Genomic DNA, 288,358 nt, shown 5'->3' on the forward strand with positions numbered 1-288,358 from the left:
TCTTTCAGAAGATTTCCTCTGATAAATAATGATAAAATGACTAAAACAAAGATTTCCCATTTGATCACATAATATTTTACTAAGCATGTGAACAGAAGGTGTGTGTGTGTGTGTGTGTGTGTGTGTGTGTGTGTGTGTGTGTGTGTGTGTGTGTGTGTGTGTGTGTGTGTGTGTGTGTGTGTGTGTGTGTGTGTGTGTTGGAGAAGTGGAGGAGGAGGAGGAGGGGCGTGATTCTTCTTCTTCTTGGTTTATGTCATTGGTTTAAACGACCCAAGACCCCGCCTTGATAAAGAAGAGGGGGGGAAAGAGAGTGAGACTCAGTGTGACTACAGCCAAAGACAGGGGGAGAAAAAGAGAGAGAGGGAGGGAGAGAGAGAGAGAGGGAGGAAAAAAATAAAGCAGCGAAACAGTTGGACAGACACCTACTCGGCGTTTACGCTCGCCTCGGTCGTAATTTGCGTAAACAAGGACGCGCATGAACACATTGTAGCCTCTGTGCCCTGGTGGGTTACCACTCGGTCGTTTCTTTGCAGAATAAAAAGAAAGAAAAGCAGGAAAAGAAGGAGGAGGAGGAGGAGGAGGAGGAGACGTGTTCGCGGCGCACGGAGGATTAACAAGGTGGAATCAGAGTCTACTCCCCAAATCTTCCACAGGCTCTGCCCCGGAGCGGATGATGCTGCCGCCGACGTGCGCGTAAAAGAAGTCGGGGCTTTTTTTCCCAACTTGACGACCAGACCCTCCAATCATCCAGGTAGGAGCCGCATTACTGAGCACGTTTTTAGTTCAGCTTTTGACCGTGACGAGCTGCTGTTCCCTTCGGTTCCCCGGGTCCGCATACGCGAGCTCGCCTTGACCATGTGTGTGTCCACCTTACTGCGCCATGAAGATGGGAGAGGGGGAACGGGCGGGGGGGGGGCGTTATCTCGGTCCACGTAAGATAAAAACCTGGTATTAAGTGTCAAATGTTTGGCACGGATAGTAAATAGCCCGTGTCCCCCCCCCCTCCAGCGCTGCCCTCACCTTTACCTCACAAGGGTATTCTGCTAGGACTTGGCATTGTTCTTTCACGCATCGAGAGATCCCCGTTCGCTGAGAGTGTGTTGGTTCAAAGAAAAATAGGAAGTGCATTGTTATTATTATTTTTTGTTTGTGCATACTGTATGTGTGTATGAGAGGCCATTTGTGCATAAATCCTCCAATATTCACACTTGACCCGAGTCGGAACAATGTTGTGAAAGATGTCATCATGTGTAATCTCCAGACATGCATCTTTAAAAAAAAAAAGAAATGATCACAGGACAAGTCATCACATTGTAGCACATCTGCTGTCCAAGCTGCATCACAGTCTCACTGACCTTTTTGCATCCAGCACCATTTTTTCATTGTAGAACACCAGAGGCTACGAAAAACTTTTTTCCCGATCCCATTCGTCCCCACCTGGAAGGAGTGTGGAGTTAAAAGGATCTCTGCAGGTGCTCGAATCCGGCACAGTGCTACAGAGTTAGGAGCTTGTCAACATAAACGCTCATCCCCCTGAGGCCTCTTGTTCTCAAGTGAGTGACATGCAAGTGAAACTGACCCTACTGCTCTTTCCTTGTGTTTTCTTGGGATGCCCCCACCGTGAACCCCCCCCCCACGAAAGCTCCAGGGTGTCACTTTAAAAAACCCCAGAAGGGAAATAACAGACAGTTTTTTGGAGTCATGCTTCAATCATTCAAACAAACTTTATTTGTGTAGCACCTTTTATACAGGTTATTGACTGATGAGCCAAGAATAAAAATACTGACAATTAAATATTATAAAATAGATTTAAAAAGGCTACACATCATTTTATTTATTTTTTAAAGTGCAAGAAATCGAATCAATACACTCAATGAAATGGTATAAAAACACATTAACATTAATAATATTAATGAAAGGATACAATTTAAAACGTTTTCACACGTGAAAGTCCAGACCAAGGTCCGAACCAAGGCTCATGTTTGTTATATTGTTTACATTTCATGCATTGCTTTGGTTTCCCATTGCAGTTAAGGGGGCGGAGTAAAGACTTCTGCATGACACATGTACATCCTGTCGTCAGCCCCTACGTAGGATGTGTCTCCTACTTGGCATTGATTAGTTTGTAGACGGGCGTGCGTCTGACGTTGGCACGTTGTCAATCCAGTTACTAACTTTTTTTGAATAAAGTGCATAGAAAAAAGTAGTCTCTCCGTTTCAATGGAGAACATGAATGAACCAGTTCACTTTGTAAATTTTTTTTCCCACTGTGATACCGTTATGCTTTTACAAACGTTCTGTCTTTCAAACATATCGTTGGAGGCAAAGACTACAAGCAACCCTTCAAAAAACACTTCGGCTTCTTTTTCTTCTTCTATTGTTTAAACTTCCTGCAGTTGGTCCAAACTATTGTTTTCACTCTGCAAACAAACCCAACCATGGTTCAGTTTGATGTGGAAAGAGACCACCTTCTTTTGGTTTGTAAAAATTTTGGTCAGTTGGTCCTGACATCTGTTTTAGGCCACTTTCACACCTGTTTTCTTGATTTGGATTAAACTGAAAAGTCTGAATGTTAGGACCAAACAAGGAAGGTGTGAAATCCCCCATAGATGGAATAAAATAATGTCTATAAAACGTACAAAGCCAGGCCAAAGAAATGGGTTCATTTCTATTTTACACTTTTCAGAATTTGACTCTTGGTTATAGTCACAGAGCTGATTAAACTTTTTTTTAACGATGAGGCTTTAGCGCCACCGCAGATTGTGTAAACTTAAGAAATGAGTCAGGAAAGTGCATCATCGTATGTTTACAGTCGCCGTCGTGTGCTGACACTGTATGAATGAGCTGCTAATTGCCTCGTGTTAACTTGTTAATTACACACACTAAAGTATTCTTACACATTATTGGGCTAATTAATTTACTGATTACTGAGAAAACATGACAACAGGACACATGTTGGATTAATGAAGAACTAGAGTTTTCTTAATTTATTTTTTTCTCGTTAACTAAGATAATTTCTGTACTCATGGTAAAACCGATTAAGAAAGTGATGTTGTTTGAATTGATGAGAGAATTTTTAACCTTGATTTTTTTTCTTATACATTTTTTTTATACAAGTCAGTCACAATCTAGCAAAGTTAACAACAAGATGATTTATTTGATGCCTGAGAGCTGAACAGGTGATGACCTCGGTAAAGCAGCTCTTTGTCTGTCTTATGGGCGATCATGTGTCTGTATTAATGAGGCTGGTGTGTGTGTGTGTGTGTGTGTGTGTGTGGGTGTGTCTGTGCCTGCAGGAATATAAGGCCACTGCTACAGATGTGTTGTTGGCCATTGTTAAGGAAGCGTTTAAGATGCTGGGCAGCTTGGCACAACAGAGCTCCCTTGTCGGAAAGCTCCATTAAAACTGCTCCGGTCACAAGCGCGGCAGGAAAGTGGCCATAACACTGAGCGCTGTTCTTTTTCCTCACATGCCAGGTACGTTCACAATCACTACTGGTCCACGGTGTATTTTTTTCTCTTCCTCCAGACAGTCAAGACTTCATTCATAATCAACAAACTTGCCATACATAAGTTAAGATGGCACCATTTTTCTCCCCCTTCCATTTTTCCCCGCTTACCTTCCCCCAATTGCGAGGCGGTGTTATAATTTAGAATGGGCACTGTTGTGTTTCCAGGGAGGAAATTGAACAGACTCAGTTAGCCGACCCCGTGAAGAGCCTGCCCTCTGCCATCCTCTCCCGTGTTGCCGAGCAGCACCCTATCACTCAAGGCAATTGAATGTCTCTGAGGGGACCTCTGTTAGCCCCGTGCAATATTTATTACCATCCATCATCCCGAGACGCTCACTCTAAGGGTGAATAACAGTGGCCGCTAAGTTCTGTGTTAAAAAGTTCACCCTTTCGCCAGTGACCATTAGGAGGGATTTATGGGAGCAGCTTCCCTGGAAGTGCTGGGGAAGAGAGACGGGGAATGTTTCAGTCGCTGCTTATACCTGCTGGGCTGTGGTACCAAATATGTCATGGAAGAAATTCTTACTGGTGCTGTGTTGGAGAGCTACCTGGACTTTTTCATCTCTTTTTCTTTTTCTTGTCCCCTCAACAAGTGTAACTGCTCAAATTAGTTGAACGGATGAAAATGAATCAATTGTAGAAGTCTTCAAATTTTGGTGTGGATCTGCTTCAGAGGGCAGATCCAGGATATTTTTTTTCACTTTCTTAAACAGTGAAATTTTGTGTAGGTGTTATACATTTTCGAGTCGATCTGGAGGAGCGGGAGGATCCAGGAATATTACTTTGACTTTCATTAACTTGTTGGTAGAGGTTGTTAGCCTTGGCGGAGCTATGCGCTCTCTGAGTGTTGGATTATTTGTTAGCAGGATTATGGAAAAACTACTAATGGTTTCCACCAAACACATCAAATTTTGGCGCGGATGCAGATTAAGACATCGTTATCAGACCACGTCCTTTTTTCTTTTATATTTGTACGATAACTAATAAGAACAAACTTGTTCAGTCTTGGCGGAGGTATTCGCCATTCTCCTTGATCAAATACATATTTATCAACCACAACTGCCAAATGTTTGCTCGTTCCGACCTCTTAAATTAGCTGTTTTTAAAACATTTAAAATTGTATAATTGTAAAACATTTGGCCATTTAATAGATAATAAAACTAAGAAGAAGTTGCAGCCCTAATTAATTCTATCTGAAGAAGCAGAAGGTGTCGCACAGCATTTTAATAATGTTACAATAATGTAACGCATGTTTATTTTACACGTCATGGTTATACCATTTAATTCCAATATTTACAGCATTATGAAGTCAATAGAGAAAGCAAATATCTCCATCTTCCATGCGGTTCCTTTCTTTGTAGCAAGTCTTTTCTTGTGGCAGAGATAAGGATCTAATATTCAACACGGTCTTTAATAAGCATCAACTAATGTATGCATACAGGGCTACGGAGCTGGTAAATCCTGCCTCAGCATCCTTTGAATGAAAGCAAGCGCATGTTGTGTGAAAATTAGTATATCTCTGTGTGCTCACTACCTCTCTATAAAGTCTTTGATCCTGTAGAGATGAGACTGACTCTTTTTTTTTTTCTTCCCCGCACTCTGTTGAGATTGTTTGTTTGTCAGAGTTGAAAACAATTGGGATGAACCTGACAGCGAGCGGAGCTGCGGGGACGGGGCAGCACTGTAAATGAATTCCTCACTGCGCTTCTTTTAGGTCAATTTGAATATGTGTTTTTAATTGGTCTCTGAAGGCTGAGACTTCTCTTTTTCTGCCTTCCTCAAAAGTATCTGCGTGATGTGACTGTGTTGAGCTAAGGAGCCCCGGAGCAACGGTGTTCATTTGAAGCCTGGCGAACACGCTCATTATCTCCAACCAAAGGCAAGATTGATTTAGCTGAAAGCCACAGTGATATTTTTTGAAAAAGAAAAAACACGGGAGAGGTAGCGCTGTAAACTGATCAAGACGGTAATTCTGGCTGTGAAATCGCTCTTGGTCAAAGCGAAATAAGTTGAAAACAGAGCTTCGCGGTGGAAACGGCTCAGTATCTTCCGCTACTCACAGCAACCACAGGCGTCATCAGTCAGCCGGAGCTCCTCTCTCACGGCTTCAAAACTCCTCTAACCTTTAGAGATGGTATATTGGAGAGATATCTCAAAAGAAACATTTTGCTTGTCATTCCCATTTCTTTGCTTCTCTGTTTTTCTCCGGAGGCATTCTGCGTCTTTGTTTTTCAGCTCATGGAGTGAGTGTGCATCTGTGTGAGCGTCTGTGTCTGTGTGTGTGTGTGTGTGTGTGTGTGGTGGTGGGGGCGCGCAGTTAGAGTTTCCCCCCTGTCATCGCTTACTCCACCATCGCTATAATTTCATCGACAGTGGCAGCGATTGTGTTTTGTGGAGCTGCACGGGGGTAAAGGATAATTGGAGCTGCGGATGTCTTTTTCATGGTAACAGGGGGGAAAAAGTGGAACCCCGCGCCAGTTGCTATTCTCTGCACCGTACAAAGGGACAAGATCCAGAGATAGGACCGGCATAAGAGATCTACAGTATTCCCCAACACAAACAGATGTATTTTACTCTGACTGAAACTAGTGGAGCGGAACCTCTCTGTGGTTTCAGTGTTGGCTCGCAGATGGGAAGTTTTCTGCTGTTACAGGATTGGATGTAATAGTCACTCTGTGTGTTTGGGTCGTACCACTCTCGAGAGCGCGGTGACCATGTAATGTAGTGCGACGTCTTTCAGCCGCGTGAAAGGTCACGTAAGGCTTGTACTTCGGCCCCTGCGGGCGATGTCAGACGGCCCCGTTAGCATGAAGGAGTGATGTCGTCGGGCAGAGCAGCGGCACAGCAATTTGAGTTATTAATTATTTTTCTTACAACTTAATACTCTTTCATTTAATGCATATTAATTGATGTGCTCCTGAATACACACTCTCATAATCCACCAAGGATTTCTCAAAGGCGAGCACAAAAGGCCTTTATTATCTTAAAGAGGAAGTGGTCTTTTGGGACGTAAAGTGCCCCTGCTCAATTGTGTATTACATTATGAAACAGACATAAGTGAAATGAAATTACAACGTATCATCGGCACGGTGAAGGATCCTTTTGAATAATTGCCTCGGCAGAGCCATTGTTGTAATGTCAGACTCGTTCTTTTGGATGTGGTGGAGGGGGTTTTATGAAGTCCTCATGCGAGGCAGTAAAAGGCAGTTTCAAGGTTAAACTGTGTGAAGGCCAAATGTTTGGGGAGGGTGGATTAATTTCATGTCCCATAATGTGATTTGCAATATCTCCTCCTCTCCTGCCCTTGGTTTCTTTGGAGATGTGTGAGCCTGATGAGAGCTGAGGGCAGGGGGTGGGGGGGGTTTGCTACCGTAACTACCACCTGCATGTATAAGTGTTTACAGGCCTGCTAAATGGAATTATGGGAGATGATGCATGCTTACATATTCCCCATCATTCCCGGACCCTGCCTCATTACTGAATACAAATTCAGTGGTTATCCTTGTGGTGCGCGGTTGAGAAAATTAGCTTTCTCTCATACATCCCGGCATACACGAGAAACAGGGACATACATGAATACATGCAAACGCACATCGGGGAGGGGGGGTTCCAGGAAAATCACCGTGCACCATTAATTGCAGGCTACCGAGGAGGGAGAAGGACCACCGCTGTAGCAGCAGAGAGATCCCTCGCTGCCTAAGAAGCCGGCCGCACTCCACACTTTATCACACAGTATCTGCAGCTTATCCCCGCGAATCTGTATATCAGCCTGGTTAATGAAGCTGTTGCCTTGTCTCGATTTCTGGCAAATTCCATGCAATGTGTGCACATCTCATACGGCACCATTAACATAGACACATTTGAACGAGCACACGGGGGAACCCGACGGTGTGTGTAATACGAGGAAGTGATAAAATCTGTGATTGAGGTCAGCACAGGGAGTAAGTAGGTGGGTTGTAGGCTTTTTCGTGGAGGGGGTGGTATCACCGGTGGCAGTGTTTATTCACCACTGTGCCTGCTATGATTTTTAGATCATCATTTTCAGCAAATCTCATTCCTCATATGCCACAACATTGGTACCAATGGAACACGCAGCTCAGATATATACTGAAATTATCAACAATGTACAAATCCTTTTAAGATTTGATTTTATAGGTTACCCACAAAATCCAGAAAGTTGCATGGATTTCTATGGGTTTGTAATATCCGAGGATGGAATTTGAGAACATCATGTGGCGCATGAACCTTTGATAAAGTTCAGTCACGCTGCTCACAGTAAATTCCAGCAGCCAAAAAGTCTTCTCAGTCCGACCTTCTCAGTTAAAAGATCTATGTAAATTCAGCTGATTTGCTATATAGGGGTTTCCTCTCAGGCGAGGTGACACAACACAATGACATGTGGGTGAAAATGTTTTTATTTCTCAACATTACTATATGGTCTTGTGACTTTAACCGTAGCTAATCACATCCAAGTAATTTCCCCTTTCCCCCCTTTTGTCTCCGATTTGGTACGGCCACTTCCCTCATACTGCCACTGTTGTTTCTGCTATGTGCGAGCCATGTGACGGCCGTGTCTTTTCACCTGACAGGGAGGGAGGAGGCTTATAAGGCTCATGCAACCCCCTCCCCTACCCCTCACCCTCAGGATAACAGCACCCGCTGTGCAGGAGGAGCAAAGACACGACTCCCCCTTGTTTTAGTTTTTTTTTACTTTTTGAAATTTGCAAATATATATTGAGGAATGCACAACCAAGTGCAGACAGGAATTACACCCGGGTCTCAGAAGCATCCATCACTGAACCAGGGTTGACGACATTGTGTCGTTTCCAGTGTTCAGTGACAGCAGGCTTATATCTGTAAATAATTGATTGACATGTAATATATTTATAAAAATCTAACTTTGCACACAGCTCACACGTAGAGGTAACATTTTTTTAGTTTGCTAAAATTATCAAATACAAAATGGGCTGTCTGAGGTGGAGAAAATACAGTCGCCAGGTATAGAGGAGATGTTGTGTTACACTTTTTCAGAAAATCTAAAAAGCGCCCCTAAAGTTGGTACTGTTCCTCTGCAGTGTATGAGTTTGGCCACTGTGGGCTGTGTCATGTGTGAGGATTCCCACACTGCGTCGGCTTCACGGGTCCGTTCACGGTTGGGTTGTTGGTCGAGTAAATGTAAGCAAACGTTTGCGTGCTTGTAAATTAGCATTCCACTTTAACAGTATATATTACCGTTGTCAAAGCAGTGAGTAAAATGTAGGGGATGAATTTACCTCCTCTCGTTTTTTTCTTTATTTACATGCCCTGTCTGTTTCACGGTGGCTGCTTTAACACTCCAGTGAAATCTCATCTAGTTTCCCTGCGAGAGGAGCAAGGAGAGAAATGCATACAAATGTGGTTCCAGGTGTCCACTGCAACATGTCTCAGTATTTTAAAACCTCTCCCAGGACATTTGTTGTGCACATGTTTTTTCCTTTGGCTGTGCTGTACTTACTGCTATGTGCCTCCCTGTTAGGTCTGATACTCCTCTCACTGAATTCCCACTTTGGCCAACTTTTCAAGCTTATTCAGTCCAGCAACTGTGAAACACCACAAGGCTCAATCTTTAATTTAAGTGATATCACTGTGTTGCATTTCCAAAGGTTAAAGAAGTTTCAATGTTGTCGCAAGTAGGAATGTTTGGCAAAAAAATGTGGTCCTATGCTTTTACGACAATGCATTGCAACAATATCCTTTATTAAAGCAAGCTCACTTACCAGGTACCTTACAGTTTGTGGTTTACCTCCAGGAATTTAGGCTGAATTTACACTAATCGCACTAATCTACAGGAAGCCGATGTTCTCCTTTACACCGCTACTTCGGTGGTTTAGTTGCAAAAATACTACTAACGAGGAGCAGCAACGGCAACATGTAAGACCAAGGATTTCTTTTCTTGGAATGACGACGAGATAGAGCAGCGTTTTCAAACTAAATGGCGGCGAGCAGCCTTTCCAAAGGTCTCCAATGGTTGTAGCAGTAAAAGTGATGGTGTAATTATAGTTTAAGTGATGTATTTTAAAAACTAAAAGGTATTGGTGTGGATCTAGCCTTATATGTAGAGCAAAATTACCAAGAATACATAGTTATACAACCCTGCAGGTGTGAAAATTCTCCACATGCCGTCTTTGGATTTAAAGGCTGTCTGACTTGACGTCTTGGTATTGTATCCTCTACCTGTATGCTACAGCAACACCAATAGGCCTTTAGTGCTATTGTCTGAGAATGAAAATGACCAGGCCTGCTCTCTCACTCTCTGATCTTTTTTTTTTTTAGTTGCTTTCTCTCCTCTTCTACACGTACAAAACCTCCATCGCCCCTCCACCCGAGTGAAGGTCTCGTTGCTTATGTAATGTCCCTAAACATTTGTGCAGCATTAGGGGAAGTCAGGCATGCCAAAGCTGTGCAAAACGTCCCTCTGTGCACCCCGTCGAGGTGGGACAGATGGCAAACCTCGTTCCCAGTCTTGTAAACTGCCTATGACAGGAGAGATGGCACATACACAGTTGAACTAGGGCAGTGCTAACTAAGGCTTTGCAGACAGTGGTGGACGCAGTCGCATGCACACCCATCAGTGAGATGCGTAATATCAAAAACATACAGCATCTCAGTTTCCTACTATATAGTTATTTACACAACAGTGTTTATTGATTGCAGAGTTTTGGGGGAAATGCACTGTTGCGTTCCAGGTTCTAGCTCACCGAAAACAAAAGCTATCAGATTCCAGCATTAGATCATCCATCACAATGTTAAAGAAGGTGACCTGGAGTTGTTTTCTAATTTGCTCGTTAATCACCGCCACAACAGAGTGTCGGGCACTTTCACTTTGTTCCCCCTTAACAACTCTCCGGGCAGAGTCCATTACTGAGTAAACACTCAGTGAAACACAGAAGAAATGAATGAAGATGCCCGGCGCAGAAACCCCAGAGGTGAGATCAAATGGCGGGCCCGGTGATGATGAGGGATGTTTATGGCTGGCACTCTATTAAGAGGAGCCTCTTCCCTGCTGGCGCATAATGAACATCTACCTTGTGAAATGGTTGTTCTGAAGCTTTTTCCTTACACTGAATTACCGGTCATTTTCATCAAAATGTGCCCTAATTGCTCTCGGCGGCGAGTCGGGGCGGGGGGAAGGGCCATTGACGGAGAGAATGAGTTTTCGGGTAACTTGGCAAGGTGACTGGCTTATGGAAACATTAGCCATGTTGATTTGAATAAATCTCCACCGCCATATCCCCCCTTTGTATGTTAATGAAAGCCAGTTATGTCCTTGGAGGGCGATATTATCAGGCCTGAACTCTTCTTCATTTCTGTGTGTACACGGTTACTCCTCCTCCAGATGTCCCCCACTGCAGGAGGCTGTGAGGCACATGCGAGAGGCTTACCGCCAACCACACTCGCACACAAACACACAAACACCCCGGACCACCTCTGGGAGGGGCACTTCAGCTGACCTGTTACGAAAGAAGACCGCATGGGCTGTCGAGCAATTGTGTGTTGTTTCTACCAAGAGGAGAGTGAAGTATTGCTGAGTAGAAGGGCAGAGTGTGTGCTGGGGGAGAAAGGAGAGGGAGAGAGAGAGAGAGAGGAGAATGTTTTTTGGAAACCACAATGTACCATCTGCACACTGCGGGGTGTACGAGCGACACTGGACTACCGCTGTGAGGAACTATTGCATTGTTATTAAATGGCTGTTGCCTCACTGGCAGCCATATTAAAGCCTCAGATCCTGTGCCTGATGCAAGGCAACGAAGAAGAGAAAAGAAGGGGGACTAAAAAAAGCCCAAAACCAGTCTGGCCTTCTGGACACGCTGACACACAATGTGCAGCTGCGATGGCACAGATTAGAGGATGGCAGCTCGAACTTCTTCAAAAAACGAAAAAAAGACAGAAGAGAAGCTTTTTTCTCCTCCCCTCTAAACTCTCTTCCTCCCTGCACCCACCCACCACATCTATTTGCAAAGCATCTTATGCAAGGTGCAGCGAGCGGACGGCACTCATGAGCTGTGTCTTAACGAATACAGATTTCCGCAGCTCAGTTCACACCAGGTCTTGTCGTAGAGGTCAGATTTTTCTTGTCTCTACTCTCGCTGCGTTAATCTCAGACTCATTTTATCCCTCAAACACTTCATCTCCAAAAAATAATTTAATTTTGCACTCGCGAGACAGAACGTGTCCCTGTTGTCATGGCTGAGGAGTGTGGATCCACTCGCGCCACAGCGGCGTGTTGACTTATTGACGCTCGGCGCACACTGAACTAGTAGCAGACAGTGCATGAAATGCCACTGAAGAGTAAGAGCTGATTAGCTCCTCTTGCTCTCCCTCATCTCATTCCCGCACTGGCTGGGCAGTAAAATGACTCTTGAGATTGCACACTCCGCTAACAGTTTCTCGTTAACTTTCTTCGTGCCAGAGGTTATTAAAATTATGTTAAATCTTAAAATGCATCGTCACTGAATTGTTGCCGCTGACCTAAGCCAGGCTTTGTGCACAGCTTCCCTCATGTAATAAGAATATGGTACAACAAGGTACCAAATTTAACCTTTTGTAAGTGTGCTTGTGTACAATTATAATTATTGTATCAATTGTTAGGGTAACGTGTAGAAATCTATGGTATAGTGTTGTGGTGGATCTATTTGCCGGGGGAAGCTGTCATGGTGAGTCGTACACCATTAATAATAATAATGAATGCATTGATCAACATCAGACCAATTCCTGCAGGTTTAGGAGTCAAATGATGGCAGAACAGGTTTTACTGAAGGCACAGCATGTTCAGGCAGTTTTTTTTGGGTAGAGGAGATAAGGGATCAGCCAGTTATGGATATCACTGTCTTTACCAGACCTGTAAAAACTAGAATGGCACTCATACCACTGCCTATTCCCATCAGTCCATCTACACTCAGACAAAAGTGTCAGTTCCCTGAATATACTGTATAAGATCCATTAATTATTCCCTGGGAAAAAGATGTTAAAGAAAGAGATGAAAACTTGCAGATCTATGCCAACAATGAATTGGTTATTTATTGGCCCATGTCCCATCCTTCCACCAAGTTTCATGGGATTCTATTCAGTAGTTTTTGCGTAATTCTGCTGACAAGCAAACGGACGGGGTGAAAACACAACCTCCTTGGCGGAGGTAAAAAACAAACCCATGTGTGAATGCTGAGCAGTTCGAGTGAGTCTGTTACATCAGTAGCTCAGTGAGTCCTCCCCCCTACTCCATCAAACTGTGCGAGGAGCGGATGGCGAACGCCCATAAATCCTGCATCTGATCTCGGAACAACTCTGTGTTTGCCTGACAGAAGTTTCCAAGGGCCTGATTTTTGGAGGCTGCCATCCTCAGCCTGACGAAACCTGACATTTGGAAAGGTGTGTGAGGAAGGATTTGTTTGTGACAGCTTCAAATTACAGTGGCACAGAGGCAACGGGAGAAATGGGAGGGATGGAGGGATTGTGGGAGAAAATGGCTCCTGCTTATTTAAATGTCACTTCAACGAGGTGAATACGTAAGCTCTTCTCTTTTTTTTTTTTCTTTTTTCGAGCATTACATGTGCATTCCTCACAATGGAAAAACATTTCTTGCCATCTTTTATTCTGTGCGTGTCTCTCCCCGTCTTTCTGTTTGGCTCAGCCTGCGCTATTGGCAGCAGGCTTTAAGCCTTGTGAAGCTCTGCCAGCATCTTGACAGTAACCACAAACCATTTAGTTGTTTGTTTTGTGTAGGTAGTGACTGAAGGGGCCAATCACTCTGGGTCCTATTTGGATTTGTGGTTTCTGCTGAACCAGAGTCCAATATTCGCTTTTTGGTCCATCTGCAAATGGCTGCAAAACTGAGAGAGAAAAAAAAACGAGACCAATGCACTTTTCAATCGGCCTTAGAACAGCAGGACTCAGTTTTTCCTATGGATCAAGAGGTTTGCCGTGGGGGTCAGTCCTTATTGATGGAAAGATTCATTAATAAGATTTCAATTGATTAAATTTGTATTTGCAAGTTAGCATTTGTGGTATGGTACAACCAAATGTTGAATCTTGGAATATCTGGTTCCCATCGAGACCTCATATATATCCCTGCAGTTTCTTGTCCCTCTGAGGAAAGAGACAAAAAACTGCATAAAGCGACCGTGACACCTGATCACGCCTCTTGTGTCGAGATATAGCGACGGTGGACCGCGAGGGTCAACCACAGATTTGCATATCAGTAGTTTACTGTTATGTGTGATGATGAAAGTTTGTTTTGAAGTTGGCCTGTTTCAGCAACCCACCAATAGCGACTGACCTAATCTCTTTTATTTGCCAACGTATACATTCTTACTGGCATTTAGTGAGTGGGGAGCAGGAAAGCAGAAAAATGACTGACGCGTGCTGCAATATATTCAGACTGATTTCTCTCACGGAACAACAGTTTTTTGTTTTTAATTAACGAAGGCTGGTATTTCCTGTCAGCACTCAATATACTTAGGACTGAAACGAGGGGCTCAGGCTGTCACTGACCTTTTTGACAAAGATGAGAAGACCAAAATACACAGTGTCCCTCGGTGATGATAGTCAAATGTCACTCAAACTGCAGAAAGACTGCAGACAGACTCTCAGTCTGAGGTTCCAACAATAGTCAAGGAGGAGGAGGAGGTGTGGAGCCCTCCATCTCTTTTTCCCTGACAAATAGCTGATGACAGTGTTGGATTAAGTTCTCACAAGTCATGCCAGTTGTTAGAATCAGATGACAAGTACCTCCGTATCTCTGTGTCTTAAATCCTCTTCAGACACATCCAGTCTAATATATAACTGGAATATTCATCACGCAGACGCTGGCAGCAAATGTCAATACATTACGCGACTTAAGTGAACACTGAGCTTGACAACCGCTTTCCTGAAAGGTATTTGCCCTTTTGCCTACTTTTTTCGTTTCTTCCTTCCACTGCCATGACACATTTTATTGAAGAGCCACGAGGACCCGGGGCTACACAATGCCAGGCTGCCTCTAAACTTCACAGTCCCCACTGGGCCAAATGGAGACGTTTAAACTCTGCTACTGCAAACAGCGCATCTATTTTAACAGAGGCATTTCCCATAATTAAACAAATGCATAGGAGAGTATGCCGGGGTGGCTCCCCTGATTAATGGAGCAATTACATAATCCATTACACTGAATTATGAATGTGTTAATGATGAGCTCATGTTGGGTAATGATTCCTGTAGTTTGCTTGTGTAAAATATGAAAAGCGATGCTGTGTGTGTGTGTGTGTGTGTGTGTGTGTGTGTGTGTGTGTGTGTGTGTGTGTGTGTGTGTGTGTGTGTGTGTGTGTGTGTGTGTGTGTGTGTGTGTGTGTGTGTGTGTGTGTGTGTGTGTGTGTGTGTGTGTGTGTGTAGATGTTCTCTAATCACTCGGAGGTGAGGCTGAGGGAGAAAGAAATGTGTGTCTTCCTACGGAGAGTGGCGGTTCCACCATTATGGCTCATTGCATCCTGTTACAGAGAGAACGTCTCCCACTGTTCCCACTGAGGCTGGATGTTGTACATTTAAGTCCATACAAATCCGAGTGAGCTTTTTATGTATTAATCTTCAAGGCCAAAATCCTGACTGGCTGTTCAGCAGTTGTTTCTTGTTCATTAGTTAAAATGTTGTGGAGCAGATATCTCCCTCCTACCGTCTGAACAATCTTGGATAACTCAGGAGACCAATCATTTGTTTTGGAATAAACATCAGCTTGTTTCTAAAGCTGTATTCAGTCAAGGAACTCTGGAAAATGATCAGAACACTGGGTCCAGACATTTCCCAGAGTTTGTCTTTCATATGTGAAGAACGCAGCAGGAGATTATCTGGGCCAGACGCGTTCTCAACAACAGGAATATGTCCGGAACATTCAGGAGGCAGGACATGCCCGGTTTTTGTTTATAAGCCATTGACCCTGATCGCAGAAAACCCCAGAATCTTGTTGTCTTTCCACTCTCTTGTTGTGAATTTTCCTGCTGTATTCTCACATGGGCTTAGTCGGGCATTTCCCCAAACATCTAAGTAGGGGGGCTGGCAGAAAAAAGTTCTGGAAAATGTTTCGGAGCAACAATTTCTGGAAAATGTCTGGACTTCGCCGCATGTCTGAAAGCAGCTTAAGCAAATGATGATTAGAAATGATTGAAGTGTAAAATATGTCATTCAAAAGTTCTTCCTGTTAACGTTGGTTTGTGAGCTTTCAAAACATATTCAGCCGTAATTTGTGGAAAATATGAGTTTTTTGGAATATACTGAGCATATGGATGGATAGAGGAGAAGTGGGTTATGGGGCAGAAGTGCTTCAAGATGTATCTGGAAAAAGAAGATGCCTAGAATACCTAAAGCACGCTGTAGTTCTGTGTTCAGTGCCGTTCATGTCATGTCTATACGCTCATTGCTTGTGCCTTGTGCCGCTTAACCCAGAATTTTGTGTGTGTTTGAGTATTGCTGTGGAGTTTGTGGTCCTTCTGCCATTTACACGTATGCACAACACGATGACGTGGAAGATTTAAGACCGAGCACTTGTGTTATCTTATATCCTCACTTCTTGTTTTCCGCTGCAGCCTGAATCATGTACCGTCCTTTTTTTGGTATTCTTTATGGAGTGAGACAGATGGCGGCTGCTGAGGTCACCCAACACCTCAGACTTTATTACCACCTGTCTACAAGTACACAGACGCATTCCCAGTTTATCGTGTTGGATTTGAAGAAACAATGCTAATAAAAATCTACTGTATATTGTGTGAATTCCTGAATGTTTATATGGCTTCTCTGGGGAATAAGAATTAATTGGAAAAACAAGTTTTAATTGGGCTTATGTTTACAAAATGTTGTCTTCATGCCCTAGTTACACGTACAAGAATAAATGGTTTTCTCGGGAGATTTTTAAAAAAACTTTAAGTACATTGTATCATGGTGTTAAGTATATGAATTTCTATAATTTCTGTTAGTCCATTATATACTGTACACCAAACTGCACTAGCAGGGATGATTGGCATCCATTATTTTTGAGCCCGCAGTGTCTTTTAGTTTTTTTCCCCCCCTAAGCTCGCTGCAGATGTGTCTGCATTAGATCTGGTTCATTTGAAGTTCAGCGCGTGAGACTATTTTCCGAGGTAAACAAACCAGCCAGAATCCTAACATCCAGCTGAGGACACTTATCTGTTTGTCTCTGATAGAAAATTGTCTTCTTCCCATAGTGTGAAATCTCTCTCTGTGCTTTCTCAAGGTAACCGAGTTTGTCAGCCTCCGGGAGACGGGTGTGCTGTTTGCTGGTGGAAGGACAAAACAAAAAAAATCACTTCAGCTCTTAAAAGCTGGGTGAATTCATTTTGTCAGCGCTTATGGGAAAGTGAAACATGAAAAAATAGTTTAATAAAGCAGTGAAAGTTTGTAACTAGTGTGACTCCTCAGCAGGAAGAGCCCCCTGTTTATTATAGTCTGGTCAGATTTGGAGAGAGGGAAAACTATTTTATGATGAGTTGTGTTGGTGTGTGTGTGTGTGTGTGTGTGTGTGAGTCCATCCAATCATCTGTTTGCTTTTTTCTTTGTGAGAGTTATTGTCTGCAACCCAAATATGCATTTAATCACGAAATATACATTTTATGTTCATTTTAATACAAGACTCACTGCGGCTTTTGCAATGGTATTTTGATTAAGTCTAAACTAAATGCCATCTCATTAAATGAAAGATACAGTGAGCTCAAGGTTAAATATTAAGTCAGAGAGATATTAACAGGAATCTCATTCCACCTTCTTATGAGCACATTTATAAAAATGTGTTTCACTCTGACAGTGCAGGGCAAAAAGGATAAAAACTTTAAAAAAACCCACATGAATAATCAGACCTTCTCTGTTTGTCCCTTAATGTGTAATTTTCCTTCATGCAAACTTCTTACATTATGAATTTTACAACAGTTCTTCCACTGAGGTGAAAAGGACAAGAGGCTTTTCCCCCTCTTTTTGCACCCCCGACGCAAAATGTCTCACGCCAGTCATATCGTGTTTTGATCAAGAGTCATTACAGAGTCGTACGTTCGAGACCCTGACAGCCGTCACTTTAACAGATACTTAAAGCTACCTCCTGTGCCTGGAAGAGGTTTTATGTGCAGTGACGTCCCTCCTTGTTCTTTCAGCCGCCCACAGCGCTGTGCTTTGGTCTCTACACTGGGCCTCCGGGCCCCGGGCCACCAGCTCGGCCTTGTTCTGCTCTGCTGGCTGCGTTGGCCCCGTTGTGAAATATGATCAGTCAGCTCAATCAGGGCCTGGAACCGGGCGCCGGCGAAGACCGAATGGCCCAAGCCCTGTAGCTGTACCACCCAGGAGTTGATAAAGGGGTGGTGGCCTCCTGTAACGATAAGGACAAATACAAAAGGATCTGTTAGTGAGGCCCGGGCCAAATTGGCGTTCTGTTTATCGGAGTGAGACGAGACGACCTGTAGAGATAGCAGCCGTCAGCGCATCGCAGTCGACCGGAGGACCGAAACGCACAGATGAAATCTGCAGTCAAAGGTTTTGAGCCTGGGCTTAGATACAGTGGATGGTATGAGCAGTGTGTTGAGACAGCTGCTTCATGGTAACACAATAAACAACTGTCTGCTCTGTAATTAACCTGAGGAGGCCCCAGATCCGGCAGCCTCATTAACCTGTGCCTAAGAGGCGGCCGTTGTCCTTTGGCTCCCGTGACCACGATACCTCTCATCCTCTCCATTCTCACAGAGAGGTACAGTGGCAGCAAGAGAAACAATCACACCTGCATTTTATATTCGATTTACCTGAATTATACTAGGACGTAAATGACTTCTGAGTAATTCCTTTCCAATTGCTATTAGTGCTGAATTAGTAAAATGATTAGTGCATTGACACAAATTAATTATCAGTAAGTTGGTTAATTGTTTGTGTTAATTCTCATTTATTAAGCAGAAATCCCAAACATGGTGGGTCCAGCTCCTAAAATATTCCAATACCTCCACCAAGGAGGTTATATTTTCAACTGTGTTTGTTAGTTAGTTAGCAGGATTACGCAAAAACAACAGGACGTATTTTGGTGTGGTTCTGGTTAAGAGGGCGGAGCCAGGATTTAAATTTTTTTTTTTTTAACTTTATTTAGCATTGCTATTGTCAACGTTTTCATTGTTTTCTCCAAGAAGACGAGTATCTGTCTGAGTGTGTGCAAGTTGATGCAGATCCAATAAAAAAAAATGTGTATCTTGTGTATTTAAATTTAAAGGGCGACTGTTGGGCCCTGGCGGAGGTATGAACTCTACCAAGTGGCAATACCTTTTGAGTCTTAGACTCTTGATAAGAAGTAAAAAAGGTATTTGAATATCTCATTCTGGGCTCTGTGAAGTCACAAGAAAGAGTTTTCAAAATGTTATAACAGTTTATAGACTAAACGAGTAATCAAGAACAGATAATGGAAATTCACAAGTTAATTCCAGCACAGGGCGGCAGCTGCACACACGCTGTTCGCTTCATCGCTTCGAACTTGAGGTGGAACAAAAGTCACGTTGGTCTTGTCAGGTGAGGACGTGTACATTCACCCTCACGCCCCACCTCCTCTCATCCTGCTGAAATTTAGCTGACTTCTTCTTGTTTAGTCAGCTTCACATTCACTGTATATTTCACCACATCAGCATGCAGCACTGAAGAAAAAAAAAAAAAAAAACAGCACCCAGGGGACTCTGTATGTGTGTGTGTGTGTGTGTGTGTGAGAGTGGAGGAGAGAGAGAGATAAAGGAAGAGACTGCAAGGCTCATCTCCAGTCAGTTGGACTCGCCTGTATGTGTGTCATCTCCTGAGTGCAACAGAAGCTTGGCCCACTTCTGCCTGACCGACTAGACTCCACGGCTCATCTTGGCTCTTTCCTATTGTCCCTTTGTGTTGAGTTTGCTCTCTCTCCCTCTCTCTCTCCCTCTCTCTCTCTCTCTCTCTCTCTCTCCCCCCCTCTCTCTTCCCTGTGTGGTTTCCAGTCCCCGCCTCGATTTCGGGAACAGAACGACCAAAAGCTTTGCAAAGGTGTAGTAGCATCCCAGGTGAATCAGGCGGAAGGTGTTGGCATCGCATCCACCACCTCCGATGATGAATCAGGCAGGACCACCCAGCGCTCATCCGCACACATGCAGCTCGTATCCACAGCAGAGCATGCACACATACACATCTAGGTCAGGGAGTGAAAAAGGGAAAGAAAGAGGAACCTTTAGCCCACATCATGGCAGCTCTGTTTTGACAGGCTGCGGGGGCCCTGAGACCTGTGCTGTAGACGATAGGATCTCCCCTCTCATTTATAACTCAAACACAAGTCGCAGATGATGCATTAAGCCTGACGTGTAGCGAAGTTGTCAAACCTTTCAGCTTTTGTTTTTGGCTGCGTTCACACTCACTGCAACAGCCTCGTAAAGTTGAGAGGATACGTGCTGCCGATCTAAATCTCATGGACGTGGATATGAAGAAGGGCAGAAACCAGCCTCTGTGATTGTACGTCAACATTAAATCTGTAATACGTAACTTTTCATATGTTAAATGTGGATTCTTTTGATGGCGTGTCTCAGACTCATTGAACTGGCAGCAGTGCAGTAAATATTCCCTTCTAAAGTTTTCACCTGTTTTCAGTCTCTATCAACTCCTGAGGGAAAGGTGTGGCTCTTTTACTGCTAAATGCTCGGCAGTTCTCACCAGCGAGCCGCTAACTGTGTCTGTCTGCTGTTTGGTGCTGAGGAGGTAGTGCACAGTGTTTTTTTGTTTTTTTTGCTGAAAACAGCAGCTTGCTTGCCGCAGCAGAAAACGGTGCTTTGAGAGCAGCGAGAGCGAAGTAAAACAGTAAAGTTGCAGAGCTGAACAAGGAAAGCTGTAAAGCCGAGGGGAGCTGCAAATTTCTCTCTGCAGGTTCATCACTATATTGGCACAGTGTTTCCACAACGTCACATAGACTCACTGATTATAGCTGCTTCAAAACTTTGGTAACATAATTGAGAATCTAGCATTGAGTCGTCTACAGACTTAATTGCTTCTCTTTTATCCTGTGACAACTCAGTTAGGATTAGTTCATCCAGTCAGGAGTAGGAAGGGTTCCTAATTCTAAGAGAATGCACGTGGAGCCCTGGCAGAATGTACCTCAAGTACAGCGAGAGTGAGAATCTGCATTAATACAACCATTAATGCTGTTTCAGTCCCTGTCAGTCACAAACAACATCACCAACTAAAAGACGCTAACCATACTTACCTCTGTCAGTTGCCAGTTTTGGTGCATAACAGGCTCCTCATCTGCGTTTGGGTCTGACTGAGGCTCGAACAGGTAGAAATCTCGTTAATCTCAAGCAGCGCTGGTTGGCGAGGCATATTCTTAGATTAGAAAATTTCTCATTGAGGATGTAATCATAGATGTGCTTCCAGTAGATGTGCATAAAAAACTTAATTTGGGGGGGGGGACCAGGGCCGTCGTATAGAGACAAACCATTCACAGTCACACTCACACCTATGTGCAGTTCAGAGTCTCTTATTAATCTTACCTGCTTGTCTTTGGTCTGAGGGAGGAAGCCAGAATACCAGAAGAAAACAGATTCATATACACAGGGAGAACATGCTAACTCCAGTCAGCAGGTTTGAACCCAGAACCCTAACTGCTGCACCACCGTGCCGCTATGGGGGGGAAAAAAACATTTAAAAAGATAATTTTTTTACATACTTCAAAAACATATCTGGAGGAGAATGTTAATGCCCAGATATGTCATCAGCACGCAGCTCAGACTGAGCTCACACACATCACTGAGTAACAAGAGACAGTGTCAGAAAGATGGACATCGTGGATACATTGTCATCATCCTTTTTGTGTGTGTGTGTGTGTGTGTGTGTGTGTGTGTGTGTGTGTGTGTGTGTGTGTGTGTGTGTGTGTGTGTGTGTGTGTGTGTGTGTGTGTGTGTGTGTGTGTGTGTGTGTGTGTGTGTGTGTGTGTGTGTGTGTACAAGTATTTCCTCCATCTAAGGCCTTCTCTGCACTCATGGCCAAAAATGTCACTCCAGGCTGCTGTGGGCTCATTATGCCATTAGCTGTCTCAGGCCTCAGTCCATTTGCTGGGTAGGGAGTGTGACGAAGCCCTTTCACAGGGTCACCCCTCCTGCTGCAGGCCAGTCAGCTGTGTGTGTGTGTGTGTGTGTGTGTGCGTGTGTGTGTGAGGCAGAGACAGAGTATTCACCTCACACTTGGAAAATGTATTTGGCACTAATCATGATTTAGCACAGGATGTGAGCTGTGTTATGTATTATAATCACTCCATATATCTGATTTGCACGGCCCCATTGTCTGTAGTTGTAATATCTCTCATAGGGGATGTACAGATCAGGAAGACGGAGTCATTGTTTGCTCTTGTGTTGAGCAGTAAAAACAGCGAGTGGACCTTTTTAAGCATCTCGCCAAAGAACCTAAATCAAGCCGATGAGGGATCTGTCTGTGATTTTAAGATACAGTGTTAGAGAGGGGATGTTCAGGCACCACTTCATGTCTGATACGGGAGGGGTTGATCCATCAGTGGCAAGTGTTCCTGCCCAGAGGATCTCCATATTCCCCAGGCCTCCACCATCCATCCTTCGCCTGAAGTGGACGACCAGCTTATTTTCTCTGCATATTCAAAACTGCCTTGAGAGGTGGACGGGGATAGCTGGGGGAAAAGAAGCGGTGAGACAGAAAGTGGAGTGGAGAGGAGGGGTGGGGTCTTTCCTTTTTCTTTTTTCTATTTTCAAATAAATGATTAACTAAATACATCCCCCATTCCTGTCCATTTTGAAAGAAGGGTCAGCTTTGATCTCTAGGGCCCTTTGAAATGATCTGAGGAATGAGAGAGAGAGAGAGAGAGGGATATGAGGGAGGGAGGCGCAGGGGGAAGTAAGAAAGACAGGAAAAGCCACACCTCCCCCTCCCAATGAGGGGAGACTTCATAGGTGTACATGCAGAGAGGGGTGGCGAGGGAGGTTGTTTACTGAGTGGAGCGTTTGTATGGTAACTGAGGTGGTAGGACCGCGACAGTGCCGATGACCCCGCTCAGACTGGGTGTTAACATCCGTCCTGAGAGATTCGATCACAAGCGGTCAGCGCTAAATTCGTCTGTTCACACCTGGTCTGAGTTTACAGGGTGTGTGTGATAAGAATGTTTTGTGTTTGTGTCCTTGTGTCGTGAGAGAGTGATTTAGGAGGGTCTGAATGAATGCCTGCAGCTATGTAGAAACATTTTACCAATTTGAGAAAAGTATTTGTCATTATCTTGTGGTCAGTGTTGATATTGAGGCGGTGACTACAAACAAAGCAACGTGTAGAAACTGTAGTGGCTCAGAGGACGTCATGTGAGGAGGCGGTCCTTCATATGTGGTCCAGGTCGCAATTGTGTTCACACAGCGTAATAGATATATGGCCATATGTGTCCTAGACCACTTCTGAATGTGGTTTGAGTGATCGGATGTGTATTTCGTTTCCATTACTCTGGTGCGTTCAGACCTGAACTTGTGATCGGATCTCTCAGGAGAGTTGTTGTCACAGGTCTGAACACGGCCACTGACTCTGTGGTAAAGTGAGCTGTTTGAAGGCCTCGCTGTAGATATGCCTGTGGATAGATTAGCCTTCCCTTAACCTTTTAGAGATCAATGGTTTAGCACTTGTTTCTCCCTCACTCCCAATAAGAAATTGGGTTTCCCTTTCTCATTGCGGGAGGGTTAAGTTCTGCTGGTTGTAAATCCTGTGTCTTACTGGCTCTGTCGTGCTTGGTGGCCCATGAAAAGAGCTCTTTGCCGGCTGAGGCGAGAAGACTCTGACTGACTTTCTCCTCCTTGCAGCCATTGGGTCGTGTTCAGCGGCTGGTTGCTGTGGCATATTTAGTAGGCTTACATGGTCTGCTCTGTTAACCTCTGTTTAATTCCACTCAGAGACTCACCTCACTGAACTGGCTTGTAACTTCCACGCCCTCTGCACAAGACATTCCTCTGAGACGGTAGCAACAATGCATGATTGTGTGTACATGAACCTTGTGTTGTGCCGTGGAAAACAACATACTTTATTTATGCAGAAATGTACTGTTGCTCTAAAGCCAACTTGGATTCCTATCCAGTCAAATTCCATTTGGGCGATCTAGCTTGATTGTCCATCTATCACGCCACTTAATATCAGCTCATGGGTTGTAGCAGGTCACAAAGTGATGTTACAGCAGGACATGTGCGTAGGGCTTATCCCAGAAGGTCAAAAATTCAAATCATCAGTCGGGAGATTCTTCAAGTCAAGCAGCTTCAGTTTCATTTCAGTTCCCAGAAGAAGCTGCAGAGTGAGTGCTCCTCACTTTTACGCCGCGATCCCAGGTAGAAATTATTCCACTGTGTCAAGTTGTCTTGTTCGCTTTGTCAAGATGTTTGACGGATACAGGCAGCTGGGCCCTGGTTGAGACATAGACACTGGCCTTTGTTAGCTATCTAGTGTCGACTCACATTTCTGATTTGTCCTGAGCCTAGTTGTCAGGTCGATTGTAGTATGTGAATGTTGCTGTCGCCCCTAAACCCTGTTAATAAATCTGGCAGTTCAATAAAGCACTGTTAGATAGTCAATATGAAAAGGAACAAATCAGTGAATCTTCGTATTGAACAACCAAATCTGATTCGACTGAAATAATTCTTAGTCGGGTGCAGCTAATTTTTGTGTTCCATCCATCCAGCTTGTAGACTGTATATTTTGAATTCATTAGTTTTAATATGAACCCACATTCGGCTGAATGTTTGAATATTTGTCACTTTAAAAAGGGACAGCCCTGTTATCAGTCCCATTATTCTATTTCTATTTATTAAAGACGCTCTAATCTTAAGGAAAGGTGTGATTGTGTCTGTGTTAGACAAACAGAGAGAACGAATTACTGATAATATCATAAAAATATCATGTTATTATGCAGAAATGTTTAAACAAATTTCTCAATGGTCTAATTATAGTTGTTCAAAATAGCCAGCAGCCACATCCAGCAGGAAACTGAAATAGGTGCCATGTTTAAACAGGGACAGGCTCTTATCGTCTCATTCGCTCCTTCAGGCATTGCAACATTTCACCAAAACTGCTCATCAGATGCACAAAGAGCTGCTTTGCATCAGTGATGCCGTGTGTCCTTGTCTTGTTGTTTTAGTCGGCCAGGAAACTTGGGTATTTTACTAAAGTCACCTGATACTTTTTAATTTTGCAGCATGTCGGTGATTCCGTTAGAGCGTCAGCTTAGCACATTTGCTCCCATGAGGCTGCCGGATCCTCACTTTCATTAAAGTTGTTTGGAGAGTGTCTCGGCTTCGGTGCCTCATAAAACAAACTGCTATGATGAAAATAACTTAAAACCACACAACCCGACACTACTCCTCTGTTTTATTTGTACACGCACACAGCGGAACACACACACACACACACACACACACACACACACACACACACACACACACACACACACACACACACACACACACACACACACACACAACAAACCGTTGTGTTTGTTGAGGTTCTAATGAGTCCCAGTAGCAGCGGTTTGATATTTTTTTTTTCTCTCCTAATTTGACATGCTTCACTTGGGCTGGGTCCCTCTCGCTCCGCAGACCTCAAATCCTCCATGCAGAGGCCTAATGAATCTTCTCCGTGTACACAAACAAAGGACAAACTAAACAAGCAGGAAACACTTGCTTCCTTGAGCTTCTAATTGTCCCAAACATGTCAATCAATCACGGCTGCTCGCATGAATCCACTTTTTCTGCAGACAAAAGAGTTAGAATTAGTTGCCCCCGAGAACATATCAATCTCCAGATTGCAGGGTAGTACACACATGTATTGTGTTACATCCACAACAGGCAGAGCTGGCTTTTCATTTTGCTCCAGCAGCGTGAGAACATTCGCCGTTGTACTTTCTGCTTGGGAAGGTGACACAAAGAACAATTGAGTCGAACCCCGCCGCTCTCCCAGGGCCCTGCACGTTGGGTTTCTGCAGTAATTGAATCGGGGCTTGTGCTGCCCTCAGAAGACGGTGTGAGTGAATTGTCTCTGATAGTTTATAGGGTAATAAAGTCCCCTCACACCAACACCTGCCAGCTGCGTTCAGCTTTGACCAAAACAGTCTATTTAATACCTCCCGCCGTGCACCTGCAGCCCACCCGTAACAGCCAGAGCACGACTCAATCACATAGACAATAGACAGTATCTCTCTGTCTCCTGCAGACTTCTGCGAGTTATGATTGGAATTAAAATCCTGACTTAATTAGCCCCGCGTTGTTGACCTTGTTTGCAGGTTAGGATGCTGTATCTTAGGCCACAACGCAATTACCGCAGCCATTTTCCCCTTATCTGATCTCCTCATCTGCTTGCTTCAGCTGCCGGTGAGCACTCGCTGCTGAAAAATACAGAGGAAGTATTGCTCCCCTCACCGCAGCGGCACACATCCTTACCCAAACAACTTCTGTCGCTGTGGAAAGGAACGGCTGAGTGGGTGAGGAGTAGGTGGACAAATGGATGTGGAGGGGATCGCAAGTGTGGATTGTTTGGACAGAGATCGAGTCTTTCATAGATTGTTTACTCAAGCCATGTTTGAGTCCGTCTGCAAAGTGCAAATGTGAAAAAAAAAACCTTGCGACGAATAATGTTAATTACATCCCCGACAAAACCCTCTGCACCTTTTTTTTAAAAATGCTATTATCGAGCGAGCATGCATCCCTCCCTCTGCTTTCGGCTGGCTTTTCGGTATTCAGAATTTTTGCATTAACGAGAGTCAGCGGTTTTCGGTGCTGCAATCTCATTACATTTACAGGGAAGGGATGGAGAGCAACAAAAAAAAAATTAATTGGAGGCATGCGATAGTTAGGACAGGAGCCTGGGCAAGGGCAGAATAAATCAGAGGTCTGTTTGACAGCTTTACGGCTCTGGAGAGAGAGAAGTGGTTAACTTTAATGGGAGGAGATAGTAATGTTGAGTTACTTTATTTTTCCCCCCTCTCTTCTTCCCCACCCACTCGCACTCATCCCGTCCCCCTTCTCCCTCATCAGCTGAGGCACACAGCCCCTCACCCCTGAACTATTTGGATTTGGCTTGATATATAGAGTTAATTCAGCCCGCTCTGTGCTATAATTCATTCGTTTCATGCATTTAATGTCGCGCAGACACAGTGCGGGGTGGAATTGTTAATTTTCTACGCAGGGATTGCAGCCTTTCACTCCCCCACACACACACACACACACACCTCTGTCCTGCTTGTCACCTACTCTACACGGCATCCCCACCCCCTGCTCCTCCATCCTCCTCCCTGCCCTCCTTCACCCTCTTGTATTTTGTTTCCATTACTCTGGAAGTTAATTTGGCTAAAAGAGTGGTCCACTCCCCGCAGCATTTACCGCAGTATCAAGTTTCACCGGCTCCTCGTAAAGAACGAAAACAAACCAAAACACTCAGCTCATCAGGTCGATGACATGACACCAAGCCTAAGCCTTATACCTACAGTACCTCGGATATTCTTTCAAGCAGATATTTTCCCCTCCACACAACGTTTGTTTAACAAAATATATCCTACAAAGTGAGTACACACAAAAATAAAAAACAGACAAAAAACGCTCAAAGAAGAATGCAGGTGGCGATAAAGCCTACATCATCATGATCCGTGAAATATCAGAAAAGAACATTGTTAGCATGTGTGTGAGCTTATTCTTACTCTGGCGGTAGTAGCTTCAAAACCAAAACAACAGCAGGATCTTCATTTTTTTTACGTATATCTTATAGTTATTTGACGTGTGTTTCGTCACCTCATCCAAACCCTCTCTGGCACACAGCCCAAAGTGCTGATATACACAAAGCAACAATGGACATGCGTGACGTCGTCAATGCTCCATTTTACATGTACACACGAATACACAAACCAGAGTTTTTTTTTCAAAACCTGCACTTTGAAAGGTGTTTGTTGGTTTGAAATAGCGTCGGCTAACGCAAAATATCTGTATTAGTGTGGACAAGGCGGTAATCTGCACAGGTTCTCAATTTCTCCCCTGAACTGGACTTTAACCTCCTGGCCTGGCATTTACGTCCTGCCCTCACCCCCATCCCCAATCTCAGTATAGGTCTCCCCCTCCCGTCCAGCCTCCCGCTGACTTAAGCCTTGTGGTTTTATAATTGGAAGGGGGGAATGCTGGGTTGTAGTAAAAGCAACCAGTGTAGTGGCTTCTGCAGGGTAATGGGGGGCCCTGCTCTCCATGCACTTGATTTAATCCGGCAGACCTCTGTGTGTGGTGAGTGGGGGGGTGTGTGTGTGTGTGTGTGTGTGTTTGTTTGTGTTGTTTGCTTGTGCAGATGGATGGGCTCACACCTCAGAAGACATTATGGGTTCTTATTATAGCGCACAAAAATGACTAACATCAGCGGCGGTGACTAACAATTCTTTACATTATTGATTAATCTGTCTGTTGCTTTTTTTTTCTGATTTATTGTTCGCTCTATAGAAATATATCAAACACACGTTTGCAGAGATCAAGGTAATTCCCTCTGCGAGTCCAAAACCAAAAGACTTTGAATCTGTTCAGGATAGAAAAACAAATAAAAGCATCAAATTTGCACATTATAGACACTAAAACCAAGGAAACACAGTTACAAACATTTGCCTCTGGCACTTCAATGCTGAAAAGGTCTAATTAACCTCAATCTGTTACAGAAACATTCTTATTTTGCACATTAGTAAGTTACTGTTCAAAGACGTGGAAACAACTTTGCAAGCTCTCCTTTTTTCTTTTGTCCTCCTTTATGTTTTTGTGCAGTGGCAGTGTTGGTTTTCCACAGTGTTTCAGAGACCTTGGCTCAGACCAGCCAGCCAAAGATAAACAGTGAAAAGCATTTACCCCCCGGGGCCTTGAACACAACAACTCAGTATAAAGTTGAAGCCATCACCTTAACTCTTAACATGGAAACTATCTCCAGCAGAAGTTAGTGGAGAGACTCGCACACACAAAAAGAGAAATATAACTTCTCTCCGTGGTATGGCAGAGTTGCAGAGAACATTGTTTTTCATTTATTTATTTTATTTCACTTGGCAAGGTAGAGGTCAGTTAGGTTTTTTTTTCTTTTTTTGTTTCAGCAGTGGGAGGAAAACAGGAGGTCACATTTGTTGGCGGTGCAGTGGGAGTGTGCGCTGATACGAGTGCGAGGGCTTTGTGTCAGGAGACATTTTGTGGCAGGCAGGAGAGAAAACCTTGCACTGTGACAAGGGCTTTTCTATTTTTTAAAAGGCGTGTCAACCCCCGTGACCCGGTGAGTTGAAATGGAGGCCACCGCTGACTCTCATGCCCTGATTGAGGAAAGAAAAAAAAAAAAAACAAGCATCGCTGACTGCAACTATTTCATGATTGAAAACAAAAATAGAATAACGGAGGAGAACGTCGGATTTGTAGAAAATGCAGAAATAGAGTTTTTGTATGAGTGAGATGTTTGTGTCAGAAGTGTCAGTCGCCGCCGCTCATACGAACACGACTGACCTAAACCCTGAGGCGGTCGGTGTGGATACAATCCCATGATTCATCCCTTTTCATGGTATTTCCTCCTCCATTGTGCAGGGCTATGTACTGTCAGAGCCTAGACGGAGATCTCATTGAGCGGTCTCTGCACACGCACACACACACACACACACACACACACACACACACACATCCCCTTTTCACACATGATCGTGGACTCGATGCATTTCAAATGGCCCATCCAGTGGAGCCCTGATATTATGCGGCACTTACAGCAGTTTGTAGATAAAGCTGATGACATTATATTCATATTAATGGTTTTTATTAGCCTGCTTTGATGTTCAGATTGTTGATAAAATGTGCCTTTGATTGGTCTTTGAGAGAAGACACTAAACTGTAGCAGATGGCAGTTTGTAGAGCCGCGCTTCCATTCAGCGCACGCTAGCGCTGCGATGATGGGGCTGATTGACGACCAATTAATTATTTGTCACTCAATCGCGCAAAAAAATTCTCCGGTTCCAGCTTCTCAAATGGGAGATTCTGCTGATTTTATGTGTTTTTACGTCACAGTAAATTGAATATATTTGGGTTTTGAGTCGTTGGTTGAATAAGGCAAATAATTTGAAGCCTCGGGCTGCGGGAACTTGTGATTGGCATTTCTGACTATTTTTTGGCACTGATTAATTGATTATGGTGGAAATAAATGATAAATTAAGGACTAATGAAAAGCACCATTAGCTGCAGCTTGAGTTCATGTCAATCACGCAGAAGGAATCAGACGGAGACGCGTTTGACCTCCAAGAAAGGTGACAAATCAAAGTTAAATAATGAAACCTGAATAAATGAGCAGGGAAACCAATGCATATGCTTCCATACAGGAGTTCTGTGTAATACAATTAACACTTCACATGTTATCATGATCTGTGACGTGTTTGAAAATCCTGAGTGTGACTATTAACCGGAAATTCAGGTTTTAACACTTACTTGGGGTGCAATGAAAATGTTTTAAATAACTACTTTTTCCTTCGTAGAAGTCTTTTAAGGAGACATTTAAAAGCAAAATTATAGAATTTATTTGAATACAAAAAGCTCTCTAGTTTTTTTTTTTTATGATGTCTGCCTCAAACTGTATTTGTTGGATATATATTTAATCATGTGTAATCAAAACTTATTATTAAACTGTATAAACACTCATATTGGAATTGGATTGGAAACACCAACAGGTTGTGAATGCATGTGTGGTATTACATGGCGTGGTGTGTGGGACAGATGTGTATGTGCATTTTTTTGTGATCAACAGGTTATTTTAACTACAATAAAAGACAACAACACATAAAAAAACAAATAACAATTAGCTGAAAAACAAAACTCAAAACTCATGCAGTTTAGAGGGGGAGAGTCTAACCTGGGTCATTTTCTGCAGCTACAATTTACAGATGTCCCCTGAATGCCTCACATGCAAACTAGTGCTCATACAATTTATGATGAAGCTTATTAGATTTTGCTAAACTGATTATTTCACCCTCCGTGGCTGACCACCCAGGTAGAGCCTATCTATGGGAAATGCTGACCTCCTGTAACAAAGTAAGTCTTTTTTAGTTCTGCAGACAAGAAAAAAAAAAAAAGAAACCTTTTTTTTTAACACAAAGGTCGAGCAGCTTTTGTAATGAGGTCGTCTGGTCCGCTTTGAACTCAGCCTGAGGTTCACAGCAGGATTGACAAGTCGACCACATGATGTTCTTTAAATGGAAAACATGGCGTCATCATCATTATTGTGATTATCATTGTTCTTGTGTTATCTACGTTTTACTCGCACGTGCCGTATGCTTCTAAATACATTTTACAGCTTGAACACGTCTATCCTTGGCCTTCTGAACCATGTAGTTACCCATCGCCCATCTGGAAAATGTGTGTGGCAGAACATTAAGTTCAAAAGCACCGTGTTTTTAGCTAATAGTGTAAAGATTGAATGAAAGTTTCACACTGATTCACACCCATTTATTCTCTCCTAGATTCAGAGACATGCGGGAAACAGCATAAACAAAGTGATGGTGCTGAGATCGTAGTTATTTGAGAAAATGGCCGCACTCCTCCTGCATGCTTGATGAGCTCCCAAAAAAACCCACTTGTTAAACACATACGAACGTATTTCCTCCACTTCAGCGTTGCGGGGTCGCTCTCCATCTTCGGAGATGGAGGCTACATCCCCGCTCGAATCAATTCAGGTAGGGCAGCATTATCTGCGGAGCTGCCAGCGGAGCCGCACTGCACAATAACTCAAGGAGGGCATTTGAGAAGTGTGTGAGTTTGATCCTGTGCCAGGGTGATGAATAGCTGTTTTTCCTCTTTTGTTGCCCATCAGCACTTTTATTCCGCAGTTAATCCGCCAGGCCACTCGTGCTTCCTTCCCGCTGTAATTTTTCACCTTGCTGTGTGATTGTGTATTTAAGTGTGTGTGTGTGTGTGTTTGTCTCTCGCTGTCAATGCAAAGGCTCTCGCTCTCATACAAACACTAACACCTGCATTTGCTCCACCCTGCTGGTACTGGAGGCTGATTTAATGGTGTGTGTGTTTTGTGTGTGTGTGCGTGCGCGCGTGTGTGCGCGCGTGCGTGCGTGCGTGTGTGTGTCCTGTCAGAATCGACATCTTGTGAAAAGTTAGTGAAGAGAGGGAGCTATATATATAACATGTCAGCAGACCACGGTGGGGGGGAGATGCTTGTTACCGGGGTGTGTCAGGTGTTAAAAGGATTGTCATGTTGGTGCAGATAATGCAGCGTAGTCACTTGATTTACTACCAGGATGGAGCTGAAGGCTTTCTGCTTAGACCCCCCCCCGCCTGCGGAAAACACACCGAGGTGGTTAAATCTGAAAACACATCTTTTTCTTCCTGTCTATACTTGAGGGGCATTTTTCCCATCCAGGAACATCCAGCAGAGGGAATAGTTGTTAAAATGACTGGCCTTGTGTGTCACTGAGGAACAGTTATATAACACAAATCAAATCAAACATATTAGATTGTTAAGTTTTCTGACTACATGAGGATAGAAATATATGTCAATAAAAACAGTGAAATAGAGTTACTATATATTAGTAGTGTCAAGAACAGGCGTTTGACCTCCTCAACAGATGTTGGCTATGATTCTGTTGCCTGCACATTGAAAGAGTACAAAGAGAAAGAAATGAGGCCATTTGAGGTGTTTTAGTGTGAATAGAGAACTTTGGCATCGACAAACCTTGATTTCATACATAGTAACGGGCATTTTCAAATTCAGTCAGGTTAAGCTGGGCTCCGACTACAGGAATTTCAGGCCAATTCCACCCTGATTCGACCCTTGAAAATGGGAGAAGGAATCTGGTGTGGAGCCTTGGTCGGCGCTGATATTCGGCCCAGGTTATCAGGTAGTGTGAGGGGTTTACAGAAGCGTTATAAAACTGCCCAAACTGCCCGAAGAAGAGTCGATTTAAAATCGGGATGATCATCTTTTTCTTTTCCAATTTTTTCTTTTTGTCAGTACCTATTTTCCTCTGGGATTGCATTCAAGACTTGTGCCAATAGTTCTTCTGTGTATGTCACTACTTTGTTTCAATGAAGACAGCGGCTGTAAATGTGAAATGCACAAATGTTCATAAGAATTTGGTTGAATAAAATCGGGAAGATTATGTCGGTACTGTCCGAGCGGAACCACAACAGCCAAAGAGAGAGACGTAGACCTGAGCAGCTGACGGTGCTGCCAAGCAACGGTATTTATTCTGAGGCTAACGTCAGCTAGCGTTCTACTTTTGAAAAAACATAGAGCAAGTTGACGCTTCATGCCACTCTCCATTTGGTTTACTCTTAATATCCTGTAGTGTGTGTGTGTGTGTGTGTGTGTGTGTGTGTGTGTGTGTGTGTGTGTGTGTGTGTGTGTGTGTGTGTGTGTGTGTGTGTGTGTGTGTGTGTGTGTGTGTGTGTGTGTGTGTGTGTGTGTGTGTGTGTGTGTGTGAGATGTGCCATTATTTTCTAATCTTGTAGTTTTGGAAGAGAAGAATATGTGTGAAGATTCTCCTCTAGTTCTTGATGTAACCTGATTTCAAAATCCTTTTGCCTTTTAAAACTCCTGTAGTCTGAGCCCAGCTTTAGTGTAGACATGTTGTGAGCACAATTTTCTTTTGTTTTTGCCCAGGAAACATTGGGCGGCATGTGTTGGATCTCTTGCAGGAGACAGATTACAGCTCGACTGCACAAACAGATGGTTAATGAGGTGTAAATGGAATGACCTGGAATTTTTTTTTTATGCAGCTTTACACCCCGACAGAACCTCCCTATACCTCTGCCTCTTCCCTCTCCTGCTGCCGCTTCTCAGGCCGGCTCTGATTATTGAGCTGGGGGTCCTCGTGGTCATATTTCAATACATGCCTGAGCACTCTGAGCCCCCTCCTCGGCACCACGCTCACCACGTCTCTTCGCGGCGGAGGGGCTTGACATCCTCCAGAGAGCTGTTCTACATACGGCGGACAAGGAGCACAGCTTCGCGCGAAAGCCTGCTGAGACTCCATACCATTTATCTCTCAGCTGCAAGGTTGGGCCAGGACTAATTGACTGAGCTGTGTGTGTGTTGTGTGTGTTGTGTGTGTGTGTGTGTGTGTCAGTCCTGGTCCCTTGAAGCATGGTGCATTAGTAGAGCCTGAGATGATAGGATGTGGTAAAGAGAGAGAGGGGCCAGCCTTGTGTTGAGTTAAGCTGGGGAGCGGACAAACCACACAGCTGATGCTGAGTTTAAAGGAAAATTTTATGTTTTATACCAACGGGGAACTTTTTCTGTAGTTTGGGCCATAGTTTGTATGGAGTGCAAAAGTGTCAGGCCCACTTTTAGAACGGCTCAGATTTCAGGAGTAAATTTAATTTTCTCTATTGTGGAGATGAATCATGGCCATAAAACATTTAATTCAGAGCAAAGAATAATCTTGGAAAATGGAAAAAGGGGTAAAGGTACAAGTCTAATTACTTTAAGAGTGAAGAAACTACGTATCCCATAAACCATTGGGCGTAACCCCTTTCGAATAGCTTCCAGTACGCTTCTTGATTTTAACCTTTTTGTAGTTCTGACTTTCTTCTCCTAATCAAGTAAAGTCGATCATAGCCAATCTTGGCAGTTGTGGTAAACATTTCCATGACTCAGAGATGCCGCAGTTACACCAGAGGATTGTGGGTAGTGTAGTACTTCTCTACACACACAGCTTTCTTAAAATACAGTTGAAATCATTCTGACTTATGGCTGTTACAGGAACATGTGGCATAGTTTCACAATCTCGTAGCTTTTGGCAGTCTACCTTGGATGGTTAAAATATTATGGCTGATAATCTAAATCTCTATTCAGACAATGAATGGGATTTTTACTTCCGGAACAATGCTGTTCAGCTCTATTATTTTATTAAAAACTGACAAGAGATCTGACTGGAGAAAAGACACAAGTTGTTACATGATCAGACAGTGAAGCCAGATTATCAAAACCAAAGTGAACAAGCACAGAACCGTGTTTGTACGAAGGTCAAAGTTGAATGAGGATGATGATGTATATACTGTGATTGATCACCACAGACAGTTTGGTGATAATTTTCCCATTCACCTTCAGCTTTTTCTCTCAAATTAGTCCATGTGGTCCCAGACCTTAGCAATTAACTGGCTGAGTAGAGTGTTATTATACCAACAGGACCAAAACTATGAAAATGAGACAAAGTGGAATTATCTTTTAAATGTTCCTGGCTGTGTGAATCCGTCCGTGTTTGTTTCGGCACAGTTCTCTCTCTCTCTCTCTCTCTCTCTCTCTCTCTCTCTCTCTCTCTCTCTCTCTCTCTCTCTCTCTCTCCCCCTCTCTCTCTGTGTTCCCCTCACCGCTCTGCTCTGGACTTTATCAACACATTGTTTGACTTGGCCTCCTCCCAATATAAGCCCGAGTACAGCACCGAGTTGGCCGTCTCAGCGTCCACAGGGAGAGGGCTTGAGCGATGAGTGTGTGTGTGTGCGTTTGTGGGCACATTCTGGGGGGAGTGGAAGCACCTCATTCTCCTGGACCAGGAAGCTGTGAATCACGTTGGCTCTTCCTGGAAGGACCCGGAGGGAGCCGGGCCGAGCCTGCTGGACTCGGGCAGGCTGTCTGAGTCGGAGCCTGGCCTCTCGCTGACACCAAGCTGGCGGTGAGGTCGGGTTCTTACCTCACCCTGGCGAGGCAGGCCACGCCTCCCCTCTGCTCACCAGGTTGGCACGCCGCAGGCACTTTCCTGCACTGGGAAGTGTTTTCCAGCTTTGGCTGCGGCTGTGGCTCGCACTGATAACCTCAGCCTGTGGAACTTTGAGAAACAGGATTTTATTGATCGGATGTAAATAGCACAAGGTGGGCTACTGTAGCTTGGATTTCGACTGCTGCCCTGTTTGCGCGTTTCGAGACAAAATTCTCATTAGAGATGCCACTAGTTCAACAATTCTGCAGTTTGAAGGCATTCAGTTCGTCGTGCTTACCGAGCTAAATATAAGTGTGTCAAGCTGTCACCTGCCTACGCTGTCACAGGCCTCGTTCAGTGCATGGAAAGCACAGCCTGCTCTGCCTGAGGTGCTGAGAATATGGGCATGTAAGTTGATATTAATAGTCGAGCCGGGTCGGTGCTGCAGGGTGTCCACACCTTCCTGTTTTCACTTTCTTTGTTTTGGCCCTGTGCTGACAGATTTACCTCTGGAGGAACTCCAGCATCTGAAAGGGAAAAATGGCTTCCATTGTTCCAATGGGTCTGTAGTGGAAAGAAAACATACCTGATTTTTTTTTTTTTTTTTGAAGGGCATAATAATGGATTGCAATATCAATAATATATACAGCCTTGTCATTGAGACGTGTGTTTGTTATTTCTAAGGGAAATTGAGAGGATAGGGTTGTTTTTTAACCAGCAACTTGAGCTTCTTTTGGCGAAAGGTTCTCATTTCTGAGTCTCTGAAGACGCTCGCTGAGCTGCGGCCTTTTGATAGGAATCAGCTGTAAGAGGGATGGATTTTACTGTGTGCTCTTTCTCCTGCTGCACACCAGCCAGATAACTTTTAACAGTTGTCTTTTCTCACAATGTCCCTGTCAAAACTCCGCCGGGAAATGAAGTCAGGAGAAGCAAGTGCTGAATGTGGATTAATAGCGGAGCCGGGCTGGTGCTGCAGGGTGTCCACAGCTAGATAGAAAGAGTTATCCAACTTCTCTATCTTCAAGCGAGCGCTCCGTGTTTTTACAATCTTGGCGAGGATTACCACAGAACCCAAATTGAGATATTACCTTGAAATTCAAAGAGGTTGAAGCATCAGCTGGGGAAGATAAATACAGAGTCGAGAGCTGCGGCGCGGTTGACAACTCATTGAAAGATTTCATCTAAAGCTTCCCTGAATGAAATATCATTTGGCAGCTTACTAAAAATAACCAGTTAGATAATCATACTCTTTCTATAACTGTCTGTCCAATACAAATAAAATGATCCCACACTCGAGCTCAAAAACTCCACATTTTATCACTTGCAGCACCGTTCTTTCCAAAACAATTCAACGCTGTCCAAATATTTTTGCCGTTAGGATTGATGAAATCCCTGTGGTGTCACTACTTTCACTAGAATGTGGTTAGATTGCCTGTAAAATATTGTCGCACAGCGTAAGTGTGGTTACATAATACAATTCAAACATGTCTAGATCAAACGGCTGTTCCTGTCTAATCCTGCTTCACTTTCTTCTCTGCAGCTTTAAACTATGACTCATATTATTGTAGTGTCATGTTAAAAAAGCACAGCAGCTGTTCATCATGATTATTAGATAAATCCTGATATTATCTACCAAAGTGCTCAGACTGCATATCTTTGCCAAGCCTGAATAATCCTTGCTTCATGTGTTTATATATTAAAAATGTTCTCCACCTCCTGACGGGACCCAAAACAGAACAGCAATGTTTTTTAGTAATTATTTTAATTTTACATAAAAGTATTTGAATGGTATTGTAATTTTAATCCTAATCATGTTTACCATACGTAGATACGGTACACTAACTGCATGTCCACCCTCTGAAAGCAGGTGCGGCCGTTAACTCGCAATGAGAGAGAGAACTATAATAGCCGGAACATTCATTCTCTTTTGACCAGAGAGTTAAGGCCTCTGTCTTTCGCCTCATCGCATTGTGTTCTCATTATGATGTAAATTAATTGTGTCGGTTGTGTGTGGGAATTTCCCCTAAATGGCCGTGGGAGATTGTTGTTTGCAAGATCCTGTTCGAAGCAATCTAGAATATACAGTGCCTTGCATAAGTATTCACCCCCTTGGACTTTTCCCATTATGTACTGTTACTAACTGGAATTCAAATAGACTCAAATAAACTTTTTCCCGTTTGATCAACAAAACATGCATAGTACTTTGGAGGTGCAAAATAAATTTTATTGTGACACAAACAATAATGAGAACAAAAAGTTGACATCTGTTGGGTGCATAAGTATTCACCCCTGTGTCAATACTTGGTAGAACCCCTTTCGCTGCAATTACAGCTGCAAGTCTTTTGGGGTATGTCTCTACCAGCTTTGCACATCTAGAGATGGAAAGGTTTGTCCATTCTTCTTGGCAAAAAAGATGAAGCTCAGTCAGATTGGATGGAGACCGTCTGTGAACCGCAATCTTCAAGTCTTGCCATAGATTCTCTATTGGATTGAGGTCTGGGCTTTGACTGGGCCATTTTAAGACATTAACATTCTTTAATCCAAACCATTCCTTTGTAGCTCTGGCTGTATGTTTAGGGTCATTGTCCTGCTGGAAGATGAACCTCCGCCCCAGTCTCAAGTCTTTTGCAGACTGCATCAGATTTTCTTCAAGGATTTCCCTGTATTTGGCTCCATCCATCTTTCCCTCTATTCTGACCAGTTTCCTGTACCTGCTGAAGAAAGCATCCCCACAGCATGATGCTACCACCACCATATTTCACTGTTGGGATGGTGTGCTCAGGGTGATGGGCAGTGTTGGGTTTCGCCACACATAGCATTTTGCATTGAGGCCAAAAAGTTCAATTTTGGTCTCATCTGACCAAAGCACCTTCTTCCACATGTTTGCTGTGTCTCCCACATGGCTTCTGGCAAACTCAAACGGGATTTTTATGGATCCCTTTCAACAATGGCTTTCTTCTTGCCACTCTTCCATAAAGGCCAGATTTGTGGAGTAGACGACTAATAGTTGTCCTGTGGACAGATTCTCCCACCTCAGCTGTGGATCTCTGCAACTCCTCCAGAGTAACCATGGGCCTCCTGGTTGCTTCTCTGATTAATTTTCTCCTTGTCCGACTCTTCAGTTTGGGTGGACGGCCTCCTCTTGGTAGGTTTGCGGTTGTGCCATATTCTTTCCATTTTCTTATGATGGATTTTATGGTGCTCAGAGAGATGTTCAAAGCTCTGGATATTTTTATAACCTAACCCTGCTTCATATTTCTCCACAACTTTATCCCTGACCTGTTTGGTGAGCTCCTTGGTCTTCATGATGCTGTTTGTTCAGTAATGATCTCCAACAAACTCTGAGTCCGTCACAGAACAGGTGTATTTATACTGAGATTAAATTGCAGACAGGTGGACCCTATTTACTAATTATGTGACTTGCAAATGTGACTTGTGAATGCAATTGGTCGCACCAGATCTTTGTTTGGGGTTTCACAGTAAAGGGGTGAATACATATGCACTCAACACTTTTCAGATTTTTATTTGTAAATAATTGTGAAATCCATGTAATATTTCCCCACTTCCAAATGATGCACTATTTTGTGTTGGTCCATTACATAAACTCACGATGAAATAAATTTTTATCTGTGGTTATACCATGACAAAATGTAGAAAAGTCCAAAGGGGTGAATACTTATGCAAGGCACTGTAAATGACCATAAGAGTTAGAACATTCATTCTTCATGCAGCAAAACCTCGGTCTTCCACCTCATCGTGTCGTACGCTCGTGATAACTTCTTTAAGTTTAAAACAAATACTGTTGATTTGGTGAAAAAGCATTTTGGGAATTTTGGAATTTATGACACAATTCAGTACTTTTATCATTGATTATGGTCAATTTTGTTGTCCATATTTAAGAGATATGACACAGTGTGTGTGTGTGTGTGTGTGTGTGTGTGTCCAGATACTTTAGGCTCTCTCTGCTTTAATAAGTCTAGAGAAGTCTCTTAATACCTCTCAACATTGATGTTTTTTCTTCCCTGAGGATAGAGCAGTCAGGTAAGAAAAACAGCTCGGTCTTGTTACGTCAATTAAAAACATGTTGACTATGGATTTTCTAGATTTATCCATCACTCAAATGTTTCGTTGAGGAAATCGAGGCCTACATTAAACCAATCCCTCCAGTACCGCGAGTTAACTGACACATGGTGCAAATGCACGTCTGTTAGATATCGCCCCCTCGAAATGTCAGAACCTGGGTTGTGAAGCGTTGGAACGAGATTGTGCCCTTCAGCGGTGAGCCCGAGGCTTCACGAGGACTTCTTCACATCCTTGGAAAGCAGTCAAGTCTTAGTGGAGCAAACCCTAAGGCTTAATGTCAGCAAATTAATTATGGATTCACCCAATTAGTTCACAAACTACGCTGTGTTCCAGGGAAAATGATCACTCCCCCAAATGACTCCTCTATGCAGTCCTTGCCCCAGTGTGCATTGTGCATATCTCTCAGAACTGTGTGCGTGTGCATGCATGTGTGTGCAGTGACACACAGCAGGCAGGTAGCCTGACCTTTTTAATTATTCAATCTCTCTCTCTCTCTCTCTCTCTCTCTCTCTCTCTCTCTCTCTCTCTCTCTCTCTCTCTCTCTCTGTCTGTTTCAGGTTTGGCTTCTTTACAGCCCCACTCATGTCCACACAGATATTTCAGTCGGTCTTAAACAAAAAGAAAAATATACTAGCTCCTCTGTTTCTCAACCTCTAACGTTAACCCTGAACCTTAATCCCACTGATCTGTGTCAACACATGAACTTTTACTGTAATGGCTCTTTACTCTTGCTGTCGTTAATTATTCATCCATAAATCCCTTTTTTCTGTTTCATGGATGAATTGTTTGATCAATGAAAGGTCAAACTATAATTTTAAGTAACACAATATACCCAGTTTTTTCTATAGCTCCCCTGTGACCCTGACTGGATAAGCGGATGGATGAATGGATGGATGGATGTATTATGGGCGTATTATATATATATATATATTATGCCCAACAACACAGTTATTCATTAATTTCTTGTTGATTGACGAGTCAATTAGGTGAAGTTTTTACCTCCACCAGCTAGATTAAGTTTTTTTTTTAAGATTTTCCTTGATTTATCAGAGAATTATGGATCTGGATGAAATAATCTGGCATGTTTAAGGGCATGTTTCGATGCAGATCCCCCCAAAAAATCTTGATCTAGTGAATTTAACTGTGGTTTCTTAAGGGAATAGATAGATATGCACTATCTGAGAGCCAATCGGATCTAGTGATGCTGCTTCAGGCAAGACAACAAGCTGTGTCTCAATTCAGGGGCCGCATCCTTTTCGAAGGCTGCATTTCAAGACAGATTGGGTCACAGCGGCACAACTAGGCTGCCCCTCTCTCGAATGTGTCCTTCCATTCCTGAGTAACAAAAGATCCGATGTGTGGGATAATTTCCGGGCCGATCTAGCCCAGGACTCATTGTGTGCTGGTGATGAGGCTAACAAGCTAGCTGTCTGGGTGTCTGAGCTGCAGTGAGTGCAGCTGCTCAAAGTAGCTAACGATGCAATGGTAAGAGTGGTGACACAAATGTGAAATCCTCCATATACCAGAATGTCTCATTTGGCTTCAACCTTTGACAAGGCCCACGAAGGACACAGCCCCTGAATTGGGATACAGATACAAAACTGTTGAAAACTCAAAAAACTCAAGTATTCGATGTATAAAGTAGAAAAAGCGACAGTTATGTCATTTGACGTTGTATTAGCACCCACTGAAGACCCTCCTTTGTGTTTGTGTCTGAATCCCCCTCTGACAGCCCGCCCTTCCCCCACCTCTGTGGACAGTAACTCAGACAGTGATCTCTGTGTGATGCTGACATTGAGGAGAGTTTGTGGAGTGTGATCGCGCTGCTGGCAGCGGAGCCGTCCTTGGGAGACGGAGCCGCCCGTCACGTATTTAGATTCCTGCGTTTTTTTAACGTCTCGGCCTCTCTCGTGCACACACACAAATGTTTCTCTTTCAATGAGCTGTGCCCCCCGCATGCAGGGAGTTTTATCAATCATCTGACTTTTAATGCCTCTTAAATATTAAGATTCATGTGTGTGACCTTTGTGTTTGGGCTCGGAGTGCAAAATCCCTGCCTAAATACCCTTTCAGGCCCCGCTGGCTTTGTTTTAGATTTTCTTCCGCCTGGTTTCATCAGTTTTTATGCATGATTGGCTGTATTTTAGTCATGTAAGTAAATTTTGCGCGCACACTCTGCTCGTAGGCAGCTGAGGAAGTGAGTGCAGCATAAAAAAGCAAGGGCAGAGAAAAAGGGATAAGAACTGGGGAAGGTTTTGGACAATGTGTGGGTCTTGTTAGCCTCTGTGAACACTCTTTATTCTCTCTGTCACTCTCACTCTTTATGTCACACACACAGCCGCACTCTCATGCATGAATTAGGAAAGTCCGTGGGCCGATCAGCGTGTCGATAGAAGCGCTGTATGAATATTTGTGCGGATATGTGAGTGTGACTTGTTGTGTGAAGCGCTCTGAGTGGTCGTTAAGACGAGAAAAACGCTGTATAAGTGAAGTCCATTTACCCGTGCAGTCCTTTTTACAAGCCTGGAAGACGGCCCGGGGATTGATGACTCTGTGTGAGAAACCTCAGAGGCAGCAGCACTTCAGAGAGATGGACAGATGAAAAGGGAGGAGGAGGGACGAGGGGGGGGGGGGAACTGAAGTGAATCAAGTAACAGGGTGAGGTTTTCCAGCAGCACGTTAACATACTGGAGACAGACTGCTGCCTCGTCGGGAGGACACCCAGGAAGTGACCCGTTCTCCGTGACTTCCCCCGTGCCAAAATGTCTCTTTAACTCGAACGCAGATATTTCCCATGAAAAAGGTCTTTTGCGTTAAAAATGCTTCGTTTACTTTCACTGTATCTCACAAAAACACGTGTATCCTTCTTTTAGGGAAGTTGTTTTTCAAAGAATTGCTAAAAGGATTAATCTAATATCAAACCAGTTGCAGATTATTTTGCTGTCAACTGACTAATAGATTACTCAGGTAATATTTTGCAGTTCTAACATTGTGCAGTTTCTCTGTGCATTTGTACCATTTCAAAACAACTCTGCAGGCTACTGAAATATTTCAACTAATCACAAATTGATTGTCTTGATCACATATCCCTGCAGCTACTGTTGGATTGTGGGTAAAGCCACATGTCGTGAATTCAGCGGCGGATCCAGGATTTTTCTAAATCAGGGGTCAGAGATTATCACTATTTTAAAGTACTTTTCTCTCCCGATCAAGATTAATGAGCTTCGACGACGGCTCGGCACGAACGTTCATCTCAGACCTTAAGTGCTTGTCTGGACTTCTGAATTGGAGTTTGAGCCGTGCCCACTCTGCTTTTGTCCAGAGGTTCAGTATAAAGACTGTTTACACCCACCTGTCACTGAAAGCTATAATGCCGAGGCCCAACTCTGAGGTTGTTGAAAGCATTCTGGGAAATATAGCACGCTGGTTGAGAGAAAAATGTCCAAATGACTGATGCTACCTAATGGCAGCTAACACCCTTCAGACATATTTCTAAGTGTGTGGCGACATATTTATAAGGTGCTCTGAGTACGATGGGTCTGTGTGGTCCCATATGTGCGGACATGTACTGATGATGTCACACTTCACAACCACCCACACCGGGCCCCGAGCTCCAGCCCCGACGACTGACGACTACTGACACCCCCCCCCTGATTTCTCAGATAATAACGGAGGGTGTTGTTTTTCACTGAACTCTTTACCTTCTTTTTTCTCCCCCTAAATTTTGATTAGAAAAGGACTGACGAAGACTTCAAGTAATGACCGCCCTGATGCTTTCTGGCACGCGCAGCCGTTTTCATGGTCTCAGCACTTTCTGAGCGAGGAGAGGTGCGTCTGGCTCTGGTCCTAGAGAAGCACGACGTGGCATTTGCAACATTTAATCCCCTTTTGTGTTGCAATAATTTTACTCTAATTCACTAAGATGCTGATCCACGCTGTGCTCTTTATGTGCTGCCAGTGAAGAAATGCACACTCGTCTGTTTTCCCTCTAACAAAGGTGCATTTGTGCAAATAATTGCCTGCGTGTCTGTCAGAGTTAATGAATTGGACATTGTGAGGAGTAACATTTTTCAGCCGGCTCGGATTTCCAAGCCTTTCTAAAACTGAAAATGTTGGTATGATTACTTTGATTACAAAGGCTGGATTTTTGTCAAAATAAGAGTTGTTGGCGTTCAGAGGTGGAGGAGGTGAGCAGGGATTTAAACTTGCATTTTCTCCTTTGTTTTGGTTTATAAACCAGATTTTTGACGTTAGAAACTTCTGAGCTCAGAGGAGAAATACAGATGCGCTTAACTGACACCCCGAGACAGAGGGATGGTTGTCGCAGGTCTGAACAGGGCCTCCTAGTGTCAGACACTGTGCTTCTCTCTGGGTAGATGTTAACCACCCTCTGTTGGCCTGAATGTGTCATTACATGACAGTCTGTCAACCTTCAGGTGCAAGCACATCAACTCAAGAGCCTGTTTTTGTCAGATGTTAAATCTCATCCTCGCAGGTTCTAACAGCGTCGTTCACGTTTCCTCAGATCAGCTTTTGTCAGGTGAATAAACGTTTGTGTGCTCGCTTTGTTTTGAGTGGCTTTGAGGGCAAAAAAACAAAAAAAAGAGAGAAAAGGTAGATTGCTATTTGTCGAGAGTCGAGATCCGTCAAATGTCAGTGCGATCAATAAGGAATTTGAAGAGCGACAAGTTACTGTAGATGGAGCTTCAGGTGAGTGTTTGTCAGTAAAATAAATTCAAACGGGAGTAAAGTGGAGCTTTTAGAGCGCTGAAGCTTTGTCATTTTTAGAGCAAATAAGGCAATTTGTCGCCAATAGTATCTGAGTAAGTCTGTGTGTGTGTGTGAGTGTGTCTGTGTGTGATTCACAGATTTTTTTGTATATCTATCGCCTGCAGCTTCCTGGGCTCTTTGTGAGCAAGAGGCTGAGTGACTTTGTAGTCAAGGACTCTTTAATGCCTTCCCATGTCAGATATTTTTTTTTTTTTGCACTTGTACATCAATAATGTGTGTGTGTGTGTGTGTGTGTGTGTGTGTGTGTGTGTGTGTGTGTGTGTGTGTGTGTGTGTGTGTGTGTGTGTGTGTGTGTGTGTGTGTGTGTGTGTGTGTGTGTGTGTGTGTGTGTGTGTGTGTGTCAAGTCAGAGTCAGTGTTGTGTTTAACCAGGCCTTTTCTGTGTTTGTGCCGTTCCTGCAGGTGTATGTGCCGAGGCGTTATGCCCCGGGGAATAGTGCTGACAGTGCACTAGGAGTCTGAAGCTTGTCAGTATTTGTGGCTGAGGAGGAGAGGTGCCCTGCCGTGCTGATCCGTGCTGCGCCACCCTGTGCACGTGCTGTGTTTGACGCCATGTCCCTGACTGACAAACACAAAGTGAAGAGGCAGCGGCTGGACAAGATCTGTGAAGGTGAAGTTGTGTGTGTGTGTGTGTGTGTGTGTGTGTGTGCGTCATGAACCGCAAAGTTACACTTGTTGTGTTTTCTCTTCACTTTTCCCAACAAACACTGCGGCTGCTGAGTTGATCTCATCATTTGTAGAATCACGATTATGGCTTTCATGGTTAATTAAACTTAATCTGGGTGTGATATTGACACTTTGAGCTTCAGTGCCTCAAGTCAAGTGCCCCGAATATTGGAAAATTATCTGATGGAGCGCAGGATTATTATGTTGGTGGTGTGAAGTTACAGATGTCCAGATGCAGGAAATCTATTCTGTTTCCAAAGACATAATTCTAATAAAGAAAATAGATAATTTAATAGCTACTTATTGGAAAAATTGCACAAGACTTAAAAAAACCTATACGTCTTGCCCTGCTACAATACTGTCTTTCTTCTATTTCCCTCACCGACATTGCTTCGGAGCTATACATCCCGGAGCCGACCACCCTTATTAGCACAACCCTAAGACCTATAGGTGATCGATACCCATTGATTGCCATAATTTTCTCCTGGCACACGGCATGTCAGAGACCACGGGAACCAGTGTATAAACATTGACCCCGGCAGCAAACAGTCATCTGGCAGATGTAAATGAGGTCTGTGAGCTGTTTGTGTAGGAATGTCTGCTGTGTGACTTCTACTTGTGGAGAATCTGGAAACATCTGAGCTAAAGTTAGATTTACCGCAGGGGATTGGATGGTTTCTATCCTGTCACGGCTGTTTGGAAGTAGCCAATTTTACCCCACGATCTGCGGTGATTATTAGGCTTTAGGTTGTGGATTAGAGAGCGGTGGTGTTCTATTGAAGGGCCTGAACATAGAAGAGGAGCCCCCTGCTGTGCACACAGCTACAAAGTCGGCCCCGGCAACAAGGAATATGAGTCTTTGTGTGGGTGTATAAACTGTGTCTGAAGATTTGTGGATGTGCATTTTTAAACCCACTTGTTTGACTTTGCTCGGCGTGCGTGTGTGTGCTTGTGTGTTTATGTGTGTGTGTCTGTCAGACTGTGTCCTGAGGTAAAATCATCTCCTCTCTGCTCTCTGGGTCCCCAAGAGGCTTGTTAAGCCGCTGGGCCCTCCTGGAGCCAGCGCAGGGAGAGGCAGACATGACTGCAGTGCTGGAAAATGAAGCTCGATGCACCATTACCCCCACTGCCAGCATATTTGTTTTGCAGCATGATGTAAGCACCTCGGCGCTGTGTGCATGAAATGAAGGACGTAAACTGCACATCCTGTGCAAGCCCGTAGTTAGCCCCAATCCTAATAAAATGTCGGTTTAACATGAAGGAAAGAAAATATTACTTCATCCACCTAAAGGCAACCTTGGCCATTTTCTTTTAAATTGTCACTTTAATATGGAAATCTCCGGTTTTGCCTGGAATAATTCAAATTTCAAGCAATTTAGAAGAATCGGTGTCAACGTCCAACATGCAGACAAATTGTTTAAATGGAGAAAGTAGAATCCTCTTCAGGTTATTCAGAGTAATTGTGTGATATCAGGAACATGCACATGTTAGCCGTGGAAATATGCTTATTCGCCTTCTTGCCGAATGTTAGATGAGATAATCGATACGACTCCTGTTTCGATTCTGAGAGCCAATCCGATACCAGTGCATTGAAAAAATTAACAACTAGTACAATATAATTCAACAGCTGTATAATACTAACCCAACCCAGGTTAAGCCCTTTGAAAAACAAATACATACAGAGAATGATGCCATAGAACTTTTTTCTATATTTGACATTCATAACTGAAAAAGAACACAAATGAATAAATCAATAAATACACAACAAACAACACTAGTGCCACCTCCCGAAGCTGAAGTCTTGTACACGTTGCCGTTTTACTTGTGGTACAACTCGCTCCGGCTAGCGCCACATTGCCGGAAATCCCTTCCTCTCCGCTGCTCAAAAAACATTATTTGCCAGTGGCAGTTTTTGGAGCAGTGAAGAATTTGTGATTTCTGGGAATATAAAATCGCTGCTTAATCTGCGTGAGCCTTAATATGTGTTATCGGATTGGGACAACGATTTGCGTACACGCCGACCCGGCATTTTTTGCAGTATTGAAGGATTTCTAATTCTGTTATCAGTCTGGTATCTCTTAAATTAAAACTACCCATAGTGCACCGGTATGTGAGTGGTCTCAATCTTCTTATGTAACGCTGAACAAGGAAATAAATGAGCATACGACCCAAAATGTCAAGCTTCAACAATACAAATAAAAAAGACGTGTTTCTGTGTGGGCGATAGAATTTCAGTGAAAGTCACCAAACAACACTATTGAATAATCACCCAGCCCTAAAGGAGAATCACATAAATATCATATTTCATAGCACAGGTGGATTGTTCATTGGTGGAAATCCTTCGTGATTAGAACGTCGGTCCACATCCAGCTGTTGCATCCGTGTGAGTCAGACATCTGAGGTAGTTAGTCATTCCCGAGGGACCAACAGTTAGTCTGCGCTGCTGGGCATGAGCTCAAAGCCCACAGGAGACGCACACAGAGACGGTAACAGGTGTTGCCGTGATGCGTGCAGAGCTGCCTCGTGGTGAGCATACCTGTCGGTGTTCCTGTGCGCACATAAAAACACACCAAAAAAAAGAACACATGCACACTGAAGCAGACTCGCACACAAACACACACACGTTCTCCAGATGGCCATCATACAGGATCAGTGAATCAGTCCTCTGCGGCCATTGTGAGGGCGTTAAAAAAAAACACAAAAAAAAACAGCTTGTGATTTGTGATTTGGTCGCGAGCCAATGACCAGGCAAAGTTGTCCCACTCATTGCATGTAGCAGAGTGATAAGGCTGTCATGGTGATTGTCTCAGCGTGCAGAGACAACACACATGAAGCGAGGCTCCGCTTTTTTGTTCCCGCGCGCAGGTAAAATCCTCACAGGGCCTATTTTGGCTACTGTCGGCTGTAACTCATCTCGGTCCAGGTCCACTCTTCCAGCCAGGCCCGCAGTTGGCAAACGGACACAGACCAGCTGAAGCCGAGGTTTCGTGCCGTCTCTCCCCGATCCCTTTCAAGTGGAAATCTGGAGCGTTCTCTTTCAAGAACGTCTGCTGAGACAACACACTCTGCACCGTCCAACAAACCCCGTCGCCTTTGTCTCTATTGTTTTCCCTACATTAAAAATCAACTCCTGTCATCCAAGACAGTTTCCATATTATAAATGTTTTTTTTATATCATACCATTGCCCAAATTGTTCATTCTTGCGGCTGTACATTGGTATTTATGGCAGAGGGATCAGAAATGCAGTATCTAAGGAAACCCTGTGGTTAGATGACAAGGCTGATTCAGCCATTTAAGTCCTTGATATGTATTTAGCATAATCTGGCCTGTCTGCAAATAAGGAGGCAGGGAGCCGGTTGCAACTGTTTTTATCAAAAGCTGCTAGTTAGCTCAATCAAAGCAGCTGCTGGGAAGCATCAGCTTTAATTCGGCGACGTGAGGAAGAGGAGGGGAGAGAGGAGCGTTCTCTTCCTCGCGCTCTTTCTCTCATTCCCTCTTTTCTCAGGGGTGACGAGATTCATTTCTGTGGTCTGAGGAGATGAGGTGTGATCTGCCACGGCCCGTGTTCCTCAGCTTCTTTCATGTTCTCGGCTTAATTTGAGCTGAACCATTTTTTCTTATGATTATTTTGCAGTGTCGGGCTGTGTGGCTCAGAGGGAGGACAGTTCAGCTCCTGGTCTGTTTTTTCTTTTCTTCTTCCTATGCTAAGATTGTTGTTGTGATTGTGGAGTGCAATAGAGTTTTCCCCACAGGGTTGGATTAGAGCCGCTCTAATCTACTCAGATAATGTTTTAATCAACATGTGCATTTTATTCATGTGGTGTTACATGACGGCCCTTTATGGCTGCGTAATTAGGAATATAATTTATCCATATTACATGCTGAACAAAACCCAATAATTCATCAGACTATTGTTCTTCCCCTTGTTGATTTCTTTATAACCAATAGGATTATTTTATTCTCTGCTGTAAACATGCAACTAGCATTTAGGCTATTCTTACTTAGTTTACTAACCACAGACATTGAATAAAGATGGACAACGTGTCTCTCCTTAATCTCACTGTACGAAAATGAAGCCAAAATATCCTGGATATGGGAGCTGCCATCTTGGTGACTTGTCACTTGAAGCCAGAGTCTGCACAGTGGTAATCTTGAGTAATTAAAACCAAAAATCAGTGGAAAAATGAACACTTAAACATGCTTCAGTGGGATAACAACTACAAAAATATATAGCTGTGTATGTGATGTTTTAATTCGGCCTATGCTGCACCCAGCCACCATGAGGCGATCAAGATGTTTTTGGCTTGGGTTTGTAGCAGCTGTCATTTCGTCTATCTTCAAAACAGTCTATGGTCAGAATTGAAAGAAAGTGGTGATGTAGAGTAACTTCACAGGTTTGCTGTCTTTCATTTAAAGACGCTGGTTTATATTTGATAAAGGTCGTTTCATATCCACACTGTTGTGTTGTCTGTCTCTGATTTGAAAAGAGTTTGTTTATATGCTGAGGACAAGTGAGTGGTGCGTCAATGTGCTCAAGTGAAAACGAAGGCTGGTTGTCAAATCCTCAGATGCAATACCTATCACAACTATCATGTGTGAACAGCTTTTCATTTTCTCTCTTCATCTTTTTGATCAGATACTCTCTTTGTTATGTAAATCAAGATCTCGGATATGTTAGTAATAATATACAGAGTTTTTAGTTTTTTCATACTTTTCGTACATACTTACTTCATATTTTTGTACTGCTGCTCTGGGTTGGGTTATTTGTATGTGAGAGGACATAGCGTATTTTTGGACCATGCAGTGACACCCAAGTAGAAAGATGAATATCAGATTTTCCTGTATGTTCTGTATGTTTACTTTATTTTTTGCTTGTAACCACAGCATTGTAAAATTGTTCTTGCATTAAGCTAGACCTCATATCTGCTTTCATCAGTTCATCTGTTCTGTCCTTTTCTTCTCCCTCTCTCGCTCTCCGTCCCTCCCTCTTCTCTCACTCAGCTGCACACTCCTCATCTCTCCAAAAAGCAAGCGGGCTGTCGTCTCTCCCTTCTGTCTGCCCCATCTGTGATGCAGTATGGACCACTGGCTTTATAATGATAGGCGGGCGGAGTGCAGGGCTGCGCACGAGGCAAAGAGGGAACAAACCATCCTGCTAAAATGCAAGACAGAACTCGTATCAGTTGCCTCACCTAGTCCAGCAGAGGTCTTGCCCTGCAAATGAAAGCTCTGCAGTAGCGTCTCTCGCTGTGCCCCCATGTTCCTCCCACCCATGTAACTGTTGGACATGGATGGTGGCAAAGAGGCCAGCGTCTCGATTCCACAGCAGATGTGAACCCTCCGAAAGCCATCAGACCAGAATTGGTACCATGTGTTTTTCCTCTCCCCGTTGCCCCTCCTTTCTCCCCGAGCTTGTGTTGGAGCAAGAAAGGGCCCAGAGGCTTGTTAAAACTTTAATATACTGTACAATCACAGTAATTGAGTAGAATTTTCAAGATCTTCCAGTCATACTTTTAATTTATGAAGCCCCTATGAAAGTTTAATGGATCAGCAGTTGTAGAGTCGCAGCTATGTAAATCGTTCTGCAGCTATCCCTGCCTGCTCTGCCTGCTCTGCCTGCCAAGTCCTGCCGTTAGCGTCCTGTGCCCTAGAAAGATGGCCAGATTGCTCCAAAGGCATGACTGTTGCTGGACGTCTGTTCAACACATTGTACCCAGAGGTCTTTGACAGAGCTGTGTGATTGGCTGTGAGCTAGTGAGCGAGCGAGACTTGGCATCGGTTCTGATGCAGCTCACCAAATATCCATCGTGTAACTTTGGGTTTTCTTTTCTTCTGCTATATTATTCATGCTAGCAAGTACGGGGTCCCTGTTGCTTGATGAGTGTAATATAGCATGCTCACTTAATTATGGAGCTCTCACGAGAGGCATATCAGAGGATGTAGACAAGATGAATATTGTTCCCCAGCTTCTCCTGCTTATGAATTGTGGGAAATGCAGCGATTTGCATGGCAGGAGATATGATATGTCATATTCTTGTTTCAGATTTAACAACACCAGCCCGACCCCACTTGAGATGTTTATTATTGTTATTAATATTTTGTCGGGAAGCGGGGATCTGAGTGACACGCGGCACTGGAAGGGGCTTATTAAAAGAAGTTATTGCGATCGCCGTCGAGAGATACAACACAGTGATTAATGGTGTGTTTTACAGCTGACAAAAAAGCACAGGGAGACTCAGACCTGGGAGGATAGTGCTGAGAAATCGCCTCAAGTAAATTGCTAGGTATGCTTTACCTCCAATGAAAGAAGCCATCCTTTTAGAAGTGCATCATCCTGTGCAGAGCCATAAGGAAAGTGAAATGATTCCTTTTTGTTTTGACCTACTTAATGTTCTTCAATTTGGATGTTCCATGATGAAATGATCTGTTTTGCTTTTGGTCTTATATCATGATTGCATCACTTAAGCTCTAAAATGAAAGAAGTTTGTTATAGCATTCCCCCTCTGTGACTTGACAGGTACAGGGACAACGTAAAGAGGCACGGCGCTGTAGCAGTCGCCTGTCACTCCTAAACTGTAATAAATTTAGCGCGTCTCAGTCACGCTGTCTCTGTGTCTCAGCTTCAGGAGCATCCACAAAATGTCCCTGGAGACTTGCCGCGAAAAACTCTTCCTTTAAACCCCTGTTGCCTATTTCACACAGAAATAAAGTACAGAATAGAAACAGGCTTGGAGCCATCTAGTTGTCACGGTCCAGCGCAGTCCAATCATATCCCCTTCTCCTCATGCCTTGTCCTTTCCCACATTGTCTGTCTTGCAGGTGAAGTGAGAGCCAGCAGCTTCCTGCCTTATCAGCTCCCCCCCATCACACTCTTATCAAAGCCCTCTTTTCTTCTCCTGCTGCCACAGTTTTTTTGTTTACATTGCCCTTGTCATGGCAAGTAAACACCAACAGTTATCTCTGATGGCAACATCTCAGATAAGCCGTATCTGCTCTCTTGTACATTAGGTGTATGCAGGAGAACTGTGAGGGGAAATAAGACCCAATTTGGTTTAAGTGCAGTTCACAAAATGAACCACGATAGCTCATTTCAAGGTATAGATATATATATTTTATATATATTATTTCTACTGTAAAATTAATATACTTCAGTTTTGGACTGTTTTTTTTTTATGCTTTATAAATCATCCATCGATCTGAAATCATTAACTTTGGCCCGAGTGTACATTTAACTTCTAGGGAGGCTGCATGTTCTTCCTTGTCCCTGCCTGTAGGGTTATTTGTATGTGCGTATTTGCATATGTGAATCTGTCGTTGCCCAGTAGAGGAGGCTGTGCATTCTTCATGGCTCAAGTGGAGCAACTCCTCTAGTGGCCACCGGATTGAGACTGACCCTCAGCATTACTTGTGTCTGGCCTTTGCAACCACTCCCCTCCCCCTCTCCCCAGAGACACACTTCAGCAAGCATGTCAGTCCCCAAACTCCCCGATTCCTCTGGATCTATTCATGCTCAGAGGGATTCCGGCTGTAGGCCAACGAAGTGGTTAGTAGTGACCACTAAGCACCATAAACACTGTAGCTTTACACTCCGTGAACACATCCAGGGGCCTCAGCAGCGTGCTGGCTATGTACACTATCTGGTTCAAGTGATGTCACAGGGGGCAGTGGATTTAAGCAGGTTTTAGTTTGACGCTAATCCCCTTGTGGAAAATGCTGTGGACGAGAGGGCTGTCCTACCAGTGGCGTGCAGCAACCCCATTGGATTAGAGCATCCCGTCCCCTCCTCCATTCTGTTGTCATTGTCCAGCATGTGCTTTTAGCCCAATTTCTCTACTCTAGGTCTTAGTTTGGAATGTAAGCGTGATGCCAACCACAAGCATGATCCCTGCTGTAGAATGGAGTAGATCCTCGCCCTAAAGGTGTGTTTTTTTTCAGTTTGAATGTGTGTGCATGTTTATACTCTGTGTTTGTCATGTTGTGCCTCATGCCCTTGTGGATTTCTAATGTTTCCAGGGCTGAATTATTTAGATATGCTGCCAGCAGGGAGCTACATGATAGCACACTCTTTAGAGTGAGGGGAGGGGGGTTGCCTACAGCGGCAGATCAGGTAAAAGGGTACCTCATGCTTCACCTTTCTCCTCTTCTCATCACTACTCCTTTTTGATTGGGGGTGAGTGTAACTGGAGAGTTGAAACACAATACCCGGTTTTATTTTCTGCTTTTATAGCTGTCCTCGTTATTGTCTTCACTGATGCCTAACTCAAGTGAGCAGTCGCATTTTGGTGGCTCTCTGAGCTATCACGGCCCTGAATGGATTGAAGGCCAGAACCACAAGACTGCAAGTCGCTGTCACTTCTGTGGCACCATGGCAGGTCGTAGGAATTCTCTGGCACTCTGTGGGGGAGATGGTGGAGTATGGTCTCACCATCACGTAAATCTTGATGAGAAACAGAATCCAGTCCTCCAGTCTTCCCAGATCCAACAGGACCGGCATGGACAGCAGCTACTGAGGAAGAACTCTGTGCCCGATCTTGGCAGCAGCCTCTACCTCAGACAAATGATGGCAAGCCTGGCCTCTGCACCACCTGTGGATTACTACATGACTGGTTCTACCTTATCTGGTCAGCCACCTGAAGAGTCTGGGTTTTATAGGGATAACCAGCACATGCTCACCAGATCAGCATCGCATTATGGGTCCAACGCTAGGGGGATGAAGCCTACCTGGGATCAAGGACAGGCAAGGGCCACACCTACCGTGTTGGCGTCTGCTTCTACACCTAACCCCATGCCTCCTCCCCCTCCCCCTCCTCCCCCGCCTCCTCCACCACCTCCTCCCCCTCCTGTTCATGAGCTGAGCCGTTTGTTCAGGGAAACTCTGGGATCTAAAATGATCCCAGACGTCCAGCGTATTGGTGGCAGCTCTCCTGGTCCTGCGGTCTACGGGGTCCAGCCCCCTCTTCCTATTTACGCTGCTGGGCCACCGTCTCTTTCTGCTCACCAAGCTTACAACAATATAAACGGCTTTTCCCTGGACTCCTATCAGCCAGCTGCCACCAATACTGTGGTGGACCCAGCATACCAGGGAATGGACGGAGCTTTCCCCCGGGCTTATGGAGCTATAGGCTCTCAGAGGCAACATTATGACCCAAATTATGACATGAATTCAGCCATGGTGGCTGCCACAGCTGGATTTAACTCTGGTCTGTCTCTTCACCATCCCAGTGCTGCAGACCCCAAGAAGATGGTGGACCCTTCCTTCCTGGCTTTCCTGCGAGCTGAAGGATTGGCTGAGAGCACTATCACTCTCCTGCTGCAACATGGCTTTGATTCCTATGCCACCCTGGGGATGATGGAGGACCATGATGTCCGCTCTGTGGCCCCTAACTTGGCCCAGGCCCGTGCTCTCTCACGTGTGATGCTTGGTTGCAAGACAAGTGGAACAGCACCACGTACACGATCCAACAGCTTTACCCATCGCAATGAGCTCTACATGCAGCCCCAGGGTTTGACCATGGACCCCAACCTGATACAGCAACATCCCACCAATATCCAGAACATGTCCCCCAGGATGGGAGAATTTCTTGGCAGAAGACCCAGTAGTGCACCCTCCCAACACCTCCTGGAGACCACCACCTACCCAGGATCTCGGCCCATGGGAAGTGGAGCTTTTCCAATTAGCCCTGGAGGATATAGCAATGCTGTGACTCAGGGAAGACCCTTCTCCATGTATAATGCCCACACCGGTCTTGCCATGTCTGCTCTTGGACAACAGCCTCCATCAGCCCCGGGCACCCATGGAGCAGCCCCAAAAACCTATTCTGGCTCCTATTCCCCCATGGAGCTGATGAAGAGAGCACCCAACCTTCCTCCAACATCACCAGCAGCAGCGCCAAGCCCCCTTCACAGCCCCCAACTGCTCCGGAAAGGGATCGGTGCTGCCCCTGAAAGTACCATCATTCCTGTGACCTCTTCCTCCGCTCTCCAAGCGCAAAATCTTAACAACAGCAGGATGGTTGGACGTCGTACTGGTCCCCCTGTCATTGTCTCAACCATGGCCACCGCGCCTGACACAAGTAATGTCAAACCTCACCTATTTCACGAATCTCTTCAAACTATCTCTCTTGTTTTCTTTGATTTGTATTTTTTTCAGTGGGTTTTGGTGATATTTTCTTTTTCTGATTTGTCTTGTAGATAAATGTAGAGTGAGATTTAACTCTGAATGTAATAAACAGTCTGACACTTGAATGGAGGAGTAGCATGTAAGATGCATCCGACAAGCTAAGCAGCTTTGCTATGAGAGGTCTTTTTTTAAAACCACACAACTATTTATACATGTATTGCAACAGAGTTGTGTCATTTGCCGGAGGGGATCCTGTCTCATCACCACGTTGAATTCTTATGAGAGGCGCTCCAGTTATTGAGGTCAACATTTTTGGGTGTTTTTCTTTCACTTGGTTTATTGGTCAGAATAATTTTGAATCGGCAGTGTGCTTTTGGTGTTGTTCAGTTGTCTCTTGTACTTGTGGTTAAAATGTGATAACGGGTGAGCGCTTACAAAACACTTTACAACCTGATAGCACTAAATATCAGAGAGTTTGAACCGTTTGTTCTCTTATTATTCTCCTACATTTCTTTGTCTTTACAACACAGAGTTAGAACATGTCAAAAACATGCACACATTCAGCTTCTTTTTATATTGTAAAGGTTTATCGATGCAGAGTTGCTGCCATTCTATTTTTCACTGGACTCTCTCCTAATCAATGGCTTAACTGCCTCAAATCCAATTACACTAATTGGATGTATAGTTGCATAGACTATAATAGGCAACTGTTTTTAATAGACACTCTGTTGTCTGTTTGAGATTCTGGTCGCATTGCAGAGCAGCTAAATGTTCTTTAACGCATTTGTTTGTTCGTGCTCAGACACAAATTCAATCATTGTCATTTCAGACACTGGGTATGTACATTGAATGGAAATTTCATGAGCTCTGTGCTGTTCTCATTCACATTCTAACATTCTCCTGATCATCTCACAGCGGAGGCAGTGTAAGATATATTGGATTAAGATATTATCACCGAACAACAGCAGCTACAACGCTCACTTACAAAGTCTTAAGACCCAATTTATATTTTAAAAGAGTGATCGCTATGAAAAACGCGAATGTACTGTTGCAAACAATAAGAGTAAACTTCTCATTTTGTTTGTTTTCCAACAGCGGCGTTTCCTTTTTAACTACATTCTTCTTTGAAATGTGTTGTTACCGGCTTCATGAAACACATAATTGTGTTTATTCTTCTGCAGAACCTCTATGTCTCTTGCAAGGTTAATGCAAGTAGTGTGGCAGCTTTTTATGTTCAGCCTACAGTGAGATTCAGTTCTCCAGCTAGGCATCCACATAAAGGGCTTGATTTCTCAGCTCATAACAAGCTGATATATTTCCCTCCTGATGAGAGCTGATGAGCTTAGGGAAGAATTGAATCTTTTTAACCTTCCTTTCAGCCATCTAACCCCGTATCCTGCCTGCCTCTCTAATGGGTCTGTGGGCTGCTGCACTTTTTATATAGAGTAATGACTTTTATGAAGTGGCTTCCCTTCATGTGTTGTCAAGGAAATAAGAAGCGAGGTGCAAGATCCAGAGGAGGGGGAGAGGAGCTCTGGGGGAAGCAGGGTGGGAGGTCCCTTTTTCGAGCTTCATGAAAATATACGCCGCTCTCCAAGGTCACAGTGCCCCCTCAAATACACTCTAAGCACAACAAGCTCATTTGTATGTAGCTGACATTTGTTGCTTCAGTAACTTCATCTGATAAAGGGGCAGCCCCTTGCAGACGATCGGAAAGCATACGTCTTAATTGTGTGTTGCTAGGCAACCTAGGTTTCAATGGTAATCAGACATGGATAATCTTCACATTTAAGGAAAAGGGGAAAAGTGGAGCCCTGCATGCAGCGTTGCACATTTATTTTGAAACACTTGTTACTCTCTTTACCAGCAGCCATTTTCAGCTTAGTTTGAAAAATGTTTTAAGACACTTAATGAAAGAATTTCTCTTACACCCCTCCCTTCTCTCTGTGAACAGTGCACCTCTCAAGAGACTGCTTCACACTTTTGTGCAAAGGCTCCAGTTCACCAGTGAAGAGCTTCTCTTATTACATGCATGGTGTTTTATGTTCAAACATGCATATTGATGAAAAGCTGACACATTATTCCTTCTGCACATACTGAATAAATTGGTAGTTCTTCCAATAAAACTAGTCGTCCTTTTATCGTCTCACATCAAAGTGTACATTTACACATGGCAGTTGAGGCATCTTCATTTCCATACAGTCGACTTCTTTATTTATTCTGAGAGCAGAAAAGATGTGAGCACAAGTGAAATAGCTGGTGCCTAAAAATATTTCTGTGCAAGTTGCAGGTGGGAGGGCTCCTCTCCACTGGGCGCCGTCTTGGTTGGCTAAAGCCGTAAGTAGCGTCAGTAATGGCATTAAAAGTTTGAGTCGAGCTGAGTTACAACAGTTCCCTTCCACCTATAGCAGGGAGAGCGCCGTGCTGCACTCGCATTGGCCATGGAGATGTCTGTCAGTGGCTCAGGTGGGTGAAGCGACTCTTTCGTGTCACGTGAGGCGGAATAGCCACCTGGCTAGCTAGAGACGTGATTGGCTAGTGGTATGCATGGTGTGCGTGCTCAGTGGATTAACTGAGGTGGACGCTTGCATGTTGTCCACAAATGCCGGCACGTGGTTTCCTTGTGGAGATAATCCGCAGAACATCTTCAGCTGTACTTTTCTGGGCTGCAGCATTAGGAGGCGGGGCGGCGGTGGTGTGTTTGGGGGCAGGGCTCCTAGCTTACAGGAAGGAGAGAGAGTAGAACTTGGCAACAGGGCCTCGCAGCCTTATGGGAGTTGTCAGTTGGCGTTTTCACCTGTATAACTCTGTTTTTCTCGATGACATTGTGCACAGGTTGCATCCACTGCTTGCCGAGAGGCTGATCAAAAACATGGCAGGTCCCTTTTTTCTCTTTTTGACAGGAGGCCATCACCGTTGCGACTAACAGTTATGCAACCTCCCAGTGCACAGCTCCCGTGAGGAGACCGAATGGGATTTTAATTTCCCTGCCTGTGTTTGGAAGGACATCCACGATGATGCATGCCTAATGTGCTCTCAGCCGTCCTTGGCTAAACTGCTTTGTTCAGGTGTCTGACATTGATTTCAGTGTGCACTCTCCTGCCTGTCTTCCACTCGTGTGTATATGGGTGAGATAGAAAACATTCCCTGTGTGTCAGTGTGGCCTCAGACTGACTCTGGACACATCTGTATTTCTGTGAGAGTTTTAGACACGAGGGAGTTTCTATGTTCACTCTGCTTTTTGATTGTACGAAGGCTTTGATCTAGTGCTTATGTTCCCCAACGTCTGTAACTCGCGACTTGGGATATATACGTGTGTGTTTGTGCTCAGTGCTGCTGCTGCCCCCCCACTATCCTGCCACACACACACACACACACACACACACACACACACACACACACACACACACACACACATGCATAAATGTCCCTCTCTCAGCAGCAGGAAGTGTTTGTCTCCATCTGAATGTGACAGAACTGACAGCAGGACATGGGGACAAGACCTTAAGTTTCCTCTATCTGTCTCTGTCTTCCTTTGACCAGAACTATATATATATATATATATATATTTAATATATTCAGAAATTATTTGGGCAGTGGCTCTATTTAAGCAAATTAGCAACCACAATTATTATTATTAAATTTAAAAAATATATTTTTTTATTTTTTTACTTTGAAGTAAAATAAGATAAAACCCAACATTTGTACTTATATACATTTTGAAGGTCGAAACTTAAATGTCATGTTCTGGTGTGCAGAGGCAACACAGCCATGAATCACTGCCCTGATGCTTCCTGACTGTGACCCCTGCCTTACTTGTTGTTCTTGACATGCTAACGGGTTATTGCGGAGAGCTAGCGGCTTACGTTACCTGTCTAGGAAAAAGGCTGAGAATTAGGAGTGGGGGAAATCCTAGCGGCCATCTGTGTGTGTGTTTGTATGCGTATGAGTGCTTACATGGATGTGTGTGTGTGTGTGTGTGTGTGTGTGGATGCTACTATACAGGCAGTGGGAGTCTGTGTCATCCTCACTAATCCCACTGATATGAATGAGTGGAGACAGACGAGAGGTTTCAGCTCATATGGCATCGGTCAGGGGGTTATTATGGGGATTGGAGCTTCATGACAGTGTAACGTTGCTCATGCATAACAACATGATGCACTTATGACTTGTGTGCATTAAGGTCTGGGTGCTTACAGTGACTATTTTTACATGGAGTCGTGGAGTATGTGTGTCTTTCTCCTGCACATTTAATTTAATACGAAACGGTGACTTTAAGAGTTTTTTCCATCCACCAGATGAACTGTTCAGGAATTGTGACCCTTTGTATACATTCCCTTGCTTTAGGGTGCAGAATATAATCAGACAAGTAAACACTACAAATTTGCAAATGGCTCAGCAGCTTATTTCCCCTTCACTCATTAGCAGCAAACAAAAAAAAGAGTTGAAATGATAATCCTTCATTGTGACAGCCCACTTAAAATAAAACTTGGTTGCCTTTTTAATCCATGTTAAGGATCTTTGTCTTTCTTGTTCTTACATTTTTGTTTCTTTAAAAAAGTCTTAAATTGAATTATCTGAATTCTAGACCCTAAAAAGTCTTAAATATGTTAAAATAGGTCTCATGTACTTTTAGGTAGGGCTTAATTATGTAAACATTTGTTTACTACTATGTTGCAAAATTTGTGTTTATAAGAGAAAGAGATTTATTTAAGAGAAATGTTTTGGCAGCCTGCGTAATTTATGCATGTGTTGTAGTTCTTTCTCAATGATACAGATATTAGCGCCGTAATAAACCTGCATAGAGGGAAAGACTATGGACTGTCTCTGCTTGTAGTTTAAGAGATAACACAGTGTTTAAGGGTTATTCTCCACTCAGCTACTTGACCTTATATTCAATTATGGGTAAGTGTAAGTAATTCTGGGACTCTGATATTCCTTCATATCTGTCTTACATTACATAGGTCTTAAATTTCATTCATTATGGTCTTAAAAAGTCTTATATTTAACGTAAACGTGTAGAAACTCTTTTTTAAATATTCTGTTCACCCCTTCACCCTGAAACTAGAAAGTCAGCACTTGGACCTAATCTTCATCATCATCATTTGAAATCTGATGTGCTTTAATGCCAATGCGAAATCAATAAAAAAAAAAAACCATCTCGGTACTTAAACTTTCTTACTCTTTACTCCATACTGCAAAGATTGTGTTGTTAAATGTTCACTCTTCACCTCCCGACTCTTAAACGCTTATCTGAACGCAGGCCCTCTGTCATGTGTCTCCAGTTTCTCGAGAACCTGGTAAATGTTACATGAACTATCTGCTGCTCAATCTCCACTTAGCCCTTCGTATTGTTTGTGTCCTCTGGGAAATATGGCCAGGAAAATCTATTTTTCCACTGCACTAGGTTTTTTTTTTTTTATTCCTTTCTCAGAAAACCAAACAAGTGAAAGAAAGAAAATAAATAAGTGTTTTTGAGCCCCATCTTTCTTTTGCCCCTCCCTCGCTGTTTTCTCATGGTTGATCTTTCCAAACCATCGGTTGCGTTCACAGAGGGATTAATGGTTTCTGCGAAGCCGGCCAACGCACGGAGGGAACGGAGCCTTCGAGCGAATGAGGAACAGCTGGTCTCCCCCTGCTTGTGACAGCTCGAGTGTTCGAGTGTGCGTCTTGTGTGCGTGTGCGACAGTAGCATCTGACCTCTGCTCACGGAGGGTCGGAGGCGCTGTCCTTGTCCGTTAGTGAGCATTAAATCTTTAGGTTTTCCTCCCTGTGCTTCTGTTTCTCAGTCAGGGAGGAGTTTATGGTTGAAAAAAAAGTGTTTCTGAATTTTTGAAACTAAACGTCTGGCCGGAGCGGCCAGATACGTAAAAAACATGTTGAATTAATGATTGTAGTTTGACATTTTAATCCAGTTTTGTATTCTTCACACTTATTTGAAGATGAAATAAATTGGATTTGAAACAACCAATTTAAAGTCAAAGGAAGAAGCTACTTCTTTCAGATGTTTTTTTTCTATAGCGAGCTTATTGGAATTTAGCTGCCGTCACAGTGGCTCCTCCACAGGCCTATAGGTCACCACCAAGCGCTAATGATGAGGTTACAAGTGTGTGTTTGTGTTTTTATAGGACCCCGAGTGTGTGTGTGCTCATCATGTGACATGTTATGATTGTTTCCTCTCTCTGTATTTCAGCAGATCGCATGTTTATTCTACTAGTCGCCTCCGTCCCGTGGCTGTATTGTCTACAGGAACACGGCGATGCAAGCACATTGCTCGCATTGTAAGAATGGCAGCACTTTGGTATAATCTCCCTAATTATCTGTCGTCGACGCTGCCGTATATTATTCCATTCTCCACGGCAGCTGGGGAGGAGATTGGTTTTATGCACGTCGACCAGCAACAGCTGCATCCACTAAAACAGACAACTACCTCTGCACACCTCCCCGGTCCTCCCTTCTTTTTTGTCTCCCTCCCTCCCCCTTTGTCTCCCCCTCCCTCAGTGGTGGGCAGGTCACCCTGAATTATTCATCAGTGTGAAATGAAAAAGCTCATGGATATTGAATATCCCCTCTGAAGTGGTGGCCAACATTGTGTGTGTGTGTGTGTGTGTGTGTGTGTGTGTGTGTGTGTGTGTGTGTGTGTGTGTGTGTGTGTGTGTGTGTGTGTGTGTGTGTGTGTGTGTGTGTGTGTGTGTGTGTGTGTGTGTGTGTGTGTTCCTCTTTCTCTCTCTTCTTCATTTTTCTTCTCCTCCAGCTGAAAAGAGTAAAGAGCGGCAGATCTCATTGCAAGGGTATTTCAAAGGTTAACCGATTGCTTTAGCTTGCTCACATATTTACTTTCTTCTATGGCCAGTGAGGAGGGGGTGGAGGGGCCAGGGATGAAGGATGAAAAAGAAAAGGAATAAACAAGGTAGAACAGTATTATGTGTTCCTTTTTCTCCTGAAAGAACTACGATGGTCTGACCACCGTAGTGGGTTGTCTTGTTGTGTTGCCGCCGCTCACTCGCCACCCTTTTCTTGTTGCATCTTTCAAGGCCCTGTTCATTCTTGGAACAAGTGCGCCTGTGGTCGCCTGTGGTCGTCCCGATCGACCGGTTGTCACTCGTTCTCCCACGCGGCCCACTGTGTTTTCTCCATTGTCCCTCTGCCTCGTCTTTTGTCCTGCGGTTTGATCTGCGGTCGGCGCTGCAAATCAATGCTGCTGGGTGCCATTCGTTTAGCTCGGCGGCCAACAAACACAGCAGGGACCCTCGGAACATCTCCCGTGTGAGGACATATACAATGGGCTGCGAGGATAAGGAGGAAAAAACACCTTCAAGCATCAGAGCTCTGTTGTGCGTTTTTAAATATTTTTTATACATTTTTAGGACATTTTTAGACACATTCGAATATTTCTGTGTCCACCATTTGCTGGCTTTAGTGTTTTTATGTGTCTAGTGAGCAAACTGAATGCCGTTTCCCTGAAGGACGAAGACTGAAAAAGGCCTCCTTAATGCCAGAGAGCTGAAGCTAAGATGTTGAATAAATAAAGGGAATAAAAGCTGCCTCCCTCAGTATGTTGTACATGCTAATTGGTTAGTTTTTGTTCATTCTATGATATTAGAATGGTGTCCACATTACCTCAAATTGCGGCTTTTGGAAACACTGCTAGGCCTGTTTCAGGGCTGGGTATGCATTTTAGTCTGGACAAGCAGAAACCTCTGGAAACAATGACACAGACACCCACGTTGGCTTCCTGACTCGATCTTATCAGGCACCACTCGACACCGAGTGCTGAATGAAGCATGGATAATGAATTACAAGCATTGTTAACCCTCACTTTTAGTAACGGCTCCACCTCGTCGTTGGTTCAAGCAAAGAAATCCCCCGGTCTTAGGCTGCATCCGTACGACTTCGTTTTCATTTGAAAACCTTTCAACTCTGCTACGGAGCCGCTAAAATGGAGAAGTTTTAAAACGATGACGTAGACACGAACCATCGCTTGCTGATTGGATCTTTTTCGGGCCACGACAAAGCTTTTGCTGATTCGTCAGGCTACTATCACATGACCCCCTCCTGGAAGGAAACAACTGGTATTAGCCTCGACTACCAGTGTAGAACAGCCACTTAACTAACAGCTTAACTAAATTCTGAATTGTACAATCATACAACTGCTTTCAAACGAGACATTTTTCTGCTCTGTTTTCAGCCCTACAAGGCACGCACATGTCCAAACACTTTGGAGGTCGTTTTGGTTTGAAAACGCTGTTGTTAAACGAAAACCTTGTAGTATAGATGTAGCAAGAGTATTTTCTGCAACTTAGCAACTAACTGCAAAGTAGACGGACTGCTTCCTGTTTACACCTGCACACACATGAACAGTGTACACGAGCGCAGCCTGAACATAGCCTGAGAGAACACAGAGCACTGACCCTGCCACTCTCCCTCTCTTTCTCATTGTCCATTAGGCCCTCTACCCATTACAGTCCTTATTTCTCCATTCCCAGTTTCTACTGCAGCATAGAAGCCATACAAAAAAAACAAATGTGCCTCCAGGAAGCAGCCGGGGGTTTAACTCTTGGCTGCTAACCTTTTCCAAATCTCTTCTTCACTGACAATTGGAAAGGGGGGGGGGGAGCTGTTTTATTTTCCTATGAATAAGTCAAATTATTTGTCTTCCAGGAAACTGTTTTTTAAGCTCTCTATTCCTTTTATTTTGAAAACATCTCATTACCCTGAGGCAATTGCACTTAAGGTTAAATGAGTGCATCAGCTGATAGCGTACAGGGAGCAGGAAGGTGTCAGGTGTTCCAGGTGTCGAATGGAGTTACAAAACTCCAGTTACAGTGGGTTTTGGGGTGTTGTGGGTAAAGGGAGGGGGGGCTTCTCAGAGGAAGTGTGAAATATCATCTGCAATGGTGCAGGGAGGAGGACGAGTAAGTCGCTGGGAGTTTCTTTTCAGAGGGTGTAGGAGATGAAACGGACGGGGGGTGGATGATGATGATGATGGAAATGGCTGTAACTCTTCAGCAAAGTGAGCTTTAAAAGGCTGTAAGTGGACACCTCATAGTATCTGATGGCTGACTCCTGGCTGACAAGACCCTGCGACCCTGGTGTATTTATCGTAATGGAGCACAGCTGGGCCGCAGCTTCGATGGGTTAATAGCCATGTGACAGCTTCGGGAGGCAGGAGGCGTTGTGTGTGTCCGTGTGTGTGTGTGCATTTTATTTACTTGTACTCTCCGCTGAGTGGCATGCAGGGGCCACACTTGGGAGGGTGGGACTCTCTGCTGCGTCTCCACTCTCCCTGCCAGGCCAGATGGCTCCTGTCACTGAAAGAGAGGGAGGAGCGATGGAAGGAAAAGGGGGAAGGAGGGAGTTCCGAGTCGCCCTTAACAGCGCCAGAGTGGCCCGTCCCCAGAGCCACCACATCTGGAGACCACCTGCAGCTGGCTCGCCCCGCTTCCCCCATCCCCGTCGCTTTCCCTCGCGCACAAATTCACTTTCTCGCCCTTGTTTTTCCAGATGGGGGAGGTGAAGGCGGTGGCAGCGGAGTGTTTGGTCAGGCTGTGATTTGTGCCCATGTTTCAGCAACTTTAGTGCGTCTCTGCCAAGGGTGGAGGAGGAGGAGGAGGAGGAATGAGGGGGTGGCGCCGCCGCCGCTGCCGCTGCCGCGTGAAGGGGCGATGGGAAGAGGAGGTGGTGGCAGCAGCAGCAGCGGCGGCAGTGGTGGTGTGAAAGCATAGCAAAATATCATTTTATTTTATGACCGCACCAGCCTCAGAGAGTTGTGGGTTTTGTGTTCGGTGTATTTCTCTTTTTCTTTTATTCCTCCCCAAGTAAAAAGGCAGAGTGAGAATGTCCGCTTTCTTTTCTTTTCCTCGCTGTAGCTGAAACTGATCCAGAGACCACAGAGGGGCTGTTTCTGCCTGGAAAATAAAGCCTGCCTGCCCTCCTTGGCTCCCCCCAAATAAAATACTCTCATTTGCATTCCCATGCTGTAATTTAGACCTCTCTCTCTCTCTCTCTCTCTCTCTCTCTCTCTCTCTCTCTCTTTCCCTATCTGTCTGTCCCTCATCCTCGCATCTTTTCAGGCCCCAGTCCTTGTGGTTCCGCAGGGGTTGGAACGTGGGAGGGGAACAGAGGAGGGGAGGCAGAGAAAACAAAAGCAGAGAGGCAGTGTTGACTCAGGGTTGTTATCTGGACCGCTGTTGAGGGGGTGGGGGCTCTTGTATGTGTGTGTGTGTGTGTGTGTGCGACTATATGTGTGTGTCTGCTTACATGCCTTGAGGTGGGGGGCGGTTATTTGCCCTGGCTGCTGCCACGGCAGGTGCCTCTCAGTGGATAAACCTGGGCCTCCTAAATAAATATTCACCGTAGGGAAATTAGACTTGCTTTAGAAAAAGCTACACTACTTCTGCTCCCTTTGCCTCCCTGTCTCCGCCTCTTGTCACACTAAGCATGTCCAGTCCATTGAGAATCAGCCGTCTTACTCACAAACCCCGAAAAAGAAGCATCGCCGAGCATGAAGAACAAGAAAAATGTCTGTTGAATGTTTAATGGAACAAAATGATGAATGTTTATTTAAAGCAGAGGAGGAGCGATCGCTGCTGATATTTTTGGTGAGATGCAGTCACAGCTTGTTTCCCCCGTGGTTTCAACTCTTAAACTAAGTTGTTGAACGAACAAACATGACCTTTGGATAAGACTATATTGCATTATTCATTCCCTGCGCATAAAGTGTGGAGTGCATATAGAAAACCTTGCCTGTATGGAAGAGTTGCCCACTTAGCATTTAACATAGCGTCCTCCACTAATAGTTTCCTTTCCCGTCTAGATGAGTTGCCTAGCTCCAAATCAGAAATAGCATCTGTCCATTCTAAGATACCTGTAAACTCATATCACTTGACCACACACTGGGCATGTACACAGAGCAGATTGTCCACTCTGCAGTTGGTTGCTTAGGTGCAGAAAATTGGACAAGGGATTTCTTTTTCCTGGACCGAAAACAAAGTGAACCTGCTCGGGTCAGCGACGCTTGTAATATCTTATCCATGTTGGATAAGATAAAGGCATTTTCAAACCTATCGTTTGCAAATCGGTGGATAATAATTATTTGTTTCTAGTCCTGGTCTGACCTTTGGTTTTATGCAAAGTGTACAAGGCTGTGGCAGCCATTCAGCTCAAACTGCACCCTGTGGTTGAGTCAGACCAAGGTCGGATCATGTTCTCACCACAAACTAACAACTCCAGAATTTGTTTGTGATCGGACTGAGACCACTTCCAAGGGTCTTGGTGTGGTCCTGTGGAGCACAACTGCTGCTTTCAGATCTGGGCCAACAAATTGTACCGAAGGGAAACATGAACAAGAGTCTGATTCTGCTAAACTGGACAGCGCAGGTTTGAAAATGCTGTAACACCATTTCCTGCTAAGTTGAAAACAGCAGTAATGCAACACAAGACAGAGTCAAGAAAAAAATCCAAAACAAAGGAAAAGTCTAGGCTACAACTGCTCGTGTGCTGACCCGAGTCCAGCATCTGAAGCGGACCCCTGGATCTCTGGTCTTAATGTGGTCAGCCGAAGCCTCGTCTCCAGGCGGCGGCAGGTTGGCTCGCTCTACCACTTGCTTTTCTAAAGAATCCCTTTAAGTGCTTTAGGGGGATTTAACAGGCTTCTACATCCAGGAGCCCAGTTCCAGCGCTTACAGGAAAAGGGCGCTTGCAGTATAAATATGATGGTTAAAGAAGAGGGCTCCCTCTCAAAGCTAAATCCACATGGACTGTACGGAGGCTCGTGGCCATTTGTTGGGTCTTCTAGAGCATGACCGCTGCTCTTGATGGCTCACTGTGCTAAAGGTCAGGGCTTAAAGAAGTTGTGCGGCAGAAGGGAGATGGGAGGTGTGGACTGTGAATAACTCATTGAAGCGAAAAATGCACTGTTGTGTTTAGAAATGGAAAATCCTTCTTAGGAAAACCATCACTTTGCCTAATCTGTTGTAGTACTATAAAACGTAAAATATAAAAAAAAATGATATGATTAATTACAAATTTTAATTACAGAGTATATCTAACGTGTCTTTAAAATTGGGTTTTCTTCGAATTTTGATTTTTAAATTAATGCTTTTGGTAGACAAATTTTAAAATGGTGAGTTTTTTCTTCACTGGTTTGTACATCAGACTGTTGTGTTAACTGTGTGTGTGTGTGTACTTACGCTCAAAGGCGTGGTTGCAGCTTTGGCAACAGTGGCTGAGGGGCGAACAGATGTAGCCTTCAGCACTGGTTTAGACCCAAGCCTGGCTGCTCTACATCTGAAAGAGGAAGTGTGTGTTTGTGTGTGTTCGCGTGTGTGCGTGTTGGTGTGTATGTGTGGGGGGGGACCTGCTGTGCCAATCTGTTCTCATTAGTGTTTACTCGCCCCCTCCAAACGTGTAACGACATGCACGTCAACTGCTGGAGTCAGGAGCACATATATATCTATCTGTTAGTTTGCACCAGGCCTGTGGCTGCATGTGACCCGTCCCCTCTGTACGGCCATGTTTTTTTTTCTTTTCCATTGAGATCCACTTCTTTCTGGATTCAGCAGCATCTGATTGTCAGCCACGGCACCAGCAGCAGTGCAATAAAGTACAATAAAGTAGCAAATGTACCGATGTGATATGAATTTCCCCCCCCCAGATTTGGTCTTTTCAGGCAGCACTTGCCTTCAGGCTATTTATTTAACATTCTGACTGCCTGTTTCAAAAGTTACCAATATTGAATCATCTGATTTCTAGTACACAAATATGTCCATGTAGTTAAATATTTACTCATCACTAATTTTGTTTAATTTATCAGAATTATTTTAACATTATTTCAACAAGAAAGTCACAACATAAAAAGAAATGTGATAATTCAGCCTTTCTGGGCCTGGTAATGAAACGATCCTGGAGGGAGTGAGCACAAGCTTCTACCTGTGAACCGAGCAGCTCAAGTTGGATATAATCTTTAACTACTTTCAACACAGCTCACTATTATTTGACCTTTTGACCTGTGGAGTGAGCTGAAGTCAACAGTGGCCATTCATGAAATCTGTGGTGTTCTCTTGATATGCCCCTTCTTCTTCTTCTTCTTCTTCTTCTTCTTCTTCTTCTTTTTCTTCTTCTTCTATAAAATATCCTCCACCTCACAGAACGGCTCTTTCTTTTTCAGAAGCTCTGATCTGCCACGTTTCATAATAACATATTGCTGTCAGTCAGCAACCCCCCCCCGCAACTCCCTCCGCCTGCACATCCTCTAATGTTATTGAAGAGAGAAAGATCAGAGGGGCAGCCGTATCCCCACACTCCATCAAGAGTGTGTGTGTGTGTGTGTGTGTGTGTGTGTGTGTGTGTGCGTACGTCTGCGGGAGTGTGTGTCTGGCCGACTGGCAGGAAGTGGGGGCTGCTGCTTTGATGGTCATACTCCCTCAGATGTGTCATTGCTACAGACAGTGGCTCGGCTGACACACCGTGTCTCCTCTTGTTGGGCTCTCGCCGCTGAGAAACAGCAGCACACACACACACACATTTGAAGTACATACACACAATTATTATACACGAAGAAAAGAGAAGTGTACACAGGGGATGGATACATCCACCCAACCACCCAATGAGCCAAAACTGCTTGGGCAGGTCCACCTTTCCACTTTACTGTCAGTGATAATCGGCTCTGGCGTGTGACCGTGCCATGGCTCTTTGTCTATTGGTTGCGCCTGTCATGCAGCCGATGAGGTGTGTGCATGCGTGTGTATTCATGTGTGTGCCGTTGCGGTGCTCCGTCCACGCTGCGGAGTTGCGAGGAGGCTCCGATTACATTGTTATGCTAAACAGGGTGTTTTCAGCTACTCATCGTCCTCGCAGCCATTCAGCGGAGCGATCTGTCAGTTTGCCCCCCCTCTCTCACTCTCCTGCCTCCCCCCCATCCAGGGAACAAACTGTGAACTTAACACACTCTCGCCCCTGATGACTTCCCTGATGGTGCGAAAAACAGCCAAGTCCACAGCTGTAATGTTATTGCTGGAGTGTCCTGAATGTTGCATTGTTCCTCTGGTTGTGTGTGTGTGTGTGTGTGTGTGTGTGTTGCATGTTCAGAGGGAGGGAGTGGGTGTGAGTGAGTATGTCACTATTCCAATCTCTTCCTGGTAACCCGCAAAAATGCCAGGGTGGGGTGTTGTGTGTATGTGTGTGTGTGTGTCATTGGGGTGTTTAGGTCTTGGTCTAGAAAAAAGTGGAAAAAGCAGAGGAAGAAAGCTAATAATCATGAGGGAGAGAGAGGTGAGGAGGGGAAGCAAACGAAAGCAAAAGAGAGAGAGAGAGTGTGTGTGTTTGAGAAAGAGGGAGGAGGGGGGGGGTTCTTAAAACACTGTGGAGTCCAGATCAGAAATAAAACATAAAAAGGGGAGAAGGAAGGAGGAGGGAAAAAAGGAGGAGGGATTGTGCTCGAGTGTGTTGTGTGTGTGTGTGTGTGTGTGTGTGCAGATCCTATGAAGTGAACGGCAGCCGGGGAGTAAATTGTGCAAGCCCACAGAGCTCAGCTCCGCATGTTCGAGCTGGCACTTTTGATTTAGACCATTTTTTTTTCTTCTTCTTCTGCCGCACGATCTTTTTCGCTGTCCCTCCTGGTTTATTATCAGCTCGAGACAAAGGCGGGAGAAAAGAGCTAAAGGGAGAGAGACATAGAGACAGAGAGCGAGCGAGAGAGAGAGAGAGAGAGAGAGACGCAGAGTGAATAGATGTTGCGCAGCTACCAGCGGAGGAAGCAGCGGAGAGAGTTTCCAGCCATCGTCCTCCGCGACCGCAGCGTTTTCTTCCTGGGAGATTAAAAAATATATATAAAGGACAAAAGCATCTCCCCCGCCTCCTCCGACCCGCCGCCATCCGAGCACCGGCCTGCACGTTGCTCCGTGCGTGCGTGCGCGCGTGGTGCGTGTCTGCGTGTGTGTGTGCGCGCACACAAGGAACGCCGCCGGTGTGTGTTGCTTTTCTTCCAGCCCTCACAGGCATGGTCTGACGATGATGCAGCCGGGGGCTTAGTGAGAGCTTGCGCCGCAAAAACCCCTTCCCTCACCAACAAGGCCAGATCAAGAGGAGCAACTCCGGGGGAGGGGGGGGGGCTGAAGGAGTATTGGAGGAGGAGAAAAAGAGCGGGAGGGGGGATACCCTCCTTGGATTATTGCGGAGGGTCTTCCAACCTTTCTTTTTTTTTTTTAATATTTTTTCTCCACTCGCATCAATCCTCGCTGAAATGCATAGTTTCTAAGCCGAAGAATGTGGAGACAACATTTTCCAGGCAAGCAGCATGTTTCCTGTTTTCTTTTCCTGATGTCTAATAAAGTCTGGCATGTGGGAGGTGGGAGGGAGGGAGGTGGACACAGGAGGGGTGGGGGGGGGTGGGGGGGGAGTATGGATAAGAGGAGGGAAGAAGGAGTGTGTGTGTGTGTGTGTGTGTGTGTGTGGTAAGGTAGGTGAGTAGTCCAACTGTACTGTCATTTCCAGGTCCGCCCGTCCGGTGCTGCTGTACTTGGCTCCGTCTTTTCTCGCTCCCTCTGCGGTTCTTCGGGCTCTTGAGCGAGCTCTGTAGCTCGTGGCAACGCCGGGAGAATAAAAGAGCGGGAAAACGGAGAGGGAGGGGATGGAATGGGAGGGCCCGGCGTGGTTGTGCCATGGATGCTGCTGACACCCGCTTTTGTCCCGTGCTGCTGGAAGTGCGGGCCCGGCCCATCCGTGCACACACAGAGGGCACCATTTAAAACAGGCATGCGCTCATTTTCTTGGCAGGGGATGGATTGGTGTGGCGGGTAGCCGGGTGGTGACAGGGGTGGGGCACTGGCAGCGCAGGACAAGTGGCCTTTGTGTGCTACTTTTTGGGGGAAGTAAAGGGAGGGAATGGCAGGGAGGAGGCTTGCCAACAAAGGGTGCTTATACCCACCCCCCCCCTCGCCCGCTCCGTGCAACCTCTACAACTCATGCAGTGACCTCGGGTTGTCACAGGCAGATGAAGGGTGTGTGTGTGTGAGCGAGGAAAGTAGTAAATGAGTAATTCAGCCTCAGTAAAGCAGAAGTACAGACTCTGGCAGAGTGCCACATGCAGAGGGAGCAAACTACAGCGTGGAAAACAAAGTATTGTTTGACCCGATGGCACATCTGTGTATTGTGCCAAGCCTCTCTGTTACTCCACAGTCAAACTCCAGGCACTCGGCCAAGGGTTGTGAGTGGGTTCTTATTCGTTTGTTGCCACAGATTACACACAGTTATTGACAGTATGAATCTAGTACAGAATCTGCTCATTTAATCAATTTTTCAAGTAGAGCGTTTTTCAGATGTGAACTCCGTAAAATGCCCCGACTAGAATTTGAAAGTTTGTCTTTCACATATGAAGAACGTAGTAGGAGATTGTCCAGGTCAGACGAGTTCACAACAACGGGGAAATGTCCAGAACGCTCAGGCGAGTGGTAATGTCTGGATCGAGCCTGCACGAGGCCGGACCTGACGTATTAATTCCACTGCTGGAATCAAATTTTTTTGGTCTAGAGTACATCCAACACTGGAGTAGACCCTCATCGCCGAAAGCTCCAGAATCTCGTTGTCTTTCCAAATCGGCATCTTCATCTGCAGCTTCTTTGTGTAGGGCTGCTCTTTTTTTTCATCCTGCGAGATGTTTGTAGTCTTTTTGCGTCTGTCGCGTGTTTTCACGGCATCAACACACCCGCTCACTCACAGTGAGTTTTCCGGACACTTTCCTGCCATATTCTCACATGGGCTCACTCGGACATATTACAAAGGGGCTGGCAGTAAAAGTTCTGGAAAGTATTGTGATTTTTGTGTTCTAACAGGAAAAAATATCATGAAAATGTCTGGACCACGCTCTATTTCTGAAAGCCGCTTAACAAGAGCTGTCTAACCTACTTCGTCATATCTTAATTTTAGCGGAGGTCCAATTCAGATTTCACATTAGCTTACAATAATGTAGTTAACAGGGTAAACATGTTTCCACTGACACTAGCAATTAGCCATCAGCGAGGTTGTTCGTCCTCTGTTGCTCCCTCTGACCTCCAAACTCCGCCAGTTGACTCGTGAATGCAGAGTGATGTCAGAGGATTTTTTTCCATGTATTTCGCAAATTATCTTTGGCTGAGCACAGATGCCAAATTGCAGCACATTAAGCAGACTCCAGCCAAGTTTTAACTTGGCCTTTGGGCAACCAACTTGGAGACTTTTTTCGTTAATTAGCTACAGCTGATATCATCTACTGCCAGCAATGTTTGCCATTTCAGATGTCGGCGTTTAGAGATGATTTATTGTGAGAGGCCCGTGACCTGAGCGTTTTGTAGATTCATCTTTGGTGATAATTTGATTTGTCAGCTAATTCAGCTGCTCGGCCAAACCGAAATCTGATCCAAAGTGGAACTGGCTGTCAGAGCTAAACCCTATAGACAAAACATCTGAGCGTCAGATCTACGGTAAAACTCCACTCACTCCTCCATGGGCAGGTTCCTCCACCCGCACACTGCCGCCTCCTGTTTGACTGCACGGCTGCCTGTGTTAACTGGGGTAAGGAGGTGGGTCAGGTTTCAGCGCAGTGCTGTTGGCGGTCAGCAGCAGCAGCAGCAGCAGCAGCCGATCCTTGTTGTCAGGAAGGAGCCACCTGCAAACCGCAGCTTGGGGTTGCTAGGTAACCGGTGGCAGCAGATGATGATAGTATGGTGGAGGCCTTGTCTAGTCTCCCATTACCACTTAAGTGGCGACTCCTCTTCTCTCCTCACATTTTATTCTTTTCCTCCACTCCTGACCACAACAACACTGCGCTTCCCTGTTCTCCTCTGGTCCCTCCTCGCCTCACTGGAGGCAACATAACACCAGCAGCAGAGGCCAGTGGTAGGAAGAGAATCCCAGCTCCCTTCACCACATAATGGAAACTCTGGCCTCATCTCCCGGTGCGGCGCTCTGCTGCGTCCTGCTGCCAGACTCTGACTAAGTGTTGCTGGCTCAGGAACTGCAGCCTCCATCCCGCACTGAGTTTGGGTTCCACGAGCTTTTGTCTGAAGCACTGGTTCTGGAACTAGAGTCACTGCAGGGGGGAGTGGATATGGAGGAGAAAAAAATGGACTGGGACTATAAAGCCCCTTTTCCAATGGTCGTAAAACCCACTCACACCTACTGACTTGTGTGTGCAATGGGAATGGATATAACCGGCATTCACTCCTCGGTCAAATGACTGAAGTATAAACACAGGTTTTTATCGGCTCCGGCTGTGAAGAGCTAATTTCTTCTTCTTCTTCTTCTTCTTCTTCTTCTCTTCGTATCATGCAAGATGCAACACAGGCAAGACTTTCAGTTGCAAAGATATAAAAGTGTAACCACCATAACATTGTCACTGGTCTCTGTGGTGCTTTCCTCTGTAGTGTTGTTGTGTTTCCTGTTCCAGACTTGTTGGTTTTGTCGTTGGTCCCCGACACGTTGGTTTGTGTCAGGTTGGCTGTTTGGGGGAAAAAACAGAAAGGAAATCTCCTTTTCTGGTGATGGGAAAGGAATCAAGTTTAAAGAGTTAGAAGTTGAATTTCTCGATTCTTTTTTTTTTATTAGTTGCTCCTCCTTTCATAATTAATGGATAACTTAAAAAAATTGTAAGGTGAACTTTTCCTCTTCTGAAGGGGAGTACACTTTGCTAACCACTGCTGTACAGGAATGATGAGAATAGAAATACTGATGACTGAGTGAGATTAGGTTTTTTAAAAAGCGGAGCAGACCTAGATTTCCAAAATAATTTTTGTCGTGACCCACTTCTCATTTTTGATGACTTGAGCGTTCTGATGGAGAAAAAAATATTTGAAAGTGCTCACTGAGCTCACTGCCTCCTTATTACAGGGACGTGAAAGGATCGTAACATAATATCTACCAATTTTCAAATAACAAAATTCAAGGCCCATTTTCATCATCTTGGAACCCACATGAAAAATCCGTCTGAGGTTAAGTAGAGAGGCTCCTTTAGAAATCATTATATGGGCCTTTTATTCCATTACAAGTACATAGCTGCTGTGAAAGCATGATTCAGGGTCATGTATGTTTCTACAGTGGAGGCAGATGCTTCCTGTCATGTCATGATAAATAATTAATAACATGCGTCAGTACAAAATTCTTTTATCTCTCCACTGTAAATTGAATAGTGCTTTGGATTATTGTCAGATTAAATAAGAAAATGCCACTTTAAGCTCTTGTCGCGTGTGGTGGAGTTTTGTCGAAGGGTTCATTTGTCGCCATCCTTGACATCTTATAAACCGTGCGATTAATTGATCAGGAGCGAAAATCATTTCTGGATTAATCGCTGAGTGAGGAGAAAGTCATTCGTTGCAGCCCTACATCTGACGGAGGATATCATTACACAGACCCAGCAGGGGGCTTGTGTGTGTGTGTGATTTTGTGTGTGTGTGTGTGAGAATGTGTGTTACGTGCATTTATTCCTTTGGCTGGGAAAACCCATGACAGCAGCTGCCTCCCCCAATGAAAATGTACTCATCCCAAATCATCTCATACAGGCGCACACATGTACACATGTGCACACTTACACGTTCGAACACACACACACACACACACACACACACTCGGAGCATGGCAAGAGTTTAGAGCAGAGGACAAGCAGAGGAAGCGAGAACACAGAGGAAAGGAAATGAGGGGGATTAATTAATGGAGGAGTGAAATTAAGAGCACTCTGCCTCCTGCGGTTTTGACATGACCCCGCAACACTCCACAACACCCCCACCCCTTCCCTCAAAGTGCACATTGATAATATGTGTGTGTGTGTGTGTGTGTGTGTGTGTGTGTGTGTGTGTGTGTGTGTGTCCTCTTCTTGTCTCCGCTCGATTCGTGACTCTGCTTGAATCTGCGGCTTGTTCGCAGTGAGGCGGCAAACAGCTGCTTTAAACCAAGAGCCTGCATGCGGAGAACACGACGGACCTGCTGAACAGCCTATGCTTCATTTCTGCACACTGCCTCTATGAGCTTGTGCTGCGCTGTTGAAACAAGGGAGCTGTGAGGGTCTGTCACAGTGGATGTGGACGTTTGCAGGTCAAAAGCTTTTACATTCAATCTGAGCTGGATTTGGTGGAAACATAAAAGTATTTTAGATGTGTAGAATATATATATATAACATTTTTAAAATGTGTTTTCTTTCCGCCAAGGAGGTTTTAATTTCAACCCTGTCCGTTTGTTGGTTGGTTAGTTTGTTTGTTAGCAAGATTTTAAAGAAACCACTGGACAGAGTTCCACACATTTTGGTGGAAAGATGCGATATTGATCAGGGAAGATCAAGGGGCAGATCCAGGATTTTTGAAATTATTATTGCTTTCTTTAATATTGCGAGATAGGGAGTTTTATAAAAAATTCCATGGAATAATTCATGGATCTTGAGGAAAATATTATTTAGGGGACTGATATCTATGAGTGTGTGCATTTTGGTGCAGTTTGATTGAATTTAAGGGGAACTGTTCAGCCTTAGTGAAGATTTTTGTGTTTTTTGTCCCTGCTTGTATTTATTGATGGATAGATAGATCAAATTAAACTTTTAACATGTAATTAAAATATCCTTGACACTGAAATGTCATTTAAAGGCTGTTGAAACAATTCTTGCTTGTAATGTAGATCTCAGGGTGAAGCTAGATCCATAGACTTTATTGATCTGTAAGTTATTGATGAAATCAGTGCAACGTTTAAAGAAAATCGCTCCTGGACTGTTACCATCTTGAGTAAAGACAAAGAGAAAAGTACGATGTTAACACGAAGGTATATCAGTTTATTTTTACTCTACATTTATTGTCCAAAATTAGTTTTTAACAGTTTAACACATTAAATGAAATTCTAGATAATTACACACATTATTGCAGACTGTTCTTAATGCACAAAGAGGGGAGTTGCTTAAAAGCGGGTTACATACACCTCAACAGAACCGTGTAAGGCGGCGTTGTGAATATGGCGGCGCTGTGCGTTGACAGACGACCTGGTGGTTCTGGAAGAGACTGGTTTGATGTACATGCTGTCAGTTTACCACAGAGGGGGTGTTGCCTGTCACCTCCATGCCTCCCCTCCATCAAAATCAGCGAGAGTGAGAATCAATCTGTCACACAGGAGACTCACAAACACACAGTGCAGCTCCTGGAACGACAGAACCATAGGGAAGGAAAGAGAATGAATGACAGACGAGGTGAACGGATGGCAGAGGGAGGAGGGTCGGTGATTATGGAAAGACAGCGGAGGAATGATAGAGGAGGTGTGAAAGAGATTCACGTGAGTTAAAGGAGAAGCAGATATCGTGGCGAGCGAACAGAGAAATACAACACTGCAGATGATGGGGTGAGATGTAGCGGAGGGAAGAGTCGGCGAGAGGGAGATTGAAGGAGTGAGGGACTGAAAGGTCAGAGAGACGGAGAGAAACCCAGCGGATGATTCATGGAGTTCAGCCTGTCGAAGTTCTGCCTGAGGGTTGGATGCAGCCTGCCAGCCGCTCCGCTCCCCTGCTGCCTCATCCGAAGCTCCTCTCACCTGCACACCCACTGCTGCTGCGTTTCATTTGTTACACACAAGTAACTACTGGTTAGATGAGACACTAACAGGTGTCCTGGGTCGTTTCTCTGAGTCGGAAACAGCCATGCAGATTTGAAGCCTGAATCAATATTCTTGATTTTACTTCAAGTTACGTTAAATGACTGTTTGATGTGAAAGAGGTGCGATCCGGAGCGTTTTATCCTCTTTAAGCTTCATGTGGGATCTGAAGATGAGTGTCCTTCGCCAAGAAGGTTGTGTTCATAGCCCTGCCCATTCATTTGTGGGTTTGTGAACAAGATTGCACGAGAACAACTGAAAAGATTACCACAAAACCTGGTGGAAGGATGTGGTATGGGTCAGGGAAGAACCCATTACATTTTGGTGGCGATCCGAATAAGGGAGATTATCCAAGAATTTGTTTTTCACTTTCTTTAAAATTGCGAAATTTTGTTGATTTCTCAAAGAATAATTCATTGATCAGGTATATTTAGGGTGTTGATATATCTGAGTATCTACAATTTGGTGAATAAAGGAATATGCTCCACTGAGTGCCATTGTAGTTAGTGGATTAATTGCTAAGTCTATAACATGTCAGAAAACAGTGGGAAACGCCCATAGCCGTGAATCAGGGCTCAGTGGGATGTAATAGTGAATTTACAATCATGTAAAAACAGAGAAAAACAGATCATCCTCATATTGGAGAAGCTGGTTCCAATGAAAGTTGGTTAATTCTCTTCCTATTCGATCACTCAGCTCATCCTCTCTGCACCTGTTTGCATGCGTGCACCGTCTCTGATGCGTCCAGGCATTAAGTGCACGAGCGCGCACTTCGACAACCTCACCGGTTTGATGCTCTGGTTCTCGGGCCATCGCCGCCCAGTCTTTACCAGCTGCCCCCATTAATATTCAACGAGCTGTCAGCTGCAGATGTGGCACAGACAGCCAAGTTGCCACGCATCAACCTTGCCGTCGACATGTCATCCATCTTGAACGGGGAGTGTGATGAGTAGGCATGGAAACAGTGGTGGTGGGTTTTGGGTGAGGAGGAGCAGGGGGGGGGGGCTCTCCGTCTTGTCTGTCAGGAGAGAAAAACATCTCCCCCGCCCCTTACGACCGTGAGTGTGAGGAGGATACGGGTGTTTGCGCCTCTGACCTCAACTCCCGGGCTCAGATGCCAGCGGTGCCAAAAATAAAGTGCATTAAAACTGGCAGCCAAAGCCTGTTAAGTGATCGCCATGACAACAAGCGGGAGGCACGGGGAGACGACACCTCCGCTCCGCTCCCCCACCCCCTTGCCCAGAGAGGCTGTGTTCTGCTGGACTGCTCGCTTTCCGTCAGCCCGGGCTTCTCACTGTGTGTCTCCTGTCGTTTATCTGCTTCCCCTCCTTTTCATCCTCCTCCTCTTCTTCCCTGATGTGTCTCCTGGGAGCGTTTCAGGCTAACAGGCAGTGTTTAGTCTGTTTTTATGTACGCTCGTTTTACATTTTCATTTCGCTCCTCTCTGTCTCTCTCCCTCCCTCCCTCCCTCCCTCCCTCATGCTCCCCCCTGTTTGTCTCCCCCGCCGTAGGTTTCAGGCTGTTTGTGCAACGGCCACACACACACACAACTTTCTCATCTCATAATCTCACCTTTATCTGCCTTAATCAGCCTCCTCTGCTGCTGTAATCCCATGGAGCGTGTCTCTAATGAGCCCTCCTCTCACCTCCCCCTACTTATCTCGAACCCTGACGTCATCCTAATCCCTGGGATAACTTTTTAAGAGCACACCAACGCACACACACCTGCGCGCCAGTCGCACATGCACGCACAGAGTGAGGTCACGCTTTAGGAGTCCAGACATGGATCTTAGAAGCAAACCAGAGGAGAGAGAGAGAGCGTAAACACCAGATAAGAAAAGTGATGTCATGAAATCACAGGGAAACATCCGTCGGGAAATCTCTGGCGACTCTTAGGCCTGTTTTGTCAGCTTGGACAGATCCAGAGCTGGAGAGTGCATGTGAAGATCACGACCTGAGCGGTGAGAAGGGCCACAGCACTCAGTGGGGAAATGTTGCTTTCCCTTATCAGCTCCATCTATCCACACGCTGGTGTCGGAGCCGCACTCCGCTCCTCAGCATGAATATTGATGCTCCTCACTTGTTAACATTGTATGAAGCAGGACTGGTAATTGTCTGTCTGCTCAAGGTGACACGTCGGTTTCAGTCGGATGTGTGAGAAGGTCAGGCCGCCAGGGAGCTCGGCTCTCCTCGCACTCTCTTCACTCTAAGTGAGAAAAGTGCCGAGTGGGAAGGAGAAAGAGTTTGAGCGGAGACAAAAAAACAGAATTACAACGTGCACTTTTGTGAAGTGCACTGAAGTGCAGATGTGATTTGGCTGTGGGTTTGTTTCAGGCTTGTAGCGTTTCCTCCAACGCTCTCCATTTCAATGATACATGGCTCTTTTGAGGCAGGGCAGCAGTGAAACTCATTTCTGAAGGTGCAGCTTTCTCTCTTTTTTTTTTCTCTGTTCCACAGCTGCTGGTTGCACTCAGTGGAGCAAATGTAGGATCCTCTCCTTTGAACTGAGAAAGGAGAACAAGCAAAGTGTGTGTGCATGTCGCTGTGCAGTTGTCGTATGTGCACACAAGGGAATATTCTCCTCTTGCTATGATTGAGTGCATGTATGTGCAACACCTGCAAACTGCATATGGTCTACTCTTATGTTCACATGTCAGTGTGTGTGAGAGCTTGTGTGTGTTTGGGAGCCAGGAGAGGATTCCTGTACGTGAGACTGTGGACTAATCCAGTCTTGAGTAGGTGCATTGATTTATTGAGCAACACTTGTTAGTTGGGAGAAGCCCTGCTTCCTACTATATCGTAATCAGAACATGTGCACACACAAGTGCATGTTATATGGACACACACACACACACACACACACAAAGAGCAGATAATTACCTTATTTTTTCCTTGTAAGAAAGTAGCGATGAATTGACTCCAGCCAGTTGGACGACGTCATTTCATGATTGTTTCAATTGAACAAGAAAAAACTAAACTTTAAGAATTAATATGTAACAATTCGCCATTAAAATGTCTAAAGATTATTAGACCTATGTTATATTTTTTGTTGACTTGTGCACTTACATTATCTAAAACGTTTCCACCTATATTCAAAATCAGAGAAGTCTCCACTTTTATTCAAAGTAAGAGGACGTTTCATTTTGTTCGCCCCAATAATTGCATCATATCTGCTTTACCCACCCTCTCTGCTGTAACTTCTGGGGCAAATGACGTATGACGAAGAAAACTCACACTGCTAGTCAGTTTGCCATTTAAGCCAAATTCATAGTTTCCACGTCTGCCGGTCCTCTGGGGTCCATTATGGTCCTTGTGACGTAAACGTTGTCCTCCTCCCACGTCAGATAGAGTACACATGGACCCCTGTGGACGTCCACGTGCAGCCAGAAATGTGTGACTTCACTGTACCGGAAGGACTATGCAACTCTCAGCAAACACAGAATGTGGAATGTATGGCCAGCTGTGTTTTCTTTCCGCTGATAACCATGAAAAAATATTCCCTTGTATATGAAAATAATTTTTTATTTCTTTCCTCCATCTGTCTCCAGGTATTCGGCCCCAAATCATGAACGGGCCAATGCATCCGCGCCCCCTGGTGGCGCTGCTGGATGGGCGTGACTGCACCGTGGAGATGCCCATCCTGAAAGACTTGGCGACTGTTGCCTTTTGCGACGCGCAGTCCACACAGGAGATACACGAGAAGGTAGAACACACACACGTTCGCATGCACACACACGCATTTCACACTTTACAACTGCAGAAAGTTGATGGAGCGATGGAACTTGTCTGCCTCGTTCTATTCCTATCACAGCGCCGGTATGTGCAGTGTGTTATATTGGCCCCATATGCAATTGCCAGTTAAAATACAGTGGCTTCATTATGATTTAATGTCACTTTGTGCCACGGAGCGCGGCGCTCGTATCAGGGCCATTGTTCTAATAGAGATTCTTGTATGGCGGGGATGCCGTGTAATTACATTGGCTTGTAGAGGCTCTTTATTGCTTTTTATGCTGCACCATGGCTGCAAAACAATACATGGCCACAGAGATGGGTATCGCCCAAGTGCTATCTCTCCATCTGCAGACGGGAGCGAGAAGCCGCCACATCTTTCTTCTCGCTGTTTTTTATGAAAATGGGACATATTAAAAATGAGGCATTTGCATAGAGATCAATTCAATCAAAGACCTCGGGCGGCGCGGAGAGAGGGGGAGCGGGGAGCTTTTTGTTTGTTTTAACACTGCCTTATCAGGAAAAACATGATTGTAATGTTCACCTCGCCAGCATATTCAGCAGTTCACTGTAATAACTCGCTGCCTAGATACCCACAGGGCCGATGCAGATTGAAAATGTCCAATCTCTGCTTTCCTGGATGCGTAGACGCGCCCGATGATGATTCTCGCTTGTGATGTTGTGAGCGCAGACACCAGCTGCCACACTCTCCTTTGTCCACAGACACAGAAACTCACGGGAAAGTCTGGTCGAGGGTGGAGTATGAAAGTTGAGCGAGGTTGTTTCAAAGCTTCCACCTGCTTATCTCTTATTTTTCGGGTCAGAGGGGGACGATTCGACACGCAGGCCAGTACTGATCAAGATGGAGTTACAATATCATTTTGAATCCCGCATGCAAGCACCTGGGCCCCAACATCCTCATCATCATCATCCAAGGTCGATGATCCCTCGTCTTTCTCACAGTCGCAGAGCCTCAGAGTCACATGTGGCTTGTAGAAGTTGGATGGTTGCCCATATGGCTCAGTGTCAACATTGGCCTCACACTCTGTTCACTGCTGCTGGATGCCGTTCATCCAATTGTGGCGTTAAGCTGAGGGCTGAAATAATCACGGAAGCAAATGATCCACCGGGATTTTCTACAATTCATTGAACCAAATTACATGGTTTGTTTTGTCCGAGCGACAAATCAAAACACAAAGATATTCACTTTACTGTCGTACAACTGAGATAATAGAAGCAAATCCGCACTTTTGAAAAGCTGGAACTAGTGAATGTTTGGCTTTTAAGCCTCATGTTCGACTATTAATTTCTCTTGATCAACTCATCAGTTATTCCGCTATTTGTCTCAGCACTCGTTAAAAGGGATTTTTCATAATTTGGGAAATATACTACGTATGAATGTCAGGTCTGTGCTGTAAATTAGAGATACTGTGAGATATGAAAGGTTGCTGGTTCAAATCTCTTGACTGCCATGAAGAAAGATTGGAAATTCCTGTTTGTCAAAACATAATTCACAATTAATTATGCTTCTTTTTCTTGTTTCACGCCTTCTTCCTCTTCTTGTTCCTCTTCTTCTTCCTCTTCTTTTTCCTCTTATTCTTCTTCTTTCTCTACTTTTTCTACTTCTTTCACATCTTCCACTCCATCTGCTTCTCCTCCTTCTTTCACATTTATTTCTTCTTCATCTACCTCTAACTCTTTTTCCTCTTATTCCTCTTCCAGTTCTTCTTCTTCTTCCAATTATTCTATTACTTTCTCATCCGCCTCTTCTAGCTCTTCTCCATCCACTTTTATTTCTTTCAGTAACTTACTGGACTGACTCTGGTTTTATCTTTTCATGGAAATCTCATCAGGTTTTGTACCCAAAATATCAAACTCGTCCTTTTTTTCACTTATGTGTAGAGATGTTTTATTATTATTTAAGCTTCACTTTATCATATGAGCCTCATTCATTCATTCATTCATTCATTTTAACAGTCTTCTCCATTTTACTCACATTTCTGCTTCACTGCCAAAGTGGATTTAAAAGTTATGATCAATAAAGGATCTGAGCTTTCTCTTTGTAACATACTACGACCACATCACCCGTTAAAAAGTGCTGAATGCAACAAAAAAAAAAAAGGCCTTGTAAAAACCGCAGATCGTCTCTGCCAGGTGGAGAAAGTCTGTTCTCAGTGTTACAACCAGCTCTCACGTCCAGTACATCCACTCCGCTCACTGGTGGGATGATTTCATAGCCATAAAATCTCTCTGCAGCAAACCACACACACACACACACACAAACTGTGGGACGAGTACCGCTAAGTTGTGTCTCTCTCTGTCTCTCACGCTCACCCGGGCCAAAAAGGGAAGGGCTCGCTGCCAAACCCGGGCGTCATCAGAAATGATAGAAATGATGAAAGCAGCAAGGCTTTAGTTACAGTGGAGAGTAAGGGGGGGGGGGATATAGATTAGGTCAGAGTTTCCATTGAAGTAAACTACATTCAGACGATTTCACTGCTCGCACTTAAAGACCTCCGGCTCAAAAACAACACCAGACCTCCAGGCTCAGCCCAGAGGGAGATGCATGTGTGTGTCAGTGCTTGTGTGTGTGTGTGTGTGTGAGGAGTGTTTTAACCTTGAACTAGTATCTGAAAGGGCCTGGTCGGGGACACGGCTCCAATAAAAGCTGTATGGAAATTCAGAGCTAATCTGCTAATCACAGGAAGGCTAATGCAGTTTGGCTGGAGGTGAATGCAGAGCAGTGATGTAGGTGCTGACAGGGGCTGATACTGACGGGGGAATAGTTCAGATCCACATCAGACCGGGTCACCTTGTCCATGTCAAGTGGCAGAGGAGCAGGTCTTTAACGGTGACGGCCCCATCGAGGTAATTGAAGTCAGACTGGTGAATGTGAATGTTTTACTCAAGTACACGTTGAGATTTTCGACATCACATTTGGTTGGTTGCTGGTTGTTGGTTTCTCAAACATTTGTGTCTCGTTTACATTTTTAGAGGCAAGTCTTGTGATTGTGATTTTACTTTGATCAGTGCAGCTACCGATACAACAGCGCCACCACATGGTTCCTGTAAATTGTGACGTGTACTTGATTTAAGACGAATGGAGCAGCGTAGACCACGTCCACCTCTGCCTTCACAGATGAGCTCAGTGCAAAACAGAATTTACATGCATGTTTCAGGTACATGTTCACGTTGGTGATATCAGTACTGGGATTAAACTTTTGGCCCAGAGTAGCAATGCGTGTGTTGCTTAGTGATTTTTAGTTTAGTGAGTTTGTCATGTGTCCTGAGTTCTGCTCTGTCACTCTGATGTCGGATGTAAATGGGTCAAAAGGTCATCAGAGTTCAACAAAATGTGTCTCTGCGGGTCTGCGGGGTTATCCAGCAATCAGCTGCCCCCGACCTCTCTGTGCAGTCACTTGTCCACATCCTTTGTCCGTAACCACCCTCGGGGTCTGAGAGCAATTGTGATGACCGTGCAGAGCCGTGGCCCCCTCCAGACAATGTAATGACTTGTTTCCACTTCCAGCTCTGGTCTGTAACAGGACAGTGTGTCAGTGCTGCTGGGGACCATGTGATGACTTCAACCCCCCGCCCTCTTCGCTGTGAAATCTTAAACATTTGGCTCAAGTGTCCAAAGTCATGGCAGACATGTGATTTTCATGGCTGCTCTTGAAGGAACGGGATCTTGTGATTGTCATGGGTTATTATGAACACAGATGGTCTGGTGGCCGTGTTCTGTATGAATAGCTGGATCAAACTTTTTCTCAATGTGCGTGTGTGCAGGTGCTCAATGAGGCGGTGGGAGCCATGATGTACCACACCATCACCCTGACCAGAGAGGATCTGGAAAAGTTCAAAGCTCTGCGCATCATCATTCGCATCGGCAGTGGCTACGACAACATCGACATCAAGGCTGCCGGAGAGCTGGGTACGAACTGAATTGTGATTCCACTAATGTACACACACACGCACACACACACACTTCAGATAAGTGATAAAAGATTTAATGATTATTATAAACTACCGTGCTGAAAATGTTACCGATTTTAAAATATGTAATTCTTCCAATTCACCTTTAACTGTTAAAATCCTGCATCATGCTTTTAATTTATATAGGGGATAGCACACTGTTTAGATAAATTAGGAGCTTGAAAAGAGCTTTAAAACGACATGTGAACCTATATTAAAAGAGATATGACCAGTCAAAGACACAGAGACCCCGTAGTTCCTTTGATTTAGGCATTCTTAGTTTCATGGCTAAATTTCTCCTATCCCATGTTGTATTGAGGATTTCGTACGATGCCTGTTATCAGATTTAGGTGACTCTTAACTGGACGGTTCATCGCGCCACTAACCTGTATTATTAAAATGGCAGTGACTGGCTGAAGGTGGGCGCTGCCTTTCGAGGTGGAAGTGAGATCACACAGCAGACAGAGATTTGACTCACAGTCAGGCTGCTCTGAACGTGTTTACCGCTTCCTCTCCCTTTTCCATACAATATGGATTTTGAGAGCGGTATCAAAGGCTGAATTAAAGAGTGAATGGCGGACCCCCCCTGCTGTGAGCCCGAATGTTCAAAGAGACAGAAAACCAGGAAAAAACACAGAGAGAGAGAGGAGAGTTTGGTCTTTCCCTCTGAACATCTATCTGCTGGCTGGTGGCTCAAACAACCCGCACACTTGACAAAGCTGCCATTTCCCTGCCAATACGAGATACTGCGTCTAACCGCCACCCACTCACCAAAGGCGCTTTGCCTCGCAACGCAGGAGTCAAAAGCTATCGCGGCTGGAGAAGGCGGCGCTGATACGGCTGCCGTTCTTGGGGGGGGGGAGGGAGAAGAAAAGAGGCCACTGATTGAGCGGACTCTGTTTTTTTAATTATTATTTTGCCGTCCAGACGCGCGGCTGTGCTGTTACTGTGAGATACAGGGTGAGGATGAGGACATTAGAGGAGAGCGAGGGCAGGCAGACGTGCTTAAGTGTGGCAGTGAAATAAATAAATATACAAAAAAACCTTTGTGTTGTGGAAGATAAGCAAGGTAATGCCACAGGGTCAGGAGGTTTGAGTTCCCTGAATGCAACACAATTATGAGCCAATGCACTGGAGGAGAAGTTGTGGCTGAAAGTGGCTGAAAATGTCTAAAAGTTGCGACGTTATGCACATTCACAAGTTTACATAGAATAAGACTCTGCAATAATTAAATATACATTATCTTGATTTGAAATAGGATCATATTATAGCGCTTTCACCATGTCTCGTTATTGTTTTACAAAATTATGTGAAAACTGTAATGACAAATATCCAGATGCGTTCTGAAAGCTTCTGTTTTGTGTGAATCAATGAGATGATAATACAGAAAATGTATTTTTACATTAATTTGCCACACGGTGATAAATATTGAGAGAAATGTTTTACAATTAATCAAATTCATCCAGTTTCAAACACACAATCAATCTCTTACTAACCCTAATTTACTCTTATCTCAGTTTTGCGATGTTAATTTACTTGTATTGAGATCAGATGCATATTCCATATACACAGGAACTTTCCGCAAAGTGTTAACATTGAACATAGGCAGAATATCCATTCTATTATATAGATGAAAAGAATATTTGTTACTGTACAGTTACCGACCTAAAAATATAATTATTCAGATCTGCACAACATTAAATTTCTGCATATATATTAGCATTCTACACGTAAAGATCTCTATTATTTCTTGAGAAATAAAAGTTTTTTTTAAATCCAGGATCTGCTGATCATCCTGATTATTTTATAATGATAAATTACATGTTTCAAAACATTATGATATTGATATATTCATCTCTTCCCTAATGTTTGTCTTCGTCCCTCTCTCTTTCTCCCTCTCTCTTTAGGAATCGCTGTGTGTAACATTCCCTCGGCAGCCGTGGAGGAGACGGCGGACTCCACCCTGTGCCACATCCTTAACCTTTACAGGCGAAACACCTGGCTCTACCAGGCTCTCCGGGAGGGCACGCGGGTCCAGAGCGTGGAGCAGATCCGCGAGGTGGCCTCCGGCGCCGCCCGCATCCGTGGCGAAACCCTCGGCCTCATCGGCTTCGGTAAATAAAAAATATGCATTTACGCCTCCACTTCCCTCAGCGGATTTGAAACTCTTCCCTTCTTCCCTTTACTCTTATTTTATTTTTCCCTCTCTCGCTCTGTTTCCATGCCTCCCCCTCTGTTTTCATATCCTCTCCCTGCTCAGTTTGCCGTCTGCTTTCCTGCCCTGATAAGGTTATTTTTTCTCCCTCTGCCCGTCCCACAGATTATCTCAAGGTTGTCTGTTTCACCTCCCTCCGGGCTGACTTCCTTTTCTCTGCCACTGTTCTCTTCTCTCATCCCACTGCTCTGACGCTCACCATTATACCTCCGCTATTCTCCCGTCTTCTGTCTTCAACTTCTCTACCGTGTCGCTGTGATCCCTCGACATCTCGCCCCTGCCATTTCAGACCCCTCATGGCTGCGTGGATTCTGTGTGTGTGTGTCTGTGTGTGTGTGTGTGTGTGTGTGTCCCCTCCTGCACGTGTTTTACTGCTGATTGTGTGTTTGTGTGTCATTCTGCCCTGTCTCGACAACATCACTGGGCTGACAGATACTCTGTCCGCTCGAAAACCTTTCCAGAGTGCCACCTTATCTCTGTGTCCACATACACCCCCCCCACTCACACACACACACACACACACACACACACTTACACACACACATTAACACACAACCTTCTCCTCCCCCCTTCAAGTCCCAGACATCTGCCTAGATTTACTGTGCAGTGGGTCCTGGCAAAGAAAAGCGCCCCCACCAATTTATTTTTTCTCACCCAATCCTCCCACCTCCGTCCACCCCCTCCCCTCCTCCCGGTCTCCCTGGCTCATGTCGTCTCCAGCACAGTGTCCACTGCCAGCGGGAGGTTGAGGAGAGAGCGGAGGCCTCCTGGTGTTTGTTTGTGGGACTCTGCACACACACACACAGACACACACAGCCAGACGCACAACTCTGCAGGCTGCAATGACACAGACAGACAAAACCTCTGGCTCTGGTGGGGACAATAGCCACAGGAGCACTTAAAGTTAACTTCCATCCTTTAAGGCCTGTGCACTCTTAAAAACACTCTGACAAATTCATTTGACGTGACTTGTTTTAGATGTAATACTATTGTTTTAGTTATTACTCCCTGGATTAGTTTTACTCCTCAGAAACAGCAGCTCCTACCTTCAGATATAAGAAGGAGCCGAGGGTTTGAAAACAGTCACAGGTGACTATTGACGTCCTGCATGTTCTTGTCAATGATGAATAATTTCTCATAAGAGGAGCCACCTCTGTCTTTGTTATTTAGCTGCTGAAAGGACGAGTCCTACTTGTGATTAAAACCCAGTCAAAGCTGCTGTAGTCAATATTATATAATGGTTGTATAATTACAATCGTTTAAATGTAGCTGGAATGTGTATCCACATGTGTTGTCATTCAGGTGTCAGACCCACAGATAATCATCACCTGACTGTGTTTCGGGAAAATGTAACTGCTAAAGAAGCAGATATTTCTGTCTGCAGTTGGTGTGGACCAAAAAGTTAGCAGAGCGAGTGAATAATAAATTTATAAGAAAATTCAAATGAGTGCTCAGTTTGCTGCTCCATATCTGCTGAATGTGTAATAATACGTTTGCCAATATTAACTCAACAGCTGATAATATGTCAGTTTAGTGTTTATGACTTGTTTCTGTTGCCTCCTAATGGCCCCAAAAAATAAGTAAATGCTCGTGAATAAAAGGCAATAAAATTGGACAGACGCTTTTGTTATTATGATTATTATGGTAATTGGAAGGTATGATAACCAATATATTTACTTACTATCATTACTTTATCATTTTTATGAATATAATTTTGCAAAAATTATATAACAATGTGTGACAATTAAGCATTTTTACTACTGAAGTTAATTCAAAGCAAGACGGGAAAAAAGAATCACACTCAAGAACACAAAGACACAATAACATCTGAAAATGTACATGGACGCAATGATTTTAAAATCGTCCAAATGAATTACTTCCTGCTAGAAAATAATTAGAGATAACATTTAAATAAAAAGACATTTAAATTACAGCTTTAGTTATTTAAGTGACAATGTTAATGCATATTAGGTTTTTGATTTGATAGTATATATTCTGAATAGTTGTACTGATCTCGAGTTCAATTGCTCTGCAGCTTTTTCTACCTTTGCCATATTATGATGTAAATTATTAAAGGAATGATCGTTAGTTTGGCTCGACGCAGACACAGAATTTGATCTGATGTGCTAGATGTCCCTTTGACTGTGGATAAATGAGCAGCACAAAGCCAAGGTCGACCACGGAGATGTGAGCTGTTGAAGATCAGTCAAATTCAGATTAACCTGAGCCCTCTGGTGACAGTGAACACTCACTGCTGGTGACATTGATTAGTGCAGCGCGAGAAGGAGGGAGGCTGAGAAATTCAGTTTTTGGTTCTCAGGGATATTAAAGACAAAAAAGACACAGTTGGAATCTTTTAGAATATTTAGACTATTTCCAGTGCAGCTAGAGAGATATTTTTAAGTACAGAAAATATCAACTTCAACTGAATTTATTGTACTAAGCTAAAATATGCAGTTTCTATCTTAACCCACCACTTTGCACCAATTTTCCAGCAATCACACACACACACACACACACACACATGTAAAAAGTCCTTGTAGAAGATGCTGAGATGCCAATTTTCAACATCAACCCCACACACACACACACACGCACACTGTAAATCAGGTTGTACTGCAGCCGCAACGACCTGGAGTGTTTTAGTGGAAAAACTCATTCCTCCTCCCGCTGCTACCACCACTGTCGTCGTCAGAATGGCTCTTTCAACCCACACTTTAAACCAACAGTTTGAAAACAACAAGTCCATGCTCGTGCCCTGTGTGGTGGCAGAAGGTATTCTGGGAAATATAGAGTGAAAAAGTGACAGAAGTGGAAATACACAGGGCTGGCAAAACATATTTAGTTTTACTGTATAAAAACCTAATGAAAATAGTCTTAAATAGCAGTTTATTATCCATCACCTGCATGAAGAAGACTAGATTTCAGGATTAGTGTCCTGAGTGTTTATGCTGCAGCTGTAGAGCCTCAGATTAAGATGTGACTCCATCACAAAGACAGGAACTTGTGAGTGTAAAGAACGTTATCGATCCTTTTCACCAGCATCCGACTCTCTCTCATAACTCTCCCTCTCTCATAACTCTCCCTCTCTCTCTCTCTCCCCCTCTCTCTCTCTCTCCCTCTCTGCTGCTGCTGCTGAGCAGAGTGGACACTCGCTACACGCCTACACAACAAATGGCTGCGAGAGACGCGGCGTCTCTCAGCCTCATGTTACCTCACAGTTTCGTAGGATGTTAAATGGTGTCTGAAAGTTTTTTGTTTTGTTCTTTCACGTACTCAACGCTGCCGATGTTAGGGGCTTTTATAAGGATTCATTATGATGTGTTCACAGCCTTGTACTCATCCATCCATCCATCCATCCATCCATCCATCCATCCATCCATCCATCCATCCATCTCTTCCTTTCCTTGCTTCCATTAAGACAGTTATGTTTTCATCTGTGTTTGTTTATTTATTAGCAGGATTATGCAAAATGTATTTAACCGATGTCCATGAAATTTTGTGGAGGAGCTTATGTGCGGATCCCGATCAGGGGGCGGATCATCACACTGCGAAATTACACACACAGATATCAGTCCCCTAATTTTTTTACATCATGATCGATGAATTAATCCCTGGGAAAACCGGAAAAATGCAAAAATGGGTTCTTCCCTGACTTGAACCACATCCTTCCACCAAGTTCAGTGGAAATACGTCCAGTAATTTTTTCGTAAACCTGCTTACAAACAAACGCAGATGAAAACATAACCTCCTAGGGGGAGGTAAATATAAATGTAACAGAAATACATCTCTGCTCCTCTGTGACCACGAATAATCACCATCTGCTTGTGTGTGCGTGTCCCCTCAGGTCGATCGGGCCAGGCGGTGGCGGTGCGAGCCAAGGTCTTCGGCTTCAACGTCATCTTCTACGACCCCTACCTGCAGGACGGCCTGGAGCGCTCGCTGGGCGTCCAGCGCGTCTACACCCTGCAGGACCTGCTCTACCAGAGCGACTGCGTCTCCCTACACTGCAACCTGAACGAACACAACCACCACCTCATCAACGACTTCACCATCAAACAGGTACAAAACACACACACACACGCACACGCACACACACGCAGGCAGACGTGTCATCCAGACAGAGCTGAACATCCCACTGAGCAGCTGTGACCTGACCTGGGCTTAAAGCGGCGCTATCTTACAGGTAGACAAGCAGAGCTGCTGGTGTATTATTACCCTGACAGCCTGGAGGCCGTCCCACCGAGCATTATAGTCGGTGTGCATATATACAGAGAGAGAGAGAGAGAGAGAGGGAGAGAGGAAGCGGCAGCCGCAGCCTGCCTGCACATTCCCTGCTCTTTATCTTAAGCTCCACCAAAGCTGGACACAAATTCATTCCTTTGCTCTGTCAAATGCAATTAGCGCCAGCCCGTGGCTACAGCAAATATATCGACTCGGCTGCACAGCGGGGGGCTGAGAGCGCTGAGGGGAAAAGTGCCGCTCTCCCCGAGTCAATAACCGCGCTCCGAGGCGCCGCCTGGGGTGACACCTGCAGGGAAGCGGAGGAACTGCAACGGCCCCCAAAGAGGCATCTCCCTCTCCCCTCGTCCGTCGCCCCCCACGCGCCCGGTTTCGGCCTGGTCTCTAGTGCGCCCTTCTCCCTGAGTTTCTGGCGTGCGAGGAGAAGTGGGTGAAGGGTAAAAGCCTAACCTAGTTAACTCACTGTCTTTTTTTTCCTCCTCAGCTGCCTCTTAAGGGCTGCAATGAAAGAACACTTTCCTCACCCAAAATCTTGGCAGTCGTTCTCTGCTCCTAAAGTGGAAACGTGTGTGTGTGTGTGTGTGTGGGTGTGTGTGTGGGTGTGTGTGCTTGCCTGTGTGTGCTTGTGTGTTTCTGTGTGTGTCAAAACCACCAAGGCCTAGTAAAAGACTGCCTGCCAGCGTAAAGGCTTTTCATGCCCCTGGATTTCAGCTTTTGTCAAGATTAAGGGATTACTTTCTTCTGAGCATATTCATTTGATTTTTTTTTTATCCTTCCTCCCTCTTACACTTTTTTTGTTGTGCCTGCCCCCCCCCCCCACAAGCAGCACGGGGTGGTGGCATTGCCTCATCTTTCAGCTCATCCCTCATTTCATCTCTGGCTTTTTGGATAGAGTCTTCTCTGTATCCACATCTGACGCTATTTCTCCCAGGGGCCGCCTGTCACCTGGATCTTTTAAGGTGTCAGACGCAACAAAGATATCACAGTCTCCCCCCTTCCCTCTATCTGTCGGGTGTCGCGTGTTTTAAGACTCTAAATTACAGACATTCAATGCGGATTGATGTTTCGCTTTAGATTAATTTGACTGTCAGGCTGACGGATGCTCAAAAACACACACACACACACACACGCTCACATCTGATCTTTCATCTGTAAATAAATGGCTCAATCTCTTCTCCCCTGTGCTGATGTGTTTGTATCAATGTGTCACCACAGATGCGTCAGGGTGCGTTCATGGTCAATACTGCGCGGGGTGGTCTGGTGGATGAGAAGGCCTTGGCCCAGGCGCTGAAGGAGGGCAGGATACGTGGAGCCGCCCTGGACGTCCACGAGACGGAGCCCTTCAGGTGAATACATGTACACACACGAAGAAATCTCTCAAACCAGGACAGATCAGAGCTTTATTTAAAAACGGGGGGGAAAGAAAACAACACTCGGACAAAGGCGGAGGGCCTTAGTCGGACGGGCGAGCAGAAACAATTTCAGACATGATGAGTTAAAGATGGCTCTCACTCCTCTAAGAGGCTCCTCCAGGGCCCAGCAGTTAATGGAATTCAGGAGATGGAGAGTTCACTTTATTCCCGGCTGCTGGCGGAAGGTTGAATGTGCTGAGATGCATTTTCTTCTTCTTCTTCTTCTTCTTCCTCTTCATGTGTTCGATCAGAGCAGTCTTCAGGATGGGAAAATGTTTGTAGGGAACAGATCTTTTGAAATGTACAAACCAGCATCACACACTTGATCTCTGTGATCTCAACCGTTACAACCCAGTTTAAACTATTTTCATTCTCTTGTTTTCATTTCTTCAGTAGAACAAAAACTTTGCAAATCTCTACAGTTTTGTTCAAAAGATTTTTAAACATTGATAAATTATTTTATATTTTCACACCAGTCCTTTGTTTGTTAGTTTCGTATTTGTGTATTTGATTTTGTCCCAAAGCAGCAACTAAAGAGTTGGAATAGAAATTCTACTGTAAAACAATAATATTTATTCATTTATTATTGGATATACATTTCATTAATGTAGTGGGTATGTTATAGATTGTTTGTGATACATTTGATCAATTTATCAATTTAAACATATGTACTATTTATTTAATATTTTGTAGTGTTTCAATCAAAGTATCCTGAAATCCTCAAAAAACAAATATTATGTTTTTAATATTATGTTTCTAAAGTGATAATTATCATCATTTATTTAATATGGCAAACCTCAAACATTAGTCTGCATAGTCTCCAATACGACTGACACCAGTTCCTCATTTCCACTCCTCTCCTGCCGTCACTCGAGGGCAAACATCTCGACATGCGTCTCAGTTTTCCACCTTTCTAAGAACCATGTTCCCCGTCTCCGAGGGTAACGTGTGCTGATGTGTCGCTCACGCTTCAGGGGCCGGTCGGGGAGTTACTTCGGGGGCTGCTGGTTTCTGGCCGGCTGCTCAGCTGACGGGCTGCTCCAGGAAACTCAGACTCATGCTCCACTGACCCAGTATTTCACCAGGGGGGGGAGTGTTTTGTAACTTCGGCCCCTCCGGCGCGACACAACACTGATTGAGGGCGATACACATCACACACAGACACACACATATACACAACCAGGGGAGGTGTTACGGGGATAGAGGAAGAGGAGGAAGGAGGTGGATAATCTATTTCTGAAAAGCCCCGTGAGAGGGAAAGATGAGAGTTTGGGAGAAAATGGTGGCATTTGTGATTAACAGGGTCTGACATTTTCTCCTGGGCTTCCTGATCGCACCAAAAAATATATATATCTGTCTGATATTGAACAAAGAAAAAGCCTCAGAATCCTTTGGACTGACAAAAAATGTAATTTGTGACAGCAGGTGTGATCTCATGTGAGTGTTTTTGAGAATCTTAATTTATTTCCCTGTGTGTGTGTGTGTTCCAGTTTTGCTCAGGGCCCGCTGAAAGACGCTCCCAACCTGATCTGCACGCCACACACAGCCTGGTACAGTGAGCAGGCCTCCCTGGAGATGAGGGAGGCGGCCGCCACCGAGATCCGAAGAGCCATCACCGGTACATGAGCGCATTCAAATTCAATTTTTTGTTCTCCACGATCTGACTAAACAAAATGTGAAATCCTTTTGTATTCCTCCTCCACTGCTTCGTTCACATCCCTCAGCCTCAGCCCCACTATGTGACCTGTTGCACGTCGTTCTCTCCCAGATGTCACATTTCCACTTCAATGGGCCCTGGGCAGCCTTTATTAAATCTGGACGTCTTAATAGATGTCATCATTAGCTTCCCCGACGCAGAGCAGAGCCCGCAGCGCTGGCCTCTCACAAAACATCCAGATTGTTAAATGAGCTTAATTTGCATGTGTGTGTCCAGGCTTGATGTGTGTGTCTGTCTGACCTCATCAACACATCTGGTCCCCTCGTCGCTCCTGTAACGGGTCGGGGTCTTTCACTGCTCCTAACTGTGTGCGTTTGGCTCGTATCGCAGGTCGCATCCCCGACAGCCTACGAAACTGCGTCAACAAGGAGTTCTTCGTCACCACGGCACCGTGGGCCGTTATGGATCAACCAGGGGTTCACCACGAGCTCAACGGCGCCGCCTACAGGTAGGAACCAAACGCTAAAGTACAACAAGCCATTCTTTGTATTTTACAAATATTTATGGGGTTTTTTTCTATCTTTATTCAAGAGCTTTCAGTCATTGACTCTAAACACTCGAATATACTCCAGCTTCGGTGCCTCAGATTCCTCCTGGGCTCTTGGATTTTTATTGTGCTCTTAAATTTTTTGCGCAACAAGTCTGTCAATATTCCCGAACCAATAGAAAACCAGGCGTAGAGATGACGAATTAAATTGCCCTCGTTTTGCTAAAAATTTGTAAAAATAAACAGGCTGGCGTCTAGTTTGTTTTTATAGTGGATCAAGCGATCTGCTGGACTCCTGCTCCAGGACAGTGTCGTTGTTTTATCGTAGAGGGTGAGGTGCCCGTGTAAGACTCCCAAAGATGTAAAGGATGTTTTAACAGACTTGTTGCACAAAAAATCCGACAGCCGACGGAAAATCCGAGAGCAGAGGAGACATCGTTTCACGTGCACACAGGAGCAGCGTGAGCTTCGAGGTGAAGAGCTGAAGCCGGAGCACGGGAACTCGAGCACAAGCAGAGTATATTTGAGTGAAAGCTTTTAGAAAATCTGACCGTAAAATCAATAAGTTCTGCTTTCAAACTGAAAGACGCTCTTGAGTAAAGGTAGAAAAGGAAAATGAAGGCTGGGTTGTCGTTTTAGTATTTCCTTTAATATGTGTCTTGCAAATGAAATGTTGACCCATGTATTTTATAAAACCCTTGTAATTGTTTTGTTTTGAGTATTTCAAACGCTAGAAGGTCAGAAACAGTTTGACCATTTATTTATTTTAAGTATTTTTTATTTTTCATTCCCCTCTTGGTATGTTAACACATAAATCTTCAAATGCCATTGAATTCCCGTCTCTTCTCCTCTGTATTGAATTTTATAATCTAAATGAATCACTGAATACTCTGCTGTAGACCCTAGTGTCCCCCACTGACCGCCCTGTGTAGCTGTAGCGTTGTAACTCTGACCACCATGTCCCCCTCCTCTGGGCCCTTCCTGATCTCAGCATGTCCACCTCCATGTTCTTCTCTCACACAGCCAAGTGAACCAAACTCTTCAGGCCGTAGCAACCGGCGTCCCCCAAGACAAAATTAATGCCTAGATCAGGAGCAGGTAAATACGACCGATCCGGGCCGACCGCCTCTTCCCTGGAGGTCCCGGATAAAAACTCTCCCCTGATGGTCACCTGATGTGTGTCCCCCTCTATAATCCCCCAGCACCCCCTGTTTGACTGAACACAGAGTAGAGATGGATGGAAGTGAATGTGGGGTTATTTTTTTGGAATGTCCCAGTAAGCATGAGGTGAAGCCATTCACTTGCAGTCTTATGGATGGAGTCATGCTTTATGGTTTCTCTCTCTTTTACGGGGTTTTTTGGCACGTTCTGTTAAAACTGAGCTGTATCGTTCTTTTTCTCCTTCTCTGGTTGAATGGTGTGTTTTTCTTCCCCCAGAATATTCCAATGTAAAGGCTCTTTTCACCTAAAATAATTGTCCCAAGAACTGATTGTCTGTTTTTGTGTATTTCTTATTATGCTTCATCTCAAGAAACATAAAGTTCAGACAAATTACATCATTAAAGAATAAAACCTTTGCTTGAGATAACATTTTGTGGAACTGGAACTATGAGTCTATCAAGCAAATTGTGAAACTTTTAACGGTTTCAGCTTCTTTAATGTGAAGATTTGCGTCAACAGCTCTTAATTCAAACAGTTTGAAGTTGTCCCCTCGGGCGCTCAGAACCTGTAAAAGCTCTGTAAACTGACATTTCTGACAAATCACTTAATAATAGAATATCTGTAGCAGCAGCCCAGAGATTATTTTTCATGTAGACAACACAGTAGTATTTTATAAAAGACACAGACAGAAAAGGAAGAAGAATCTAATACCTGAGTGTAATTACCGGTTATTTTACAGCTTGAGATGAAACCATATTAAAACAATATTTCATAATCGATTAATCTACCAATTATTGAATCTGTTCATTGTTTGTTTCAGTCAATAACATGGTGACAAAGAATATTCACAAATAATGGCATGAGAATTGTTTTTAATCTTTGCTTCTAAATATTACCCAAATGATTCATCATCAAAATTCCTGGTGATTTATTTAGCGTCATTCAATGTATCAGACTTCGTATAAAGATGGACGACACGTTTCCACTTCCTCCCGTTGTACAATGATGTGAAGCAGCGGTATCGACCAATCACAACTCAGTCTTCACCACATTTATATACCGTAAAATAACCAATGAAAAACAAATGTACAGGAAAAATGAACATTTGAACATCAGTGTGATGAGAACTATGGAAATTGACAGAAGCTCTTAAACTGATAAAAAATTATTTGACGTGTACTTGCATAGCCAGCCACCAGGGGGGCGATCAAGATTTTTTGGCTTCACTTTTGTGGGAGTTGTCATGTCGTCCATCTTTATATACATTCTGTGGAAGCACCAAATTGTTCAGTTTCTTTGGAGACTTATGTGAAAACACATCAATTTACAGATTAATACAATTACAAGAATCCACATCTCAAGTGTTTGACCAGACAGCAAAGAAACAACTCCACCCCAGTAATTCCTTAACAGTTGTAAAGCTAAAAAAGTTTTCTGAAAAAGTTCCTGTGGTGAAAAGAGCCAATAGTATGACTAGATGGCAGAAATGTTCACTCTGGGAATCACACCAGCTGCAGCACTAACCTCTGACCCTCCCTCCCGCTCACCAGATACCCGCCAGGTGTGGTTGGAGTGGCTCCGGGCGGCATCCCGGGAGCGTTAGAGGGCATCGTCCCGGGTGGGGTGCCCATCGCCCACACCATGCCCTCTGGTACACACCCCTCCCAGGCCCCGTCGCCCAACCAGCCCTCCAAACACGGCGAAACCAGAGAGCACCTCACCGAGCAATAGCAGCAGAAGGGATACGAGCAGCGGCGACATCTCATCCGACGCCGTCGACACTCAGAACCAACCGAAACGCAACTGGGACCAAGAGACAGTGAAACGACACGAGCGGCTGCCTGTTCCATCAGTCAGCAACTGGGAACTTCACGTGTTCCGGGGGAATTTGTACTTTTAACGTTTTAGTTTTTACTCTCTGTCTCTTTGGCTTCAGTACCGACTTTAATCTTTGATGATGATGTTGTTTTCTTTTTTTGGGGGAGGGGGGGGGTTGTTTTTCTTCGGGACATGCCTATGATTGTGGACACACAGAGTCCAGTGTTTTTAGCTCCTCGGGATGATGACCCGACGAGACTCGGTCCCGACGCCCCCCCGTCCTCACCCGACCCGCCCTGCCCCTCCACCTCATGGGAAACGTAGGCCCACGTGTCAACGCCACAAGAGCAAAATAAACTTTGGCATCATGTGCTACTGGACCTTATCCCCCCCACCCATCCTCCTCCCCCACTCCCCTCCTCCGCCCACCTCCACCCTTATGTAACTAATGTGTGTTGTTTAGGCCCCTCATTATGCCTCAGAAGAGAATTCTTTTTGTTTTTTTCTTTTCCAATCTTTAGTGTGAATGACTAAAAATGGATTATTGAAGTAAATATATTTATCATTCGTCAAACAAAAAGGAAAAGATTGCTCATCACGTATAGTGATCTAGAGTGGGTTTCAACCCTTTCCTGGCTGGCACGGCCGCGGTTACACGACTTCACCACTCGAGGGCACTCCTCCTCGTAGGGTTGCTCCAGCACATTGTTTTGTGTGGGGCGCTCTCTCTGCAGTAAACACTAAACAAACACGTTCACTTTATACAACTGATTGTAGCTGAATTTAAAGAGATGAAGCTTCCAGCGGGGTATTTAACGTTTGTTTTTTCAAAAAATGGAGAGGAGGTGATGTGTCAGCCTGAGCTGTGAAGAAGAGGGCATTTAAAAAATAATCATTGAAATAAGAAGGCCGGCGTGACTGCGTCTGATTCTTCTGCGCTGACCAACGGACATTTGTGATGGCGGACAGCTCGTCTCGATGCACAGGCCGAGTCGCCCTCCCTTCTTCGAGCACACTTCACACTCTGCGGACAGGAAAGGGTTAAAGCAAACTTCATTTCTTAACGACTCAGGAAAAACACTTTTTTGCAGATATTGTTTATTCCCAGAATTTTTTGTCTTTGAGGAAAAAAAAAAAAGATTTAAGACTAATCTGGTTAGTCTGGATATTTTCTCTCTTCCCTCATCCTCTCCATTGTGGTATTTTTATATACAAGGCGCATCCCACGTTTTTTGGTGTTAAAAGAGTTTTGAAGAGTCCTGTTAGATTTGTATTGCCTAGTTAAATGTTCCTATAACCATAGTCCTATGTGATCCAACCTCTCTCTCTTCTCTCCTTCTATTTTTCTTTGTTCTATTGAAGGCCAGGTTCTTTTTGGGGGCATCCTGTACTCTGTAAGAGCAATAGCAGAAACTCCTACTTAGTGTCCCAAACAATAGCAGAAGAGGCAGCCAGGAGTATGTTTTTGTTTTTAGTGTGAGTATTTGTATTTGTTTCTTGTACAAGGTGAACATTTAGCATTCAGTGCAGTTTAAATAAAAAGATACAATACTTCTCAATGTAATCTCATTTTCTGATGAGGAAACGTCCCCTGCTGTGATCTCGCATGATCTGTGCAACTGTCATACTTTACTTATGACACAAGGGGGCGCCAAAGTACCAACAAGTCCTGATAAATAGTAACCTATACAAATAACCTAATGATTCATAAAACGCACAAAGGCGCTTAAATTAACTATAATATCTCAATGGAAATTCACTCTAGTTCTTGAAATTCAAGCCTTATTGAATCAGGAAAGCATCTAGAAAAACTATCTGGACGTTTCTCATTTCCTCACTCTACAATTGAGACACTACTGCACATTGCATCTTAGTTCTTATACTCACAGGATTTCCTGAAGAAGATTACAGACATTCCCATCCACCAGCACCCAGCTAGATATTTCAGGCATGCTAAGAAAGTCTGTCTCTTCCAAACATCACTATAATGAGATTTTAAACTCCGACAATGCCAAACTGTCCGCATAAATTAAATCAAGCTGCACTGAATTGTACACACTCATATCATGTCTTAATGTGCCTAAAAGAAAATTCGCAATGTTAAAAAATTGAGAAAAACAAATCCAGATCTGTCCCCTTAATCAAATCTGTTCCAGAGGTTAATGAGTTCTTCTTTGGCCCGTATCCCACCGAGTTTCAATAAATCCAGGACAGTAGTTTTGCATAATTCAGCTAAAAGACAGACAGAAATGAAGAACGTCTTTGGTGAAGGTAACAAATGCAAAAGACAACAGCGAGGATGCAAGTGAGTCAAATTTAATAATGCACTCCACAGAAAGAGGCAGAGTGTTTGGTTTTTCTCTTCTCCCCCCCCAGCATCACCACCACCCACTCAAACAAGAACAGGAGCTATGAAGTCACACGTAAAAATGTCAGTAAACCTTGTACGTCATTGTCCCTCCCCCCCCCCTCACAGAATGTAGGTTTCATCTGTGCAAAAATAAAATACTTCAAGACTGAATGAATCAAACGGAACACAGATAAAACGGGGCAGAACAAGAGGTATCACCGCGCTAAACTCTCCTAAACAAATAAATAAATCCGACATGGGGTGGGGGGGGGTTTAGCGATCAGGGAAAAGAAAACAAAAAACTTTTACATACACACAAGAATCAGCATCCTCTCAGTTTAAAGCAAAAAATTTCTCTCAGGCAATTCTGTAAATGAAATTTCATAATCTAGTGCAGCTTCGGGATTTCCTTAAATATGCTATATGTTCCTATAGGTCTTAGCGTTTCTCGCAGGTCGAGATGATCACTTTGATTTTACAAATTAGGAGAAGTCGGAGTACAGAAGGCAAACTAAGTGGACTTGATGTGCTTTTAAAGGAGCAGTAATCAGGATTCTGTTTGTTGGTGCTGGTATCTTCTTCTTCTTCTTTTAGGTTCCTACCACAGAGCTCAGAGAATTCATGCATTATTACAAGTCTCAGAGATTTACATTTGGGAGACGGAAAGGAAACAAAGAAAAAAAAAAAAAAATTGACGACATAATCTCCCAGAGCCTAGTGTCCAGTCTCAAGAGTTTGCAGTTTCTTCTTTACCTCCCCCTCACTCACTCGTCTTCATCCTCCTCCTCCTCGCCGTCGGAGAGAGAGGCACAGGGGCGGATCTGGCGGTATCTGTCCAACCACTTCTCCACCATCTGGGTGACCAGGGGGTGGTTGCGGCGGCGGGAGCTCTTCTGCATGGCTGCCAGCATTCCTCCTTCTGTCACGCAGCAGTCCAGCCATTCCCTCAGCAGCTTCTCCTGCTGCTCCTCGTTGCCCATCTGAGTCGCAAAGACACGGGACACGTTTAAGATGTGAAACCTCTAGTGACCCCAGTTGTGCATCACACACACATTTTACCTCCATTTTCTTTTAAGGAAGCATATTTGACCCTTTTAGCAAACAAGTTCTAAAACATTTCCCCAATAGAAATCATAAGAAATGAAAATGTCACCTTTTTTTAAATCAAATATCAAGATAAACAGATAAATTCCTTGAAAATAAGAAACACTAATCAAAATTTTCATCGCGGTATGAGAACGTACCTCTTGTGCGGACAGGAAGTGAATGTGCAGCAGCTTCCTCTCGCTGTCCACCAGTGGCAAGAAAGTGACAGTGACATCATCGTCAGTATTGAGGTTGGCGCCCGCACCGCGATTGTCGTAGCCATCGTTCTCCATGGCCACCAGGGCCGAGAAGTGGCCCCGCGTGTAGCCCAGGGCGATGGGACTCTTCCAGCAGAAACTTTGCTCCCATAACAGAGGCAGGTACACACCTGAACACACACAAACAGACACACACAGAGCAAGTCAGGGCAGCTGGGAGATACCGTACGACACGACACTGGAGCCACCTGGAAGGAACAGGCTCTGCAGCTGCACGCTCAAATGACACTGAGTGTGGATGTCAGTCAGGGCCGAGCACCATCACAGATCTGACCTGACATCAGATGTGGCTGCATTTCACTGGAGACAACTGGGTCATTGTGAGCAGAGAGCATCTCTGTGGTGCCCGGCTCCTTCAGGAGAGAAAGAGTGACAGGAGGTTTTCAACCATGGTGTCTTTGCGGTCTCCTGTGCATAAATGATCGCAGAATTTCAGGGGTCTAACATAATCTGCCGTTCTCTGGGGCCCCGGCCAATTGCCTGCTTTGCCCTGTTGCCAAACCGAGTTATAAAAGAGGCTCTGAGCAAAAGTAGCTCAGGATGAAATTATAAAATAATCCCTTTTTGAAATACATAGTTAGTACACTATGTGAACCCAAGCAAATTCAAGGGTCAGTGCATCCTAAATAACAAAAAGTAAATACAAAATAAATCTAAGTTGTTTTGAGGAGAAATCTGCCTCCTCTCCTATACAGAAGTTTAATTGGAATTTAATTTGCAGTCTAGCAACAACCAAAAAAAAAAACTACTTGTTAACAAATTTTTAATAGGATCTATTTCTTTAGAAGAAAGTGGCTCCAATGAAACGGCTCCTCTGGAGATTTGTGAACAGCAGGTAAAACGGCTTACAAGCCAAAAGACGGGTCTCTCTGTAGTTTTGTTGAACCTGTGCTTCATAGAATCAGTCAAATATTTGTAGAACAGTCACTCATGAATAAAGTGCCGTTGCCGCCTTACCTTGAAAACGAGTGTATCCTAACGTTTCCCCACGGAAACTTTTGTAGTATTTCACTCCGTAGACTATGATGGGTCTGCGAAGAATGTGCGCAAGAACAAAAATGTGGGTCTGCTCCAGGCTGGCCCCGGGCTACGTGGAGGGGAAAAGAGAAACCAAAACAAAAAAAATTACATTCAATATCAATGCAACTAAAAATAGTGGAGAGGTGTGAGGCTGCCAAGCTCTGTGATCATATTGCAAAACAGTGTCCAGTACACTAACAACCTGCAACGCTGCAGCTCTGGGGACTCGCCACCCTCACTCTCCTTCTCATCCCTCACTCTCCTTCTCATCTCTCACTTGTACTATCTACATAAGCAGAAAGCAGATTACATAAGTGCTTTTTAAAATAATGCGGATACGATGTCATTTTGAAGGAAGGTGTGTGTGTGTGTGTGTGTGTGTGTGTGTGTGTGTGTGTGTGTGTGTGTGTGTGTGTGTGTGTGTGTGTGTGTGTGTGTGTGTGTGTGTGTGTGTGTGTGTGTGTGTGTGTGTGTGTGTGTGTGTGTGTGTGTGTGTGTGTGTGTGTGTGTGTGTAGAAGCTGATCCTCTCCGTCACTGTCAAAGCCTCAGATGAGGTGCACGGCAGCTTTTGTTGTTTGTTTACGCAGCCGCGTGGAGTGGCTCTCCGAGATAAATGCTTGTAATCCCAAGGTCACATGTTGGGAAGGAGCGCTGCTTCAGCAGGCGGACCAGCCGAGCAGGTGAGCTGTCAATCTAGAATAATTGCTCATATCCTCCCTGTCATTCATGCACGGCCCAACTTCCACTGCGTCTCTCATTCACGTCACTGCCGTTCACTTTGAGTTGACGAGCAACTCTCCAAAGGTCTTAGTATTCATCCACACTGTCTTATTATTAAGTGTTGAATTGCTACTATCTTTTTTGGTGGAGGATCAGTGCAGTTACAACTTTTACCCACAGAGGGAAGTAACAGTATCTGTTGACATGTGTATCTAGATCCAACAATTCAAATACATCTCTCCCTCTTGGTCTTGAATGTTAATTGTGTTCCAAGTCAGATTGGATTCATGTAAAAGGCGGATGAACAACTGCTGAGTGCAGAGATGAGTCCACATGAAAGACTCTGAAGCTCTGACCTTTTAATGACATTCTACAACAGCCGATACAAGATTGTGGCTCTTGCAAATCTCAGTGAAACACACGATGAAAAGATAAAAACCTTGAAATCAAAAACAGCAACCATGAATTTATCGACCTGGGGGAGTTTATAAAAATCACTCAATGGATTGTTTTCAACGTTCCTGTTTTATTTGCATCTCCTGCTGTAGTAGCACATGATGCAATGCAAATGTGCAGTGGAGCCATTTCATTACTCTACTGACCAATGTAAACAATGGAAGTTTATAAGGAAAGACTGAATAAAAAAGGGGGAAAAAACTGTTATAATCTCAATATAAACTTGTGTATTGGGGCGGAATAAGCCGCACCATGTTTTGTTGAGATTAACACAGTGTAAATATCAATAGCTCTGCTTGTTTACACAGTCCAAAGGGTGGTTTTGGTTGCCAAAATAAGTAAGTGAAGTTCCAGTATTTCTAAATGTGGACCAGGCAGTTTAATGATTTTCTAAAACAAGTCAGTCAAAATTTCCAACTCCTATTCCTTCATATCTCTATTTACAGAGCCATTTTCTGTCTTCCATTGATAGTGAACTAAAATGGAAGGAAGTGAGTAAACCGGGAGGAATCTCATAATTACCTGGCTGGCCAAAGACAGGATGAACGCCCAATCCTCCTGCCACTGTTCCTCTCTCAGGGAGAAATGCAGACCAAAGCTCTGCGAGTACCACGACTCCCACTCCTTCCAGCGTGTGTAAAACCTAAAATGGTTACACGTTAGATCAGTTTCTAAATTAGTTTCAATGCGTTTTTGGACTAATGTTATCCTGCTTTTATAGCACTTGTAATAAACAGAAGGTTATTTGTCCTTCTACAGTGAATTGTAAGCTCTTATTTTTTTTCCAAGACCAAAAGAAGTTAAATGGAGAAATAAAAAATTCAAAAAAATGACTTTCTAAAACACCTTTAAGTAAAAAAAACATTAGTAATGCATTTTGATCAAAATCGCCCACATACAGAGTGCAATGCACACTCAAAGAAGAACATCTCTTTCAAATCATCCCTTTACAAAGTTATCAAACCTGTATTTGAATGTGTGAGAGAAGTTATGCAAATATGAGAAAATGCTTCTGCAAATCAAACCATCAAAACCGACATCAGGACATGACTGCACTGTTGTGCACAGGCAGCAGACAAGCAGTGAACCGCAGCAGCTTAAACTTTGCACAAATTCCAAACTCCTATCACTATTAAATTGTATTAAACGAATGTACATCTTTACGGAAGCCATTTTCTAGGGCGTCAAATCTTGTTTGGAGCCAAGTGCAAATTCCAATTTAGCCTCAGTCAAGCTTTATTTATTTAAAAGCAACAAGGTAGATCTTCACACACTTTGTTTTTTTATGCTGAGCACTCTGCTCTAGTTGTGTATGCAGTAGCAAACAAGGAAATAGTGAGTTTCTGGAGTCAAGTTTAATGTTCAAGGACATAATTCATAATAATAAAAGTCATTTCATTCAGAATATACTGGGCTAAATGTCTTTAAATAATGCTTTAAAAAAGGAGTAAGGTTTTCTGGATTTGATGTCTCACCAGTGGGAGCAGTCGTGCAGGCTGTCGTGGAGGGTCTTGCGGAGGATGGAGTCCTTGTCGTAGATGCCCCAGGTGGCCTGCAGAACAGAGTCCAACAGACAGTCTCCGGCCGTACGGTTCCATAAGGCATACAGGCGACTGTCCAGGCGCGTGCCCAGCTCCAAAGACCAGTTGATGACAGGAGATTCCTCTTCCAACTCTATACACAGAGAGACAAGACAGAATGGATTGATGTGGGGTAAGAGCACTACATAGAGGTCAGCTTCCATTAGGCCACGTTCAAACCCTTTTGTTTGTCAAACTCTGCAGGAAAAGCAGCAGGGAAGTATAGTTTAACTTTTTAGAAGAACCAGAGCTAACATGGGGATTCAAAAACAAGTGCAAAGTGGATGGTTCTTAATGTATTCACAAAAATGCACAGGAACAGAGATGCTGAGTTGAAGGTTTAAGATGTGCAACTGCTGCAGCTTATTGTTATAGGGACAAAATGAGCATTGCGAAACCTGCTGCTCAGCATTTTTCTTTCCTGCTGAAATAGTATGAAGCACACCTTTACCAATTCGTCAGTCACTTTCTATGCAAAAAGCCCAGCACACCACTCCTCAGTAACCTAGTTCATAGAGGCTCAAATAGGTCACAGGATTCCCCTAGTATCTTCAGTACAACACAAACACACAGATATATTCATAAGGATTTACACACAGCCCTGGGAATGTGACATTGTTGTGTGTGTGTGTGTGTGTGTGTGTGTGTGTGTGTGTGTGTGTGTGTGTGTGTGTGTGTGTGTGTGTGTGTGTGTGTGTGTGTGTGTGTGAAGAGTTGAAGAGCAGATGTTGGTTTTCAGACATCCCTTAAAAGAGCGGATCATGAATCACGGGCATCCAAAACCTGCCATGTCTGAACACGTGTGATACACACGCATGCAGATAACAGATATGAACACTCGGGTACCTTTCTGCACATCCCGATCCAACACCTCATCAAACAGCTTCTCTTGGACAGCAGGCGGCAGGTCCTCTATATCTGCAAGGACAGATGAGAACGATATGTATTCATGCTCATTAGAACCTAAAGGAAGCCTGCACCAGGGGCAAGAGAAATGCTACAGTAATGACACACAGAGGGGATGTTCTTTGCAATTACTTTCACTGGCTGACATTTTGTCAATAGCACACTGTAAAGACAAGCTCTGTACAGCATGTTGTGCTTCTATGTGTGTATTGAACTGTGCGCACCCGAAGCCAGAACACTGGTGGCTATTCTCTGGCTCAATAGTGAATGGCACTGGCTTTGTCTGAAAGAGAGAGACAGAAATGGAGGGAGAACGCCTTGCAGCTGGCCCCGGGCCAAATTCAGTCTGCAAAGAAATACTTGACATACAAAAAAAGAAAAAGGGGAGAAAAAAAAAAAATCATATCTATCAGTGAAGCCTGCATAATCTTTCACCCCAGCGGCGATGGAAGCTCTAAATCACAAAAGAAATGGTGGTTCTGAAATGCAAAGTGCATGTCATTTCAGTGAAGACATGACACCACAAGGACGAGACAGTGAACTGCTGTTTCTCAGAGTAACAAGGCTGGACCTTATTCTTCCAATTCTCCAGTGAGGAGGGGGATAAACACTCATGAACCGAAATTCTGAACACTAGAGGGAAACTCTTGAAATGAGTGTGAAATAAAAGCATAAAAATATCTCACAGTTTAATATTAACATACAAGTTATCCACTAAGCGTGTGACAGAGATGTGACGGGTACCTGCAGGGAGGGTGAAGGTGACCGGGTCGGTGAGGAAGTAACAGGCGAAGTCTCCTTTGCGTTGATGTAGTGACGCTGCAATTTCCCTGCGGATCTGCTCCGTCAGCTCGGGACACACCATGGAGGGGATGCACTTGGCAGCCTGCTGGTTCACCTTAAAAACAAACACACCGAGTCAGTGAAAGTCAGAGGTAAATACACTTAACTTGTATTTATTCATTTCCACTGTATAAGAAAATAGTTTTATTTGTTTCTATTTAAATGTTATGCACCCAGATCATCTGTCTGCATTTCCACACAACGTAAATGAACTGTTTCTTGACATGACGCCAGGTCAGCATCAAGGAAATATATCAAATTTTCACCCACTATTACAATTTATACGCAAGATTGCATGCATTTGGTATATTAAAAAGGACAAATTCTGCAATTCATAGTGAAGAGGACATTTTCCTCTTACAACCTAAGCGACTCATTTCCCAGTGCAGGCCTCTGTGACACTCCTAATCGTTGCTTGCCCTCCTTGCAAACCACATCAGCTCTGTGGCATCACGTCCATTAGGAGCCAGTGACGGGTCTGCATGCCAGGCTAATCCGCTACCTAATCCTCAAAGTGCACTTCCACTGTAATTATAGGCATTACGGACATCTGCTATATATCGCCTACTCTGGCACAGAACAATTATAGACTGTGATGTGGTTGATGAGTTGAAGTCCAGAACAGCATCAAAACTACAGAAGCACTTTGCCTTTTTGTGTAAATGACAAACTTAATTAAGACTTTTTATAATTCAGTCTGATAAAGGGAATCACAAGATTACTGGACGTTAGCTACTCTTTGGTATAGAACGGTATAATTATCATAAGAGGCTTAAAGGGAAATTTACAAATCGGACTCAACTATTGATTTTCCTGCTTGGTATATTCTGTGTGTACTAGAAAGGCTTTAATCTAGGGACAACATGTTACATAAACTCATAGTGAATTTAGGGTCAGCATATTGGCACAGCTTTCATTTAAGCAGGGTAGCAAAGACAAAAATCGATGCCCGTTCTTACCTCCGTTAGCAGGATGGCTAACATGTCCTGCCTCTGGAAACGAATAGCCAGATGGACCAGGGTGAAGCCTACGTCAAACGCTGAGGACCGGTTGAGGAGCTGCACCTCGTCGGCGGTGAGCTGTCGGGCGATGTCGCCTGTGGACGACTTGTAGGCTTCTACCGCTGCCAGGTCTCCCTCCACGACGCCTGAAGAAGACGGAGGAAGGAAGGTCAGACAATAGGAAACACAGGAATTTAATAAAAAATGGAACAGGGACTAAAAGGTTCAGTGTGTAGAATTAAGTGACGTCTAATGTTGGAGTTGCATGTTGCAGCAAATTTCAGCCAATAGATTTCTTTCACCTAAATCTTACACACTGAACCTTTAACATACTGGTGCAGTTGCTTTTACCAGGAACTTATGCACACAGGTGGAGGTGACCCACAAATATAGTGTTTACAATTCATGTTTACGGAAGAAGGGACAAGTGCTGCTCAGAAAAAAGAAGAAAAAATTCATGCTCAACCGCTGTCACAACAACAAGCTTGTATAAACGCCTGCTGTCACCACAAGGCATTTTCACTCAGCTTATTAGATTCATATCAATAAGAGGTAGCTAACTACTAAAGACATGTCACAGTATACAGGAATAAATTCAAAAGAATGAGAAAAAACAAACTCTGAATAGACCATAACATTAAATAAACACCTGTGTAAATATCATAAACTTTACGTGGGTGGATTTTATTGCAGGGTTGTTGTATTAAACTGTACATCTGCTGGTGATTGAGTGTATGCGAGTCTATGATGCCAAACAGTAGCTTTCCCGTTCAAACACATCTGTAAAGAAAATTAATCCATACAGAAAAACATGGGAATCCTTTTAAACCAGGCCTTTGCTTTGTAAAGGGATTAGTCTTGTCTTTTGGAGCGGCTCCAACTCCACGTCCTTGCTCGCAAGATGTAACAGCCAGCTCGAGCAAGCCACAGTTCAGATGACCTCTAGATGTAGCCACTAGCTAACCCAGTGTGAGAACAGTTATCACACTGTCAGGCGCTTACAGAGCAGAACAGTCAGAGCAGTGTAGCTTATAATGCAGAGCTATCAGAGAGCTGTGTCAGACAGAGGACAGTCTGTGCAGATTAGCGTCCTCCCCCGCTCTTCTGGCCCTAGTAGTCTCAACATCTGTTACGGGTGAAATGAGTGGCAGCTAGGTAGCACGGTGAACACCGAAGCTCTGGTGAGATTGAACACATAACCTTATGTGAGGAGGTTCACGGGCAGAGGACAGTTACCTTAGGAGAACCCACATTTCAACATGCCAAGAATGTCAGGTCTCCTTTTACACATGCCGGATGATGTTTTGCAAACACAGATCCGTAACTAGATGCCCAATGATTTAGCAAATGATTTACAGTTAGTGGCATGCTGGACACCTTAAATAAACTTTTGGTTTAAGTCAGAGTTGCCATGGTAAAACCAAGATGGAAACCTGTGTCCTGATTCCACTCCACATATGCAGAGCATTCCCGCTATGAAACCATTAAGGTTACACAAGTGTACTTCCGTGAAGTCCTTTGCCAAAACACATTGGTGAAATTTATAACATTCTTTCAGTCAGTGTTGCTGATCTGGTGTGTTTGTTTCCATAGTAGCTAGTTGGCCTGAGAAATAGCGATAGCTCACTCCTCGTAAAATAGAGATGCTAAACAGAAATGGCAGAGGCATCATGACAGCCTAATAGTTTAGATGCATGCCACATAACGGCAATGCCTATGCTTCATTTCCAAAAACCTGAGTTGCATGCAATACCCCACCCGCTCTCTTCTCTTCCCACTCGACCTCTATACAGTCCAACCTAATAGAAGAAAATAGGACAATAGATGCCAACAACAATAAGGCAGTAAATATTGACCTGTGCCTTTGCTGAGTTTTTGAACTTGAAATAGGAAGTAATGCTTTTTGATTAACTCATTTCAATTCACAAATACATTTCTTGCCCAGTATTTTGATCTTCAAGAGCACCTAAGGTTCCCTGACTTAGTGCAAGAGGAATGTTTTGAGGACTTGGCCTCTGCTTATATTTTTACAGTGATTTCTCATTTATGAACTGTCACAGGGGTACACTGTAGAGAATACTACATAATGTGTACTTTATGATATTGATAAAAATTGTCAACACCTTATGCTGGATTCAGACTATAAAAAAAATGTGCCAAAATGACCTGACCAGCCCGAAACGAGGAATCCTGAACATCTTGAGTGACCAATTCTGAAATAAAGACGCCTTGTGAGGCCCTTATGGAAAATTAACATCACATGTCTGACATGTCTCTTGAGCAAGTCAAGTCAATTGTGTTGTTTTAAACAATCAAATAATTGACATTGCATCAACAAGATCCTTTCCATTGCTTAAAGTAAACGGAGTTCCTCCAAAATGTTTTTACAAATCACACTAAACTGTACAAAACATCCCCGTGAGCAAACTCAAACAAATGATCTATAATATCAAAATTTGTCGCTTATTTCAGTAAAACAAAAGAACAATACAGCGCAAACAGTGTGCTTCCTTTAGTGGGGAGGTTGAATCAATGGGATCATTTGATTTTGGCAAAAAACGCAGAGCGCTGAAAAAACATCAGCAGAAAAATGTGGGGAAACAGTCGAGCGAAGTGAGATCAAGTTGTGGGACCAGAGGAAGGGCTGAGCTTGGTCATAACATGCTGCACGACTCACTTCCTCCATCCACAAACACTTTGAAGAGCCGTACTGCAGCACAGGCAACACAACTGAAAGAAGCCAGCTGATACGGCAGGGACAATAAACAGAGACAGAAATCAAAAGATAGTTAAAACGCCTGGAAATGTCTAAAGGTCTATGTGGGGCATAAATGAGAAAACAAACTGTGCCACAGTGACATAACATTAATGTTTTCTGCTCTTCAACAACAAGCTAAACAGGGCAAACGGAACAAAGGTCATTGATCATGTGCTGCTTTCATGCTTTTTTACATTATTGTTGACTGGTGTCCATGTCTTGTCAAGGCTATGTTTTGCCTGCTGTGGGCCCCTGCTCTGCACATAAGCACCACTGTTTACAGGGTGTTTTGAATACGAGCCAGGAGAGCCTCTGGTCTGCGGGCTCCACTCTCAACTGTGCTGCCCAGACGGCCCATTCATCCCCACCGGCTGGGAGGCACTCACACCCTCTCAGTTTCTCAAAGACACTCTCAGTGGCACAGCAAGGGCAGCGCTGGGGTTCGGTGATGAGCTGGATCAAATTCCCACCAGCTATTTCGCTACACACTGTCATTATCCCCCCTTTCAGATTAATTTATGCTTTGTTGACGTTAAGTATCATCTCGCTGTAGTGGAACATTTCAACCCGAGGGCACCACCATGTGAAATTAAACCCTTCTCGGCAAAGCCCAGTTCTTGCTAAATTCCTCTTGTGCCCTCAATATTTGCAATCTAAACAAGGAGACATGACACTCATTAATAAAACACCACTATGGCCTGCGTAAGGTGAGGCCCTGTGTATTCTGTAACAAAGTAGACTTAAACAGGAACTAACTGAGTTAATGTTTTGCCTTGGGGACAACACCAATAAAAGTGTTTCCTCTGACTGGAGCAACTCGATCGGTCATTACGCAGCATGACATCATGGGAGGAAATAAAAAGATGGTGTGACAGTGGATAACCAGAAAAAAGTGGAACATGAGTATGGATTCTTTGTATCAGTTTAGATTACACAGGGGAACTGCACAGGGATATGACGGCCAAAGTATTCTCACACATAATCCGAGTCCTGTAAACCCTTTGACCATTTGTCATCCCTACTATGGGATGCACAGGAAAGACTACAAGCCAAGAATTTAAAAATCAAACCCACGTCCATTTATCATCTTCAATATTGAGTAATCGGCTGATTAGCTTTCACATTTAATGATGGAGGATTTCATGGAGAAAATGCCAAAATGTGTGAACATGTTCTCAGGGGGATGTGCTGAAATAGCTTGTTTTGTCCAACCCACCAAAGACCATGAAAAGGGCTTAAACATTATCATAATCTGCAACTAATTTATTCACTTCAGCCTTTGTTGGAGGAAGATGAAAATAACATAAAAACTCACCAGCACATGCATTGAGGAACAGCCAGTCTGTTTTCCGCATTCTGTTTCTAATCTGCTTCAGCTTCTTGAAGTCGACCTCTTGCTCCTCTCTGCCGCTCATGGCTCCAGCTGCGAGCTCTATCCTCTGGAAGTCCATTTTGACATCGTCTTCCCTCTTGGGCATTGGAGGTGACCTCCTTTGGCCCGGGCCTCCACTGCAACTGCCCCTCCACCGACCTCTATCCTGCTCATTGATCACTGGTGATGGCTCTGCCGACTCTGCCCGCCCTGTGGCTTCCTGGTTGTTGGGCTTGGGGTGCTTACACACCACGCACTTTGTAGTTTGGGGCCAGTTCTGGTAATTGCAAGCTGTGCATGTCCAGTGCTGCTGGTGGGTGTTGAGTCTGTTTCTGTCATTGTACTCCTCACAGGTGTCCACAGGTGAGTGGAGACCAGGACGGCAGCCTGCGTTGGAGCCTGAAGTCTGGGGGGACTCGGTGGGGCTGCTGGTCCTCGGGCGCTGACACAGGCACTGTGTGCAGCGGATTGCCCGGGGCCAGTTCAGGTAGGTGCACATCTGGCAGGACCACTTGCTAGCGATCTCAGCCATGCTGGCTGGCCTAACCCTTGGCCTGGCACTCGAGTCGGGACAGATGAGGAGGCTGCTGCCACTCTCAGTTCTGGGAGGGCTCCACTCTACACAGGGATCTGGATCAGGACTGTTCTTATAAGGTTCCTCTGTGATGATGGGGCCCATCGACCTGTGCGCACGGCACATGGTACACTTGACTGCAGACGGCCAGTTCTCATAGGTGCAGTAGTCACAGGCCCACTTTACCTTCTGCTCCGTCATTGTGGATCACTTTGGTTGGCCACTGTGGAGGGAAATCCAGTTAGATGTGAGTCATAAACAAAGTTCCGTGAATCCTCTCGGAGATCAGTAAACATGATAAACAAATGTTTTAGATACGTGAGTTGCTCCATGTTTTCCAATAGTTTTTAAACTAACATCTGGCATCTTCAATGACATTGACAGCCTGAGATAACGGTGTGACAGTGAAGTTGCCTGCTGGCTGTCGATCATCGATCACTTCCAGCCAGACTTTAATTTACATGAACGGGTTAGGGTTACCTTGTTGTCCTTAGTGATAGCATGCTAGCTGGCAGGCTAACCCACCCAGCTAGCATACAGAGCAGCAACCCTCGGTTTTTTTTTTACCAGTCAACAGACATTTCACTAAAAACGTACAAGCTCATGACGTTTAAGAGGAATATTCGCAGGAAACACGTAAATTTCTCACCGTTTCGCGGCGGCGCTCGGTTCTCAAGTGTTGTTGAAAACCACAACAAACCCCACTCCTCCTCCTCCTCCTCCTTCTCCTCCGCCTCCTCCTGCTGCTGCTCTATCAAAATCTTCCCAATCCGAGTGTTTTCGGCCCCGTCGCTGCCTCACATTTTTACCTTCACGTCCGCGTTAAGCTGTCGCAGAACGACCCGCAGCTCGACGAAGGCTCCGCGCTGCCGGGATCATGGCGTAAATCCGCGTCGCTCCGCGGTTTCCATCGCCTCCGTGTTGTTTTAATGGCGGCGACAGTGAGACAAGTGAGCAGCGGAGCCAAAATAAACGTTTCTGCCTCCGTCACCAATCATCTGGCCCAGCGCGCGACCCGATTGGATGGGAGACGGTGCCGCGAGGCGTTCAGGGCTCATCGGAAATGTTACCGACTCCGAGGGGATTTAACTTTTCACGGGGCAGGAAGATCGTGTATTACTCTGATAATTTTGCTATTTCAAGAGATTTGGCTTCCTCGTTTCTTAGTCTGTAATCTGGAGCGTGATTTGTTGTTACCTTGTGAAAGAACACGTCCTATTTCCGGGCGTTTGTTGACACAGTTTATAAATATCCGAGCTTTCCAGAAACACCAAGTTGCCCGGTGGTTGCAGGGGGAAATGTTGTCACTACAGTTTAGAAATAAAACTTTATTGAAATGTTGCAAAGAACAAATTAACGTAAACTACTGTGTTGCACGTAAAGCGTATTGCATTCACTCGAATGTCATGTTTTTATGAATCAACGAGATCATTTTCGGTTTTGTATTTCTGAATTAACGACACATACATTGAGTTAAAGTAAGTAGAATAAATCGAGAAAAAAATGTGTAATAGATTGTTTTTAAGTGAGATTGTTTTTGATATAATCTCAAAACTTAGTAAAGCAAGGTTTCATTAAAGTAGCATATGAAAATGGGTGTTTTTTAATAAAGAAAATGTATCCTTATGAATAAAGAATTTGGCTAAAATAAGGAAAACATGAACCATTTGAGAACTTTTTTATCCCCATATAAACCCAAAAATATATACTTATAGGATCTAAAACAGAAATCGATTAGGTTTTGCTATTCAAACTAAAACAATTATTAAAATCCACACAGAGATAAAATCTTTTTAAAACACATTCATTCATATGGATCATTTGGATTTTATTTCAATGTTTGTGTTGTTTTATTCTTTTGTGAAGCACGTTGTAAAGAAAACTTCTGTACACTTCATCATTATCATAACTATTACATATTGTGGCTGGGGGGGCGTTGCTCGATAAGTATGGGACGCGCCCCCTGTCAAAACGTCACATCCAAACATGGCAGCCTACTTGAGCCGGTTACACCACATTTCGCTCCACGTTTCTAACGCGGAGAAAATAGCCAACGACCTCGTGTCCAAATTCAAGTTCCGTCTGTTCGCCAGCAGACTGACCCGCGGGTCCAGGCAGCTGGCGTTCAGGAAGGGAGCGGCGGTCTTCCTCCTGAACGAGAGAGAAAACCGGAGCGATGGGAAGGTGAATGAAGAGCTGCCTCACCCTCCTCATCCTCCCCGTCCACAGCGGGCGAAGGTGGGGAATCACACCCAGGACTCATCCGAGAGATGTCTGTACGACGTGAGCCCCGACTTCTCCGTGGACACCGCGAGCAACGTGTGCTTCGAGGTGGAGGATGTGGAGAGGTCATTCATCCACCTCCGCCGCCTGGGCTGCAGCTTCCTGGTGCCGCCCACCACGGTCCAGGATGACGGGGGTCCTGTCACCTACTCCGTGGTGAAGTCCGTGGTGGGGAACGTGTGCCACACGCTCATTGACAGGACTAAGTACGAGGGGGCCTTCCTGCCTGGGTTTGATGTCCACGAGAGGGACAGCAGCCTGGAGGACGAGGACACGTCCTGTCCAATCACGCACTTCGATCACATCACCTATGCCTGTCCCAGGAAGACGACCCATCAGGTCATGAGGTGGTACGAGCAGCTCTTTGGTTTCCAAAGGTTTTTCATAGACAGGTGAGTCACGGTTGTTGGAGCCAAACACTGTTTTCTCCAGGGTTTAGTTTTTTCAAGTTTTATTTGTCATATGGTTGTTGGACAAGAAGAAGCCAGTCAGCTCAGCAGTGCAATAGTCAAATTAAAATAAAAGCAAGGTAGAAATAGCTCACTATAAGAACATTCAAATACAATATAAAACTAAAGCTTTCGTTCTGACTTGCCTGCTGCTGAAACACCTGAATTCCCACGGTGTGTGGATCAATAAAGTTTTATCTTATTTATCTATCTTATCTTATCTTATCTTATCTCATCTTATCTTATCTTATCTTTAACCAGGACAAGAGAGACACCGCACACCATTTCCTTTTGTTTGTTCATTTGCAAAATGGAGAAATTAACCACTTATTACTCCCCTGCGTAATATTCACTCCTCAGGTGCCTCAGGGGCTTTTTGACTTTGAGTTGAGTTTTTATTACTTTGCTTTTTCTAATCAAGTTTGAGAGCAAACCGGCACTACAGCAGTCGCACTCTGTTTTGTTCAACTTGTTGTCAATCATATTAAGACCCTGGACATTTGCCCTCTTGTATCACGTTGTTTTGGGGACTTTCTGTATTTTATAATACAACATATTGGTCTGTTTGTTTTTCCGGGCAGGGAAGAAGATGTGGACGAAGGTTTTGTCATAAACCAGGAGGGCATCGGTCTGCGTCTCACTGCCATGGAGTACTGGAAGTGCAGCAAATCGGGCATCGTTCTTCCCTCTGTGGATAAAAAAGAACCAGACTGCAAGTTTGTCATAGCCGAATCACTGCCCGAACAAGGTAACAGCATCTGTCAAGATATTTAAGTTCAGCCATCGTGTAGGAGTTCACACTTCATCTCACACCGTCTGCTTGCTTTAATTTCAGGCAGGAACCAGGTCGACACCTTCTTGGAGCAGCACGGGGCCCCAGGGATCCAGCACATCGGGCTGTACACAAAAGACATTGTTTCCACAGCACGTGCAATGGCTGGAGCTGGTGTGCAGTTTTTCTCCCCTCCTCCTGCCTACTACACTGAGGTCTGTCTGAGCATGAATCGATCGAAAAAGATGAACATAAACCTTTAGTAAAAAGCGTACAAGCCGAATACGTGTTGCCTTCAGACAGCAGCAACATCACAGAGCAAATTGGCAACAACTGGTCCGACACATATTTAATATCAGAAGACATCAGGCTTTGCAGTGACTTTTTATTTCAGTCTTTAATAGACCTCAGATAGAACTTTGCAATTATTAATAACAGTAAATAAACATCATTTTTCTAGGACTTTGTTTGTTGCTTGGTTTGTTTTTGAACAAGATTACAGGGCTCAGGAGCCGAATCTAGGAATTTTAAATCACTTTCTTTAACGTTGCGAGAAAGGACGTTTTTCAGTATTTTTACCATTTTCCAAAGGAATAATTAACGGATCTTGATGAAAACATTTAGGGAAATTATATCTATGAGTGTGTGTGAAATTTGGTGCAGCTGGACTTAATTTATAGGGAGTCCTTTGAGTGCTATATTAGTTGGATCATTTTCTATGACACAGATCATATTTGCAAACATATGATGTTCTCCAGTGTATTTACATATATTTTACTGATGCTCTGTGCTGTGGCAGGTGGGGAAACAGCAGGAAATAGAGGAGGCAGGACACAACCCCCAGATGCTGGCACAACATGGTATTCTGCTGGACACAGACCTGAACAAGGATCACTCATCACTAAAAGCATCCAGTGAAAACAGAAGGTAAGAGGCAATAAAGAGCAAAAATTACTGGTGTTTTTCAGCCACTTAATCACTCAGTCCCCAGTTGTTGAACACCATGTTGTCACTGTCTGTCTCTAGATACCTCCTCCAGGTGTTCACCAAGCCCATCTTCGCAGAGGACACCTTCTTCCTCGAGCTGATCGAGCGAAGAGGGGCGACGGGCTTTGGCGAGGGAAACATCCGAGCGCTGTGGAGGTCGGTGCAGGCCTACATGGGGAACGAGAGGGGGGATTGTCAAGGAGAGGGAGCCCCGAAGACGGCTCACACCGCTCAGGCTTAGACGCTGCAAACGTTTTTTAACTGAGGCTATTTTATTTTATTTCATGTGTTTTATATGTTAATATGAAATCATATATTGGAAAGGAATGATGTCAAATGTAAAAAGTGAAATATTTAATGAGACATTGTCTCTATTTCAGTATGAATTCTGTGCACTGCTAACAAATAAGAAATGCTATTGTGCTAATATCTGTGGTGAACATGCCTGAACATATTAATGATAGAGCATTGTGAACAAACTGGTTCGATGACTGATGTAACATAATATACTTGAAACATTACAACAAAATGCACTTGATGAAGCAGTAAAACAATGTCTTTGTTTTCACTGTCAAAGCCAAGCAACGGACGACTCCTGAGCAACTGTTCCTCAGTAAATCTGTAACTCACAGTGGAGCGTGAAACTCAATTACTGTTCTCAAAGTTGTGTGCGTGCGTGTGCGTGTGCGTGTGCGTGTGTCAAACTTTAGCACAAGAGCTCTTGAATTCTTCATCTTAGGTAAACATCCCAGTGGTGTTGCACTGGCAATATTTTTCATACATCTTCATCATAATTACTTATATTTACTTTTCACATTCACTTACCTTAACTTGATAATACTCACATACTTTTACTTCATATGTTGAATTTTCAAATGGTTTTGAAAGCACTTGTAATTAAGTAAAAGGTCTTAACACTTCTTCCATAATTGCTGCTGTAATGTAAATTAAACTAATGTAGATATGGTTAACTCCAGCTCAAGCTGGTAAAACACTGAACAGCTGCTCACACGTTGATGCATCAATATTAATAATCTAATGATGTACTAAGTATGTAGTAATATAATACTTCCATAACTCATTTACAAAAAAGAAGAATATAGGCAAAGACTTACGGCCACTTTATCACATTACAGTCCATCCTCCTACAGTACTTAAATAGAAAATGGTAGACAAATCTTGGATAACTAGTTATTAATATTAGTAATTCAATTTATAACCACTGTTCTGAGCTAAGCTGCGTTTCTTGCTCAATAACTCGCTCACACAGTCACTCATGAACCATTCCTGGAAGAACAGCTGCACCTCTTTCAGATGCTGTTGAGGTTTTAGTGATGTGCAAGCGTTTGGCAAAAACATGCTTTTACAGCCTCTTCGAAGGGATCTTGCAAACCCACAGAGATGCGCCAGTTCAATTAACTGGGCTATAAACATAGGCGAGGATTAGTGGGGGCGAACGAGAAGCAGTGAAATTTAGATGGCATTCCATGAAAGCCATATGCTCTTTTCATGTCCCCACTACAGTTACAGTATCCTCGAGTTAACAGCTGAAAAATTATCTCAACCTCAAGCTTCAAAAGTTCAATGTGTAAATACGTGTACTTCTGCCTTTTGACAAATGGTGTCAGTGTTTTGCTTTCACTCGAGTGTGACACACTTATTGGCAAACCGAAACTTTTAGAGTTGACTCAGTTTCTGATTCTCGTAATGGCAAACAAACTCACTACACATACAACAGCTGTCGTCTTTGTTCCACTTTAGAAGTTATTTATGTCCAGAGACATCAAGACATTTTTATTGTCACTGCAAGTACAATTAAATTTTGTGTGGAGCAAGCCTGTAGATGCCTAATTGGTAACACACACGGATTAAGGAACATGGAATTAACAGTAAAAGCTTTGAAAAAGAACATATAAACATGTTTTTTACAAGGAATTCAAAGTAGAGAGACATTAAACAGTACTAAGCAATAATAATAATAATAAATAATAATAATATGGAAGTCACGAGAACTAGTTGTTGCACAGATAAAATATAATAAATGCTGCGCTTGGGGGATGTAGATAGATTCAAAGATAATAACATAAAATAGGAGAATACCTGGACCGATTGCATTTCCATAAAATGATGACTGCAAACAGTTAATGGGGAGAGAATGAACTGTTGATTAAAGTTGAGAGGGGATGGCTCCTGTAACAGGAGTCCTCCAGCCATCTGTCTGCAGCCGCTGAGAAACACAGATGGCATACAGCATTCTGCATGGGGTGTCGGCACTGGGAGTTGGAAGCTCACCTCCTATTCACTGTAAACCACATGGTAGCTACGGTCACATGGAAAAAAAGAAAAAAGAAGAAGTGACTAAAGAAGCTGTAACACTAAAGTTCAATCTTGTGGCCTTTTTGCAGCTGTGATTGGTGGATACTGCCCCCTATGGTTTTGACAGTCACAGCACACACTGCTAAAGTTGCTGAACCGTCTCCTTCCCAAACAAATAACAAAAAAATGCAAAGTTTGCTGTGAAATACATCATTCGCCATCCAGACTGCTGAAGGGGTTTTTGGTTTAAAAACAACCTGTCACCCCCAGCCTGCAGCCCACATAGTTGAGGAGACAAATCCTCGGTGCCCTTTAACACAAAAGGCAGACAGTCTAAAACCGAGGAGGACAGTACGGCAGTCTGACAGTCTGGGGGAGATTAGTGGCACACAGCAGATGTTACTCCTTGATTAACAATAGTGTCTGCCAGGGGTGACCCTCAGCTCCCCCCGACCCACCCCTCTGAGCCCCACTGTGTTAACTTCGGGCCCCCACAAAATAAATCTGCTTACCGTATATATTGGTGTTATGGGATAGGAATGTGTTTTAATTTTTTTGTCCGATTATGCAGAAGTATGTATAATAACTGTGATTTGCTTATATCAAGGTTATTATTTAGCATCATAACAAAGTGTACAACCATGTGAGCTGACATTTATAAGGGTTACAACACAAATGCACACAGTATCTAAACATACAAATATATTTATGTGTTTATCTTTTTTCCAAATATCCAGAAATAAGTTTAAAAAATGTGAATTGCTTGAGATATAGCATCATAACAGTGTGTCAACCATGTGAGCTCCCATATACACAGATTACAACTCAATTAATGTGCACACAGTATCTAAACATACAAAAAGCTAAGTAAATGAAATGAGAAATGCTAAATTGAAAGTGAACCTTGACTTTAGGGAAAAGAAGGTTTGCAAGATAAAAACAGAAAAGGTAAAGATTTCTGGAACCACCAGTTTCAGTGGTACTAATATTATGTGCATATATAGTATATGATACCCCTGGACAAGGGGTGGACGACCAAACCTGGAAAGTTGAATAAAAGCAAACTGGATGCTGATGTAAGTTATGATAACTCCATGACTCTCTTCCTGGAAGGAGAACATCTGTTTGTAATGTGTGTATTTATGTAGAATCAATGCTTATTATACTGGAATTCACTTTGTGAGGGGGGAAGTAGCAATGTGCAGCAGGGGAGGAAGGACCCAATCGTATGAATAAATAGACAAAAATGTACTCTAGTAAAAGTTAGAGTACCACATTAAAGTAAGTACTTACTTTTAAAAATATTTGAAGTGTTGAGAATAAAAGTATACTCGCCGAGAGTAGCAGATTCATAATAATACAGACTCTGTCATATCAAGAATGCTGCAGATGATGCTACTTGCATTTTCATTTGCATGAGTCTCTATTTTCAGTGTGTCGTCACCAGCTAGTACAACAGTAATAGGAATTAACAGTAATATTTACTGATAACTTTTGAAAATATAAAAAAAACACTGTGACCCTAACCCCTACCCTAACCCATGTCTACTTAACTTACAGTTACAATCTACTTAAATAAAAAAATATACTATAGACACATGAAAAATGTACTTAGGTCCTGTAAAGAAGTAAATATACTTTTAAAATATTTTAGATAGCTCTTAAAAATATAAAAAAACATGTGAACATGTAGCGAATGCTTTGTAAAAAATATAGTGGAGTAATAGATTCAAGATTCAAGACTTTATTTATCATGTGCACAACAATTATATTCAGCAGTCGCTGGCAATGAAATGCTTTGGTCACAACTACTACCAGTAGTAGTAGTAGTAAGTACAGTAAAGAAGTAAATGTACTTTTTTTCTTCTATTTGAAGAACAATATAAAAAACAATCTAAACATGCAACGCAATGAATGCTAAAAATGTAGTGAAGTAGAAAGTACAGATATTTACGGATACAAGTTGTGGTTTAAAGTGAAAAGTATCTGAAAATAAATCTACTTGTGGAGTAGTAGTAGTTTTTGTAAGTGCAGTAAAGAAGTAAATGTATTTGTTTCTATTTGAAGAAATATGTAAAGACAACACGAACAATGAATTGTTAAAATGTAGTGGAGTAGAACGTACAGATATTTGCTGATATATGTAGAGGAGTAGTGCCCAAAATAAATAAATCCACCGAGTTAAGTACAGATAAATGAAAAAGAGTAAATGTACTTTGTTACACATCCCACCACTGACATATATATATGTGTAAACATCTAAACAACACACATCTGTGTGTAAATCCCAGAGTTTCCAGGTTATCATGTTTCACATCTGTATAATATGAGGACTTCTCTTCTACAACTCCAAACTGATTACTTTTCATTACTGCAGGGCGGATCAGACCACTAGTCACACGAGAGGGGGGGGTGCACCCTGTTAAACAAGTAGCATAGATATGAATATGCTGCTTCTAAACACTTAAAACTACACCTGAGTATAATAAAAAGTTATAATAAGTCAGATGGTTGGTATAGGGGGACGTTACACTGTGGGATTCAGTGGGCTGGACCAGTGAAGAGTTGGTGTCCGCCCCTGTGAGCGGTGCTGTGTGCCGTCCCGGGCTCATTAGTGCGCTGGGCTCATGTTGTATTTTTGCAGATGGAGCCTGGAGCAGGACGAGAGGAGCAGTGGCCGCTTCGCTTCCTGCCTGTCGCCCTGTTGTTCCCCCTCTCGGCTGAGACTCCCCTCAAACATGGCCCACACACCCTGAAGCCCACCGAGGAGCTCCCCGTCATGCGTGTGAGTTGGACTTTCCTTGTAGTTTTTTTTTTTTTACACCAACACTAACTTTCTGCGCTAGCTAACTTGTGAGCTGTGGCTAGTCCTCTGCTGTGAAAGTGAGTGTCTGTGCATTAACAGTGTTTTTCAATGGTGACATGTGTTATTACGAGTGTCCAGCCACAGCTCTGCGTGGAGATTACACACACGCTCCTGTGAGTTAGCAACTTTTCCTCATGTGTGGTGGATTAGCTGTTTCCCTTTTGTCTAGTCTGAGGTTGTTATTACTTCATAAAAGCTGCTTAAAGTGATTGTTATCTGCTTCTTTCTCCTTGTTAGAAAGTCTTTGCTGCCAGTCAGTAGGAGAGTAAAGGCTCAATGTGGTGAAATGCTGCAGGGGAGGTTAATCGTTTCAATATGCTTAAACATGTCCATACATATACACAGGTTAAAAAAAAAAAAAAAGAAAATCATGTGTGGTAAATGCCAGTATGTCAGTTTCCTCCATTTGTTTTCTTGATGTGAGAAACAGAAAGTATTCTTTGCTTCTTTGACATCTGACTGTAAATGTAAACTCAATCATATTAGTTCATTAAAAAGTGACTGAATGTTCCAAACAGAACTTCCTCGGATCAGAAACCTTTCATGTGAATTGGCTAAAAGCCTTGAAGTGCAAATTGGGTTTTGGACTCGTGCACATGGCAAGAAGTTGTTAATGTCATGTAAATAGAATTTTTTTTTAAATTTTTTTTTTTATGCTTTAATGCCTGACACCGCCTCTTTACGTGTGTGTTTCAGTTTGTGCTAATGCAGAGGAATGTTGTTGTCTTATCTTTATCAAGCCAACCTTCCCCTCAGGTATGAAGACACGGGGCTGGCTGACACACAATCCAACAGATTCTGCAATTCAAGCGCTCAGCGGGATCATAAACACGGGAGCTTGTTAAACCTGAACTCCTCGGTGTCCCACGACTGCTAAAGTTCATAAATGGCTTGAACACGCATTAAACTATAAGTTGGGGAAATCCGAGGCTTCCTGTCAATGTACAAATGCATCGTTTAGCTTGTTTTGAGGATTGTACTTTTCATATTTTCTCATCAGCAGCTTGTGGCCTTTCTCTTGAGTTCAAAATCCTGTTTGCTCTGTAGCCTGCGTGTAACATTCTGTGAGCTCCCGTCACACCAATTTCTTTGCCAAACTCATTTCCCTTTCATGAGGGATTTTGGAAAAGGGGTTTAAGGGACTGTTTGTGCTGGTTACTTGGACAAGCTCAGTTTTCAGGGCCCGCTCTTCTGAAACGGAGAGGCATCCACCTGGAGGGCTGGCAAGCTCATCTGAAAAACTGTTGAATGGTTTTAGCTCAAGTACAAAAGAGGCTGCCTATCACAGCTTGCAGATGAGTCCTCCTTCCTCGTCTATATCACGGACAATATTTGGACACATTCTAGGGTTATCTGAGATCCTGTGTCGTGTCATACCGCTGTTGTGACATTGTTCAAACTCTTGCATGGAAGAATTTTTGTTCCAGGTTTTCTCTAGTTGGGTCATGGATATATGGTCAGTGCAGAGTGGGGGATGGATAAATTCCTGCATGTAAAACCAAGAGTTCTCCGTCCCTCTAATCCCAATTTTGATTAAAAACTAATGGAGATGCATCTTGTCGATGCAACTTATTATTTTCTGGGACTACTAACATGCGATGTTGTTTTGCAATGGAAGTAGAAGGATGTTGTGTCTTGAATCCTTTGTAATTAAGAGACTCGGTGAGATTTAGCATTCAAGTGGACAACATTTCTCTCCAACTTGGACAGGTTTGTTGAAAGCCTCGATTACAGAGCTCAAAAAAGCTCTTGTTCTGGACAAATATATACAGTGCAAGTGATTATGTATGAGATAATTAAACAGCAGGCCTGCTTTAAAACGTAGGCCTCCTTGGCTGCCATGCATAGCCATGCTGAGCCTTTGTGTTTATGGTAAGTGGGCAGCTGCATGCTTGTGAGACATTGGCTGTACCCCAGGCCCTCAACTGAGCCTGATAACTACTATTGAAGCCTCCCAGCCATGCTCATTTCTGACTATTCACTCACTGCTTTAGATGTAGTGTGTGCCTCCTGTTTGACATAGCCTAATTTCTATGTGCACGGGGGGACAGCTGTGGGCTAGTAGCCTGCACTGGACAATGAGTTTCATAAATTTCTTTTCAGTCAATCAGCCGTAGCAAAACTTTGTGGCACCTGCCCTTTGTGGCACCTAATTAATGACAACGCTGTAAGTCTGGGGGCTTCAAAAATCTAGAATTATCATAGTGAAAATGATGCACGGTGCAGAAGAAAACGCAGAGATGGTTTGCCAATTTGTCATTCAATTATTCGGTCTTAATGTTCCCTGCATGTTTGTCTTTCTTTTTATGACACAACCATCAGTACGACATGAGAAACTACTAAAATGTGCCTGAGTCCAAGTATGGATTCTGCACAATCCATGCAGCTCTAGGAACTTGGCTGTCAGAGCCAACAGGTTGGAGAAACAAGCTTTTTTAGGAACATGCATGTTTTCTCCCAGGGAATCTTTTATTTTTTTTGTGGAATAGGACAGCTAAAGTTCCTTTCACAAGCAGTATGGTGATGAAGAGCAGGACAAATCCCTCAGTTAGGTTTCAAGTTGGGTCGTCTCAGTTGCTCAGCAGATGCTCAGATTACGGAGATGACCACAATCCTGGGATTGTTGAGGGCAGGATGCAGATCCAACTGCCATGCATGCAGGAATGTCAAAGGAGGATGCCTGAAAATTCAATCCAACATTTCATTTTATGTTTTGTATCAATTAACACACAATAATTAATAGAAAGGTTTTAAAAAGGTGTGATGAAGCTAAAAAGACATGTCTTATGAATTATTAACAAATTGTGTAATTCAGTAGCTTATACAAGGTGCAACAATGATATCAAACTAATTTTCTAGCAGCTGTCGCACCAGTGCTATGAAATAGATTAGCATTAGCTCTAATTGTCAGTCAGACACAAAGCTGCCAAATCCTTATGTAATGTTGACCTAACTCATGGGATTACAGTCTGAGCAATGTATGGAAAAGCTGCTCTAATTGGTAAACAGGGCTTTCATGGATGACCACAGTTTGGATGCTTATTGTAATGTCTAAGCTGACAGTTTGCAGTCTTTTTGGAGTGGACCATAATTTAAGGACTCTTATAAAAGTGCTCTTTACAGCATTGTATTGCAATGTCTGGTATTTTATAGAAAGTACATAAGGGTATGTTCAGGCTTTTGAAAACTGAGCAGACTCTAGCAGGCCTCTGCCTAACTTGAACCAATCGTCTTTGCGGTTTGCTCTCTCGCCTTATCTAGCGCTCATTTAGGCCGTGCGATAGCTTGCCGTTTCTGACACGCCAAAGTAGCGCTGGTTGAAAGGCTTGTGGTAACCACAAAGGAAGCGTGGAGTCCCATCAGCTTGTCCAATGCCGAGTTATTGTTGTCTTTAAGGAAGGCCTCTGTCACCGCAATGCCACTGTTGCTTTGTCAGCAGCCATTTTGCATGTGATGGAAGCGTCCTCCAACTCTCTTCCCCTTCTCAGAGATTAGACTTCTCAGTTGTCATGGTGGCTGCTGCTCGAGCCCAGATAAAGAGCTATCAGGCTGCAGAAGCAAAGAGACTCCAACTGATTCCTGATAATAGGGGCCCGTCATGGAGGTGAATTCAGGTTTTGACATCAAAGTGGGAGTGGTACCCTTTGGGCAGAAATTCTAGATGCCTAATTTAACAGATTCTAACTTAATCCCCCTTTTACACAGCAGTTCATGCAGTTTGAGTTCAGTGCATTGGGTGTATCCATTAAGCACTGGAAACCATGCCTCGTATTGCCTCCTGAATTTGGTTTACAGGTTTGACTGTATAAGGAAAAGTAAACTGCCCTTTGCCAGCGCTTCTCAACATGTTTCCTATTCCCAACCTCTCACAAGTTTGAATGCCTTTCAAAGGCTGTGGGGCAAGGTTAGACTTTTATAATTGTGTGTAAGACTTGTGTCATGGAGCCGAGGAATGTTTATAATTATGTTATAAACCTCACCCATTTAAAGTGCTCAGATCAGATTTATGGGATATAAACGTAATGCAGTATGAGAAAGATGATAAATTGTCTCAGTTCTCTGCAACTGAAAGTAATAGATGATGTTTACAGTTTAAAGTTCAGAATGTCAGGCTACACTTAGACATTTTTCTAGGGAAGGAAAACATCACTTAATGTCCTTTTTGGGGTAAACATCATGTTAAAGAGCTTTCTTGTTTTTGCCAATTAATTTCTGTGGGCGAGGTTTTTTCTTTCTGTGCCAATGCCATCTGCATCCATCACCGAGCCATTAAGGGCAACATATAAACAAGAGTTTCCTCTACCCCAGCACGTCCCGAGTTATCTCTGCAGCAAAGCACAGATCTGTGTGGTTAATGGTCACGCACAGTGTAAGCTGGCCTGACCTAGTCTTGCTCCAAGCTTTGATTTGTACTTTTCTAGTCACAGAGGCCATAAGTTAAAGCTGCCAGACGTCATTGAACTGATCTCCTTGAGGAACTCGGCTAAAAACATCCTTGTGTTAAAGCTGTTTTCCTCATGTGATAAGTGTTGGTAATAAAAATCATATGCTGAATGCAAACACCACCTCCAGTATGTCAGCTCGCTCTTGTCTTGTGATGCTGCCCCCTGCACACACACGCACACACACACACACACACCAACCAACCACAACCTCTGATGTTGCCTCTTTTGTTTCCCACGGTGTCTCATCTTCTGCACAGAGTGCTCTTTTGTTTCACGTACACCGTCTCTTTTTGTTTCCCTCTTCTTTTTTTTTTGCCTGTAGCTGTTCTGTCATTCAAACACACTCTCTGACCTTGCAGGCATTTTTATCGTTGTTTAAGTCCATTAACTGACATAGGGGGGAGCCATTGCTGGTACAACTTTGAACTGGTGTCATTCTTATTTGACCGATAAATATTTTAATGCTTGTATCAACAATCATGAGTCCTCCTCAGCTCCCATGCTGTGTGGAGTCCCTCAGGGGTTGAAGCTTGGACCAGTCCTCTTCTAACTGTAAATGCCTCTGGAGCATTTGTTCAACTGCTTTGAAGATATCACTATTATGCCAACAATACTCAACTCTATTTCTCTGCTAAACTCAATAAACTGAATCGACTGGATGTCTCTTAAGTATCTCCACGTAAACAGACAATATTTTAACCTCATTACAGCAGCTTATCAGTTTATTGCTGAATCATGGTGCCATCTTTGATTAGTATAAGACTTTTGACCGTCATATAACTAAGCTTGTCTAGTCCTGTTTTTCTCTACAAAGAAATGTAGCTAAAATCCCTCCATCCTATACATATTGTAATAAACAGGATACTGTTGATTCCATATAAGCCACTACATGACCTTGCTTTCAGTTACATTTCCCATCTCTTCTTTCCTCATTCGGCCTCTCTGATCCTCAAATCTCTGCCCTTTATCTGCCCTTCGCTCCAACTGCAAAACCAAAGGTGACTGCAACCTTGTTGTTTTAGTCCAAACCCTCTGGAACCATCTTCACCATTTAATCAAATTTGCTGAATCTTTAGACTTTTAAGAAACTTCTAAAAACCCATCTTTATGGATAAGCCTTTTTTTCAACCTATCTTTATCTTATGGTTCTGTTTGCTTTGTCTTTACCTGTCCTGTGTTTTATATTGTAATTTATAACTTTATATGTTTCAAGTGTGTCTGTGTACGAAGCACATTGTACCTGCGAGTTTTAAAACATACTATATAAATAAAGGCTTACTCGTTTACTCAACTCAGACTGTAGTAAAAACCTTCGGTGATGATGATATAGATTTACATCTGTGGCTAATCAGCTGTTTTACTGTAATTGTGGTGCAGCACTAATGTGAGGAGGGTTGTTTTGATAACCGCAAGGTCAGCTATTCCCAGCCAGCCCCTGAGGATTCACTTACACAACTTTGACTTTGCTCTATTCCTCTGTGTGCTCCAGTGTGGAACACTTAGAGGAAACGCGTTCTCTCAGATGGCTGATAATACTCCACTTGGACACGCAAGAGCAAAACAAGGTATAGAGTTCCACTTTTGGTGACACAGGAGAGACCATGTGGAAGTGAAAAAGCAGGGTAATTTCAACTCGCAGCCCACCGTATGGCAACGCCTCACCTTGGGCTGTGTTTGCTGGGAATGTTTGCTGGCTCACTTGAGAATTAAAGTACTTTGTTGAGCCACTGGCCTCCCTGGAATTTCTAATGTGTATCTTTTGCTTTTAAGGATTTTAAACAGGTTGCTGATGTGTAAAGTGTCGAGATTCAAAAAGGATTGAGTGCTGCGTGTGTTTGTGAGTTCAGGTTTTTTATCTCAGTATCAAATACCCATCTGTGGGCTGTGTGAAAGTTTGGGAGCTCAGTGACTACTATTTATAATTGTTGTGAATCCTGCTGCCACCTTCCAAGTAGGAGCAAGCTACAAACTTTTCAGAATAACTCTTTGAATCATCACACGATTCAGAGCCTCCACCCAGGGGATCTGTTCCCCCAATCAAGCCAGATAGTTCTCTGCTTATACAGTATGGTCGACAGAATGTCAGAAATGTACTGAATTCTAATCCTGTGCTCATCTTTGTGTGTCTGCTCAGGATTGGGCTGAGGAGTGAAGCACATTCCTGGAGGAGCCGAGGGTTGCTGTCTTAAGCTTATGAGAAACCATCCTGCTCACACCATGCCCGTCAAGATGGCTTCCATCTTTTCTTCCCCTCACTGGAATGACTTGGGACAAGGATGTGTGTTGCCATGGTGATCATTTACAAGAAAACACTGGAAAAGAAGGGTGCCGACGATGTAACATCCAAAAGGACAGATTTGGGCTTGGTGAGAGGTTATTTTCTGCTTGTATAAGAAGTTTTTTCTCTGTGTGAAATGTGTCATTTTGTTTTTATAAGAAGCGCTGCCAACGGGCCTCAACTGCACTTGTCAAGAAGGAAAACGACAAGGTGCTGCTCTAAATCAGGAAATTATTACCAGCCACTGACCACTCCTCAAGAGTTTTATAGCTCTACATTATATTTTCCCATTTTGTCAACTTCAATCATAGTTGAAATTTGACTTCTGCCTTCCCTCGAGTCAAATTTGTGGTGTTTCCTCACACCATCTCAGGAAGTGATCTCTAAAGAACGATCTGGATGTTGACGCCTTGGAATAAATTATGTCTTTGTTACAATTACAGATAATTGCATCATAATAGCTGCCAACTCTTTATCACCAGGGCGTATGTCATCTACTTTTGAATCCTCCATCTGACATTTATCTCAATCAAAATAACAATGGAGTATTTCAGTCCTACTAGGCTGAGCAGCTCTGACTCATTTTCTAATCAGCATCCAGGCAATAGATTCCTCTTTCAGCCTGGACACAGTGAAAATTCCCCCATGAATATGGGCTGAGTTTGCCCTCTCAGCCACGTGAAATGAAGTCATCATGCTCCGCGTCAATCAGAGGCATTTATGGTGGAACTCCCTCTTTGTTGCATTTGGTCCGCATTGCTTAGCAAACGCAAAAACTGTGCCACAACATACAGTCTTAGCACCAGCAATACATTTGACTTTAAAATTGTATTTTTAAAGCTTTTCTGAGTTTCTGTTTTTTGGCGAGCTGACCTGATCCTTCTTTTGACCTTTCCACAGTTCCAGGCACAGACCATGAGCCAGGGGACTGCACTTTTCTCTTGTGGACTCATGGGTAAGTGTCAACCTTTGCATACCTAATACACAATCACACACATGTAAAGACAATATGGATCATTTAAAAAAAAAATATTGTATAGTAAAGTCTCTGAGTCCCATCTCACAGTATATTTTGTCATTTCTCCAAGCGCTACACCATAACTGTCAATGTGCCGATAAATACTCTCACAAACCGGTGTACGACGGCCAATTGTCAGGTGTTTAGTCGTGAAAGCAGCGATTTGGATGGGGCCACGTTATATTGCATCATTTCAGAGAAATTATTGGCAGAAGACTGTCTCTGCTGAATCTGGATGATGGTCACATGTCATTAAGTGAAGCAGGCTTGACAGGTGCCCGTGCCAACGAGCGTTAATGATTATGTGTCAGCGACTTTTTTTGCCAGGGATCTTATGGCATGTTTCAGTACAGTGTGGACTTGATGTCCTTCAGTGGAAAATTGGGTTATGGCTACAAAGGAACATATCCTTAATTTACCTTGCAGTAGGAGGAACGGCCAGAATACAGATTAAACTGCATTGTGTCCTCACAGTAACTTGGCACCGTGCGTGAAACGCTGGCAGAGAACACAGCAACACCAGTAGGTGTTGTTAACACTGCCCTTTGTTCCTCGTCCTCTCTGTGTACTGTACATGGTATTTTCGGGTTTTTATCTCCAGTGGAGAAAAAATAGACATTTTGCATACCAGGAATGGGCTGAGGCCTCGTTGTTCGGTGACTCAGAGTTGACTGACCAGTTCATTTGGCTGATCCATTCAGCAATTCAACAAACTTCTGTTGTGGCAATAACAGGTGCTTTCCTGGCACGGTAACCATGGTGCTGGCACACAGACAATCAGTAATGGCGGGTAGCCAGCTGCTCTGATACAGAACTCTTGTAGAGCAACAAGAAACAAGACGATTAATGTAGTCCGAATGTTTATGATGGGTTATTGACATTTCATCAATCCTCGTTCTGGCAGAGACAAGCCTTGATATCATGTTAATTAGACATTGAGCTTCGTTCCCTTCTTCAATCAGTTTACAGATTGTGACAGTAAAGCAGAACCTGAAGGACGTGATTTATTTTTAGTTCCAATTACACAAAGAAGTCAGTGAGTAGTGTCAATGAATCGTGCACATGCTGGGACACTGGTCCAGCCTAGAACATCCAGTGTCATGGATGTTGAGGTTGCCAAACAGCTCATGAACAAATAAAATAAAAACTTGGACTAAAAGCTTTTCGGATTATATTTTTTCTTTTAGGTTGTTTTTCAGAGGTTCAGGCTGAACATGACTGATATAGATTTACAATATTGTTATTACACGCTGAGCATTAAGACTGATGTGATGTTGTTATGTTGCTAATAGTGGAGCTGCAAAGTTACTTAAAGAGTAACTGGCTGATTTCAGGATCATAGTTTGATACATTAATAAAAAAGCTGGAATCCAACTGGACTAATTTCAATCAGCTACAGTGCATGTTGCCTCTGGGAAACGTCAGAAAGATAAGTTAAGTGTTAAAGCAATTTAACTAGTGTGGGTTATTATTCTTTTGAACCTTTTGTTAGATAAAAAAAAAAAACTACTTCTGACTGAAAACCAAGTGAATCAATGTATCTGTTTTTTTCATTGCAGAGACAAGTCGGTGGCATGAGGTGGGTCATAGCTGTGCTATACAGCAGAGGCCAGTAGGAACCAGCCTGGAGAGCCTGTGGGATGTCCTGCCTGAGGTGCACAAGAGTTCAGCCCACTGGGACTGGGATGTCGGCTCCACTTCAAGCACAATCACCAGCTTGCTGCAGGACCTTAGCCTGACTGAGGCCGCAGCGTCACACTCGACTGCGCCTCCCAGCAAGCGGCAGTGCCGGTCCCTGTCTTGCTCAGACGAGCTCGGTGGTTGCCGTTCTACCTGGCGCCCTCAGGGCTCTCGTGTGTGGACGACAGTGGAGAAGAGGAGGTGCCACAGCGGCGGCAGCGTTCAGCGCAGCATTGTTGGTAACGTGCAGCTCCATGGCTTCCCAGCCATGCAGCGTAGCTCCAGCTTCAGCCTGCCGGCCCGCTCCAATGCCCTGGAGATGCCCTGCTTCTCCCAGCGTCTCCCCTGCCCCTCAGCTTTCACTGGTCTGACACCGTCCTCCTCCATGCCCCTGTCCCCAGAGTCCCCAGTGCAGCCCCTCTACCTCTCTCATGAACAGATCTGCCTCCCTGAGCCCCGTGGACCCTCTCCACTCAGCTCCCCTGACTCAACTCCAGAGCTGGAGCGTCGTGGTGGACAGGGGGGTCTCCCTCGCAGTCGCTCACAGCCCTGTGTCCTCAACGACAAGAAGATCGGTGTGAAGCGCAGGAGACCAGCTGACACACACAAACAGAGGCCTTCACTGGATCTGGCAAAGATGACCCAGGTTGGTGTTTAGAAATGTCACTTGCAAAACAGATCATACAGCAAGAAACACTGCAATCTTTGTTTGTTTTAAAACACATATCCTGTTTAACGTCACTTGATGCCTGTTCAACAGTCAATGTTGCACCTGAGCATGTCTTGTAATTTAGCAGAAGCAATTGCTAGTTGGAACGTGCCACAGTCAACTTATGTCCGCCAGAGCGCAGGACAAGACCCTCAGGAAATGGTCATGCCTGCTGGATGCTCTGCTAGGTCCATCAGTCTCACTGACATTAGCTGGTTATGCTCTGTTGTTGGGGCAATTTGCTTCGTCCATGTTGGATAAACAAATGCTTGCAACTAAGGTCACACCATTGTGTCTGTTCTCCCTCAGCGCACATCAAAGTGCTTCTGCAGACACTGTCATTAAACGATGGCGATCGTTCATTCATGGAGGCCTGGGCCACATTCCGTTAAGTGGGAGTGTGTTTTCACATGCAGAGCATTGTGCGAAGTATGCCCTTTTTTTCCTTGTTTCTGGATCAAGATTGAAGTAGGAAACAAGATGCCAGTCAGTGGATTGGTTGAATTCATATTAATAAAAATAAAAAAGATCTGATGAAACCAATGGTTTGAGCTAATCCACTCGTTGAAGTCGACCACTTTTCAACAGACGAGTCATCTGCACATCGCAGCAGCCGTTTGTCTCTTTGCCCCACTAGCACACAGACACATATGGTTAAGTTTCACACCAACACCAGCTGGATCATAAACACAGAGTTGGACTTGGACCCTTTGAGAAAGTCACCCGGAGTTCAGCAGTAACTTAACAACAGCGCTGCTGTGACATGACAGGGAGACGCCACACACACGCTCCAAACAGGGATAAGGTCATTGTGGAGCAAAGAGCCTTAGGCGAGGCAACCGACAATATTTTTACAGAGGGGAAGTCAGGGTGCAGAGATTGTTAGCAGTGGATTTTCCCTGCTGTTCTATGTTCCTGTATTAAGATGGGACTGTTGTGATGTTGGTTTTCAGCTCAGGATGAAGAAACTTTGTTTTGTATTAGAAACCAGCTTGAATATTTTTCATTTCCTTGAATATTTCTTCTTTTTGTATGATTGAAGATCTTCTTAAACTTCTCTCAACTGACTCTGGTTTAGAGAAAATATAATGACTTCCAGACATATTATCCCAGTTACAGAACTAAAACCATGAGCTTATATAATAGTTCAATCAGAGTAATCAACAGAAAACAGTTTGAATTGTTCAGGAGAAGTTCCAGCTACTTTTCTTTGTTTTATATGATTTGAAATTGAATATCTTTGGCTTTTGGTTGACAACATTGTTTTTGGAAAAGAAAATATTGGCTAAATGTTAATAACTAGAAACAAGTTTCAGGAGATTTCATTGCTAGAGATGTTAACTTGTTGTGATAGAGTGAGTTCCTTTTGCACTCGGCTCAATGGCTTTATCGTGCTTCGGACGCGTCAGCCTATCAGCATTCAAAGTCACCTTTCTATTCACTATTCAAAGACTGGTCACAGTGCTGAGTGTGTCTCTCCGAAGCGTCCTCCCATCTCCACGCCACAGCGGTGTAGTTTACCCAGGGAGAAATTGCTACCCTCGGCGTGGCTCGCTGCAGCTCAGCCAATGTCAGGAAGCAGAGCAGCTGTGGCAGAGGTTATAGATCGTCGCGCAGGAGAGATGCGTGTTGGGTAAAGAGATATTGATTTCTGTAAATTCAGCTCAGTGGGTGGATCGCTGCCACAATCGGGGCCTCATGAGCTATTGATCAGCTTGTATTGACGGAGAGTCAAGGTCAGTATGGATGAGACTTTCTGCTCCTCTCTCCATTTCACTTGGGTGGGTAGGGGGGGGGTTACAGTAGACGGCAAAGTGGACACCAGCAACACTTAGTTATGGCACAGAAAGTTTTCGTGAGGACAAAGCACCTGAATCGTCAGAGCTTTACATGGTGGAGTAGGTATCAGTGCCAGTGTTCTGCTATGTTCCAGACTTCTCTCACAGCCTTATCGTTTTTGGTCCCATGGTGCGGGGCCAGAAATCTAGGCTGTTAACAGTGAAGTTTAAACGCAGAAGGCCGCAATGTGACACTACCCTGGTGCTGACAAATGCACCCGCTCGAGCGGAGCCAAGAAAAACAGCAGGGCCCCTTTTTGATGTAGTGCTGCCCGGTGTGGAGACCTTTCTCACTGCGGTCCGGCTGCAAATGTGGATCATAACTTTACATTCTCACCTCCCCTTTACTCACGACTGAGTGCAACCGTGTGAATATTTTTGTAGCACAGATCTGAAATGATTAGTGGACCAACAGATAATCAAATTAGTGTTTCGAGTGATTTATCAAATCCTGAACATTCGTGGGATCTAGCGGTTTCACAGCTTGTCTCTTATCTCTTTATTATTAGCTGAATCTTGATGTTTTTAGCTGCAGGAGTGGCATAGCTCATTTTTGGTCCATTTGAGTGCCTCTTTTTTGGTCTTGACTGAAATACCTCGACAGTTAGTGCATGGACATTTAGCATTATATATTTCCACTTTCTCGATCCTCTGGCTTCCCCTCTAGTGACACAGCAAGTTCAGTGTCTGTGATTTTGAGCGAGAATATTTGAAACAGACATTCATGTTCCTCACAGGATGAATTGTAATAACTTTAGCGATCCTCTTACTTAGCCGCTATCGCCACCAGCAGCTTTCAATTCATCCAGTTCACAATATGTTAACTTAACTAATGTCAACAGCTGCAGCTACACTTGGTTTGTAGTGGTTTTTATCAAATATTAGCATTAAAATACATTAAACTTGTAATTGTAGTAAGGGATTTTCTTTAATTTGATGATTTAAACTGAGCAGGTAGAAGATGACGCGCTCCTATTTTATGAATTAAACTTCCTGAATCATTACAGGTCTTTTATATAAAGCGACTTCCAATTGGTGCATTCAACATTTATGAAGAGCCATTCGGGGTTTAGCATCTTGCCCAGGGACACTTCGGCCTTCAGATGGGGAAGACTGGGATCGAACTGCCAACCTTCTGGTTGGAAGACAACCGCTCTACCTCTCAGCTACAGCCGCCCTATCAAAAAAAGTGTTGATTAATCAATTAGTTGCAGCCATATACACTTGGCTTGGCACCCCCAACAGTCCCATGCCTGTTAAGTATTACATAAGCACACAAGTGACAGGAGGTTTTCACAGAGGCCCTATTCTCCTGTGTCCTTCTGGCCGAACGCCGCTGCAGCCAGGCATGAGGCAGCTGTCCTGCCTTCTCCACATTGGTTGTATAGATTGGATAAGCCTCTGTCATAAAGCCTCATCCTCCAGCACGCACAGCTGTCGCTGAACTTGCCTGCAGCAGTGCTGGCACATGTGGATTTGCCTATGGAAGTTTCTGGGCTCCACAGATGTATGTGTTCTTTGTGCGATGCCAGTGAAAGGCCAGCAGAACCAGAAACGGCTGACATTAGTGATGTGTGCCCTCCGGGGGTCTGGCCACTTGCTGCCTCGGTTTCCCGTCGGACCTCGGATCACAGAGCCTCACTCATCCAACCACCAGTTGCTCCAGTTTGTAGTACAGGCTAAATTTAAACCCTTCAATTTCATTGCCTTTTTATATTGTAGCGGTTGTTACCCAGGGTCCAGCTCTGACTTCAACAACATACTATATGAATGCAGTAGATTGTTTTCACAAGATGGCTGCGCGCCTCTAGTTTTGTTTGTGTGCTGGTTAGGTAACGGGTCATTGTCGAGGATGAAGGAAATGTTCTTGATTTCCTCATCAAATACGTCATCTCCTTAGATGGACCAAATATTTATTTGTTTTAGTGTATCCTTGTTTCCTTGAGAACATCAATTCGATGCTTCTAAAATAAAAACACAACCTTTCTGTCTTTCCACAGAAACTTCGGAATTTCCACAGCCTTAGCTGCCCCGGAATCACAGGCGAAGACAGCTGCGAGTCCAGCCAGGCCCCCCCCACCCTCATGAGCAGCGCTCAGCGCAGCGCCGACAGCTCGCAGGCAAATGGTTGTCAGCCTGAGACCAAAGAGGGTGAGACAACCGGGAACATGCCGTCGGACCCCACGATTGAGGAAGTGGAGTGGAACTCCACAGACTGCGGGGATGTAACACCGGGAACGACCAACGGGAAGGACAATGAGTCTCTGTGGACGGGGCTGTGTAGCATGAGGAAGGACATGTATCAGCTCGGAGGCGAGCTCGACATTGAGCAAATTGAGAGGAACTGAGCTGCGCTGCCTTCCTCATGGGGGAAGCTAATTTAGGGGACTGAAAGTTTATCACCAGATGGTACAGTGAACAGTACTGATAGTCTTAAGGACAACGCGAGTGGAAAAACTAATGCAGATCCAGCACTGTCTTTTTTCTTAAGTAGAGATTGAGCAGAAGCCTTTTGGGATAAAGGCCTATTTTTGGGGACTTTCTGTCGTCAGACGCCGCCCCCACCCCCACCCCTCACTGTGCAGTAACTCAACTGTGTCTCAGGAGAACAAGGATGTTGGGTTCTGGGGAAGAGTACAGAACTGATGAATATAAAAATGTTGAATTAATGTTGGCTCAGAGACTGGGGTCTTTAACATTTCTCCGTAAGCCTGATTACCTTCACTGTACTACGTTTGGAGAGAATTCACAGCAGGTTTGTATAAATTCTCTGCACTAGAAAGAGTGTCCCTGACGTTCTTCAGTAGTACGAGGGTACATGATGGACTGACAAGGAGACGTCTTCCAAGAGCTACTGCTAGTAAAGCCCCCGTCACGTCCCCAGTATAGTATATTTGAAGAGCTTAACATTTCACACAGTAACATCAGGCTTTCTCTGTGAGATCTACGCTCCCGTTTTGTTTGAGAGAAACTTTGAGATGCTAATAGCGTTAATATTCCTTCTTTTTACAATTTGTAACTCCAAAGTTATGTAAAACATGAGCATATTTCTATACAAATAAACACAAGTTTTAAATGTGTCATCTGTGATTTCAGCATCTTACTCACTATGTTTGGAATGTCAACACCACAATGTATCCTAACATGCGTTCAGAGCTGCATATGAAGTCAAACAAAAGATGTGTGTGTGCAGAACTTTGTCTGAACACACTTTAAACACACTGGATAGGGATTCGGATGAATGTCTTTATCTGTTAGTGGTTGAATATGTGACGTACAGAATATAATTATATACTTACTAGTCAAATATGTTAATGTCCAGATTATTAAAAACACATCGGGCACTGTTCAGTGTCTGGTCCACATTATGGTATCAGCACTGACTACAGTGGGTGTTTAAGTCTGCTACAAACATCAAACACAGTCATACACCTTCATAAGCTGAGAAGAGTTGCACTGTAGCGCTGCTGAAATGGACACAAATTTAAGTACAAGACCATTCCTGGTGTCTGTTACTGTATTTGACTTTGTGTGAAAAGCACTGGTCTACATGTCCTTTGGATACTTCAACATCTGCCAAAGCTGCATTGACCAGTACCCAGTAGTAGTAGTAGAACGGTTATTGACCCTCACTAAATATAGACACAGTGATTATGCACATGGCACAAAAAAACAAGAGCAACCCACGGTCATGATACATAAAAACAAAGTGTCACGAGTCATCTTACAATCAATAAGTGCAACGCTGGAACCTTTTCTCATTTTACCACCGTCTCCACATACAACTTATCTCGGTTTAACGGGGAAAAAATGGTGTCACTGAAATTGTTTTTTTGTATAACAACAAAAACATATAGAGAAAAAAATAAAAAAGAGAAATATTTATATATGCATGTGGTCCTTTAAGGATAAGTGGTGTAGAAATTGGAGGGATGGGATGTTGCTATAATCAGAGAAGCTTCTGGTGGGGCTAGTTTAATGCAATATGCCAATGAGTGTCCCCACGACTGAGTATGAGTGAGAATGTGTGTGTCAGAATGACGCATTAAGGGCACAGGGTTTCCAGACGCTCCACCTGAGGCTGCAAAAACATTTAGTCTCTTAGAGCATTAATGAAGTTGAAAGTCTTGTATCAGGAGACACAGCTGAGTCGAGAATCCAGGAGCATAAGATGCAGCTCGTTTGTTTTGCTTGAAGAATTAAAAACAGTCCTTGAATCCTGAACCCTCACTAAGAAACCCAAAGTCAGCTGATCCCCCTGCCGCTGGCTGTGAAGCCAAAGTCGAGACAGACAGGGACCGGCTCAGATTATTTGTTACGGTGCCGATGATGAGAGTGCACGATAAGTGTCACGCTCTGCAGAACCACAGCTGGGAGGAGCCATGTGGCTGCAGCTAAACTCTGGTGAACTCTGGATGTGAAAATGGACGTAGACACTGAAAAGCGAAGCCAGTGAGGAAATGCTTTGAAGGATTGCCTGAAGGATTCTTCCTGGAGGTGAAGGAGCTCAAGAGGGTCTGTGGTGTAAAACCTGCAGGAAGCCCTGTGCGTGCATGATCAGCAGTTATGAAACGAACTGTGGACACTGTCCTTGTTTGGACTTGTTGAGTTCTCTGCTCAAAATGACAGAAAAAAGACAAACCTCTTCACGTTATATCTAAAGATTTCCTCCAGCCCGTTTTGACAGGGATCACAGAGCTGCTGAAAATGTTAAAGTGTAACCAGGTGCACAGCAGCACCTGCAGCTGTTGGCAGGTGAGGGAAGTTACGTGGTGAGTTTGTATAGAGCTGAACAGCCGCTCAGTGGAATCACGAGGCTGAGCTCACCAGCAGTTTCTCCCTGGGTTTTTGGCAAAGTGGAGCCAATTCTTATTTCTTTCCAGCCTAATACTTCTCACCCGTTGTAGCTCGGTCTGTCTCGTCATGTCTCACCTCACCAACCGAAAGGGAGTAAAAAGTGATGCCAATTTTCCTTGTTGAATCATATTTTTTAAATCTATCTTAAATTAAGGCTATAAAAGCAGATGAGAGGTGACCCACACTTTTTAAATGTGATATATTTACAGAGGTTTAGTGACAGTTATATAATTAGATTTAAAAATCATTAAATACAATAATAAATACTGACAATTTATAGAATACATGTATTGATTTCCAATCATCATGTCTTTTTTTATTAGAGTTTAAATCCATTTATTTTCTTTCTTAATTATGGTATTTTTGATTCAATAATAATCATAAAAAGAATGCAGCCATTATCCAAAATTTGAAATATAAAATAAAGTTTGAAATCCATCACATTGAGGTATTTCTACTTTACTTGAGAACTTCTAATAATGTTTTTAAGCTGCTAAACATATTCTCACTTGTTGATCAGTGATAATAATCATGTAAAAATCTACTATACTCAAATACATCATAGTACAACACTTACAGGGTCACTCAGGGCGAGAACTTGTACTTTTGATACTTTTGAGAACATCTTGCCGAGTTTGAGGACGTTTTTCTTGTCTGGTCATTTTTTCTACTTTCACTGAAGTGAAGAGTCTGAAAGGAAGAGTTCTTCCCGCTGCTGCTATGAGCCGAGCACACGCATCAACAGCAAGGTCATTGTTGAAGACGTCTTTAATGCATCAGTATGGACTGACCCAATTAAGTAGCAGGAAAAGACAATCACAAGCGTAGTAATGGTACAACTGACGAGCCTGTGTTTGTGTGCTGAAGCGGCGAGTGAGTAGGGAGGACGCCAGGCAGGGGTGGGAAGTCCGGTCCCTTTCTTTCTTTCTTTCTTTCTCTTTTTGTGTGTTTTTGATGGCGGGTGGAGTGGTGGAGCTGAGCGGCGGTTTACCCCAGAGACCTCGCTCCCTCCCCTGCGCTGGGAAACAAAAGGGTCTTTTTCTCTGAGGAGCACAGTGACGTGGGAGGCGGCTGTGAATGTGGGCCATGTGTCAGGGTTACTGCTGCTGCTGCTGCTGCTGCTGCTGCTGCGTTCGTCTGCTTCCCCCCCCCCTGCTCAACTCTGAGGCCTGAGAAAAAACCCTCCAGGATCACTGATCCAACAGTGCATACCACTATCTGAGCGTTTGTTCAGACTTGCGACGATGCTTGGGATTCTTTGAGAGCGTAAGGTAGCTCTGAGGGAAGCACGCCACCTCATAAATTTGGAGACTGAGATGCTCTAATATCTCACAGAGCATAACTGTGGCGTTCAAATCGCCTACAAGGCCAGAGCATACTTGTGATGGATTGGATCACTGCTGCATGAGAATCTGTGTGCTTGCACAGTGAGGTCACATTTACACTTTGTCAGACACATGCACCAGCCTCCTCTTTGCACCAGTTAGGGCCCTTTTTTCTTTTTTTCGCGTAATGAGTCCAGGAGGGAAAAGGCTAAACAGTAACGATGTAGAAGCGTCTGTGTGGCGGCGCGACACACCGAGGGGCCCCTGGCCTTTAATCAGCGGAGTGACAGAAGTGAAAGGAGGCTGTGTTCGGGGAGAAGATAGCAGGACAACAAGATGGGACACGCCGTGCCCAATGACCACAACCCCCACCAGCACTGACAGCACAACAGGGTGGCGGCGGGTCACTTGAGAACTGTCACCGAAGGTTATTCACGGTCTCGTCAGATGAGCCACAGTCAGTGCAGATGTGTCAGAGGTTTTAATGGTGGGTTAAAGATTATATAGATACAGATTTCTTTGTGTTATTTCGTTACTATTTTGGTTGTTGTTTTCGTCTACGTTTGTTTGTTAGTTAGCAGGATTACTCAAAAACTACAGGACGGATAACCACCAAATTTGGTAAAGTGATGCGGTGTGTGTCAGAGAGGAATCCATTGAATTTTGGTGCGGATCACTTTTTTTTTCACTTTCTCAACATTGCGAGATCGGACATTTTTTAACATTTTCGTAGATTTCTCGTCGATCCAAATAAAAATCCTAATTTTGTGAATTTAAATGTGATTTAATCAGTGGATTGTTGGACAACCTATAAGGAGGGGCACTATTATTATTATTACTTTTTTTTACAACTATAATTTCATTTATATTTTAGGTTTGTGAGTTATTTTCCATTTCACCAAAAAAAGAAACTATTTTTCCGACGTGGAATTTTTCATATAAACAAAATCAAACCGTGTGTATCATAAAGCTGAATGTTGGCGCTCTACCTCCGCTTGGCAACTCGAATGTGGTCAGGGTGATAAGCAATGTAGCAGCACCACCCAGACATTTCCAGACGAGCTCGTTGTGTAGGTAAGTTGTTGTGTATCATTTCAGCCCCACACTTTGTTAGATTGATGCACAACCAATTACAGAGTGTGTGTGTGAGGTACAAGCTGGTAACAGTTGAGTCAGTGTTATGTCTGCACCCACACAGAAGAGAAGCATCGAGGTCGCACAAGACTTCTCACGTAAAATAGCCGTGAAAAGTGACACTAAGCGTTTGTAGGATCGGAGGTGTGAGCGCTCCAGCTTTGAATCCTTTGGCTTTTACAAGACGCAACTGGACACCCTCAGGGCAGAGAGCTGGAGCAGAGAGAGACGGCTTTAAAATGGAGGTCAGCTTTAAGCCCCTTCAGACCTTTCGCAGAGCGAGACAGTTCGTTTACACTGCACGGTGACATACGACCACCCTCCCGCCCCGGATTGTACACACACACGTGCACTCGGTGGTATGACATCACGGAGGTCACGCTTTGTGTCTGGCGAGGCAAAGTCTCGCAGGCTTTAGCGGGCGGTTGAGCAGGGGTCGCGTCCCTGGAGGGGGCCTGTGACGGCTTTGACCATGTCAGCAGAGTACAGAGTGCTCTGTGTACGAGCCGAGGCGCTTCTCAGATTGCATTCAGACTGGCAGGGAGGGGTCGGGGGTTTGGAGTGAGGGGGGTGGGTGGGGTGCAATGAGTAGAAGGAGGAAATTCAGGCATCGCCATCCAAACCCCGTCCTGCAGCCTATGAGCACGCCCACGTCACCGAGGGCTGTCGGCATTGCTGCCCACAAGGGAAGGAGAGTGATGAAATGTGGGGAAACCATGTGGCTTAGCGGGTAAAGAGGCCTCCGCATGGACCAGCACTCTACACACACACACACACACACACACACACACACACACACACACACACACACACACACACACACACACACACACACACACACACACACACACACACACACACACACACACACACACACACACTGAAGGGAGGGGACCAATAACTGGCTGCTGTCAAAACAAGCGCATGTTTCCAAGGATAACGGCGCATTCAGGGCCTGCAGGTGTGCGGCGTTGTCTGGTCAGCTGACCCGCCGCTTCCTGTCAAACAGGAAGAGCCAAACGAGCGGAGACGAATAGTTCAAGGTAACACACAGCTGGCAGTTGTTAAAGGTGGGTTAGTGCAGGTGCGTTACAAGAGCGGCAGTGTGCGTGCCATGTAAGCGGAGTCGAACCCAAACAGATGACATAGAAACATATACGAGTGTTTGCTCAGACACACTCTCCAGCAGTGTGTGTACGTCTGTGTGTGTGTGTGGAGTCTACTCTGTAAAGATCTAGAATGATCTCAAGGGTCTCAAGATTTTAATCATTCCAACAAATAAAATCTGAATGGCACTTAGTAGAGCGCATACGTCCGCCAAGGCCCAACAGGCCCTTAAATTCAATCAAGCTGCACCAAATTACACACACATAGAAATCATGCACCTAAATGTGCCAGATTTTTTCCCCCCGTCTAGCTCCATGAATTATTCTCTGGGAAACAGAAACATAAATCCTGGATCTGCACCAAAATGTTATGGTTTCTTCCCTGACCCATATTGTATCCTCCCACCAGGTTCCGTGGTAATATGTCCAAACAAACAAACAGACAGGGGTGAAAATGTCCTTGAGGATGGTAAAAAAATTATTTGCTTCAAAGTCAACGCCACTGATTCTGTGACATGACACGTGTTTTAAAATCAATCACAACTTTCTTGGATTCAGTTACAAACTTTGTGCAGTAAGGAGAGCGTGAGCAGCCACATTTAACAAAGAGCCTCATTCTCCTCCTCCTCCTCCTGACTGACACATGCTGCAGGGGCTTTGCATCCCTGAGGTGTCAGTCATGCAATGAGGAAAATGAGATCATCAGCTTAATGACTTGAAGTTTATAGAAGCAGAGGAGAGGAGAGGAGAGGAGGAGGAAGAGGAAGAGGAGAGAAAGAGGAGAGAAAGAGGAGAGGAGAAGGGAGGACGAGGAAGAGGAAGAGGAGAGGAAGAGAAAAGAGGAGAAGGGAGGAAGAAGAGAAGACCTGGGGATATTCTTGCAGACAGTTATAACAGTGTTTTGGTATGACTGTAGAACCGGATTCTAAAAGTTGCATCAAGGTTTCTGAGAAAAAAGGTGATTCACCACTAAGTATTGATTGTAATTTATTGTTCAGGCTTTGAAATGTCAGATAAAATACACACGATTGTTTCTTTTTTCAAACTCCCAGAGTCGCATCTGTCACCCTGCAAATACCTAAATCTGAAAAACAGTGAAAAGCCCAAAGGGATTTGGTTTATATTGATAGGAAACAGTGAAAAAAGCCGTGATTGTAGGTTTGATGAAGACTTGTTTGCCGGTAAACATCATCCTCAGAGTATTAAGTACTTGTACGGTTCTGGAATGACTCTCTATCAAATTAATTGGCTTTTTTATTTGATAAATGACTTAAAGCAGTGATTAAAATTCTTCCCTGTAAATTTTCCCCATTGACTGAGCTGACTGAAGTGATTAGAGCGGCTAATCTCCTCAGACTAACTGTGTTTACTTGAGCGAGCACACTTGATGCATGTCAACACCGGGGTTAACTGCGGCCACGTTACACATCACGACACTCCGTGTACGTTTGGATGCAAAGCTTCCGAAAGGCCCCAACTGGAGAGTGAGCAACAACAACAGCTGCAGTCAGTCAGTCAGTCAGTCAATCGACAGTGTATTAAGTCTGTCGATAGGATCCCGCAGCGGTGAGGTCATACGCGCCCCGACACGTCTCCTGAAAAGAGGTCATCTCTATTATGTGAAAGGTAATCTTGCTCTGCAGCCGCGGTCACAAGGGAAAGAATCAATGTGCTGCCCTGCAGGAGGAATATATCAGTGTTTACTGATCGCCGCGGCCCCTGCCGAGGTAAACTGCTGCTAATTTGTAACTTGTGTGGAAAAGGGTGGACGACCTCGGGCCCTGGCCTGAGAGGTGTGGTTGACACCCGGCTTCCTCTGAAGGCATGTGTGTGCGTTTGCCGATGACGAGCCCAGCCCGAGTGGAGGTGTTGAAAACCGTGGCCTATATCCTTCAGAGCGACTGCACTTAAATGAACTGGAGGAGGAAAAAAAAAAAACAGAGTGAAAGCCAAGTGAATTCACCCGAGAGTCGTCAAATACACGTGTAATAGCTTCGTTAAAGGCCGATGGGCAGCAACGAAAAAAAGCGTGAGCTGTTAGAAAACTGGTTGCCAGGTGCTCGCATTTTCCCGCGTGTATTAATATGCATTTCCAAATCTGAAGTAGGAACGGTGCAGCCGCTCGTTTCATAATACTTCATAGCATTTCATTACCTTTAATTGCCCAATAACATTCAAGCTTGTGTCAGCTAATGGTGAAGTGAACCAGAAAGACCTCGATGAATCACTTGGCAATGGGCTTTTGTTCTTGATGAATCTATTTGGTACACTGAAACCTCGGGGGCAGCGTTGGAGAATCGTTTGTTTTACGCCCCACTTCCAGAGGCCTCAACGATCCAGCTGGCACACACAAGTCCCACAACCAATTCTTTTTCCTTTTTTTTTTACCCACGTCATTTTATCAGACACTGGAGTGAATGTGCGTCCGTCTAATGAGCGGGAATTAACAATGTGACTGCGATGGGACGTCCCCCGACAGAGGCGGCCCACAGGCAAGTAAATAAAGATAGAGCGCTCTGGAGATGTGCGATTCTTCGCTCTGATGATGGAGAGCTTGTTTCAGTTTGTTTACAGAGGGAGAAACATGAGCCCGAGCGCCGGCGTAATTCATCACACTCGGAAGAGTTCTGCATTTATCATCTCTCAGAGCAGCTCACTTCCCATTTTCAGCGACTTGTTTTTTTTTTTTTCAAAACCAAAGCTGCTCCGATATGAGTCCAGTTTAAACCAGAGCCAGGGATAAGTTTCCCCCAGTGTTTCAAGAGCTTGAGTCTTTAAAAAATAAGACTCAAGCATAACTATAACATAGTTATGCGACAATGGCCGAGAAAAACAGGCAAATTCAGGAAAGATGAATATTTTCAGCTGGTAGATTGGTAGTAAAATAACTTTATTTATAATTATCAAATCCAAATGCAAACATAACTGACAACTTCCCGCTCCTTAGCTATAAAGTGCTACTCTTTACGAAGTGTGAGCCCAAAATAGTGTCTTAATTTGTTGACTCCATGAACAGTAGCTCTGTAACGTCAGCGTCTGAACACACAGCGATACTTTCCCCTCTAACCGTTATTCAGCAGCTGGTTACAGCCAATCCATGTCAAGCTGTGGTATCTTATCTGTGCCAGCGCTACACTGACAAATGCACGGTACAGACCTGGGTTACACTTCTGCAAACTTTATTCTAGAAAGACGATGTCTAGCAGCAGCTGGGCGGGTGTTTTTTCATATTTCACAGTACAGGGAGTGTGTTGGTTACAGTGTTTGGACGGTAGTTTAGGTTGTAGAAAGTTACAGCTACATGAAAATGCTACAGTGCACGAGCCTGTATCACCGAGGCCTCACAGTAAATGCAGAGCCTTCCGGTATCTGTTGCCTCGTACTCAGCGCCCCCTCTGACTGAGGATCATGTCCACAGCCTGGGACAGGTCGTCCACGGTGCCGTCAGCCGTCACCGTCGGGTGTTTCTCGTCACTGGGCCTGAGGGAGGAGAAGCAAAAAGACCGAATGAAAACAGGAACAAACAAGTCCCCACACAAGGGTCGTAAACGAGAAGGGCCAACAGTCAGATGCTATCGGCCACATTAACAATACCGACTGTATAAACTGGAAAAGAGCAGGACGTGATGGTCTCAGAAGATTCAGGAAAGGCAGAGTTTACACAGAGGCAAACACAATTACTCTACAGCTTCAGCTTAAGGGGGAAGCTCTGGTGATAAATGGGGTCTGTGTACTCTCAGAATTATCATAAGAGCTCACTTATGATCAACAGCAAGTTTAACTTCTCCATGTGGGTTCTTTGCTGTGCTGCTTATCGCCACACTTCAAGGTGTCTGTGCAGCTGGGCTGCCAAAAGCCCCTGCAGGGTCGTGAGTGTTTTCTCTGTCTCCGTCACCGGCGATCACACCGTGTCCCAGACGTTTTCTAGAACATCTGTGGGCAAATTAATATACTTGACTGCCGACTAATTCCCCAAAATACCAGATTCTAAAAATAGAAGCAAGAGAATAATTTGGTCCCTTAGGACCCGATTGTGATATGAGTAACATATAAACCTTTCTTTTTAGCCATGCTAGAAGTGAGACTCTATGGAAATGAAGGTTAGCCAGCAGATTTTGGCTTTTTTAAAGATAATGTGTCCTCATATTAAGTTTGTTTATTAGAATGGGTTATGAGACGGCTTTATCTTTACAGATATGTATCTACATATAAGTATGTATTTAAAAACATATAAACAAAGATGAGGAGGTACGGGGCCGTGCTGCCTCGCTCTTGCCATTGTTTGGCTCCGGGCCCAGTGATGGATACAGATATGGCTGTTTAATCAGCTGGTAGGGGAAATGTGATCCATTTGGCGTGGCACCAGGATCGGGTCAACGTGCAGGACCCTTTTCCTCCCCATTACATTAAAAGACGGAGACGCCCCCTTCATTCATGCGCAGGGCTGCTCAGGACTCCTGTCCTGCTCGTTTATGAAGCGGTGCCTATAGATCCGCCCTCCGCGGGCCGCCTCGACCGGGCTCTGTGTGCTGCCTCTGTTCCCCCAGTCACGGGTTGGGAGCTCCAGATGGGGAGGCTTTGTCTGGCCCGGGGTGTGCGGCACACACCACCATTAATCCTGCCCTCAGAGCTCGCGGAGGACCATGGCAAATATTTGTGAGCTGTCCAAGTGTAGCGACAGAAAGAAGAGGCCTGTGGGGAGGGGGGTGAGGAGAGGTGCTGAATACTGAGGCCGCACTGAATACAGGGAACCAGTGCCATATGTTTACGCATGTCTGTCAGCCGCCAGTGCTTGGGTTACGTGAGCTGCTCCACTAATGGTCGAGGTGTTATGTCTCCTGTGCTGGATCACTCCTGCACCCTTTTCTGCCTGAGGACTGATTGAGTTCACACGCACGCACACACACACACACACACACACACACACACACACCACTTAGTCACATGGTTCTTATGTTTCAAACAGCGCAGAGCACAGCGTCTCTCCAACCTGATGCTCCTTTAAATCTGCCCCAGCCTCCTGCCCTTTAGATATGCATGCATGCATGCATGCGTGTGTATTCATTTTGTTGCTTTCCTCGCATTGCAATGAATAATGTACGAGTAACCAGGTCAATGTGACCATGCAAAATTCAGCACAATGTGGCTCTCGTTACTGATGAGGTAATCTGCAGCTCACGGCTTGTCCTTCAAGTCAATGATATATCAACACACGTGGAGGAATAGGTTTGTTCCCCAGGCCTAACGGACTCTGCACAGCCTTAAACGTCGCTGCAGCCGTGTTGAACGACTCTAAAACTTCCCCAGAAAGTCGGTAAATGCTCGCAAGGTTTGGGTTGAGAGTGGGCAAAGAACAACAGAAGCAGAAGTTTGGATTTGAAGATAAGGATTCCCAAGATGAAGACTGGAACATTGAGTTCCCATGTTTTAAAGTTATGAAACACCTATTTTAAATGAGATTTCAAAACAGGTACATACACTAATCCTCTACAACAGCTTTGACATGACAGTGGATTTAACAGATGTAGGAGCTGGTCAGGAGAACATGGATATCACGTATGTACTGCTCAGGCAATATAAGATTATAGGATATCACATGGAGAGATACTCAACATGATATTTGGAGTAATAAAACATGGTGATACATTTTTATACAGACATGGCTCCATGACATGAAAGTGGATACGAATGACTCATACAGTGAGTTCACTTGTGTGTGAATGTCAGCTGTGAAGAAAAGAAGGAAAAAAATAAGGGGAAAGGAGGTTGATAGAAACGAGGATACGAGGGCAGTGTCTTTGTTTGTTTTGCTCAGATATATTCAGTTCATTGTCACGGTAGCTGACCGCAGGGTGAAAGGCAGGACAGCGATCTCATCAGTTAATGCTTAACACATTAGTACATAAACATAGAAACACGTGCACGCAGAAGGAAGCAAAACTGTCGGGTACACCTGATTTCATTTTACACTCCCCTCACCTCCGCAGGGTTCCCCTCTTTCCTGTAACAGCTCCAAAGAGGACAAATCAGTTGTGCCCAACTTGCAGGTGCTCTGGCTAAAGCAGAAGTAAGTTATATGTAAATGAAAAATATGCTGAAAGTCTCTATGGTACATGCAGAGCAGACAAACGGCATCAAAACGAGAACAGGGATGAGGTGTGGAAGGCAACCAGTGAGGATAGGACTCTGATAAAATGCAAGCAGGCATAAATCTCAACTCCTAAACCTTCCTTTGTAAAATCCCCAAATAAATAAGCCTCTTTGTAATGAGTGCAGCCGCCTGGTTTTACAGAGGGTAGTGACATTTATGAGAGCTGCCACAACGCTGTGAGGAAGCGTCCCCCTGCCAGGGAGAGACGGAAAAACACTCATTGTGTCGACGTGAGTTTTTCATACCAGCGCTGGAGTGGAGCCAAAACACTGCCTCGTTTCAAACTGAAGCGGACGATACAGCCACGCACCCCCGAAGGAGAACACGGCCCCGACTATCACTGCGGCCTTTATGTTCCGCCAAGCCTTGTGGGCGACATGAGATCCGAACACAAGACAAAGCTTCCTCCCCACATCGGTGGAGGTGCGTTCACTGCGTGTGCTCAGTGATGTCGCAGGAGTCTTCTGGCCTCGGGGGCGAGATCGCAGCTCGACTGACTCTAAAGGTCATGGGGGGGAGAGGAAGACGGAGAGATGTTCCAGCCTGGTTTTATCATCATCATCCTCATCATCATCATCATTGTCCACTTCAACTTCACTTTTACTCCCTTTTTTGTTTGAATCCACCTGAGAGACACATAACACGCTTGATGCAACACAGCTGCAGCCTCTTTCAGAAAAAAGAATAACTGAACTGGGGAAACCACCATGTTACATGTGTGTGTTATGGCAACAGCAACGGCAGATGCTACGCTGCAGCCTTCACATCCTTTTCTGTGGCCGTTATCGCTTTACTGTGCAAAAGGCTGATGAGTCATGATCAGCAAACAGCTGCTGCAAGGTTTTTCACACTTCACACGGACGACTCGGGCCCCGACTCAAAGGGGATTCCCTGAACGCAACGTGAAGGGTCACTTGATGCATTTCCACCCTGTTGCTCTCCGTCTGTGAGTATGTCTGTGAATGTGCGAGAGACAGATACGGAACGAGAGAATCCCGAACCATCGAAACCACGCTGGAAACTTTTTGTCTTTCCCGACCACATGCACATCTGAGGCCGAGAGAACAGGACGCACGCGACAAACATTCACGTTCTGTCCCTCAGACTTTAAAAGTCCTACACCAGTGTGTTTGCAGCTAAACAGTACAGCTCCCACTTTCAACTGCCTGTGGTGTAGTTTTAGATTAGTGTCCTGCCTCATTGACTTCTGTTCATTTCCATATTACCAGGCTCTTGAAACACCCTCCAGGCCCAGTGGCTCCCATTTCTTCTTCTCAGCCTTAAAGGAAGAAAAAGACAAACTCAAGTGGCCCATCATCATGTTCCAAACATGTTCTGAGTAGACTGGATGTATTTCACGCTAACTGTGGATATTGTTACAGTATATTTCTTACAATGGAACTGTCTGGGCTGCTTTGTTCATTGTAGCCACACTACGACTGTTTGGTGTTGTAGACGTGGACGTTTCTACGATTCATCCGTTACTTTCAGCTAATTACTTCAAGTCTATTCATAGCTTTTAGCTTCACAACTGTTAATTCATTAGTTTTAGCTCTTTAGTACTTAAAGCCAACCGTTTCAACGATTAATTAATTACCTTTATAGATAATTTATAACTTTTGGCACCCTACTTATATAATTCAGCAGTTTTAGCTATTTTATCATCTTTTACATTCAGCTATTTCAACTATTAAGTCATTATCTATGGCTGACTATTTCACATTTATTAAAACCTTTTTGCAACTGTTTTAGCTGTAACTATTTTCACCTATTATTTGATTACCTAAAGCTAATTATTTCAATCATTGGCGAAAAGTCCTTGTCGTAAGAAAGCAGGCTGTTGTTATGACTTTTAATGTTAAGATGCTTTTCACTGTCAAATCTACTACAGGGGGGTGATGATGACAATTTGACAGTTCGACAACACAGATTTTGACGAGGAAGAACAACGCATGGGATATAAAACGATATTATCTCTGCTTCTGCTACATTGATTATTGAATTTTCTTTTTCAGCTTAACGTTGTTAGTCATACAATGTTTTAGGAGGACAATACTTGGTGAACTTTCAGCAGAGTTCTCCTTTCTTGTGCTAAGCTAAGATTCAACATCCTCTCGTAGTCATAAATTAAAAGTTAATATTTCACTTTTTAAAAGTTCTCACAGAGCTTTGACTTTAGAAGAATGGCTCCTATTTCTTTGACCACATCCTTATAAAAGTTGTTGTGCTCAATATGCAGAGCTTCATGTGGCCTAGATCTAAACAGACTCTTTTCCTCTGCGTGTTATTAATAGCTGTGCCACCGGTGGCTTGCTGAGCATTCACTTACGAGTGTATATCTCTACATCTCTATATGTGTGTGCGCGTTTCGCTGGCGGGTGAAGGACTGCTGCCTCACCTGCTTCTAACATGTGCAGCTCCACTCAAACAGTTTGGAGAAAAAATGGCTCCAGGAGAAACCAGGCAATGCCCCAAGTCACCCCAGCCAAGCAGCCTGTCTATTGGTAATTGCAAGACGGATTGGATCCCCATTGAAGCGGTCAAGGGCCTGTGTTCATGTATTTAAGAGGCAGTGCTATGTTTCAGCCGGCCATCTGTGGGCTTAAGCTCTCACGATTCTCTCCCACTCTCGCTCCTTTCCTTTCTTTCTTTCTTTCTCCTTTCGCTCTCTCATGGGTGGAAAAGAACCGTTGAGGGGCTCAGTGGTCGAGGCCCGACCGGCTCCTTTGTCTCGCTGTGGGAGTATAGTCTCACTGTGAAAAAAGCTTCGGTTAATTATTAATATCTCATTGACTTATAACGCACGGCAGGCTTTAGAGGAGCCTGCGGGCAGGGGAAGCTGTCACCCCGGGGTGGTGAGGGATGGCGGGCCGGGGCTCGGGCACCCAGTGGAGTCTCATCAAACTCTTTAACCTCTTTGTGCAGCTACGGCCTTATCCATCTACGATCTGCACCCAGTCTGTGCGGCGCTTTTATGCTATTATCTCACATCTATCTGATCCAAACAGAGGGTTCAAAACACAGCTTGAATGAGAGAGAAGTGGGGGTGAATCTCACTTTATCGCTTTCGCATCAATTCTAGCTTTACAGGGTTTTGCACACGAGTAGGTCACTGATCATTGTGACCTTTAATCACCCCGTATCTGTTGATATGGAAAGGGCACGGGTTAATGGCGTCCTTCACTGAAAACCTTAGCTTTGAGTAGCAAATACTCACTGAATGAATGTACAGGGATTAAAGGGTGATTTAATTAGCTCCATCACAAATGAACCACTTTGGTTCACAGCAGTTATAATAAATGTCATTAGTGTGGGTGGACTCTCAAATTCCCAGTTGAATTCAAAGCAAATACTCAATAGGTTTATCTTCACATGTAATTATGCTAAAGTACATTTTTTTTGCCGTGAATATTAACGGTAAACTGTGCGAGTGACAACCACATGGTTTGATATAATGGCTGTGTACATAGCTGCATAGGTAAAAATAGCTGTCATCAGTCCAGGGCGTCTACAGCTACTGTATATACAAGTTAACTATAATACTTTTTTTCCAATTCCACTGAAAATGAAATTTAAGACCAAACTTGTGATGAAAATACACAGGAAATTAAAAATATTTGTTGTTTCAAGTAAATGCAAATATGTTCGTCAGACTCCACCCCCTTGATTGAGCCAAGTTTGAAAGACTTTTGACACACAGCACAGTTTGCTGCATCAGCACTTCCATGCACTGGCTTTAACCACCACGGGGACACGTCATCCTCAAGCCGCATCACATTAAACTTGAATTTCCCTTTGTTCATAAACTAGTTTAACACGTAAACATAACCAGAAACAAAGCAATGATGCAGTAGCTGATCCTGCGGTTGCAGTTTGTTGATGTTTCTAGATTTGTTTGCCTTGAGTCTTGGCCACCATCGGACGAAACTGCAACTGTTATAAATCCAAGTTGATCACAGCTGCTGTCCCGTGTGAACGAGAGCAAACGAGCGAGCCTCAAAACACGCGTTTCTGTGGAATATTCTATTAAAAGCTCAGAAGTATCAATGTAAACGAGGCAAAAAGAGGCAAAGCAGTGTTGGGTCTCACGCCAACATCAGAGTGCCGGCTGGACGAGGAACTGCTTCCAAGGATTGATTGTGTTTACATTTCCTACAAAGCTGCCGATTCCAATCCAGGGGAAAAGGATGAAAACATAGATTAGATACAAAGTTAATTAGATAGACTGTTGTTGTTATTGTGGTAAAATGCTGCCCTTGACAACGTTTAAGGGAAATTTCATTTTTAAACTCATATGTGCTTAAACTCTTCTCATTTGTGAAAACCTTAATTGCTGCAAACCAAAGGCAGAAGTAATAGAGGTTAAACAACCCACTGTCCCCTGGACACGGCTGCATGAGGTGGGAGTGTGCAGCCAGGAAAGATATCCAACCAACAAAACGTTCATGTGTTATCTGTTAAAGACGGGGAAATCCATCAGTGGAAATGGAAACCTTACGTAACATGTATTTTCCTATTGTACCATGTAAATATCATGCAAAAGCCCTGCGGCTCACAAAGGAGATGCTGGTCCGACACAGAATCTGGCTCCAAATGCACAAGATGGCAGCGTTCAGGGGTATTTTAGCTTCATTTCTAGAGGAGTGGGAGGAAGTGGAGACGTGCCGTCCATCTTTATATTTCGTCTATGTTCAGGTACATATTTATTATCATGTATAGGCCTTTTGTATCCCTCAATTTGTCATTATACAACCTATTATACAAACTATAGATGATATACAATATATATTTCATCTCTTTTGCTCCAAGCCTACAGTGTTACCTCGGGGACAGTAACAAACTAAACACAGTTTACTCAATCTGCCTCTTTGCCTCAGAACAAACAAAACCCAACAGGTCACTCTGCTCTGGATTTCAGCGCCTCTGATGAACCAGGGGGATCTGAGCACATCCCTGTGGATCCTGCCTCAGTTCAAAGGTCATATTGTGCACACAGTATGATTCACTGGATCGGTGTAAATGGTGTCTGTGAAGGCACAGAGGCAAACGGACCTCAAGGACACATTGAGTAATACTGCAGCTGTCGAGCTGACAAGCTTTTAAGTTCACAGCCCAGAGCCTCAGCAGAGAAATGAGATAACTTCGTTTCCTTCCCACACTGACAAACACTGATGTGCGAACAGTGGTTAGCAGGACAGGACAGGGTGTGGGACTGTGCTGTCTTCCTAGACACTATAAAATGCTTACACTCTTATAACAGTTGACAAAAGGTCAAGACAGAGCAGCCATGCAGAGAAAATGCAACTCAAGCATTAACCTGCTTTGGCACGTTGGATCCAGCTCTATAAAAATGCATTCCAAAAATGGAAACTAAAAGCATACTCCGGTGTGAGAGAGATTTCATAAACGTCTGGGCGACACACATACGAACAATGCCTCGTAACATAGTATGTCACATGCGTTCCAGACGATCACTCCCTGTCTGACGGGGGCACACCTGAAACCCTGTACATTATCACAGCCGCTCAGGCTATAGGACACCAGCGAGCGAGTGAAAGATAAACGAGGCTGAAATACAGTATGTACCTGAGAGCTATCCCAGGGCAGCGCCGGGCTCATAAAGGAGATAAAGGTGCCACCACCACGGCCGTGCACAGAATACACGTCTGCCCTGTCAAGGTCCGGTGTCACAGACCTGTGCGGCTATAAATCTAACACACTTCAGTCTAATGTCTGTGTGGTTCACGAGAACTGAGATCTGATAGGTCGGTAATGTCCACGCAGGAGGGCATCACCTTACTGTAGACACACATAATGATGCAGTGAAACGTTCACACTGAGGCCTTTCATTCCGTCTGTCATTCAGCCCCTACATTTATTCACTGTGGAGAACTGTTGCACCAAGAAAACAGACAAATTACATGTTGCAAACAAGATAAGAAAACAAAGCAGAAACTGGAATAAATGAAAGTAATAACTAGTAATAAATAATGAATTTTAGCAGCATGTGTTAAATGATTTAAAGGCAGAATATCTGTAAGAGAGTCCTTTTGGAAATCAGATCTTATGGCTCTGTTCTTTTCCAAGAGTCGCTCTATGGGGGTCCATCACCGCAGGGCCACGTCTACACCTCTACCTCTATTGATTGGCCTGTTCTCACTGTTTCCGTAAAGGGAAAGTGGTTATTTTAAAATTAAACTCAGGTTAAAGTCACAGAAACGTCACGTCTACCAATCGCCGATCGCTTATTTTATTGATACCGCAGCCACCTCCCAAGTCGTTATCATCGTAGGGCTGGGGCGATGACGAGAGGCGCCATGGTAATGGTGGGCCTGGCGACACAGAACCAAGCAACTAGGCAGGCAGTGCAAATTTATGACAGTGATAAAATGAACAGCTCTAGTGCGACTCATTTCCTTTTGTTTGCACGAAAGAGCTGTTGAAAACCACTAAGTCCAGGTGTATCACCATCATGGATCAGGTAACAGAGCAACATGCATACGACAGAACATTTCAAGGCTTTTTAAAAATCATTTTCATTTTTGATTTCTCATGATCTGTTTGCTCAGGCTTATTGACCTCATGCTCTGCTAATGAGCAGCCCTTCACTCTATTCACAACTTCATAGCAGGTACCAGAGGAAATCGGCTCTGGATATATCCCTCCACTCATCACAGGTGACGTTTCCAGTCTGGACTTCTGGGAAGGAGGGAGGGACGGGCTCGGCACACACGCTGGACACTGGTGACTGGTTCCTCTGGACCACACCTGCCCTGGATCTGATTGGGACGTTTATTTTACGGTGTATTGTTGCCAGGAGATGATAAGGAGGAAGTCTGTCGTAACGATTTTAAGAGCTGCGGGTGCATTCCTCTGTCAGAAACGAACTGTAACTTCCAGCGCTCCTGCCTGGTGTCTGAGAAAGAGACTCACCAGGTCACATTACAGGATTTCACTGTGGCAGAAAACCCACATTGCGTTTCGCCCTCAGACGACTCTGATTATAGGAGTAGCAGTTGCACTGATAGCTTTGAATATTTGCATACCAGCCATCTGGTGAGAACTGTGTGTTCTAACTGAAGTTATTCAATACACAAAACGACATGTGTGCACGATAATAACAGCTTTACTGATAAGTGGTGTGTGTGTGTGTGTTAACTACTTTACTTTGTAGTGCATGTTAGACAATTTACAACAGTCATGGAATGGAAAAAAAGACTGTTAATATGTATGTATGTATAATGTATTGATGCTATGAGGCTCTAATGTAATTTTCTTGCACATATTCTTAGATTCTTATTATTCATGGAGGGAAAATCCATCTATCCATCAATCATCTATACCGATTACACTTTGAGGGTAGCAGGGGGGTTAGCTGGAGCCAATCTCAGCTGACATTCGGCAAGAAGCGGTGGTACACCCTGGACAGGTCGTCAGTGTACTGCAGGAAAACAACTATTCACATTCACATTTAGGGTTAAGGTCTCCAATTAACAAAACCCCCAATCTACAAGTATTGGGATTGTAGGGGAAAAAGCCGGAGTACCTGAAGAAAACCCACTAAGACAAGGGGGAGAACATGCAAACTCCACACGGAAAAGCACCGGCATATCCGGAATTCAAACCAGGAATCTTGTGCTTACCAGTTCACCAAAATATTATTATTAGTATTCTGATATGCTAAAGTCACATTCACGTCACATTGTTTGGGGGCGTAATAACGAGCCCTGTGGGGGAAAAACTCCACACAGAAGGCCAAGCCGGGATTCCAACCAGGAACCTTCTTGCTGCGAGGTGACATGAAATAAAGTTGCCGATAGGGAAAACACGTTCATGTCAGCCTCCGGTAAGTTTAATATGAAGTCAAAGATATCAAGAAGTCCTGCTTTCTATGAAAAAGCAATAAAAAATCCAGTTTAGCAAAACAACACAAGAGTCAACAAAGCAGCGGGGGAAGAGGCTGAGAGCGGGCGACTTCAATCCCTAATAGTTACATCTGAGGAAAATCCATTTCTGCCACAAACATGGTCGATTAATCCAATTAAAAAAGCCTCCACTGGTTGTCTGTCTCTGATTTCACTTGTTTACAAACCGCGATAAATGTGTAACGTGATATAAAACAGCTACTTGAACCTCAGCTAACATTTATCCGGCGTGACTGCAAGGCAAGCTCGAGGTATGTTTGGCATGTGAGAAAGCTGACGGGTGAAACATCATGATGAAAGGTTTCGCCGTCTTTTTCTGTTTCGCTAACCAGGCACAAATGCTCTGAAAGTGTTTTACCTTTAGCGTGTTCTCTCTGAAACTGTTTTACCTTTAGCGTGTTCTCTCTGAAACTGTTTTTCTATATATAGTGTGAGCTTGCACTGCAAATGTGACCCCCCCTCTCATAGTGCAGAAACAATAACACTTAAGGAAAACTCATCTGTACGGCATCACATGACCACTGAACCCCTGCAAAGCTGACTTCCTGTTGTGTCCCTGCATGTGTGACGGCTGCAAGACAGAAACCAGGGTGCGGCTTCTGAAAAGTGGCTCATTGTTTTTTTTGTTTTTTTTTAATCATCAGGGGCTAATTCTCCCTGGAGAGGTTTGATCTGGCTCGGCCTGTTTGGAAAAAAAACATTTCCCAACACTCACATTAGCAGCGGAGCGTCGGCCACAGGGAGAGGTTCACAGTGTAAACCATTCTGAAGATGCTCGCCGCTGTGTGAAAACGTTTGCTGAGCCAGATCCCAACGGGAATCCAGCGAGGGCTTCCTCTAACTCACTGGCCCCTGTTCAAAATACCTGCATCAATACAGCGTTAGCGTCCGGCACGTCAATACTGTGTTTCTTCACAGCAGAATTACAGACACCAGTACTGAAGGTGTTGGTTAAATCAAAAGCCTGGAAGTCAGCTCCTTTGATTACCACCGATACACAGAGAAACAGAGCGCATGCCAAGATTAAAAGCCTCAGAAAGTAATACTGTCGGCGAGGAGCAGCAATTAAACTGGATTACAAATAGTGCATGAAGGAACAGCATGGTGTGAACCTGCTTTTGTGAAGGCTTCAAAGATACCCAGCTCCGTGCTGAAGCAGTTCCTTGACGATAAGAGAACAGAAACAAAGAACAGAGGGGCAGCCGAGGCCACAAACCGTGGGAGATGACTGTGTAAAAAACGTCACCGAGACACAGTTCTGCCAGTAACGTACACTGGTGAGAATTTCAAGATGGAGAAGTAAAACAAAAAAGCATGTTTAAAGCTGCATTAATCAACTTTTGTTATATCAAAAATTGATTCAAAAGGGTTCAATCCGAGTCTTTCAGCTCTTTGTTCTGAGTTTTGGCCCAAAATAATACAAGAGATCTGTAAATTAACTGTACTTACACTTTTTCAGCCTTATCATCCACTCAAAGCGTTATACAGTACAAGTTGCATTCACCCAGTTATTCTCACAGCACTTCTATATACACACACATTCATTCACTGTCGGACCAGCTGTCCGGAGCAATTTGGGGTTCAGTGTCTTGCCCAAAGACTTGAGGTGCTGGGGATTGAACCGCAGACCTTCTGGTTAGTGGATGACCCTTTGTTAACTGCCACTAAGTGGTCAAAACATCAAATAACACACAGTGCAATAGTGCCAGATTCTCCACTAAAAAAACAACTGCAGTCCAAGTTCTTTTCCTAAACACAGCTAAGCTTTATCAGAATGATCAACAAAATAAATCCGGATATACTGCATCTGTTTCAAGACTGAGCAAACCAGACTGAGAACACGAGCGAGCATTTGGCGCTGATTTTTAAACATGCAGCGGTTGCTGATACCCTGGTCTGGACAGAAATCTGCCTTAAAGTATTGAGGTTTTAATATGCAGCTTTTGATGTTGTGACTGAATTCGACACATAATAACCAAAGAGCTGAGAGGAGGCTGGAGCAGAGCGCGGCGTCTGCGGATTGTTCACATGCAGCTGATTTACATCAGCAGCCAGATCTCCAGTCTAATTTCCAACCACTTTCTGGTGGTAGGCCCCTCTTTGCAAACCTGTTCTACATTAAAGAGCAAAGGGTTCGCTGCTCCCCCGAGAGAAGCGTGTGCTAACTTAAGCTCGTTATTTAAGAACAAGGAAACCTTGACTGCAAGCAGAACACTCCCTTATTGAAATTACCTCTATTTTACACCTATAGTCTTAACAGCCCATATTTGCAGGGCACTTCAAACTGCAGGAACCATCACAATGACATTATACGCACATGAATGTGTCGTGCATCATATTAAAAGGTGCATTGAGCATAAAAATATTAAATCTGCTGACATGATTAAAACAACATGCATCCATTTACACAAATCTGACATCCTGCAGTATTGTAGAGTGAAGTCAGATTATGTTAAAGTGAAGGCAAACATTTATCAACTTTTTACCTTTTGAAATGAATGAACAGATAGTTAAAACATGCAAAATAAGAAAATTTGTGTCACACAGATGTAAATAACTTTAAATAATGTCAGGTCAGCCCTTTCTTAGGAACAGAATGTCAAGTCGAAAGCATTTTTCTTTTCTGTAAAAGAAGTCGATATGATTAGATTTGTCTGTGATTTGTATCTTTTCCCCTTCCGGCCTTGTCACCGGGCCTGAGGTATTTGAGGCAGTCTTTTCTCCGGGCGTGATGGGAACTGGAGGCCTGCGCAGCATCTGGTTGACTTGGAAACAGCTGTGTTTTCATAGATCTGACTGAGGGTTTATAGCTGCTCCCAGAAAGCCTGGGTTCACTGGGCCTGCTCGGCTAAACAACGCTAAATCTCACGTCTCCCCCGTCACCCGCCGTCCCACGGAAACACGCGTCAGAGAGTGTGTATAGTCTGCAGAAGGATCTGGATTATTGTAAGGTGTCTATGTTCAATGAGTAATTGACAAATCATTCTAGACAAATGAATTCTAATTTTAATACACACTTTGTTTTACTTCCTATGATACAAATGGAAAAACCTTCTGTTGCAGCTCACACACAAACATGATGCAACGTCTTACGCTGCAATTCGAAAAATATTTACACCGATTTCAGTCGGAAATATACCTGTGTAATTTAACTGTATTGTCATTAAATGAATATTATATAAAATCCCTAAGTCTACTCCGCTGTAGAATGTGTATATGCACCAGTTTCTCCATATAAACTCCATAAACCACACAGTCCATACATCTACGCCACCACAGCTGAAACACAGCACGTCACGTAACACACTGAATTTAAATATATGTTCCTCTGCCCAGATCTCTCTCTCCTCCATATGCTATCATTTAATCTGCTTTATCCTGTGTTTAGTTGAGTATCTGCGACGCTGTTCAGAGTGTCACAACACTGGAGCTGAACTGAGCTGCTGGGAAACGATTGTGAAGTCACATAACCCAGATGGATTCAGCTCAGTCCACTGAGAATCTGCATTCAAAAAAAACTTCAGATACATGTGGCTGAAACACTGCCGGCTTCTGAACACACACACACACACACAGATACAGACACACACATGCAGGCCCGTACGTGCCAGCGACACACACAAAAGCACGGAAAGGTGGAGCCACAACACACCCACATACTCCGGTCATGCACATAAGAGTAACAGACAGGGGACAGGTTGTACAGTGAGTGACTGTGCTCTTAGTGCAGGATTAGAGCTGACTGATGCTCAAGCAGATTACTCAGCGTTCTCGGGTCACATGACCAAAACCTGCATGCCAATGCACAGCAGTGGAGCAGGTCAGCGAGCGTGGCGCTCTTCAGACTACTAAAGCGGGGTTGTAGCCAAACAAGCTGGTAGCAATGTTAGGAAAGAGGAAAGAATTATCTTTCTTCTAAAGAATGAAGAGAAAGTAAAAAAGAGCATTTATTTTGATTTATGAACTATTATAAGGATTTTTTCTATTTTTTATTTTGTATTCGAGAATTTATATTATACCAATAAATGTGAGAGGGAAAATACTCCACCTTGGTTGAGGTTTGAGCTCTTTTCTGTGCTATTGTTGTTAGTTTACATGCAATACATAAGATACAGTCAGAAAATATGATGCAATGCACTGCATTAATCTATGTAAAATTACAAAGCAGTACTAGTAAAGCAGTTTGCAGTTAAATGGTCACGACTGCAATCAATTACAACATTACCACACTGCATACCAGTGAGGCTATAATTTATGTAAGTGAATATAATTTCTACCACTTAAATGTGACAATTTCCTGATTGGTAGGATTGTATTTATACTTTTAATTAAGCCAAGAATCCAAACACTCCCTCTACTGCTGCTTCTCAATAAATACTGCAAATTTTTTTTATCAAAAAGGTTTTTAAAAATATGGTTTTCAACACCAGCACAAAAGTGAGGTAGTCTTAGTCCATGAAAGTACGATTTGACTTTGAACATACATTATAATATACAGCACATGTGTGATGTAATGCGAAGCACCATAAAAGTGTCCCCTCTTAATTCCGCTCGCTTTTCTTTTTTCTTCACGCCCTAACTACTACATCTATATATCTTCTAAAATAATCAACCATATGTTTTTGTAATTACACCGTAAGAAGGGCGACCCCAGTAATCTCCAGATTCGGGACCATAAATCCTACGGAGACGAGCGCTCAACATGTGGAGAGAATAAAGCTATTTCTGGTGGATTCTCAATCAAATAAACAAATCTGGAGGAGTGAAGAATGGGGTGGTTGGCTCACAGGAAGCCTGTGAGTTTACAGAGGAAACTTTGAGGCACAACACTAGTGCAAGGGTGCCCTCTTCTGACAAAAAGATGAATTGATTTGTTTCTAATGTGGCCAGACTAACTTCACACCATACCCAAAATATGGGACGGTTTAAAAATAAATTTCTTCAAGGGTGCTTAACCTTTTCTAAAAGCAAAATGGTTTAAAATTTAGATGTATGATTTCTGTGGTACTTTATGTAACTTCGGTTTTTTTTTTTTTACCTTCAGGCCTAGGTTTCTCCAGTAAATACCTTTGTCCAGGAGCCTTCAGCAGGACACATCTAGGTATGGGTAAATGATAGTTTGACACCAGCAGCGGCCACTAAGAAGTCCAGTTCGGGTTTTGTATCAAGGACGATACCGTTCACTGACGATCACCTGTATTTTCCAGTCCTGACTTGTATGCCTTTCATTCCACAGTTCTGCGCCCCACCTACGTCGTTCACCAGATCGTCCCCGATCATCAGCACCTGGAAGAAGAGAGATCAGAGTTTTATTTAGTGGATCCTCTCAAGCAGACGGACTTAGAAATATCTGCCTATCTGTACCCATTAGCTCGGGGGACACATTTTACTTTAATTTTCTATTAGACTTTGATGTATTTTAGTTTGATCCATGTAACATAAACTTCAGATCAAAGGTGGACAACTGTAGGGATCCATTCACTCTTTCCCTGGTAGCATTAGTTTAGCAGCTTTATGGTTTTTAAAAAAAACATTTAATGACGTGATTGTCATTCCAAAGATTCCTATCTTTGTTTTGCCAAAAGGGCATGTTGTTATTTCTTCCTGTTGTTTCTGCCTCCGAACCACGGATCATCAGCACTTGGCAGATCTTGGCACTTGGCAGCCGTTTCTTTTTAAACATGCTCAGCAATCCTCAAATGTAGATGTGGATTATAAAGAATCCTGTGAATCTAACTTGTAAATCCAGCTGTTTGTTCTGTGAAAGGAATCAGATTTCGGATTTGAAAAGGAATTTTTGGAAAAGGAATGAAAGGAATGATAACTGCTTGATTTTGATCATTATGTGACTGACTCAACAAAGACCGTCTGCTGGCGAGGGAAGCAGATGTATCCGTGTCTCAGTGAAAGAAAGGAAATCCAGAGAATGGAGCGAGTCTCAGACTGAGATGAAAATACTCAACAAGACGCAAGAATCACAACAAACCTGTACACGCAGTTTGACCTGCTGCTACGCACCTCATGTGGTTGAAGCCCCATGTCATTGAGAACACTCTGGAAGAACATTGGGGATGGCTTTCCAATGACTTCGGCCTTTAGATCACAGGCGTACTGGAGGGAGCAAAGAGTTAACAATAACAACTCTTTGTTCACATGCACAGAAATGTTGTCATCTATTCGTATCAATGCACATTATGCAGCTACTGTACTGTACCTCCAAAGCCTTCATGTAAACCCCGACGTCTAATGCCAAACCATTTGTCTCCTTGTAGTACCTCCTACGAACACAGTAAAACAGATATATTCTCACGATATTACATTGTTGACAATGTGGTTATTATTTGGAATAGGAAATATTATAAACAATGTATTTACCCTTGGCCCAGAGACAACAGCACTGGCTTCTCCAGGCCTGTGAGGACCCTGAATGCATCGTTCAGGTTTTGGTAGGAGAATTTCTCGCCTGCGTCTCCGATGACCACACAGTTTGGGTCGGTCTTGTCAACACTGTCGAACTCACGGAGAATTCCTGCGGAGGAATCAACACACACGTCATGTTTTGACACTTAAACAGGCAGAAGGTGGAGGACAAGTTTCATGAGGGATTTCATGGGGAATTGTGATGTCACATGAGATAAGAAAATAACCTGTAACCTGTGTTCCTGCTTTAGCTAAAGTTTAGTAAAATCTACAGTGTCTTGGTCTTTTAATGGGATGTGTGGACAAGGACAAAAAATATATATATTATTGCAAGTCTTATCCTCGAACACAAGTTTCAAGGAATTTATAATGGTCTTTACTTATATAGTCTTAATGACGACTCAAAGCTCTTTACTGTACAGTTTGTGCCATTCACACGTTGACACAGCGAATCTAGGTGTGGCACTTTCATCTAGGTTCAGCCTATGGCCCAAGGACACTGCGTCGTGTACATTGGGGAAGACTGAGATCGAACTACACCTTCTGTTTAGAGAGAATAATCCACTAAACCCCCGGAGCCACAGCCAAACACAAAAACGGACCCTATATTAACATAAACAAACAAGTCTTTTATTTGGTTTGTTGTGTCCAGTGTGCAGAAGCTTAACTTAACTTAATTTAGGCTTAACATCACAAGCACCGCACTTACAGGATCACATGCAGGAATATAACCTAGAGATATTGTCACAGCCTCTCTTATAAATTCTGACAAATAATAGAGCAGCATTACCATCATGCACCAGCAGGTGAGGCCGGAGCCCCCTCTCTTTGAGGACAGCTACAGCAGCGGGGGCAGGAGAGAAGACCTGGGACACGGAAATGTCAAAGCCCACGATCTGCAGCTGGGCCACAAACTTGTCTCTGCAGGCCTGAGTCTCGTTGGTGCAGAAGCGCAGCTGCAGGTCTGAAGACATGAGCCTTTAAAGCAAAGGGAGAAGAGGTCAGATGGGGGGGGGGCGCCCAGCTGATCCTAACACAGCGATACTGAGAGACCCCGTGTTAACTGCGTTCATACATGCATGCAGAAGCTTCAGGAGCACTGCAAAAAAACATCTCATCATCTCCATATGTTCCCGGCACAGTGGAAACAGTGCACATGCATGGCTGCACCTCTGCTCCACAGGCTCGGTCAGACTCTTGTGTTGGTTCTCTCACCTGTTCACAGCTTCAGCGGAGCCCGGGATGGCAACAGGGCCCCCCTCCGCGCTGTCGTACAGGACCCCGCACATGTCCAGCACCACAGCCTTCAACCCCCTCGCGCAGCCCGGCCACTTCGTGTCAGCCATGACGGAGTGAAGGCATCAATGCGCATGTGCCGGATGGATCCGAGGGAGGCAGTGCTGTCAAACCACGCCTCAGCCCCATGTGGACATTGACTCGCTGTATTTACCTTCTTATCCTTGTTTTAATCACCACCACGTTTAAAATGTCTGTGTTTTCCTCATTTATATTATATTTTACATTTTATACTCACATTCCACTGCATTCACCTGACAGAGGCACTTTACACATGAGATTCAACACACAGGACATTTGAATTAGTCAATCAAGGGATCTGGAAAGTGATGTGATGTGAATTTCTACAGTGTTTTTTGTTTGTTTCCTTAAATACACAATAAATTCATAGATAAAGAAGATGTTTAACAGATGAATCAATAGTGATAATGTTATACATGGCACACCAGCAGGATGAAAGTGTAGCTGACACCTGGCCTGTGCAGGACAAAAACAAATGATGACATAAGTATAAATAAATAAATGAATAACAGTAACAATACAGACATAGCTTCCTGTCAAAATATAATAATGAATAAATGCATAAATAAAATATATGTAGATATTTATTAATAAAGGCAGAAATACAGAAGTAAACATATATAAATCAAGAAATGTAGAAATATATAAATAAATAAACAAATACATGTGGAAATACAGAAATAAACTAGGGCTACGTTGTAGCACTAACGGGCCCGAGCACAGGCATTTTGAAGCCTGTTGCGGTTAGTGGAGAGCGATCAACTAAAAGTACGAAAGTAACTAAAAAGTAACTAAAAGTACGAAAGTAACTAAAAAGTAACTAAAAGTACGAAAGTAACTAAAAGTACAAAAGTAACTAAAAGTACGAAAGTAACTAAAAAGTAACTGAAAGTACGAAAGTAACTAAAAGTACGAAAGTAACGAAAAGTAACTAAAAGTACGAAAGTACGAAAGTAACTAAAAGTACAAAAGTAACTAAACTTGCGGTCAGTGGATGAGGAGGAATACATCCAAGTGTAAGACATGCAAAAAACAAGACATTTCCTGTTTCCACCAGGGGGCGCTGTGATTTTAAGTCAAGATTTCTGTGTAGATGTCCCCAGGCCGGGACTCTTGTCTTACATGTCTAGTTTGGAACTCGATTGGAACAAATATGTCAGAGATACAGAACCTCATGTTTTGATGGTGTGTAATCAAACTTTGATGCCACGCCACGGTCACACCGTGTGACGAAATCAAATATACCGAGGCAGATTATATCTCCATCTTGTTGAGATGACATTCCCAGAAGTTGAAGTTGATCTGATGAAAGCCCTAGGACAAGTTCATCAGAGTAAAATTGTAGAAAATGGCCAAAATGGCCACCAAAGCCAAAATGGCGGGCTTCCTGTTTGGTCTAGCATATTTATCCAAGAGACTTTTTTGTTTGTCATGAAAAGACACATGTCCCTATCGATTTTTGTAGATGTCGGCCAATCGTAGTGCCGGGGCTATCCTTTAGGGGGCGCTAGTCAGTTATTTTGCCACGCCCATTCCTTAAAACCATATAAATGTCTGCAGGGGGGGGGCTGTTGCTACACAAATGTAGTTTGAGTGAGATAGAGCCATGAACACGGAAGTTACAGCAATTTCGTGTGTCACGATAAATAAATAAACAAACAGATCAGAAAATCATATTTATTTATTCTTTGGATTTATGTATTTATTCTTGCATGTATTCAAACTTGCGGACGTTTCATGTATTTTTCATGACTGATTATCGTGTTTCGTGGTCATTCATCTTTTCCTTCTTTATTGTTTTATAATAAATTGTTGTTTTGTAAAAGGAGAATTGAACTCGCCCTTACACGCAATCAGCTGACGGAGTTGCACCATAGGGGGCGTGTCGTATAGAGGGGGGCGAGGCTGTGACGATGACACGTGAACCTATCCGCGGTGACGCTGCTGCTGCTTATACCGCCTCACGTGTCCAGCCGAACCTGCAGCTCCACCAGCGGACCAGACTCACGCACCATCCGGGAGGAAGCTTCACCTTCAGGGACACCGCGTCACCTCTTCTCTGGTACCGTCTCCTCCATTACACCCTGTATCTGCTGTATCCACAGACCCGGGGGGGGGTTAGCTTTAGCTCGCTAGCTGGTGCTGCCATCCAGGAAGCGAAGCCCTCCTGTGTGGTTAGCGATGATCTTAAAATGTACACTTGATCGAGGGGGGGGGACGTGTTTTGATTTTGAACATACGTCCACCAGCTAAAACGTGTCTGTGACTATCACATGGATCTGGAAGCGCACAGTGTAATGGGGCTGCTGGGGCTGACTATCATCTGGCAACAGGAGCTGGTGCTTAAATCTTAATTTAGCTCCTGGCTGTGGTGTTGGTGGGTGTGGATGGAGGCAGAGCCCCACCGACCTATCATGTCCCATCAGGAGCACAGGTCCAATGTCCTTGAATCTGTCCAGGCCCTGGGACTGTGTATTTATTCACTGTGCCAGGTTATTTATTATTCCCCGTGTTATCTATTGACATGCTGTCCAGGATATGTCTCAGCTGGTACATTTGAAAAAACAAAAACAGGTTTTTTTTGGGCTCGCCCAGACACTTCTAAAGCTTCCAGTGTCATCATGACATAACAGGAACCTTATGAGTCAGTGTTAAAACATTTGGAAATAAACATGTACAAGCAGTACTAGCTGGTCATAGTGAAGGAGAACTTCTGCTGGGATTGTGATGAAATAGAAAAGTCTGGAACTCCACAGTGGAGCTGCCACTCTGCTGTGGTTTTATCTTTTGTTGGGCCCAGACAAAGCAAAAGTCTGTCAGTGAATGTGGGGGGAAAAAAAGACGCGTGGTTCAGCAGACCTGCAAAGCCCTGTGTGCTCTGTGGAATTAGCTGTGTATTAGATTATCAGGGCCCGGAATTTGTAGATTTTACTGACGCCTTTGGTGACAGCATCGCAGCCGATAAGGGAAACAGGATTTACGTGTTTATTGAGAGGGCTGGGATTACATCTTTGGAGGACATGAGACCAGCCAACTCCCAATCCACAGAGCACAAACAATATTAGCAGTGACTATTAAACCATCAAAGGCAGGTAATACAATAAAGTTAAAAATGATCAAAGAGAGGAGCAAGTAACACCAGAGATAAAAGTAGGATGTTAAAAGGCAAATCAATTCTGATAACCATAATAAATAAAATGATATTATATATAAATATAAATGAAACGGTTTAAAACGTATACACCTGCCAAACAGTCAGTAAGTCATATAAATAGACAGTTAAAACTATCAAGGATAAAAACAACAACAAAACAAATAAGTTATGGTCTTTGTATACTATGAATACTAAACTGAATTATTTTTCTTTTTGTCATAGCTCCATACAATCATGAAGGGAATGATTCTTCAGCTCAGCCGCAGCCTGAGCCGCGCCGCCCCTGTCCTCCGCAGCAGCGTCTACTTGGGTACGCGTCCCGCCTCCAGCGCCAACTCCAAACTGAGGGTCGAACGCCCGCTCACCCCAGAGGAAATCTACGCCCGAGAGGACAAGCACGGAGCACACAACTACCATCCCCTGCCTGTGGCCTTAGAGCGAGGGGAGGGTGAGTTCAACGACAGATGCTCACAGATGTTTTTAACCTATAACCTCCGGTCGTTTCCCTCATAAATATTATTCATCTCTTACAAATTATCCCTGAGACTTCTCAAGAGCTTGTGTGTTTTCCTTGACTTCAGGCGTCTACGTGTGGGACGTGGAGGGCAACCGCTATTATGACTTCCTGAGTGCTTACAGCGCCGTCAACCAGGGGCACTGCCACCCAAAGATCATAGCTGCGCTCAACGCCCAGGCCTCCAAACTCACCCTGACCTCCAGAGCTTTCTACAACGACGTGCTCGGGGCCTACGAGGAGTACATCACGGACATGTTTGGCTACGACAAAGTTTTACCCATGAACACAGGTGAGGAAAAGCGCCCGGAGCATTTTTTGAAAGGTTTCTCGTGTAGGTTCATGTTGACGGTTTATTTTTTTACCCATGTGACGAATTAGGTGTTGAAGGTGGCGAGACGGCCTGTAAGCTCGCCCGCAAATGGGCTTACAATGTAAAGGGCGTTCCCAAGAACAAGGCCAAAATCATTTTTGCCGGTAAGTAAATATCTGACTTGAATCCTACTGTTTGGAAGCTCAACTTACCTCTGTGGCTTGATTTGTTGACTAAGTAAATTAGCCGGGAGCGCAAACAACAACAATGAGACTACCCAGCAGTCCCAGCATTAAGATTGAATCTGAGAACAATATGACAAATCTGCGGTTTTCTTCCCACTTGTTGATCAGATGGGAATTTCTGGGGCCGCACCTTGGCGGCCATCTCCAGCTCCACAGACCCCAGCAGCTACGAAGGTTTCGGCCCCTACATGCCAGGGTTTGAGCTCATCCCATTCAATGACATACCTGCACTGGAGGTACAAGTTTCTGCCACACACACACACACACACACAGTACACACACACACAGTACACACACAGTACACATCCACTTTCTAAGTTGTTTTCATTTGTTTGAAACTGGTTTCTCTAAACTGATGCATTTATTCGCTATGTTCAACCCAATGTTGAACTATGTCAAAATAATTACCTACTCTTTGTTCAACCTGCTGTTATACAGGATGTTAAAGGCAGCAAAAGTTTCATCATACTTGGTCTGTGGTAATGTGCTTGGCAGACGAATGCAACTTGCAGGAACTCGATCTGCTGCCAAATTATTTTTTATTTAGTGTTTCTTCCCCCCCACCCCGACAAGCCCAACCTGGAGAAAAACAATCAGCTGCTTTTGAAATGAAGGAAAGTTGTTAGACTTGTAGTTGAAGGTGTATCTTATTTTGACATTATAATCCTCCTAGGTTCAAAAACGATGTATATTTCATAATATCCTCTATAACCAGCTGTTGACTGAAGTTGTTACTGCTGCTTTTACAACTGTCAGCCACTGCTTTTCTTTGTAAACACAAGAGCCTAATCAGTACGTCTTTATTGACAGAGGTTATCTGGGACACGGATAAAAATGTCTGACCCTTTTTATTTTTTTTCCAGCAAGCCTTCCAAGACCCACACGTGGCAGCTTTCATGGTGGAGCCCATCCAGGGCGAGGCCGGGGTGGTGGTGCCCGACCAGGGCTACCTGACCAAAGTCAGAGAGCTTTGCACCAAATACAACGTAAGTCAAGACACCACGAATTTGTGTTTTTGTTCACAGCTCGTCTCCTGATACCTCTTTTTCAACATGAGATACTTGTTTTGCCTTCATCATGTGCAAACATCAACATGCCCCCTCGCCTGCAGACATTTTACCAGGGGACTGATAGGGAAAGTTCTAGAAAATGTCCAGAGCAGATGACTTGGACATTTGTATTCTCACAAACAGCCTCTCTGTAACATTTCCGGTAAATGTCCAGACTTCAGTGCATGTTTGAAAGCAGCTTTACCAATTTATTATTTATAGTAAAACAGTATATTTTGCATTATCTTCTCTATCTGACCAATTCAATTATTCTGCGTGAAGCTTCCTGGGTTTAAGAATGTGATGTTGACTTCAAACAGCCCGCAGGCATCCGAGCAGTGAATAACAAATACTGGAGAGTGCTAATGCTTCTCATGGTGCTTGGGAAGACGGGTGGAGTGAAACTAAACTGAAACTTAAAGTGGATACTAATGTGTAGTTTGGCAACACAACAACTTAAAATTCATCAAGGTGCTTTCTGGGAAATGGCTGCATTACAGAGAGGCAACATTTTCTTAAGCCATAACCCAGACATGCCCTGGGGGTAAAGTGTAGAGAATTGGGTCTGGGGGTTTACCTGCAGTTTTCACAGATGCACAACGTAGCGTGTGCAGCAGGCAGAGGCAGGAAGTGACGTATTACTTCCCTTACGGAGATCACGTGATCATGTTTACAACACCCTGACACCGTCGTTATGGAACCGCGTTTTCATCGGGAGGTATTTGTCTTGTTTTTTTCACGTCTGTCGTGTGTTAGTGAGCAAGGAAGTCTGCAGATAATCCGGAGGCTCCCACTTAGAAAATACGGAGGATCTGCAGAGTTCAGTGCACGTCTGAATGCAGCTTTACAGTTTACGTGGAGAACGAGTATTTCCTATATACACAGCTCCCTTAGCTCTGTGTCCTCTGTGTCTTGTCCAGGTGTTGTGGATCGCTGATGAGGTGCAGACAGGCCTGGCACGTACCGGCCGGCGGCTGGCCGTGGACCACGAGGAGGTCCGTCCAGACGTGGTGATTCTGGGCAAAGCTCTCTCTGGAGGAGTTTACCCTGTGAGTTTGTTGTCGCTCACTCACACTTCATATCACATTACAGATTTGCCATATTGTATTTTATTCGGTACCTGACAAGTCCAGGAGTATAGATCATAGCAGCGATGTAAACTAATCTTTGCATGAACCAATCTGTGTGTCAGATATCTGCTGTGCTGTGTGATGATGAGGTAATGCTGACCATCAAACCCGGGGAACACGGCTCCACATACGGAGGAAACCCTGTGGCCTGTCAGGTTGCAATCGCAGCACTTGAGGTCAGTGTTAACGTGCACTGTATCCATTTCTTGTTTACCTACCCTTTAACAAATCATCACTTTCCCCTTTGTTTTAAACTGACTTAATGTCAAGTGTAATAAACGTTTTTTTTATGTACAAATTCTTACATCCAGGTGATGGAGGAGGAGAAGCTGGCAGAGAACGCTCAGAAAATGGGAGAGCTGCTGCGGAGCGAGTTGAGAAAACTGCCCAAAGACATAGTGACAAAGGTCAGAGGAAAAGGTCTCCTCAACGCTATCGTCATCAAAGAGACTAAAGGTCAGTTTGAGCCCTTAATTGGTTATTTTAGATGTAGAATTATTTCATTTACATTGAATTAGTGGAACAAAATATCATAGGAGCCCTAATATCAAAAAGTGATACCGATAAATGTGATAAAAATGTTTTCTGGTGAGGATTTTTCCTTCAAGGCAGCTTCATACGTTCCTTATAGACTTTATTTGCATCTTGCTTTCACTTAATGAAGCTCTACATGTATTTTAACCACCTCCCTCTCCCCTCAGAATACGATGCCTGGAAGGTGTGCTTACGTCTCCGTGACAACGGACTGCTGGCCAAGCCCACCCATGGCGACATCATCCGCTTTGCTCCTCCCCTCGTCATCAAGGAGCACGAGCTGCTCGAATGTGCGCACGTCATCCAGAGAACCATCATGTCCTTCTAAACTTCTGTTTAGTAACACAGAAAAAACATCCTTCAAATCGACGATCCACATTAGCTGAAGCTGTGACTTGTGGAAAAGTCACAGATTTATTAGTTGTTTCTTATTTCTCGTTGTTTTCGTTTTCTTCAAAGATGAAGGCTCTTTGAAGGGCATTACTGTAGATATACAGTATAAATAGACTGTGTGTGGAGTGGGCTTCTGTGAGGATACAATGGCACTTTAGAAAAATGTCTGTAAAGATAACGGCTCCTTTAGCGCGCCTCGAGAAAGACTGCAACACTTCGGTGGTTTTTCTGAAATGTTCTTAATTTGTTTTTACACCAAATTCATCTAAAGTTAGATTTTCACTGGTAATGTAAATAATGCAGTGAGTCTTGGATGAAACATTTTTTAATTAAAAAAGGACAAGCGGTTTTACCAGTGAAATAAAGTGTAAAGTAACAGAGACGTTATTTTAACTTTATCATCAGAGGCACAAAATTAAATCCCGCTTTTGTGTAGAACTTCAGTGTTACACAGAAGGAAGTCCAACTGTCACTCACATGAAAACCCTGTCTGCAGTACAGTCGTACAGACAATAGCTCACAGTTGTATTAGTTACTCCGCTACTGCTGCCTGCTAACAGTCACCTTGTTACCTAAACTTCTGGGTTATTCAAAATCCCAATAGCAGAGATTCACAAACCGATTTAAAAAAGCCTTGAAATGTGAATTTACTCTCCAGATTCCAGGTCTTGAATGATTTCATAAACTTTCCATGTCGCAAACAATCATGACGGCATTTTAATTTAAAATCGTTTATTTTGATTTAACCTAAGTTATGACTGTGAAACATTTCTGGGAGCTGTTACTATTGACATTTTTATGCTCCTTAATTTTGTGTAATTTGTGGCGTTTATTTTATTTCTGCGAGGAAATATGTTGTGTGAGGCTACTGGCCGTTAGGGAGGACCTGTGCTTCTTGCTTCTGATGAATGTTTTAACTGTCGCAAAACAATCAATTGCAAAGACTATATATCATTTCACCTTGTTCCAAAACTCGTTCCTTAAATAAACGACTGCTGTCTCGTCTTGACTTGTCTCGCTGTTAGTATTAGTGTTAGAACTGTTGCCCAACAAGAACAGAATGTTCTTTGAGTCTGAATGTCCTACTGGTGTCTGTGTGGGATTTTTTCCGTCTTCCTCCCACAGTCCAAAACATGCAGATAAGGTCAGCTGGAAACTTGGAATCAACCGTTGGAATGGTGTGAATGTTTGTCTCTGTATGTTAGCTGGGCCAAAAGATGGCGACCTGTCCAGGATGTACCCCGTGTCTCGACCAATGTCCCCTGGGAATAGATCCACCCTGGATGGAGGATGGAAGTCTGTGTCACCACAAGGCAAAGCACGCAGATTATTTTCACATTGGCCAATACTGTCTGTGCACCTAGTCCAGTATTATGCAATGATATATATATATATCTGACACTAGATGGTGCTGTGCCCTCATTGAATCTTTACAATTACGAGTAGTTAGATGAAGTAGCAAGCAAACAGGTTAAATGCCTTTTTAGGTAACAGGAGGAAATGTGGTGATATTACAGTCACACTGATGATCAATTTCCAGACTTTGTGACTGATCTTGGTGGAACTGCAGAGCACGTGTGATGAGGCACAAACTGGATGATCGGATGAAACAAGTCACAATTGTCCTGAGCAGCAGGACACTGGCACACTTACAGACTTTGATATATTCACACTAGTCATTCCCAAGAGAAACAACAACAGACTGTATCCGCATCTAATTTCTTATATAACAACAATATAAACAGCAGTAGCTTCATAATTAATACAGCAAAACAGGCCTGAAACATGGAATCAGATCAAATATCACCACCGATACATGCACATGTGTGTGTATAACATATGTAGATTTAATTAAAGAACAAGAACGCGTTGCAAAAACAATATTTTTAGAAATTTGAAATAAATGTGAAATTGGGGACTTGCTGGCAAACTCTCCCACTCAATCTGTGAGATCAGCAGAGCCTGACAAGCTCTCATTAGTCAGCAGTAATTAACAAACCACAGGGTCTCCGCTCCTCTCACTGCTTATTTAAAACCAGGGAAGTTGTTTAGGAAAGGCTCCAGCTACATATTGCATGATGTTATGGATCAATAACATCCACTCTAATTAGTTTAGTGCTTTGCACTTTTACAGGTACACTCCAGGCCAGCTGCACTTAGAAGACCTTGTGTTGAGGGTGTTTTGGGCACTATTATCTCATTTATTTGTTATTACTTGGACGTACACAAACTCCCACTGTCTGATTTCCCAGTCAATTAACAGCAGGAGTTACATTTATGCTGCTGAACCCGGGAGTAAAGCTACTAAACACCAAAAGGTCGGCTTGCTGGCTTGTCCCACTTTTTTCAGTCGCATCAGAATGTTGTTCACACTAACAGGTGAAGCATTTTGCTGCATGTTGGCTATAATACATTTTTAAGATGCAGATGTCTTTTTAATCTATTTTGACAATGTGACCTTGTGGAGGATCGTTACCTGAATCTGCAGCTCCTGTTGACTTTAATGTGCGTTTAAGCTTTTGAAGCTTAGTTGATTTAGTGATTGACTAATAAAAACTACACAGCAGCTAAAGAGACACACCTGTCAGCATTAAAAAGACTTAAGAGAGTGTATACTGTACTTAAATACACCAAGTGGCCAGAAACGCAACCGTGTGCTAACAAGTTTGGCATATTTTCAAGGTTTAATGTGCCGAGGAGCTTATGTTTTTGTCTCCTGTCCATTTGTTTGTTGGTTTGTTTGTTTGTCAGCAGGATTATTGAGGATCTACTGAACGGATTTCCACAAAACTTGGAACCTAGCACACATAAAACTGGTTTCATAAGGGGATGTTTGGGTTATACGCTCTAATATTTTCAAATTGGAGTGAAAAGGTAAGTTTCTGAACTGCTTTATACTATAAAGTAAAATAACGTAAATAATTAAATACACTTTCCACCACTGGCTATAAGCTCTAATCTTCCCTGACCTTCAGTTCGCTACCTAATGATCAGATTACTATAGATAACTATAGGGCTTGTAGTTCAGGGGCACGTCGGCCCACGATGTAGGGCAGGTCATTATTTTCATATGAAGCGGAGCAGAGAGCAGCGAGTCCCAGAGTTTGCTTGTGAAATATGAGTGGAATTCGGCCTGGCAGGAGAAATGAGGAATAACACCGGGTGACACCGTGCAATACGCTTGTGTCCTGCCTGGGCTTTGATCCTGCGCTGTGTGGAGACCTGCATCCCGAGCCGCCATGATAGGGGGAAGGCATGATGTATTCCACAAATGAGCTCCAGTTTTGGCAGGGGAGTGACAGGCCACAGGCTCTGTGAGGATCTGGGAACACCGAGGTCCAGGCTCCAAGCAGGGCTTTTGACAGCCTCAGCCAAAACCTAGAGACGCTCCTGTAAAGCTACTTGAATTTCCCCACCACGCGCTCGGTGCCAACACTCAGCCTGGCCTATTCGAGCATGTGGCGTGAGGCTGGCTTCAAAGACCGACGTGTGCTCCACCACAATTCCACGGACCAAGAAGGTCAAGAGGGACTCATGCAGACTGGATAGCTGCTCTCGTTCCTCTCTCTCTCTCAGCTCTTTGTTCCTCACCTCCTCTTTTGTCTTCCCTCTTTTTTTTCTCCTTCTCAGACTCATTTTTTTTTTAACTCTGTTATCTTTCCCTTGTCTCTTCTCTCTTCCTGCCCCTTTGTCTCTCTCTCTCTCTCTCCGCCAGCCCATTTGTATTCACCCCTTACATAATGGGGAAATCAGATTGTGGTGCTTTGCAAGGATGTAATCAAAGGGCCGTGGCTGAAATATAATTCAGGTAAAGTTGCAGTTAAGAAGAGGATGAATTATAAAGCTCTGTCTCCATTAAATGTGTGGAAAATAAGGTGTCGGCCTGAGAATTATGACAGATACCGCGCTGGGCGGCATAAGCTATTCATTTTTTTTCCTGGGCCACGAATAAATCGGAGAAAATGTTGGGCTCGCCTGCCAGTGTTCATATTAATGGGCCTTTTGCATTAAGTTTATGACACCTGAGTGCACGGATGAAATACATGTGCATCTTAAAGGGCAAAAGACACATAATCCTTCAAGAGTTATGTGCACTGACCATTTTCTCCCCTCCTCCAGGAGCCACTTCCAGTTCCCACCATGCAGAGGGGTTATTATGTATTGATCAAGTGCAGCAAGGTTCTCAGAAGGACGATTTCCTCCCCGCACATCTGAGGCCCCACTTGGGACATGAGACACACACGCCATTGGTTTCAGTCATCACACCCTCACTTGGTTAATTTCTGGGCTGCAGGCCTGCGTGCAAAGAGGACACGGTCTCGGTTTTAGAATTTGCAGAACACACATGATTTTCATTGTCCCTCAAATGAAGTACACATTTAACTCATACAGCAGAACATCACAGATGTCATGTACAAAAAAAGGGACACTAAATTGTATTTATGTCGGCTCTTGTCACCAAAAAGCTCTCAAATGTTGTTGCCTTTCCAAGTTGACATCTTCTTCGGCATCCTCTGCGTGGATGGCTGCTCTTCTCCATCCTCCTTTTTGACATTTTTATATTTGGATCCATCAATATATACATATCTACTGGAAAATGTCAGTATCTGTGTTTTAGCTTTAAAACTTTATTCAAGTGAAGTTACTTCAAAAACAAGCAAAAATATTTTCCCCCCGTCTTTAAATGAAAGGCGTTTTTTATGTAATTTCCCACTTCCCACACATTTCATTTACGCAAAGGCCAATAATAAACAGTGTCCTCACACTGCAGTGATCATGCAGGAAATTAGATGAATCATATTGAAGAGTATCTGATGCATTACGTTTCTGTGTGCTTCTCTGGCCCCCGTGGTACTGAATGTAAAATGTCTGGCTGTGACTCCACTTTATGCACGAGGAGGATGACTCATGTTTCTGTTGTTCATGTCTCTGGACATGCTCTCTTCACTTTGTGTTAGAAAACAACAACTCAATTACAAATTTGTTTAATTGCATTATCCGCAGCTGGGAGCATGGCCCTGCGTGTTTTTGACTTGAAAGGCACGATGAGATTTAATGGACTTCCACTGGTTCGAGTTTGGTTTCAGTGTAATGAATGAGGAGAGGTTCACAGTGGAGGAAAGTGATGGTTAAAACCAAGACCCTGGGTGGTGAGAGTCTATTTCCAGGTTGTGATTCACTGAATTGGCTTTTAGAATTAATGTGAGCCCATGATATCAGCATTTCCAAAAATATATACAGGAAAATTGTGTGGCACATAATGAAGTGAAGCCAAAACATCTCCATCGCCCCCTGGTGGCTGGCTGCATGGGGCTTGGGCTAAACTAATGGGCTAAACTGTTGTGATTGACAGCTGAGATTGACGCTTGATTGGTCGAGCTCCATCACTGCTACGCAAACTCTGCCTCCAAATGACGTCATTGTCGCAACATGGCAGCGTCATTTCTGGACGGTGAGAAAAAAACGTTGGCTTCGCTTTTGTTGAGGTGTCATGTCGTCCATCTTTATGTGAAGTCTATGGGCAGTACCTACAAGCTTGTGGATTTCTCCTGCCCTCCGGTGGCCAAAAAATGGAAAACAAACTCAGTAGCCGCAACTTTAAATCTGATTTAATTATTTTAAACTAATATTAGGTCAAATTTATCATGTCAGAGTCATGCAACTTATTCCTAAAGTTGATATTTCAGTAGGTTTCGTGTGCAGCTTCTCCTCCAGTAGGAGGTACAAGGCCCACATGTGGCAGCCACAACACTGCGACCACAGTAAAATGAGCCCACGCCACCACTTGCGGTCATAAAATACGCCTTCGGGTATTTGGAGGCTGCAAACGCCGCAGACAGTAGCAGTCAGCATGGCTTTGCCTTTTTTTCGCCGCCCTCTTCTCTTTTCAGGTCAACGAAAGTGGCTGGTGGCAAGTCGTCTAACTCAGCCGAGGCCGTACACAAACTGATGCTCCGTAAGGACCTGGCTTTACGCTACAGACGCACCACAACAGCTGCAGACAAAGCCTCAGTGTTTACGGAGTTCATGGCTGAGGCTCGGGAAGAGGAGGAGGAAGCAGGAAGGAGGAGGAGGGCAAGTGGGAGAGATGTAGGTCTCAGCTTCCAGTGCCGGAAAAAAAAATGACCATGGGACCACAATGGTGCCCGCAGGAATTCAAGTGTCAGGGCTTGAAAACATGGAGTGGCCATCCTGCACATCAGTTTGTGTGACAAAGGAGCGGTGTAAGATACCTGGGGGAAGGAGAGGAAGAAAATGGAGGTGAGGAGGTGAAGGATAAATTGGCCTTGTACATATGGTGCTTGCTCCTTCAACAATGGGATGGGATGTGCTGGGCTGTGTGTGTGCAGCTCAGATCCAAAGAGGTTAATCAAAAGAAAAATCCATCTCTGTGTACGGAGGCAGAGACAGGAGGAGTCGTCCGAGGGAGCAAACCCGAAGCATCGCACTTGGGCTGGGCAGGCTGCCACAGAAGCTCTCAGTGTCATAAAGGATAAATCACGGCACTAAACATCGCCGCGGCGCTCTCCGTCTGATGCAGCACTCCCTCGGAGTTTGGCAAACACAAAATGTGACTTTTGAACTTCGGCAGCTTTTGTAAAAACGTCTTTCGCAGAGCAAGGCCGTCGAAAGGTACAGTACAACAATGCACAGAGCCGGCTGTTAATGCCAACACGGTGCAACACGGTGTAAAAGGAGCTGCCCTTGGCTGAAGGACGGAAAGAGCTCTCCTCTCTCATCATCCGGCTGAGGTGAAATGAATCAGCAATGTTGTTCCTGTTTGAAGTCTGAGCTAATTAATTACTAATGAGGGATGTCATATTTCATTAGATAGACCCAGTCATTAAAGAGAGGTGGGATTAATGACTGTGGATTGTGTGGATTTATTCCCACCGCCAAGGAGGTTACGTTTGTTTGTCTTGTTAGTTAGAAGCATTAAACAAAAACTACTGGACAGATTACAATGAAGGATGAAGTGTGAGTCAAGGAAGAACAAAAATTTGCCCGGGTCTGAATCAGGGGCCGAATCCAGGATTTCATTTTTGTTTTCATTGTGAGATTTGGCTTTTTTGACAAATTTCCCAGGCAATAATTCATCAGGCAAAAAACCTGACACATTTATTGGACTGATATCTGTGAGTGTGTGAATTTGGTGCAGCTTGATTGAATTGAAGGGGATTGTTGGGCCTTGGTGGTGGGATGTGCTCTTCCGAGTGCTGTTGTAGTTTCCATAATTGACTGGATTTTAGTCATGTACAGTATAGTTTTTGTTTTTTCTATATCATAACTTATTACCTTTCTCAAACTGCAACCAATTAAACACACTAATAGATATCACTTCCCTAAATATGCCTTATTTTGTTCACCAAAACCCATGCATTACTTCACATTATCTCCTTAGCGCAGGTAATTATTAATGACATTATCTATGGACTTAGCTGCATGGCTGCTGTTGACATGCTGGAACAATACCAGCCAATATTACTCGAGAGTTTTCTGTCTGTGTGGGAAACGAGCAGCGACACCGGCAGAACAGACAGAAGCACAATCAGAGAGTGACGCTTTAATTAAAAGCTACACGCCATTTTCTGAAAAAAAAAGCAATCCCCCAAGACACGTGGTAGGTAGGAAGAAACACACGCTGAAAAGATTACTACAAGAGCAGTCGACACGCAAATGACAACCGAGCCTCCTCCGACAAAACGTGTGACATTCCTTATACGTGTGAGTAAATGTGTGGGACTCCATTTAAAGGCTGTTGCCACGTTCACACTGTTGAGGAGATTCACACCTTTCTTTTCCTTTCTGCTCCTTTTCTCCTGTGTTAAAAAATTAAATTCTGTCATCACGACTTTTTAACTTGCAGTTGTGGCTCATGTGAGTCGTTCTGCAGAGCTCTGACGCTTCCTGGAAGTGTCCACAGTCCTGCTGATGCTGCACACGCAGACCTCATCGTGTGTTCGCAGCACACAGGCCGTTCCACTGGGAAGATTTAAAGCATCCTCCCTCGCCCCGCAGTCCTCCGCACCACAGCTCCGTGCCCAGAGGCTATCAGCGCTCTAGGCCCGCTGCAACAGGACGACAGCACAATATCCTCCTAGTAGCCTGGGGAGGGAATACCCACAATGCAACGTGCTGACTCTTCTGGGTTTTGTAACGATCCTTCCGTTTTTATTAGAAATTACCCTCAGTGGAGGAATCCACAAGACGACATACAAAATTAATTTCAAAATCGTTTATTTGAGCAGCTCCTCTCCGCAACTTGAATACGGCCGTTGTTAGAGAATGGTTATTTGCAGATATTTAGTCTTCACCCCTTTTAAAAACGAAGCCTCTCTCTCCCTCAGACTCCCTCGATGCTTCTCCGCTGGAACTGGTTGGAAACACAACTCGCTCAAAATCACTGACCTTTTTGTTAACTGCGATTTAATGGGGTGATTAGGTCTACTTTGCTCCATTTCAAAGCATACAGCCATCCTCCTAAAAGTGTTGACATTGCAATAACCCTCGCTTTCAGCGTGGCTCCTCCTAATGGCCGCTTGCTCACCAGCGAAACGCCAAACAAGCACACCCTCCACATTTTCAGGCACCGTTTTTATGAAATCCATAAATTCTGCGTATTTATGATTGGGCCGCCTGGAGCTCGTAATGAGAGTAATGAAAAGGTCTGCCTAGCAACACTTTGACCTGCTGACCAAAGGAAAACATACAGCAAGGTCCTGGTTATGCAGCGGGTGATGTCACGCCAAGGTTTTGGACTCGGGATTGGTTCTCTCTGTGTGCGTTGGTCTTATGTAAGTCTCAATGAAAATGTCTCACCGAAAAACATAAAACCCTTGACGGCACAAGGACAGATCTGTGCCTGTTTGTTTGCAGAAGCATTCCTGAGGCAGACACAGCCGGCGGGGACGGCGTTAGAGTAGAACCCCCCCGCCCCCTGAAGATTGACGGCGCTGGCTGTTTGTTGAAACACTTACAGCTCCATCAATCAATAGTTTCTATATTAAAAATTGATCGGGTGTCTTCTCTGCAGTCCCACTAAGCAGAGGCCTTTAGCCTCTTTTAGCTTGATGAGTCTGGTTGGGTCAACAAAGCGTGTCACTCTCGCATAAGGAGACCGCAGTTTGCATCCTGTCACGTACAAATATTGGTTTATTTTCAGCAAAGACATTGATCTTTCTCCTCACCTTATCCAAGTAGATTTACTTCCACGGACCTAAACAGACCTTAACCATTGAAGTGTCGGATCAGGAAAGCGTTTGATATATTGTTTAATCAAATGGGTTGTTTTGTTACGAGGGCTTGGAACACAAGGGAATTCTGGAGTGATCAGACGTCTGTGAAAATTGGAAGTGTTTTGATTTCTGTTGGGAAAAACAAAGAGAATCTTTTCCTGAGGGTGTTTTATTCGCCTTTGTGAATTCACACAAGCAAAACGCAAAATGGAATGGATCTGGAAATAAGAAAAAGAACTAACTAGAATGGAACTCAGTAGAGCGCTTACCTCCGCCAAGGCCCAACAGTCCCTTAAATTCAATCAAGCCTTGTAGCTGAGGCCACATTCTGTTTCTCAGCTACACATTGATGGATACAGGTTACTAACTCCTACATTTAAATCCATCCACTCTTACATCCTATATATAAATCCACTAGATTCAAGTACAATGAAATGCAGTTATACATCTAACCAGAGAGTGAAAATACTAATTTAAGGTGCTGATGAGGCAACAAACGATTGTACCAAGGGAAACGATTTGAAACTAGGATACAGATTACTGCTAATTAGCAAAAACTGGGGAGAGACACAAAGCCTTGCATTGTACTGGCAACAGATTTATATTTGTATTGGCATGAAATTGATACCAATTGTTTAATCAAAGGGGTTTTATAGGGAGGAAGGCTGTGATTACAAAGGAATTGTAAAGTAATCAGACCTCCGTGAATATTAAGTGTTTTGATTTCTGTTGGAAAGAACAAATCCTATTCTGAGGGTGTTTTACTCAACTATATGAATGTGAATAAACAAAAGGCAAAATGGCAGGGATCTGGAGGAAAATAAGAAAAAGAACAGAGGCTGAAAAAAGCTGTGACCCCACATGAAAACACATTTACATCCATCGGATCCAGATTGTTATTTGGATCCGTAATAGATTGGCAACCCTAAATATTTCTGAATTTGTTAAGCAGGATTCACACTTGATTCTCGGAGAAATAGAAAAATAATTCCTTGATGCACTTCTTGATCCGAATCCACGCAAAAATGCAATGGGTTCTTTCCTAACCCATGTCCTTCCAATAATATAAATCCTCTGCACATCACACAAATGACTCCACACGCATCAGCTACAGCTAACGTCTGTTTGCAGTGAAACAGTCTGGCAGTCAAATTTTACTCCAATAAACCAAGTCACAAATTTCAGCCAGGCACCTTTATCCAACTCTCAGACCTCGGCAGAGCAATATGCAGTCAGCCACCTCAGACACAGAATCCTACATTGTTGCATACCGGCCAATCACCTCTCTAACACACAGTTCAGTGGTTCGACTCCGCAGACAGGGAGGCTCTGTAATGTTTCATAATCAAGCTTATCCATCCGAGCGTGGAGAGCAGCTGGACTGGGCTGATATTAGTATGCCCCTGGTGTGGCTGGGTGACAGAAGCTGGAGCCCGCTCGCTCTGCCTCTCTCTCCCAGCCATTGCATTGGTGTCAGATGGAGAATTTTATGTGACAGAGGGTGGAATGAAATGTGCCGGGCGCTCTCCAGCCAACTTAGATTGGCTTTTGTAGCGTTTACTGTTTCGAGATAACTGATGGTCAGGCCGCACATCGGTCAAAGCCAGCGAACGCTAGAGCAGGACAGCTTTGCGAGGTGATTTGTGGGAAGCCCCGACACCAAATTGTAGCAGAGGTTGACATCGAGAGGCGGACAGAGATTTCAAATAAAAATGTGTGCAGTTAAGATTTTAAATCAAGTGCCTGACAGGGAGTTTGCGCTGCCGGGGCGAGCCTCGCTGCTACCTGACAGATTGTGATAAAATCAGGTTTGGCATTTGGAGCGCTGTACCTGGAACAGCTGTCTCTCCCCTCCACCGTGACAGATGCTGCAATTAGTGATAGTGACGACTGCCAACTGCTGACACGGCTTTGTATCAGCCACCTACCTTCACTCCGCTTGTGGCTTTTTTTAGAGGGAATCATTAGCTTATCTCGATAACCATGTCCCCAGCAGAGAGAAGCCAATCAGAGAGGCAGCACGGGCTCAGACAGGTGTTCTCGCCCAGTGGGTGACGGCTTGTCACTATTGTCGATTTTCAGAGCCGGACTCAGACACTTTATCCAGGGCTGGTACAAATGCACACAGTACCACAGCAATGGGAAATACTATCATTACTATTGACCGGCAGAATAAGAGGACTTCTCAAACAAAGATCCAGGCAGAACAGTATATATCAATAATTATATATATAGCCTATATATATTCAGAGAAAAGGTCTGTGTGTTTGTGTGTGTGTGTGTGTGTGTGCGAGAGAAATTCCCTAATTCACTAACATTTTATAACACTCATATTTTCTGTCCTCTAATTTTTTTGTATGTTTTAGTAGCAAATGAAAAGAAGGGGGTAAAAATACAATCTTTGTTTTCTGTTTCCTAATTTTAAACATCCATATGAGCAAATGTTTTACTTAAATTCTTATTGAAGCTGTATTGTTGACAATGAAAAGCACACGGTTACAAACCCTTTTCATTTTGACACCAGTGATGTAGAGGAAAAGTGAGAAAAGAAAGTTAAAACCGAAGGACGACGGAGGACCATAACACTTTCTACAAGAATGTCTTAAAGCCAAATGAATTGCGTTTGAATTTGCATATAAATCTCCTGCCAGAAACTATTCAGCCGACGATATCACAATTGTAAGTGTAGCGTGCTTGCATTTCTAAAATGTTTTTTAAAGTTACCTCAGAAACATACATTTCAATGTAATCCACATTTCATTGGATTAAAAACTAAGCTACAACTTATATTATGGTGCATGGATGATAAAATGCATTACTAATATTTTTATTCCAAAGGTTCTATGGACTAATTTCAACAAACTCTGTTTTGTGAGCACTTCCTCACAAACTTGCAGATTCACCGACATCAGCTATTTTCTACATTTAAAAACCACACAACAGTTTTTATAATTTAAACAGACCATTTAACAACATGGTGTAACAGTTTAATTGTGATTTATTGTTGTGAATATTATGGCAAATGTCCAGGGAAACTCGATCGTGTGGATTTAGGAACAAACCCATGATTGTGTCTCACAAAGCTGCACTTTCAGGCTGGCACTCTGACTGTGAGCACATTCCAAGAGCTGGGGGGGAAAAACCTACAGTGGATATCCTTCTTTTCACCAACCTCTCTCCTTGTCCATCTATTAATGGTGAATTCATTGGTTGCCAAGTCTGGGCCCGACCTCCAGATAGATAACAGGTAATGTTATCCACCCTGACATTTCCCCAGTTAAATGTAGTCTCTGGAATTCAAGCTACATTTCTTCAGACACAAAGACTCTCCAGAAAATCCAGTTTTTCCTCCTCGTCTGTATCGATTTAATGCTGAGACAAGAGTGGAGAAGCCGGGGATGGAGGAGGGAAACACCATCACAGAAACAGGGCTTTCTAAAAAAAAAGCTTTCAAAGTGTTAGGCCGGGATTTTCCGGTGACAGAAAATAAATGGGCTGCATTTAGAGAGGCTTTCCACCAACATGATATGTGTGGTTGCGATATTGAGAGAGAAACTGAATGATAGAGAAAGGATGGGGTCAATGGCTGCTGCGATGGTCACTTGTCTGTTATCATGAGTTATATAAAGGGACCATGAATTGGGTTTTTGTCATTCACTCAAACAGAGGAGCATCTTTCACATCTGCCCATGTAACTACTGAGAGTTGTATCCCTCAAAGCAAATGTCCTTATCTCTTCTTTCACAAAACAACAGGAATAGAAGAAATGCATTTTCCAGGTCCTTGGAAGTCCTTGAGAAAAGAAAGATGCAGAGCTTGTGTGGGGGCGGCATTGGTGCAACATCCATCCCTGGTGAGGGACGTGGACCGTGGAGGACCCTTGCACTTATGGAGGATGTGAAAGATTGGACAATACTGTGTGCTCAGACTAAGAGCCAGGCTGCTGCAGGTTCCATTAGGCCACTGATATTCTCCATTGTGGACACCATGGATGCATACATGTTTGTACTTGGAGGAGACGTTCTATAAATGTGGAGTAGATGGGTCCCTACATATACAATCTGTGCAAGAAGAAGAAGAAGTGCTGCTTTGTCTGCTGTTGCCTTTGTATTCTTCTAAAGATGAACTGTAGAGGTGAGGGTAGCACCAGTGTCCATGTGGACCCAGCAAATTGGAGCCTCACGTACACCCCCTGATGACAAACCCTTGGGTGCTCACCAATGTGGAAAGTGTAACACTGACTATAGGCTGACAAATTGTCAAAGATCAAATCTATCTATTTCTACAATCTTCCCCTGCCTCCCTCTTCTCCAAAATCTATTTGCACTTTTTAGATCCAACCTCTCACAGTGATGATTTCTATCTGCACCTCTTATCCATCATGGATCTCTCCACTGAAGTAATCCACTGGAGACATCTGCCAACAATCCAATCATCCCACAGTAATAGTTAATACACTGAAGGGTTAGATACTGAGCTCTGGGAGTTAATGGTGTGATTCAGAATGTAAAGCTGATCCAATTATTTCACTCATATGATGTGTTTCCTGAGCAGAGATCTGAAACAGACACTTCTGAAAAAAATAAGGACTGGATACCTGACTTAACTAGGCTCAAGGTTTCAAGAATCTAAATCTAAACTGACTTCAAAAACAACTTGGACTTGATCTGGATTAGACTTGGACTAGTCTGTAATGACTTAAATCGTGACTAAGCCCTGCCCCCATTTAGGAGATTGAGCTTGGGCGTGTCTAAATCTCCAGTGACTTATGACCTGAGTCTGAACGTGTCTCAAAAGACTTGACACGTGACTTGGACTCTCAAATGAACAAAACTTCAAATGACTCGAAGTTGGACTCAAGCCCACCTTAAATATCCTGACAATCAGACCTTTTCCAGAAATAATTAAAACTAACTCTGGGCCAAAGGATACAAAGCTTGTGTACACCAGCCAATGGATTTACTAATAATAACTCGTCTCAAATAATTAATTTGGACTTTTCTTACTTCTCACTTTGACTTGCCCTGACTGATTCAAAAACTCTTCTGGGCCACAGCATCTTCACACCGTGTGCATCTCGATCGTGGTCTGCCTGTGGATTTATTTACTTCCCTTCACAGTCCCAGATTCTCTGAAGAGAGCTGCTAACAAGAGAAAAAACTGGAAAAACATGTACAGTGTATAAAACGAGGCAGCGAGGATTGTGCTTTCAGCTGCACTTGATGTGCTAATAAAAAAAGGATGCATATAATGCTTCACATAAATGTAGAAGCAGCCAGCTGTGGAATATGGCAGCCATTAAAGTGGAGAGGGTTATTTTTTATTGAACAAAGCTGGGACGACCGCTGGGGAAAGGGTGCGGTGCCTCCGTTTTTCCTTCCAGAAGCCTTTAGGAACAACTTATTCAGGACACGATAAAATGCGAAGAGCTCCCCGGAAAAAAAGGTACAAGTGTGGGAAGGAAGATGAGAGCAGTGTGTGTTTGAGTGTGTGTTCGAACACCGTGAATGCGTGTGAGAGAGGGAATGGATAATGAAGGCAGGGAGATCAATGACTTCTATCTCTTCTCTTCGCAATCTAAAAATAAGGTACATTTAATTGAGTTAGTGAAATGAAATGTCATCGCAATATGCAGCATATTGATTCTATGCTTCTGTACTCGGCCTGAGTAGTTTGCTTCAAGTAAAAGCAACTCTGAGAACAACAGAGACAAACTGCCAGAACTTGCATAACCATTTTTGACCAAGGTGAACCTGGTGCAAGAGCTGGTCTGGAGTCGATTCAATTTGCGAACCTTTTAAGAACCAGTTTCCACGGGCTATTACATCACTCTATTTGTTTTTTTGGGGTGAGAGCCAGTTCTTTGGCTGTCGAAACGCAACAAACTGGTTCGAGATTAGGTGAACAACGGGTAACAGACACAGAGCGGATTTGAACGAGGCTGTTGTCTCGGTGAACCTGCTTTGTCACCACAAAGGGGAGCAGCAGGCAGAGAGAGACAGCTCCTCTGATTTATCTTCACACTTTTGATACAGCTGAGACATTTACTCAAAGAGTGCAACTTTTTAACTGAAGGAATCTGTGTTGCCTTCCAGACGCCTCAGGACATGAATACTGCATTCAGTTCAACCCCAAACACTGACATTATTTATAGAGGCAATCATCATCGGCCGTGAAGTGAACTCTGTCTGCCTGCACCGAGCAGCTGACCTCCAACAGACAGTATTTGTGTCTCAAACTGGAGCTGTTAATAAAGCACTGATTCAATCAGCACATCAGTATTTACATAGAAGCCTGTTACAAAGTGTGCGTTCATATAACTGCGCCTCCCGCGGTGTTTAATGAGCTGAGACGTACATTTTCCCCATCATTCCCAGCTGTGTTTTTATGACGAGTGTCTGTGCTGTTTCTTCCCTCAGCAGTTCGATGAAGATCTCACCCCTGTTCCTTCCAGACTGTCTCTTCATCGTCTTCATCGCGGGGTCGATGAAGCTGTCAACGAGACAGTGTCGGGCCAGAGTGATGGGAAGAGACTGTGCCTCAGTCAGTCCCACCTGCAGTGTGTGTGTGTGTGTGTGTGTGTGTGTGTGTGTGTGTGTGTGTGTGTGTGTGTGTGTGTGTGTGTGTGTGTGTGTGTGTGTGTGTGTGTGTGTGTGTGTGTGTGTGTGTATGGAAGCTACAGGCACTCGCTTTTATCTTAATCCTCACAATTACAGTCCCTTCAGCCAAATAATTTGCTGTCAGTGAAACGTAACGTGCAGTCAGAAAGCATTTGGACATTTCTCATTTTGTTGGCTTTGGACTGCACATAAAAACGAGTGGAAGGTAATCACATACATATCAGACAAACTGGGTAGTAACTGTAACCTTATTATTGTAGAAAAAGCTCAAACGTATTGCAGTTTGTATGAATTATTCTTACATATCATGTATTTGTCAAGCCCTGGTTCAGGGGGAAAGTGGTTTTGTTGCTTTTGTGTTCTCCAGCTAAGAAACAAACTAGAAGGGCTCACACCCTATCTCGCCGCCCAAATCCTGTTCTTCTTCGGGTCGTCTTAGGCCTCCACATTATCTCAGGTTCAGCAGTTTTTGTATAATCCTGCTAACTAACGAACAGACAAACAACTGCAGACGAATGCAGAACCCTGGTGGAGGTAATTACGATAAAAAAAGATACTGCACTTTTATACCTGATGTCAACGTATTGCAGTATTAAGAATCAGTATTGATATTTAAGCACAACACTGATGAGGTTCATTTTCAATCGTGGAATTCTACAAAATTATTTAATTATGTGGAAAAATTACTTATTTATTCTTATTAGCGATATACAAACATAACTATTGTCTCTAATGCATTAATAAGTAGTCATATGTAGATATAAGGATATTTTAAGTGTTTATCATTATAAAAATTACTCATTAGTCATTGTCTGGTTATATAACATGCAGAAGGATTTGATATTAAAATCAAGAGTTACTGAATTAGGAATGTGCCTAAGTTAAAAACTAATAAACATTATCAGGTGATAATTCGATTTTTAAAACCTTGTTTTTTGGTCCGACATTGATATCGGATTAGATCCTAGTGTTTCATTTCACATCTACTACGCAGGAGTTCAGAGCCCAAATCAATGAGAAAAAGTGTGACTGTCCAAATTGTTACGGATGCCTGTGTAAAGTGGGTCAGGACAAATGAGAAGTGGAGGATGGGTGGTGTGAAGAGATGAACAGAAGAGAGTTCAGCTCGGTATGACTCATCATGGGCGGCGAGGTGGTAGGCAAACAAGCTTCCTGTGTCAATAATGAAAGAGGGGGAGCCATCACGACGCAAAACCGGGGGAAATTATCAAGTCACAAATGAAACGAAAACGGAAAATTTAAATGGGCTCTCACATTCCAGAGTGGTGCGAGGTGAAAAGACAAATTCCAGTTAATTTCCACAACTTCAAAGCAACACACACACGCACGCACGCACACACACACACACACACACACACACACACACACACACACACACACACACACACACACACACACACACACACACACACACACAGCACAAAAGCATCTGGCTCAAACCTCCTTATTGACTTTAGGTTGTTAAGGTGCCACAGCCGCTTCCCCTGGAAAAAGCCCACCAGGGTTGAACGCCTTTCCTAATGAGCTTCCGCACCACTGTCAGCACCGCAGCGCAAGTTTGATGGAAAACATTGTAATGCATTATTCTGTTCAAGTGAGACAACAACAAACAAAAAAAAAGTCCAGGACACACACACACACACAATCAGGCCCCGGCAAATTCCAGAGCATGAATAAATCATTAGCGGAGGAACAGGGAGGCGTTTCTCTGTGGACTTTTCACAAACTGCAGTAGGTGATAATGCACAATGGGACACTTTATGAACAGTTCATTCTCGCTCTGCAGGTACGCTGCTATACATGCACCCTCACGGCAATGATTACACATGCAGAGACTCTAAAAATAGAATATAGAAAGATTTTTGTGACTGCGCCTCATGTGTATGTTATTAATTATTTTTTCTTTAAACCCCTGAAAACCAAGTTTCTCTGTAAGCTTCTCACCACGAGTGATGGGATCTGACATGTTTTCTGCCAAAGTAAGAGCAGGTTTGGTTACTTCTCAAGAGAGATTTCTATATTTAGGGTTTTCATGAGAGAGTGTTAAACTCCACACACACGATAAAGAAGGTTTTTCCCAAATTTCAACACTTGGTCATGAAAATTTTATGTTCTAGAGAAGAATAACATGTAAAAACAAGTTTTCAGGGGCTTTAAAATCTTACCTTGCACTTGCCAGATTCATTCCATAAAATATATATCATGTGCCTGCATCACTTTATCCATCTCTTAACTCTGCATGTCTTTGTATTGTTTGTATGAGCATAATGACTAGATGGTGGAATTTCTGCAGCCATCCTCATGCATAATATGCAAAAACTGATATTTGTGCGATTTAATCATCAGACCCACGATAAAACCATGATGATTTCAAAGTGTACCCGTAGCCCGTAGGTACTTTCCTGACAGCCTTGCTCAGAAGCTGCCACGATTCCATCATCGAGTTTTTCTCCCCCTCCGCCCACGTGAAATCTGTGAAGAGTTTGCTTTTCCCCCTGCACCTTGGTGACAGGGCTAGCCAGAGTTTACATCCACGAGGGGCCCCAGGTTTTCATATTACAACATCAGAAATTCCTGCGGGCTTGTTGCACAGTGCTTCAACTGTTCAGAGCCTCTGCCAAGTCCATAGTAGCAGACAAGCCTATATTTAGCCGTGTTTATGGACTGTTGGAAAGCGCTTTTAATAGTTTGGAGGGTGACACTTCTATAATGCTGCCCCACAGGGGTCCATCGGGCTTGGGAATATCAAAACTGCATAAATAAAGTCTTGGCACTTCAACACAGAGGCAATTCTTTACCCATTTTCTTCTGTAGCTGTTTTGAGGATGTCCAAAAAATGAAATTGAAAAGTCTCTAAAAGCTAATTGAATAATTTTCTGGGGTTTTCCTACTTTTCTGGTGGATATAGGAGCTTTTTCGCCGGCGGCTCTGTGCTCAGCCTGAGCCAAAACACTGTGGACGTAACAAGTTCAACTCAAGAAGTCCAGAGGGAGGCCTGCAGATTATAAAAACAAAAAAATCCAGTACCAGGTCAACTTCATACCTACAGGAAACAATGACTGACAGTCCTTAACATCAAAGATTTAACCCCCAGCCAGTTTGAGACAAGAGGTTCAGAGACGCAAGCAGAGGAACATCAAAAGTCTCTCACACACACACACACACACACACACACACACACACACACACACACACACACACACACACACACACACACACACACACACACACGGCTCAGATATCAACCATCTTCTATACATTTTAGATGAGACTTTGAAGAGCCTGCACAATCAAAGGCTCAAAGTGAATTATAACATCATGAGAGACACAGGGACCGCACCTCCAACAATACACTGAAAGTTTCTGTTTAAAGTATACTAAGTATACGCTGCGAAGAAATCCATCTAATGAAGAGTTACGTGCACTGTTTTGCAAACTCCCCCCCCCCCCGTTTGCCAGAGATGGTGGAACCTGCAAGCGAGCGAGCGCTAAATCTCACATCAGGCTGCAAAGGACAATTGCTGTTTTAAGCGTGGACGGAATCAGGAGATTTGCTGAAAGCCGAGATAATGATGTGGCATCAGCAGATAAACTGGTGGTATCAGCCAATAACAGAAATTCCCTCTATTGTAAATACAGGAGCGCATCAACACCGTATTTAGACTGAATTCCATAGTACCTGTTTTGATTATGCCATCTCTATGTTGATATTATGGATACATATCACGGTCGGATTTTCCACTAGGGGACAGAAAAATGTAATCAATCCGTCCATGTTCTGGCAATTTCCCTGACAATCCACTCCGGTCCACTGATCCTCGCCTAAATAGAAAGTCTCTCTCAGTCTAAGCATGGCTTCCACAACCGCAGACTAGCTGCAAAACACCTGCTTCACACACTCGGCAATTACCTTTAACCAGCTGCAAAATCGCACGACTAGTAAACACCGAAATTCAGAAAATCGTTTTTCCACTTGCAGGAATCACAAGGAGCTGGAAATCCAAGCCTGCACTAGACATGGAGAGCAGAAAGGTGACACAGTCTTGTGGGAATGCAGCGGGCTCCGAGGCTCATGGTGGTCCAAGCTCTGTGACCCTTGTGTGTGACGGTGTGAGGGGATTTTTCAGACAGTGCCTAATATCTAGCCGGCTGGAACCGGCTCCCACAGCTCCTGGCTTGTTCACGGTGCCGTTGACAGTGAAGCCATCGCCCTGATTGCCTCTGTCTCCTTCCTTATGCCTCTTTGGACCTGAATGGCTGCTGCTGTGAAGCACCGAGATGCTGATTATGCTGAGCAACGCGTGCTGGGAGAGCACCTATTACCCTAATGTGCCTTTTCATGTTTGCACATTGTTGAGCAGCACAGCGGCGTGGCGTCCCAGGTGTGCACAACAGCACACGTCTGGAGAGGCAGCAGCATAGTGACAGCAGAGGTGACTCTCTGTGAAGGAACAGAATGGAGGGCACGATCACGACTGTCACAGGAAACATCATGAATATGAATGTATGTAGCGTATAACATGGAAAAAAATCCAACTACTGTTACACCAAGGGGTGGACGATATAATAATTAACAATTCCAATTTTTTTTATTGTAATATAATTTTCAGTATTGTTAATTATCAAGATAAATGTGAGATAATGACAAACACTTGATAAACAGCAGAACATTTTACAAATCTGAGGTATATCAATTAGTTTGCATCAATGCATAAGCAATATATGAGACATATAATGGACTTTTGTTATATTGCTATCGCTGAAAACAAGAAAAAAAGCCATTATTAATTAATAAAAACATTTTCAGGGCAGCAAGTAATGATTATTTTAATCACAGATTAAACACTTCATTGTGTGTTTTATAATTTGATTAATTAGTGTATAAATGTGAAAGATTCCCACTGCAGCCCATGATGACATCTTTAAATAGCTTTCAAGTCTAAAATAACATTTTTAATGACTACATAAACAGAGAAAAGCAGAAAATATACGAAGACGAAACCTATTTTTGCTCTATAAAACTGTTTAAAGGTGCACTCCATAGATTTAACATTGCACAACATTAAAGTTAAAATGTTATTACCTTTTTACTTACTTCACATATACGGCACATTAGTTATACTGCCACTCGTAAATTAAACGAGCGCCGAATAAAACAAATATCATAGGAGTTAAGAGTAACTATCACAAGTGAGCTCATTAATGGAGTCCTGTGAAAGTTCAGGTACTGTTTGTGTTTTACTATCTACCCAGCTGCAATATTAACAGCCCATATAAATATCTAATTAAGGCCAGGATAGATTGACTTTTAGTTTACAGCATAGGTCAATCTCTTTTTTTAGACTATGGCGATGTGCATCTCCTCCCTTCCTCTCTATCCTGGGGTTCAAAATCTGGCCCAAAGAATGAATCCCCCCCCTCTCACGTTAGCATGGAACCCCCTCCCCCCTCTTTCTCACTGCAATTTGAAGTGAGCGACTGCAATAAATGTATGATCTGGTGTCAGCTCCGTACCAGCGCCCTGACCTTTGAGATCCTCTGTGCTGTTAATAGTCTCATCGGCACCGAACTGAGCTTCGGCAGATTCTCACATTCCTCGTATCACCAGAAGAAAAAGGTGAGAAAATATGCAAAGGGAAGCAAACTGCACCATTTATATTCAAAATTTGTAGGCTGCATGCAGCTGAATAGTAAGCTACAGGATATTTCATTTTGTGCATCAAATAATGTGGCATCCATTTCAGATAAACAGCAAACTGCTTTTGTGCAGCTTTACATAATAAATACGTGAAATTACAAGTATCTACTGAATGATGTGTAAATTAGGATGAAGGACAAATTGTCTGTCACACATTTCTTTGTGTTACAGTCTTTTAATGTAACTAGATTAGGATGGCTCTGAATTTGTGCAGTTACTGGGGTAATCATATTCTTATTTATTATAACAATGCATATGTTTTAAAAGATTTTCTATAAAAAGTTCCAAGCGAGCGATGCCATCCTGTTCATGTCAGATAACATCACTGCAGGCGATTCACCTCAAAAGGCGTTTCCTTATTGTCTCCAGAGGCCACAGTCTCATTCAAACAGTTCAGGTGTTCAGCAGGTGAAGCAGGTCCACGGTGTCAGTTTTACTCTCCGTTACAAAGCCTCCGATTTGCCTCTGGGCTTGTTTGGAAACAATATTATTTTAATTTTCTAGGGTTGCTGTGGGAGGCAGCAGCCGTAAAACTCCGCACTGCTTCCCACGGGGATCTAGTCCATAATGCCTCAGTCTAACCTCCCGGGCTGAAAAAACAATCATGTGTGAGCTGGGGGTCTCTCTGAGTATCTGCCTCCAATAATAGCACCTGCCACCGTCTGCTTGAGGCGTGTGAGCGGCCGCCATGTTGGAGTTTGAGGTTGTTGTTTTTTTTACAGGGGCCATCCCGGATCAGGAACCGCTCGAGCGGAGCCAGAGTTAGAATAGTGTGAAGCTGTGGAAAAGAAAAATACCCAACACACTAATATTCTAGCAGAAGATGCACTGGATGGAAGCAGCAAAGATAAAACAAAACAGTATTGTGCCCATTAAAATGATTCCTAAGTGAATATAAAATGTGAATCACTATTTCTTGCCAGTCCCCAAGAGAAAAAACTCACTCACCCGCGTGAGAATACAGCAAGATAATGTTTTATGGATTCACAGCAGGCGTGTTGAAGACGTTTCTAACAAACAAGCAGAGTAAAACTAAAAAAACTAAAGCAACACACATTTTTGGCACCTAAAACAACAAATATGTCAAAGCTGCAAATAAAACACTGGGGTGTAGAACGGGACCTTTAAAGGTGAGCAGCACCATCTGAAGAATGTGAAACAAGCAAACAAGCGATTGAGCCACTGACAGAAAAATTTGAATTTAGGTTACATCATAAATCACAGACATTGGTTTGATTAAACATTTCAGGTTTCGGAGAGTGAGGCTGACGGATGATCGCGCTATTTAATGGTCTGACATCAGCAATCCCATGTGCGATATTTAGCTAGAAATTGAAAATTCAAACACAGGGGATTATCCACAATTAAGGATGCAGCCTCGTGAATATTCATGAGCGGGGGGTTACGAGCGTAACAGAATGTGGCTCTTTATCAGCTCTATGCAGATACGTACCTGAGGCTTTTCAGGGACTTCAGAGGTCTCCTTTGATCCTCTGTGATCGCCTTGTTTAATTTATCTTTCCTTAGACTTTTACTCTGACAGAGATTCCTGTGGCAGATTAGTTCATATAAATCATGTGGGCACTCTACAATACAATAAACCAGCATGGACATACTTTGAGTGTTGGCATTACTCAGGTAATATGTCATTTAAGAACATGTTAGAAAGCATGTGGACACATAAGAAACTAGAATGCACCTCCGCCAAGGCCCAACCTTGAAACCTCATTTAAATTCACTAAATCTGGATTTTTATTTGAATCTGCACCAAATCGCACACACACTCTAAGTCCAAAGTCTAAAACTAAATCAGTCCCCTAAACATGCCAGATAACATCAAGCTCCATGAATTGTTCTCTGAGAAATTAAGGAAAATGTCAAGAATTTCTCTCGCAACCACATCCTTCGACAAAGCTTCCCTCCGATAGTTTTTGTGTCATGTCGCTCCCAAACAAATAAACCATAATACAAATGGACAGGGGTGAAAACATAACCTCCTCGGTGGAGGTAATTACAGGTATTGGTTGGAAGAAACTACAACATATCTGTCTCCATCTAATCCTTTGCTAACATCCTGTGTCTGACAGTTTAACCAAGCATGTCGCCTCCAAACAGTTTTGCCCAGAACATGACAGACAAATAGACAAAAAGTCTCTATTTCAAACAGTCTGCAGATGTTTTCCACCAGAAAGCCGAGGGCAGCAGGAGGAAAACACGCTAACTTCGTAAACAAGCAAGTCCATCCTACCATTTGTCCCCTCCTCAAAACTGCTTCCTTTATAGAAACACATAAGCGAGCAGTTGCAATTACAGCTGCAGAGCACAACGCTGACCTTTTCTCGAGTGACAGGGCCGGAAACTCTGCGTAGATGTTCTGAGACACTCTGTACCGACAGCTCAAAAAACTTGGCAACCTGAGAGGGCATCAGCGCTGACCAGAGAACAGTTTCCAGGGGAATATGGTGGCCCTCATACTTTCCACATTAAAGAAACATGAGCATAATAAATGTTCAAATTGCACTGACAGGCAGAAAGAGAGAGAGCCCCTCATGGGTTTGTAAGTGGTTGAAATGCTATTTCCATTAACATGCCATAACGGGCCACTGCAGGGCGGTCGATCAATCCATCGTGTCTTCCATCATGGGAAAGAGAGCTGTGATGGAGCTACATCACACTCGGTGTACTTATGCACAGTTGCTACACAAACAGCTGTACAACTATAAATTCAGTGGGGGGTAGATAATTTATACAGTGCTGCGTGCTACTTTTGCCCTACTCGAGTTAGTGCATTAACAAACGTGCAGTTCACTGGCCCACAAGGACAAACTCCAATGAGCTTACACTGGACTCGCATCTATACGTTGGAGGCTTCAACCAAAACGTGGCTCGTTCACTTTGAATTGGGGGGTATCATGCATCTTGTGTCGCATTGCTCATGCTGCATCTTCAAGTTGAAGAGACCTCAATTTTTCATGTGGCAGTGGAGGTACCAGCCAATCACAACTTGCTTAATACATAAGAGAGGAGGCAGAGGCAGCTGTGTGTTCATCTGGTTGGGGATTTTATTTCCCATGTTTGTACTGCATAGCTAGCTAGCATGGCATGTTAGCACAAGAGCCGGCTATGTTGTGTGTCTCGAGCACGAAACTGTGACTGATGCCGTTGTGACGATTGCCCTGGAACTATACATAAACGTATGTGTATGTCCAGCATTAGAAATGTAGAAGCACTGCGTGGATTGCATTTTTAATAGTAATAATTTGCATAGTAATCCCTGAATGTGCAGTGGAAACTGTACTTGTAAACAAAAAGAAAGGATTTCCCAGCAGGAACTCTGTGTGTCAGCGTAAGAATTTACAGACAAATCAACACTAAGCATACAGTGGTAATGAAATCGAAACTAACACGTGGTGAAAACAGAGGGTAACAGGAAGGATGATGACACGTGGTTACAGTACTAATCCTGAGACCTAGTTCAAGTTTCATCAGTTGCAGAGTAATCACACCACTAAAAAACACCAAACACTGATAAACAGGCTTTAAAGCAACGCTAACCTTATGTGATCCACTGCAGCCTCTCAAGCCACAAGTGTTAATTAAAACTGAGTCAGAGCGGTGAGGCGGTTTTCATGTTCAGGAAAACAAAGCCTATCATTTGCTTGATTAGAACAAGGACTCCGTAGTCCCACTCACTGTAGTGAGACACAGAACGGTGGATCTTCCTCATGGCGAACCAGAAGTGCCGTCGCAGTAACAAACACATCCATCGATAATTTGTGATATTCTTAAAGTTTCTGTGCTTATTATGTGAGTTTTTAATGACTTCTAAGTCTTTCTAAGTACGAGCAGGTGTTGGGAGGCACAGAGTGGGTAAGAAAGAGGAACCATTCTCCCTTTTGTAAGTGTGTGCAGTCGCATAAAGTTGCTTCAATGTGCATGGGTCTGTAAACTGAGTCACTCTTGCAAGGAAAAAAAGTGCGGCACTCCGCTTGTGTTGTGGGACACACAGCTGAGCCACAACTTTGAACTTAATGCCCCAGTTTCTCACAGCCAGACGCAGCAGGCATCTTCCCACTGTTCCCCCATGAAAGCAGCTCGGACCACGCCATTATCCGCCAATAAAGCCTTTGGCTACGCTGTATGGTGGCCAAAGCCCTGGGGGATGAGATAAGACGTGAGGGCGAATTTGGCTCTCAAAGCTTTAAATCTTTTTTACATGCCCTCCTCCCGGCGCATGTCGGAGACTGTTGCTGTCGGAGCTAATTGGTTGAAAGGACTCTCCCAGCTCGCCGATATGAAAGGAGAATGAGCGGCGGAATCCGATTGGGTTTGCCTCGCACATACAAGAGTCTGGAACATGACAAAGAGCTGAAACAAGGGCGGAGAAATTAATGGAAGCAGATGACCAGAAAAATGGATCACAATATGAAAGGAGTAGTTCAGTTTGGGGAAATAGACTTATTCACAGACTTTCCCAGAGTTAGATTGAAGCCAAACCTCGCATATCTCAGATTAGCACAAGTCGAACAATGAGTCCTACAGACAAATTTGTGCAAGTGGAGCGAAGTGATGTTTAGTCTGAACATACCTGAACGTTTACAGCTGCTGTCTGAAAATGGTGACATTTATAGTCTTAGAACATGTAGTAGCCTTCCACGGAAATTGTGTTTCTAAATTCTGACACAAAAATGGAGAAACTTGGAAATGTTAAGTACAAGTATATCTCTATTTGCTTTTACTCCAGCTTTTCATTAAATTTTTTTAGAAATACCACGACAGCATCAAACCATGAACAACTTTCTTTCATAATCTCAATACCCCCAAAATTAAGATTAGAGAGATAATGACAAAAACTATGAATCAGTGCAGGAAGTGTGCACAAAGCTGTGTTTTGGAAACAGCAGCTTGGAAGGGAAATAATGACTTTTGGACATGTGCCCGTGTCTGTTTGAGTCAGCAGACTGCTGCTGCTGAGAGCGCTGCTGCTACGACACCTGAATGAGTGTGAAACAGCAAGCTATCACGATAATGCTCAAGAGGAGGTGTGTGTGTGTGTGTGTGTGCAGACTTGTGGGTGTTTGTAGAGAATTGATTTGAAGGTTACAGCCAGATCTGAGTATTCACGAATTTTAATCTCTCCATTGCTGCTCGGCCCTAACTTGAAATTAGCCGACATGTCAGAATGGAACAAGCTTGTTTATGGTGAGGAGAAGCAAGAGTATCCTGCTGTGGCGGCTTCTAATTTGAGTCGATTTTAATTATCATCCCCGGGGGAGTCGCATCTGTCTGAGAGGTCATTGTCATTCAGCTGGGATTCTACATTTTGACCCAAGCAAATGGACACTAAACAGGAATGATGAATGAGGATGAATTTAAGAATGAAGAAAAAGTCATATTTGTTCCTATTTATATCAGTGGGAATTTAATATTGGGTTGAATTTTGGCATTTTTCCATCTTTACTGATCATTTTCAATTGATCATGTCTAATTAATTAATACCAAAGTCCTCAACAGATGTATCCATAATGAAAATGATCACCGCTCAGGTAGGTCATGTCCTGTCTGACCAGTATTTTCCATTTCACAGGTGAAAAGTGAGCACAATATGTTTTTCTCCCAATTTTCTTTTTTTGTGTGTCTATACTTTCCATTTCCTTCCCCTCCTTTTTTTTCTTAACTCTTGCCTGCTTGATATATTCTTTCAGTTGTGAATGAATGGGACTCAGTGTTAATGGAGGATGTGAAGTCACCCCCCTTGGCACAGTAACACAGGTTGGCACCTGGACGGAGCAGCTGTCTCACCGTCTGTGACTGACAGATTTCAGCTTGGGAGCCCGGACAAGCAGCCGCACAGCCTGGCAGACAGCGTTCCTGGAGACAGGCCATTTAATTAATCTCAAACACCATCAGCCTCGAAGCCATTTTGACTACGGGCCGCTGCTCCGGTGCAGATTTACTCACCTGTGTTCCCATTCGACACCAGTGGAGTGGAGGCCGGTTAGATAATAGCCCCATTTTCTATTTATACAACCGAGCAGCAACCACAGACGTGCATCCAACTTATTTGACAATGCAGCTTGAATGCAGAATTATACCCAGAGCTGTCCGTCTCTTCAATATAAGAGATCAACACGTGGCAGCACTCTGAGGTCCAGCAGGATGTACGCATTTCTGCTGAAACCTGATCAAATAATCTGTTGCACAGAGGTTGACTTTGGCTCTTTTGTATGAGCACCATCGGCTGGATTTTCCTGAATCCTTAACCTCAGGACTCTTTCTTCCATTCTGCTCAGAAGCTGAAGTTACAGAGCATGTCTCCATGGAGGGAGGACTGTCTGTCAATCTTAAGTCACTTTCCATTTGTCTTGGCATGTTTGATACAAACACTGAACTTGGTTGAAGTGTTCTACAGGAGCTGAAACAATGAATCAATACATTCATAGACTGAAAATCTATCAAATTAAAGGAGAGGCTCCTTTAGAACCTGAATATGAGCATGATATGAGACATATTATGCTCAGATTTAGGTTCATAACTTTAATTTGGCTTATTCCTTGAAAAGGTAAACATGCTCCTACACATAACTTTCCTAATACAGTCCATTGCTGCAGCTCCTCTTTTCAGCCCCTGTCTGAAATGCTTGGTTTTATCTCCTGTCTCTTAAAGACACCCCCTCCCAATAAAGCCCATTCTGTTGCGATTGGTCAAACATGAACGTTTTGGGCTTGTTTTGTTATTAGTTGGATAAAATAAGCAATTCAAACAATATGAAGATGTTAACCCGTTTACCCGTGGCTTTGCTCTTCTCTGCTATAACTTTCAGGGCAAATGACGTATGACGAAGGAAAAACAAACTGCTAGCCAGTTAGCTGTTTTTTTCTTCCACTGTTTGTACTTGTCACTCGTAAAGAGTCATGATTATATATTGCCGTTTGTGTCGTAAGGTGAATAAAACATTATCATAACCTCATCCCTAAACATGATTTAAGTCTCTCATCATCATCTTTTGTTCATGATTTGATTGGGAGACCCCTAGTGGCCAAGTCACATATTGCATGTTGAAGTACAACTCTAAAATGTTTTGATCTGCTCTTTTAAGAGTAATAATGCAAATTATGTGTTTTGTTTAAGGAAAGAAATTTAGTTAAAATTAGTTAAAATATTTACTCTCTGATTAGCACTAGTGACCCTTAAACACCCTAATCTTGTCTAGTTTTATGCGCTGCTGCACACAACAGACTCGGCAGCAGCTCTCTCTTCACGTTTAGAGATATAATAGCTTGCTGTGCCTTGTAAGTACACACAGTAATGAAAATTATCCTCCATTTTGTTGGGAAATTCATCTGCTTTATGACCTTATGCTCTCCAGTGATGACAGAGCTAAAAAATCCAATTTAGTTGCCTCAAGCAGGCCATGAGGTGTAATGAAATGGCTGTGGTTAGCCACTCGGCTGGGCTATCTCTGCCTGAGCTGGTTCGGGCATATGGCAGTATCTTAACCCATCAGAACTGTGTTAATTTCTCCATGGTCAGACATGGTGGCGGGCAGTCATTGTGCTGTTAATGCAAAGGTGCAAATCCTTTGCATTAATCCAATTATCTCCTTTTGATCTGTGATTGATTTGATCTGTGACCGAAACACTGAAGAGTTCTTGCGGCTGTGAAATCCGCTTTAATCACGTTGATTTGCATATAAATTGATATTGACTGATGTTAATAGCCACGCAGCTACGCCACTGAAAGTATCTCTCATTACTTCTTATTCTGTGCCCTGAGTGAAGTCAACAATCACAGGATGAGAATGTGATTCGGAAGCTAAGAAAGACAACAAAGTGTGCGGATCCTCCGAGCGTGAGTTCCACCGGCAGGATGCGGGTATGCAAAGGTGGGGATATCAAAAACCGGATACACCATCAAACTGTCTCACATGAAGCAGAGGAAATGTGATCCCTGTGGTGCACACTTTGAAAGACTGAGCACGAGATTTAAAGTCGAGCTGAATGAAAAACAACATGTGCATCCATGCTCTGGCACACAGCGACGCAGCGGAGAACTCACAACTCTGCATCGCTTCAAAAAGCCTTCATGTGGTCTCCATCACATCAAACATAAATGTCGGGAAAAAATACTCCTCAAGCGAGTGAACAAGCAGGGTTTCACTGTGGCCTATCAAACCAGTAAAGAAAGGTTATCATTACTCTGCTTTGCCATAACCATCTTAGAGTCTTCAGTGTATTTACATGATCATGCCATTTAAAAATCTTATTAAATCCGAGCAAGTGATATGTACTCTTATTAACCTCCAGCCATCCTCCAGTTCATGTTTGTGTCTCGGTTGCTATTTGAATTCCTTTGTCGGCTTAATAAAATCTGCATTCGCAAACCCACTGTGTTTGCTTCCTGGCACCTGGCATCTGGTGTAAAATGTTCCCGAAGAAGACGGACGGCGCTAGAGGAAGAATTTCTCATCCAATAGAATAGTGTTTATTTCCAATTACATGGAAAAATATTTAGTTCCTGTGCCAGCAAGTTTCTCTGGAGCAACAACTATTGATATTGATAGAGGCAATAACATTAGGAGAGCCCTTTTGCTGATTATTATGGTGTGTAACAATAATATATATGTAACAGGTGGAGCCGTTCAAATAATATGCGAGTGGTGAACGCTAAGAAAATGCGTCATTGTCATTGCTAAGTTACACATTCGCTCAACGTCGCTCGGCCCCTCGAGATCTGTACGACTTCGAAAACTCCTTTTTCTCTCATCACAAAGAAACAATTCAAATCTGAAAAGGGACTGAGCTCAAGGTTAAGATAGTGACAGCTTCCATTCACTGAGGCCTGTTAAAAACATCAGTCTGTGGACACACGAAGAAACGGGCAAACAGTTCTCTCACAAAGCCTTTTCATCACTTCACTTTTAGGCAAAGAAACACATTCGGGGTGTAGTTTTTTTGGCTCAGTGTTTGTTTTGGAAAAGCTCAAGTTGTGTGTGGGTGTTTATGAGACATTCTGTGCCTAAGGACTGCAACTGATGAATCCTTTCCTTTGCGATTACCTAAAAACTCTCCTTTTGTTTTTATGTATTATTTAGTTCATAATATTTCATACAATACACAGCATCACGATGACCCAGAGGCCAACGAGACAACTTCAAATTAAAACCATAATTTTACTTCAAGCAATTAAAACATAGAAAAGCACAACATCTTCACATTTCAGGAGCTAGAACCGATAATTATTCAGTTTTGTTTGACAGCTAAAAGTTATTCCCAGCACCAATTAATCCGCCAATCATTTCCTATTAGTTATATAATTTGTTCAATCTAAAAAATGTTGAAAAACATCTTCTTTGCTCCTAATTTTCTGACAGATAGTTCAAAACATAGAATGTATATATAGATGGACAACATCACCCTGTCCCAAAAGTAAAGCCAATCATCTTAATCGCCCCCTGGTGGCTGGCTACATTATAGGTCATAAACCCTGCGTCCTTCCTGTTAATGGATGGAACATGGACCAAACGTCAAAAGTACCCGTCAAACATATTTCTCCCGAAGATGGTTTCTGTCGTGTAGGTTAGTTCTGATCACACTGTTGTATGTTAAAATTTTTCAGGTAAGTTTGGTTTTCATCATTTATTTGTTTCTATAAAAACGGGGTGAAACATAATGATTGACAGCGAAGAGAGACTCGTGATTCATCAAGGGTGTGTCCTGGGTGGGACCTTGCTTCCTTATCCGCAAGATAGTGGCGTTTGTATCCAGGATAATTTCTCATTTCTGGATAGTGGGAGGAAGTGGAGAAGCGTCGTGCATCTTTATATACAATCTAAAACCTGAAGACATTTATTATATTTGACAAATCCCCACATGTGAGAAGCTGAAAACAAAGAATATTTGCTACTTAGAAATATTTTAAGTGATTAATTGACTAATCGCGGTTCTGCCTCCACAAACCATTACTGAATCCATTAATCTACAGGTTTTCTTCATATCTCTTTCTCTTCTTTAAGCTTTCATTCATGCATTATATGTATATTCAGTGTTATGTTACAATATAAGAAGTTGTATCCCCTTTGGGACTGTGTATGCATACTGTTACCCTGCTGGGTAAACTGATGAATGACATCCTGTCCAACGCTACAGGATTAGGTTCTACTGACTCTCCACAGAGACAGGACCCCTTGAAGATTTTTTTTTCCACAAGCATAAGCAGTCCCACATAAATCGAACGAGTATTTCAAGGAGAAAATAGTTTCCGTTTTCCCTCCAACGTCTCTGGGAGCTCAGCTGAGTCGACACGTGCCGTGGTTTACTGATTCTATTGAGAATTGCAACAGAATTATTACATTTTTCCGTTCATCCGCCTGATGTGAAAAGAGCAGCCTCCTGAAGCACAGAGGTATGACGGGGACGATGGAGTGTGGCAGCTTCGATCGAATGTCCCGGTTTGCTGAAGTGCTGAGGCAGCACTGTTCTCTGTGGAGTCAGGTACTGGTGTCTCCCTGTGATTGTTGATGCCAGTATTTGAAAGCACATTATAGTAGATTAACACATAGAATAAAGTTTTCCCTTTTGATCTGGGCCAGGGACGGAACAGTGTGGAAATTTTCCTCCCAGGTTATAAACCTCTGACGACACCGGTGTAACCTTTTGCACCAGACATTTTACAAGAAGCGACATGTGTCAAAAGGTGTTCAGGGGTGTGTGTGTGTGTGTATAGATTTGAAGTGAAGTTTGCAGATTGCCTCATTAATCTTATCATGCTCCCTCTTGGCAGTGGGTTTACTTCCAATCTATTGCCTTTACTTTTTCACTTTGACACCAAATCCTCCTCAAATCTCTTCTAGTCCCGGGATAGGACCTTGCAACTCCGAGGCGACATCCACACCACAACATTTAAATTTTAAAATATATTGCTGTTGCTACGTTTATGCCTGGTGACCAGACTATTCCACATTTACAAGTTTTTTTAAGTTTGGAAAAGCTGCAGGCCCCCAGTATAGTTTGGGACTGTGTTGTTGTCTGGATGGGCAAAATGACATTATACAAAAAAAACCCTATTGGTATGGATGTAGCCTGTGATGTGCCTCTGCTCTGATGCTGCACAGTATATAATTGTAGCGTCCAAAGAAGTATTGATCATTTCTGTCTATTAAAGACTATAAAGAGAGCCTGTGGGGCCTGCTGGCAATCGGTATTTGTCCAAACAAATAACATGTAACGTAGACTACTGCTGCACAACCCTGACCTGGGCTAAGCGCACATCAGCTTTAGTCATGTGAACTTAGAAGAACCCCTGCACCCTAAGAAAAACATTAACGGATGGTGATAGATTCAGCAGCCTGCTCTGTGCCTGGCCATCGGAGGCAGTTTCATTATTTATTCACATGATATTAGTCCATATGAGACCAGACATGAAAAAATTATGAGTTTCTTTAAGTTCTGCAGCAGATCTGCGGGTCTAGTTCTTGACAGACAAAAAGGAAACTGACTTTGGGGGATTTTTATATCATTTTTAAAGCATTTAATTAATTTTCTTTTAACAGTTTTCTTATTGCCAACAAATAAACCAACAATCACAAGAAAGCAACACCACCAAAGTACTAACAAGATTGTACTAACAATTACTGCCAAATTAATAGTTAATATATTTATCAATAATTAGCTTTGCCAGGGAAATGCAATTGGTGCATGTTCAACGGAGCCATATTCTAGTAGTATCTATTATTCATATTTATAAATATATTTAAGCCGTACAGAGGTGGTGTGGATGCGTGGTGGGTATATAATGTGAATGATTTAACATTTCTCTCCTATATCAATGTTGGACAGAGATAGTGTCTCTTTTATTGCTTCCTTGGCGCCTGCAACCTGACCACTGACAGTTTGGTGCAGATTTAGGTGAAGCAGCAGCTAATGAATCCTGAGGCATCGAGAAAAGATTAAGAGCATCTTTGTAATCTGCAGATTTTCAAACTTGTTGCCTTCAGCAGGCCCCTCGGGAACGGGAGCGTTGTTGGCAGCCACTTCTCTCTTTTTTTGTTGGGTGGGGGGGGAATATTGATCCAAGACCAGGCTCTTTCACGCTCTTTACCCAAGTGTTCCTAAACATACCCATACGAAACGTTGCTAGATGGTGCAGCAAAAGTGGAAATTGTGGGGAAGCGAAACCCAATATGTTGATTCAACTTCAGTGGGAATTAATGGGGTTTGGGCCGAAGACAAGATAGAGAAAACAGCAAAGCCCAGAGGGACGGACAAATGCACTGATGGTTGTTTTTTCTCGATGTTCATTGACAGTCAGAGCTATATAAGGATACTGGCAGCATCTTTCTTTAAATGCTAATGAGATTCAACATCAAGAGATATACTGTTTTATACTGTTTCCATTTGGTCAATGAAACGAATTATCCATTATTTCTGTTGTTTCCCGTCATCTCACTTTAGACTAACAGCAAACATTGTGATATTCTTCATACGTCTTTATATACAGGGCTTTTTGTACTGTGTCTTTGTTTGTCAACACAAATCTTGTTAGTATTGATTTTTCGAGGCACAGGGACCGTTTTTCTTTAAATGTTATCAGATAAACATTTTTTTTTATTTCAGGAACTGCATTCCAAGGTCTTTGTTCAACTCTTATACTGGTGCTGAGTAGCTCCGACAAATATCATTAGGGTCAGACCAGTGTTCAAACTTGACACACACACACACACACACACACACACACACACACACACACACACACACACACACACACACACACACACACACACACACACACACACACACCCACACACACGCACGCACACGCACACGCACACGATATGGAATGAGAGGGATGAGTAATGCCCAGGCTGTAAAGAACCACACGGCAGCAGCTGCCCGAGCTCCCGGCAGTTCAAACCAGACTTAACAACAAACACATTTGCACCGAGGACAGAATAAAGACATTTTCATCCCATTTCAGTGGAAACAGTGAATCATTTAGGCTTGAGGTCAGCATTCACTCTTTCCTCAGAAATACCCCATGTGATTTTTATCTTTTCCTTCCCCCTCGCACTAACGGGAATCTGTAAAAGTTATTATTTCTCATTTGACCGTCCTGCGGGCAACATTTTAAACTCTTCTCATTATGCAGAAAAGAAAAAAAAGTCCCCTCAAAGAAGCTGACATTGTCGTGCCGATCATAAAAATACTCCGTAACAGAGGAACTGTGGGGGGTCTCGCAGACTCTTTGGTGATTTATATCTCAGGCTTTAAGAATCCAGGAGGGACTGAAATATTACAAATCCTGGGATGGATGTTAACCTTGCAGATACAAATACGTATGTTACATCAGCCTCACACTACAGTGAAAAGTCTTTTTGGTCTCATCTACAAAATAAAAGCTTTTCCATTTCAAGGACACACGAACAACCTAACTTCACGGACTGTTTTGTGTTTTCTTTGATCAAATTCAGAGGCTTAAAAAGCAAGTGGGGTGGTGGAAAATGGCCACGCTTGAAATGATGGCCACCATTACTGTGCAATGATGACACTGATATGATGCTGCCAAATGCCGCCGCCTTGATCTCTGGTATCGAAGGCGTGTGACGAAACAAACGATTCAACGGCACAGCCAAGGTGACTTACCAGAGGTTCTGGTCCAAATATCTGGTAATTCAATGATTCTGGGATTGGCTTGAAGGTTAAAAAAACAACACTTAACACAAGCACACGCATGAACATGCTCGTTTCCAGCCGCCGCCCACCTAATGTGTGATGAAATGTAATTTTCTGAGCCCAGAACACACAGAAACGAAAAACAAGTGGGACCGGCGACTTTTTTTCGAATTAGTTTCCTTGTCAGTAATTTCCTCTGGGCTTTAATAGAGACAGAGGCTGAGACAGGCTGTTGCTGAGAGGGACGTCTGACTGCAGATATGGGGCACGCTGCAGGCAGAGTGACTCATATGCTCTGAATGACTTGCTGAAGAGACAACCAGCCATTACACAATCACTTCAGCACCATCATCATCATCATTGTTGCCGTCAGAGGCAAATGGTCTTACCAGTGAAACAGATTGGGATCATCCACGAGTGAGACGAGACGCAGCTGCAAAAATTCATATTGTGAGAAGATGAAGTTCTGGAGAATCTATAACCTCCCATGGGGTTGTTGTTTATTGCAATAGAGAAAAGGAGAGGTAGAAAAACAATGGATGTTGGAACCAGCATGTGAGAAAATAAGAGAAACTTAATGAGAGCCATCCCAGTGCTTGCGATGATGATGGTAGTGATGACTGACTCAGCGACAATATCAGACCCGTGGCGCCATTACTAAAATAACATGATATGAGGCGCGATATTTCCCATCAACCCCCTCGCTGACAGAATTGCGACATCACGTGGTCAAGCTTTGATTTGGTGTCGCGGCTCAATCGTCTGGATGTGTCAGGGGGTGAATCATCTGGCTCCCATGCATCTCTCAGCTGGACTTCATCAAGCAGGAGCTGGGGATGGTGCGCGTGTTGCCGAAACACCAAGAGACGAACACACACACACACACATTCTCATATCGACGGGGAGGTTATTGACCTTTGCTTTCTTTCTCTAGTAATTGCGGTGGATTCTGTTATATTTCCTTGTCTGCGCGGCAAGAACCTTGTTATTGTTTAAAATGTCTAATACTGACCTTTATCAGTTACTGTAGATACCGCCGACACACTGGAGACGTAAAGCAAAGACGATCTTACAAAAGTACAGACATGACACGGCCTCCTATAAATCCTTCTTTGCCTCCGTGGACGGTCTGATTAACCAGCCAGCGAGCAGCAGCTGTCTTGCCGTCATCCGTCCCCTCCCCCACTGTCACCCCCCCTTTAACTGAGCACCACAATAATCCAATGATGGTCCAACAGAGACTTGGCTATGTAGTGCTCTTGTAGATTCCTACAGAGATTTATGTTGCCTTTAGTGCATGAGCAGTCGATGCTGAGCCTGAAGGGTCCGTTCGCCTACATTAATAAAGACAGTATAGAGTACATTTTCTACTTTATAGATTTGTGTCCTCAGTGAACATGAATGAAACTTTGGGATGCTCACAGCTTCAAAGAATTACCATGCAACGCCAAATTACTATGTTTTTGGCGTTCATCTCTCAATACTGTTCCAGCTTCCCCAGTTTGCCTGGATCCCCTGAATAAACCACACGAGACAACAAACAGCCATCTATGTGTTGATCACTCACTTAATTTATTTTATTAATTAATTAATTTCAGTCCTATTTAAGCTCAGCTGCTTTCAGACATGGACTGAAGTCTGGACATTTTCCCAGAGATTTTCCAGAGGGGCTGTACGTTAAATGGTGGTTAAATGTCCGGAAAATTTCAGAGTGAGTTGATGTGAGAATACAGCAAGAATGCAGAATTTGGAAAATTCACAGTGAGCTAATCAGCGTGTTGATGACCTCACATGCAACAGACGCCAAAATGAAAGAAAAGCAAAAAGGAATTCAAATATCTCTGGATGACAAAGAGATGCCATATTCGTAGGGGAGGCTGACGATGATGTCAACTTGGAAAGACAATGAGATCTGAGAGCTTTTTGGGATAAGAACCCTAAACCCTCAGCCCTGACCCTTAAATAAAAACATGTCCGAAAACGACTACAAACAGCCACAAATGAAATTCATCTCGGAAACCAAATGTGATTTCTAAAAACTAGATGAAATAAAACCAAAATAACTGAACGCTTGACTGGATACCTTTGACATATGTTTATTACCATTATAATATATCATATCATATATAATAGAGGACTTGTCTTATTTGCATATATAGAGATATATATATATATTGGCTCATTGGCTCACCCTTCTTTGTAAGAGACCTCCCCCTCCTCCTTTTGCGCCCCTTCACCCCTCACCCCAACCAAAAGAGAGAGACAGACACAAAGAGAGAGAGAGAGAGAGAGAGAGAGAGAGAGAGAGAGAGAGAGAGAGAGAGAGAGAGAGAGAGAGAGAGAGAGGAGCAGGAGCTGTCACAGTCTGCAACTTGTTCACACGCAACCTCCGCTGGATGAACACAAATAATCTGAATAATAATATTAGGATTTACAGTCATTACACGGACTTACAAATGCCAGTCATCCCGTGACCGGTGACCGGGATGGAGACGCATGCGAGGCGGCGATGAGAAGTAGTTTGATCGGGGTGGTGGTGTGAGCGCTGCCGGCACCGAGAGGAAACTAATGGTAGGTTTCTTTCTTTTTTCTATTTCTAAACACCGCTGGATTTCTATACTTCGGTGTCAGCAGCTTGCTTTTTAATTTTCCAGCGACTGTATCGATTTCATCTTTATTTCTATCTTTCAATCTGCCATTGCCTCCTGTGCGTGTGTGTGCGTGTGTCTGGAAGTTCATGCCCTCGCTTTTTTTCCAGGCTGCACGACCCGAGCTGCAGAAATGGAAAAGTTTTTTGGGTGATTTGACTTCGTGTGTGTGTGTGTGTGTGTTCGTGCATGCGTGTGTGTGTGCGTGTGCATGTGTTTGCCCTATGTGTTAAAGCGGAGACGTCGCCAATATAACGGGCTCCTTTCAGCGGAGAGGCTCCCGCAGCCCGCACATAGAGGATGAATGGCTCACTATGTTTTCTCACCCAACTTCGCTCTGTTGCCCCTTCGTTAGAATTACACTCGCAAGTCGTGCAGATATTTCAAACTGTGATTATTAATCAATATCGAGGTGGAGAATACACATCTCCTCGCCACCCGCCAATCAGCCCTGGGAGGGATTGCGCTTGTTCTAAAGTCCAGATCTTTGGCATTTTCTTTGTTGCTGTGCATGCAGGGGAATATTTGGCTTCCATTCATGAGATGCTGTCGGGGCTCCTCAACCGTGAGAGCCAAAACAAAAGGATTTCCCGCTGACCAATAGGAGCAGGGGAAGCCTCAGGAGGGATGGAGCGGTCCTCTCATCTCTTTGTCCTACACCTGAGACACCACACACACACACACACACACACACACACACACACACACCACACACTCTGCTGCCAGGCTCACATGACACTGACTGGGAACCTCACTCCTTAATTTTGTTCTTGTTTTATTTACACAAGTTAATAATTAGACATAATGTTAGACTGGGGCCATCAAAGCCCTCTGTACACATGGTTTCAGCAGATTTCAACAAGTTAACTGTAAGGCTTTTTTCAGAATCATAATGAATAGTTAAGGACATGTATTTATACAATGTCTTCTCGTCTTGATGACCACTCAATACAGAACAGTTTTGCCAGTCTCACAGTGCATAGATGTGCTTTCTCTATCACACATCACTCACAATCTCAATCTGGAGATTCAGTATCTTGGGATCGACCCCCGACCTTCTGGTTAGCGGACGGCCCGCTCTACCCCATGAGCCACAGCCATGACTAAAATGTAAGTTCTGCGTCAAGTCCCAGGATTACGTCCCCATTGTTGAAGACAGACAAATAACCCTCGAAACATTGTTATCGCTTCAATACAGGTAGTTAACAGTAGGTGTCCATAGTAATTCCCACAGTCAAGTTGGTCTTGTTTGTAGTTTTATTACTGTATTTGAATATCTGTAGCAGCGTTTAACGAAACATTAACATAGTTAAGACCTAAATAAATGTATTTAAGATGTAGTACATAATACTTTAAATGTATTTAAGACCACATGGAAACCCTGTGCTACTTTAAACTCCCCATACTTCACACTAGGGCTGGGCAATAAAAAAAAACAATAAAAATAATCACCACAATATAATTTTCATCAATAACAATTTAACAAAGGTAGAACTCATTATTGGTTTTAATGTTCCACCTCAGATTTGTTAAATGTTTTGCGGTTTAACAAGTTTTATGTCTCTGCCCCTAAAGAAGAGTTTAAAACCACAGCCTTCACACAGGAGTAAAAATAGGTCTTTAAACTTAAGGAGAAATAATAATGAGACATTTGTCGTCATAAATATAAATATCAACTGACTACTGGTATGTTTTTCTATTTTTGGACACAGTGTCCTTCACCGGCTCCCAAACGTACAGCACTTTACACATCTGGCCTTTCTCGCCCGCCTCAGCTGCATTCGAACACTTCCCAAGACGTAAACATCCTCAGTATGTGCTGCAGGAATATATGGATGCATGGGAGGGCTGGTTAATGGTTGGGGACAGGCCCTCGGGGTGCATCACATCACTTTAACCTCTCTCTCCCTCCTCTTCACTGCTCGAGTTGAGGAAGTTAATGTGCAGAGTAATACAAGGGGTTTTAATTACTGTACTTGAGTTTTCAATTAGGTACATGGAAGCTGCTTGCAAGCACATCCGCCGTACGGGAAAGGGAACTTCATCAGAGAAAAGGCGTGTTGAAAATGCAGAAGCGGTTTGAGTTTGTCAAGCGCAAAAGTGCTGGAGGAGTTAGAGAATTAGTAGAAATTCATGTCAAACAATGTAAATGTCAGATATGCATGTTCTATGATTATAAGGCTACTGAAATGTAAGGGCTTGCTGCTTTTCTATGATTTGTGGGAATATTTTGGGGGTCTGTGCTGTTAACTGGGCAAAACAAGGCATTTCTATTGATTTGTTTCGTTACAATATCATAGAATACACCTATAAACCAATAGAGATGATGAAAACAACATTTACTCGCAGCACTAAAGAGCCCTTGAAGTTTTAAAGCACCCATTTCACTACGATGCACATGTAATATTTACGTGGTTTCTACACGTACAAGCGCTGCGTGTGAGCCGAGAGTAGCTGTTTACTTGCGAGTTGACACAGTGTCTGTGTGGGAAGCTGAGACGTAGGTGTCGTTAATGTGGCGGGGAATCTTTCTCGCTGCAGTATATTATTATGCAGCGAGTGGGATGGATGATTAGAATGATTTAAATGCCATGACTGGGTGTAGCGTGCGTGGCCCCTCTCTCGCAAAAAAGCATGCCGTTGCGTCTCAGCTCGTTTCATCTCTTTGCCCCCCCCCACTCCTCGTTTTCTACTGGGTGACTGAAGCCCTTTGATGAATTACTCTGTCTGAGATAAGTTGAGCTATAATGTTTCTGGCTGATTGTTCTTGATTTAGACGGAACGTTAACGTGGCTGTTTATGGAGCGTTGATTAAGTATTCATTTAGAGAGAACTTAAAGTAAATAAACAAATGAATCACCCCCGCCACACGCTGTCAGATCTGCAATGCGAAACATATAGCTTTTGTGCAACATTCAAGAGAGAGCATGTGAAAAAAGACACAGAAGTCGGGATGAATAATATTTATGCCTGCTGTCAGTTATGATACAGAAAGATGTTAAAGTTTTTCAACCCGACTTTGATTACATGTCAGTGTGATCTTAGCAGGAATTAGCTTTTCGGATACAGTTTTTTCCGTTCATTAGCGATTCCAGTGATACGGCCTCTTTCAGTAACCGGCCAGCTGCAGACTTAATTATTGCGATGCAGACAAAGTGGGGATGTCTTTGTTATTGAAATCTTTGTTGGAAATAATTTCTCAGGGGAAGGATACTCAGTTTTTAAAATGCCCTTTTATGGCCACTTCATCAGGGAAACTGGGGAGAGTTTGGCAGCGAGCACACACAGACTTGTTGCCCTTTTCAAATTCATAGATTTAAGGTCATTAGACACTGACGGAGATAAAACATATCCAAGTGCTTTGGCCAAACGTTGAACCACACACTGGAGTAGTGCGGGTTTCAAAAGAAACAGGCTTTATTTTGGAGAGAGAGGCGTCTGGGGATTTGCTGGTATTATTTGACCATCTTGTTCCCATGTTGTTACAAGATTTTGAGTCATTTGCAAAACAGGCACAGCAGCTCTTAGTAGCGAAGACACTCTGGGTCCAAATAAAGAATTCAATGTGATTTGTTTCCTGCCATCCTGTATTTAATGTCACATGGTTTCAACATGCTGGTGTTTGCTCTTGTTTATTCACCCTGTTTTAATTTCCAAAATAAGTGGAATGCCGTGTTTATTACCTTCCATCAATCTTCGGGAAATGTGCTGATTTGCATCTAGATTCATTTTCTGTCAAGGCCCCCGTTGCATTATTATTCATCAGAATTAACTAGAAATCAGAAGCCGCGATGAACATTGAGTTGGCTCGACCTGACTCTGTGCCAGCTTCCCAGACAGACTCGTCTGGGACATTTTGCACCAGACAGAGCAACGGACTGTCCCAGAGCCTCAGTGTCTCACTCCCCCAAAACAAACCTCAGACCAGTCCTTCAGATCCACTCCCTTCCTTCGATTTCCCAGTGACTCACAGATTGTGGCCCTCAGTGTCTCACTCCCCCAAAACAAACCTCTGACCAGTCCTTCAGATCCACTCCCTTCCTTCGATTTCCCAGTGACTCACAGATTGCGGCCTCGCTCTGATAACTCCGACACTTCTTTCACCCCCCCACCCTTAGGGATACAGCTCAGTTTTTCAGCCTGAGAGCCTGAAGCAGCAGCCTGTGTTTCTCAAATGAAGCGTTTGACCTCTCTTTTAAGGGTCTTTTATTTTAGTCACTGCGACAGGAAGCCCAGTGTCAAGTGTGCATCAGGGGCCACAGTGTGCAGCTCGACGGGGCTCCTCTGGGACACAGGGCACTCAGGCTGTCCATATGGACCCTCAACCAATATGGACGCAGGCAACATTAACACATAACAAGGTCAAACTGTTAAAAAAAGCACGTCTCAAGATTTTGCATCTACACCCGGAACTGGCCTTTCATCTCTCTAACCCGCCACATGTCAGTGTTCAAACAAAAAAAAGATACTTTGAGGAATATATGTATCTGTATGTAAAGATGAATGACATGATTATCAATGAAAGCATCCCTGGTGGCTGACTGTAGTATAGGTCATTAACCTTGCCTCCTCCATGTTAGTGGATGAGACATGGACCAAACTAAAAAGTCAAAGAATTTTTTCGCCATGGTGGATTCTATCCTTTTAGATAGTTCTGAGAACGATGTATTTTCCAGTGCTCATGTTCCTGCTATCCTTGGTTTTAATGAGTTATTTGACGCTATAAAAACGGGCTGAAACGCCATGATTGACAGCCGAGACTGACCTCAATACTGCGGCTCCATCCCCCTACTGCCACTGATGCAGGCGTTCATATCCTGGATATATGCTGTCTTTCTTTCTGGATGGTGGGAGGAAGTGGAGACGCGTTGTACAGTGTGTGTCACCGTCAACATAGTTCCTCAGTGCTTACAGATTATTGGTTATTGCTGAGACAATTAGTCCCTACAGCTTTAAAATGTGAGGAATTGCTGGTTGTGGTGCCTCAACTGTCAGATGCAAGCTCTGCTTTGATTACAGTTCCTTAACTTTAAGTATTTGAAAAACTAAAGGAAGCAAACAGCTGGAAGAGAAAACAACCCACCTCTTTTTCTCTCTAATTTACATCACTGCAAATGACAGAAACAAACAAAGCGTGGTTTAAAGGGAAGACTGCTCATTCTGAACAAACTACAGTGGTTACACATACGTCTCTCATCAGTATGCGGATAATGGTGCGTGTGCATCAACATAAACAAATCAGCCTGTCAGATGCCGTTTTTGTTCTGCGTGTCTATTTAAAAAGTTAAGTCTTGGGTTATTCAGCAGCCCATAGAAAGATGTCAGCTCTTGAAGATGCAATCTTTTGCTTCACGCCTGTCATCAGTAACCCCCCCGTCGCATTAATGTTTCATAGACAGATTGCTGTGGGTTTTTTAGCGTTACAACGAAATGACAGCAGACTCCACTGTTAGACTGAATGATCTACACAGAAGGCAGTATCTGGCTGTTTTTCCGGCTAAACACTAGAGAGTGGGAGTTGGACTTTGAAAATAATGGTGCACGCAGGGGCCTGGTGATGGATTAATCCTCCAATGAAGTTATGTTATGTATTCCTGATAAGAGTAGTGGATCACCGGGCAGGATTTATGTGGCTGCGGTGGAGCAACCACTCTAGAAGATGCCGTCTGTCTGAGGCGGCGGTCTGAGGCTGTTTGTCATTGTGATTGATGAGCTTCTCGCGATCAAGCTAACATGCCCCACGGACATTAATCTGCTTTATCTTGGGAATGACTTGCATAGTTTTTCTTCTCCAGTGTTATTGGGTCTAGTAAACAAAGGGAATCGTTGTTTTAACAGCATGCAGTACTCCAGACATTTATATTCCCCTTTTGCAGGTAAAACCAATCCATACATGTTTTCTGGAAATATGGTGGCAAATGAATAACATTAAATGTCCCACTTCCCACAGTGATGTTTTCTTAAAAAGTGTCAGGAGCTGCTATGAGCATTGTTGAGTGGAATTCTATCGCATGGGGGAAACTAACATGTTGTATTTAAAGGAATGAGTGTGACTTATCATATCAGACATCAGCATGGACATAGTAGCTCACCCATGAAAACCAACATGCCTTAAAAGAACACAAGCGTTCTCGTGCGTTTCACTTTGATTTACGTTTCGCTCGGACAGTTTTCTCCCCATGAACGATGTGGACGTCACGCTGGGACTTTCAGGTGCAGAGGAGGAAGGTAAATCTGGCGTCCCTGAGATGCTGCGTGCCGCTGCCAAGTCGAGGGTCACTGCCTGTATTAATGACACGCGGGAAACCAAACTGGCTTTTCTTTCCCTCGACATCTGTACCCAGTTGTGCCAAATAGACGTGAGGCTGGTGAACGAGAACAGAGCCCTAATGCAGCTACTGGTTTGATTTATGGCACTTTGTGGTGTGGGAATATTATTACTTAAGCAGGGGGAAATTGCATGTTTACAATTATGTAAATGTTTCTATTTACATAACCACATTACTGATAGCATCTCTTTATTATTAATAATATACAGCTGAAAACTAATACATAATAAGGCTTTTTTATTTTTGACTTTTACTGGATTTTATTTGGTTATTGATTTATTCTTTCTAAAAGGAGCTGATTGATTTAAACCACAGAATTTCAAACTGTGAGTTATGCCTGCTCAGAGGACCGTGATGGAGTTGACAGGGGGTACCGTGGCAGAGAGGGAGACGGAGGGTAAAGAGATGCAGCAGGAGGTGAAAGGCAGTTAAGGTACTTTTAAACCATTAGTGCCCAATTTTTTAAATTTACGTCAACATTCATACCTCTCGGAATTACACGTCAGTAAAACACCCAGACATATGTATATTCTTAGATTAAGGGGTACTGACTCTCTGAGTGTTATAATCTACAATGTCCATAAATATCTTCAATAAATCTGCTTTGAAAAACACAAAACTTGCAGATTCATGTGTTTTTTTTCCAGAATCGCCACACTCCACATCGTACGCCCAACCAACAACCAACGTTGGTTCCCTCCAACCATGACCTTTAATCTTTCTTTAACCGTTTCTTTAACCGTTTAATGGCAGGTCCTCAGAAAACACACATTTTCCATAGTTTTGGAAGAGCTCAAAATCTTCGAGAAAGGAAGACAGACAAATTTAGGGGGGAAATAAATCAGTCTTTAGGTTGTGCATCAACATTTCTGTGTTCTGATCTGATTTTATTTTCATACAGTTCTGAATTAATTTGCAATTAAAACCTAAACTTAAAAAATATATATGTACTGAGGCCCTATTCATTGACTCACACGATACTACATTAATAACAGGCATTGGTATTTTGGTTATTGTGTATTCCTGGAAAACATTTGTGAATCTATTTTTACACGCATGACTTTTACAATCTATATTTACTCTACCACTGGGTGATGGATGCTTTCATGTGCTGCCATGGAATCCCTTAGTTAAGGCTTATTATTTTAGGTTATGTTCGCTGAAAGAGCCAGTATTAGTGGTTGTGTGCGACTCCAGCATCCGTCTTCCAGATGTCACTGTAATGGGCCTCGGCGTGGACCTGTGGGGTCCTCCACAAAGGCACAGCATTGTGGAGAGACGTGTTTGTTTTCCAATTATTCCTTTTAAAACGAGCAACTCTCAATACAGCATCCATTTCTCTGCACCGTGCCGTCTGTGGTTTTCTAAATGACCGACAAAACAGACTGATTGAAGTTCAACTCCTCTTAACACTGCCTTCCGAGTAATGGAACCAAATGCATGGTTAAGCTTGTGATTAAGAGTTCAAGCAGCAGCGGCCCCCCGGGCTCATTTAACCCTGTAAACAAAAAAACTTGCACTCACTTGCCACCCATCCGCACGTCTGTTGGAGTTCAAAGGTCGACATCGAGTTCCGTTTACCAGACAGCCTTGAAATGTCAGACGCACCTACAGGGGCTGTTTACATTTTACAGGCTTTTTGGCAGCGGACACTCACAACCTGGCCCGGGCCACGAGAAATCTTCTGCAAATGTTATTTTCGTCGCTGCAGCTATCATTTTGTGGGTTTATCCCTGCAAAAGTTAATTTGGAGTTGGAGCTTCATATCTGTGGAGGCAGCCGCTGCCAGTATGAAACCTTTTTGTCGAACTAGGGGAATTTTTCACACTGCAAGATGGATGTGCTGTTGTCATTAAAAGACCGTTACCCCTCCCTCCATATATTAGGATGTGGCCAAGCAGGGTTTTTTTTGCTACTATCTACTTCCAGAGCATACTAAACAAGACAGGTGTATTATTGTAATTTATGCTAAATCTGACACTCAAATTACAGTGCAAGTAATCCCTCTGTGAAAGAGATGGAACATGGCAACCTTAAAAATGAAGATACCACGCTATTAATCCCCCGTTTTCAAAGGAGACCTCTTTATTCTCACCCTTAATTTGGGAAAATTAACCTTCCTGTCTGTGTGTGTTAAGCCTGGAGAATGTGTCCAAGCCTTGATTACGGTGGAGAAGATGAAGCAGAGCATCTCATAAAGAAAATCCAGAAAGCATCTTATGAAAAAAATCCACAGGCCAAGTTAATATCATGGATCCTCTAGGATGCCCTCGAGTTGCCTCTCTAAAACCGTATATGTGCATCATGCCCGCTGTCGAGTGGCTGTGCAGTAAGCCAGCCGACTCGGTAATAGCCCACGTTTTGTCAATTTACACGTTTTCTTGGCAGTCATAGGCCAACACTCAATCCGTGCACATATCCCTATCTGGCAGAAGGCTCAGCAGAGATAGAGATAAAGCTCTCACTGTTAACTAGGTGTGAAACGCCACTGCACAGGATTACTTCACGTCTGCAGGAGGACCTCACCAAAAGTGGGGAATTAAAGGCAAAAACAGGAAGCTGTTCTGAAAACATCGCAGCCTGCGGTGCCGCTCCTCCTCATCAGTCATACAGAAGTCACAGATGGAAAAGTGCAGTCTTTAATAATTTGGCTGACGTCTTTTTTACGGTTCACTGAGTGGAGAAGGTGCCTCGCTGGGTATCCAAGTTGTGTCTCTAGTGTGAAGAACATTTCTCAGACTGTGCCAAGTTACTCTGGGAATCATCTCAACCGCAGGATTGGGGAAAGTAGCTTGTTTGATGGTAGCGGCTCAGGTTAATGGGCTCAAATTGAGGCCAATGAGATTTTGAACTTGTGAAGTGTGGTTGACAAATAATTCAAAAATTTTGGAGTGGAGGTTTGCACACATGTAGAAAAGACTATGTGAAAAATTCAGTGAATAAATGATACAGTGGTGAGAAAAAAGAAGTGCTTTCACAAACGTCTGTAGATGTAAGTGTAGATACCCAACCCTAGCCCATCAGGACCCATCAGGACCCATCAGGACTCATCAGGACCCACAGGCTGAATGTCTGTCTGGTCTGGGTTGGGCTCGGGTAGTTTTGTCTCGTGCTCTGTCCTGTGAATTATAGTTTACACACTCCTTTTGTCAGTGTCTATGTACAATATCACCACTGATATCATTTGATCAAAGACTTGATTCACATGGTCTCGTTTTTTAAGATTCAAATCAATTTCTACACTTCATGCTCGTGCAGATTTATCTTAAAGGTTGATTTAAGACTAGAAACTCTGGAATTATTTGTGAACCGTCACTTCTCAAGTTTAAAAGTGTTTTGGCCCTAATTTAAACCTGTACTCAGTCTTTCCTCCATCTTTAGTCAGAGTCTCATTAGTAAACAAGTTTTTTTGATGGAAGTTAAGAAAGTGCAGAGCAACAACTCAACTCAAGATTCAAGCATCATTTGATTTAAGAATTCAGTGTCTCATTTTCCTTACTTGGTGGTCCAGTCCTCAGGGACTTCAGTTTATATGAGTCCTGGGTACCATCACCATCTCCATTTGTCCGGTTGGGCAACTAGGAGGACAAATAAAAACATGTGTGGACTGAGAACAGTGACTTATAAGCGACACCCCACATCCCAAGGGTCCCTTACATTCTGCAGCAATAAATGGAAGCCTATAAAACCTTTTACACATCACAAATCTGTCACACAAACCTTGTGTTAACCTAAGTAGTAGTGATAGGTAGTGCTGAATTTTATACGATCACACAGTTGGCTGCTAACAAGCCGAAAAGTGTTTGCTAACACGGCCTAAGTGTGATAGATGCAAAACAACTAAGTTATGATTTAATTAAATCATCCCCCAATCTGGTGCTGTGAGGTGAAAACCTGAATGAGGACTCTCATGTTTTCATTTTATATATTATGTGTTCTTCTCTGTGTGAATTCAGTTAGATCAGTTAACTCTGTGAGTGCAGAACAACTTTAATTGCGTTTTATATTGAAGACAGTGGAAATAATCTGATGATCAGGACCTCGAAGGGGTCTAGGGTTTGGCCAGTGTCAAACTGGTTTGATATTAAAAACTTCCATATTAAGCCGAAAACTAGAAAACTACTAGTCTACTCAATTCCACAAGTAGGTGTCACTCAGATGCTTCCAAGTGGAACATAATGAAACCGAGAGAGCCCATTAATAAGAACGTAGTGACTCCAGGCCACTTGCAGTAATTCACCTCTAAGGTGCCCAACACCAATGATTATTAAAAAGGGAGTGAAACGCCACCACAGTCAGCAGGACAGCTCAGTGTCACGTCCAAACTTTCACAGCAATCTTATCCAAATATTCTTGAGATATTTCAGTCTGGACAGCAGTTACTACCACTACCAGATGGGTGCAGGAGTTTAGTTTATCTCAACAGTAGTTTATCACCCAAACGGTGCAAAATTAACGCCTTGCAGTTAATTTTTTTGTATCAGTCATATAAGGTTGCTGCATGTTTTAGGCCACTCAAACTTTTATATTCACTCTTGACGCCTTTTGTCGGGAACATCCACTCTGAGCACTCTGTTTTGAATTTCTCGCCTTTAGTGGCTCTCATTATAGTCCCATTGAGTGTTTACCAAAATATGCACTGTATTCAAGTGTTGCACAGATGTGCCATAAAGTCAGTTTTTAGTAGCGGTTTACCAACTCCAAGTTCAGTGATTGTTTTCAAATGTGTCCTTCAAATGTCAACAACATGCCGATGTAGAAATACCCAACATCTGTGATGCTGTTATACATTTTTATTTAGCAGTCAATGTTCTAACCACAACATTTTTCTTATTCGTCTCATACAAGTGTTGTGGTTTCCCCCCCCCCCCAAAAAAAATTATGTGTGTGCCAATTTGGATGGGAGCCATTTAAGCGGCTGCGTGGGCTCAGACGCATTCCACTGGAAACAGTCAACATTCCCATTGGATTAATTACCAACGGCTTTTCTCCCAGGTCTGTCTGCAACTTGTCCAAAAAAGAAGATTAACAGTGGATTGAACTTTGGTCCACATGCGGAGAGACGGGCTGTCAGGTCTCGTAAAGAGGGCGAGGAGGTGAGCAGGAGCAGGTGTTGGTGCTGAGCACATGAAAAAGGTGGTCGACAAGGTCAGATTAGGTAAAGGGGTAACGTCTAGTCTCAGCACTTGTTTTCAGCGTGTCTCTGACTCTGATCATTATTCTAGTAGTTTCAGTGTTGGTGGGGAAGCATTGGATTTTGTATCCACTTTCCAGAGAAACAGACAAGTTGCTGAGTAGCTAATGGTGCTCAACGTAAATGTTACAGGCTGCGACTGCCACCCACATTATTGGCAATTTAAAAACAAGAGAGATGCACCTCAAGGCGATGAGAAACTGATTGGCACGTCTTTCACAGATCCCCGAAACATCCAATCCTCCTACACAGCACCGAGTGTCCGTGAATTCCGAAGCGAAAGTTCACGACTTCTTGTCCACGTTGCAGTTTCTCTTTCTTCCCAGCAGCTTACGATAAGTTTTGCTCTTGTCAGTCAGCATTTTGAAATTCTGTCTCCGCTGTCTTTTATTTCAAACTACATCCCAAATTCTGTCAGCAAGACGGATTCATATTTCACAAGCAAAGAATATGAATCAATATCAAGAGACAGCAGGATCTGGCCACTGATACAAAATGCAAGACAGGATAAAATTAAGACATTTAATTAAAGTGACTGTAGGATCACTGTTAGACAGATTGTATCTCTAACAGTAGGAAAAACATTGAAATATACACTCAGAGATGTCTCCAGAATAATTTGAATTCATCAGGGTATAAAGTTAGATAACAAGTTGGAGACAAATCAAATTAAAATTCATCCTTATAAATTATTCTTTGGGAAATGAAGCGCAAACACAGCACTGTTTTATTATGCACCTCAAATCTAAAGCCCGGTTTCATTCACACACTTTATTGTGTTCAAGATTCAGGCCTTCAAAAAATGCCAGAGTTAATTCATATTTTCATGTACAATAGGCTCTCTTCCAATAGAAGATAGATGACCTTCAACCTTTCCTCGAATCTCTGAAGATTAACTTTCAGTCCCAGTTCATCCTCATTATATGAGTTCTTCTCACCACCTCCACTTTCAATAATTTAAATGGAGACTACTGTGTTTCTAGTCTTTTTAATGACATCTTCATAAGAGTTGTACACTTCCACAGCTCCAGACCCACTTTTCACGAGTAGCTTCTGTTTTTCACGTTTCACATGACACACAATGATGATTTTGGGGTAAAGAAAATCACACTAGAGCTCTGAGTTACAGACTTGAGAGGAAGCACCGTCTTAAAAAATGGTCGCAGAATGCAAACAAATGGCCGCAGTGTGAAACTCTGACCTCAGACAGAGGCTGCCAGTGAAATTAAAATAATGAATAAAAGATAAGACAGAAGAAAGTGCTGAAGTGGGATTCCAGCCGGAGAACCCAGCTTAGCAGCAGTTATGAATCCAGGGCAGAGGCCACGTTCCTCGCCACCCTCCTCTGCAGTGAGAGTGTCTCGCGCTTGTGTGGATAATTTGACCTGCTGGCTCCTCGGGTCGGGTCACGGTCAGGTCCTGGTCTCTCTGATCTCCCTGGGGAGGAAGGGGGGGCTGCTGCCTGATTTCCTGGAGATTACAGTCTGATCTTTTGGTCAACAGTGTGTGTGATCTGCGGGAATGTGATGGATGTCTTCTCCCTGGGTAATACGATCCATGAGTCCACTGTGAGCTGCGGCGAATACTCATCCTTTCCTTCTTACTTGTGTTACATGGTTGTGATTTCCATGATTGGATTGGGCCGCAGCCCCTGGGGGCATTAGAGGAGGAAGTGACATACTTGACAAGTCATATGGCTCCTGCTTGCTCTATCATCAGTGGGCTTTGTGGTACATTGTGGAAATGAAGCTCGTTGAAATCCTATTTCCAGATGTTTCTCTTGTACTCCCAAGCTCCTGCTAGGATTAACTTCATGCCTCAGTAACTTGCGCTTGTCCTTGCTTCATTTGCTCTCACAAATGATGCTCCTGCTAATTGACTTGAATTTGAATGGATACTAGATAGTTAATGCTCGTAATTTCCAGGGTGACAATCAGGTTTTAACACAGCAGTGTTAAACCGTTTCCTGTGTTCTCAGACGGACATAAAGGTACAGCTGCTCGTTTGGAATTTCTCCTGTTTCGATTTATTTTCTACGAGTCAGAGCATTTTTTCAAATGGCCTCATCACAAGAGAACCTCAAGTCAATATTTTTTGCAGACAGAAATATAACTTTTGAGTGTGTGGGAGACGTATCATCCACTTACCTCCATCAGTCAGCATGATTACGCAATAACTTTAGAAGCGATTTCGGGTATTACCCACAAAATGTTCCTTTTACACTTTGTTTAATATGGAGGCATAGACCTTACCCTTGGTGGAGGCATGTGCTTATCGAGCAATACAGAAACCCACAAATGTTACCTGCTCACATTAAATGCATTCAACTGGCAAAACATGGAGTCATTTTTCATTTTTTTGAAAGGAGTAAATAGAACAGGAAGGACCAGCCACAGCGAGCTGATAGAACAAGAGCTGCAGGTGACACGCACTCCTCTGACTCCAGCTCCTTTCAACGTCGCTCTGCTGATGTGACGAGAACTACTTGAGGCTTGTGCTGCGTGACATCAGAGCACTGTCGCAATTATTTTTGACTGACGCAGCGCGGGTTTGTTGGGTTGTGCTGCTCTTTTATTTCTGACACAGTAGCTGCTTGTAAAGTGTTTGCTGTAGTATCAATCCGAACTTGCTGTTACCACAGTAACCACATGTGCAGGCACATAAATCAGGACTGAAATCTTGAAGATTTTTCGAAAAGCATGAATGAAAAGCATAAATCAATAATTGACATATTTAAAATATTAAGTAACCCTAATAAAAACAGAGTTCCTCCAAATTAAAATATCACCAGCCCTCTTCAGCCAATCACGAGGCTGCTTAGGTTTCACATGCCAGGCCGAGTCTCAGTGCTGTATCACTCTCGCTGTGGCCCCATGCTGAACTTTAATTATTGTGAGTGGCAAAAACATTTTTTGCTCCAGCTGACACAGCAGTGACACCCGCTTTGTTCTTCCCTCTCACTGCTCCTGTCACGCTCTCGTCCCGACAGAACATCCTGTGTTGTCGCCGGACTTCGACCACAGTCCACTTCCCGGCTCATGTTTAAGAGGTCAAGGCGTAGTGAGGACGAGCAGAGGATTTCTCAGAAGTGAACATGCAGAAGTTATATGTTTACAGCACTTCAGCTATGTATTGGCATTATACACTCATCAGTGTGTGTAGACAAGGCCACAATGGGAAACGGTCTGAGTCTGTAGGCAGCACTGTCCTTGTTATACTGAGTCATTAGCAGTTTGTTCTATTCTTCATCCGTTTGCTTCTTTGTTTTGGAGCATCCACAAGTGGTCTCCTTCGGGAGAAATGGCTTCATAATGCTCCGTGAATGCGGATCATTGCTGTATGACAAACAGTATCTTCAGCATGACAGTGAATGGTTGAAATCAGTTTGAGATAATAGCTTGTGAGCACTCCTGGGCTGCTGCACACAAAGACTGTGGAAAGTATGTGCTGATTTATTCTCAAGGTCTTCCAAGCATCTTCGTCGCAGGGTGTTCGGTCCAACCCGTCATTTTGTGCTCATGTTTTCTATTCCCCCTCTCCCTCGAGGAAGCAGAAGCACCTATGCTTGCTTGCTTTGTCGCTTTTCTCTGACTGTGGTGGTGATGGAAGGATAGCAGCAGATTGTTGTTTATGCTGTGCACCTCCCACCAGTGCTACTCTGTTCTTTTACTTCTGTCACAGATAACAGAGTCTGCAGGAAATTCCTATGTTGCTGGCTATGTAGTGAGGCAACGATATTGTATTACTTTACACACCTATGCAATGAATCAGGGATAATCTCCTGTTTACATTGTGTTCTCCAGTTTATCAGTCAGTATTACATAACCCACTTTGTGCCACATGCTGTCAGTAGTGTTGTGCTGCATACTGAGCGCCCACAGAGCATGAAAATGCTCACTCTCGTTGTTGATGACATGATGACAGATCTCATTACATTACATTTACATTACATCATTACATGACAATTGTCAGCAGGATTTCGCAAAAACTACCATATGGATTTCCACAGAAACTGGTGGAACAATGAGATAAAGAAAGACACGATTACATTTTGGCAAAGATCTGGATGAAGGATTCCAAAAAAAAATGTAGATTTTCACCAATTTACCAAGGCATGGGAAAGTTAATGGATCTCAAGTAACATTTAGTGGAATTCCATTATCTAGGAAGTGGGTGGTGGACACAGTTGCCCAGTGGTTTGAAACCCAACTTGGCTGCAATATGCTGATGACCTGTCCAGGGTCTACCCCACCTCTCGCCCCAAATTTCAGCTGGAATTGCCCCCGAAAAACCTCAAAGAATATGCAGTATAAATAATAAATGGATGGATAGATGATATCGATAAATGTGAATAATTTAGTGCGAATCCAAACAATAATCCGGATAACACTTTAAATGTATCTTCAAGAGTTTTAGAACTGTCATTCAGGTAACCATGACTAATTTGCCTTTTAGTATATAACCTAATCATTGAAATAGTTTTCAATGATTCTTAATGGAAACATGGATCCAGTTGTCTTGAGCTTATCAACTCATCTCATACCCAATTTCCTCTGTGTCCCAGTTTCCAACACAACCTCTAATCTACCTGTTGCACCTGCAGATGGTTGAAGTTGAATTTATTCAATGTAAACAGCCCTGAGTAAATAAAAGATGCTCTGATGCTCTAAGAAAGCCTTCCTCCGTAGACAACCAGAGAGACACATGCACTGAGGCAGATTGTTTCACGACGCCTTCATGAGTTTCCTGCACCATTTTTTCAAAGAGAAAACAAGCATGAAACTTTCGACTTCCACTGTAAATGGGTTAGTGTTATGCCCGATAAAAAAAAAATCCCTTTTAATCTTCTCCAGCAGGAACACGGGGAGGTCTGTGAAGATAACCGAGATATTCTAACTATCCTCCGTGATATGGAATAGTGAGTTCTCTGTAGTCTGAGAAAGAGCTGGCTCGTTTGCTTTGAACCAAAACAAAAAGGGGCATTTCAGGGGCCCATGCAATTAATTTCCTCCATTTGAAATACCAGAGAGCGGAGGAAGTAGGACATTGTGCTCTCTGCTGCACAGACTCCTCGTCCAGCCAGGTATAATGATCGTTCACCACTGTAGTTTGATGACAGAATGATTAAAGGGCTGTGGAGTGTTTTTGTCATTCCTATTGTTTGATAGCTTTTAATATGAAATATAACCTCGGTTCATGGTCACAGGAATGAGAACACTATTTCTGTTTGTCACCACCACATTTTCATCTCCACAATCATCTTAAAACAATCCCAATTTTCACATTTGCCGCATACAACCTGTTTGAAATTTGATTTTCTACAGAAAGTGGCTTAGTAGCAGTTAACAACAATAGCTTTTCAACAGGTGCAGCTTTTCACAAAAATAATCAATCATCCTGTACTGGCAGCATTAAACACAAAGAATAAAACTGTAAGGCTAAAAAAAGGCTCACAAGAGAACAGCAATTAGCTGCCACTGTGTGAGGCTGGTCGGCTTTTCCAGAGCAGGGATGGAAAACGGAGAGTGGGAGTGAAATGACAGATGTAAAACAAATCTCGCTGATTGCCTTTATTCACTGATCAATCTCTGAATGAAAGGAAAGACGGTTTCCTCTCGTCAAAAGGCAAGTTCTTCCTTACCACCCTCACCAAGTGGTTGGTCATGGGAGAATTATCCTGAGATAACTTCTATTAGGATTTGGGATTATACAAATACACCTGACGAAATTTTAGCTAGCTCTTTAATTCATTTTGATGGCTTATTAGAAAGCACGAAACCCAGGACACTAAATGACTCACTCCACCTAATACCGGTCGTCAAGTATAAATAATTCAGTCTTTAAGAAAGCAAATTTTGGCTGAAATATCAGCCAATGTTGGCTTACTGCAGATTTATTGAAGTCATTTTCTGAAAATGTAAGATATCAATATAGGTTTTAAAAATTCAGTATCGTCTAGGCTCTACTGCTGATATTAAAAGTAAAAAGACAAAGCACATTGACGCTGTACACGAGCCAAAGGGGTTTTTCACAACCTGGCAACCCAAACATTTCTCTTCAGATTGAAAAAAAGAGGAGAAGTGAAAATAAATGTGGTCAACGTCCTTCTTTAATGAAAATGTTCAAATCCATATATTTTTTTTTAACCATCGTGGGTTCGAAGGTTCGTCTACTAAAAGGTAAGATGATGCAACCTCGTGTCCTCTTTGTCCACTGCCCCTGCAGCCATATTTCTGTTTGAGTTAAGCCATTTCATCATGTTTGATGGACAGGAGCAACGTATTTGCTTTATGAATACAGCGGCGGTCTGTCAAGCTGCCAGTCACCCACTGCTACAGTTAGCTGATTGATTCAGATGCGAGTTCCCTTGAGAGTGACGTTCTCTCATCAACGACACAGACCTTTCCTCTTCCCTCAATCTCTCGCTGCTCTCTTTTTTCACCGTGCCCCCTGTCTCCATCTTTCACTCTCATGCCCTCCTCTTCCTTCGTTCTGTCTTAAATGGCCTTGAGCACATGCACCCCATTGACTTCAGCCTTGATGAAGGACGCCGACGAGTCGATAATTGCTAATGACATGACGACTACAGATGAGTGCCAGCAGTGGGCTTGTTACGAAGAAGAATCCGGAAAATGTCATTCTGGTTTTTGAGCTTTGATTACGCGGTGCAGTGCCCATCTCTGATGGAACACGGGACATCAGATCTGCGGTAATTACATTTCCGATGAAGCAAACCTCTTAATCTTTTTACAGCTTTCATCATTTAGGAAATTTTTTAAATTTTGTTTCTGGTGAACTTTACGCAAGAGAAGCACGGATACGCCATCTGCCATTTGTGGGCCAACTTTAATTGAAGTAGCTATCGTAATTTAAAATCCATTACTCAGACTCTCATAATTTTTTTTTGCTGGAAAGTGATAATCCTGCTCCAGAAGATCATTCATTTTCTGGCTCAAAGTGAAAACAGATTAATGTGTGACAGTGGTTTCAGCTTTTTGCAGCGAATCCTTTATTCTTCTGTGCTCTCTTTTTTTCTCTGACTGAAATTGTAGTCGTTCTAACATCTTGAAGGTTAGAAATTCTTCTTTTTAGCACAGGGCTTGTTTCCCCCCCCCCACCTGTGTCCTGGAGAGGCTGTGGTGTGATGCTGAGGGCCCAGCTGGGAGTAAATGACATTGCTGGAGCAAGGAGGCCGACGCTCTCCGGTCGCTCTCCCTCTTATCAGCTCTGCCCGCAAGCTCCACAAAAACGGAGCTGTGGAAAGGGTGTGAGCGATGGGCGGGAGGTGTGGGGGACAGACAATATCAGCTGCTGTGAGGAGGAGCGATGACTCACTTCCACGGTGCCGTTATCTCATAATGTATGCGAGCAGGAGCAGGTGGCAGGTATTACATACGTCAAACTCCTGGCTGTATCCATGCAGTTTTAAAGTGTGCAGGTGTGAAACATTACCAGTGGCTTCAGTCAAATCGGCAAACATCCCACTCATCTTGCCCCAGACCCTCGGCTCTGCTGGCTTTTTGTCATTATGCTGTATTCTATTCACCGCCACCATATTGGCTCACCTCCAGATACAAAGAAAACCTCAAGGATAAAACTAGACATTACCGCTGCAGGAGCATTATCATTAAAGATCCCCAATTCGCTCACCCTTTAGACATCCGCCCTTCTTTTATCTGTGGGCGACTGTTGACTTCACAGTGAGGAATACCATTTTCTGATAATATAATCCCTTCTCGGGGTCCGGACCGGGTATCTCTTATGTTCATGTTTCTCCCCAGTAGAGTCTGACACGCAGCCTCGTAGTTGCTAGGCTGAATGCGTCCCTGGTTCTTATCGCTTCCTCCATATTGTGACTCCGATGCACAGGGAGGATGGGAAGATGGACTGTGAGGTTGGGAAGGGTGTCGCTGTGCTGTCTGATTAAAACAGAACGTATGAGAGGAAGTCAGTGGAATGAATTTAAACTCGCATGTTAATGGGATTTTTTTTTTTTCACCTCAGGTTTAGTCACAATAATAATGATACCGGAAAAGACTGTCAAGAAATGGTGACGTTCTGAAGTGAGTTATCATTTCCAGTGATGACTTGTTAACTTCCCATTCGCAAGACATCAATATTCAAAGCAGACAGTCACTGCTTTTCTCTGCTAACACCCATTTTCTAAAAGCAGCTTTATTTTGTCATCAGAGACTCGGGGGTAAGTGATGACAAGCTCCTGATGTACAATGGAAATGAAAAAAAAAAAAACTCAAGTTCCCAAATGAACTGATTACTAAATGCCAGTCAGCAGTTAAACAGGATGTGACTACGAGTCTATTGCAGCAACTTCACTGGGAAGTGATGAAGCTGTCTCATAAGAGCATGTGTGAAAACAGTGGGTGGACAGCCGGTCATCTCTCTTATTTCTGCTTTTCTTCTCAACAGGGAGGTGTGAGTGGATGAGGTGGGATGTTCGCCACAACCCATCATGGACTTAAACTGTTGGCCCCATCTGAAACCCTCACGTCTGGCTGGCTCCTGCTTTTACAACGCCCCCCCACCCCACCCCTGAGAGTCTGAGCGAGTGACACCTGGGATTCGCCGCTACGATGACGCACGTGGACTACAAGTACAGCCTGCTGGGCTCGGCGGTGGACGACTACCGCAAGAGGCCGTTGCTCCTGCAGGTGGACGACACGCCCGTGAACCTGTTCGCGATCATGGAGGTCAAACGGGAACTGCCCAGGCGGTGGAGCACGCTGGGCTGCTTCAGCAGGATCCGCCTGTACAGCTTCGTGTTCGGCCTGGCCGCCACGTTCCTCATCATGGCCTCGTACATCCTGACGGGGGACAAGAAGGGCCTCCTCCTCACCCCGTCCCCCTTCCACTTCAGCAGCCTGGTCAGCCCGGGACCCTTTGCGTTCAATGTCTCCTCGGTCAAGGACGATGCACACATCAAACTAGTGGTCAAGTCCATCACATCCAAGGTGACGTTTCACAGCAGTCGAAAGGTTCCGGACTTTAAAGTGCTGGTTAACAGTGAGCCACATGTGAGTAAAGCCCAAACACACCATCATATTCCTCCATTTAATACATCTTATCGGGTTAATCGTGGGATGAATACCTCCGTTGTTTCAGTGCAAACGTTGTCTTTTACATCATAACACCAGCGTGATAGCGATCTCTCTTTTAATTGACAATCGCGCACGTGTCTTTCTGGGTAATGAAATGCTCCCGAGGAAAAGGTGATCCCAATCAGTATTCATGCCCACGTGCCGGCTACACAAGGTCCAACAGAGCCGCACTGGTGAAATCCCCCACTGGCTGCACTTTCTAATTTAATTTATAAAAAAGATAAAGCTGCTCTGGAAAAAAAAAAAAAGGTATAAAATCAGATAATTGCATATACGTCTCTCCCTCCTTTTCTTTTTTTCCTTCAGAAGGGATTTAAAGCTCAAAGTCATCCCACAGTCTTCAAACACTGGAGCCCTGTGGGTTTCTGCCAGCGTCCGTCTCACCTCAGAGCCTGGTTCAATTAATTGTTAACCCTAATGATAATGGCCTGTGCCAGAGCTACTCTCGACATAACTAATTTCTTATTGAACAAGCTGATGAATAGGAGAGTGTGACCGCGGGACAATCAATACCACGTCTGAGAAGGGGTCTGACATTAATTGTCCTCAGTCGTGTCTCTCGCAGGCAGCGAGCAGGTCTGAGTAACACAGGCCTTTTGTTGTGTTTTTAATCGTCAAAACACACTTTGAAATGTGTTCTACACCTGTGGATGAGTCAGCTTTACTCCCCCAGTGCGCCCTGCATACGTGTTCACTTACCTCAGCCAGTCATGTTTTCATCCAGGTTGAATGAAAATGACTAATGGGTGGATAACTATGAAACCTGCTGGAAGGATTTATGGGTCAGGTGGCAATCCAAGATTATTTCCCCCTTTCTTTAAGATTGCGAGATGTGTTATTTAATGTTCTTTGACTTCTCTGCAAATAATTACTCTTATCTTGATTTGAAAAAAATAAATATCAGATATTTCTGAGTGTTACCAACTTGATGCAGATCCAAATGAATCTCTGGATGTAGTGAATTTAAATGTGGTTTTGCGTTGGCGGAGGTCTGAACTCTACTGAGTGGCAATTTTGTCTACGCTGCTATTACAAAGTACAAGGACAGGTTTGTTCTCTATCGTTTCTCTTGGGTCAAGCACTTTGGATTAGAAATTAAACGACTACACTACAATGTTTTGCGTGTTGACGGTGTATACATCCATACAGGTTGAGCAGTGAAGGATGTTAAGCTCTTTTTTTAGGGCAGAGAAAACCAGAATGGACCCAAGAAGCCCCCAAAACAAGGAGGAAGGGAAAATGGCTTTGGTTCAGTCCAGACAGAGCTTTAATACAAAAGTCACAAGTGTATGCTCATGTCTTCAGACCAACACTGAATGCAAGTGATTACATTTTAAACATCAAAATTATGCTTAATTGTCTTATCACCTTCTGTGTACAGAAATGGCCCCAGTTCCAACAGCAAATACAAATGTTTAACTATTCCTTAGTTTTCAGAACCAACACAACACAAGTCAATTTCTAAAAGTTGTCTGACTACACAACATACGGTTGTGTAAGTGTCCTTACTTGTGAAAGTGACACCTAGAACCACTTTACTGTGCCTCTAGAGACTGTTCCCCCGACATGAACTTGTGCTTAATGTGAACTTAACACACAAATGTTGCGTGCAACACACAAGCCACTTAATTTAATGTATCTTAGCAACGACTAACGGGAATTGTGTGTAATCAGTGTTTATTTTTGTGAAGTATGTCGATTCAGCAGCTTGACTTGCCTTTGTTTTCCGTTACAGATGTTTTCTGTTATCCCCCGCCAATTCCAGCCTGGTGTCAAGAACCCCTGCTGGTATGAGGAATACACTGGGAATATTACTTCAGACCCATACAAGAAAAATATGTACGGGCGCTACTCAAGGCGCTTCCGGACTGAATTTCAGTTCTTGAGGAACACTTTCCGAGAGCACTTGATTCACCATGACGGGAAACTCTACCGCATGCGGTGCCTTCCTTATTTCTATATCATAGGCCAACCAAAATGTGGCACGACAGACCTGTACGACAGACTGAAGCTGCGGCCGGACGTCAGGTTCACCACTTTCAAAGAGCCGCACTGGTGGACCCGCAAGAGGTTTGGTGAGTAAAAAGAAACCATAATTTGCTGTAGAAGCGGCCTCCAGGCTGATTAACAATAATGAGAGCCCCAGGGCATTGGAAGTGTGACTCTCTGCAGTATATCATTTTGGCAGAGCCATACCTCAGTGAGCTTCAGAAAAGGGGGGGGTGTCATCCTCAAAGGCAGACCTGTCTCTTTCACAAGCATAATTATATTTATCTCAGTATTTTTACTGTCATCATATTGTTAAGATGTGTGGATCTTGGCAGTTAAAAACATCCTTTTTTATATGTTTTAGCAGTTAATTGGGTAGAAAGTCCTCATAGTATTGACTGACAAGTTCACATTGGAAAACAGATTTTTGTACAAAAAAAAAGTACAAATTGTTGGTACTTTTTTTTGTACAAAAATCTGTACTTTTATAATGTGAAACCTAGCTGGAAATGTGACATGGATTAAATGGCTCTAGTGCACGCAGTTCAATCTCCCAAAGCAATCAACCAAGTAATGCATATTCAAGAGCCAACTTGTGCTGAGCATGACAATAAACTTAAGCTGTTTTCCTACCTGAGAGTTGTTAGCCCCAAATTTACAGCTCTAAGTTGTGTATTTACAATCATTATAGCTGCCTCCATGCAACACTGTGAACACATAGTCATCTTTTTTCTCTCTACCCCTCCTCTGTGCTTTTTTTACGCAATTACCAACTTTCCCATCCTGATACATAGACGGTTGAGCTCATGCGGTGATGGCCCATTGAGGGCTGAACTAGGACTAAGTGCGAAGGAGGAACTGACTTCAGCATCTTGTGTGACATAGATTTGACTGTGTGGTTGCAACACGTGAAAGACGCAGCCTCCTGCTCACATGCCTTGAACCTACATGTGTGGGTTTCGATGTTTCCTGTGCTTCCTTAGCAAACATTAATGTCATTCCTTGCGTCACATCTCGAAAACACAAACCTTGCTTCCGTCAGCTCCTGGTTCTAGCCTCAATTTACAGCTTCCTTTCTCTACCCTTAGCACACCAGGGATTTGATACTCTCATTTAAAAGATTAACAGAGCTATCATTTATTTAATTTGACAGCCGAGCATTTTAAGAGGGAGCTGCTGCATATTTTACAATTTCTCAGAGGCATGTTTTCATGATTCTTATCTGTATTTTGTGGAAATATTTGCCAGAGTTTAAACGCTATCTGTTAATCACTGCTTCGTTTCTGTTCAGTTTTTTTTTTTTTTTTAGACACACGCATCCTACCTCCACAGTTCTCGCTCACACTATTGGTTTTCATTTTCAGTCTTTGAACAGTTGGCAATATGTCACTTCTTCAAACAAAGAGATTAACCCTCCAACTGTGCAATGGGAGATAGGAGCCGCTTGACATCTGGTCACGTGTCGTCTGAATGTTTGAATGCGTTTCCTTCACCATGTGCATCTGTGCTGTTAAAGCAACCCCCCATGCCACCACAGATGGGATTTAAAAACCAGGCGAGATCTGGGAGTAAGACTCTATTAGCCAAGAATGAACTGAAAAGCCTCTTCATTACACATCTGACCCTCACTTAACTTGCATACACTTTGCTGCCTTGCTTCTTTAGTGTGTTTGGGGACTTTTCCTAAAGACACACAAAAAAAAGAGAGAATAGTGATTCTGTTCTCCCCTTTAGATCTTAAATATTTTCAAAATAAAATGTAGTTGATGATTAGCATCCAGATTTAAATCCACAAAGACTCACAATATACCTACATTGTTTTTTTGTTAAACTGAAACAACCATTAAGACTCATGAATAATGGAGAGCCTTCAGCAGCTAAAGAGGCAGGCATCAGTGTGTTTGTGTGTCGCTAATGTGTCTGTATTTGTAGAGGAAGTATAGGGAGCGGCAATTAAACTGTCGAGCACCGATCTGCCTGATGGCTCTGTTCAAAGTCAGCTCGGCGTATGAAAACAAAAAAAACAGATTAGATAATGAGTTTATAGTGATTTGGAAGATGTGTTCATATGTGTGCAGATAATCTCATAATTCTCCTTTTTTAAGATGAGCAGCCACAGCATCACATCAGCGCAGCATCAGGGACTCAGTTTTCATGTTGATTTCTCGCTAAGGATGAGTGCTATTCTTCTGCTCAGCAATGACTGATTCATACATGTCGTTTCGCCAAGAGCCATCTGTCTAAAAATGACTCAATTTTAATAATTTCACGCAGGGTTGGCGTAATACTTGTTGAGGGTGTTACATGCAGCATTGGCCACATTTGTTTGAAAATTTCATCCAAATTCTCGCTGCAAAATATCAAAGACGGCTTAACTGTTCCAGCCAACGTGCTCCTTTTTGAAGTTGGTCCAGCTGCTGACTAACTATGCCCCTAATCCCGCTGAGACTCGCATACCTTTTTGGTGGATTGATCAGCCTGCATGCAATACTCATTATATGTGCTGTTTGGTTTCAGTTGATGATTATTTCAACCTCCTGAAGCTGCGGGTAGTGGGGGAGTTGTTTGTCTTCATTTGGCCGCCTCATGCTGGTGTTTTCCGCAGCCTTGTGATGTTGCGTAGCAGAAAATGCAGCCGTATCCCAAGGACATAGGGATCCCTCTCAGTTATTGTCACCAACCTCCTCCCTTGCTTTCATCTGCGCTGTCACTCTCTTTCATTCCCCTCCGGTGTTGCACTCAGGGCTACGCGCTGGTAATCAGCACGTTTCTCTTAAGACATCCTTTTGAGAACACTCTAAATTCAAATGGTTTTGTAGTTGTTTATTCCATTCCCCCCTCGAGTCTCTCCACTTAGCCGCAGTTGTGAAAAGGCGATTTGATGCTATCCACGCTGCATAACTTTCTTAGAGGAACAGTTTGAATCTTAAGCAGATGTGTCTGCAGTTGTATAGCACCCATCGAGAAACACGGACTATTTGAAAAGTACATGACACTTCAATCATATCAAAAAGCACAGAGATAGAAAAATGGGGAGAAAAAGCCCTGAAGCAAGACACACCGGAATCAAGACACCTCATGCGGCTGTGAATGTACTGGATGAATAATGCTGCAGGCTGACTATTTAGAGAGTTTGCGAGAGTCTTCTAATCGTCTTTTCCTGCTAACTAGAGAAAGGTGCTTTACTGAGACACCATCAAAGCATCACTGAAAGTTACAGACGCCTGAGCTGCCTCATTACGCTGCATGGATGCTCCCAAATCCTACACGGAATCTCCACAATCGCATAATTGCAATTATATCGTCGTCCACAGCAGCTCGGAGGGAAAACACATTTGCTAGTTTACTTTAAAAACATTAACTAGACATTGGCCTTTAATTGGAAAACACTTAAAGCTGAGCGGAGACAGCGTTCAAGGCTGAATTTGAAACTGATCTGAAATTGGATGTTATTAGAATATTCTGGAATCACGACAACACAAAATCCTTAAGGGCGTTCCTTACAGACTCATATGAAGGGGAGGGGGCAGGCAGGTGATAACTAACTAACAACAAATGTAAATATTCGCTCGAGATGCGTGTGCCCAACGAAGTGTATCTACCATCCCTGTCTTCTCCCCCCCACCAGGTATCAGTCGTCTCAGCAAGGGCTTCCAGGATGGATACCCGGTGGAAGACTACCTGGACTTGTTCGATCAGTCTGCTTATCAAATCCAGGGCAACCTCACAGCAAAAGGCAGTGGAAGCCCCAGCCACCCTAACATTATCATAGGTAAGCAAAGAGGCAGTCAGTCCATTGGATTGTCTGTCTGTCTGTCTGTCTGTCTGTGTGTGTGTGTGTGTGTGTGTGTGTCATTTGGTTTGAGACACTGTATTCATGTGTGCAGCCCTTATCTGGTGGTAATGTTCCTTTCAGTTGGACATCAGCCAATTCTAAAGATCTGTATGAAGGCCGATTCAGACATATTTAAATGGATCGTTATTGGCTGAAATTAACAGATTTTAGAATGTATTTTGTATCTCGGAGCCCAACTCAGAACTCCACTCTTTCACGACATTCACCTGTTCACACCACTACACAATCATGAGTGCTTCTGAAATTCAACAACTCCAAAGTCTTCTCTCTAGCTGACTGCAGGAGGCGTTGTAACAGGGGTGGGCAAATTAAGCCATTGCCTGGGGGCCTTGAGCTGAGACGGGACCTTTTGAGAATGGCTGATTACATTAGTCCACAGCAACGACAATCAAATTCTGATAGGATTGTACAAGAGGCAACTACAGCATGGCTGGACCCCCCCCTCGTGAGACCCCTCGCCACAAGCTGTAGTTACACGCCTCATAATTGTAGAGGTTTGGTTGAAGACTAGAACGTTTAAATGCGTGGTGGTGGTTTGCACTTAAACTTTACTACTTTACTATAATTTCTATGTTTGCACTTTGTTCATAATTTTGCAGGGTTTTTTGTTTTGGTTAACTGTGGCCCTCCAGATCCTTTTTGCCTGAGGCATTTTAAATTCCCTCGAGACGCTCCTGCAAACAGCATCATGAAAAAACACAAAGCTAGGGAGGGATTGTCGCGGATATTGATTGGCATTTACTGTAGCCAATAGTGCTGAACGTGCGTCACCTCCCCACGACAGAGTTGACCGATTTAACCCATTTACCTGACAGCATCGGTTTCTGCTTGCCAGTCGGTACCTGGCAGAATTTTCTGTAACAGCGAGGGAGTTAACACAAATTGGTAAACACTCCTGTTTGCACTGAACACAATCTACGCATGACCCCATTTTTAACTCTATTTAAAATATGTCCTTCATGACTTTTGTTTTAAAGATTAACCGTAACCCAGGCATTTGATGTCAAACAATGTTTCACACTGAGCCAGCAAAGCTTCACTTAAAAGTCAAACTATTTTCTATCCTCACAAAGCCCCTCTGATCTGTTATCTAAAGAAGTGCATGTTGAGGGAAGCTAAGGGAACAAGATACAAATGATAGCATGTAAAACACTGTCTCGTCTTTCCAGTCACATCTCCCAGCAGCTTCAGTCGCACAGACGTTTCCTGTTCAGCACAGATTCTGACTTCCTGTTTTGTCAAAGTGTCACATCATGTCAGAGAGCAGCTTGGCCCTCCCCTCCCTGCAGAATCATATTTGATACTCAGGTCATGTATCGGCGCTGTGATCTGTGTGTGGAACGTGGACTGACAGTACCCTGTGGCCCCATCAGGCTGCAGCCAATCGCGTTTGGCTCCGGGTGACCCGACACTTGCCTGGGACTTCGCTTGTAATCTCGGCTCCAATATTACAAAGCTGCTATTAAAGCAGCAGGTAGCGGGGCTGGAGCAGAGGGCTGCTCTGTAGCAGCTTGCTCCAGAGGGTGACGGTGATTTTTAAGCAAGCCGGTGACTCAGCCCTAAAGAGGAGTCTCACAGCTTAATAATACTGGACTTCTTTCTGCTTCACTTAGCCACTTCACTGAAGTGCCGTGGAAAAGAATCATTGTTTTTTTTTTGTGCCAGGACAGCAATAATATCTGCGCGGGCTGTAGATTTTCTTTTTCCACAAACCTCCTTCCTCGATCTGCATATCCTGCCTCCAGCCCCTCGTGCTTTCATCTGTCTCTGTCTTATCCCCAATGTCCAAACACCATCTGAAAGGACTGCTCGGCTGCAAAGAAAAACTTTTCAACAATAGCCTTTTCACACTGGACTGAGTTGGTGTATTGAGCGCAGCTTAGCATGCCGCCCTGTTTTGTTTCCCTCTTTAAATAAATAATCCTTGTTAGGGAGGAGTGTGCCAGAGTCCTGCTCAGTATTCACACCATGCCCTGGGAGAGCGCAGCAAGGTGCAGGCCTGTGGCCAGAATCGTGGGCTTCTGACTCTCCTCAAGCCACCGGCCAAGACCAAGCCGCTGAGAAACACCAGAGGCATGCAGGCCTGGCTCCTCCATTTGTTTGTCCTATTAAGGCCTCTCCCCATGGAGCAAAATAAACCCCTTTAATGGACATAAAGTGGAGACCTTTAAATAGACTTGATCGCACTGTATCGTTTTAGGCATAACGGCATTAGCAGATGTCATCGCAGAAAATAGGTCCTGGCTATCATCCCTTTCTCCAAGGAAGAAAAAGAGGCAGATAACGCCTGCGATGTGTTCCCTCCAAATGCATCACAGCTTCACTTCACAGATAAGAGGATAATGAAGGCACAGGCAGCCTAATGAATCCTGGATATCATTTCTCAGCTCAGCCTGATTAGGTTTCTGCACTGAAACGGTTTGAGAAACTGTCTTCTGACTTGTTAGGAGCACCAGTACAGTTACTGTGTGCACAGTTATTCCCTTTATTTTTCCTCACAGCTGGAGGTGTAACAACTGTCTCTTTTATGTTTGTGCACCGGTTCAAGAATCTTTATTTTTGTAATGACTTGTTGCGTGTGTGTTGGGAACATGCTGCGTGTGTGATAGTTAAACCCTCGATTCAGTGGCAATTATAGAAAGGAGTTGACACAAAATTCCACACACAGCTAATTACAGTAAGGTTTGTATTGACACTTTTTTAAGAATGAATAAAAACTTGATGAAAAGACATAATAATAATAATACAAAACTTTCGGTGAATATCAAAGCTTGCACAACTTGCATGGTAAAAACGTTTTCTTGCATGCTTCAAGGAGTTTGTAGCATAATTAGCAATTTACATGTTCTGTACTTTCAATGTCACATGAGAATCTTGTTTACTATAAAATACAAGTGTCAATTCACAAGGACGTATGATGAAGTGGAACATTTTGAACAAGAAACATTTGAACATTTGATATTGAAAAATGACAAAAGTTGCCCATTGCATCGCACGTTAATAGCAGATCGTTTATTTGAACTACTGTGGGTGTATTTTGCAGGAGAAGCCAGCGCATCCACCATGTGGGACAACAACGCCTGGGTGTATTTCTATGACAACACCACAGAGGGAGAGCCTCCTTTCCTCGTCCAGGACTTTATTCACGCCCTGCAGCCTGATGGCCGCTTCATCGTTATGCTCAGGGACCCGGTGGAAAGGTGGGAGTCCTCGGTTTCACTGCCTCCCACCCACATACCCATCTTAAAATATCAGACACACACAATGTCACCTTTTTTTTTCTTTTTTTTTATCCCAGATGTGTTTCCTCTTACTCAGTGAGGCTGTCACATAAGTTTCATAATGACGCCGTTATCGGACGTGTGGAGAGTTTAGTGCTGAATACCTGCGAGCCAAACTGGGATTACTTTATGCTGTTAATTTAGATTTTTACTTAAGAGAATGTCTGAACATGCTCTCTATAATTGCCTTTGTCTGTCAAATCACAGCCTGTTAAACCTGTCCCTGAAGCAATTCTTTGGGAAATGAATTTTTATTATGCGCGACTTGTTTACAACCTTGGCATCTCCTCGGCACGGGCGCTGTCTGACATCTCGTACTGAACTGTAACAGCTTTTGTGTTTCGTGTGTCACAAGCAAAATTCATTTTCAATACAGGCTGATATAAATAAGATAATACGTGCAAATAGTTTGGCTTTTTCTTTTATTATATGAGGCACCAGACACTGACTCTACTGAATCACTAGAGCTGAGATTAGCAGTCAAGTGAAGAAAAGTTCAGTAAAATCTGACTCCGTCTAAACACAGGGCTCATTATAGTCAGGATAAAAATATCACTGTTTTTTATTATAGATATAGATAGATAGATAGATAGATATCAGTTTTTTACTTGGAGTGACTGCAGCAGCTCATTTGTGCTTTCTCCAATATTTTATGTCTTTGTTCTACTGGAGGTTTCTTCTAAACTGTCAACACTGCAGTCACAGTTGCATCTTGCTGTAAACTATAGTGATCTGTGCCAGTGTAAAACCACCATCTGTTATATTAAGTCGTTATTATTCGCCTTCATATATAATAAGGCTGAAAATAATAATAATTATTAGCCTCAACACATTCAACTGCTGTGAAGTTTCATCAGCTGCTTTCAGTCATGCGCTGAACACCGGACATTTCCCTGAAGTTTACCTGAAGTATGTGAGAACGCAAATGTTTGAGTCAGCTGCTTGGGACAGTTTCTAGAACTTATCCCACCAGCCCTGAAGTAAGATGTTCGGAAAATGTCAGAGTGGGTTCATGTGAGAATACATTAGGAAAATGTCCAGACAATTCCCATCAAGCAAGTGGCCCTTTTGATGGTGTTTCTAACCTGTGATGGATGCAAAACTGAAAAATCCCCCAAAAGAATACAAATATCTAAAAGAGGAGTCATACACGTAAAATATGAGGACAAAGATTAGAACTTGGAAAGACGCTGATATTCAAGATCTTTCGGCGACTCTGTCGATGAGCTGTAAACTCAACCATATGATTTCCGCAGCAGAATTTATGCCATGTCCTGCCTTCTGCATCTTCTGTAGGCCCAAACCCCTCACCTGATTGTTCCCGAACATTTTCCTGCTGTTGTTAACCAGTCTGACCTTGACTATTTCCTGCTATGTTTATCATGAGTTGAAGGCAAACTCTGGAAACTGTCCGGACGCAATTGTACGGACAGTTTCAGGAGTTCATGTCTGAAAATGGATATTATTTAAACAATGTTCAAGTTTGTTTATGGACCATCTCTCTTGTCTTGCAGGTTATACTCTGACTACCTTTACTTTGGTATTACCAATAAGTCTGCAGAGGATTTCCACGAGAAGGTGTCAGAATCACTGCAGTTGTTCGAGGGGTGCCTTACAGAGTACACAATGCGCTCCTGTGTGTACAACATTACTCTCAACAATGCCATGCCAGTGAGTGTGCCCCCGCTTCCTACTTCTGTCTCACAGTCCCTGAACACAAAAATGGCCTTTAGCAACCAGCACATTTAACTGGTGGGAAGAAAGAAGTTGAAAAGGAGTGGGGGGGAAAAAAGACAGATGGAGTGAAATCCACACTTCATTAACACATGATAAAGCTTGCAGGGAGCGACTTTACGAAAAGGGATTGGCAACACTTTTGAACGTCTACAGCCTCTTTGTATGAGAAAAGCTAGTTTACCAGCTTACTCTCTACTCACAACACAGAGCGAGTCTTAGTGACAGTAGGGCCCCAGTGTAGGGCCCCTGGCCAGCTTTTCCCACAGTGCAGGGAAGGGGAGGAAGAGTCTGGCCCATCCTCTTTTGGCTCCCCCTCCAGGCTGCCTTGTATTAAAATGAGGTCCTCCTCTCCAACTGCCACTGACGAGCTTTACGGCCCTGTGGGCGCATGCCCTACCCTCTGCCGCCGGCCTTATTGTCCCTCCACTAATATCTTCTCAGAGTTATTAGACCATGTGAAAGGCATTACAGCTGCCCTCGCAGCAGGCTCTCGCGCCTGTGGCTTCTCGATAAAAGTTTCAGAGCTCAGATTAGAGTCTGGAGAGAAAAGATGAATAAAACTCCAGCGTGACAGCGCGATTGTTTGTTGAACCAAATTGATTTAAGAAAGCTAAAGTTACACGTAATCATTTATTCTGGAAGGCCTTTCAGTTTCCCCAATTTTCAATAACAAGGCATTTTGTTTCCGCCTACTGTTCTGCAACCACTGGTCAGAGGGGGAATCTAGAAGTACATTTTTCAACGTCAGATATGATGGCTCTCATTAATTATTTTGTGTTGTGTGCGCAGGTCAGATTGCGAATTGGCCTGTACATTTTGTATCTACTGGACTGGCTGACCGTCTTCAGCAGGGAACAGATTCTGGTCCTGAGGCTGGAAGACCACGCCTCCAATCGCAAATACACAATGCACAAAGTCTTTGACTTCCTGAACCTGGGTGAGTAAATGACAACATGACCACGACCGTACCCGTTTCTTCTGGGGACTGATCAGTATAATACAAAAAGGGATATGTCATATTGAGTGCATGTCACTGTCGGACACAAACGGAAACTGACTAAACTCAATCTCCAAACAGTTTAGCACTGACAGATTTTAAAAGGTTGAAATCTCAGTTGCTTTGTGTCATTTCTACTTTCAGCTGGGAAATTGAGCCATGGTTTTATTTCTCCATCAGTGTGGAGTATCACAGGTACTGCATTGTACAAATTCTGTTGATTTAAACCATGTGCAGTACTCTATCTTAGAAAAGTAAACTAAATATTCTTCAGATAAAGTTCTGAAAACACCTTCCATTCAGTATCAGTGGTGCCAATGTGTCCTTAGGGTACACTGTAAATTGCCGTTTACTGACAGGCCAGTGTCAAAAACAGTTTTGCCCCATAGTCTCTGACCCCCTTTAGTTCGGTCATACTGGTTCATCCCACAGTTTAATTGCCCCACAGCTCTGACTCGGCTCCTCAAAGAGCTGCAGAGGTGCGATCACCTCCCAGAGCATCACCTCCACTGCTAAGATCACCGCTGATACATGTTGACATTTCAAGTGTCCTTTGCTGTATTTTCCTCCATTTGTTTAGTGGTGCGGAAAAATCTGAAGTGGCCAAGGAGGACGGGGATGTGAAGTGTTTTTATGTGTTTTACAGGGCCACTGACAAAAGAAATAGAGTCGGAGATCACGCGAAGTCCAGCGTCAAACACCAGGAAGCCGGCCGACAAAAACCTGGGACCCATGCTGCCCATCACGAAAGAGATCCTGCGGGACTTTTACACGCCGTTCAACGAGGAACTGGCTAAAGTGCTGCGCAATGACTCTTTCCTCTGGGACAATTACTCAACACTCTGAACAACTGACCTCCATTCTACTTCTGTAAAAAAACACACACACACACACAGAAAAACACAAACCGATGTGTCTGCCAGCCCCTTCGTTGGAGTTTCAAGTGCCCATGAAAGGAAATAAAAAAAATCATCAATGTTTTTATATTTAAATTATTTTCTAAGTTATAAAAGCAGAGATGAATCAAAGATAGAAAATAGCACAAGTGAGTGAGTGAGCGGGTGAGTGAGTGATGTCGGCAGGTCTTGATTGTTTCTTTTCTGTGACCAGATGTACAAAATTAAATAGTGAATTCAAAGGTATGAAAAACTGAGTCCTGTGTTCTATTTGGATTTTAGAATATAGAACAAGATGGAGAATGTCCCTTGTACGTTTGAAGGTCTTCTGCACAATTTAAGTTGCCAACTACCAGTAGGTGTTAGCAGACACCAGCGGATGTTAATGACATAACTTCAGACGTGCACCTTAGGGTCAAGTGTTTTGGACTTTTAATCAACGATACAGGTCGAACTTGAGGCTTAATCTGAACAAAAGAGTAAATTAAATAAAAGATTGTGTAACTCACAGGACTGAAAAGATGTGAACTAAATATTATAGTTTATAAAATACATGTCTTAACTGACACTCACTCTGTGTCTGCCCCATAATTCAGATGTGTCCAACACTGCGAGCAAGGTAAAAGGTACAGTCAATGAAACAGCACTACCCTCTACTGGGAAAAACACGTAGTTGCAATATTAATATGGCCTCAGTCGCTGTAGACATCAATAGAAACATATCAGATGGGATGAATGCAGACTTCAAGTGTAAGTTTCACACAGACAACAGATGTATAAAGACATTAAAAGTGATCAAAGTAAAAAAAGGGGGGGGAAACTGATCAGGTTTTTTTTTCTTGATGTTTGTTTTGGGAATGAAGTTGAGTGAGACCATGCAATTATTATTTCCTATCCTGCTGTTGAAAGTTTGTCAGAAACATGGGATATTAACCAATCAGACACAAGCTGAATTAAAAGGTTTGTGTTGGAGATGATTTAATCTGGTGAATTAATTGAAAGACCGTCGAACAAATTAAATGGAGACACTGTGGGATGAAATATAACCTGGGGACAAAGCGACACCGATATCATGGGTTTAAAAGCTAGAACTGCACAATATAATTTCAGAATCTGCATCATCACAATGTCAGCATGCGCAAAGAGTACAGTCGCACAGAGACGAGGACAATTTCTTCAAACGTGTCTTGCTGCAACTCAAAACAGAAAACTCACACAGTTCTCATTTTCTGCGACTAGTCTGCAACATGCGTCTGTCAGATTTAAAAGAATCTACTCAAATCAAAGGGTTCTTACACAGGGTTTGTTACTAGTGAGTGTGGTGCAAGCTCTGCATCCTCACCCAACCACCAATGACAATCACTCTTACTGAGTTTATAGAACAAATCGAGCAAAGACGATGAAATTGCGATGTCTATTAAAGATCTATTAAAACCGTGCGTCAAACACAACTGTGCAATTTAAATTGGAGACAGATTGAAATACAGTACGTGTATGTACTGAAATTTTGTTATACACATTCTCTACACCAGAGGGCAGACAACACTTATAAATACACAGTTGTAATTTGGGTTTAAAACATTAAATGAGAGCAATAGTAAAGGACATTTCTATAGTGATGGTATTAGCTAAATCTGGTTTGTCTCAAAAACAGAGAAGTTGCCCAAATTTTAAACAAGAAAAAAGGAGAGGGGAGAAAACACCTGTCTGCAGTAATGCCACAGTTTTCTGGCAATCCCTAAACCTTCCTCCCCAAAACCTACAGATCCAGACGAACTGACCTAAATACCACTGGAAAAACACGTAATTAATTACACTGAAAGAGTCAAAATGCCAGCAGCTTTGACTATGTCCTCCTCGCTGAAATCAAGTCAATCCGTCAGGGGAAAAACAAAAGTGACTGCAAATCATTTGCATACTTTGGTTGGAGTTGGACGGTCCATCTGGCTGGTTCCGCTTCACTGAGAGCCTCCAACCAACTTCAATTTCCTCAGAATTCATAAATATTATCAAAGCTTCCTTTATCCTAGTCTGCGCATGTATCAGAATACAGTGACTGACAGGAAAGTGGATAAATATTGCTGCTGGGGAAACTCCACAGGCTTTTTGAGACACACATTTAGCCAAAGATCCCACTATTTATCATTTCATAACACTGTGCCTGTTTAATTTTGGTCCCAGAAGCCTGTGCAACAAATTCAAGTTGTCATCGTGGGAAATTAGTGGGGGGAACTATTCTTGCTGTTCGTTGGACGAATGGAAGTAAACCAGCTCTTGTGGAGCAGATTTAAAAGAGTTGATATTTGGCATCTTAGGCTCTGACCCTGAGGCTCTATGCCACAATCTCGGTACAGCAGAAACTGTGGAGTGATATTGATAATGGTATTAAGCGTCACTAAACCGCATAACTTGGCTACGTCACAGGATGCACAGGTGGATGCTGTGGTATATAAGAAAATATATAGCCTGCTATCTGGTGAGCAGATTCCATGTGCAGACTGGGCACCAGCCTTTGTGTTACTTAGCAAAACATCTACTGAACTAAAATAAATCTACACCCAGTAATCATACAGGAACGACATGTGAACTCCACAGCAGATAATTATACGGACTTATTCTTCCAAGGAAATTAACTTAATAATGATTTTGACATGAATAATAAGAAAGACTACGGTGGCCGGGAGAGAAAACGCATCGCAAATTAAGAAAACACATGCAAAAAGTCACAACTCATGCAAATACAGAAACGCACTGCAAAATGTCCCAACACATGCAAATTAAGAAAACAATTTGATCACACATCCACTTTTATGTATTTGCATGTGTTGAGATTACTTCAGTGATGCATCATGTGTGTAGAATATGTGGATATCACTTGTTTCATTAAAGGACACGCAGTCTCCCATGAGGCCATTGTCCAAAGAGAAATAACCATATGCAAGACAATAATCATGTTTATGTTCCTGTGTGAGCCAATAACAAAACTGGCAAAGAGTGAGGCCACAAGTGGGAAATAACTGAACCAACTGAGTACAACAACACAACACAAACATCAGTGTGGCAGCAATAAAGTATAAAAGCAGGAACTGTCAGCTGGGCGATGATGAACAGCAGTGTTAGCAGCCTAGCTCTCTAATGTGGCTAACCAAGAATGTAAACACCAACTAGACAGAGCTAAAACATTAAATTGTCGTACTGCTAGCATTTTATTACTTAGCACTACTGGCATGAAGTTACCTTGTTGGGGGGAAGCAGCAGGAAGCCCTTACGAAACTCAAAATGGAGTTTGGTTCAGACGGCCAGCTAATAGCTAGCTGATGGTGCTAGCTCGACCCAAGCCTGCCAATGGACGGTTAGCAGGTTAGCATGCTAGTCCTTAGCAAATTAGCTTAATTAGCTAGCTCAGCAGCATCATGGAAGACGACCAAGCAGGAGTGATGGAGCACCGACTGTTTAAATAGGTCGCCTCTGCAACTTAACGGACTAAAACTAAATCGCCCTCCTTATTGACAGTGTAACCACTACTACTTTGTCCTTATTAGACCTTTTAACAACAAAATAACTATTAAACTATTTTAACAACAAATCTCACAAAAGGACAAAAGTCCAACAGTTAATTTATCCTGTCCCGGTGTTTCTGGTCATATCTATGGGACTCGTAACAGATTGTTGGACGTGATCGAGACTGAGCGTCTCCTCCGGTCCTTTCCTCCTCTGTCAGTTTGGATGAGCTTTGAAACGAGGGCTTTAGCAGAGGGCGCTCTCTCTCTAATGTCTTTCCCACCGCTTTTCTTTTCCCTTAAACTTGAATGAAATGCTGTGATACTCGATGAGAGGGATGTTTGTTATGTCCCCAAGTGTGCGACCTATGACCATCACACTCAGGGTAGATGTCCAGACCACCAACAGAGTGACGATTACCACACCTCCGGCTCCACAAGTCTCTCGTGATCCTTTTCAAACGAGCCAGCTCGAAATGAAAAATCCTCTTTTTGAGTCTCGGCTCTGTTTCTCCCTGCTGTCAATGATTGATGCAGACTTTCTCGAGATAACAAGAAAAGAAAACTCTGAATAAACAAGTTTATGCAACAAACATTTGCAGTCCATCATGCTGATTGAGTGCTCTGATGGTTTGCCAGTTATATTTGAAGAGTCTGTGTGAGGCCCAGTCATATTCGCTGATGATGGAGCAAGCGAGGAATGCAGAGTAAACAGAGATCTTCATAAAAATATAGTCAAGTACAGTTACAAGTATAGTTATATTCTCTTTTACATTATGAATCCAAATGTAAGCAGAGATATTTTACCAAAAAGTCCAATTCAGTTCTGTTGGATATTAAGGGTCCAGGCCAAAACATCTGTTTGCGATATACAGTGCTTTGCAGTTTTATCTCTATTTGGAAAAACTGCAGAAGTAGACCTTGCAAAGTTGGTGATTACTGTCTGCCCTGCTAACTTCTTCACACGGTCGACTAAGCTAAGACGCTGTTTTAATGGCTTTGTCAAATTGCTTGCAGTTACTTTAATGTTTTCGGGGCAGAGCCAATTTCCTAACTCTTTTAGAACTTCTTTGTCTTTTACTCTAATGCAGTGCGAGGCCAAAATCTTCCTTTTAATGCGTGTTTGCATCCTAATTATTTGTCCTAATGATTTTTTTTCCATCCTTCCCAATGAAGGATGTTCCAAACCAGATGTTTCTCCTTTGTTTTTGTTTTTTGTCTTCTCTCCTCCCAGGCCTCTTGTGCCCCTTGCAGTTGTGTCATTATTCAGCAAGGTTCATTGGATCCAGGGTCATTGCTCTGTGTTAGCTCTCACCCAAGACTCCAGCCAAGCTTTTCACAGTACAGAATAGTCTTACAGTTGCATCTGTGCCTGGGTGGACCATCTCCTCAAAGCAGCAAAACTTCCAGATGTTCCCCAGAGGTGACCTTAAAACCTGGGACAACCGCTTTATTGTTGATTTCCTGAATACAACTGTATTATCGAATCCGTGATGAGAAATACTTTTTATGCTGTCATCAGTCTGTCCTGGATTATGAATTCTACTTCCACTGAGAAAAGCTAAAAAAAAACAACTTGGCAATATAGAACACAGAAAACCTAAATGTAGCATTAACTTTTATTACATTTGATCGTGCCCATATCTAAACTAATAGCTCCATCATGATTCACTTCCCATTCAAATTAAAAACTGTCAGCGTTATTTGGATGGGAACATCTGGCCCGTTTCGGTCACATCCATCTGGAGCCGTGGTGAATGTGGACGAAGAATTACATACACAGGTGTTCAGGAAGGGAGCGTTTTCAGCGAGGAAACCGAGGGCGGCTGTGCTGAAACGGATCCAGCCATCATGTGGCAAAAGTGAACCGAAGAGCCTGAGGTCCAAGTGTGTGATAAATAGATAAAGAGCCTTTTCATCACCAAAAGCTCTGCAGAGGAGAGACAATCAACAACCTCTCCAAACCACAAACAATAAATTGTCCAAAAATTGTGGGAATATGACATATGTGATAGTTTCTGCAGGAATCATAAAACACTGGTATACTCTCACAGAGCCAATGCATGAGTAGAAAACCGCAAAGTAAGCTGTAGCAAGTGTAAAACACAGATGTCTCAAATGGCTCGCTGTGGACTGTGACAGGTAAGTATTCACATACCAATGAAAACATTTGCTTTGAAAATATTTGGAAAAGTAACCTTTATTGATATTTAAATGTAGGTCGATAATCTTTAGACCAAAACGTTTTTTTTGTGGTCAGCAGGAAACAAGCTGTAACTGAGAGACGGATGTATTATAATACCATATACTGACATGCCAAGCCACAGACTGTATTTAAAGATGGACGACGCGTCTCCACTTCCTCCCGCTATCCAGAAATGAAGCCAAACTATCATGAGTGTTGCAATCTTAACATTTGGAGTGATAGTCTGCGCAGTAGCGATCGGGGGATGGAGCTGCGGTAGAGAGGTCTTGTCGATAGAAACGCTTGACCAATCGTGAGTCAGTCTGAGCTGCAAAACATGATGTTTCACTTTGTTTTTATATCATCATTTAACTATTGTAAACCAAAGTTACTCGAGGTAAGAGCTACCTACAATGACAGAAACCGTCTCTGAGAAAAAATTATTTAACGTGTACTTTGACTTATTAGTTGTCCCAACCATCAACACGGAGGGGTTGGGTTATATGACCTATGCTGCAGCCAGCCACCAGGTGTCGATCGAGACGCTTTGGCTTCACTTTGGCAGAGCAGCCATGTTGTCCATCTTTAAATACAGCGGTTCAAAGGAAACTGTAGCTAAATCAAACCTCCATTAGCTGTCATTTCATCTGTGTTCTCTCTTCAGTAAACTCCTGAGGGAAATTTCCAGTCCCTTACCCACTAAGTGTTCCACTGTGTTCACATTATGTAACATTAAATGAGTTGAAACATTCTCCATAGAGATTAAAGGAGCTGCAATTTTAGGTGGTAATTCCCCTTATCACCTAAAAAGCATAGTCTTTTGATCCATTGTTAACATGAACATATTCATTATAGCAGCTTTAATATAAACAATATGTGCGAATGCGAATTGATATTCTGTCCAGTGAGATTCATATTCAACTACTCTTTCCACTTTTTCGCTGGTAGCCTCTTTGAATAACAATGCATTCATATGTCTCACTTCATTTAACTCAAACATCTTCTCTCTCGTTGTCATAATTCATCACTGGCTGGATTTTTAGTTTTTTTTCTTTCTCGCAGAAAATGTAACATAACAAAATTTCAGTTAACATCTCACTTTGCTGCACTTCTCATCAATGTAATGTCTCCAAAAGCAAAAGCAAATAAAACCGGTCCAACTGAACCTGTTTCAAATCAAATAAAAAAGTTGAATAACAGGTCTTAGCATTTCTTCTCAAAACATCTGCTTTAATCCACTTGGGCATTCCACTCCAACAAAGAAATACCGACACATGTTATTTGATGCAATCCTGCAATCCACCGAATCTATTGACTATAATCAAACCAATAAAAATGGCGAAAGGCATCTTTCATTTGTCTGGAGCACAGGTTGGGATTTTCTGAGTTCAAAGGAGGATACGACGAAAACATTACACATTCCATGGATACAGGAGAAATACACCAGCATTTTACTTCTACAAGTTTGAAAGTGTGCACGACCTGAACTATGTAGAAATCTATAAGCAAAGTGCAAATGCTGATTATAGTCATTTTTGGGTTGAATTATTAAATATTCGGATTTTGACATGCCTCTGAAGGCCAAAGTATATTTATGTCACTCACATTTACATAGCAAACGCTGACAGCACCAATGTCAACCTTGTAGTGGAAACTCACCACGTTTGTCTTCCAACATGAGGCGAGCAGGGTTTTTGTTCAATGTGAATAATGCCAGGTGTTGCGATTCATCTGTAATGAAATGCACATGCCTCAAAAAGCAGTAAATCCAAGGTTGTGACGTGCCACGCTCTGGATCCATAAATGTGTCTTATTACAGTGTGTTCTGGGCGGACGGTTAAATAGGTAAATATATCGGGGGCCACAATCATGAGCGAAGCTGTTTGTTTGACCTCTCAACGAAAGAATTTATTACAAAAAATTGGCCACGAGCCTGTTCATCACACACAAGGTTGATGCATGATCAAAAGATGTGTATGTGGTGTTTTTCCGTGTACAAAAGCGGGTGAGATTACACACATTAATTAGATCATTAATCTCCTGTTGTGCAAAAGGCAGAAGAGTAGACCCCCACATTTTCAAGTCCGCCAGGGTTCATTAACAAATTTAATTCATTAAGTTGTGTTTAAAAAGTTTAGTCAGTGTGTGACAGTATTTTCCTTGCCTTGCCATGTCTTGCTGAACAATTCAATACCACTATACATTATGCTTTCCACCCTCAGATTGTGTATCTCAAGCCGAACATTCTTCTTTCGTCAATTACCAGGGTTCAAACCAGCAGCGGGGAGGTTTTGCCACCGAGCAGCTAACCTGTCTCTCTGCGCAGTGATGGCCAATTAATGAGAATTCAGGCAGGGATTTCCTCCCTGTGAGAGATTATGGCAGAGAGGCAGGAGCCGCCACTCTCCCACCTTGGGTGTTCCTTACTGAGAAAGACAGCTATTGTCACAACAAGCCTGCCTCAAGCCGCTCTGCTCCAAAGCCTGATAAGCAGTTGTTTCATCCCCCGGCATCAGACCGTAGAAGTAGTCACTTTAAGGCAAGAAGCTCAGGTGGTTTCACACAGCGAGTTGAAGAAATTGCGTCATGCTTTAATACATGCTGACCATGTCTAATATGACTTATAAGCTACTGTACGTGCATTTAGTGAAACCATGTGTGTAGCTGTTTCTGTAGCTGCACAGATCATTCTCACAGTTGGTTTAAGATGGAGAGGCTCCTTCCTCTTTGCTATGTGAACTTTCATGGTTTTGCTGCCATGAATAATATCATTTTTTTTAAGCATTTATCATTTATTTCAAGACAGCTAACGATTCAATAACCCAAATAATATAGAAAAGCAAGAGACGGAGACACCAGCAATCGCAAGTCTGAACATTACCTTATGTTAGCTGATAAGTGACGCCTTGATCACGTCCAGATGCAAGGGGATAAGTGTAGTGACATTATTATATACAGCAAACACCAGGTTTATTAAAACGACACAATTGTAGTCTACAATGACTTTGGAGCCAGAGTCTGTGCAGGAGCGACATTTCACCCTTTTTTTAAAGCATCATATAACAAATTAAAACCAAACTCAGCAGAAAATTTGCATTTGAACAAACATTAGTGTGATAAAAACCTTTCCTTTGACATTTCAGTTGGCCTATCTGCTAACATGGAGGAGGTGGGATTTATGACCTATACTGCGGCCTGCCACCAGGGGGCAGCTGAGACATTTTGGCTTCACTTTTTTGTTCTCCATCCTTATATACAGTCTATACGACCCGAGCCCCACTACTTCCTTGCACTTCACGTTGCCATGGTTTCATTGAATATATACCGAACCAGTGTGCTGAAGCATCGCAGCTGTGGCGTAGTCGTGCATTTTGGAGGAACCTGACTTTCTGAGAGTTGCAGTTTCATGTGGTAAAACCTCACAGCGCTCTTGGCTGCCTTCTCTCATCCCTCCTTCCGTTTTTTCTCCCTCCCTCCCTCCCTCTGCCCAGACAGCTTTTGGATGGGGTGTAGTCGAGATGGGGAGTGGGCGAAGAAAGCTAATGCCTGCCTTTGCTGGCGAGAGACTGTGCCAGGCGAGGTACAGAGTATTCCAGCCCCGAGCTGTCCACCCACTGCAGATCCTGTTCCTGTGATAGCCCGCAGCCTCAGACTCCTTCCCCCTCCGTTCTCTCTCCTTCTCAGGTGTAACGTCTCATTTCCAATGCGAACCCTGGCGTAGCCTTCTCTCTATGCAATGTCCATCCACATCAGTTATGTGTAATGAAGCAATGCATTTAAATGGGGCAGCGTCCAGGCAGGGCACCAGACTTGTCGAGGGATTATTATCTTTGCCTTACTTTGTCTTGCCTCAGGTTGATGAAATGTCAAAAGCTTTACTTATTAGTTGTGCGAATGCTCCTTGGTATCCCCACTCCTTATGACTAAATCTTAAATAAGCCCATGGCAAGACATTTCTGCTTTTGCTTAGCTATAACTCCATATGCCAGGGATGCTTGTGACACAATATATTCTATTTCTTTTCACTATTTAACCCAAGGAAAAACCTTCTTAGCTGAAAAAATATGGTTTTAATCAGGAGTTTGACTCCTGGCTTTGGGCTTCGGTATTGTCTCCTGGTAAAATGAGCCTCCATCAGCTGCTGTAGTCATGTTTGTGTGTGTGTGTGTGTGTTTGTGTGGGAGTACGAGCTGATGTGATGAGCTGTGACACACAGGGCAGTGCTCCATCCCTGTGTTGGAACACGCCTGGATCCTCCACGGAGAGTTTGTTCAGTCAGATTTCTGCCCGCTAGTTAACATGTAAATTACAGCAGAGTCCAAACAGGTCTTGGCTGAAACAAGAGCAGCCTCAGTAAAGTGAGGCAGCGAACAAGTTTGTTATCTTGACATCCTGTGGCTTTAGCTGACATCCAAATACCCAGTGTGATGAAAAGGGTGGATCACTGCTCCTGTTTGTAGGGAATGTATGTAGCCTGTGCTTCTCTTCTTGAATAAAAACAATTGTGAACTGGTGAATTGCAAACAGTTTGAGTCCCTGAGTGGATTCCCCCGCAGGAAAGAGGAAACTTTCCTCTGCCTAAAGCAAAGCCTGCCCCAGACAGAGTGGGAGGAGATGGAGATGAAAGCAGATCCTCAACATGTCAATGTGTGTTTCCCAGAGCGATTTCCATCCCCATTTCACTTCTACCCACAGCAACAAAATAGATGCTATGTGTCAGCACAGTGGACTTGTTTGAATCTAAAAGAGAAGCAGACAAAAGCAGGTTTCTGTTTGAGTCACCTGCCTGCATCTAAAAGGAGAGAACTGTTCTGTCTGTCTCTCTTTCTCTTCCCTCTCCTCTCCCTCATCTTCTCTCTGCCTCTCTCCCTCCCTCACTGCATTTTTCCCAGACTGAGGCTTCCATGGACCCTCTGGCTCCGCCGCTTTCGTCAGTGACTTGGAGCGCTCTGAGAACTTTGTGAACTCTCCGTGTCGGGACTGGGAAGGGAGAGGAAGGGGAGCAGTTGATGGGACGCAGCCCGGCAGCAGCGGCAGGCTCCTCTGGAGACGGCATCAGGACTCTCAGCTGGAGATAATCCCCCTCGGGTCATGACAAGACGGTGCCTCAGCCTCTTAACCCCCCTGGCTCTGCTGGGACTCCTCCTGGGGCTCGCAGACCTCAGCCCCGACGCTGCTGGCGAGGATGAGGATTATTACATGCAGGAGCTGTTGACAAGGGAGCAGTACAACCAGGTCCAAATGCTGGAGAAGCCTGTGGCCTCAGTACCTGACAGGCACGAGAACCCAGGCCGCAACCCTGGCAAGAAGGTGCCCAAGGGAAAGGATCCAACCACAGCTGATGCAAAACCAGGTAACAGCCTTGCCGTCGCTTCACAGGACAACTTGGAAAAGAGTTGCTTCTGTACAGGTTGATTCTCAAGCTCTCGGTTGTAAAACTTCTGCACCGGTGCAACATAGATTTTCTTTAAAAAAAAACTAAACTTAACAACACCTACACTGGCTGTATTTCTACAGTAGATGTTTTTGTAGCTGCCACATTTGAGTTAGAAAACTTAATTTTAAAGTTTCATCAGAACTTATTATGGAATTGACGAGTCAGTGTTGCCACTAGATGCCAGTGTGGCTGATCAGTTCAGCTTTTTGAGGGAAGTTTTGAGTTAAGTTTTCAACAAGATAAACATGACAGTTTATTTTGCAGCAGTTCATGCTTTTCACCATAAAAGGTGAAAACTAAAACAAGTTGTTAATGCTCAGAAAGCTACTGTTTAATTGCTCCAGACACATTTTTATGAATTCAAATGGAAAATATGAGGCATCACATTGAACCTTAGTATCCTCTGGGACTTCAGAGGAGCAGCTGTATTCACTTCACAAGGTGATGGATGTGCAGAGAAAAAACTACAACAACAACGACTACCTCAGGTAGTCCTCCTCCTCTTCCTCCTCCTCCTCCTCCTCCTCATCCCCCCCCTCCTCGCTTCTGTGCACATAGAACAGAGCCATGTTTCTGTGTGGCTCCTGCAGGATTAACCACCTCATGCATGCCAGAGGTCGGAGCCAGAACACACGTGAAGTCCACATTTTTCCCCAAAAAACAGCGAGGAATGGCAGCGCTCTCTCTCCCAGTTACACAGCCTGTGCAGGAACGTACAGCTCAAGGCTCTCTGGGGGTCTCTCAGCACATGCAGTAGCAGGTTTGTAGGTATGTTTCAAACCCTGCCAGGTGATTGGAGGACAGGCGCGGGCGTGAGGGTTCTCTGTTGGTTGGTGGCGGATAACTCAGAGCAGCTGTGTCGACGGTGACCTCATGGTTCAGGCTTCTGGGCTTCACGTGTCTCGACAGAGATGCCTGCTGCAGGTGGAAGAGCAGTCTGCATCAGATTAAGAAAATACATTGTTTTTATGCATGAATAGCGACTGCAGACACACACAAGCAAAACTATTTACAGCATTTTATTTGATGTTGTAGGAAAAAGGAGGTGGTGACTCTTTATATGCTGCACTAATCAATATTCTTATTAGTTATGAATTTGTGTGTAATATGAAATTGATTTTGCTTAAAGAGGCAAATCCCTTAAAGAGCGATCACCCTTTTTCTACAGTTCCCCTCAGATACAGAGTGTGTGAGCACCTTTCAATAAAATGTCCTGTATCGTATCAGTTTTTAGTTTTTGCACAACTTTACTGTTTTGCCTCAGTGTTAAATTAATGTTGCCCTGTGTCTGCTGGAATGCAAATAGGTAATTGCTAGGTAAAAAGTTAATAGCTTTAAAGAGGTGATTCTTTTTTTTTTTTTAAGATTACTCCCTTTGCTGCTAAAGGAAAAAATTGAATAATTTAATGATACAACATATTTTGAAATGATCTAAAATGATGCTTTATAGAGAGAAACTGTTAGAAAACTTTCTCAACGTGTGAAGTAGCATGTCGACCTTTGACTTATCTATGATTATGGGAGGAATCCAAAACTTGGTAAAAAAAGAAAAACAAGGTACAGAAAGAAGCGCATTGTACCACAACAACGTCTAAATGATCGTATCTCTGTAAATCCATCTTGCTGGAGCCGGTACGCAGCTCGGAGCCTTCTGCTGAGGACTCACCCTTGTCCCAGAAGGAGACAAGGATAAAGACTTTCAGATGTGAGAAGGATTGTTATCACATGGGGCCTATCCTGACCTGACACTCTGTCAAATACAAAGCACACGGTTCACTTCCATCGTCAGTCCCTGGAATGCGACTCCCCGCTCTGCACGGGGCATTTCCATGATGGATTTGAACCTCGGGGCCTTTAGCTCATAAATATTATCAGTGTTAAAGATCTTAAATGAGAGTGCAAATTAAAAAGCGTCAGCGGCCGAGCTACCGCGAGCGGGACGTATCATGTAAGGAGCACAAGAGTTAAACGTTTGCAGGTTCCGTGCCCAGAAATTGTCTCTTGGTTCAGTCCCAATCTTGAATCCATCCATATGTGGAGGCCTGAATCAAACCAAAGCTACTTTCTTCTCTGCGTCAACACTATTGCTTTCCCGCTGTGTAATGACAACAATGAATCAGCAGTATTAAATGTGATTTAACCTCTCGCAGCCCTCCTTTCAAAAGACAAAATATAAACAGCATGTTGCTATTCCTCTAATAATGTAATGTCCTTTCTTAGCGAACAACAAGAAAGCGGAGAAGAACAAGAAGAGCAACCTGAACGCCGCAAACAGCTTCTCAGAGGGAGGACAATACAACTCCATAAAAGAGGGTAAGTGAAGAACCGATGAGACTCTCACGTTATTCGAAAATTCATGATCTCATAAAAATTCAACTCTCCTCCAATGTGCAGTGATCATTTCTCTGCCTTCACAGAAGCTTTTATGATGGGGGGGGGGGACAAACCCTCTCAAGGATGATAAATATTTTGGAAAGGGGTAGAGAGTTTTCGAAAACAGCATATTTTCCCTGCGAGGGAAAGTCTGGCAGTATACGATGATGTTCTCAGAAGCGGAGTCGAGCCACAGAGGCGCTGGTGTCTGCTCTGCCCCAAAGCATCGTGTTTGGTTTCCATGGATCGCAGTATATGTGCTGAACTGGAGTCAAGATGCCCCGGTAGCCTTCCCGTCACGTCGGATGACAGATTAAACTCGTCTGGCTGAAAGTGTGATTCGGGGCGCAGCGCGTGTAGCTATAGACCTCAGACTTTCCACCGCCGCTCTGAAAATGGTGATATTGCCCATATTACCCTCGTTCGCACAGCGTCAGACATAACAGGAAGCTGAGTTTAATACCGCTGCGAGGTTAAGTTTGGATGTGGTGGCCAGCAGTGAATTTATGTGTTTATGTTGAAACTATTGTGAGGAACCTACTGGGTCAGACAGAGAGGCTGCCATTTTTAATTTGCCACCAGGGGAATGGGAGCAGAAACTTGGATATGCTTGCATGTAGGAAAATGAGAACTTCATGCCGACATGCCTGGCACATCGCTCTCAACTCCCAGACTCATGTTTTCATGGCTGTGACTGTGACTCGGCTCTGATCTGTTTTCTGAATTTGTTTCAGCATGTCCTGGTAGCAGCTGATTTGTCACGGTCAAACTGTAAGGGCCCTCGACATGTGTAAAAATCACACGTTCTGCACATCGAGAGCTCAATTACTCAGCTTTAAAGATTGTTTAGCCTTCAGAATTTGTATTATTTGGCCATTGTTGAATGTATCGCAGAACCTCAGTTGTCTGTCACATCCACACAGACTGCATAACAAAACAATGGGGAACTCATTAAACGGGGCTCTAAGAATAGCAGGGATTTTCAAAGCTCGATTCAGCGGATGTTTCAACAGCCTGTTCATGAGTCCCATCAGACGCAACAGAAATGTAGCGAGACCAAATGTTTCCAGCGCGATCTCACAGTTTGTCACATGTGCACAGTCAAGCTCTAAAGGCTGGGGTTGGTAAAAATGCAGGTTTTCAACAGACTGGTCAGTTGTTGTACATCTGTCTGATCGTCTGATGTTTTCTTTTAAAGCGAGACTAAGTTTAGTTTGGAGAAAGTGCTTTAGCTTGTTGAACTGCTGTGGATCTGTTGGGGTTTTCTTAAGTATTGTAAGGTTTCAACTTTTTATTATGTAAAGTGCCTTGAAAGTGTGTCGTGATCTGACGCTATACAAAGTAGAATTTGATTAAATTGACTTGAAGAAACACAATCTTCTTACAAATGAAAAGTTGAACTAACAAATCAACCAGAATGTCACTCAGTTGAGCGCATGCCTCCGCCAAGGCCCAGCAGTTGTTTTAAATTCAATCAAGCTGCAGCAAATTGCACCAAATATGCATGATTAATTTCATCAAGATCCATGAATTATTCTCTGGGAAATCAGTAAAAATGTCCAAAAAAAAGATCTAGCTCGCAAAGAAATAAAAAAATATCTGGATCTGCGCCTTTTTCCAAATTAATGCCCAAATTGATGTGCTCTTTTTTTTCCCCATGTACTGCTGTTCTTTGGCGAAGTAAGAAAATGTTAATTCAAACAGACAATGGATATTTGCTGTTGCATCTTGAACTGGTTTGTCGTGGCCGATAACTCATTGTGGCTAAAGTTAGCTGATGTTTTTTAAATCAGTAATATGTCTGTGACGAGTTAATTCAGCAAAAGTCAAACAGTCTTGCTTTAATATTTAAAGTTTACAAAACACCTCTCCTGTTTAGATTGTTCAGATTGTCATTGTGTAATAATTAAAAACGGGTCGGACCCTCTGTGTTTGGAAGCAGTTTAAAACTTACAGTACATAAACATTAGAATATTAACACATTCTACCCCTGGAGTACTTCACAACTGTATACCACCAGATGTGCAATAACTTGTGATACACGGCCGGATAAAACCATGATCCTAGATTTGGCTCCGGCCCTCTAGACCTCTGCAGTAACATGGCAAGTGGCCTAGATAGCAACGTATGAGGCCTCGACTGTTTGCTTTGTCATTTCTATTACACTTTATTGTTGAATCCAGATGCTGCGTTCCTCTGGGGGTCCTCTTGAAAATGATTGCATGCAGATGGGGATAATGATTAAGGGCTTTTGCAACATAGCAGACTTTTTTTTTTGTCCGGCTTGTCCTTCAGGCCGGTTCGAGGGTTGGGATGCCCCTAATGTTGTGATCGCTCCATTCCGAAAGCCTGTGGACTCACAGTATTTAAATATAGACATACAGGGTCACAAGAGGAGCATGTGCTTTATTGCCGTATAGAGTTACCGGAATCCTCTAGTAACTGCTCCTACCTGTGGCTTTGCTTCTGGATTGTTCATCAACTTCTACGCTTTAGTTTTACAGCGGGGCTTCATTTGGCCTGTGTTTACTTAATGCACCAAACATAAATTGCCTCATGCACGTGTGGATTTTGGAAGCAGATCTTCTTTCTCTAAAAAATCTTGGTGCATGTGATTGACGATCTTCAGCGTCTCAGGCACATCAGGCTGATGGAACAGTTTCAAAACACAAAGCCGACTTCCTCTGTGTATTTCACTGCCAGCTTCTTGTGCATATATGCAAACGTCCAGAGCCACAATATTCTTAACAAACATGCCTCCATCTTCTTTGTGCCTGTTACACTTCTGAGAGTTAATTGGACTACTTGGGAGGTATATGCTGCATGTGCAACCAGACCGGTGCCCAGTCGAAAAAATTCTTGCTCTGTAAATTCCATCGCTGCGGTCCAGGGAAGTCGTGCAAACAGATTGATCCGACCCAGAGAGCCAATGGGCGGCCAATTCACACGTCAACTTAGATTTGCCCGCCGGGCCCTCGCTGGGTGAGATCCATTGTAGTGTAAAAGATGAGCCAATCTCACACAAAGAGCTCTATTTAGTGCTCAGTTACTGCAATCACTTAAAGACAGGCATTTGTTCAAATGAACCTCAACCTCCCTCCAGCGGCGAGTCAAAACATTCTTAAGGGCCGTGCAGCTCTCTCTTTTTAAAAGGCCTTGAATACAGCTGCATGCCTGTCGAACCACTGCTGTGGCTCGAGTGGGTGTTACTGGATAATTGGCATGCTCAAGGAGTTAATTACGAGATAATTATTCATATTGATGACTGCTAATTGCCATCATAAGTACTGCCAGTAAAGATATGAACTGTGCCACTCATTGCACTGTAGATAGATCATGTTCCGTTAGAGCTGAGAGTGCATAGTGCAGCATCTACAGTTAAAACCAGTTCTAAAAAATATCATTTACACTTTTTTAAGGATTTGAAAGAGACTAAGAATCTGGCAACCTAAACCAAATCACCCAGAGGAAAACGACTGTATTCTTGAAACTGTTTGATATATTTGATTTTATTAAAATAAACTGATATTGATGTTATCCTGCAGGAAAAAAAACTTTATGGCAATAAAATGACATATTCCACAAAAAGATGTTGTTTGCACTGAAGCATTTCTGCACGACTAAGCATTGAGCACAATACGCCCACAGAAAGACACACACTGCAGCCACAGCTCCCAGGCACCACATACAGTGACTGTCTCACCTTAACCTGACACCGGCAATAACTTCCACATCACAATCAGTCAAGAGGAACACGACAGACAATAGAGAGGAGGCTGAATTCTGAGCATGTTTGAGGCCTTTCCGTTTCGAAACCTCGAGTTTGGCAGTTTTTCCAGCGCCATTTTTTTTTTTTATGAAACCAGAAGTAACCATATTTGGAGGAGTGGGGAATGATTTTGACTGTGAGCACGCCCACCTACACCTGCAACCTGCACCAATTGGATGGTACAAGCTGTCAACAGCGAGCATATTAGCCCATTAGCCCGTGAGCAGATTAGCCCGCTAGCACCTCATTGGCTGCGTTAACTCAAGGGGAGTAATAAGACAAACGTCCAGCTGTGCAAGTCTTCACAGAATCCTTACGGACACTGCACCATGCAGTAACTCACCTTAAATGGCTTCCTCTCTTTAGGCTGCCAGGTGTTGTGCCTCTCACACTGACTGTAGAGTGCAGTGAGACACTAATAATGACCCCCCCTGCAAGTGTTACCTAACTATTTGTTCTGCCATGAAAACCCCACATTTTTTTGAAACATTTTCATTTGTATATACATAAATAATTAAAACGCTCAACAAAAATGATGATTTTAGGTTCAACTGAGTTTTTTTATGAACTTTTAAACTGTATAACTGACTCTGATGGCAGCTACAAAGTCGATGAATAACACCCATGGTGTGTAGACCACTTTCTGCTAATCCCACAATGCAATACTCTTCATTTTATAGAAGTTCATTGACAAACTTTGATGATGCAAAATGATGATAAAGAATGATGAAATTTATTGCTCACTGTAGAGTTTCTGTTACATGGGAAGACACGAAGGAGTGAATGATTTATACAGAGCATCAAAGTCAAGTCTGACTAAACAACCCGATAACCCTGAGGAATTGTAATGTAATTGTGGTTATTTCAGTTCGGGCCTGAAAACTTAAAAACACAAAAACCTGGAAACGTGGATTTAGGAAGAGTTTATTTCAGGGAGAAAGGCATTATTAGGTTATATTATGGGAACTGCAGAATCCAGCGCTTTTGGAGCTTGACCCTTTCTAAAAAAAAGAGGTCAGGATATTTCTGCTGCCTCTGCTGTTTTGATTTCGCTTTTTAATCTTACAGTGCTGAAAAAAAAGAGTGCAGTTTAAAATTGCTTGTGGCTGCTCTAAATTTTCAATAATTTTGGTTATTTCAGGACCCAAACGTAGACACGTAGACAAGGCAGCAGGTCAGTGCAGTGGCTCTATTTTAATGGAAAAAGCAGATTTACAGGTTGACGTGGTGACAAGATGGTATCCAGGCAAGAACAGCAACAGGAAAATACACAACAGAAAATGACCCAGAAGAAAACTTGATCAAGAGGTAACTCAAGGGACCAGAACAGAAAAAGTGACAAAGAATGAAGGGAATACAGAGATTTAAAGAATTTGTAAACTTTGTATTCATCTATTCTTGACTGTAAAATGTCATACCTATGCTAACTCAAATTACTAAATTCTACTGAGTAAACAACTATTAATTTAAGTCAGACTAACTTGTGCTAAAACATAGATAAATTAAAGTTTACTTGGCATTTCTAAGTTGCAACAACCTGACCAAGCTACAACAAAGCTTTAATCAAAATAATCAAGTAAACTTAAATTAATACTGTTAGTTATATTCACTTCCTTTTGGCAATACATTTTTTTAAGTAAGATCAACTTGTCAAATTTGACCATTGCAGTCTATTATGCAATAACAGCGAAAATATAATAATGACATTAAATTTTTGATATTGAAAGTTTGTGCTTGGATTTAATATTAAAACCTTTGAACTTGTACTCGACAGGTTTGTGGCAGCTGCGATTTCCCATTTTCTCTATTTCAGGAGAACGATACAGTTGTAGTCATTCCAACATTTTAATCATGTATTCAGGCTGCAGAGAGATGGCTGTGCATTGCAAATTTACAAAGAGGAAGCGTTTATAGTGTACAGTCATTAATCACCCGTGAAGCTCGACACATTTTGAAATTCATACGAGTTAAGACATCAAAGCCTCCGTCAGGCTGTTCGATTCCATTTCCTTCACACGCGCTCACCTTTTGTACTGTGATTTTCCAGCGTTTTGTAAAAATTAGTTGCTCACACACAGAAGTTTGAAATGTACATTAACCTGTCTTCGTCTCCTAGCAAGCTCAATATGTGACATGGAAAAGTTTCCATCTTGAGTTGCATGTGCATGTGTGTGTGTGTGTGTGTGTGTTGTCGAGCACAGCAGGCTTACTGAATAGAGCACAAACTCTTAGATCTTCTCAACAAAATTGCACCAAATTGCTCTTTGCTGTTAAGTAATTTTGTGAAGCTATTAACGAATGCACGGAGCCCTACTCAGGAGATCTCTTTTGCAGAGAGAATTTATCCTGGAGCAATGCAAAGTGTGATACACAACATTTCCATCACATGCCAATTTGTCATTCTCATTACCTAGAATGCCCTCCTATGGGACTGGAGACGCTGAAGATTGATGATTTCCAGCTTCACGCTTCAAGCACGAAACGCTACGGCCTTGGTGCACACAGAGGTCGCCTTAACATTCAGGTATGTGGTGTAGCTTGGGCAAGCTCACAGAAATGCTGGGGCTCACATTATACCCTGGGTGATCTCACATTTCCAGAGGAAGCTCTCATGTTTGGTGGAGTCATTTCCCACGAAGCAGCAACACTGAGGAACATGACTGAGAGACTGTATCTTTGAGATCTATTTAAGATTTTATTTATGTTACATGGAAAGATTTTGGCTGTGATTTCGTGAGTTTAATGTGGATGACATTATCAGCCCGTTTCATCTCACGGCAAATTCTTAATAGTCCGAAGCTAACTCCACAAAGAAAGTAATAGTGTCGCCATCAAATCATGAGCACATCCCCAAACCTAATAAAAAAGAACTGGCATCTGGGAGAAAGGGTATTTCCTGTGAGTACAGGCTGTGCTTTGAGGGTATTAGTCTCCGTTCAGTCTGCTGCGGGTCTCATCTTCTGCAGGCTGCTCTGAATCCATCTGCGCAATTAACCAAACACACACATGCTCTTGATTCACTCAAGGCTGCAAGGTATTATGTGTCAGGAAAACAACGAAACCAAGGATTCGTTGTTCGTAGTGCACGTATGTGACTGACAGAGATACTGTCGATTCTAGAGCACAATTATCGGGAGAAATCGGGAGAAACACATCAAAAGCGGATAGTGCCTGTTGATTTAGGCCTGTGAGGACGTTTTTCAGAACTTTATTTCCATTTTAGTAGCTGCTACAGTTTGTTAAGATTCCAGACACAAGCAGTTTTACTTTCTTTTGATATTGTGAGATGCTACAAACACCAAAACTAACACCAACAACACCAACACTATAACACCAACAACACTAACATCAGTACTGCCACTACCAACATGAACACCACCAACACCAACTACACTAACAATTACACCTACACTAACACCACCAACATTTACACCTTCGCTAAGACTAACACTTACACATACACCAACTGCACCAACAATAACACCACAGATTGGATGATGACTATTCACACATCTCGCTCTGAGCTAACAGTGTCATTTATGGATTGAGTAGATCGGTACAACGTGCAACATTGTTAACTTCCTTTACTGTGATTGAATTGATGTAGCCTGTTCGAAAATACACACTCTACAATATTTTGGGAGGAAGCGGAGAAGCGTCGTCCATCTTTTTCTGCAGTCTATACCTTGATAACCTGAATTTGCAACAAAATCAAGCACAGTCGAGGCTGTCAGCACTATCAGTCAGCATGTTGTACAATGCATAGGATATGTGTGTGTGTGTGTGTGTGTGGGTCAACACGTACATCTGGAATAAAACTATGCTCCACACGGCTGTTTCTGGCCCGCAGGCAGGCATTTATGATGATGACCTCTATGCTGGGGCCTGGTGCGCGGGCAGAGACGACCCGCTGCAGTGGTTCGAGGTGGACGCCAGGAGGCTGACCAAGTTCACAGGGGTCATCACACAAGGCAGGAGCTCCCTCTGGTCGTGAGTACGAACCCCCGCAGACATGCATGGAGAGCTGCAGATGGTCGCACAGTGAGGATGAGGATTTTCCCGTCCGAGCTAACTTGAAAGGATAATTGGAGGTGGGGGGGTCGCGCCAGTTTTAAATCCTGGTAATGTCTTGAAATTGTGTTAAATCATTTGTGGACAAATTGTGGACTATTTCCACCATTTGGCAATTTTAGGCATCACCCACATTCACTCACCTGAATTCAGTCCAAATAAAAACAAGGATAAAAGACAATAAAGATAAAATATGAGAGTAAAATGATATGTGATTATTATTATTAATTGGATTTTTACTTTACGGTTTGTGTCTGACCAATCATCTGGAACTTGCGAGGGAAAAAACTCAAAGTGTCCACATGGAAACAGACTGGCTGGCTGACTGTCTTTTTATTAGTCACACTTAGATCAGCGGTAAATCTTGTCAAGTTTGTAGAATTTATTGTCCTGGGGCCACGAGTGTCTGCACAAACTGTCACAGCAATCCATCCAATGAGATAAAGCCAGTCCAGACCAAACGAGATGACCCACTGATCCATCCACAGAGGCATGCTGCTACAGCGTGGCTAATCCAAACCATTAACTCGTAAACGGTCAAATTACACGTAGCCTGAGTTTGAAAATGACTATCGGATATGAGGACTGTGAGAAGTCAGACAAGAATAATCGTTCCAAAGCTCCTAATGGATTGTGGATTTCCCTCCAAACCCAGTTGGAAATATTTCCCTCTCAGTTTCATAAACAAAACAAGCTTTTCAGTATAGGAACCTTTATGGGTGTTTGCCCTTTTCACGAGTCTTTTCTGATGCCCTCACTGCGGGATTAAAGATGTATTGATTGGAGTGCAGCCTCGTTCTTTCATCTCTCTTAAAAAGGTCACTACAATATAAAAACAACACTTGAGAAAATAGATTTCACCGCACTCTAAGCTTAGTCATCACACTCAGATGAAGGGTGAAAAATGGGGATATAGCAAGTAGGGATTACTTCTTAAACTGTGTACTTTAATACTTTAATTATGTCTACAGTTTATAATGAGTCATGCATCTGTGTTCTTTTAACACTCTGGAGAGCACTTACACATCTTTGCAGTTTCTGTCCTGACCTTTAAATTATATATAAACTTTATTTGTATAGCACCTTTCACACATCAGTTCACCTCATGATGAACAATGTGTTAAAAATACACCAAAATCTAATATTTTTCTTACAAATGTCAAATATTTGATTAACCATAACAACGATAGTAGCTATAACATAACCCATAATAAATCCACTGGTTACTACCTGTTACAGGCTGCTGTAAGGGTACAGGACTTGGTAATAGAAAGAAGAAGCCTTCCTCTATTTCACAATTACAACAACAAAGTAATGAACCAAAGGGAAAAGATGTACTTGCATTTAAACTGCTTCTCTCTTCACCGAGAAAAAAACCACAACTGTCTCTGTTCCCATTTTTCCACCGTCTACCTTCTCTGCCTCGGCTCTGAAAAAATATTTGACAACTTTTAGCCTTTGTGCTCCTTAATTGGGAGGGGTGGCACAGACTGAGGGAAACCGCTGCGTGGTTAGAGAGTGCAGGGAGATGCCAGGAGATATCAGGCCACGTTTGTAATTTCCCAGCAAGGCCATGCAGCACGATCTAAGGGGGCAGGAGACAGAATTTCTCCACAATTAGCTCTGTAGGGCAATGTAGCTGTCGGTGTTGCCGGCTCAGGGGCTTCCGTCTCGAACAGTGCTTTAATTAGCAGAACTGGGAATTCTCACCAGGCTGCACCAGCTCAGCACTGATGTCTTTATCCAGAAGGATGGGGCTCATTGGCAGCCCACACACTGCACACTCTGGGCATGATGGGACATTAAGTCATCAGTGGACTCCTTCTGCAGAATGAACAAACAATGTACTTTTTCTTTCATGTTTCCCCTCACTGCGCTTTATATATTCTACTTCTAATGGACAAAACCAGTGTGTTTGTAAGTTGTAGCTCCTTAATTACAATATATGACCCATTAACGTTTGTATTGACCATCTGAAATACATTTTATTTAAAATTGCTTTTCAGTTCTGATTATCAGACGTAAGTTTCCTGTATTTCAGAACCCAAACTCGTCCCTGTGAGAAAATTAAAATCATCTGTCATTTTTGCTCAGATTCCAAAACCTTGGGTAATAAAAGACTTTCTAATAAAAATTCTTTGACCTCGTCTCCAATTTTCCTATTTTTAAATGGACTTTCCCCCGTTGAGATTTCAGCATGACAGGATGTGCACCGAGCGACTTCTTAACCGTCACCTCCAAGCCCCATTTGCATTGAATTTAGCCTGACAGGAAATTTCTCTGACTCTCTCCTTGATCCCCCTGATTTTCCTCTAATGTTGACAGGAGTGACTGGGTGACCTCGTACAAAGTCATGGTGAGCAACGACAGTCACAGCTGGGTAACACTGAAGAACGGCTCCGACGACATGGTGAGTAACAGCCATGACATTTAAAAACTAATTTCTCCCGAAGTTGGCAATTCTCATCACACTGTGTAAAGCCTGTTTTACACAGAGCCGGGGCATTATCGCTCTTCCTCATGAGGAGTCTTGTTTTGTGTTTCTCTGACTGAGTAAAGGCAGCTAGAAAAAAATAACTTCTGTCTTCAGAGCAATTTCAGAGGAAGCTGAGGATCCAAGCCTAATGAGCTGAGTGGGAATAGTAAATACCGATGATCCTCGAGCAGATGGGAACCTCATCCTGGCTCCTCATCAGACGTGTGTCTCTTTTTCTACTTGAAAGAACTGAGCAAACCAAACACAGCAATGCATTCGGATGTAAAATAACAACAATCCTATTACCAACGGACACGCAGATCTGATTCAGTTTTTGAGGGAGATCACATCTTCGTCGCTGCCCACTGCGGTTCACGCCCCCGCAAATGAAAATTTCTGTGTAACTGTAGACTCCCTTGGCTGGTGATGTCATCGATGTGGGAGATAATGCCCCGACAGTGATTTAGTCTCGGATACAAACTTGTCGCTCGCCCACGCTTTCTGCAAAATGCCAAAGGGCAGAGCAGAGAACAACTCCACCTATAGATGCCTTTTAATTTTAAATTCCCTGTGGAGTTTATTATAGTTTATGACACTCAATGGGTGCATGAATATGTATTTGTTTAAGGGTTATGTGGATCAAATTAAATCACTTTTCATTGTCCTGTGCCTGCTCTAATTGAATTTTTCTAACCCCAAAAGCTTTTTAAACGTCTGCTGTATGTTTTATTGTGTAAACATTGTGACTTTGTCATTTTATTTTATTTTTATGATGACAGTGGGCTACATGTGGCTCATTTACAGCTGCAGATCTGGACTAATGCAATATCTAAAGACGACTGACTCACTTTAGTTAAAAAGAAAAAGATCCGGTTCCTTTGTGTTTATTCACCATCTGACCGACTGTTTGCATCAGTAGATTTTCAGCGCCAACCGGGAAAAGGAGATCCCCGTGCGGAACATCTTCCAGGCGCCGGTGGTCGCCCGATACATCCGAGTCAACCCTCTCTCCTGGTTCAACAACGGCAACATCTGCATGAGAGTGGAGATCCTTGGCTGTCCTATGCCAGGTGAAGGGTTTGTATGGACAAAGCAGACACATGAATCCTTCCAAATGAATGAATGAAAAATGAAGCTGGGGCATGTAGTTGAATGAGGCAGCATGCAGAAATGCAGAAAGGAATCCTCAAAAAATCCGGTGAAAATTTGCCCTAAAATTTGCCAAGACACTGCCTTGAAATATGTTGACGTGATATTTTAACTCCCACAATTTAAAGACGTTCAGGTTAGGTTAGTTCTAAATTGTCCATAGGTGCGAGAGTGACTCTCTGTATGTTGGCCCTGTGATGGGCTAGCGACTGTCCAGGATGTCACCCGCCTCTCGCCCAAGGTCATCTGGGATAAGCTCCAGCCCACATGACCCTCAAAGGATAAGCCGCATAGATAATAGATGGATTCACAGATGATGTGACGATGATTAAGGACATGTTTTAGAGTCGGAGAAGAAGTTTTCGTTAAAGTTCGGGGACCGTTGTTGTTATGGTAACAATAATTAACAGTTGGGGAAAGAATTAAGTCATGTTTAATAAAATGTTTGTCCATCCACCCTGACCTCTTCCTTACGAGGAATCTGTTACAACATCAAATGTTCATAGTATTTTCCTGTGCTCCAGATGGACAGGAGTCATAATCACAGCAGCCACTAGAGGGCTTTGTTACTTTGATGTAAACACGTCTTTCTGGGGAGCTCGCTGAAATGACTTGTTTTTTTAAACACAGTCTGCTGCTGTGTGTAAAGACCACATTTAGCCTAAAGGATACTGCCAACTGTTTTCTCTCATAAAGTCCACTTAGCCATGTGCTCATTTTAATAAGTGTGTCTTTTTAATTGCAAGCACCCTAAGCACAAACCTGCTCCTCAGGTTTCCCCTCAGCCTTCTGCTGGTATCAAGACACGCAGTTTAGTTTTTACTGGAGTATTTCCTTTTGAAAAAATAGTCCCAATGGATGGTCTGTGGAGATTCTACAAAGACAGGTTTTTGTTGAGTTCTTAATACGTTATTGTTGAGTTCAGATAACCTTACCTCAAAAGGCAGATATCTTGGCACAAAACACCAAAACTGCCTGCATGGCTACACATCTATATGAGAGGTTTAATTAGCCAATATTCACAGGTTTTTTAAACTCGGGTAAACACGCTGACAAAGGCGATTGACTAATTTCCCATTTTCAGTAGAGGACTTTGCCTTTCTGTGTTTTTTTCCCCCAGTGCATCATGTTCGACATCAAAAACGCAGGCGCTCCGTCACCTTGCTGTCTTGCCAAATTAGTACATTCACCCGGCTGTCTCGTTTGCATCACTGCTATTCGGAGATGATTAAAAACCTGTGTCCACTTCAGATTGTATCAATTCCTCATTATAGACAAAAGTCAGATGTTGGTGGATGTTAGTGAGTTTTTGGACCAGTGGAAAAGGGGCTTAAAGGTTCAGTGTGTAGAATTTAGTGACATCTAGTGGTGAAGTTGCATGTTGCAGCTGAATAGCCCTCACTTCACCCTCCTCTTCCAAACATGAAAGAGACCTGTGTTAAGATTTTTAGTTTATAATCTGCCGTCTTTCATTTCTAAATATCAATAACTGTTTGTTTTCGAGTCCCTGCAGATCCAAACAATTACTACCACAGACGCAATGAAGTCATAACATCGGACGACTTGGACTTCAGACACCACAGCTACAAAGAGATGAGGCAGGTGAGTCCCAGTGAGCAGGAGCCGACAGATATCAGCCTACTTACGAGGGGCCCGGCTCTTTTTTCTCCTTCAGCACAGGGACCAGAGCACGGAGCAATAAAACATCTTGTGCAACTGTGAGCCAACACCCGGCAGTTTTTGTCCTTTGCTAGAACAAAGTGTGCGACAGCAGCAAATGAACCGAGCGCTGCCAGCCACATGAAAATGCATAGAGCATCTCCTGGGTTGTGTCATCACTTATTCATATACTTGTCATGAACAGTAGCCTGTATGTAGCCGGCCAGGAGGACAGCTGTTTTTGTCACAGCGAGCTGAGACTTAGCGAACCTGAAGGGGACAAGTGCCGCGAATCTAAATTCTCTGTAGTGCGGCGGGTCGCCTGTGCCAAACAGCCGACCGCTGGTGTCCTAACCTGCTGTTCTGACCCATCATGAGACTTGCACCAATTAATGCTCGCTCCGTATTCCTCATTGTAGCACAGCAGCGCTCCTTTCAGCCGGAGACGCTCCTCCAGCAACATCAAAGTGGATTAAACAGACTGTTTCTCTTTCTCTTTTCGTTACCTCTGGGGCTAATGTGTGTCACACAGGGTGTCCAGCCGCAGTAGTTCTTCACAAAGAAAGGAAGGCCTATTTTTAAAACTTTTAACTTTAAACCTTTTCTCCACGCAGGTACCTGGTACCACAGCCCCCTCTTGTCCACTGCAGTTTAGATGTGCCAGGACCTTACAAGTGGAAATAGCCCATTGTGCCTTTTCAAATAAAGTACATGCCCCATAAGGGGGAGTGTGAACGATATCTCTCATCATGTCGCGGCCCTTTTCTTAGATCACAGCTGATTGCCGTGTAGTGGCCCTGGGAATACTGATACTGCCAGAATTACCATTTTACATATTCTTCAAACAGGAAGATGGAATATTACCTCGCCATTACCCTGGAACATCCCAGACATTTTTCTCTTTAATGACAAAACCAGCCGAAGTAAATAGTTACTATGAGCAAGTTAAAACACAGCCAGCAGTTTTAGTTTTATTATAAAAGCGAGAATTACTGCCCTGTGAAAATTTGACTTGTGACGTTATTGGGACCTTGACCTTTGGTCACCCACATCTAGCCAGGTCTTCCTTGAGTCCAACTAAACATTTGTACCAAATTTGAAGCAATTCTGGACGATTTAAAAACATAATATCTGTCTCTATAAGTAATAGACAGAATGTTCTACATCAATTCTGCTAAATGGTACATTTATCTATCTTTTATCTAATTAACAGTTTGTGTACTTGGTTAGAATTGTCGAGATTCCACCCAGACTCAATTAAAACTCCATCACTCCTGACTGGTTAACGTCTCTCGCAGCAGTCGGAGGAACAAGTCAACACACACTTCTGCCGTCAGTGCCGTCGCTCCCCTGAACAGCTTGTTAATCTTTTTCCGGCTGCACTTCCTCTCAGTGTCTCCGCTCATATGAGCAACTGATAGTTGTTGCTATTTTAATCATCTGCTCTACAAGCCTGTCTTGATAATTACCTTGACTGCTTCTCCCCCACCTCACTTGCTAGAGTGACATTAATAAAGTGTCTGTGTCACAGCTCCGGTGATATTGTTTTTACATTTCCAATAACATGGAGATTACATTGTCCTGTTTGAGGCTTCAGATATCATACCATTTAAAATAGCATCACTCCATTGAAGGAACACTTATAACCTCGAAGAATCTTACATCACATTTTATTTTTCTCAAAACGAATATTCAAGAAGAAATAAGCAACAGTAAGAGAAAAAAAAGAAATTTGATACTTCATTATCTACCTTCCACAGATGATGAAGGTGGTAAACGAGATGTGCCCCAACGTCACCCGGATCTACAACATAGGAAAGAGCCAAAATGGCCTCAAGCTTTACGCCATAGAGATTTCTGACAACCCTGGAGAGCATGAAGTTGGTGAGTGTGTTTAAGGCAACAGTGAATTTTAATGTAACAGGATGCGATCGCTCAACTTAATGCATATATATATATGTATATATGTATATATATATATATAGGTTTTCTCAGTTGTCATCAAAGCGACTGCATATTTATTCTTTCCCTTCCCTCCACCCACCCTCTCTTATGAACCTGTTTACCAGGTGAACCGGAGTTTCGGTACACAGCCGGTTCCCATGGTAACGAGGTGCTGGGCCGAGAGCTGCTCCTCCTGCTGATGCAGTTCATGTGCCTGGAGTATTTGTCTGGCAACCAGCGGATCCGTCACCTGGTGGAGGAGACCAGAATCCATCTATTACCATCTGTCAACCCCGATGGGTACGAGAAAGCCTTTGAAGCGGTAGGTCTGCCATTAGCGACCTCATATCACGCGCTGGCCCCCGGTGAAAATTGTGCCGTATGTGCTTGGCGGGTCTTCTCCTGATAAGAGCGCCATGAAATGCAGGTACACGCCAGAAAATTGGTTTGAATGATCTGGTGGAATATATGAAATGAACTGATGAGCCCTAGATGTGTTGTATCAGTGAGTGTAAGTGGACTCAGGCTGCTTGGGCTGCTTTTGAGAACCACTATTATTGTGTATGGTTTTTTAAATCAGCTGCAGGCCTGTGAGCTTAATAAAACACAAGACAAGGAAGGGAGGAGAAAAAGCAATGCGTCAAACATTTGATCATGGCTGATGTAGTCATTAGAAAGAGCTCAGACCTGGCTTTGCATGGGACCAAAAACTCCACTGACTCCACTGAGACAATAAAATCCATCTGTCTGCACAATAAGCAATGTTTTGCCAAAAGTTCACTGGGCCACTGGGGACGGTCCTGTCGTGTTTGGAAGCATCAGGCTCAATATCCACAAAACAGATTAGCTGGTGCTGGACATACAGAGATCCAGGACTCCTGTTATTCCTCTTTACGTTCAGGGAGTGATGGTGCAGGAGAATGGGTTTCCACTTGGAGACAGGAACTCCACTGCCAGAGTCGGGTCTTTGTCCTGCACAAGTTCCGGTCCTTTCGACGTCTTTGGACCAGTGCTGTGGATGAGTCTTTATGAGTCTTTGGGGGTGGGGGAGTTGCCTTGAGGGTGGTCGCCAATAACAGGCTCAACAAAATGATTCACAAGGCCAGCTCAGTACTGGAGTTGGAGCTGGAGAAGAGGAACTCTCGGTCACAGACAATTTCACCCATCCTGTAATAGTGCTCCACTGAGCGCCTTCCTTCCTGTGGCCACTTATCCAATACACCCCTCTGCACATGTCACTAATGGGCTACTAGATGAGTAGTTTTCACTTTTTGTGTAGTTTTTTCCAAACTGTGCTGAACAATTGTAACGATCCTGCCGAGATGAAGAAAGTTTTTCTGAGTCTAACTGTGATTCTATTTCTTTTATCTGTTCCTCAGGGCTCTGAGCTCAGTGGCTGGTCTCTGGGTCGATGGAGCTCTGACGGAATAGACATTCACCATAACTTCCCCGACCTCAACTCCATACTGTGGGAGGCCGAGGCCAAGAAATGGATCCCTCGCAAAATGTTCAACCACCACGTGCCAACCCCCGACTGGTACCAGTCCTCAAATGCCTCGGTGGGTGTGACTGACAGGCTGATGTATTGTATTTTACATTAATGCAATGTGAATTCTTTTAGCACCTCGACAAGAAATATGGGAAATTCAAACACCAGCATTTGATTATAATTGTAGGCTTTTGTGCTTTTGGACATTTCATAGTCAGACTCATCAAAAGTCAAATTTTATCTTCCCTTGTGCTGCATCTTTAGTAATGTGGCTGCCAGTTTCCAGTGACTATATCTATCAGTGACAAATTAGATCTCTTTGTCCTTTTTGCCGTCACCTCCTCTGGTTGAAGAAACAAATCCCACAGTGGTGACAATCCGCCTGTTGAAGCGCAGCCACGTGGGCGTATCAGCGCCGTCTATTTCGGGAGACGCAGATGCGTTTGCTATTTGTGACGGAGAGGCTGTGAGCTAAAATACACCAGGCGATCTATTTAAAGCTCATCCTCACGAGTGTTTTGACGTTGCTGAGAGACCACGAGTGAGTCACACAGAGCCTCGAGAATAGCTCCTGCAGAGCCGGGATCCCCATCTGTGCTCAGGAAGCTGTGAAAACCGTCCTCGCTCGCCTCGCTGAACGGCCCAGCCGGCGCTCAGTGATAGTATGGCAGGTTTAAATATATACGAGTACGACAGCAGAGAGCGTTTCATCAGTTTCATGATTGCAACATTCAAATATAAACCACTGCAACCATTAGGTGACCTCTTGATGAAATTGTGTTTACGTTTCAGAGTAGTAACTGTTAGTGGGATTAGTTTACAGCACAGGAGAGTGTGAACAACCTTTTGATGGCTTTACCGCTGCCTCTTGAGAGCACACCGCACTGATGTTGTTTTCAGCGTGAGGTGGTTCATTTAGCAGTCACGCCGCTGAGATGATTGGATGAATTACAACATGCTCCCCTCTCCCCCGCGTGTCCCCCCCACACTGTAGGTTGCCATGGAGACGCGGGCTCTGATAGCGTGGATGGAGAAGATGCCCTTTGTGCTGGGCAGCAACCTTCAGGGAGGGGAGCTGGTGGTGACCTTCCCCTACGACAAAACCCGCTCCCCGGGGGTGACCAGGGAGCAGACCGCCACCCCGGATGACCACGTGTTCCGCTGGCTGGCCTTCTCCTACGCGTCCACCCACCGCCTGATGACTGATGCCAACCGACGGGTCTGCCACATGGAAGACTTTGCCAAGGAGGACGGCACCATCAACGGAGCGTCCTGGCACACTGCGGCTGGCAGTTGGGTCCACACACTCTCACTGAGCCTAACTCTGATTTCTCTGCTGAGGCTTTGAGTCGTAGCTTTGTTTAGCAGCCACATCTGCATATTCAGCACAGAAGCCCTTTGGCTGTTCCGGAGCTTCTGAATTCTGGCTCGTAAACGCACACAATACTGACCCGAGTTGATGCAGTGGGCCTGAGGTGTGTTTGTCTTTCTCGGCAGGTATGAATGACTTCAGCTACTTGCACACTAACTGCTTCGAGTTGTCGATGTACGTGGGTTGTGACAAATTCCCTCATGAGAGCGAACTGCCTGAGGAGTGGGAGAACAACCGCGAGTCTCTTCTCGTCTTCATGGAGCAGGTACAGCAGCACAGCGGCCCCCGCAGCGCACACACACACACACACACACTCATGGAAACCAATGCAAAACAAGCCACATAAACACATGCTATTTTTATGTTCGGGAGATGTGTGACTATTAATTACTACCTGTGTTCTTGCATTCCTCGGAACTTAGAAGATCTGTATCAATACCATGAGAGCTGAACACATACTGTAACACATGCTCAGGAGTATTTTAACTGTCAAACACCCAAATTAATATCAGAGTGAAATGGATAGACTTTCTGAAATGTGCAGTAAAGGTCACTAGGAAACCACATCTAATCACTGGATTCTCTGATGGACACAGACCACAAAGGCCAGCCTGTCAGAAAACCTGAAGACTGATGTAAAAGCAAATAATTAATTCCAGACATTATTATTCCACGAGGATTACCTGGATGTTTAATAAAATAAGTGACCAGTGGATTATAGGATCCCGGGGGCTGCAAAGGTCTTTGTCCGTCACATTCAGGCAAAATGCAGCTGCATCCTCAGCTTCACTTTCACACGACTTTGAAACGTGACGGACTCGTCGTCCTTTTGCGTTGCATTATGCCTTGTGAGGGGGACTTCAGAGGATGTGAACCCATGCTGGCAGCTTGTATTTAAATATTGATGCTGGATGAGGAGGAAAGCTTTTATGTTAAAGTATTGTGTCGAACTGCAGATGATACATTATGCATCATACATTATTACACATCACATGGTGCAACATACATTGTGTTAAATTATGCAGTAGATGGTTCAGACTTGGGGTCGTGCTCTTCCTCTGCAGGTGCATCGTGGGGTCAAAGGTGTCGTGAGGGACCTGCAAGGTCGTCCAATAGCTAATGCTACCATCTCTGTGGAGGGCATCAGCCACGATATCCGCACAGGTAAAATATTGAATTTCACATGATTTTTATGTACAGTTTCTGCTATTTATGGTTCCATTGAGCTACAAACCAATGCAAAACTAGAATGGCACTCGATAAAGCACAAACCTGCCCAAAGACTTACCTTTAATTCATAATTATCAGAACCCTAAATAGTTTTTTTTTTCATCAAGATCCATGAATAATTCCTTAGAAATCTGTGAAAATTATCTGGATTCACACTAAATTGTAATGGTTTATTCTTGGCTCATGTTTCACCCTTCCTCCAAGTTTCAAGGAAATCGGTTCGGCAGTTTTTGCATTCTAACAAACAGATAAACAGCAATAAAAACATAACCTCTGTCAGAGGTAATAGACATGTTCATATCAAAAAATGTGTCTAGCCTCAGAGAACATTGACTCGGCTGCTTTTACGCTTCGTCTTGCTCCTCACTCTCACAGTGAGTTAGTCCTCCAGCGTACGATGCAATCAAAATGAATAAACCAAACCAGTTGATGGATCTATTCAAAGATATAGACATATCTGAATCTGACTATTGATTGTGCATCCTTGAGGAAATCTCTGCTGATGCCTGACAAATGCAGCAGCCTTCAAAGCCAAAGTAGTTTTGTACTTCAAAATCGAATGTCCAATAGCCTTTTATTATTTTTCCTGGAACTAAGTACAAGCCATGGCTTCCTCTGGGGAACCTTGCTTTTCTCAGAATGCAGTCAGAAAAGATTTTAGGCTTTTTATTTTGATACGGTGGACATTTTTGGACAACTGCTTTCTTATAAACAGAAAGCAGTTTTCCTTCCCTCTCGATGAATCCACTGCTGCCACTACGACGGCAGGACACAGTCTGGGAGCCACTAATGAACAGAAGAATCCATGAGCTCATTAGCATTCAGTATATTGCATTTCAGGGAACAATTAGATCCCCTTCTGCCGTCTGAATGTGAGTAACGTGACGTCCTTGTGTGACGGTTTGGATCGACTGCAGATCAGCTGCAGAGACAGACCTGCTGTCATATTGCATTTGTCTCGGTGTTCGCTCAGACGTGTCAGGTGGGTGTTCGGATGACTGCAAGGAAGCAGCACTGTTGTTTTTATGAGTGAGTCACTGGCTGAAAATACACCACAAGCGCGCTCGTCTTCAGCTCCGTGAGACCAAGAAAATCCAACATGACAAAGCAGAGCTATTTTTGAAAATCTAAATGGGAATACAGAACATCTCCTTTTTTTCAGAAGTGGAACACAAAGAACTTTTATTTTAGGCTTTAGATGAAGAGTTTCACGATATTTTATTGTCAAGTAATTCGATCCATTTCACTTCTAATTATTTTGTTGCTTTTATTGTGCATGTATGATATTTTCCTTTTAACAAAGTGAAACTGTAAATTAACCAATGTGAAGCTACATTTCCTTATTTTTCGAATTATATTGATGCTAATATTACTGACTTGTTTTATCTTGATGGAATCACAAGTGAAGTGAAGCTTTGATTTGAAATAATGCTATTTCTTAGCTGTTAAAGGTTAGTGGGCTGAAACTTTGAAATGTTATCAATTGCTTATTCGTGTTAAATCAGTTTTACGCCAGTTATCAAAAACAGTTTGTGCTGATGATGTATATTAGGCTACTGTTATAAAAGTGGCATATTATGAATTCAAATAGCCATTTACTACCTTATGGGGGTTGATTTTAGAAAACATATAAAGTTTTTTAACACACAGTCTTGGAACCATTGGCTATGGTTTGACCACAAATCAGCCTGTGGTGGGAATAGCCAATATATCGGGGCTTCCAGTGTAGACAGTGGATATCCGGCACAAACTGTTTCCACTCCAACCAGTTTCTTTTATCACATGATTTGAACACAAAACAAATACTTTTTGTTGGTATTTTAGGCCCAGACAACATTTTGACTAACCTCGATTGATAGCTATATGTTCGTATTCACATGCAGAATCTGTTGATGGAAATTAGTTTGAACACGAAACCAAACACAAAATATCCATTTGCCATGTCATCTGTGTGTCTTCAGCTGCCGACGGTGACTACTGGCGCTTGCTGAACCCCGGCGAGTACAGAGTATCAGCCAGGGCGGTGGGCTACAGCCTCCTCAGCAAGAAGTGCGAGGTGGGCTACGAGATGGGCGCCACCAGGTGCGACTTCACCCTCGGGCGCACCAACCTTTCACGAATCAAAGAAATAATGGAGAAGTTCAACAAGCAGCCCATCAGAGTGCCCATAAGGCAGCCTCAAGCTTACAGGTCCAGGGCGAGACGTTTGGGAACATAAAGACTGAACGTGGAAACCAGAGGAAGAATTCAAAACAAATACCAGTTCTGATCAGACCGGGGCTTGGACCTCTGTCAGATCCCTCCATAGTGCTGACAGCACTATGGAGGGATGCTTTTTGGTTTTGTACCCAGGAGTAAGCTCATGTGGTCACGTCAACTTTTCTTGATATCCACTGTAAAGGTAAAGGTATTTCATTCTTTCAAATTTATTCAATCCCCTTTTCTCAATCTGTGATAAATATTGATAATTACTTGTGGCGTCAACTATAAATAAATAAATATTGATTATATATAGTGATTTCATCAATTTATTTTTCTACATAAAATAAAATTGAACTACAATTTGATCATGACTTCTGTACATATATTAACTTATGTAACACAGCTATGTAAACCATTACTTTTAAGCTTTATTACCTGCACTTGAATGAAGCTTGTGGACTCAGTGACCTTTTGTGTGTCACTGATTTTATTTTAAATAAACTATGGTTTTGGCAAGTTATTAAATAAAGAACTTTTTTGCACAGATTGAACGTCTGTGGCTGCTCATGTGTACAGTGCGGATTTGACTCATGAACGCTGGAAGATTTTGGGCCTCGACCCAATCCCCTCTCCAAGCTCTGCAGGCAGTTTGCATGGCTTGGTTTTTGCTTTGCATTGTCAGTTAGTAGAAGTAACTTCTAAAATGTATTTCACTACAGATTACACATACACTTAAATGTTATTTGTAATATATTCCATTAGATTAGTCAAAAGGGGGTAAGATATTTTAAAATACAGTTGATAACTTCAATATTAAGTTATTAATTATTGCATGTAACACTGTGAATTGTCGGAGTTAGGGTTGTGATTTGCAGGAGGACCCAAAAATGCAGGAGTAAAGAAAAATAACTAAACGTGTCCTTTAATAAAGATAAAGGGTATTTACAAAAACAAAGTCTAAAAATGCACTAACAGAAAAGCACTGGAAACCAAAAAACGCTGGCAAAAGGCAAAACTGAAAAAAACATGGAAAACACTAGGATACAAGAAGACACTGGGAACATGAAGAAGACACAGGAAAAGAGACAGCTGCCGACAAAGAGACCAAGACAAAGAGAATCACAGACACTTATATACTCAGGGGAGGCGGGATAATTGGACACAGGTGAAACACATGAGGAACACGTGCAGACAATCACAGGGCCGGGAAACAGCACTAAGACAGGAAGTCAAGTTAGAAATACACAAGGAGCAAAACTTCAAAATAAAACAGGAAACACAGCTGTCCTCATCTGCTTAGCAAGCTGTAGCTACTACATAGCTATTTAAAAGTGAACATTCAACTATACATCAACTGGTTTTATATTTGGTGAATAATGCAGACTTTTCTAAATACGTAACTAGCGCTATATACAGACAAATATCTGCTTATTGTCCAATCAAATGAATGTACCACAGGTGGACTGTAGCCCAATCGATGTGCGGAAAAGGGGAAATGGGAGGAGCTTATTTTCAAGTGCCATTGCAAAAGTTCTGAATGTTTATGTCAATGTCATATTCCAGTTTTTCCTTTTTAATAAATCTGCAAAATAAAATCTAAAATTCTGTTCTCCTCTGTCATTATAGATTGTTGAGGGTAAATTGATAAGGATGAAACTATTTCATTTTGGCATAAGGCTACAACATAGTACGGGCCTATATATTTTTAGTGTGACTCCACATTGAGAGGACAAGGAGTCAGTGTTTGCATGATTTACTGGGATATTTCCTGTTAATTCATATCAAAAGTATTTCGGATTCTACATTCGCTACCTGCATGATTGAACATCCCTAATGGGAAATGAGCTCCATCACAGTCCTGTAACTCGGTTGTAATGACTGTGGTTAATTTGAAGCATCATCTCATTTGATTTCTGCTGCGGTGTGGTCGTATCTTGGGAGTGCCGGAGTGGAAAGGCTCTAATTATCAGAACTCTGCCGGGGCTTTTACAGATCACTGACTTGTTCTGACGAAAACACACCCGCTCCCTCCTTCTCTCTGGCCACCATGCAATTAGAGGAAGACCTCAACCTCTTATCTCCCCCTCTCGAGGTTATTGGATGGAGGCTCACACACCTGTCATCAACTCACAGCACCTCAGCGCGATACCATAGTCAGTGAATTCAATTGAAACAGAAATAAATGAGTACAGTGTGGAAGTGGTATCTTTTTTTGCTTATTAAAGGGATCTACTGATAATAAAATCTTTAAAATACAAAATGAAAATAATAATTGTGTTTCTTTTGTTATCTGGTACCTCCCTGCTTGAGCTGGAGGAGTAAAAGTTTGCCTGCCTTACTTACAAAAAAGCTTGCATCCATCTCAGTCCTGTAATAACAGACTAACTGCAATGATTGCCGCAATTCATCCTGTGCTGAACGCTGTGCACCAAATTTCATGCTAATTTTCCACCTGCCAGTCGAGCGAGAAGAAAACTCCAAACATCACCAAAGTCAATAGGATTTAGTATCTTGGCACCATGAACACAATTTCATGGCAATTCGTCCAATAGTTATTTAGATACATGTATATTAGTCTGAATTAAAATGTACAAATGGACAGACTGATCATCATCCCTAGAGCCATGACACTATTATGGCCAAAAATGAACGAGTATTAGATTATGTAGCCAACGTACAGTATATCTACATAGGTTTCTTTTCACTTCTATATTCTGTAAACAGTTTATAACAACAACTTAGTTGAAAGTTTGTCAGAGTCGCCAACATTCAAATGCTGCACCAATGTTAAGGTCCAAGGTCATATGAAAAAGAGATGTTTGGAAAATCGTAGAGGTGAAGGAGAGAACAACTTTCCCCAAGGGTCTTCACGAGCCGGGCCAGGCTCAGACACAAATTTTGAATTATATTCAGGTTCGGGTCGGGTTCCATCGCATTGGCTGGGATATCTTATTGATTGTTCATGCTGGATGTGCCGGTAATCTGTGAAAATATCGGGTTTGGTCCCTCTTTTCTCTCGGCTTTGGTCGGTTTCAGACAGAAAATTGTGGCCCGAGAGACGCACACTTTTTTTCCTCTGAAGCTATTTGAATATTATTGCGTAGATGAGAGATGTTTGCTTGAATGTGACAGATAAAACAGATAAAGGAACAAAATTTTACTTTGAATGTTTTTCAATTGTGTTGTGTTGTAATTATTGTGTTGTTAAATGTGGCAGGCACCAGTTCACTGGGGCTGAATTTAACCAAAACAAACCACGCATTTATCAAAAAAGTCGGACTTCACCATTCACCAGTGGTGATTTTCCTCTATAATAAGAACCCGTGAGACAAATTAAGATCCAAGCCTGTCCCATATGGACTGCAGACCATCCCATCAGGTGGGTGTGGATCAGGGTGGGGTCGGGGGGTTGTACAGTCCGCAGGGCGTGCAGTGTAGCCGCTGTGGCCTGCAGCTGTGATACCGTGCAGATGTGTGGGAAGACACAGGCACCAGCTGCCCTCACCGGCAGTTGAAAGGCCAACGCTTCCTCAGAAGTCCGTCCAGCCTTTGAAGTGTTTAGTGCGCCGGCCTGGATATCACAGGAGCGAGTCGCCATGCAGCGCTGGCAAACCAGTTCCTAACCTCTCTCCCCTCCGCCGCTCCAGAGCCTCGGAGACAGATTAGACACTCAGTGGGCTCATTGGACATCAAAGAAGACAAACCGGACCGCGAAGGAGACGGAGGGTGGTCCAAAGGTTTTGTGATTGATGGATTAATTTGCAAAGTTATAGCAGCATTATACCGTCTTCTTCTTCATGAGCATGTGGAAGACGTATGTCAGTGGGGTTGGATTGACTTGTTTTGATTAAACCTCTGGGAAATTCCAGTTTCATGCAGCATGGGGCTTGTTTTCATCCTTCTGACCATCCTCCCTACTGCTAAGAATCACACTACTGCCTACTGTGTATTGTACTCAAGAAAGTTACTAAAACAAAGTCTGGAGGAGCAAGAAACCTGAGCTGTTAGACGGCTGGACGGGTTTTAAACAAACCTGCAGGTCAGCCCCACGAGAAAATGAATGTGAGCTGCAACCACAACTCCAAGTTTGACCTCCTGTATTTATCCTTCTTGTACATTGGCTGAGTTTTCCTCTGAGCTAAGGGATTATTATAGTGCTCACTTGATTTTACTGTCGTCACACACACAGACACACAGGAGTTCTGAGATGAGTAAAGTGTGATGGAAGGATTTGAAGATAATATTTAGTTGTTTTGGATCCCTAACATGGGTGTTTAGATATGTATTTTTTGTAAATATACTCGACCAATCATGAGCCAGTCTCAGCTGACAATCATGACGTCTCATCGCGTATTTATAGCATCAAATAATGAATTAAAGAAGAATTAACAGAAAACCCCCAGAAACCATCATTGAGAAAAATCAATTTAACGTTTACTTTAACTTTTTAGTTTGGTCCTATCCCATATGCTAACATGGTGTAGAGTGTATTTCCTGTATTGCAGCGAGCCAATGTAGCGATTGAGACACTTAGCATTGCAGCTAATTGTGGAACTAAGACATTAGTAGGAAGTGAACAGACTTTCCAATGATGTGCTCTGGTCACACCCTCAAAAAATCACCGAAATGATGAGTAGCATTGGCTGATACTCGAGTTACTTTCCACAAACGGTCGGCGGCACGTTTAAGAAAATCAGAAACAGAGCACTTGTCCGAGAACAGATGTAAGCAAAGATATGATGTTGCCTCCACTTCTGTCTAATCAATGTCTATTTACAGGTCGAACACTGTTTGCTTTGCCTTTCCACTTCCTGGAACCCTTAATTACGGAAACTCTGATTTGACACGAATGCAGCAACAGAACAAAAGAATGAACATCCTGTACACTCCCAGTCAGAGGAGGAATTCCTGAGAAGAGGTCTAATCAGCCAGAATGTGTGACAACACCAGTGTAAGTGGGCTGTGGGTGTGTGGCGGCCTTAAGGGACACATGGTGACACCATACTGCAATAAACATAAAAAAGTTTCATTAAAATGCAGAATTTAGAGGAAAAACAAAGCCAAACACATAAATTCGTAATTACATAATATGACATAACAGCAAAGTGACAATGTGAATCCCATTTTCTAGCACACACACACACACATATGGGAGAGAAACACGTGGACTAATAACCACCACATGCTTTTTATGTTTATTGATGTATGAAGTCATTCTGGATTCTCCATGACCATTTTCTCAAAATCTCATTCAGCTGTGGAGGTAAAAGCTTGGGTTTGGATGAAACACAAAAACAAGAGCGGCATTCATAAAAGAGAGGACTGGCTGGTTTATTGGAAAATGGCCGCTTGTGTGCATTTTGATATTTTGTTTTGTTTTGCAGCCAAACACCCTTTATTTTGTGTTTTGAGGCGTTCCAAGAATCTGTAAAAAGAGATTTTATTGCAATTTTTCCCTTTTAAAAAGAAAAATACTAAAATAGCTGAAAATACATTACGCACAGATTTCATATACTGTAAGTTGTTTCAATGCATGACGGTTTAAAGATCATGGCTTCGTGACAAATATGAAGGGATTCGGATTTTCTTTAAATTCCCTGTCAAAGTGTAATAAAAAGAAAACTGACAAGCACACCTGCAGAGCAGGGTGTCCACTTTGCACTCTGAGTTATGGTTCACTCCTCACTCGGGGAGGTCAGTCGACTGAGTGGGTTGAGGTCGACCGTGATTACGCCGAGCGTTACGGTCAGCGCCACCCACCTGGAGATAATCACAAGCTCCATGGGTGTGAATCAGTGTCCAGAATCTCAGTCGTCTCACTCGGATTGTTGTTGCTTTACCACCTGCACTGTGGTGTGAAGTGAAAAATCACTTCCCTCTGGCTCAAACCCGCTGCAGGTGGAAATGGTTCCGAATTGGCTGAGGATGCAGAGACTGAAAGTCATCTCAGTCTTGTCAAACCCTCATTTTCTCTCTTCCTGACCCACATTATGTTTGAAGGTGTTATTGTGGGTGTCTTAATAATAAAATTACTTTTTGTCATGTTAAAACTGTCACTATCGTCTGAGGTAGATTCTGAGAGACTGTTGGCTCCACCTACAGCTCATAATGCAATTGAAAGAATCCATCACTCCTGTTTTAAATCACCAATCACAGTCAGCAGGAGGGTCTGACCGAGCATCAATCACTACTCCTGCACGATAACATTTCTTTATGTTCTCTTGCTCCTAAAAAACACCTGTTGGCTGCATTTTTAAAGAGGCAATTATGGCTGATGTGTTTATCATAACAACAATATTTTGTTTGGATCCATTTACGACAAATTCTTTATTTTTTGGCCAAGACGTACTGCAGATGCTTAGAAAATTACCTCCCCCAAGGAAGTTATGTTTTAATGTCCGTCAGCAGGATTACTCAAATACTACAGAATCAATATCCATTACATTTTTTGGAGGGTGGGGGCATTATCTATTAGCGAAATCGGTCCAGGAATTATTTTCACTTTCTTTAACATGGCAAAATGGGGAGTTAGCTTTGGCGGAGGTGAATTGTCCCGATTTAACTACCCAGTAGAGAAGCATTGAAGAAGTATTTAGACCTAATCCAAAAATTCACCACAACCCATGGTGGATTTCTTCACTTTGTAAAAAATGTAAGTGGAGAATTTACAAAATTAGTTTGTTGTCAAAACAGAACCAGACCACTTTGGTAAAGTCTACAGTTAAATTTAATCTTCATGATCAAAATCTGAAACTTTCTCCAACATTACAATTATAATGACCACCAACACCAGATGCTTTCATTTTACCATCGCTAGAAATTAAACAGCCATCATCATCATCCTCATCATCATCATCATCCTCATCATCATCATTTTAGTCATCTTTAGCAGCAGCAGCAGCAGCATTGAGCCAAGGTTGAATAAATTAGGAGGTAACATAACAAAACACTTCAGGCTGTCAAGTCAGTCACCATAACAAAATGAGGTATATTACACTCACTGCACTGCCAACTATTAACAACATTGGTTAAAACTCAGTTTGCATTTGAAGCAGCACAGTCTGTAACACTCAAACAGATACAGTCTTTTCAATTAATTACACAAACGTATATCAAAAGACACAAAAATACTTTTCACTTTGTCGTTTATCTAAACCTGTCGCCACGAATCATTTCGAGTTCAGCTTGTTTTTTTTACCGTAGTTATAGCTTATGAGAAAAATAACTACTCTACATCAGTGCAAAACATCAGCGAGGAATCTACCGGCTGAGTTGGGATACAGGAAGAACATCAAGCTAATGAATGGAAGTGAATAAGGCAATGATCTAGTCTCTCTGTATTGGTCAACATATCCCAATGCCTTTGTGAATGGAAAAACTTGAAAACACTGTATATTACAGAATTTAAGGCATCAAATGTCTGGGAGTGCTATACACAACAAACACAACACAATCATATAACAAAAACAGCCATTTATCCAAATTCCTCAAACTCACGGACACAAAAATAAACACGTTTTCAGAGAATGAACTGCAGAAAATAACAACTGGCGCCATCATTGATCATTGTATCACTGTGTGTAAATACACTAATGGCCTCCTGCGTGTACAGTCTAAACATACTGTGTCCAAATCCATTGAAAAATCTGCAATATAAACTTTTACAATACATATTACATTACATCTTATTCTATAGTCTCTCTCTTTCGGAGCTAAGCACCTTTGTTTACAGTATGTCAACTCTAACGCCCTCTGATACAGAGCTGCCCGTCTTCTGATACAGAAAAAAGTGCACATAAAACAGTAGGTACAACATGTAGTGGGCGACCTGTCCTCAAGAACTGCCTGGAAATTACCAGCAACAGGACTAAATAAATATACAGAATATCAATATATTCAGTGTTCACGTAAAACTGCGTTTACACCATCCCTCTATAGCTATTCATCTCATTATAAAACATACTACAAACATACTACTAATACTGTATGTTGAATATTGGTTGCCATGTATCTTAGAAATGCTATAAATGTCATCAATTTGATTCCAGTGCACACATCTAACTATAAATATGGAGATTTAATCGTACAGATGTAAACAAAACGGGAAAAAATATGTCCCTTTCGTTTCATTGAATTAGCTTTATTGACTCATCTATTGACCAATCTACTGTTTCTGTCTCATTCTAAAAGGTCCCATGATAATCTACGGTTGCTAGTATAAAACTTGAAATACATTTTTCCGTGGGAAATTTGTATTGGTGAAATAATTTGTCGGTCTGCAACAATTTTGATTGTCTCGTAATTGCTGCAGGAAAAGAATTAAGCAAAACAATTTCCCAATTTCTCTTCAGTATCTTTTGTTTTTTCTGACATATTATGGACCAAACCAATAACTGATTAATAACCGAGAATAACTGCTAGTTGCAATGCAAGAACTTGTTTTAGTTTACTCGTAAAATTCTAACAATTTATTTTGTAAAGTGAAGAGAAGCTATTTCCTGGGTAATGTCTTCCCAGTGTGCTGAAGGCGTGGGTGACAGATCCCTGCCTAAGATCATAGAATAAGGGTTATACTACATAACCATCATTTCACCTCTTGCACAGTCCTGTTCTTCAGACCAAAAACATTAAATGTGAAGCCTAGATTTTGTAATTGATTATGTAAATATGTCAGAGGATGATATTCAAACATAATCTATTGTTTTAGTTCTTCTGTTTTTCTGAAAAATCACACCTTTTGAGGTCGATATCTCAGTTTTACAACAATAACCTAAACACATATCGCAATGTAGCCATACAGCAGGAATCTAGCTAGTTAGCTTAGCTGACCCTCAACTTTCATGGCAAACAAGCTCGTTTGTTAACCCGCTAACTTCGACTTCAATAATATAAGTGTAAACTGATGGACAAATGAGGTTGTTGCCAATAATATTTTTAAGTGAGCCACTATACAACAACTTTAAACATGCTGTTTGCCTGGAGGCCCCAAAACAAGAAAATGATCTTGATCGTGATCTCTTGGTCATTGAATCTAGCTAGCATTAGCATGTTCAATCATTGTAAACTGATTTTATTGTGAAAATTAATTGTGCCCCTGAATTGAGACACAGCTACGGTTGCTCAAACAAATATTAGCTGCTGCCTTCAACGGACTGACCCAAATATCACATTCAGTGTGTGTTAGATGAAAGCAAAGAGTATTTCTTTAGCTCGACCACTGACTTCAGCAAAATGTCCATTTCTGCTTCCAGAGCTGCTTTGTTGTTTGTATCCTCGCACGGAGCGGCTGTCGTGGCTATGTAATACCACAGGATGTCATTTAAATACATGTTATCACTTTTCTAAAAGGACAAATAAAGATGTTGCGTACATTTCCCCTTCCCTGTTCATACTGCGCAAAGATGTGAGAAAGCATGAGGCAGTCTCTGTGGAGTACTCCTCTTAGTGAACAACAAGTACAGTCGGTCACGCTCCACTTGTCTAAGCAGCCTGAGGGGCACACGTCAGTCATGACAGCGAAGGCAGATGGTTTTGAAGGCCCATTTTTCCCATTAAAACTCTCCTCTGCCAGGTCAGCAAGTCCTTCAAAAAATGGGTTCTCAGGGCACAAACCATGATGAAACACGTAGTCGTACTTTTTCCTTCCATTGGTCTTAAATAAACTAAAAGAAATTAAAAGTAGTGTAAAAATTAATGGGAGTGTGTTTTATCCCATTCATTCTGAAAAAAACCTGAGCCGGGCTGTGCAGTGTCACTGTTCGCTGTACTGTACGGTTTACGTCTCTTATACAATTATTTAATTTATAAGACAATATACGCATCATTTTGGTTAGGCTAGTTTTCAGTGCTACATACAGCATGAACGTGTCAAACACTTTGCACAGACTAAAACAGACATACAGCCTTTCCTGACTCTTTAAAAAAAAAAACATAATATCAGTGTATACTACAGTAATGTCAAAACAAACATACACTGCAAAATCCCAAAGCCAATCCAGGTAAAGTCATGAGAATATGAAACGGCCGTTCTTCTTGGGTGGGCACATCTGTCTCTCCAGGTGGATGTGAAGTCTGCCATTGTGTAATCTCCTCGCAGCGAGTTCACTGCACTGATCTGCTGTTCTGGCCGCTCAGTATGCAAGCACAGTGGTATTCCTGTGCCGGGATTTGCCCTTGTCTGTACTCACTCTTTTTTTCTATTTCTTTTTTTGGCTTGTCACTCCAAATTCAAGCAGACGTGGACGGGGACAACTAATTTGTCCTCCTCTTCATCGGCGATAAATCAGCTCTGTGTTTCCCTGACAGTGGCCGAGTCAACCCTCGGGACGCATCCCGTCAGTCCACTCGCTGTCCGTCACTCGCTGTCCATCACTCCGCGGTCGGTATGCTGTTGCCATGGGTCTGGTGGCCGCGGCCGGACGTGTTCATGGAGCTACGCTTCAGCAGCCTGTTGATGATGTCAGTGCACGTCTTCTTGTACTGGTGTCGGAGCAGGGAGTACACGAAGGGGTCGCAGGCCGCCTTGCTATAAGCTAAGCACTTGGAGACAATTCCCCAGTGAGGGTTGATAGGCACTGCTGGAAATAACTCCACGATCCTGCAGGCGAGCACAAAGAGAGGGTGGTGAGAGAGGGAGAGCCGCATGCTGGAAAAGACATGCATGGCCATAAGCGTATTATGCAGAAATAGAAATACATCTGCAAGACATTGTTATCCATAACTGTTCTTCTGTATAATTATGCAAAGAACAACCTAGAAGTATTCTGTAGTAACTCACTATTGCAAACCCACAAGATGAAATGAAGGCAGCTCTCAAGTGAAACTGTAAGAGGAGTTGCACTGTCTTCGT

At 43.3% G+C, this 288,358-nt stretch overlaps 9 protein-coding genes across 20 annotated transcripts in view; 6 read left to right on the forward strand and 3 right to left on the reverse strand.

Moving 5' to 3' along the window:
* The first annotated feature begins 371 nt into the window (after window positions 1–371).
* On the forward strand, window positions 372–98,766 carry ctbp2l (C-terminal binding protein 2, like). 8 transcript variants are annotated; one of them, XM_035145102.2, is made up of 11 exons: window positions 372–751; window positions 44,487–44,694; window positions 48,386–48,427; window positions 80,008–80,162; window positions 83,975–84,119; window positions 86,068–86,274; window positions 90,223–90,437; window positions 91,833–91,963; window positions 93,520–93,647; window positions 94,077–94,194; window positions 96,945–98,766. In XM_035145102.2, exons 2-11 carry the CDS (start codon window positions 44,637–44,639, stop codon window positions 97,123–97,125), a joined length of 1,380 nt encoding a protein of 459 aa, XP_035000993.1. In that variant the 5' UTR covers window positions 372–751; window positions 44,487–44,636; the 3' UTR covers window positions 97,126–98,766. The 8 variants fall into 8 exon arrangements, with proteins under 8 accessions (XP_035000993.1, XP_035000994.1, XP_035000991.1 ...); XM_035145103.2 differs by lacking the exon at window positions 48,386–48,427 and having other exon boundaries at window positions 373–751; XM_035145100.2 differs by lacking the exons at window positions 372–751; window positions 44,487–44,694; window positions 48,386–48,427 and adding exons at window positions 52,607–52,670; window positions 53,974–54,824.
* Window positions 98,767–99,507: 741 nt separating this feature from the next.
* On the reverse strand, window positions 99,508–113,427 carry zranb1a (zinc finger, RAN-binding domain containing 1a). Of its 4 annotated transcripts, none has more exons than XM_035145110.2 (10): window positions 113,355–113,427; window positions 111,527–112,380; window positions 107,412–107,599; window positions 106,354–106,507; window positions 105,550–105,621; window positions 104,599–104,797; window positions 103,646–103,766; window positions 101,884–102,013; window positions 100,807–101,036; window positions 99,508–100,542 (listed from the first exon to the last, which is right to left on the reverse strand). In XM_035145110.2, exons 2-10 carry the CDS (start codon window positions 112,356–112,358, stop codon window positions 100,327–100,329), a joined length of 2,142 nt encoding a protein of 713 aa, XP_035001001.1. In that variant the 5' UTR covers window positions 112,359–112,380; window positions 113,355–113,427; the 3' UTR covers window positions 99,508–100,326. The 4 variants fall into 4 exon arrangements, with proteins under 4 accessions (XP_035001001.1, XP_035001000.1, XP_035000997.1 ...); XM_035145109.2 differs by lacking the exon at window positions 113,355–113,427 and adding an exon at window positions 112,967–113,153; XM_035145106.2 differs by lacking the exon at window positions 113,355–113,427 and adding an exon at window positions 112,807–113,153.
* A 585-nt stretch (window positions 113,428–114,012) lies between these two features.
* hpdl (4-hydroxyphenylpyruvate dioxygenase-like) lies at window positions 114,013–117,279 on the forward strand. Its single transcript, XM_035146830.1, has 5 exons — window positions 114,013–114,832; window positions 115,471–115,637; window positions 115,725–115,876; window positions 116,461–116,588; window positions 116,688–117,279. Exons 1-5 carry the CDS (start codon window positions 114,144–114,146, stop codon window positions 116,887–116,889), a joined length of 1,338 nt encoding a protein of 445 aa, XP_035002721.1. The 5' UTR covers window positions 114,013–114,143; the 3' UTR covers window positions 116,890–117,279.
* A 4,303-nt stretch (window positions 117,280–121,582) lies between these two features.
* On the forward strand, window positions 121,583–136,878 carry fam53b (family with sequence similarity 53 member B). The gene is made up of 5 exons (XM_035145784.2): window positions 121,583–121,749; window positions 128,410–128,641; window positions 129,454–129,508; window positions 131,131–131,897; window positions 135,799–136,878. The coding sequence occupies exons 2-5, from the start codon at window positions 128,552–128,554 to the stop codon at window positions 136,144–136,146; spliced, it is 1,260 nt and encodes a 419-aa protein (XP_035001675.1). The 5' UTR covers window positions 121,583–121,749; window positions 128,410–128,551; the 3' UTR covers window positions 136,147–136,878.
* Window positions 136,879–145,089: 8,211 nt separating this feature from the next.
* Window positions 145,090–164,093, reverse strand: LOC118100823 (phospholysine phosphohistidine inorganic pyrophosphate phosphatase). The gene is made up of 7 exons (XM_035146252.2): window positions 163,932–164,093; window positions 163,507–163,694; window positions 162,672–162,825; window positions 162,511–162,574; window positions 162,315–162,407; window positions 161,491–161,582; window positions 145,090–145,700 (listed from the first exon to the last, which is right to left on the reverse strand). Exons 1-7 carry the CDS (start codon window positions 164,060–164,062, stop codon window positions 145,604–145,606), a joined length of 819 nt encoding a protein of 272 aa, XP_035002143.1. The 5' UTR covers window positions 164,063–164,093; the 3' UTR covers window positions 145,090–145,603.
* Window positions 164,094–165,937: 1,844 nt separating this feature from the next.
* oat (ornithine aminotransferase) lies at window positions 165,938–172,374 on the forward strand. The gene is made up of 10 exons (XM_035145877.2): window positions 165,938–166,095; window positions 167,410–167,635; window positions 167,769–167,993; window positions 168,083–168,178; window positions 168,368–168,495; window positions 169,123–169,245; window positions 170,229–170,357; window positions 170,501–170,614; window positions 170,750–170,894; window positions 171,140–172,374. The coding sequence occupies exons 2-10, from the start codon at window positions 167,422–167,424 to the stop codon at window positions 171,298–171,300; spliced, it is 1,335 nt and encodes a 444-aa protein (XP_035001768.1). The 5' UTR covers window positions 165,938–166,095; window positions 167,410–167,421; the 3' UTR covers window positions 171,301–172,374.
* Window positions 172,375–208,943: 36,569 nt separating this feature from the next.
* On the forward strand, window positions 208,944–242,737 carry LOC118100984 (carbohydrate sulfotransferase 15). Its single transcript, XM_035146556.2, has 8 exons — window positions 208,944–209,181; window positions 229,209–229,813; window positions 231,633–231,972; window positions 235,515–235,658; window positions 238,786–238,942; window positions 240,538–240,694; window positions 241,550–241,697; window positions 242,404–242,737. The coding sequence occupies exons 2-8, from the start codon at window positions 229,373–229,375 to the stop codon at window positions 242,601–242,603; spliced, it is 1,587 nt and encodes a 528-aa protein (XP_035002447.1). The 5' UTR covers window positions 208,944–209,181; window positions 229,209–229,372; the 3' UTR covers window positions 242,604–242,737.
* A 10,233-nt stretch (window positions 242,738–252,970) lies between these two features.
* cpxm2 (carboxypeptidase X (M14 family), member 2) lies at window positions 252,971–279,111 on the forward strand. 2 transcript variants are annotated; one of them, XM_035145810.2, is made up of 14 exons: window positions 252,971–253,691; window positions 255,996–256,088; window positions 262,332–262,441; window positions 263,768–263,907; window positions 266,314–266,398; window positions 267,384–267,534; window positions 269,127–269,215; window positions 271,033–271,156; window positions 271,342–271,538; window positions 272,596–272,775; window positions 273,700–273,997; window positions 274,203–274,342; window positions 275,142–275,241; window positions 277,269–279,111. In XM_035145810.2, the coding sequence occupies exons 1-14, from the start codon at window positions 253,430–253,432 to the stop codon at window positions 277,523–277,525; spliced, it is 2,226 nt and encodes a 741-aa protein (XP_035001701.1). In that variant the 5' UTR covers window positions 252,971–253,429; the 3' UTR covers window positions 277,526–279,111. The 2 variants fall into 2 exon arrangements, with proteins under 2 accessions (XP_035001701.1, XP_035001702.1); XM_035145811.2 differs by lacking the exon at window positions 252,971–253,691 and adding an exon at window positions 254,423–254,543.
* A 5,107-nt stretch (window positions 279,112–284,218) lies between these two features.
* Window positions 284,219–288,358, reverse strand: part of LOC118100145 (G-protein coupled receptor 26) — an 8,091-nt gene continuing 3,951 nt past the window's right edge. Inside the window, exon 3 of the mRNA XM_035144904.2 lies at window positions 284,219–288,106. Coding sequence (XP_035000795.1) covers window positions 287,878–288,106 — 229 coding nt within the window. The 3' untranslated portion in view covers window positions 284,219–287,877. The remainder of the gene's footprint in view (window positions 288,107–288,358) is intronic.

Source organism: Hippoglossus stenolepis, chromosome 21 (genome assembly GCF_022539355.2).
Source record: "Hippoglossus stenolepis isolate QCI-W04-F060 chromosome 21, HSTE1.2, whole genome shotgun sequence".
Lineage (NCBI taxonomy): Eukaryota > Metazoa > Chordata > Actinopteri > Pleuronectiformes > Pleuronectidae > Hippoglossus > Hippoglossus stenolepis.

Bases quoted from the DNA above. Each gene is read 5' to 3' on its own strand.
- hpdl (XM_035146830.1), top strand. From the start codon at position 114,144: ATGGCAGCCTACTTGAGCCGGTTACACCACATTTCGCTCCACGTTTCT. The intron at 114,833-115,470 runs GTGAGTCACGGT...TTTTCCGGGCAG, and splicing joins CAAAGGTTTTTCATAGACAG to GGAAGAAGATGTGGACGAAG. The intron at 116,589-116,687 runs GTAAGAGGCAAT...GTCTGTCTCTAG, and splicing joins GCATCCAGTGAAAACAGAAG to ATACCTCCTCCAGGTGTTCA.
- LOC118100984 (XM_035146556.2), top strand. From the start codon at position 229,373: ATGACGCACGTGGACTACAAGTACAGCCTGCTGGGCTCGGCGGTGGAC. The intron at 235,659-238,785 runs GTAAGCAAAGAG...TGTATTTTGCAG, and splicing joins CCACCCTAACATTATCATAG to GAGAAGCCAGCGCATCCACC. The intron at 240,695-241,549 runs GTGAGTGTGCCC...TTGTGTGCGCAG, and splicing joins CTCTCAACAATGCCATGCCA to GTCAGATTGCGAATTGGCCT.
- fam53b (XM_035145784.2), top strand. From the start codon at position 128,552: ATGTGTGTTGCCATGGTGATCATTTACAAGAAAACACTGGAAAAGAAG. The intron at 128,642-129,453 runs GTGAGAGGTTAT...ACCTTTCCACAG, and splicing joins AAAGGACAGATTTGGGCTTG to TTCCAGGCACAGACCATGAG. The intron at 129,509-131,130 runs GTAAGTGTCAAC...TTTTCATTGCAG, and splicing joins TTTCTCTTGTGGACTCATGG to AGACAAGTCGGTGGCATGAG.
- oat (XM_035145877.2), top strand. From the start codon at position 167,422: ATGAAGGGAATGATTCTTCAGCTCAGCCGCAGCCTGAGCCGCGCCGCC. The intron at 169,246-170,228 runs GTAAGTCAAGAC...TGTCTTGTCCAG, and splicing joins AGCTTTGCACCAAATACAAC to GTGTTGTGGATCGCTGATGA. The intron at 170,615-170,749 runs GTCAGTGTTAAC...TCTTACATCCAG, and splicing joins TTGCAATCGCAGCACTTGAG to GTGATGGAGGAGGAGAAGCT.
- cpxm2 (XM_035145810.2), top strand. From the start codon at position 253,430: ATGACAAGACGGTGCCTCAGCCTCTTAACCCCCCTGGCTCTGCTGGGA. The intron at 269,216-271,032 runs GTGAGTCCCAGT...TACCTTCCACAG, and splicing joins GCTACAAAGAGATGAGGCAG to ATGATGAAGGTGGTAAACGA. The intron at 272,776-273,699 runs GTGGGTGTGACT...CCCACACTGTAG, and splicing joins ACCAGTCCTCAAATGCCTCG to GTTGCCATGGAGACGCGGGC.
- LOC118100823 (XM_035146252.2), bottom strand. From the start codon at position 164,062: ATGGCTGACACGAAGTGGCCGGGCTGCGCGAGGGGGTTGAAGGCTGTG. The intron at 163,695-163,931 runs GTGAGAGAACCA...TTTGCTTTAAAG, and splicing joins TCCGCTGAAGCTGTGAACAG to GCTCATGTCTTCAGACCTGC. The intron at 145,701-161,490 runs GTGATCGTCAGT...CTCCTCCCTCAG, and splicing joins GTCAGGACTGGAAAATACAG to GCCCAGTGACGAGAAACACC.
- zranb1a (XM_035145110.2), bottom strand. From the start codon at position 112,358: ATGACGGAGCAGAAGGTAAAGTGGGCCTGTGACTACTGCACCTATGAG. The intron at 102,014-103,645 runs GTAATTATGAGA...CCCTCCACGTAG, and splicing joins TCCTGTCTTTGGCCAGCCAG to CCCGGGGCCAGCCTGGAGCA. The intron at 100,543-100,806 runs GTACGTTCTCAT...TTTGCGACTCAG, and splicing joins ACTTCCTGTCCGCACAAGAG to ATGGGCAACGAGGAGCAGCA.
- ctbp2l (XM_035145098.2), top strand. From the start codon at position 53,003: ATGCCTAACTCAAGTGAGCAGTCGCATTTTGGTGGCTCTCTGAGCTAT. The intron at 80,163-83,974 runs GTAGAACACACA...GCGTGTGTGCAG, and splicing joins CACAGGAGATACACGAGAAG to GTGCTCAATGAGGCGGTGGG. The intron at 90,438-91,832 runs GTACAAAACACA...GTGTCACCACAG, and splicing joins ACGACTTCACCATCAAACAG to ATGCGTCAGGGTGCGTTCAT.